Here is a 288,358-nt window from a genome sequence, read left to right on the forward strand (position 1 = left end):
CTCTTATGTCTCCTGCATTCGCAGGCACGTTCTTTACCACTAGTGCCACTTGGGAAGCCCAAAGTGATGCAGGGATCCTGGCAAACCATTTGCTAGCCAGGGGGTTACCTTAGACCCAAAGGTTATATCTTTCCTGAGTTGGACTCCAACGGCCATTCATTAAGACCCATTAGGGCATCTTGGAGCCTGACTTTGTACAGAATCCAGGTAGTATGATCTAGACAGTTTCTTTAACAGCAGTTAGTAGGTACGAAGAGGGAGTAGAGAAATTGGGACAGGGCAGGGGACTGGCAAAAGGAGATGAGAAGGGGGAAATTTAGGGTAGTAGAAGGCATATTGTTAGAACGTTTGATATGGAATGAAGCAAAAAAGGGAGACTGTTTTGTAGGCTAGCAAATAACTATAAAAAAGAAAAGCAGGAGATGGAAGAATAAGTTATATATCTGGTTCCTCTCCATCAAACATAATACCTCAAATCCAAGTAAGTAATTGCTAGAAATTTAATTCTAAATGAGAACACAGTAACTCTCTAAAATAAGTGAATTTATTTACAGAAAATGGACTAAAACTATACTATTAAAATCAATAAGAGGAGAAACCAGAGCAAGCAGGATTGATGCAAGACACTTCCCCAGGAATTTTTAAAATACTTTCTCTTTTAGAAAAAATGATTTTCTGTGCTTTAAATCAGTGGTAAATTTTCAAATTCATCTGTTACACTATAAAAGCAATATCAATTTTATCTAAAATAGGGATTCCCTGGTAGCTCAGCTGGTAAAGAGTCTGCCTGCAATGCAGGAGACCCTAGTTCTATTCCTAGGGTGGGAAGATCCCCTGGAGAAGGGAAAGGCTACCCATTCTAGTATTTTGGCCTGGAGAATTCCATGGACTGTATAGTCCATGGGGTTGCAAGAGTTGGACACGACTCAGTGATTTCCACTTTTATTTTTTTGGCTAACATGCACTGGCAATACTTTAGCAGTCCCAGTTGCTTAATAGATGTAGAAGTTTGATGAAATCCAGATGGTTAAATTATACTCACTTGTTTAAAGAGGAGAGAGAAAACTGGCAGGCTACAGTCCATGGGGTTGTAAAGAGTTAGACATGACTGAGCAACTAAGTACAGCACAGCACAGTCCAAAGAGGAGCATAACTAGAGAAATGAAAAGAAATCCTCAGGAATTCCCTGGTGATCCAGTGGTTAAGAATCCACCTACCAATGCAGGGGACATGGGTTCGATCCCTGGTCTGGGAAGATCCTGCAAGCAACAGAGCAACTAAGCCCGCGTGTCACAAGCACTGAGCCTGTGCACCTAGAGCCTGTGCTCCACAACAAGACAAGCCACCGCGATGAGACGCCCGCACACCACTACTAGAGAAAGACTTCGCAGAGGAACACAGACCCAGTGCACACAGAAATAAACAAATAAAAGAAATCCTTGACGTTTAGGCAGTGGCTAACCAAAAAGAAATAGAAACAACATGTCAGTTTCTTATGGCTGCTGTAACAAGTTACCTGAAACTGAGTGTTTGTTTGTTTTTTTTACAGCAGTCAGTGAAAGCACTTTATTACTTTTTTCCCATGAACAAATTAGTTCCATCTCTAATGTCTAGGTTTCTTGGTGGGGAGGGGGGGGACCTTAAAGGAAACTGCAAATTTATTGTAGAAAACTTTTCATTTTGAGCACAGACACTAGTCCTAGCTTCAAGCAGTAGCATCTTTTATTGGATGGTAGAGCTGCTAACATCTATGTGTGCATGCTAAGTCACTTCAGTCGTATCTGACTCTGTGCAGCCCCATGGACTGTAGCCCACCAGGCTCCTCTCTCCATGGGACCCTCCAGGCAAGAACACTGGAGTGGGTCGCCATGCCCTCCCCCAGGGGACCCTCCTGACCCAGGGGTCGAACCTGTGTCTCTTATATCATCTGCATGGCAGGCAGGCTCTCCACCACTAGTGCCACCTGGGAAGCTAACATTTACAGGCCCACTTATATATTTTTTGCTCCATATGCATGAAATCCATGGGATCCTGCATATGCGGATCTGCCATAGGTTGAATTCGCAGATGCGGAGCCCATGGATGAAGAGGGCCAACTGTACACATTTTCAACTCCATTCCTTCCTGTGTCAACTAAAAGTCCCCTTCATAAAGTTAAGCACTAAGTTTGCATAATGTTAGTCACTCAGTTGTGTCCAACTCTTTGTGACCCCAAGGACTGTAGCCCACCAGCCTCCTCTGTCCATGCGATTTTCCAGGCAAGAATACTGGAGTAGGTTGCCATTTCCTTCTCCACTGAGTGGTTTTAAATAACAGACATTTATTCTCCAACAGTTCTGGAAGCTGGAAGTCTGAAATCAAGGTGCCAGCGAGCCACACTCCCTGCAAAGGCTCTGGGGAAGTACCCTTCCTGGTTTCTTAACTCCCGATGGTTGTCAGCATTCCTTGGCTTGTGATGCATCTTTCCAGTCTCTGTCTTCACATGGCATTCTCCTCTCTGTGTCTGTGCCCAAAGCATCTCTTCCTATAAAGACACTAGTCGTATTGGATTTATAGTCTATCGTAACTCAGTACGACCTCATCTAAACTTGATTACCTCTGCAAAGACCCTATTTCCAAATGACATCACATTCACAGGTTTCAGATAGACATGAATTTTGGGGGGACACTATTCAATCCAGCACACAAGCGAAATGTACTCTCTTGAGAGCTGGTACCACCAGGACAGTAAGTGTACTCTAGGTTTCCGAAAAAACCACTGGGGACGGCAGAGGAGTGACTGGTAGAGAAGCCAAAGAGGAAAGGCAGAGAGTTCATGAGACCTGTGAAAGGGAAGGTCCTCACACTTGTTTGTTATCCAGACTTCTTAGTACCCGGGCAGAATGAATGTTGGGGAGGACAGCCTGACCTGCAAGTTAAAGCTGTTGATGTGACTGATATATGAAGAATGAAGTATTGTGTGTGAAAACCATAGATGCTTCAAAATGAACCTGCTTTGTGGAGGAGTAGTTTATGCTGTTCCAGCAGAAATGAGCACATTGGTCATACCGCTGATGGGATGTGTAGCATCCACCCAGACAGGGACGGACCCATATCCTGCCACCACTCATCATACAGGAAGTCCCCTACATACGAACCTTCAAGTTTTGAACTTTGAAAGATGTAAATGTGTGTTCCACCAACATCAGGCATGGGTGAAATTGCAGCTTGCCCTCCCTCTCCTATTGCTGATGATCCTTCAGCTCTGCCATCTCCCACCTCCTCTCCCTCCTCCAGTCAGTGACTCTTCTTGCCTCTTCACTCCATGCCAGCCCCTGTATGACAGTTGTACTGCACTATTGTACTTTTCAAGGTCCTATAAGATTAAAACTGTTTTGTTTATTTTTTGTTTGCTTTTTATGTCCTATTTGTGTGAAATGTATTAGAAACCTATTACAGTACAATGCTATTGTGTTAGTTGGTTACCTAGGCTAACTTTGTTAGTTGGGTTAATACAGTTGTGTTAGTTGGGTACCTAGGCTTTGTTGGACTTATGAACAAATGGGACTTATGAATGCCCTGTTGGAATGTATATAGGGGACTTCCTATATTATAATATATCCCCTTTCTGGGGCTGAACCTATAGCTAAAAAACCACAAGGCCTTCCCCCACCCAAACTCAGACCAAGGCTGACACACATAACAGTGCTTAACCCTTTAGGACCAACTTTGCCCTATATCTGCTAGTCAATACATTGCCAGACGGTCCATGCAAGTGTTCCCAGCACTACTCCACAAGCCAAAGTGAAAGCTTGTGCACTGGCCACAGTACGTACATAATCACCTTTCACCACATGTGGGGACAGCCGTATCTCATGAAACCCATTCAGTCTTCAATACATCTTGACATTGTCCTGCTCAGATCACTGCTCACTGCTCAGACCCACACACTGCTCAGCAAACCAGGAGCCAGCTCTTACTTGAGAACCAGACCTCCATGCAATAGCCATCTGCCAGGCCAGAACCCATTCTCATACCAAAGCAAAACACACTGAGGGCCAGATTTGAATCCAAACAAGAACAAGAGCCAGACAGACAATACAACCTCAGAGGGTTTATAGGGCTAAGCCCACACACCCCCATTTGGCATGCCAGGAACCATCAGAATATGAGTCATGCCCAAGTCATTGCTCAGGACACTCTGAGAAGGGCCACCCCAATCAGACCTCAACATAGATCCTTGCACAGAGCTTGGTAACCGATGAGAGAGTCCCCAGCCACGCCTCACGCCTCTACTTGCTCAGCAGAACAAACTGTGATGCTGGTTCCTGCACTGGCTGGAACAACTGCCTGCAGGGCTGCACCCTCCATGGACCACTACCGAACAAGACACAGGATATTTTTGCTTAGACCAGGCTCTGTGCATATGCCACCCCTCAGAACAGGCACAGCGTTCTCAGCTGCTCAGGGTAGCGTTCTCAGCTGCTCAGGGTAAAAAATGAGACATGGTACCACCTAGGACCTCATCTCACCTCCTGCAGCCCCGTCCCTAGCCAGAACCCTCTCTTTTCTCTCTCCATGCCTCATCTACTGTTTTGCCACGGGGTCCTTTCCCAATGCCAACCCCACCTCCATAACCTGTGACACCTCTTCCATCCCTAACACAAGAGCCAGCTCTTTCTACTCTCTCTCTATTCAAATCCGAGCCAAGTTTTACAAGAGCAGTCTGTAGCCCTACCACTAACTCTTCGCTTTCCATTCACTCCTCTACCTGCCCCCCTCCCTCAAAAGCTGGCCTCTGACCTCAGGCCTCTCTTGAGATCACCAGCTGCCACATCCTAAAGTTGCTTTCCTGACTCTTATCTGTGGTACCCGGTTGGGAGATGGGACACTGGGTCCCAGCTTCCTCCATGGAACTCCCTCTTCCCCCAGGTCCCTGCATTCGGCTCCTGCCTCTCCCCACTTCTCTGCACAACCCTGGGCCCTCCCATGCCCCCGTGGACAATGATCTCTGGGCCCCTGAGGACCTCCCGCTTCTTGGCACAGCCTCCAGGTGTCCCTCCCCAGGAAGCCTTGACAGACCCCGCCCCCAGCACCCCACTCCCCTCTCTAGCCCTGTGTGGCCGGCACTCGGCGCTCGCACTCTGGGTGGACGTCTCTCCCCTCCAGATCCTAGGTCCTCGCGGGCAGGAGCCCCCTGTTTCCCACCGCTGGGTCCTCACAGCGGGGCTTGGTGTCCGGCTCTGAGCCAGGGCTTGATGCACCCGGCTACCCCTGGAGCTGGAGGGATCCCTGAGGCCCCAGGGGAGCAGGAGAGGAGGCGCCCGGCCCCGCACGTGGCTGCGGGGGAAGCTGCTGCGCGGGGCTGGGGAGGTCGTCCCATGAGGCCTGCTCCGGGTGAGTGGCCACCTCTAATGACCCCGGTAAGGGCTCCGTAAATGGGTGTTGAATCAGCCGAGAGGCGTCCGTGCAGACTCGGCTGTCAGGAGAGGCGTGAAGGGCCCTTGAGTCCCGCTGTTAGTGAGGATAATTTGGCTGAAGAGCGAGGCTCTGGGCGGCGGGAGGGAGAGGCGCCCGGCTGCAGGAGACTGAGCAGGAGTGCCCCAGGGTCTCGGGTCAAGCGCAGGGCTCCCCACCCCGGGGCGTCTGGGCACTGTGGGGGGCCGGGCGGCTCCCTTTGGGCACAGTCCAGGTCCTCTCCACACGAGGGGGCCACATCCCCTCACGGGCGTGAGGGGCTCTCTCCCGCGTTTCCGCAGAAACCCTGGACAGAGCCCTGGGCGGGACAGACGGCGCGGGAAGGCGCGTGGGTCTTGAACAAGGCGTTCTTCCCCTCTGCTGTTTAGAGCGGAGGACACTAAGGGGGCCTTGGTCAGAGTCTTAGCCCCCCCAGGATGTGCCAGGGGGGCTGAGGGTCTGCACGGGGCTTGGGGGTGGGCTGAGGGCTGCCTGGAGGTGACATGGATTGGACCTTCTTCCCGGAGGGATTGTCCTCGAGGAGCTGGGTCTCAGCTCTGGCTTGGGGTCCCTGTGCTTGGTATATTTATTTATTCAAAAGGGCCTGGAGCTGAGCCAGGCCTGAACCTTGTTTTGGGCACCTTGTGTCCAGCAAGTGTGCACATGAAGTCCTGGGATTAAGCTGAGACCATTCTGCATGGTGTTGAGCTGGGGCCTCTGTATCCGGATGTGGCTTGAGTCTGTCTTGGTTACTTTCTCATCTTGCCCTCTGAAGGGAGTTAGGCAAGGGTGTGCTGAGTGCAGAGGTGTCCATGCTCTGGTCTTAGCAAGGCCAGCCCCCTCAGGGGAATACGACTGGGTGTCAGGGGTTGTTGTCTCACAGTATGTCTAGCTGACGGTTGGCTGTAAACCCAGGTCTGGACACAAACTGATTTGGGAAGTGCTGTCTGTGGGTATGTAAGTGGGTCCTGCCCTTGGCAGTGATGTTGCGTCATGTCTTCTTGGCTGATGATATTTCCTGGGGTATGTGCTAGAGGAAGTGGTAATGGACAGGGAAGACTGGCATGCTGTAGTCCATGGGGTTGCAAAGAGTCGGACATGACTGAGCAACTGAACTGATCCTGACTGTGCTAGAGATAATGGTATGGACTATGGCTATCCCCTGGCACACTGGGAAGAGGTAGTTTTAAACTGGCCTTTTTTAAGACAGTGGCCTTCTCTGTGTGTGTCCGGCTTCTACCTAACTAATGGCTGACATGCTATTATTTATGATCGAATTCTTGTAGACTGTGCACCCTGAGTTCTGGGCGGGCTTTAAGTGTCCCAGTTAGAGCTTTTCCATATTTCCTCAGTAAGAATGGAGACTTTTCTAAAGTAGCAATGGTGTGGCTGAAGTGATATTGCTTTAAGCTTCTTGGTAGGGACCAAGCCCTGAGTCTTGGAGTAATTCAACTGGAAGGTCACAAGCAGACTCTGCTAAGGAAGACAGAGATGTGGTCCCAGCTTGTGTTAAGGAAACATACTTTTTGCTTTTTTGAAGAGAGATACAGTATAGGTTTGTAAGGGTACAACCAGGGCCTAGGGACGTGTGTCACTCTTCTCAAATAGCCTAGGCCATCATCATTCTGAGAGATAAGTGGAGTGTCCAAGCATTTAAAACATGCTACAGACATGGAAGCAACCTAAATATCCATCGACAGAGGAATGGATACAGCATATGCGTATATATACACATACAGATACATATATTCAGTTCAGTTCAGTTCAGTCGCTCAGTCGTGTCTGACTCTTTGCGACCCCATGAATCGCAGCACGCCAGGCCTCCCTGTCCACCACCAACTCCCAGAGTTCACTGAAACTCACGTCCGTTGAGTCGGTGATGCCATCCAGCCATCTCATCCTCTGTCGTCCCCTTCTCCTCCTGCCCCCAATCCCTCCCAGCATCAGAGTCTTTTCCAATGAGTCAACTTTCGCATGAGGTGGCCAAAGTACTGGAGTTTCAGCTTTAGCATCATTCCTTCCAAAGAACACCCAGGGCTGATCTCCTTTAGAATGGATTGGTTGCTACTCAACCATAAAAAAGAATGGAATTTTGCCATTTGCAGCCACATGGATATACTCGGAGGGCATTATGCTAAGTGAAGTAAGTCAGACAAATACTGTATGCTATCACTCATATGTGGAATCTAAAAAATACAACAAACTAGTGAACATAACAAAAAAGAAACAGACTCACAGATATAGAGAACAAACTAATGGTTGCCAAGGCGTAGGAGGGGTGACGAAAGGAATGGATTAGGAGTTTGGGATTAGCAGATACAAACTATCTACAAATATCTACTAATACAAACTATTATATATAGAATGGATAAACATAAAGGACTTACTGTATAGCACAAGGCACTATATTCAATATTCTATAATAAACCATAATGTAAATGAATATTAAAAATAAAACATGCTACAGAAAGAGTTGACACACTATAGCCCATGAAAGTGAGTCACTCAGTCATGTCCAACTTTTTGCGATCCCATGGACTATATGGTCCATGGAATTCTCCAGGCCAGAATACTGGAGTGGGTAGCTTTTCTCTTCTCCAGGGGATCTTCCCAAGCCCAGGGATCTAACTCAGGTTTCCCACATTGCAGGCAGGTTCTTTACCAGCTGAGTCACCAGGGAAGCTCAAGAATACCGGAGTGGGTAGCCTCTCCCTTCTCCAGTGGATCTTCTCGACCCAGGAATCAACCCGGGTCTCCTGCACTGCAGGCAGATTCTTTACCAGCTGAGTCACCAGGGAAGCCATAGCCCACGAGCCTGCTGCCTATTGTTATGAGTAAAGTTTTATTGGAACACAGCCGCACTCGTTTGTTTATGTATCGTCTATGGCTGCTTTCTCAGCACAACACCAGAGCTGAGTAATTGGGGTAGAGACCACATGGCCCACAAAGCCTCAAATGTTTACTATCTGGCCCTTTACAGCAAAAGTGTTCCAATTCCTGTGGAGAGGACTGTTCCCATTACTTCAGCTTGTCTGAGAGAAGAAAAGCATAAAACCAGAATAAAATTCAGTCTGTGGCCATACTCTTCTCAACAACCTCTTGACCTGGGTTGACATTCTCATCACGTTTTACAGATGAGGAAACTGAGATACAGACGGGTAAAGTGACACAGCCAGAAAGTGCCCAAGCCAAGACCTAAACCTGGGCAGGCTGGCTTTATCAGACTGGCCTCTAGCTATTGGGTTGGCTAAAAGTTCGTTTGGATTTTTCCATAACATCATACAGGAAACCTCAAACGAACTTTTTGGCCAACCCAATGCTACATGGAACTACTTCCTTTGTAGAGCAAAGCTAGGAATACAAACTTCATCAGGTCTCCAAATTACTAGTGTCATCATGATTTTAGAGCACCCATGAGGCCTCTGTCTGTGGCTAGACTGAAGGAACATACTTCCAGAACACCACTGGGGACTAGCAGACAGATTTAATTACACTATTCTTTCCATCATGTCTGCTTTCCTTAGTCATGTCTGGGGTGCAGCCCCCTCCCCCCATCCTCCTCTCCTCAACTGTATTTGCCACATAGAGAAGAATACAAAGCATTTCATAATTAGCACCCCACCATGAAATTCTAGAATTTTCTTATACATGCTTCAGAATTTCAGTTATTAAGAAATAAAATATAGCCCCAGTTGGAGCTCCCTCTGTACTTCTGGATCTCTTTATCTTCCTGCTCCAGAGGTAACTACTACACTGAAATTGAAGTTTGTTTTTCCCAGGCATGCCAGAACTCTTTACGAGACTGCCCTGTTTAAAAATGTCATCATCCAGTATGGGCAAGAAATACTAGTTCCTCAAGTTCATATAGTCTCCCCAGTTGCTTCTCTTCTCACCTCTGATGAGGTATCCTTTGAACCTTTGTTTGGAGTCCAGTGTCTTTGTTCTCCAGGATCCTAATCTACTCATAGGTGTGGCTGTCAGGCAAGACAGAGGGATGGAGGTAAACAGAACTGGAGTGATGACTGAGTTATTTGTCTGACACAAATAAGCGCTTCCCATCTCACCTGTCACATCCTGTCACCACTCACAGGGCTGAAGCAAATATAACAGGGGTTCTTACTCTGAGGGCCTTTGCTCAAACAGTGTTCCAGAGTGAACTGGGCAAGGTCATCCAGAACAGATGAAAACATCTTAGTCCATGGGATGAGGGAGGAAGGGAAGCCAGAAGTCACAAGTAAGAAGCAGTGATAAGCATCAGCTTCCAAAGATGACCTTCAGTTTTACATAAGAAAAGGGGGTTATGAAATGATAAGGTCAGAAACCGGTCAGGGAATAAAATACAGTGTAGGTTGAAGCAAACAGTTCAAGACCTAGATGGGACTTTACTGGTGGTCCAGTGGCTAAGACTCCACACTCCCAATGCAGGGGATCTGAGTTCCATCCCTGGTCAGGGAACTAGATCCCACATGCTATAACTAAGAGTTTGCACGCTGCAACTAAGACCTGGCCCAGCCAAATAAATAAATTAAAAATTAATATTAAAGACCTAGGCTGTGATGAGAAAAGAGTAATGGGAACCTGTGCTGCATTTCCTTTCAGGATTTGCTCTTCTCGATGTGTTCTCCACTCTGCACGGTGCCTGCATGCTCAGTCGCTTTAGTCGTGTCCGACTCTGTGATCCTATGGACCATAGCCCGCCAGGCTCCTCTGTCCATGGCATTCTCCAGGCAAGAATACTGGAGTGGGGTGGGTGCCATTTCCTTCTCCAGGGGATCTTCATGACCCAAGGATCACACTATCTTATGTCTCCTGCAGTGGGAGGCAGATTATTTACCACTATCGCCACCTGGGAAGCCTCACTCTGCTCTGTACCAGCCCATATATATTGATGGTAAGATGTTATAGAAAAATCCAAATGAACTTTTTGGCCAATTCAATGCATTGGTGAGCTCCGTTGCCTCTGGTTTCCAGTGTGGCTTGGCCAATGGGGAAGACTGGCAAGGATGCAAAAGAATGAAACTGGGGTACTTATTTCTATGATTTTTTTTCCCTGAGAGGTGTCTGGAGGTAAACTGGCTCTTTCTGTCACTTGAAGGTCATAACTCTTCTTGTCTGGTAGCCCTTGCCACCCGGTGCTTGCTCTCCCCTACACCCAAGTTCAAGAAATCACTCTCTCCCTTTGCTGCTTCAAGTTTAGGACTGTTAACAGCCTTACTAGCCTCGGGTTTGGAATATCACTTGTGGATTCTCTATACCCTATCTAAATTTTGTAAATAGATGCCTTATCAAATGATTCTTTCAAAACATTTGAGTATGTCATCTGTTCCTGCTGGATGTTTTAACTGACATGGGTTCATTCATATGTTACTGAGAAAATTCCTGAAGAATTAATTCCATTACTTCTATTAATGACAAGTCAACAGCACTAATTTTCAATTCAAGAAGGAGATACTAATATATAGACTCTCTAACTGATAATTTTGTGAAACTGCAAAATGTATACACTCAAATTTCCTAAAGAAATAATTTCCAGGAACACTGAGCCTTACGCCCAGGAATCTATTATACTTTTCTTGAAATTTTGAATTTTTCAAAAGTAATCTCTGATGTGCTTGCTTGTCTTATGTCTGTCTCCCCTACTGGACTGTAACATCCATGACACCAGGACACTGTTTTGTTCACTACTGTATCCTCAACGACCAGGGCAATACCCCTCAAATAGTAGATACTCAACACATTTTTTTAAATTTAGTGAATGATTGTATTATGTTTCTTTGATAGTCAAAAGCAGTACTAAAAACAGGGACTTCCCTGGTGGTCTAGTGCTGAGACTCCATGCTCGCAATGCAGGGGGTCCGGTTTGATCCCTGCTTGGGGAACTAGATCTCACACGCAACTAACGATCCCACATGCTGCAAGGAAGCTGGATGCTCCCATGTGCCACAACTAAGACCAGGTGCAGCCAAATAAATAAATAAAGAGCTTAAAAAGAAAAGCACTACTAAAAACAATTACCCATCATGGAGTACTGATGAGTCATTTTCTTAATTAGAGGCAGGTGTGATGGAGAAGGCACTTGTTTGAATAGTTGCCTCTGTGAATCATGTGACCTCTTTGGGGCTTACAATCATACCTTTTTGTGAAGGTGGTATGGGAGTGTTCACAAATTTTTCAGGGTGTCTGCTCAATTATAGAAATAACAGGAAATGGTAAATTTCAACACAGGCTGTACAACACAGTTTGGGCTTTAAAATTTCAACACAATGAGCATAACACAGTTTGGGCTTTACTTTAGGAAAGCCTTAACATACTCAGAACTGAGGAATCCATGATATTTCCTTTGCAGAAGTATCTCTGTAAAGTCAAACCAACCCCTGAAGGCAAGAGGCGATAACATCAAGAATGTTAATGATAAATGGTTTTGCTGTAAGCACCAGCAGACATTTCTTAACTTGCTTGAACCTCTAACACATCACCCAGGAGATTAACCCTTATCAGTACACCCTTTGCAGGGAATGCATTTGCTAATGCTTATGGTCAATTAATAAGCATGCATAGCATACCTACCATTTGTCCTGTCCTGTGAAGGCATGCTCCCTGGAAATGATGAATCATAGTCCATATCTCGGAGAAGGCAATGGCACCCCACTCCAGTACTCTTGCCTGGAAAATCCCATGGACGGAGGAGCCTGGTAGGCTGCAGTCCATGGGGTCGCTAAGAGTCGGACACGACTGAGGGAATTCACTTTCACTTTTCACTTTCATGCATTGAAGAAGGAAATGGCCACCCACTCCAGTGTTCTTGCCTGGAGAATCCCAGGGACGGGGGAGCCTGGTGGGCTGCTGTCTATGGGGTCGCACAGAGTCAGACACGACTGAAGCGACGTAACAGCAGTAGCAGCAGCAGCAGCAGCAGCAGTCCATATCTGTGATTGCTCATAGGCTAGTGGAGACACAATCACAATATAAGTACTCTGATAAAGGTATTATTGTATGATTTAAAATTTTTTTTTATTTGGAGATAGTGCTAGAATAAGAATAGTATAAAGAGGAGGGGTGGGATGAATTGGAAGGTGGGGATTGACATATATATAGTCACTCAGTTTTGTCTGACTCTTTGTGACCCCATGGACTGTAGCCAACCAGGTTTCTCTGTCCATGGAATTCTCCAGGCAAGAATACTGAAGTGGGTTACCATTTCCTTCTCCAGGGGATCTTCCTGACCCAGGGATTGAACCCGGGTCTCCTGGGCTTCCCTGGTGCCTCAGAGGCAAGCATCTGCCTGCAATGAAGGAGACCTAGGTTCGATCCCTGGGTCAGGAAGATCCCCTGGAGAAGGAAATGGCAACCCATTCCAGTATTCTTGCCTGGAGAATCCCATGGACAAGGAGCCTGATGGGCTACAGTCCACGTGGTTGCAAAGAATTGGACACGACTGAGTGACTTCACTTTCTTTCTTTCACTCTTGTATTGCAGACAGACTCTTTACCAGCTGAGCCACCAGGGAAGACTGTATATACACACACACACACATACATATATATGGAGTTTATATACATATATATAATGTATAAAATAGATAACTAGTGAGAACTTTCTGTTATAGCACAAGGAGCTCTAGGTTTCCCAGGTGGTGCTAGAGATGTAAGAGATGTGGGTTCAGTCCCCAGGTTGGGAAGATCCCCTGGAAGAGGGCATGGCAACCCACTCCAGTATTCTTGCCTGGAGAATCCCATAGACAAGGGACCCTGGCATGCTACAGTCCATGGGGTCACAAAGAGTCAGACACAACTGAAGTGACTTAGCATGCATGCACTCAGAGAGAACTCTACTCAATGCTCTGTGGTCACTTAAATGGGGAGGAAATCTAGAAATGAAGGGATATATGTATAACTGGTTCACTTTGCTGTACAGCAGAAACTAACACAACATTGTTAAGCAACTGTGCACACGTGCACGCTCAGTTCCTTCAGCCGTGTCTGACTCTTTGAGACCCCATGGACTGTAGCACACCAGGCTCCTCTGTCCATGGGGATTCTCCAGGCAAGAATACTGCAGTGGGTTGCCATTTCCTTCTCCAGGGGATCTTCCTGACCCAGGGATCGAACCCACATCTCCTGCACTGCTGGTGGATTCATTACTGGTGAAGTCCTGTAAAGCAACTAGATGCCAATACATTTTTTTTTAAAGGAATAGTTTAAAGAACAGTTATAAACCCTTTTGTCGGTTCAAAACCTCTGGAGCTCCCCAGGTGAAATCTGAGATTGGCGCCTTGTCCTCAGAAGTGAGGAGAGACCAAAGAGGCAGACCACCCCAGACTGGTAGGAGGAGGTTTTGTAAGTTAGGAAACTTACATAGGAGGCTCATCTTGGATGGTCCCAAAACAAACCCATCTCCACACCCACCTGCCAGAATCTTAAAAGTTTACACAGAGGCCCAAACTGGGCTCAGTCACTTATTCAGTCCAGGTGGTCTCAATACCTCACTCTCTCAGAGCTCTGGCCTTGAATCGCCTCTGGCTATGGGACCAGTTGGAGAAGGCAATGGCACCCTACTCCAGTACTCTTGCCTGGAAAATCCCATGGATGGAGGAGCCTGGTGGGCTGCAGTCCATGGGGTCACTAAGAGTCAGAGACGACTGAGCGACTTCACTTTCACTTTTCACTTTCATGCATTGGAGAAGGAAATGGCAACCCACTCCAGTGTTCTTGCCTGGAGAATCCCAGGGACGGGGGAGCCTGGTGGGCTGCCGTCCATGGGGTCGTACAGAGTTGGACACGACTGAAGCAACTTAGCAGCAGCAGCATGGGAGCAGTGGGCAAGGGGATAAGAAGCAGGGGAGGGGATAAGAAGCCTCCCATTGCTCGTCCAACCCCAGGGTCAACTGGCAGTCATTTCCTCCTGATGACCTCCTCGAGCATCTTTACCCCAGATTCACTCGTTAACTTTTTACCCCATGTGCTTTATCATTTGTATGATCTACCTGTCTCTCTATCTTTTCTCCTGAACTGTTGGGGAGAATTATATGTCATTGCCCTTCACCCCTAAATACTTCAGTGCATATTTCTGAAGAGTATGGTAATATTCTCTTACTTTAACCACAATCCAATTATCAACTTCAGAAATTTACATTAATACAACACTTTATTATTTTTGGCCACTCCACACAGCTTGTGAGATCTTAGCTCTCTGACCAGGGGTTGGACCCTTGCTCCCTGCAATGGCAGGCAGAATCCTAACCATTGGACCATGAGGGAATTTCCATGATACAACACTTTAATCTATCATCCCATATTCCAATTTTAGCAGTTGACCTAATAATGTCCTTTAAGTATTCCCTTACCCCACCCCAGTACAGGAGCCTGTCTAGGGTCAGATATTGCCTTTCGTTGTCACATGGTGGAGGAGGACATTGAGTTGTGACCACCAGTTGGCTGGTAAGCTGGTCAAGGTCTACCAGTGTCAGGATTAAGGCATCTATAGTGCCAAACTTAAGGAGACACCAGTGAGTTCCACCTGGAGGAGTTTGACAGGTGAATAGGAATGTACTTAGCAGAGAAGAGAGATGAGGTCATTTGGGACAAAGGGAACAGTGGCCAGAAAGACTAGCAACCATGAAGAGCATGGTAAGAAGTGCGATATAATCATAGTATAAGGTATTTGTTAGGGAGGGCCTGAAGATGAGACTGATAAAGTAAGTTGAGAGCAGGTGTAAATTGCCTTAGTGTTATGAGCCTGGACTGGACTTTACCCTATAGGCAGTAAAAACGTTGAAGAGTCTTTTCACATCCTGGATTGCTTGACTCACTTGGTTATCAAATTCCATCAACTCCACTTCTACACTGGCTTCCCTTGAAGGCTTCCCCTCACCCTTGAGGGTTTTAATCAGAGGAGTAACATGATTATAATATTTTTTAATGAGGTGAAACTGGCAACATTGTATAAACTAGACTGGCAGGATGAGTGATAAGAAAGGTGAAACCTAAGTCAGGTGAGGAGGCTAATCAAGCGAGAGGTGATAAAGAACTCAATTAACAAAACAGTAGCAGGAAGGGGAAAATGTTTATGAGATAGAATTAGTTAAGACTCGGGTACTGTGAGAGGGTTTCAACCTGAAATGGAACCGGAGGATTGGAAATAGAGAATCTCAGGCATGTGTCCTCAGAAGAATGGAACTTAACCGAGAGACTGATTTCCCATAAATGCCTGACTTCCAGAGGTCAGAGACTTATCTCCTGACCAACGAACATCCCTCCCCATCCTCAAGCCAGTGAACTTGCTGCTTGCGCTCTGGCTGGACATCCTCCTCTTTGCACTCCTTGCCCATAAATGGAGCCCACCCTGAACCCTCAAGGGACTCACCTGTAGCTTGATACAGCTTGCATTTCTTGAATTGCAATTTCTCTGCTATTCCCAAATAAACTAAATTTCTGGTAAATTGAGGCTGTCTCCGTTTACCTTTTTATTTACGTTGACCATATTGATTATATGTAGAGTCTAGAGAAGTCCAGGATGACTTTTCAGTTTCAGGCTTGAAGGACTGGGTAAGAAGAGTTGCCATTCAAGAAGTGGGGAAAATGGTAGAAATAAGTTTGAGTGGAAAAGGAAGTACAGTTTTAGACATGAGTTCAAGTTGGCCAAAGGATATCCAATTAGAAGTTTCCATGAAAAGGTTTTGAAATAATGTCTCAGTGAAACTTGGACAGCTTCCCTTTTCTGAGTTCCTTCTGCCTTCACAGTCAAGATGAAATCAGGAACTTTAGGTAAAATGTTTGTTTCACCAAGTCATGTCTGGGAGTCCCCAGGGGATATTTTTAACATCCTCACGAACCTATCTTTCAGCTGTTGTTACCTTATGGCACCCACCATCCTCCTCACTTGCCTCAGCCCTCTCATTTATATCCACTGTTCAATTAAACACCTAAAGAGTGTTTCACCTTTTCCATAGCTACGTGTCCACTGTCAAAGTATAATTTTTAGAAAACTGAAAATGTGACAAGGAGAACCTACTGTATAGCATAGAGAGCTCTTCTCAGTGCTCTGTGGTGACCTAAATGGGAAGGAAATCTAAAAAAAAAGAGCGGATATATGCTGTACAGCAGAAACTAATGCAACATTGTAAAGCAGCTAAACTCTAATACAAATGTTTAAAAATATGTGACATACAAAATAAAGAATAAGCCCCTATAAATATTTAATTCATTAATGAGGAGACAGCAGTATGTTAAGTTGGTTCAAAGGAGAATTGTGACATCTCTGGTGGTCCAGTGGCTAAGAATTCACTTGCCAATGCAGAAGAAATGGGTTCAATCCCTGGTCTGTGAAGATCCCACATGCTGGGGCAACCAAACCCATATGCCACAACTACTGAAGCCTCTACACCCTAGAGCCCACGCTTTGTGTCAAGAGAAGCCACTGCACAATAATGATGACCCAGTACAACAAATAAATAAACAAAGGAGAACTTGAAAGAAAGTGCATATAGGCACTCAAAGAAATAATTCTAAAGTAAAACTATGAAGTTTGATTTCAATACAATACTGTTTAATGTCCTACAGGGAAATACAACTGTTAGCTTGGAGGCCATCATTTCTATCTGACGGAAGCATTTGCATCTCTACAAACAGTTTGCAAGTTAATAGAGACTTCAGAGAGACTTGACTGTAATCAATAGTAAATAGTAAGTCAAACAAAACATATTCCTCTAGACAAATAATCTTTGGGCAGCCTGTTAGACTGTGACATGGAAAGGACATCCTTTTGCCTTACTTCCAGGTTTTTCATAATTTTCATCACACAGAACATCTGTGTCGAGTATAGGCTCCTTATATCACTGAAGCTGCAAATGATCAGGTGTCAGGGTAGTGCTCCCCTCCCACGTTATTGCATCTCTGCTGGGAACCAGATCCACCAGCTTATGCCCATTAGCCTTTCTCCATATAGGGCTCAAACATGTGTCTCTGAGGCTGGGCAAGGGAATCAACATCCCAGCATCTTCTGGGTACCATCTTCTTTATTTTCATGTCTCCCCAGGTGCCCATGCAAACCTCTTTTACACAGGTGTCCTGAGCAATTTGATACTGATGCAAAAAAATATCTTTGTGTTGCCTGCCCCTCCAGGTTATGATAAGACATGCCCAGACATGGTTGAATTCTGGCCATGGGAACAATTAACATGGACCAGGAGACCCACAATAGTCATTTTCTTAGTGATTACGGACATTCCAGGAGATCATGAAGGATGCTAAATAGTTGACTTGGGAACAATGCAAGTAAAGGAAACACCCAGTATTCTCACCGCCCTACAAAGGGCTAAAGTGACTCACTCTCTCTGAGCTTATCGCCATGAAGTATGTGTTTCAGAGCACCTCTGACCCTGTAGACCAGCCAGTGTGCCAGGGGTAAGCAGGAGTAGAAGTGATTTTGTACCATCCTCCTTGTTTAGGGCCTGGTGGTCCTAGTGAAGCCTGGCCTTCTTACCTCCCTTTTCCACAAAAATCCCAAGAGCCTTGTAAGACTGAATAAATGTCTTTTGCACCCTTACTTCAGATCTGTATTAGTCCATTCTTCTAGGACCCAAGTCCATGGCTCTGATGTACTGCCACTTAATGGGGAGGAAAGCCCCAGGCTCAATGCAAATGGCACTGTCCTGGCCCCCATTCTAGGGCAGATTGATTTCATGGCCAGGCAAGGAATTTCTTGTCCTGGAATTAAAAAAAAGCAGACAGGGACTTCCCTGGCAGTCCAGTGGTCAAGACTCTGTGCTTCCACTGCAGAGGGTGCGGGTTCGATCCTTGGTTGGGGAACTAAGATCCTGCATGCCACAGGGCACAGCCTAAAAAGAAAACAAACAACAAAGCCCCCCCCCAAACAAAACAAAAAACAAAACAAACCCCTTGAGAAACAAAACAAAACACATTCCCCTGAAAAACAACTAAAAATCCCAAACAAAATGAAAAGCCCCCCAAAACTAAACAGCCACAACAAAATAGATGACACACTCAAAGGATTTATCTGAGGTGACTTGACTGGAGATGTGGGCAAGAACAAGGGAAGCAATAAGGGATGCTAAAGTGTGCTGGAGAAGCCTCAGAAGGAAGTCATTATCACCCCTCAAGCAGAAGAGGCAAAGAGAGGGAGACACAACTAGAGCCCGGTGAGAGATGGAGTAAAACAAGAAGGCTGCCTGGGAGCAGTTGTGGCCATTGAGGAACGTCCCTTTCTACAACCAGGGCTGGGCAAGAAGGGGACAAAGAGAATAAATACCTTAACTTCTCTTTCTTCTCACCCTCTAATCTCATATCAGTGCTTGCCACTGGCCAAACCTAACCAGAAGCCAGAGGGCAAGGGAGCTCATGTAATACAGACTATGGAAGGGGTAGCCTCCTGGGGCACAGGGCACAGTAGAAAAAAGTGGAGCATGGATTTGGAGGGTGGGCTGTAAGGAGATCCATGGAAAATATCCATCATTTTCCTCTCATGGGCAAGGCTCTGGGTGTGCTATCTCACCCTGTCTGTCAGGTACTTGTGAGGTGGGCTAGGGAGCATTCTCCATGCTCTTCCAGCTATGCTTCTGGCAGGAGGTTAAGATGAAACTCTGGGTCCAGTTTTTCCAAGATACTGTGAAGTAGAAGGTTAAGCAAGGTTTTGACCCAGGACTGCAAGATGACAGGACAGACAATGGGAGAAAGCCAACGGTAGATGAGGAGGGCGGGAGGGACAGACAGAAGGAAGGAGGAAGGGAGGGAGAGAGGAAGAGGAAGGATGAAAGAAGAGGGAGAGGGGAGGGAGAGAGAGAAGGGGGAAGGGAAGGAAGGAAAATAAAAACAAAAGAGTAAAGGAAGAAGGGAGGAACATAAATGAAAAACAGAAAGAAGCAGGGAAGAGAAAGAAGGATGAAGGGAAGGGGAAAGGAATAAGGATAGTCAGAAACGACTGAGCGACTTCCCTTTCACTTTTCACTTTCCTGCATTGGAGAAGGAAATGGCAACCCACTCCAGTGTTCTTGCCTGGAGAATCCCAGGGACAGGGGAGCCTGGTGGGCTGCCGTCTATGGGGTCGCACAGAGTCGGACACGACTGAAGCGACTTAGCAGCAGCAGCAGGGAACAGGAGAGGAAGGTGAGGACAGAGGGAAGAAGGAAAAAATATTCTGAATATCAGTTCTGAGAAGAGAGACAAGGTTATGAAACAGGAAGACTCCCTTTGTGACAGAAATCCCTAACAAAGAGACAGAAAGGAGTACAGACAAGTGATGAAAAGCGTGGGCTTTGAAATCAGACAGCCTTTGGGCCTCTCTCATGTCTAGATGTCTCCTGTCTAGGTGGCATATTTCAGTTCTTTCCTACCATGCTGGTATGGCTTAGCTCTACAGTCCAACTGCTTTCAAAAATCTCCAGGCAACAAGCAGCCACAACTCCCCTTCTTGACAGTCCCAGTAGTTAAACCTAGTTGGGCTGCTGAAAAAGACCCAGAGGACCCACCATGACAGTTCTTACAATTGTATGGTTTATTACAGGAGAAGGGTGCAACAGAGCTAGAAAGTGGGGCTACACATCACAGGCAAAGGCTGTTTGAAAGGAGAGTGGCCAGGCCAGCAGCAAGCTCCAAGTATCTTTTGTAAGGGCCATGGCAGGACACTTTCTCTCTCAGGTCCGGGACCGCAGAAGTTCAACCCCAGAGCCCTGGGCCGGAAGGAGTGTGGTGTCAAGACCAGGTGCAAATCATTAATCTCAATACTGTGAAAAATAAGTGCTTGAGTATCCAGAATATACAAAGAACTCTTACAATGCAACAATAAGAAGACAAATAACCCAGTTTTATTTCTTTCTGAGTTTTTTGTTGTTGTTGTTTATTTTTGGCCACATGGCATGTGGGATCCCAGTTCCCTGACCAGGAATTTAACCTGTGCCCCCTGCATTGGAAGCACAGAGTCTTAACTGCTAGACCACCAGGGAAGTCCCCAAATAACTCAATTTTAAGATGGTCAAAGGGTCTGAAAAACAAATTATCTAAAGAAGACCTACAAATGACCAATAAGCGAAGAAAAAATATTCAACATCAGTATTCACTAGGGAAATGACAATCAGACTCAGGAGGTACTACTTCACAGCCACTAAGATGGATATAATTTTAAGACAAACAAAAAACAATGGGAAAAAGTAATGGAAAGGATCTGGAGAAATGGGAAACCTCAGACATAGTGGTGAGAATGTAAAATAGTGCAGTCACTTTGGAAAACAATTTGGCAAATCCTTTAAAAAGTTAAATACAGAGTTGCCATATGACCCAGTAATTCCACTCCTAGGTATATATCCAAGAAAGTGGAAAACATAAATTCATATAAAAACTTGTGCAGACACACCTCACTTCATTGTAGTTCACTTTATTACTCTTTGTAGATACTATTTTTTTTTTTACAAATTGAAGGTTTGTGGCTACCCTGCGTCCAGCAATTTTACTGGCACTATTTTTCCAACAGCACTTACTCACTGCATGTCTCTCAGTCACACTTTGGTAATTCTCAAAATAGTTCAAACTTTTTCATCATTATTAAAGTCGTTATGGTAATCTGTGATCAGTGACCTTTGACATTACCACTGTGAAAAGATTATAACTCACTGAAGGCTCAGATGATGGTTGGCATTTTTTAGCAATAAAATATTTTTTATTAAAGGTATGTACATTTTTTTTTACATAATACTATTAGACACTTGAGAGCCTATAGTATAGTGTCAATATGACTTTCATATGCCCTGGGAAACTTCATGTGACTCCCTTTATTGGGATATTAGCTTTATTGCAGTGGTCTGGAACCAAACCCATACTATCTATGAGGTGTGCCTGTACATGAATGTTCATAGCAGCGTTATTCATAACAATGAAGAAGAGGGGACAAATGTCCATCAGTTGGTGAATGGATAACCAAAATGTGGTCTATCCGTAAATGGAATGTTACTCAGTCATAAAAAGAATGAAGTGCTGACACATACTGCAGACATGAAGGCATTTGGAAAGTGTTTTCCTAAGTAAAAGAAGCCAGCCACAAAGGCTACATAGTGGGATTCTACATATATATGAAATGTACAAAATAGGAAAATCCACAGAGACAGAGAGTAGGTAGCTCAGTGGTTGCTAGGGGCTGGAGGGAGGGGGAAATTGGGAGACATGGGTTTTTTTTTCTAGAGTGATGAAAATGTTCTGGAATTAGATACTGGTGATGGTTATATAATGTTGTGATTATACCAGAAACCATTGACTTGTACACTTTGGCAAATTTTATGTTATGTGAATTTATTCTCAATGTAAAAGGAGTAAAATCATGCTGACATTGTAGTGCAAACTGCCCTGAAATTCCTGGAACCCATGGTCACAAAGCCACACTAGTAATCAATACATATTATACTCTGACCAGGGACTAGTACCAGTTAAGAACTTTGGCAAAACAGCTCAGGGTTAATTTCAGGCTTATTGAGTTTCTCATTATCTGCAGCTTGCACCTAAGGCTCTACCATTACGGATGGTTAGTACAGCATGAACCCTCACAGCATAGCTGCCAAGCACAGGGACCCCAAGCCAGAGCTGAGACCCAGCTCCTCGAGGACAGTCCCTCCGGAAGAAGGTCCAATCCATGTCACCTCCAGGCAGCCCTCAGCCCACCCCCAAGCCCCGTGCAGACCCTCAGCCCCCCTGGCACATCCTGGGGGGGCTGCGACCCTGACCAAGGCCCCCTTAGTGTCCTCCGCTCTAAACAGCAGAGGGGAAGAACGCCTTGTTCAAGACCCACGCGCCTTCCCGCGCCGTCTGTCCCGCCCAGGGCTCTGTCCAGGGTTTCTGCGGAAACGCGGGAGAGAGCCCCTCACGCCCGTGAGGGGATGTGGCCCCCTCGTGTGGAGAGGACCTGGACTGTGCCCAAAGGGAGCCGCCCGGCCCCCCACAGTGCCCAGACGCCCCTGGGTGGGGAGCCCTGCGCTTGACCCGAGACCCTGGGGCACTCCTGCTCAGTCTCCTGCAGCCGGGCGCCTCTCCCTCCCGCCGCCCAGAGCCTCGCTCTTCAGCCAAATTATCCTCACTAACAGCGGGACTCAAGGGCCCTTCACGCCTCTCCTGACAGCCGAGTCTGCACGGACGCCTCTCGGCTGATTCAACACCCATTTACGGAGCCCTTACCGGGGTCATTAGAGGTGGCCACTCACCCGGAGCAGGCCTCATGGGACGACCTCCCCAGCCCCCCGCAGCAGCTTCCCCCGCAGCCACGTGCGGGGCCGGGCGCCTCCTCTCCTGCTCCCCTGGGGCCTCAGGGATCCCTCCAGCTCCAGGGGTAGCCGGGTGCATCAAGCCCTGGCTCAGAGCCGGACACCAAGCCCCGCTGTGAGGACCCAGCGGTGGGAAACAGGGGGCTCCTGCCCGCGAGGACCTAGGATCTGGAGGGGAGAGACGTCCACCCAGAGTGCGAGCGCCGAGTGCCGGCCACACAGGGCTAGAGAGGGGAGTGGGGTGCTGGGGGCGGGGTCTGTCAAGGCTTCCTGGGGAGGGACACCTGGAGGCTGTGCCAAGAAGCGGGAGGTCCTCAGGGGCCCAGAGATCATTGTCCACGGGGGCATGGGAGGGCCCAGGGTTGTGCAGAGAAGTGGGGAGAGGCAGGAGCTGAATCCAGGGACCTGGGGGAAGAGGGAGTTCCATGGAGGAAGCTGGGACCCAGTGTCCCATCTCCCAACCGGGTACCACAGATAAGAGTCAGGAAAGCAACTCTTGGTGCTAAACAGTGGGTATTACAGAAGCCCTGATCTGAGTGCAGATTTCTCAGTTGTGTGATCAATGATAAATTGTCTGCCTGGGGGTCTCACATTCTGCTCTCTTTTCCTGTGAATGGTTTTTCTGTGGAATAGCAACTTGGTTTGCATATACTGGGCAGTGGATGTCCGTGGGCTGTTCTCAGCAGTGGCCGCCATGTTGTTTGTCATGTTAGAGCAACAGTGAGTGTTGGGCCTTAGGCCTGGCTTTCCCATGATATGCTTGGTATACACATGTATATATATATATATATGTATATGTATATGTATATATATGTATATGTGTATATATATATATATATATGAATGACACAGGCCCAGTCTTAGGGAGAGACTGCTGGTGGTGCCGGTGGTGGCCCTAACACAGACCATATAGACTGTGACTCGCTTCTGTTTGTTGAGTCGTGGGATAAGGACTCATGTGGTGTCTCCTTGTGTTCTGAGCCATTTTGTGGGCGTGGGCTCAGGTGTGAGTAGGATGTGTCTCCTGGCTCACGGGCTGATATGTGTATGTGCATGTATGCTAAGTCACTTCAGTCACATCTGACTCTTGGAGCCCACCAGGCTCCTCTGTCCATGGGATTCATCAGTCAAGAATATTGGTGTGGGCCGCCATGCCCTCCTCCAAGGGATCTTCCCCACCCAGGGATCAAACCCGTGTCTCCTGCGGCTCCTGCACTGCAGGTGGATTCTTTACTGCTGAGCCACCTGGGAAGCCGTGTGTATGTACATGAATTCTATTATAGGCAGAAGCTGCATAGGAGTTTACTCCTATATCTCAGTTCAGTTCATTTGCTCAGTTGTGTCCAACTCTTTGCCACCCCATGGACTGCAGCATACCAGGCCTCCCGATCCATCTCCAACTCCCGGAGCTTACTCAAACTCATGTCCATAGAATTGGTGATGCCATCCAACCATCTCTTCCTCTGTCATCCTCTTCTTCTCCTGCCTTCAATCTTTCCCAGCATCAGGGTCTTTTCAAATGAGTCAGTCCTTCTCATCAGATGGCCAAAGTATTGGAGTTTCAGCTTCAGCATCAGTTCTTCCAGTGAATATTCAGGACTGATTTCCTTTACGATGGATTGGTTGGATCTCCTTTCAGTCCATGGGACTCGCAAGAGTCTTCTCCAACACCACAGTTCAAAAGCATCAATTCTTCGGTGCTCAGCTTTCTTTATAGTCCAACTCACACATCCATACATGACTATTGGAAAAACCATGTCTTTGACTAGATGGACCTTTGTTGGCCAAGAAATGTCTCTGCTTTTTAATATGCTACTGTGTCTATTTGTAGCTATAAACCCTCATTTAAGAGATCCCCTCTTAGTGTGTTCTGCTCCAAGGCTTTCTGTGAAGCAATAGAGAGTCATCTGTAACTTTAAATGCTTTTAAGGGAAAAAAAAAAGCAGCTTTAAACCGGGTAGAAGCCCATAATTTTTTCCTATGCTCAGCACTGGGACAAAAATCACCCCTCCCAGCCTGTATTGCCAAGAGAAATTGGGCATGGGAGATAGTCATTGATAACCAGTGGAAGACAGAATGGCTGGTTTTGCAGGGGTCACAGGATTGGGGGAGTGAGGACATCATTTTCTTGTGGAGAGAGGGCATGGATTCCAAGGATGGGGCAGGGGTAGTTTTGGGCGAATAATTCCTGGATGAGGAATTCAAAGAGGAGAGCTATGAACTGGAGAGGGGAAAGAAGGGAGGAGTTAGGAAAAAGCTTCCTAAATTTTGTGCCCCTTCTGGGTTCTAGGAGTTCTGAGGTATTGCCCCCCTTAGTCCTCAGGACGGCCATGCAAGGACTAGTGCAGCAGAGCTTCCAGATGGATCGTCTTTGGCCATGAACTGTCTATCCATTTACAACAGGGTGCCCTAAATATCCGTTTCTGAGTACCATTAAAAGAAAAAGATTGGGAAGCACCGCATTACGAAATAGTGTCCAAGGCACCACTTCTGTTTTGCCCACTAGCCTGAGTTTGTACAGCTCTGAAACATATGCCTGAAATCTTAAATGAAGAACTGCTTAAGGTCTTCCACATCAGGTAAAGGCAGATCAGGTAATTCAGACCAACTTTCCTTCTGGAGAACAAGTAAAAATGGTATAGACAAAGCATGTAAAAAGAGAGCTACTAACATAGTGAGCAGTTTATTAGTTCAAGATCTAGAAGATATTTAGATAATAAAAGAATATCATGATCAGCTTTATGTCGTACATTTTAACATTTAAGTAAAATGAATTTTCTGAAAACACAAGTTTTGAATCTTGATACAGTATAAAAATAGGAAACTCAAATTAATATAAAAGTTCTAGGTATGAAGGGCTTCACAACTGAGTTCTACTAAATATTTGAGAAGAAATAGCTCCAATCTCTTCTACAGACTAGAAGTAAGATGCCCAACTCCTTTTATGAGGCTTCTATAACCTTGATACCAGAACCCAACAAGGACAGTTTGAGAAAGGCAAATGACAGGCCAATCTCATTCATGAACATAGAAGCTGAGATTTGGCAAACCAAGTCCAGTAATATGTGATGGAAAGGATATTATATATTGAATAAATTGGGTTTATTCTCAGAAATTCAAGGGTATTTTGATGTTAGGGAGTCAATTTTTAATTGCCCATACTAACAGATTAAAAAGGGAAAACATGTGGTAATCTCAGAAGATGCAGAAAAAACATAAAATTCAATATCCATTCATGACAAAAGCTAATAGTAAAATAGAGAAAAGTGAATGTCTTTGATAAAGATCTTGAAAAAAATTTATACCCCTCATCATATTTAATGATGAGCAATTGAGATCATGAACATGACAAAGATGCCCCCATCATCACCACTTGTCTTTAATGTTGTAGTGAAGGTCTCATGCAGTGCAGGAAGGTTTTGAGATGACAAACAAAAATTTTCATTATTTGTACATGACCTGATTCTGTATGTAAACATTCCAAAAGTAATACAAATCAATGATTAGGGTTAGTGAGACTATTCAACAAGAATGTTGGATAGAAGATATTTGCATACAAAATACAGTTTTTCCCCACATAATAGCCACATATAGAAAAATTTAACAAAAGGTACAATATGCCAGTAGCATCATAAAAAAGAAAAACACTTGGAATTTAGGGATAAGTGTACTGATGTCTGTAATTTACTTTGAAATACATCCAAAATAACATGGATTAATGGATGGATAGAAAGATACAGAGATGAATGTGTGTGTTAGTCACTCAGTCGTGTCCGACTCTTTGCAACCTCATGGACTGCTGCCTGCCAGTCTCCTCTGTTCACGCGGATTCTCCAGGCAAGAATACTGGAGTGCATTGCCATTCCCTTCTCCAAAAGAGATGAAGAGATACATAATAAAGCAAGTATAGTGAAATGTTCCTGGTAAAATCAAGATGGTGTGTATATGGGGGTTCACTGTAAAATTCTTTCACCTTTTCTATAATTCTGAAAAATTTCATAGTAAAATGTTGAAAAAAACCTTAAAACAAATACAACTGGAAAAGCTTACATACCCTATAGATAAAAATATAAAACCTTATTAAGAAACTTTAAAGATCTAAACAAATGAAGAGATATATTGTATTCATGGATTAGAAGACCAAATATTGTTGGAAGTCCACTCAATCAATCGGGAGTGGTCTGCCTCTTTTGTTGCTCTCTGCTTGCCCTCTATGGACAGGGTCTAGTTTCAAATTTCACCTGGGGTATTCCCCAGGTTGCAAATCAACCAAAAAAAAAAAGTCAAATGATCTATAGATTCAGTGCAATTACGGTTAAAACCCCAGAAGGTTTTCTTTGTGGAACTTGACAAGCTGATCTAAAGGTCTAACAGAAATCCGTAGGGCCAAGACACTAGTGAAGAACAGGCTGGGAAGAGTTGCTTGACCAGATACCAAGACTTATTTTAAAGCTATGTTGATTAATCATGGGATACATTTTTGAGGTACTGTAAAAATTAATTTTTATTGGACTATAGTTGATTTACAATATTATGTTAGTTTTAGCTGTATAGCAGAGTGAATCAGTTATACATATATCCATTCATTTTTTGGTTCTATTCCCATATAGGTCATTACAGAGTATTGAGTAGAGTTCCCCATGCTATAATAGTAGGTTCTTATTAGTTATCTGTTTTATAGAAGTAATGTGTATATGTCAATCCCAGTCTCCCAGTTTATCTCTCCCCTCCCACCTCAACTTTCCCTCCTGGTAATCATAAGTGTTTTCTACATCTGTGATCTACTGTAAATAAATACAGTTGTACCATTTTTTTAGATTCCACATACAAGTGGTATCATATGATATTTGTTTTTCTCTGTCTGACTTCACCCCGTAAGACAATCTCTAGGTTCACCCATGTCATTACAAATGGCATTATTTCATTCTTTTTTATGGCTGAATAATATTCCACTGTATATCTGTACCACATCTTTATCCGTTCATCTGTTGGTGGACATTTAGGTTGCTTCCATGTCTTGGCTATTGTAAATAGTGCTGCTATGAACACTGGGGTGCACGTCTTTTCAAGTAAGATTTTCTTCAGTTCTATGCCCAGGACTGGGATTGCTGGATCTATTTTTAGTTTTTTAAGGAACCACCATACTGTTCTCCATAGTGGTTGCACCAATTTACATTTCCACCAACAGTGTAGGAAGGTTCTCTTTTTCCCACATCCTTTCCAGCCCTTATCATTTGTAGATTTTTTAAATGACAATAGTGTGATATTAAAACAAGGGAAGATAATAAGCCAGTGAAGCAGAACAGAGAGCCCTGAAACAGACTACTCCATATGTGCACACTGTTTAAACAAGATGCCATTACAGAGCAGAAATTGGACCCCCTACCTCATACCATACACAAAACCACTGCTGAGTAGATTAAAGATCCAAATGTAAAAGACTAAACAGTAAAGATTTTATAAGGTAATAAAGAGAAAATTTGGGAGTAAAAAAATAGTTCTTTAAAAAGTCATATAAAGTTCTAATCATAAAAGAAAGTATTGATGAGTTTGAGTGCTTTAAAATTAAGAAATTCTTTCCATCGGAAAATACCATAAGTTGGAAAGAGAAGTCACAGAATGGGAGTAGGTATCTGCAATAAATCTAGTAGAAAAAGGGCTATTTTCCAAAATGAGTAAATAACTCCTACAGACCAATAAGAAAAAAGATAGAAAATACAATAGAAAAAGCGAGAAACTTGAATAGTCACTCCATAAAATTGTATATGCAAATAGATAACAAAAACACGAAAAGTTGTTTAACTTCATAACTAATCAGGGAAATGCAAATTAAAACCACAGTGCAATATTAGTCACCTGATGAAAATGAAAAGCCTGACATTGATAATGGCTGTCAAGAACATGGAGCAACAGTGGGACTTTTAAATCATTGCAATCACTTTAGAAAATAGTATGTTATTATTTACTAATTTTGAGACTATACATATTTTTATGATTGAACAGTTCCACACAGGGATATATCCAGCATAAATGCATTCTTATGTGTCCCAGGGTGTGTGTGTATATATATGTATATATAGAAGCTGTCCCTCAAGAGGAGAATAGTTAAAGCATGCCATATTCATCCAGTGGAATACTATATATCAATAAACACAAATAAGCTATAGGTATAAACAAAAGTGATGTGGAGAGTTGAATTGTTGGTCCTTTCTTGGGCACTTTTTAATCTGTTTATTGCTACCAACCCATCTCTTCCCACCTACCTCATGCATGGGTGCTCAGCTGTGTGACCCCATGGACGCCCACCGGACTCTTCTGTCCATGAACTTTTCCAGGCAGGAATATTGGAGTGGCTTGCCATTTCCTTCTCCAGGGCTTGGGCACTTATATGAGTGAGATTTGTATCATGGCTTACCGGAGCAGAGATAAAGTCAAGGCCATGGTCTGAGAGGTCTTTCCAACTGTGCTTAATGGTGGTGTATGGCTAAGCTGTGTTTTGTATTGACATGCATATAAACCAAGTGCTTAGGACAGTGTATTCCATAATTGCTGAATAGTATTAAAGGTTTAAGCTTTGCTTTGGCATAGGGCTGGTGTGTTAAGCCCTGGTATGTATATGGATATGGACCCTATTGCATTCTTGGTGAAAGCTGTCTCCTCTTATACAGTCATAGTGTCGATTTAGGCTGTTTGCTGAGAAGGTATTTATAGGCACTGAAAGTATGGTCAATACTGAAATCAGATTGATTATATTCTTTGCAGCCAAAAATGTGTGTGTGAGTCGCTCAGTCTTGCCCAACTCTTTGTGACCCCATGGACTGCCCCCCACCAGGCTCCTCTGTCCATGAGATTTTCCAGGCCAAGGATCCTGGAGTGGGTTGCCATTTCCTTCTCCAGGGGATCTTCCCAACCCAGGGATTGAACCCGGGTCTCCTGTACTGCAGGCAGATTCTTTATCAACTGAGCTACAAGGGAAGCCCTTGTAGCCAAACATAGAGAAACTCTATACAGTCAGCAAAAACAAGACTGGGAGCTGACTATGGCTCAGATCATGAACTCCTTGTTACAAAATTCAGACTTAAATTGAAGAAAGTAGGAAAAACCACTAGACCATTCAGGTACGACCTAAATAAAATCCCTTACGATTATACAGTGGAAGTGACAAATAGATACAAGGGATTAGATCTGATAGAGTGCCTGAAGAACTATGGATGGAGGTTTGTAGCATTGTACAGGAGGCAGTGATCAAGATCATCCCCAAGAAAAAGAAATGCAGAAAGGCAAGATGGCTGTCTGAGGAGGCCTTACAAATAGCTGAGAAAAGAAGAGAAGCTAAAGGCAAAGGGGAAAAGGAAAGATATATCCATCTTAATGCAGAGTTCCAAAGAATAGCAAGGAAAGAAAGAAAGCCTTCCTCAGTGATCGATGCAAAGAAATAGAGGAAAACAATAGAACAGGAAAGACTAGAGATTTCTTCAAGAAAATTAGATACCAAGGGAATATTTCACGCAAAGATGGGCACAATAAAGCACAGAAATGGTACAGACTTAACAGAAGCAGAAGATATTAAGAAGAGGTGGCAAGAATACACAGAAGAACTGTATAAAAAAGATCTTCATGACCCAGATAGCCAGGATGTTGTGGTCACTTACCTAGAGCCAGACATCCTGGAATGCGAAATCAAGTGGGCCTTAGGAAGCATCACTAGGAACAAAGCTAGTGGAGGTGACGGAATTCCAGTTGAGCTATTTCAAATCCTAAAAGATGATGCTGTGACAGTGCTGCACTCAATATGCCAGAAAATTTGGAAAACGCAGCAGTGGTCACAGGACTCGAAAAGGTCAGTTTTCATTCCAATCCCAAAGAAAGGCAATGCCAAAGAATGCTCAAACTACCTCACAGTTGCACTCATCTCACACGTTAGCAAAGTAATGCTGAAAATTCCCCAAGCAAGCCTTCAATGCATGTGAACTGGGAACTTCCAGATGTTCAAGCTGAATTTAGAGAAGGCAGAGGAACCAGAGATCAACTTGCCAACATCCGTTGGATCATAGAAAAAGCAAGAGAGTTCCAGAAAAACATCTATTTCTGCTTTATTGACTAAGCCAAAGCCTTTGACTGTGTAGATCACAACAAATTATGGAAAATTCTGAAAGAGATGGGAATACCAGACCACCTGACCTGCCTCCTGAGAAATCTGTATGCAGGTCAAGAAGCAATCATTAGAACCAGACACGGAACAATGGACTGGTTCCAGTTTGGGAAAGGAGTACATCAAGGCTGTGTATTGTCACCTTGCTTATTTAACTTATATGCAGAGTACATCATGTGAAATGCCAGCCTGGATGAAGCACAAGCTGGAATAAAGATGGCTGAGAGAAATATCAATAATCTCGGATATGCAGATGATACCACCCTTATGGCAGAAAGCGTAGAGGAACTAAAGAGTTTATTGTGTTTGGGAACGCATGTACACCCGTGGTGGATTCATGTCAATGTATGGCCAAACCAATACAGTATTGTAAAGTAAAATAAAGTAAAAATAAAAATTAAAAAAAAAAAGAGTTTATTGATGGAAGTAAAAGAGGAGAGTGAAAAAGCTGACTTAAAACTCAACATTCAAAAAGCAAAGATCATGGCATCTGGTCCTGTCACTTCATGGCAAATAGATGGGGAAACAATGGAAACAGTGACCAACTTTATTTTCTTGGGCTCCAAAATCACTGCAGATGATGACTGCAGCCATGAAATTAAAAGACGCTTGCTACTTGGAAGAAAAGCTATGACCAACCTAGATAGCATATTAAAAAGCAGAGACATTACTTAGCCAGCAAAGCTCTGTGTAGTCAAGGCTGTGGTTTTTCCAGTAGTCATGTATGGATGTGTCAGTTGGACCATAAAAAAAGCTGAGCACCGAAGAATTGATGCTTTTGAACTGCGGTGTTGGAGAAGACTCTTGAGAGTCCCGTGGACTGCAAGGAGATCCAACCAGTTCATCCTAAGGGAAATCAGTCCTGAATGTTCATTAGAAGGACATGCTGAAGCTGAAACTCCAATACTTTGGCCACCTGATGGGAAGGACTGACTCATTGGAAAAGACCTTGATGATGGGAAGATTGAAGGCAGGAGGGGAAGGGGATGACAGGGGATGAGATGGTTGGATGGCATCACCGACTCAATGGACATGAGTTTGAGGAAGCTCCGGGAGTTGGTGATGGACCAGGAGGCCTGGCATGCTGCAGTCCATGGGGTTCCAAAGAGTTGGACACGAGTGAGTGACTGAGCTGAACTGACTGATCTATATAAGGATCCTGCCTATATAAGGCAGACGGCCATCTCTCAGCTCACTGGCTTTTGTGGTTAAGGAATGTAAGCTGTATGAAGGCTCCTTTGGGTTGGGTTGAAACATGGTATACAAAGGAATCCTAGACAGAACAGGGACTGTGTGTGGTTACTGGGCTGTGGTGTGTATATAAGCTCTACTCTTGATAGAAAGAGATGATTTGGTAGAGGAAAAAAAATCAGTCAAGAAAAAGGGATTGTTTAAAATAAATGTGATGAAATATCACTAAAAATATTACTGCAAAAACTCTAATAAGGACTTCCCTGGTGGCACAGTGGATAAAAATCTGCCTGCCAACGCAGGGGAAACAGGTTCCCAGGTCGGGGAAGATTCCACATGCCGTGAGTAACTAAGCCTGTGCACCACAACTACGGAGCCTGTGCATGTAGAGCCTGTGCTCTGCAATGAGAGAAGCCAGTGCAATGAGAGGCCCACGCGCTGCAATTGCAGAGTAGCCCCTGCTCCCACTCAGCACAACGAGAGAAAGCCCACGCACAGCAACAAAGACCCAGCACAGCTCCCCCAAAAAAGTGAATTAAAAAAACTCTAATAAGATACTAACAAAGAGAATATCAGCATGTATTAATCATGACCCAGTGGAATTCATTCTAGAAAAGTGAAGATGCTTCAGTACAATGAAATATACTAATATTACAACATGTATTTTATTAATAGGTGAAAACTAGAAAACATATGATCCTCTTGATATGTGCCCCAAAAATGCATCTGAGACAATTCAATATTTCTTTATGATAATATTTCATAAAACCTTAATGAAACAAGAATAGATAGATATTGCTTTAACATGATCAAAAATGTTTTGACCTCAAAAATACAGCATCATCTTTCATATTTTTTTCTGAACTACCTCCTGTCTGCTCTTTTATAGTTTGAGTAGCAAACAACTGAGTAAGCCCTAAAGCAAACTGTTACAGCTTAGAATTAAACAATCTTAAATTCCAACAACCTCTTGGAATAGAGAATAACCTTTCAATATCTGGCTCTGACTGGAGGCAGGGATGCTGCCCCTTACTGACAAATGTGCTGTGTAAAACTGTGTAAATAAAGCTATTTGGCAGGCTGAATTGGAGCTGGATTCCCTGGCTAGAAGTGAGACAGCTGGCTAAGCAGGAAGGTAAAATATTCCTTTTTGTGGGCTGAGAATGTGTGTGTGTCACCATAAGATCACAAAACATAGAATAGAGAAGTGTTATGTAATGAATATTCTGAGCTGGTGGCAGTGTGTGTGTGTGAGAAAGAGAGAGAGGAATGAACATAGAGCCTATCTAATACTTGAAATATTGAGAAGATACCACAAGAGTCAGAGCATGAGAGGGCTATACTGAAATAACTAAGGATCTCAGCTCTTAGTCACCATTTTCCTACCACCTAAGTTTCTACTATTTGGTCTGTTAGTTTCAGTGCTAACCCTTGACGCCCACCTATGACCTATGTCAGTTCAGTTCAGTTCAGTTCAGTTGCTCAGTCGTGTCCTACTCTTTGCGACCCCATGAATCGCAGCACGCCAGGCCTCCCTGTCCATCACTGTCTCCTGGAGTTCACTCAAACTCATGTCCTTTTGAGTCAGTGATGCCATTCAGCCATCTCATCCTCAGTCGTTCCCTTTTCCTCCTGCCCCCAATCCCTCCCAGCATCAAAGTCTTTTCCAATGAGTCAACTCTTCCCATGAGGTGGCCAAAGTACTGCAGTTTCACCTTTAGCATCATTCCTTCCAAAGAAATCCCAGGACTGATCTCCTTTAGAATGGACTGGTTGGATCTCCTTGCAGTCCCAGGGACTCTCAAGAGTCTTCTCCAACACCACAGTTCAAAAGCATCAATTCTTAAACACTCAGCTTTCTTCACAGTCCAACTCTCGCATCCATACATGACCACTGGAAAAACCATAGCCTTGACTAGACGGACCTTTGTTGGCAAAGTAATGTCTCTGCTTTTCAATATGCTATCTAGGTTGGTCATAACTTTCCTTCCAAGGAGTAAGCATCTTTTAATTTCATGGCTGCAGTCACCATCTGCAGTGATTTTGGAGCCCCAAAAGATAAAGTCTGACACTGTTTCCACTGTTTCCCCATCTATTTCCCATGAAGTGATGGGACCAGATGCCATGATCTTCGTTTTCTGAATGTTGAGCTTTAAGCCAACTTTTTCACCCTCCACTTTCACTTCCATCACAAGGCTTTTTAGTCCCTCTTCACTTTCTACCATAAGGGTGGTGTCATCTGCATATCTGAGGTTATTGATATTTCTCCTGGCAATCTTGATTCCAGCTTGTGCTTCTTCCAGCCCAGTGTTTCTCATGATGTATTCTGCATAGAAGTTAAATAAGCAGGGTGACAATATACAGCCTTGACGTACTCCTTTTCCTATTTGGAACCAGTCTGTTGTTCCATGTCCACTTCTAACTGTTGCTTCCTGACCTGCATACAGATTTCTCAAGAAGCAAGTCAGGTGGTCTGGCATTCCCATCTCTTTCAGAATTTTCCACTGTTTATTGTGATCCACACAGTCAAAGGCTTTGACATAGTCAATAAAGCAGAAATAGATGTTTTTCTGGAACTCTCCTGCTTTTTCCATGATCCAGCGGATGTTGGCAATTTGATCTCTGATTCCTCTGCCTTTTCTAAAACCAGCTTGAACATGACGTATGTACCAATCATCAAAATTATTTTACATTTTTCTTTTGCTCACATTTTGAGTTGTGTTTCTTTCAAAAAAAATGTGTTTATTTATTTATTTGACTGTGCGGGGTCTTTGTTGTGGGATGTGGGATTTAGTTCCCGGCTCAGAGATTGAATCCAGTTCCTCTGCATTGCCAGCTTGGAGTCTTAGCCACTGGACCACCAGGGATGTTCCTTGAGTTGTATTTTTATATTGTCAGAAAATGTTCTTCAACTCTTATCCTTGTATTTGTCTTCGATTTATAGTTACACCTATCCAATTCTCCTTATCTGTTCTTCTGCCAAAATTTGCCAATCATCTCTTAGTTGGATGAAAGTGGACCTGTAATAGAATCCTCAGAAAGAGTTCTTGCATACAAAATCTCTTGAGTTCTTCAAAGTTTAAAACTGAAATCCGGATTTCCCTGGTGGTCCAGTGATTAAGAATCCGCCTGCCAATGCAGGAGACACAGGTTCAATCCCTGGCCTGGGAAGATTCCACGTGCCTCAGGGCAGCAAAGCCTGTGCACCACAGCTGCTGCGCTCACTTGCCACAACTACTGAAGCCTGCATGCCCTAGAGCCCACGCTCTGCAACAAGAACACAGTGACAAGCCCACACACTGCAACTAAGAGTAGCTCCTGCTCACCACAACTAGAGAAAGTCCTCGAGCGGCAGTGAAGACCCAGAGCAGCCAAAAAATAAAATTAAAAAGAAAAATCGGAAATCCTTGGCCTGCACTTTTATTTTTACTTGAATTTCTTTAAAATGTTTCTTCATTCTTGTCCTCCTTTCTATAGTCCTGCAAGTTGTTTGCTGCCATCTGATTTCCTTTTCTTACAAGTTACTCATTTTGCTTCATCTATAAATCCAAAGGATTTTTTTTCTTTACTATTAATGTCTGTTTTACTAGACTATGTCTATGAGTTGAGGGTCAGTTTTCCCAATTACACAATGGGTTCTAGAAATATGTAGAATCAGGTGTTTTTTTTTATTTCCATAAAGGTTTAAGATTATATTAAATATTAGTTCTTTTCCATTTTTTTTGATTTTTGTTTTTAAGAGATTCCAAATATATCTATCAGTTTTCTGTTTATGTCTTTATTTTGTTTTGATTCACTTGGCTCTTTTTCATTCTCATTCTTTCTTTCCTTTCCTTTTTCAATCATGTCTATTCTCCCTTGGATATTTTGTAATTTAGTCTTCTAAGGTAATTCTGTCTTTTACTTCAATTTCTTTCCTAACCTCAGTCAGCACTCACTTGTTCGTTTCTGAGTTTAAAATTTTCTGATTCATAATATTGCTTCATATCTGTAATTCTTTAATGTATTTCATTCACAACTTGCTCTGTTTTGCAGTGGTTTTTACTGAGCTGTGTGTGAGATTCTTTCTATCAGCTGAAAAGTTTTGTTTTGTTTAGCTGCACTGTACAGCATGAGGGATCTTAGTTCCCAGAACAGGGATGGAACCCATGCTCACCACAGTGAAAGTACAGAGTCCTAACCCCTGGACTATCAGGGAATTCCCTCAGTTGAAAAGTTTTGATTCTCACCTTTTTTTTTTTTTTTAAAAAAAAAGAATAGCTTTGTGCAGACATTGAGATCCTTTTTTTAATCTTTATAAACTGTACTGGATTATCTGAAATACTGTACTGGTTCAGCAATGACATCTGATGCTATTATACAGAAAAAAGTGTTTGGATGCCTTGTTTGTTTATTGGTTCAAGAGCACCCTCTTCTGTTGATACAAGAAAGTACATTTCCTTTAATAAATGGTGCTGGGGGGAGAGGTCATTTCAGTTTCTGACTTCTCCAGTGCATACCTCTCCTTTCTCTGTTACTGCCTTCTTCCTTCTTAAACCTTGTGTCCTATGCAGATTTCAGGCCCCTGAGATCAGATCTCAGCGCTCTGATCACCAGGTCTCAAACCTGTTGTTAGTATTTACTTAGGGTGGGACTTTCTCCTGAGTGTGAACTCTGGGTGATGTTAATCATGTTTAACTACAGTCCTGCAGAAGCCTCTCTCTTCCTCACAATTCATGTAAATGCCTGAAATTTCATATTAATGGAACAATATAGTGTGTGATCCTTTGTGACTGACTTTTTTGCAAAATATCTTCAAGTTTCACCCATATTGTAGCAGCTATCAGTAATTCATTGCTTTTCACACTGAATAATATCCCATTCTATGGTTATACCATAATGTGTTTTTCCATTATCCAGTTGATGGACATATGGGTTGCTTCCATATTTTTGACTATCATGAACATTCATGTACAAGTTTTTGTGTGAACATGTTTTCATTTTTGTTGGGTATATACCTAGGAATGGAATTACTGGGCCTTATAGGAACTCTATGTTTAGCATTTTGAGGAATGGTCAGATTGTTTTCCAAACTAGCTTGTATCATTTTACATTCCCATCAGCACTGTATGAGAGTTTCCTTGGCTCATCCTTGCCAACACTTGCTATTGTCTGTCTTCTGCTATTGTCTGTCTTCTTTTCTTGCTGTGCTTGGTCTTCACTGTGGCTTGCAGGCTTAGTTGTCCCATGGCACATAGGATCTTAGTACCCTGACCAGGGGTGGAACCTGAGTCTCCTGCATTGGAAGGTAGATTCTTAAACATTGGACCACCAGGGAAGTTCCTGTCCTCTTTTTTTTTTTTATTAGTATAGTCATCCTAGTGGATATAAAGTGATATCTCATTGTGGTTTTGGTTTGAATTTCCCTTATGATAACTGATGTTGAGAGTCTTTTCATGTCCTTATTGGCCATTTGTATATCTTCTTTGTAGAAAGGTCTAGTTAAGCCCTTTGCTCATTGGACTATTTGTTGCTTTATTGTTGGGCTTTAAGTTTCTTTATGTATTCTAGATGTAAGTCTCTTATTAGATTTATGACTGGCAAATATTTCCACTCATTGTGTGGGTTGTCTTTTCACTTTCTTGGTGGTGACTAATGTACAAAAATTTTAAAATTTTGATGAAATTTTAAACTTACCTATTTTTCCTGTCATTTGCGCTTTTGATGTGGTATCTATTTTCATGGCCTAACTCATGGTCACAAAGATTTACTCCTATAATAAATACTTCTATATTTTGTTTTTGAATACTCATTTTGTAGCTAGCAACCTTGCTAAACTCTCTAATTTTAGTAATTTGCTGTATTTTACTTTTGATCTTCTATGTACATGAATATATCATTTGAAGTAATGACAGTTTAAAATTTTTTCCAATCTTTAAATGTTTTATTTCTTATTGCTGCTTTCTGCCCAGCATAATGTCAAATAGAAATAGTGATAGAAAATATCACTGTTTGATTCCTGATATATAAAGAGAAAACTTTCAATATTTCTCTTTTAAGTTTGATGCTTACTATAGGTTTTTAAGGTTAAGGAAGTTCCGGTCTATTACTATTTGCTTACAGTTTTTCTTTATCATTTTGTCAAATGCTTTTTATAATAATTCTTTCATCAGCTAATGGGGCAAATTCATTGGCTAATTTTTATTTTAAATCAAGCTTACATTCTTAACATAAACCCAATATCCTCATCACTCCTTTTTGATATTATGGGATTCAATTTGCTAATATTTTGTTGAGGATTTTGCTACACTACTTGTGATACAAATTAACTTGAACTTTGTCTTTTTTAAAACTATCTTTTTTTGGACTTGGTTTAAAGGTTAGCTAGAATCGAAAGTAATTAGAGAAGGCACACTCCCCCCTTAACTATTCTCTGGAAGACTTTGCATGAATTGCAATGTTTTCTTCATTGAATATGTGTTAGAAATTACTTATGATGCCACCTGGGCCTGAAATTTATGAGAAGCTTAAATTACTGATCTTATTTCTTTTGTACTTACAGGTCCATTTACTCATCTACTTTTTTCTTTAATTTTGGCAAGTTATTTTTTTCTAGGAAATTATCAATTTCATGCAAAACTTCAAAGTCATTGGTATAAGTTCCTCGTAATATTTTATCTTTTAAATAACTGCAACACTCATATGTTATGGATGTTCTCTTATGTTCTTAATATTGATCAACTGGTAATGTTTGTCTTTTTAAAAAAATCAATCTCACCAGGAGTGAGATTTTCATATAAATTTTATTAATCTTTTTTAAAAAGCCAACTTTTGGTTCTGTTGATTTTCTCTATGTATACTTGTTTTCTACTTCATTAATTTGCACTTTTAACTTTATGACTCCCTTTCTACCCTTGGTATATTTTTCTGTTATTTTTGAAAATTTCATGAGATACATATTTTTCTCAATAAATTTCGGCCTTTGTTCCCTTCTAATATATACACTTGAAGCAAATATTCCTGTAATTATTGCAGCCCACAAGAGTTTCTATTCAGTGCTTTTGTTATCAGTCAGCTTGAAATATTTTCTAATTTCCATTAAGATTCCTTCTTTGTCCAATAGCTTTTTAGAAGCATGTTTCAAAATTTATGGACATTTCCTACCAATACTTTTGTTATTGATTTCTAGCACATTTTTTAGTGAGATCTTAGAGGATATAATCTATACAATTTAAATCCTTTGAAATTTGTTGAGATTTGTTTATGATATTTATAAATGTTTCATGAAAGCTAGAAAAAATATATTCTGTAGTTGTTTGGTACAGTGTTATATACATGTTTAATAGGTCAAGTTTCTTTACTGTGTTGTTCAAATATTTTATATCCTTACTAAATTGTTTTTGTCTACTTGTTTAATCAGTTACTGAGAGATGTTAAAATTATGCTATAAGATTGGTTAGTCTATTTCTCCTTGTAGTTCTGTCAGTTTTTTCTTCATATAATTTGAATTAATATTACTGAGTGCATGAATATTTAGAAGTGTTGTATCTTCCTGGTGAACGAGATGACTACAACTTTAATATTGTTTAAATGTAAAGTCTATCCTGACATTAATATCTTATATTAGCTTTATTTTGGGTGGTGTTTGCTGTTGTTCAGTTGCTAGAAGTGAAAGTGAAAGTGAAGTCGCTCAGTTGTGTCTGACTCTTTGCGACCCCATGGACTGTAGCTTATCAAGCTCCTCCTTCCATGGTATTTTCCAGGCAAGAGTGCTGGAGTGGATTGCCATTTCCTTCTCCAGGGGATCTTCCTGACCCAGGAATCGAACCCGGGTCTCCTGCATTGCAGGCAGACGTTTTACCGTTCAGTTGCTAAGTCATGTCCAAATCTTTGCAACTCCATGGACTGCAGCACACCAGGCTCCCCTATCCTTCACTGTCTCCTGGAGTTTGCTCAAACTCATGTCCATTGAGTCAGTGATGCCTTCCAACCATCTCATCCTCTGTAGTCCCCTTCTGTTCTTGCCTTCAATCTTTCCCAGCAGCAGACTCTTTCCCAATGAGTCAGTTCTTTGCATCAGGGGGCCAAAGTATTGGAGCTTCAGCTTTAGCATCAGTCCTTCCAATGAATATTCAGGATTGATGTCTTTTAGGATTGACTGGTTTGATCTCCTTGCAGTCCAAGGGACTCTCAATAGTTTTCTCCAGTGCCACAATTCAAAAGCACCAATTCTTTGGTGCTCAGCCTTCTTTATGGTCCAACTCTCACACTTGTATATGACTACTGGAAAAACCACAGCTTTGACTATACAGACCTTTGTTGGCAAAGTGATGTCTCTGCTTTTTAATATGTTGTCTAGGTTTGTCACAGCTTTTCTTCCAAGGAGTAAGTGTCTTTTAATTTCATGGCTGCAGTTACCATATGCAGTGATTGTTTAAATGCCATATTTCCCCCCATATTTTTAAACTTTCAACCTTTCTGTATCCTTTTCTAATAGATATGTCTATTGTTTAAGCATGTAGTGTGTGTATGTACCTGTGTGAATTCAGTCTAACAATCTTAACTATTAACTGAAGCATTTAGTCAATTTGCATTTAATGTAATTTAATGTGCATACATTCATCTTTTCAATGTTCTGTCTCTTAATACCACTTCTTCTGTGTTCCCTTATATTGTTTTTCCTCTGTTGGACTAGTTACATTAAAAAAAAATCATTCAGTTCTCACTCCCATTAGTTTCGAAATTATACCATTAAAAAATTCTTTTTATGGTTACCATAGAGATTATAACATGACTCTTAATTTATCAAAGTCTAATATTAATCTTTACCTTTCTCTTTCTCCCAGATAATGCAAAGACCTTGCTGCTGTGCTATGCTCAGCTGTGTCTGACTCTTTCTGACTCCATGGACTATAGCCAGCTAGGCTTCTCTGTCCATGGAATTTTCCAGGCAAGGATGCTGACGTGGGTTGCCATTCCCTTCTCCAGGGGATCCTCCTGACCCAGGGATGGAACCTACAGGCGGATTCTTTACCACTGTGCCACTTGGGAACAGTTAAATCCACTTAATTCCCTCCAGCTTATGTGCTATTGTGTCATTAATTTTTTTTCTGGTTAAAAAAATTAAATTTACCATTTCAGGACTTCCCTGGCAGTCCAGTGACTAAGAGTTCAAGCTTCCATTGGAAGGAGCATGGGTTCCATCCTGGTTGGGGAACTAAGACCCCAGAAGCCACATGGGGCAGCCAAAAAACAAACAAAAAACCCCTGTGCACTGGCAAATGCCTATGAATAGAAGAGGTCCTGGTTCACTTGTGTTCTGACCACGCAATACCCTAACCACTAGTCCCCCACTTTCCCCCACCACACACTTGGCACAAGCTACCATCATCTGTCTCCTGGACTTAACTGGTCTCCCTGCTTCACAAGGGCTTCCCTGGTGGCTCAGTGGGTAAAGTGTCTGCCTGCACTGTGGGAGAGCTGTGTTCGATCCTTGGCTTGGGAAGATCCCCTGGAAAAGGAAATGGCAACCCACCCCAGTATTCTCGCCTGGAGAATCCCATGGACAGAGGAGCCTGGTGGGCTACAGTCCATGGGATCACAAGAGTTGGACACAACTGAGTGAGTAACACTTTCACTTTCTTTCTGCTTCTAAAACTCTGTAACTCAAGTTGGGACTTGAACTCATGGTCTTTCAACTGAAATCACATACTTTATCTTAGGACTTGATGAAGTTCAGGTCCTTGATGTCTCATCACAGAAAAAATTCAGTGAGAGACAAAGTTGATAGGGATAGAGTAAAGGGACAAAGAAGATGATTAAATAGTTTATCATATTAGGGGACTGTAAGTAGAAAAAATATGGGAGACCTCTGTAAGTTAACGATTTCCCAAGAGAGCAGGTTTGCTTAATCACAAAAACAAGCAGGCTTGTTTAGCAACAAAACTATGTAACAGAAGCATGAAACATGTGTCACACAATAGAATGATGGTGACATGAGCCCCACATCCTGCCCAGTGAGCTCAATAAGTTAATGGTCCCTAGGACACGCTCTCTGCACACATAAAAACAATAATTTGTGGACTTAGCTTGAACATGTAGGGACAAGAAAACTCCTCTGCCCAACCTGGAGGAGGAACTGATGATGGAAGCATGACATCTACTCAAGAAAGACAAGGAAGCTCTTTTCCCCCTTCCCACTTTTCCTTTGATTATAAAACTGTAGCTCAGTAAGTTCTTGGGGCATGACATTTCTTGTCAACTTGCTTGTAAACCTCACAAATTTCCTATTCTAATAAATTATTTCTTATCTATCACTTTGCCTCTCACTGAATTCTTTCTACACTGACACATATAGGACTATGGTACTGGAGCTCTTCATAGCCCCCAAAACAAAACCAAATGTTTTCAAAGTTACAGATAAAAGTGAATTTATTTAGAGAGAAACACACGCTACAGATAGTGTGGGCCATCGCAGAAGGCAAGAGCCACCCCAGGGTATGGAAGCTGACTAAGCCAACTCATTAGAAAAGACCCTGATGCTGGGAAAGATTGAAGGCAGGAGGAGAAAGGGATGACAGAGAATGAGATATTTGGTTGGATGGCATCACCGACTCAATGGATGTGAGTTTGAGCAATTTCTGGGAGATGGTGAAGGACAGGAAAGCTTGGCATGCTGCAGTTCATGGGGTCAAAAAGTGTTGGACATGACTGAGTGACTGAATAACAACCCCAGGGTATGTAGTTGTCAGTTTTTATGAGTGAGTGAAATCGCTCAGTCGTGTCCGACTCTGCGACCCCATGGACTGTAGCCTACCAGGCTCCTCCGTCCATGGGATTTTCCAGGCAAGAATACTGGAGTGGGTTGCCATTTCCTTCCCCAGGAGATCTTCCGGACCCAGGGATTGAACCCAGGTCTCCCACATTGTAGGCTGACGCTTTACCGTCTGAGCTACCAGGGAAGTCAGTTTTTATAGGGGTGGGTAATTTCATTGGCTAATGAGTGAGACCGATATTCCAGTTATTTTGGGGAAGGGGTGGGGATTTCCAGGAATTGGGCCACCACCCACTTGTTGACCTTTTATGGTTGGCCTGTGGGTGTGTCATTTAGAGTGCTAATGTGTTACAATGAGCATATACTGAGGATCAAGGTTTAGTGGAAGTCTCCTCTGCCATCTTGGGCCTAGTTGGTTCTAACCATTTATGTCATGTCCTATGGCTATGTCATTCTTTATTTTTTTAAAAAAATTATTTTATTTATTTATTTTTGGCTGTGCTGGGTCTTCTTTGTTGCATGAAGTCTTTCTCTAGTTATGGCAGGTGGGTGCTGCTCTCTGGTTGTGGTGCTCCGGGCTCTCACGACAGCGGTTTCTCCTGTTGCAGAGCACTAGCTCTCCTCCTCGCAGGTCTCAGTAGTTGTGGCATGCGGGCTTAGTTGCCCTAAGGCATGTGGAATCTTCCCAGACCAGGGATTGAACCTGTGTCCCCTGCACTGTCAGGTGGACTCTTAGCCACTGGACCACCAGGGAAGTCCCAAGTCATTCTTATAAAGGTTGCCCCCTTCCCTATTTAATTTCCACCTTTGCCCCCTCATAGTAATGACAGTGATCCTTTAAAGAAATAAATCAGGCTTGACATTTCTTTATTTAAAACCTCCCAGTGCTTTGAAGCCCACTCAGAATAAAATTCAAAGTCCTTCCCATGACCTACAAGGACTTACATAACCTGAACCCTGGTTACCTCTCAGATCTTATCGCCTGCACTTCAGAAACACTGGTTTCCTTGCTGTTCCTCAAACAAGCCAATCATGCTTGAGCCTTGGGGTTTTGTACTTACTTACTGCCTGTAATGCTCTTTACCCTGATATTCACATGGCTGGTCCTTTTACCTCCTTTACAGTGGTTCTGTTCAAGTTTCACCTATCAGAAAGGCCCTCTCTGACCATTCTACATAAAATATCTTTCCTTTCCCTTTAGTCTCTATCCTCCTATCCGGCTTTATTTTCTTTTAGGACTTGTCGCCAATTGTTATATATTTATTTATTTTTTAACATATTCTTTCCTCTCCCACTAGATTGTAAGCTCCATGAAAACAGGGACTTCTTAAATTTATTTTTTATGTCCAATATCTTAGACAGTGCCTTGCACACTATAGGTGCCCAATAAATACTATGTTAATGAAGAGACTGTAAAACCTACATAAAGGAAACTAAGTTTTTTCCAGAGAGACATCAAAGTGAAACCATTTACGACAGATTGGGACTTGAACCCATGTGCTGGGACTTGAACCCAGCCAAAATCCAGTTTGGGACTCAAATCCATGTGGCTAGGACTTGAACCCAGCCAAAACCCACAGTACCTGCTTTCAGGACCTAATGAAGCTCAGGTTCTTGATCTCATCACAGAAAGAATTCAGTGAGAGACAAAGTGATAGGTAAGAGGTGGATTTATTCAGATACAGAGAGATGCACACTCCAGAGACAGAGTGTGGCCATCGCAGAGGGCGAGTGTGGTCCCGAAATTTGGCATGGTTAGTTTTTATAGGCTGGGTAATTTCATATGCTAATGAGTGGGAAGATTATTCCAACTATTTTTGGGAAAGGGCGGAGATTTCCAGGATTTGGGCCACTGCCCAGTCCTTGGTCTTTTAACAGTGCCTTGGAACTGTCATGGCACCTCTGGGTGTGTCATTTCACTTGCTGATTGAGGATCAAGTTCTAGTCTTGTCTGCCAACTTGGTCCCATTGGATTCTAATCAGTTTATGTTGTGTTCTTGGGCTATGTCATTCTTTCAAAAGTTGTGTCCTGCTTCTTTCCCTCCTGTTACATTCCTGCCTCAGAGATTTAACTCCCAGATTCTTATGGGAAGCAGAAGGGTGAAGATCCATCTTCTGTAATTGCTTCAAGGCTGAGTAGGGGCGACAACCCTGACTCAGTTCAGTTTATTCAGTTTACTCAAACTCATGTCCATTGAGTCGGTGATGCCATCCAACCATCTCATCACATGACTACTGGAAAAACCATAGCTTTGACTAGACAGACCTCTGTTGGCAAAGTAATGTCTTTGCTTTTTAATATGCTGTCTAACTTGGTCATAACTTTCCTTCCAAGGAGTAGCGTCTTTTAATTTCATGGCTGCAGTCACCATCTGCAGTGATTTTGGAGCCCCCCCAAATAAAGTCAGCCACTATTTCCCCATCTATTTGCCATGAAGTGATGGGACCAGATGCCATGATCTTCGTTTTCTGAATGTTGAGCTTTAAGCCAACTTCTTCACTCTCCTCTTTCACTTTCATCAAGAGGCTTTTAAGTTCCTTTTCACTTTCTGCCATAAGTGTGGTGTCATCTGCATATCTGAGGTTATTGATATTTCTCCCAGCAATCTTGATTCCAGCTTGTGCTTCCTCCAGCCCAGCGTTTCTCATGATGTACTCTGCATAGAAGTTAAATAAGCAGGGTGACAATAAACAGCCTTGATGTACTCCTTTTCCTATTTGGAACCAGTCTATTGTTCCATGTCCAGTTCTAACTGTTGCTTCCTGACCTGCATACAGATTTCTCAAGAGGCAGGGCAGGTGGTCTGGTATTCCCATCTCTTTCAGAATTTTCCACAGTTTATTGTGATCCACACAGTCAAAGGCTTTGGCATAGTCAAGAAAGCAGAAATATATGTTTTTCTAGAATTCTCTCACTTTTCAATGATCCAGCAGATGTTGGCAATTTGATCTCTGATTCCTCTGCCTTTTCTAAAACCAGCTTGAACATCTGGAAGTTCACAGTTTATGTATTATTGAAGCCTGGTTTGGAGAATTTTGAGCATTACTTTATTAACATGTGAGATGAGTGCAATTGTGTGGTAGTCTGAACATTCTTTGGTATTGCCTTTCTTTGAGATTGGAATGAAAACTGGCCTTTTCCATTCCTGTGCCCACTGCTGCGTTTTCCAAATTTGCTGGCATATTGAGTGCATCACTTTCACAGCATCATCTGACCCTGCTTATCAGGGAGTAAAAATCTCTGGATACCTGATCTAGAGGCCCCAGGGGCCAGGCAGCTCCTTGTTTTAGTCCACATGGGATGAAATCCCTACATAGCCATCATCTTGATGTAGAACTGTTGTAACTGGTTCCTTAGTCCTCCTATGTATCTTCTTGATGATGAGGCATTTTTGTACCAATACCAGTGTACAGAAATATCTATAAATGACAAAAGACTAAAAAAGTATGGTCAAATATTTGATTACAGTGTAGGATAAAGTTTGGTTACAATAACCAGAATTACAACTAATCACATTTAGCATAACATACCAAATAACCCTAGTTAAATATTTCTCTTTGAGATATCTCAGGAGCCCTCTAACATTCCAAAGTTAGTTTTTAGTCAGATAAGATCATAAGTCACTGGAAGATAATACTTATTCCCTAACCTAAAGATTTTTTTCCCTAAAGAGCTCAAAAGCAAATGCAAATCACTCACAGGCTAAGAAACTCATCTCAATCCGTTTGTCAAAAGCAGCATTTCAAGAATACTGTGGAAGGAGAAACCAAATCCAGTCTTGTCTTAATCTGTTCTTAACAAAATCCAGGTGGATTCTCTACCAGGTGAGCCACAAGGGAAGCCCTAAGATTTAAGGCCTTTAGATTAAAGGGACTAGATCTGATAGACAGAGTGCCTGATGAACTATGGATGGAAGTTTGTGACATTGTACAGGAGATAGGGATCAAGACCATCTCCAAGAAAAAGAAATGCAAAAAGGCAAGATGGCTGTCTGAGGAGGCCTTACAAATAGCTGTGAAAAGAAGAGAATCCAAAAGCAAAGGAGAAAAGGAAAGATACACCCATTTGAATGTAGAGTTTCAAAGAATAGCAAGGAGAGATAAAAAAGCCTTCCTCAGTGATCAGTGCAAAGAAATAGAGGAAAAGAACAGAATGGGAAAGACTAGAGATCTCTTCAAGAAAAACAGAGATACCAAGGGAACATTTCATGCAAAGATGGGCTCGATAAAGGACAGAAATGGTCTGGACCTAACAGAAGCAGAAGATATTAAGAAGAGGTGGCAAGAATACACAGAAGAACTGTATAAAAAAGATCTTCATGACCCAGATAATCACGATGGTGTGATCACTCACGTAGAGCCAGACATCCTGGAATGTGAAGTCAAGTGGGCCTTAGAAAGCATCACTATGAACAAAGCTAGTGGAGGTGATGGCATTCCAGTTGAGCTATTTCAAATCCTGAAAGATGATGCTGTGAAAGTGCTGCACTCAATATGCCAGCAAATTTGGAAAACTCAGCAGTGGCCACAGGACTGGAAAAGGTCAGTTTTCATTCCCATCCCAAAGAAAGGCAATGCAAAGAAAGCTCAAACCACTGCACAATTGCACTCATCTCACATGCTAGTAAAGTAATGCTCAAAATTCTCCAAGCCAGGCTTCAGCAATATGTGAATTGTAAATTTCCAGATGTTCAAGCTGGTTTTAGAAAAGGCAGAGGAATCAGAGATCAAATTGCCAACATCCTCTGGATCATCGAAAAAGCAAGAGAGTTCTCGTAAAACATCTATTTCTGCTTTCTTGACTATGCCAAAGCCTTTGACTGTGTGGATCACAATAAACTGTGGAAAATTCTGAAAGAGATGGGAATACCAGACCACCTGACCTGCCTCCTGAGAAATCTGTATGCAGGTCAAGAAGCAATCATTAGAACCAGACACAGAACAATGGACTGGTTCCAGTTTGGGAAAGGAGCACATCAAGTCTCTATATTGTCACCCTGCTTATTTAACTTCTATGCAGAGTACATCATGAGAAACACTGGGCTGGATGAAGCACAAGCTGGAATCAAGATTGCTGGGAGAAATATCAATAACCTCAGATATGCAGATGACACCACCTTTATGGCAGAAAGCAAAGAACTAAAGAGCCTTGTGATGAAAGTGCAAGAGGAGGGTGAAAAAGTTGGCTTAAAGCTCAACATTCAGAAAACTAAGATCATGGCATCTGGTCCCACCACTTGATGGCAAATAGATGGGGAAACAGTGGAAACAGTGGCTGACTTTATTTGGGGGGGCCTCCAAAATCACTGCAGATAGTGACTGCAGCCATGAAATTAAAAGACACTTACTCCTTGGAAGGAAAGTTATGACCAACTTAGACAGCATATTAAAAAGCAGAGACATTACTTTGCCAACAGAGGTCTGTCTAGTCAAAGCTATGGTTTTTCCAGTAGTCATGCATGGGTGTAAGAGTTGGGCTATAAAGAAAGCTGAGCACCGAAGAATTGATGCTTTTGAACTGTGGTGTTGGAGAAAACTCTTGAGAGTCCCTTGGACTTCAAGGAAACCCAACCAGTCCATCCTAAAGGAAATCAGTCCTGACTATTCATTGAAAGGACTGATGCTGAAGCTGAAACTCCAATACTTTGGCCACCTGATGCGAAGAGCTGACTTATTTGAAAAGACCCTGATGCCGGAAAAGATTGAAGGCAGGAGGAAAAGGGGACGACAGAGGACGAGATGGTTGGATGGCATCACTGACTCAGTGGATATGATTTTGGGTAAATTCTGGGATTTAGTGATAGACAGGGAGGCCTGGTGTGCTGCAGTCCATGGAGTCGCAAAGAGTTGGACAAGACTGAGCGACTGAACTGAACTGAACAAAATCCATTTACTCAACTAAATTTAATCCAGTCTTAGAAAATCTTGATCATGTGTAACTCTTTGCCTGTAGTAACCACACCAAAAAGCTTAAACCACTTTCAATTTTTTCCTGAACATTTTTCAGATAACATGAGCCTGAAACTCATTCTGGCCAGATTATTTTGTATTTTTGACTATTTGTATGAGTATTTAATTTCCTTTAAGTCAATTAAATGGAGTTCTTTTATGAATTAACTTTTGGCAATATCACACATCTATAACACACATATAGACACATATGAACACACAAACACAGAGACCTCATAATTCCTGTTCCATAATTCCAGCCATGATCTCTTGAACCCAAACCATTTTTCTAAAATAATTCCTAAATCTAGGAGAGGTTCATTATCATTTTCTATATATTGAAGTAATCTTAGAGGTGGGATTATCTTTTTGATCAAGTTCTCTGTTACTCCTAACACCTTTCCTTCCATATGGGAATAGCCTCTGCCCATCCAGTGAATGTGTCTACATTTACTAATAAATATATGTATCCTCTGGACTTGGGTACCTGAGTAAAATTAATGTGCCAGTTCTCCGTTGTTTCTTTGGTGTTGAATGGGTCTAAATAATGGAGAAGGGGGTGGCATTGTTCCAGGATTATTTTGTAAACACGTGTCACATGATTTCGTAATCTGGGCCACCACCATTTTCATTTCTTTACCCACAAGCAATCTATGTAGTAAATTCCAAAGAGCTATCCAAAGAGCTTCACACTCATAGTGGGTAGTTTCATATAAAGCCTTGATTACTTTCCATTGCTGAGCTTGTGGAATCATAATCTTTTCATCTAACATATGTCATCCCCTTAGGCTTATTAACCCCCTATTTTTAGCCCAGTTTTCTTTCTTGGTATAGCCAAGGAAGTTGTGGAATTTCCTCTATCAAGCCTAGGACTTTTAAAACTGCCTGCGGTATGTCAGCTGCTTTCTTTGCTTCTTGGTCAGCTCGGTGATTTCCCTTTCCAATTTCAGACCTGGGAATCTGAGACTGATGTCCCCTACAGTGAACAACAGCTATTTCTTGAGGATCTTGTAGAGTAACCACTGGCTGGACATCTTTGACCAGACCTGGAACCTTGATATTCCACATTCCAGGGCCTATTAAGTCTTCCATTTCAACTTCAGATTCAATCTGTCCCTTTCTGTTTTCTGTTAAAATCATTTGGCGATGAGGGTGGTTCCTTTCCCCTTCCAGAAACAGAGTGGCTCCTAACTTAGTTAATAAATCTCTTGCCATTAAAGGGATGGGGCAATCAGGCACAAACAGAACTGAGTGTAAAAACAACTGACCATTAGCATTTCACAAAAGAGGCTCCAGAAAATTGTGTCCTTGTTTCTTTCCTGACAACCCCATTACATATTCCTTATGATTGCTAAGGTTTCCAATCCTTTGGGTTAAGACTGAGAGGGTTGCACCAGTGTCTATAAGAAATTCTACCAAGCAGCTGGCCACATCAATGATCACCTGAGGCTGGATATTAGTTATGTAGACAGTATCTCTAGGCAGAGCCACTTTTGGCCTTGGGTCCCATCAGTCTTCTGATTGCAAAATCATCAATGTTTCAGGGGCTCCTGTCGTCGCTCTCTGGCGTCTGGGGCATTCCCTCTCCCTACGCCCTGGCTGCTCGCAAAGGACACATTGACCGCGGTCCTTCCTCCAGTGCCCCTTTGTCTACACAGGATACACCAGCCTTGTATGGGTACCCATGGACCTTGTGGTCTGCCAGGACCAGATTTGTCCAGAAAGGGCAGCCTCCTAGTTGGTGGTCTTTGAGCAGACAAAGCCATTGCAATCATTTGGGTCTCTTGCATATTTCTCTGGGTACGTTCAGCCTTTTCAGCCATATCCCTATTATTGAAAACCAAATAAGCCAACTGGAGCAAATCATTCATTGGAGTCTGAGGACCAGCAGTTGCTTTCTGAATTTTGTGCCTGATATCTGGGGCAGACCGGGCTATGAAATGCATAGCCAAAAGGGCCCATCCTAAAAGTCTCCACTAACCTCCTTTGGAAGACTTCAGGATTTTCATCCTGTCCCTGTTGGACCTCTTTCACTTTTTCGTAATTAACAGGTTTTACTGTAAGCTTCTTCACACCCTCTATTAAACAGTTAATCATATGATCCAGTCTATCTAGAATTTAGCTGGTAATTCCATTGTGGGTTTGCCTCAGTGACAGTCCTTCCCCACCCGGTGCATGGCATGGTCCTGTCATGGGCTGCCAGTTGGTCTGCAAGGGCTCTGGCTGCCAGTATTATACCCTGCTTTTCCTCTAGGGTGCAGCAATGGGATAGTAAAATCTGTAAGTCCTCCCAGTGAGATCTTTTGATCTCACTAGTCGGGTAAATACTTTTGTAAAACGTTCAGGATCCTCAGAAAAACTTCCCAACCTGTCCTCTGCCAAACTTAGATCAGACATTGAGAAAGGTACATAGACTCTTATTGTTCCTCGATTTCCATCAGGAACTTCTCTCAGAGGCAAAACTGTAGGGGCAGCTGGTTGGTAACTTATATCACTGATAGTACTAGCTGAGCTAAGGATGGGCCCCTTGGGTAACTCAGGGTACAAAGAGATTCCTGAATATGGGTGGGGCCTCTTTTCAACCCAAAGCTGTGTCTTCCCCTGAGGCAATGGTTCCTCCCAGTAGGGGAAGAGTAGCTCTGGCTCCTCCTTGTAAAGGATTTCACCTTTGAAAGTAAAGTGAAAGGGAAAGTCGCTCAGTCATGTCCGACTCTTTGCGACCCCGAATTCTCCAGGCTAGAATACTGGAGTGGGTAGCCTTTCCCTTCTCCAGGGGATCTTCCCAACCCAGGGACTGAACCCAGGTCTCCTGCATTGCAGGCGGATTCTTTACCAGGTGAGCCACTTTGGATGGCCCTAAAGGGTAAATCAGTTAAAACATCTTTGTATCCTTACTAGAATTATCCCTCTGAGCTACACACACCTTAAGTCCCTTGTGGGTCTCATTGTCTATATACAAGGCCATGAAAATTTGAACATATAGAAGCTCACTCCATTTTTTTTTCTTTGGTTTTCTTTTTTACTTTTTTTTTAATATAAATTTATTTATTTTAATTGGAGGCTAATTACTTTACAATGTAAGTCTACCTGCAATATAGTGTCATAACTCAGGGACTCATTTAGTGGCCACTTTTCTTGGCTTTCTGGCTCACATTGTGGGCAAACATGATTACACAGCTTCACAAGTTTCTTTGGTTTTAATCCCAGTAGTCCAAATCTTTCCCAATCCTGTAGGATAAGACCCAGGGGGTATTGGTTGGGATTGATGCCACCTGACCCATTTCAGACCCAAACCTGAGATGATGTCTCTAACTCCTGTTCTATCCAAAATTTTACCCTTAAGTCAAAATCCACCATACAATTTGGTCAAGATTTGCACTTACGATTTTAGATGCTATCCCTTCCAAGGGAGTCTCCCAACCAGTTGTTAGTGCCCAGAAGTTGTCACAAAGAAACAGCACGAAGACTTCCCCCATGGTGTTGACGATGAGGTGGAGATGGTTTAGCTATAAGTTGGGAATAAAGGGCCAACACTTGTAAGGGTTAGAGAGAAGGGAATAGAAGCAATTTTTCTGGGGTTAACAGAAGGAACAGAGTGGAAATGAACAAGAAGAAAAAAATGTAGGAGAAAAACCTTAGGGTCAAAGAAAACAGTATAATTTTGTCCTGGACCTGCTGTTGAACATGCATAAGCATACAGGATTGACCTGCCAGTCACAAATGAGCAGACAACAGCAGAGCATTTTCCTCAGTATACCTAGCTCACGGTGTCCCAGGGATCTCTTTAGGACCAAGACCTGACTCTAAACCTTTTCTTACCTTATCACTGGCCCTTCATGGTCACCAGCTGAAACCATTTACCACAGATTAGGACTATTCTGCTAGTCTTAATCTCTGGTTGTCATTCATTGTCCCCTGTTTGGTTTTTAGCTCTTCCATTACCTGCATAATCCATTCCCTGCATTTTTATATTCCCTGTTTGGTTTTTTTCAGCTGTGCCACATGGCTTGTGAGATCTTCTTTCCCTGACCAGGGATTGAACTTGGGCCACCTCAGTGAAAGAATTGAGTCTTACCCATTGGACCACTACAAAATTTCCATTCCTTCTATTTTATTTAATTATTAAAAAATTGGAGGATAATTGCTTTACAATGTTGTATTTGTTTCTGCTGTAGAACAATGTGAATCAGCTACAGGTATATATATATCCCCTCCCTCTTGAACCTCCCTCCCACACACCCCTCCCACCCTCTGTGCTACACAGCAGCTTCCACGAGCTATTTATTTTACACATGGTAGTATATATATACCGTTCATGGGGGTCTCAAGGCACAAATACTGAAGTGGTTTGCCATTCCCTTCTCCAGTATGTATATGTGAATGCTACTCTCTCAATTTGCCCCCATTTCCTGTATTTTAAATACTCAGAGCAGTTTCTATTTTCTGGTGAGACTCTGACTGATACGCCAACAAAGAAAAACAAACTAGGATTGGGCTTTTCATCTAGGACTCAGAAAGCTAGAAAACACTGGAATACCATCTACAGAATGCTGGGAAAAGAGAACCGTTAGCTAAAAATGCTATACCCAGCTGTGACAGGCTGCTTCTAAAATGGCTCCCAATTGAGCCTCACCTCCTGGTATTTTTTCCCTTATCTAATTTCCTCCCCTTGGGTGTGTGTTGGCCCTAACGACTTGCTTATAATGAATAGACTATGGCAGAAGTGATGGGATGTCACTTTCATAATGAGGGTGTGAAAGAGTGTGGCTTCTGTTTTGCTTACATTCTCTCTCTGACTGTTCTTGTCTTCTGATGTAGAGAGCCACCTGGCAAGGACCCGAGGCCCTCAGTCCAACAGCCAACAAAGAACCGAATCCTGCCAACAACCATGTGAGTGAGCTTGGAGTGGATCCTGTTCCAGCTGAGCCTTGAGACGAGGCTGCAACCCCCACTGACACTTTGACTGCAGCCTGTCAGAGACGCTGAGGGGACACCTTGATTGCAATCTCCTGAGAGATTCTGTGCCAGATGACGCCCGTTGGACCATGCCTGTAATCCTGACCCACAGAGACTGTGAGATCATCAATGTGTGTTGCCACTACATGTTATTTTTCAAAAAGTGGAATTCAAGACTGAAAGCAATAAACAAGATAAACGGAAGCATACACCATTCAATCCTCGATGAAAAGGTGAACCATTAACCTTTTTGTATTAAATTATTACAGTGGCTTAAGATTGAAAACACCCCGTGCACCACAAGAACTGAGCCTGTGCTCTAGAACCCAGGAGCTGAAACTACTGAGCCCATGTGCCCACACACTCTAGGGCCTGTGCTCCACAACAAGAGAAGACACCACAAAGGAGAAGCCCCGAGCACCACAACTAGAGAGTTGCCCCCACTCACTGAGAGTGCCCCCACTACTAGACAGTCACCCCCATTCACTGCAACCAGAGAAAAGCCAGTGCAGCAACGAAGACCCAGCACAGCCTAAAACAAATATTTAAAATAATAAGTTTAAATGATATTAAAATAAATAAATTTAAATAAACAACATTACATTTAAAAGATTTAAGCAAAAACTCTAAGAAACACAGGAAGATTTTGATTTAAAAAAACACAGCCATAATGGGAGATTATTATATATACTTCTTCCAGAATTTAAATGATCAAGTAGACAAAAAAACTAGAGAATACATGATCTGATCAATTTAACCAACAAGCAACAATGTATAATCTTATATATGTCCCTATGCATTTAAAAATGTAAATTATCTTCTAATGTCCTTCAATTGTGTGCTTCATCACAGAGGAAAAACTTCATAAATTTAAGAGATTTTAGAGGCTACACTTTCTCATTATAACCCAGTAAAATTAGAAATACATAAAAGGTAGCCAAAATATCTTTACTACTTGGAAACATTAATTTAGTCCTGCTACTGCTGCTAAGTCACTTCAGTCATGTCCGAGTCTGTGCGACCCCATAGATGGCAGCCCACTAGGCTCCCCCATCCCTGGGATTCTCTAGACAAGAACATTGGAGTGGGTTGCCATTTCCTTCTCCAATGCATGAAAGTGAAAAGTGAACGTGAAGTCGCTCAGTCGTGTCTGACTCTTCGCAGCCCCATGGACTGCAGCCTTCTAGGTTCCTCCATCCATGGGATTTTCCAGGCAAGAGTACTGGAGTGGGATGCCATTGCCTTCTCCGAATTTAGTCCTACGTTAAGAGAAAATCAAAATGGAAGTGATATAATCTTTAGGAACTAACAAAAAGATGAATGTTTTATATCAAAAGCTATGGGATCACTTAAAGCTTTATTCAGAAGAAGAAAATTTATAGCTCTAAGTCAGGAATGACAAATATGTTCAGGGCCTAGGTTGGTGATGTAAATGTAGGAAGTGGCTAGATGTAAAAACAGAGATGGGTCCTGTGGAGAGTTAGAAGGTACAGCTCAGTTCAATTCAGTCGCTCAGTCATGTCTGACTCCCTGTGACCCCAAGAACTGCAGCACGCCAGGCCTCCCTGTCCATCACCAACTCCCAGAGTTCACTGAGACTCATGTCCATTGAGCCGGTACATGACTGCCCTAAAAGCCCTGAAGTCCACCATTTTACATGCTTTTAGTATTAAAAAAAGAGGAAAATATGTAAAATAAGTAACCTATTAATACTAAGAACACAGCTGCAAAGCTATAAAATTACTAAAAGAAAATATAAGCAGGAATTAATAAGGATAAAACTCAAATTAGTGCAACGGAAAATTGTCTCAGGTTGAGTTCTCTGGGAAACAGATGCTGAGGAATTAAGGGTCCAAAATCTTTATTGAGGAGTAACATCTGTGAAGACAAAGTCCCTGCCAGCCCACTGGGGAGCTCCATAGCAAAGACTACCCATTAGAAAGTTCTTCTTTGGGCAGAAAAGGCTCTGCCCAGTGGGAGAAATATCAACAACCTCAGATATGGAGATGATAGCACTCTAAAGGCAGAAAGTGAAAAAGAATTAAAGAGCCTCTTGATGAGGGTGAAAGAGGAGAGTGAAAAAGCTGGCTTAAAACTCAACATTCAAAAAACAAGATCATGGCATCTGGTCCCATCCTTTCATGGCAAATATATGGGGGAAAGGTGGAAATGGGGACAGATTTTATTTTCTTGGGCTCCAAAATCACTGTGGATGGTGACTGCATGAAATTAAAAGACACTTGCTCCTTGGGGAAAAAAAAGCTATAACAAACCTAGACAGCATATTAAAAATCAGAGACATCATTTTACCAACAAAGGTCTGTATAGTCAGTCAAAGCTATGGTTTTTCCAGTAGTCATATACAGATGTGAGAGTTGGACCATAAAGAAGGCTGAGTGCTGAAGAATGGATGCTTTTAAACTGTGGTGTTGGAGAAGATTCTTGAGAGTCCCTTGGACTGCAAGGAGATCAAACCAGTCCATCCTAAAGGAAGTCAGTCCTGAATATTCATTGGAAGGACTGATGCTGAAGCTGAAGCTCCAATACTTTGGCCACCTGATGCGAAGAGCCGACTTATTGGAAAAGACTCTGATGATGGGAAAGATTGAAGGCAGGAGTCGGACAAGGTGATGACAGATGATGAGATGGTTGGATGGCATCACTGACTCAATGAACATGAGTTTGAAGAAACTCCAGGAGATAGTGAAGGACAGGGAAGCCTGGGGTGCTGCAGTCCATGGAGTTGCAAAGAGTTGGAGGACATGCCTGAGTGACTGAACAACAAGAACAGTGCCACCACACTGCCAGGTCATCAGCTTTGGGCATCCAGAGAGGAGTTTGACCCTCAGCTCAAAATCTGAGGTGAATTCTGCAGACGCTAACAGCTATTAGCACTCCTTGCACTTGGACCATTACTCCTTTCTTAAAGTGGGATCTGAGCTGCGCCTCCCTATGTCTGCCACAAAACCTACAAAAATGGTACTAAAAAAAAATTCCTCATGGACTTCTCTTGCGGCTCAGTGGTGAAAAGTCCACCTGCCAGTGTAGGAGACGTGGATTTGATCCCCGTTCTGGGAAGATTCCACATGCAGCAGAACGAGCTAAGCCCAGGTGCCACAACTATTGAGCCCACGCTGTAGAACCCACCCTCTGCAACAAGAGAAGCCACTACAATGATAAGCCCTAGCACTGCAACTAGAGAGTAACCCTGCTCTCCACAACTAGAGAAAATCTCATGTAGCAGTGAAGACACAGTACAGCTAAAAAATAAATTAAAAAAATTTTAAAGCCTCATAAAATCCCAAATCAAAAGCTGGATTTAAAAAATTAATTAAAGCTTCCACTTCTTTCTCTGTGTGCGCAGTTTGCAAAACTGTTCTTCAGTGGACTATGCATGCACAAATCTGGAAATAGTGGACTTTTATAATTTGTTAAATGATATATCAGGCAAAAACAAGCATTCAAAGAACTGTCTTCCATGGTGGGGCCTTTAAATTCCTCATCTTTTAAAGTCAAACTTTTTTTAAAATTATTTTTTAGTTTATATTGGAGAATAGTTGGTTTACAATGTTGTGTTAGTTTCAGGTGCTTAGCAAAGTTGTTTCACTTATGCAGATACCTATCTCCATTCTTTTACAGATTCTTTTCACACATAGATTATTACAGAATACTGAGTAGAGTTCCTTGTGTTATACAGTAGGTCTTATTAGTTATCTATTTTACATATAGTAGTGTGTATGTGTTAATCCCAATCTCCTACTTTATCCCTCCCCTCTAAAGTTAAACTTGAGATGCCAGCCTTCCTTCTACCGCCCTGCAAATAAGGAAGCACTTTTTCATGACTTGAAATTAAGAGAGGGCTATTCCTACCAGAAAATAAAAGAGGAATATTCTGTTTGAAGTTTCATTGTCCCCTGAAGATTCAGAGCTCCAGCTGCCCAACTCACTGAGATTTCCTGCCAGTTTCTACACCGATTTGACTGGGCATTATTCAAACAGGAAAGCTCCCAGTCATTCCAATTTTCTGGAGTTTTGTGACAACATTTAATAACAGCAGGTGAGGTATATTACATGTATTGTATTAAGGAATTTCCTCAAGGAATTGCTAAAGTATATGGGTCCAACTGTTCTATTAGTGCTCCTACACGTTTCATCTAGATTAGATTCCAGATAGTCAATGGATCCATAATTGCCTTCAGAGATTCACAAGAGTAACTGTTCAGAACCTTTGGCATATGACAGAAATAGAAGAAACTGCATTGTTCAGTATGGTGACCACTAGCCAATGTGGCTTTTAAGCACTTGGAATGTGGCTAATTCAATTGGAAATGTGCTGAAAGTATAAATACACACAAGATGTTAAAGACTTGGTATGAAAAAGGAGAAAGAATGTGAAATATCTTGTGACTTGCATATTGATAAATATTGATATATTTTGGATATATTGGAGCAAAGACATTGCGATTCATTTGACCTGTTTCTTTTAACTTTAAGATTTTTTTTTTTTTTTGATGTGGACCATTTTAAAAGTCTTTATTGAATTTGTTACAATATTGCTTCTATGTTCTGGGTTTTTGGACACTGAGGCATGTGGGATCTTAGCTCTCCAGACAGGGATCAACCCATACAATCTGCATTGGAAGGCAAAGTCAACCACTGGACTGCCAAAGAAGTCTGTCTTTTAACTCGCTAAATGTGGCTCCTAGAGCATTTAAAATGCACACTTACTAACTTACTTTGTGACTCCCATTATATTTCTATTGGAACATGCTATGCTAGGTATCTACTGTAGTTTCCTGAATTCCTGGGCTTCTCTGGTTCTCAGTGGTAAAGAACCCGCCTGGGAATGCAGGAAACACAGGTTTCATCCCTGGGTGGGGAAGATCCGCTGGAGAAGGAAATGGCAACCCACTCCAGTATTCTTGCCTGAAAAATCCCATGGGCAGAGGAGCCTGATGGGCTACAGTCCATGAGATCGCAAAGAGCTGAACACGATTTAGCAATCTGAACATAACGAACTTGAAAGTTGCTCAATCTTGTCGGACTCTGCGACCCCATGGACTCTATAGTGCATGGAATTCTCCAGGCCAGAATGCTGGAGTGGGTAGCCTTTCCTTTCTCCAGGGGATCTTTGCAACCCAGGAATCCAACCCAGGTCTTCCGCATTGCATTGCGGGCAGATTCTTTACCAGCTGGTCCACCAGGGAATCCCTAAAAACAACCCGCATTCCTATTTTTTTGACTCGTTCCAAGTTCCAGGCAGCACAGGAATGATGGCACTCCCATCTTTACTGCTTGCCATGGCTTTAACAGTATAAGACAAATGTATGCCAATACAGCGCTCATCTTCAGTTCTCCAAAAATCTACCGATTAACAGGGAGGTCCTACAGAGGTGTCCTGTCTCCCTCCACACTGAAAAGTGCAGGGAGACACAGGAGCACATGATGGGAACGCCATAAGCTCGGGCAGCAACAAAACCCGCAGTAAGTCATCCAGTACCAGCTGTGATAATGGCTCCGGCGTGTCTTTTTGTTGACCGACAGGGTGAATGCCAGCCTTCCAGCTGTACATTCGGCTGAGGTCCTGCGGCTGCGTACCACTGGGTACCGCCGCATCACTCGGTCGGATATATGGTGCAGGATGAGGAACCGAGCGCCGGCGGCATCAGGAGGGACCAGGCACCACGAGCCCGGCCCGGGGTGGGGGTTGGCGGGGGCGGGGGGGAGGGCTGGGGGGAGGAGGAGAAGGAGGAGGAGGCGGCGACAAAGAAGGGGATAGCATCCGGGGCGGCGATGCCGGAAGATGGGGCTTGCCGCTCCTTCTCCAAACCCGGAAAACCCTGGTTCGGGTCTTAGGAGTTATCTCTCCTTGGCCGGTGTGATGCCACCGAGCCGCCCCTGCCTCTGCCTTCCCTCCGCTCCGAGTGATGCGGGTATCCGGGCTCCACGCCCGCTCAGCTCCCGCCCGCCCGCTCCCTAAAGCCGGTTTCTTTCTTTCTTTTTTTGAAAGAAACAATCAACTCCAGGCTAGCCGGTCTGCGGGCACGAAAGAAGAAAAGGGGGAGGGGAGGGAGGAAGGGGGGGTAAAATATTATTAACGATAATGTAGACCAAAAAGCAGATAGATATAGAGGGTATTAAAAGACTTTTTAAGGGAATATAGAGTGTGAATATATCAAAAGAATGGTTGATTTCCTGGCAAACCGTAAACTACTAAAACTGACGCAAGAAAGACAACTCAAAGAGAGTACTAATTATAGAAGAGAACGGAAAGTCAGCAGGTCCAGTTAACTCTACAAATAAGTTCTAGCTAACCTTTCAAAGCAAATAATTTAAACGTTATTTTGGCCATTCTAGACCACTGTTTTTCAAAATATCTGCATGAAGGACTAATTTTTTTTTAAAGTTACAATTATCGTGCATAAATACTTTTGTAGAATTCAATAAAAATAACTAGAAAAACGAAATCATAAGCAAAGCAAGTTCAACTTAAAAATTTTAAGCTTCCTCAAAGATAAATTACATTTTACATTTCAAAAAATACAATCAAAACAAATTTAATATAGGGACAAAAAATTTACAAAATCTGAATGCATTATTCATTGATGATCACTGCTTGGATGTCATAGCGATGTCAAATTGCTATAAAAGTTTTTAAACCTTTTCAGTTTCTGTCCTTATCTCATCATGGACTGGTAACAAACAGTTCAGAGACTGGCAGCAGTCCTAACACCACACAAAAAAAGGAAAATCCCAAATTCATTTTGTAAAGGTAGCATAGCCTTACATATAGTAATATGTTATTAAAATATGATAACATTTGTACAAAATATACACATAGAAATTCCAGATAAAATATTCATAAACCGATCTAGCAGTGTGACAAAAGAATAACACTCTGTGACCAAGTGGTATTTATCTTACAAATATAAAGATAATTCAACATTAGGAAGTCTATCAACTTCTTCATGACATGAAACAATTACAAGAGAAAACATATAGTATTGTGTCAATAGAAACTGAAAATGGATTTAAGAACTCAGCAGCCATTCCTAATAAATATTCAAAGTAAAATAGAAATTAAAAGAAACTACTTAAATGTGATCAAGATTGCTTACCAAAACTCGACAGCCAATATACTAAATGATGAATAAATAAAGTCAGTTTCATTAAAATCATGAATGAGAGAAGGATGCTGTCATCACTATTATTCAGTGTTATTTTGGATGCTATAACCAATATAGTAAAATAAGAAAAATAATATGTGTAGCAGATTGTTAGTGACCTTCAAAAACTATTCTCTTATTTCTTGGAAATACTGTTTTAGCTAAGGACATGACTGAGAGAGTACATTTCCCTGTTTCTCTTGAAGCTAAGTGCAGCCACATGACTGTTTGCACCAGTGGAATATGCTCAGACACAATGAGGTCAGTGTACCCCTCAATTGCTTAAAAGGAACTTATTTACCCTAGACTTGTCTTCCAACCTATTCCACAGAGGCTGGAATATAGAAATAACTGTAACTTTGCTTCAACTGTGCTCATGAGTACAACACCCCAGTAGATGGCAGGGCAATAAGATGAAAGGAACATGGGTCACTAATAACTTGGAGGAGCAAGGGTGTTGCTCCAGCCTGGATTGGTCAATGACTGTGTAAGAAAAAAATTAACTTTCATCTTATTTGTACCACTATATTTCTCTTTCTTCTCTCTCTCTCACAGGTGTGTTTAGATTTTACTCCAGCTAAAACAATAGAAATTCACATTAGAAAAAAAAAAATGATTGGAAATTCCCTGGCTGTCCAGTGGTTAGGATTCCAAGCTTTCACGGCTGAGGTCTCCCCCCCCCAAAAAAAAGAGGATGAATTATGCTATTTAGAAAATTATATTCAGAGACTTCCCTGGCTTTGGTGGTTAAGACTTTGCACTTCCAATGCAAGGGGCGAGGGTTTGATATACTATGGAAATTTGTCCTTTGTGATATTAGTTGCAAGTATATTTTACCAGATATTAAAAGTATCATAAAATCTCCATAATTAAAATAGTACAGCATCAGTACAGGAATACAAAGACATCAGTGGAGTATTATTGTCCAGAAACAAAATCCAAATATACAAAGTAAATTGATAGATAAGAAATCAGCACTTTCATGCAATGATTTGATAAATAGATGTTGGCACAATTGGGTATCCACATGAAATAAAACAGAGCCGTGCCCTTATATCATGCCATGTGTGCATGCTGAGTTGCTTCAGTCATGTCCAACTCTTTTCTACCCTATGGACTGTAGCCCTCCAGGCTCTTCTGTCCATGGAATTCTCCAGGCAAGAATAGTGGTCTGGGTTGCCATTTCCTCCTCCAGGGGATCTTCCTGACCCAGGGATTGAACCTTCATCTCCTGCTTGGCAGGCAGATTCTTTACCACTGAGTCACCAGAGAAGTCTGCCAGAGTGTATACACATATTTATAAATATTTCATATGTAAGTATTCATACCTATATTAAGCTAAACATGAGTTCACACAGGTGTCTCCAAGTCTGCTCCATTACCACTTGAATCATCCTAGCTTCCTCCCACCATACTGATCTACAAATTTGGATGAACAATTTTACCCAAAGAAATAACAAATATTTGAAGAAAACTTGGAGATTTATTGAGGTGTACGAGAACATTTTGAGGGGTCAAAGTGCCTTTCTAAAATTAGAGACACAAAATCCAGGAGACATTAAAGAAGATAGACATGATTGACTATATATAGATTTTTAAATTTTTTTTATGTTTCCAACATAAAAAATGTCAAATGACACATTCTAAACTTGGAAAAAGTGTTCGCAACACACACAATACATATAGGAGTGATATTCCTAATACATCAAGAGTTCTTATAAAAGTCTGATTGAAAAAAAAATGAACAAAAGGTGAATAAACAATTCACGAAGAGAAAATTTAAATGGCTATTAATAGTAAATGAAAAGAAGTTTAGCCTCCCTAGTGGTGATGAAAACAATTATAGTAACAATGAGATATTGTTTCCATCCTTTAGATTAAAAATTAAAAGAGTAATAACATTGTACAGGGGTTTTCCAGATGGCTCAGTTGTAAAGAATCTGCCCACCAAGCAGGAGACAGACACAGGTTCGATCCTTGGGTCAGGAAGATCCTCTGAAGGAGGAAATGGCAACCCACTCCAGTATTCTTGCCTAGAGAATCCCATGAACAGAGGAGCCTGGGTGGCTACAGTCCATGGGGTGGCAGAAGAGTCAGATACAACTTAGTGACTAAACAACTCTTCCCTGGTAGCTCAGCTGGTAAAGAATCTGCCTGCAATGCAGTATACCCCAGTTCAATTCCTGTGTCAGGAAGATCCCCTGGAGAAGGGATAGGCTACCCACTCCAGTATTCTGGCCTGGAGAATTCCATGGGCTGTATAGTCCATGGGGTTGTAAAGAGTAGGACACAACTGAGCAACTTTCACTTTCACTTTCATGCCACCAAGGACTGGGGAAAAAGTCATTATCAACTTTCCTGGTGGAAATTGAGTTACTGGAACCCTTTTAGAGAGAAATTTGGAGGAAGATTTTAAAAGTAGAAACACACATACTTTTTGACCTAGCAATCCTTAATTTTGGAGTTTATCATATCGCATGGATGGAGGAGCCTGGTAGGCTACAGTCCATTGGGTCGCTAAGAGTCAGACACGACTGAGCGACTTCCCTTTCACTTTTCACTTTCATGCATTGGAGAAGGAAAGGGCAACCCACTCCAGTGTTCTTGCCTGGAGAATCCCAGGGACAGAGGAGCCTGGTGGGCTGCCGTCTATGGGGTCGCACAAAGTCAGACACGACTGAAGTGACTTAGCAGCAGCAGCAGCAGCAGATATAAATAGAAGTACTGATTCATTAGGTTAAAAGTCCAAGAATGCTTAGGCAGCGTTGTTTATGGAGGCAAATCTGCAAATTACCTGAATGTGTAGCAACAGAAAAATGATATACCTATACTATGGAATATAACACAGCTATTAAAATATTAATTAGATAAACAACTTATTGACCTGGAAGAATTTCCATAAAGCATCATAAAATGAAAAAAGATTATTGCAGAATAGTGCATTTGGCACAATTTTTTTGGTAACAACCAGCAACAATGACAGCAACAAAAAACCTCTATGTGTACATTTTTTAGTATAAACAAGAGTCTAGAAAGAGGATGCATTAGGTTGAACTTTCCCAGAATTAGACCTGGAGGTATGGATTTGAGTGCAAATAGTCTATTTAGGGGGTGATCCTAGGAAGCTTTTGTAGAGAAATAGAAAAGTGAGGTGGGGAAGGATGGAAAGCAATGCAGGGTGCATGAGTGAGCAGGCATGGCTGTGGGCGACTGGTGCTCAGTCTGGGGATTTCTAAGTGACTGTGGAGCACACCTCAAATTTGTCTCCCCCAGGCGGGAGCTGAGGAATGTGGCACTACTCCCTGCCAGTTCAGCCAGGATGTGGCATCATTTCTTATTTTGGCAGAGTGAGGGAGTTTCAGAAGCTTCCGCTTAGCCATTTCTATCATAAGCTTTTACTTGTTATGTGAGGGAATAATTTTTTAAAAATATTTATTTACTGAGTTATTTATTTGGCTGTACTAGCACTTTGTTGTGGCACATGAAATCTAGTTCCCTGACCGTGGATTGAACCTGTGTCCCCTGCATTGGGAGTGTGGAGTCTTACCCACTGGACTACGAGGGAAGTCTTTTTTTTTTTTTTTTTTTTTTTAATCTTTTTGACCTCATGGCACAGCATGTGGAATCTTAGTTCTCCAACTAGGGATTGAACTTGTGCCCCCTGCAGTGGAAGGATGGAGTCTTAACCACTGGACTACCAGGGAAGTCCCCCTGAGAGGGAATAATCTGAAGATTCTTCTAATTGCTGGGTACATCTCTTCCAATAACACACTCAGGCACCAGAGAAATAATCCGTTGGATTCACTGTGAGACTTGGGCCAGGACTCCACTTCCTTGATGGTACATTGGATTCCCTGATATCAGTACCCTCAAAGTACGGGTATTCCTCTTGCCTCACAGTATAGTCACCCTGATAAATGGCTTAGGTCCTGATAAGGCAGAATTGCTGGCATCATAACTATGTATTTTCAGTTGATCAGCTCTGGGTCTGAGAACCTGCTTGGAGATGGAAACTAGATAAAGGATCATGATTTTTCCATTGTGGTAACTGACAGTTTACTGCTCAAGTAATCTTAGCTTATTATATATATATATATTTTTTCAGTTTTATAAGTAATACCCTTTTTGAGTTCTGTTAGGGGCTGAAATGTATCCCCACAAAATTCATGTTGAAGGCCTAACCCCCAGCACCTCAGAATGTGACATATTTGGAGATAGAGCCTTTAAAGAGATAATTAAGGTAAAACGAGGTCATTTACCAATTGGGTAGGCTCAAATCCAATGTAACTGGTGTCCTTGTAAGAAGAAGAAATTCGGACACAGACAATACACAGACTTAGGGGTGACCATCTGAGGACACAGTGAGAAGGCATCTATCTGCAAGCCGACGAGAGAGGCTCTAGAAGAAACTGATCCTGCAACAATTTGATCTTGGACTCCTAGCCTCTAGAACTGTGAGAAAATAAATGACCATTGTTTAAGTTACTATGTCTGTGGTATTTCATTATAGTAATCCTAGTGAACTAATACAGCTTGCCATCTGTATTGTTCCTAGGAAGGCCACAGTTTATTACCATCTCTACAAACCCCTGCAGGTTCAAGCCCCACCTTTGCCACTCCAGGCTTGCTGTCTATTATGGTCATTACACTCACCTTGATTCAGCACTTAACTGCTGCCACCTGGCCTCTACAACTCTAGATGCCTATTTTCCCCATTGACACCAAGGAGCCTAATTACATAGAAATCTACCATGTCATGAGCCATAGTAGGCAGCCACCATGGAGTTTTTCAACAATGCCAATAACACATTTTTTTTTACTGTCTTAACAAAAGAAGTGTCCTCTGGGTGCCCCTGGGGACATGGTCTACTGGTATGTTTTCTTACATAATAAAGTCATTCTAGTTTGCCCACCTCTATGAGCTTTTGGTTTGACTCTCAAAACCTTGTCAAGGCAGTTCCAATAACTCCACTTCATTTACTATATAGACTGTTGTTTCCAAGTTTCAAGGAGCCATTCTGAACTGTTTGGTATTGTTTCCAGGGCTCTGAAGAGCTCCTGGTCCTTTGTGTCTCAGTACAGAAAGAATTCAGAGAGGCAAAGTGAGAGAGAAGTGATTTCTTACAATAGGACACTTGTGAGGCTTACAATAGGGCGGGCAAGGGGGTGTCACGCCCTGAGAACTTACTGGGCTACAGTTTTAGAATGGAAAAGTAGGGAGGGGGAGAATAATTTTGTCTTTCTTGAGTAGACGTCATGCTTCCGTCATCAGCTCTTCCTCCAGGTTGGGCAGAGGAATTTTCTTGTCCCTCCATGGTCAAGCTAGGTCCACAAATTATTGTTTTCATGTATGCAGAGAGCATGTCCTAGGGATCATTAACTTATTGAGCTCACTGAGCAGGATGTGGGGCTTACATCACCATTGTTTTATTGTTTTTGGGGCACGTTTGTTGCATAGTTTTGCGGTTATACAAGCCTGCTTGGTTTTGTGGTTAAGCAAACCTGTTCTCTTGCATAATCATCAACTTACAGGGGTCTCCCATAATTTTTTCTACCTGTAATTCCCTAGTGGGATTAACCACTTACCTACTTTGTCCCTTTATTTTGTCTCTATCAGTTCTAACAGCATACTAGGACTGGCTCCAGGTATCTTTGCCAGGATGTTAATCTTGAGTCACGGGAGAGTGTTCCAATATCAATAAACTGCCATATTCAGCTTTATATTCCTCCCTGGTCCACTACCCTCAAGATCCAATCCCAGGTTTATTTATTTTTTAAATGAATTATTTATTGGCTATAGTGGGTCCTCATTGCTGCACGTGGGCTTTCTTTAGCTGCGGCCAGCAGGGGCTACTTTTCCTGTGCGGGCTTCTCATTGCTGTGGCTTCTCTTGTTGTGGAGTATGTTGTGGGTTCTAGGTGTGAGTGGGCTCGGTAGTTGCAGCTGGCAGGCTCTAGAGCACGGGCTCAATAGTTGTGGCACAGGGGCTTTGTTGCTCTGTGGTATGTGGGATCTTCCCAGATCAGGGGTCGAACCCATGTCTTCTGCAATGGCAGGTGGATTCTTTAGCACTGGACCACCAGGGAAGCCCCCCAGATTCCCAGGTTTATTTTCTGGATTCCTGCAAATACATATTCACCAAAGGAATAGTCTTTTTTCTCTCAGAGGTGAAACACTATTTCCCTGCTTCAGTCATGCTAAGAATGGCCCTTATCTATTTGTCTGTAGAAGAAATGTGCTAAGGTGAGAGCAGATCTTGAGGAAGATAAGCACCATCCTCTGTATAACTCAACCACCCTCATAATCAAATCAAGGCCTGGTTTTTAGCCCAGACTGCTCTTTTTTGGAAGACATAAAAAAAAAAAAAAAAGTTCTCACGAAGGCCTTCTGCTTCCATGTTGTTGATGTTTAGTCGCTCAGTCATGTCTGACTCTTAGCGACACCATGGACTGTAGCCCACCAAGCTTCTCTGTCCATGGGATTCTCCAGGCAAGAGTACTGGAGTGGGTTGCCATTTCCGCCTCCAGGGGATCTTCCCAACCAGGGATTAAACCTGGTTCTCCTGCATTGCAGGCGGATTCTTTCTGTTCCTCAGTTTAATAGTTGGCTGCCCAGACCTATCATTTGCTTCTTTTAGGGTTTCTAAGGCTATTAAAATAACAATAGCAAACCAACTCCCTGATTCTTAAAATGTTTCCATTTTTCAAGTGCTAAAGCTATTGCACAAACCAGTGCATTTCCTTCCATTGCTGCTGCTGCTACTGCTGCTAAGTCACTTCAGTCCCTATCCCAATTCAGCATGGGTGGGAGTCACACCACTTGTGATCCTACAACATGCCAAGTGTTGGGCTGCACCCTGAAGGCCTACAAGGCCTGTACTTGCCCAGTTTCAAGACTGAACAAAGAGCCCGGAGTCAGCGACAGAGACGTCAATGGTTTTAATGGGTGGGGGAGCTTACCCGTCTGAAGCAAGGTCTTGGAGCCACATCCCGTCCTTGTGTGGAGTGGATGGTAGGCAGGACATGGCAACAGTCTTTGCTTATGGGGGAGGGGGAGATGGCCAGTCATAGGGGACTTGACATCAGGTGGGCTCTTTGGTTGCCAGGAAAACCAGAAGAGGGCATGCCCCTTGCTGCCCCTTTGACAAGAGAAGTCACTAGTTGGGTTCTGGGGCAAGTACATAGGAAGGCCAGTCACATGAGTAGGTATTGGTGAAGCAGGCCCTGGTTTCACAGGGATGTACAGAGAGCAAGAGACCAGGGATGTACAGAGAGCAAGAGAACAGCAATCTTTTTTTTTTTCATTAGGAAGAAATTTATTTATGCTGTATAGGTTTTTTCATTGTTTTCATTTCTCAGTCTTTGTATTATTAACTGTTCCAGAAATGTACATACATTAGTCACTGGAGACCAGCCATCTTGAGTGGCCTGACCATACACAAGGGATTACCAGCACTAGTAATGAGGTCTTCCTGTTCATATGTTCTACAGGTGATCCAATTCCAGAATCATCCTGAAGGTCTATTTCAAAGGACTACTTCTGTATGAACTGTCTTACTTTGGGTGAAATAGAGCCTGAGAGAAGTATTTGAGAGCAGGCTACTTGGAAGATAATCCCAGGAAGCTACGGAGGGGAGTGAGGGAAGTGAGACATGAAGACCTGAAAAACAATACCAGGTCTGTTAATGAGCAGGTTAGTGCTGTGGGCAGTTGGGACTGGTTTCCATGGGGACCTCAGAAAGACTAAATAGAACATGCCTCCGAGTTTTTCACCCAGGGAACAAGGAAGCTGGGACAGTTTTCCCCTACTTGTGTCCATCATGGTTTGAGAGTTGCTCCTATGGACCTTAACTCCCTGCTACCCCTGGTTTGCTGTGTACACTGGTTAAACACCCTCCTGTGGCCAGAAGGCCTCAAGCAGAGAGTCAGGTGCTTGCAGTAAGAAGTCATTAGCCCAGATGGGAACAATGAACACCCAGGGGATTGGGGGAGGTGCATTAACACACCATATCAATCTTTTCCTTTTATGTATCCTTTTTCTGGTTGTGGTAAGAATGTTTCTCTGTGTACTGGCTGCCAAGAGGCAGGAAGATGGAAGATTTCTTCTTCCAGACTTTAAAATAGGAAGTTTGGTACTGCAGTCCACTGATGCTGTATACACTGGGGAATTCATCCTTCCCTACCCCCGCCCCCACCATCCAATCAACTGGATGTTGAACAGGAAAAAAAAAATCCACTGCATACACCTTTCATGCCTAGGTTATATCTCTGTGACATTCTCTCATAGCCCCTTCTATGTTTACCTGCTTGTCACTCAAGGATGCTTTTGTCCACATATAACAGAATATCTAACTTAATTTTTCTGAGAACTAGGAAGCTGGAGGTCAGGGGCATGCGTGGCTGCTTAGTTGTTCAGTCATGTCCAACTCTCTGTGACCCCATGGACTGTAGCCTGCCAGGCTTCTCTGTCCATGGGATTCTCCAGGCAAGAACACTGGAGTGGGTTGCCATGCCCTCCTCCAGGGGATCTTCCCAACCCAAGAATATGAACCCAGGTCTCCTGCATTGCAGGTGGATTCTTTACCATCTGAGCCACCAGGGAAGCCCAAGAATACGGGAGTGGGTAGTCTATCCCTTCTCTAGAGGATCTTTCTGACCCAGGTATCAAACCAGGGTCTCCTGCATTGCAGGCGGATTCTTAACCAGATGAGCTACCAGGGAAGCCTGAAGGTCAGGGGCTGCTGGCATCTATTCAACAGCCCAACAGTGTCAAGGCTGATGGCTTTGCAGTTCTCTGGCCTTTACCTCAGTGTCACCAAATGATTTTTACAGCTCTACATTCAAGGCAAGTGTAAGGAATGGACAACACCTATATCAGGAAAGAAGCCACACATTCATTTCCTTCGACTGCTCTAACACAGCTCTGCAAATTCAGTGACTTAAAATGAATTGGTTACCTTACAGTTTTGAAGGTCAAAAGTCTGGAAGGGTCTAGGCTAAAAGACAGTGTTGGCAAGTTTGCATTCTTTCTGGAGGCTCTAGGGAAAGTGCCTGTTTTTGTTTTTTGCCTTTTCCAGCTTCTAGAGGGTGCCCTGCCATCTTCACAGCCAGTGATCACAATGCTGACTTCTGTTTTTGTCATCACATCTCCTTCTCTGACCCTGGCCCTCAGATCTTTGTGATTACATCAGTCCCACCTGGATAACCCAGCATGAGCTCCCTATTTTAAGGTCAACTAATTAGCAAGGTTAATTCCATCTGCAACCTTAATTCCCCTTTGCCATGTAACCTAGCATATTCATGGGTTCTGGGGATTAGGATGTGATGTGTGTGCATGGAGGAGGGCAAATATTTGCTTACCACAACCCACTTTGCCTCATTGGCCAACATTCTGGCTAGAGTGGAAATTGGGTTAGATGAACAACAGTGTTTGCTCTGCCTCACTAGGACTTCTCACCATTTGTAATTACAGATTTATAGTATGATTTCTCCCCTAATAGACCTTATATCCCATGAGAGCAAGAACCATATAGGTTTTGCTCACCATTGTATTTTCAGCATATGACACAATACCTAACAAATAGTTCCAGCTCAGTAAATTTTTAGTGCATAAAGGAATGCCCAAACAAGTACACAAACATGTAGACACACACACACACACACACACACACACACACACACGGAAGCATACTTTGGCATTTTCAGGGTCTTAGTCAAGAACTGGAAACTATCTGTTCATCTATAGAAAACTGGTTATACTACAAATTATTGATTTTTAAAAAGTAAATTCCTGGTATGTTTCCACAATGGAATATTCTTCAGGTTTTATAAACAATGAGGCTGATCTTAAACGTAATGGCATGAAAGAATGCTCATGATTTATCATCATGGGAAAATGCAGAACAGTGTGTATTGTATAACCTGATATGTATGATAGAGAATAACTGACACTTATTGCCCTGGAAAAGGAAGAACACAAAGAACTAGAAAGAACAGAGTCAAATTCTTGGCTTTGATTTTTTCCAGGAACACACACCAAGAACATTCCCACCTCTTGGTCTTTTCACTGTCTGTTCTTTCTGCCTGGAATACTCTCCTCTCAGATATTAACATATTAGTATGATTAATATTTACATATTAATAACTTGCTCTCTTCTTTCACTAAGGTCTCTGTCCAATGTTACCTACTTAAAGAGGCCTGTCTTGACCCGCCTGTCTTAGATAGCATGCCCCAACACTCTCCATTCCCTTGCTCAGCTTTATATGAGATTATCTGTTTGTTTGCTATATCGCTTCTTCAAGCCCCATGAGGCCAGAAATCCAGGTGATTCTGATGCAGGTTGCTGAAGTACCTCAGCTTAGTAACCACCTCTAATTCTTAGGGCAGCAGTTCGCAAAGTGTGGTCTCTAGACCAGCAACATCATCATCACCTGGAACTTGCTAGAAGTCCGATTCTCATACATAGAGCTGATTCATTTTGCTATACAGCAGAAACTAACACAACATTGTAAAGCAACTATATTCCAATAAAAATTAAGAAAATGAAACAGATTCTCAAGCCTAGACCTACTGAATCAGAAACCCTGGAGTAGGGCGCAGCAGTCTGTGTTTTTAACAAGCTCTCCAGGGGATTCTGATGCGTGCTAAAGCCTGAGAATCACTGGTTCTGGCTTTGTTCCTTAGTCATCGCCCACCCCCTCACCCCTTAGCTCTCTTCCTAGATACCTTTTCCTGGTAGAAAGATTCTGCTCTCTATTGTTTCCTTTTTGCTGCTCCTAAGAACATTCTAAATGAGATACAAATGTTGAAATTCTGTTTAACTTACTTTAAACTTGAAGCTTTTTTTAAACTTTACCATCTAGAAAAGGAGCTGACAGTAAGTGTTTTTTGGGTTTGCGGTCTGAGACAGCTATACAACTCTTCCGTCGTATTGGGAAGTCAGCCATAGACAATACATAAATGAATCCGTGTGGCTGTGTCTGCATAAACCATCATATATGGACACTGAAATTTGAAGTGTTGCTAACCCAGTGGCATAATGTATAATATGACATTATTTTGCATCTCTCTAACTACATTCATCTTGCCTCCTCTATAAAATGCTTGTCTGTTTCTCTTGCCCTTTTTCCTATCTGCTGAAGGGAAATCATTCCAGTGGGCAGTACCCATGGTCATTCACTTTGTAAGCAGGGAGAATCCTGGGAAGTGGCCAGTATCTTGGCTCACAAGAGGCACCGAGGGAACAATGCTGGAATACCACTGGCAAGGAAATGTGCGAAAAAGCTAGGTAGGTGGACCCCTGGAAGTGGGCTCAAAGTGCACAAACATTTATGTCTCATTTTATATAGCCACCAAAGAGCATTTGTTGCAGAGGATGTGAAAAAACAGCCAGGTTGGATACATCAACTATACTTCAATTAAAAAAAGATTTTTTTAAAACCCTCAAAAACAAAAAAACTCCCCATCCAGGTAGATCAGCCAACCTTTCTCCTTAGCCGTTACCACTAGTGCAATGGGCCCATGAATAGGTGGTTATGCCACAAGGGAGGGAGGCTAGACCTGGGCCCAACAGAGAGGGTTTCACCTCTCCAAGGCTGACTTAGCTCCTGTCACTGCTGAGTGCCCAAGAAGCCAAGGGCAGAGAACCATGGTGACAGCACCAGAGACTTAGGGGCACTAGCCATCCACCTTATGGCAAGTTGATTACATTGAAGCCCCTCCATCTTGGAGGGGACCGTGAGTTGTCTTTAATGGAATCAATATATCCTTCGCATCTGGGTTTGCTTTGCCCACCTCTGCTGTCTCTGCCTCTTCCTCCCACCTCCTCATTTCCTTTACAGGTTTCACTCTCCAGTAACCCGTTGGCACGCCTAACTCGGTTTCAGCTTCAGCCTCCTAAAGCATGCAATCTGTGACCACCTCTTTTCTAGAGGGAAATAGGACACTTGAAATGCATGGCATGAACTGAATGATGATTACTCAAATTATCACCCACGGTGGCTTGAAATGAAATACAAGTGGAGGGCAAAGCTTTCGGAAATCAAGTGGTTGGAGCACTTAGTCCCTATGGCGACAATGATGATTGCGATGGATGTGGCTCGGGCTAACTGCTTCTGATGCTTGTAGAGAGCTCACACAGAAAAAGAGGATAAATGGAAAGCCTTGAATGCACAACTCAGATCATGGTGGAAAATTCAAGAGCCCCATTTTAAAGGAGTCTTTATTCTCCCGGAGCTGCAGAATGGATATGCAACTTATGCTCAGGGACTGATTAAATTGTTGAAGAGTTAGAGCATCACTTAGAGTTACTGCCTTGCTAGGACTCCTAGGCCAAGTTAGCTAAGGATATGACTAGGGAACAATCAGGACCCTAACATATTGGAGGGAAATATTTGGGCATAAACAGAGGAAGCTGAGAAAAATGTAGACTCCAAGTCCTCCTGAACCTTCATTGCTAGTGGAAGCAGTCCTCTATCTCTTGTCTAACAGTACCAGCCTTCCTCTGCATAAAAGCCCAGGGACTTCCACTGGGGTGTTTACCTCATGAGGACGGCTGATTCTCCTTGTGACCAACCTCTGCAGCATTTCATTGCCTGCACTCCCATAAGAATCACTGGATTTCAGGATAGCCTGTAATGCCCAAGAAGAAGGGAGTGTTGAAGCAGATATATTTATTATGGGTGACCTGTTCAGTGCCGACTTCCAACTACGCTCATGGAGTTTTCTGTGGAGTAGGGCTTCTGGATTATAGGATTTTTCAGTTTTAGAACTGTGACATATCCAGGAAAATTGGGACAAGCTTGTTACTGGGAGGATACTCTACCCTGAGGCTTCAAGATATACATTGGTGAGAGGAATGCTAGCATTGCTGAAAAGCTCTGCAGAATATCCTCTGTAGGTCAGAGATGATGGCAAGAGATGCTCCAGTGGAACTGGGCTACTTGATTTCTGTAGGACTAATAGGATCCAAGTGGTAGGGTACAAGTGACAGCACTTAACTGGCAGAACTAAGGTGGGTGCAATTAACATAATAAAGCATGAAGATAGAGTGGTATCAGAGTGTTTTGACCTCCATCTGTTGGAGTGGATGATTGTTTATGAAATACCCTAGGTGACATATAGAAGCAGAAACGTTATAGGCCTGATGGGCAGAAGTTTTGCAGATTCCTGAACCCTGACTCTGTTCCCAGATCTACCATGCCATTTCACTGATCTGGAGCCCCTTGATTAAGAGGGAGGTGAGAGCTCTTTGAGGAAGAATCCTGCTGCAATGCTACCATAGATGTAGTCTGAACATCTTCCAAGTTCTTCCTCAGACTGGGACCTGTGGTCATTTGCTAGGGGGCCACGATCAGGGGAAATGAAATAGCCACAATCTTTTAAGGTTATCAGATTATGACTCTGAATTCATTGCCAATTCTTTGAAGCCCAGTATGCTACTGTGGTCCATCTCCAGAGTCAGGTGATAAATTAAGCCTTGGTCTGAGTTTGTTTCAGTAGGAATCTCAGCAGAATTACTACACATATTTCTAACCCAATGATCCAAGGAGGGAGGGCTGTTATCATAGGAAGGGTCAAGTGGCATCCCCTGGAACTGTACTTCCCCCTCCTTTCACCCCTATTGCCAAAAAAGTAAACCAAAGCAATACCAAATTCCTGGTACAATGGAAAAGACTAGAGCCATCGCCAAGGACTTGAAAATTGGAAGTGTGATGATTTCAACCACATGCTCCCGTGTAACTTGCCTGTGTGGCCTGTGGGAAAAGCCGTAGAAGTTTTGTAGGATGCTTCTGGCTTATTGATAATTTAATAAGGTGGTGACACCAATTGCAAGTGTGGATCCCATGGTGGTACTTTTATTGAGTACATCAACACAGCTTCTGGCATTTCTGTGTGCTGCCTTAGCAAATATAATCAGTAGAGATAATCAGAAATAGTTTGCTCTCACTCTTACCTCAGGGCTATGTTACACTATGCTGTTTTCAGTCATAATTTACTCCAGAAGGAAGTCCATTGTCTTTTTATCCCAGACATAATGCTGGTCCATTACACTGATGGCATTATACTAATGAGCCTGAGGGGCAGGAAGAATCAAGCACCTAGATGCCTTATGGCCAGAGGACAGGAAATAAACCCTATGAAATTTCAGGGGCTTGCTAAATGGATGACATTTATAGAGGTCCAGTGATCCAGGCAATGTCAGGATCTCTCTTCTAAGGAGATGAGTTGTTGTTTCCTTGCAATCTATCACAAGGAAGGAAACTGATATTTGGTAGGCCTCTTTGGATTTTGGAAGCAACATCTACCATATTTGGGCATGCTGCTCTGACCCATTTACCAAGCAACCCGTAAAGTTGCCAATTTTGGGTGGAAACTGAAGCAAGAAAAGCAGCAGATCTGGGTTGCACTGTGTGCTGCTCTGTTACTTGGGCCTTTGGACTCTGCAGACCCGATGGTTTTGGAGGAATTTGTGACAGAAATGTTCTACGAAGCCTCAAAAGAAGTGGCACAGCACAGTCCCTTTGGGTGTTGAAGTAAGCCATGCTTCCCTACTTCACAATTACTTCCCATTTGAAAGGTAACACCTAGATGGCTACCAGGCCCTGGTGGTCACTGAATTCCTGACTGCAGGACACCAAGAGACTATCTGATTTCAACTGCCTATTATGAGCTGTGTGTTTTCTAATCCACTCTGTCGTCAAATAGTCATGTGTAGCAGCATTGCATTGTTAAATGGAAATTGTCTATGAAATCAGATTCTGGTAGATAAAAATCAGAATGAATGAGGAAGTGGCTCCTACTGCACCATTGTCTCTCCACCAGCACACACATATGGCCTAAGGAGAGTCCTCTACTATCATTTAGCAGAACAAGAAAAGGTAGGCCCATGGGTTTATAGGTGGGTCTCCATGGTAGGCTGGCAGCTGGTAGAGGTGGGACACAGCTGTCTGACAGCCCTGCTCAGAGATGGCTCCTAAAGACAGAAGTAAGGGAAAATCCTCCCAAGTAGTACATCCCAAAGAGACACCTGATTGTCTATTTGGTGGAAGGAGAAATGCCCCAATAAACTGATGCAGACTGATTCAAGGGCAGAGGCTAATGAGCTGGCTGGATGGTGAAGTGTGAGGAAAGAAAAAGAAATTTGGTGATTAGGAGATCTAGTAAAGAGGTTGGTGGATAGATGAAGTCTTGTCTTGATGTTAGCCTCTTTCTTCAACTGCCCTCTTGCTTGCTCTGTAGGCGCATGTACAAAATGGCCATGGCAGCTGGGATGGGGTGTCTGTTGAGGGTCTTCCCTCACCAATGCTCATGTGCCTACTACTACTTTGAATTGGCAGCTGGCTTATCAGCAGACCAAACACTGAGGCACCAAGCTGGCACCATTCCCCAGGAAGACCAGATAGTCACTGTTGGTGGATTGGTTACACTGAACCCTTCCATCACCGAGGAAGCACCCACTGCCTTCATAGGAATAGATGCATATTCCAAATATGGATTTGCTTTTCACACTTGCAATGCTTCTGCCAGCACCACCATGTGGACTCACAGGATGCCCGATTCATCCCTATGGTATCCCACCTAAAGCTGCTTGCATCAGAGGAACTCAGTTGAGTAGAAAGGAAGTGTGGCAATAGGCTCATCCCCACGGAAATTCATTGGTTTTATCACATGTCCCACCACCCAGAAACAACTGGCTTGAAAGAATGGTGACACTTCCTGCTGAAGGCTGCTATGGTGCCACAGCCTGCAAGTTCAGGGTACTGTCCGACAGAAACTAGTACATGCTTCAAACCAGTAGCCAATACATCACTTCATCTCCCTCACAGACCAAAGGTGTGGGTCCAGGGTTCAAGAGGTGGATGTGGGAATGACCCCTCTCACTGGAGAAATAATTATTTTCCTATCCCTACATCTTGGACTCAGTGGGTTAAGAGGTTCTAATGCCCCAGGGAGAAATGCTTGTACCAGCATTCCTGTTTTAGAAGCTGATACTTCTCTCTGGCCATTTTGTGCTCCTAATATTTTTGAACTAACAGACAGACAGGGGGTCACTATATAGACCAGGGTGGTCTATCCTGATTAGCAAAGGCAGATTAGGTTGCTGCTACACCATGGAGACAAGGAGAACTATGTCTAGAACCCAAGGGCTTCACTGGAGTGCATCTTATCACTCCCTTGCTCAGTAGTACTGGTCAAGGAAAACTGGCAATCCAGTCAAGTGAGATTATAGGAAGTCAGATCCTGTAGGGATGAAGGTTAGGGCATTCCACCAGGTAATATATCCTGTCCTACTGAGATGCTGACAGAGGGCAAGGGCAGCATGGAGTGGTGAGCAGAAAAGGAAGCTATGACGATCAACTCTGAGCTTGTTTCCAGCCAAGAAACAGGATGACAGCAACTATGTTTTCTCTTCTGCTTTATCTAAAAAGCACTACTAGTGGTTAATATTTTATTTTATTTATCTTTTTCAGTTCAGTTCAGTTCAGTTGCTCAGTCATGTCCGACTCTTTGCGACCCCATGAATCGCAGCACGCCAGGCCTCCCTGTCCATCACCAACTCCCGGAGTTCACTCAAACTCATGTCCATTGAGTCGGTGATGCCATCCAACCATCTCATTCATCCTCTGTCATCCCCTTCTCCTCCTGCCCTCAATCTTTCCCAGCATCAGGGTCTTTTCAAATGAGTCAGCTCTTCGCATCAGGTAGCCAAAATATATCTTTTTAGTGGCTAATATTTTAGATTCCATGTAGAAGTATGAACAAATCAATATCACCGTGCACTGATACAGTAGCTGATGGGACTTTGTACATTTTGTTTGAGGCCACGGGTTCTTCTTCTGGACAAAGGGCAGGAGTGGTGTGGAGGGGCAAAAGGAATGGTCATTCCAGCAAAAGTGCTGGAAATTCTGTTTTCCCTTTCAAAATCCACTTTCCATCCTTTTCCACCCTGCTTCGTCCCCTGACGCATACTAACTATGTTTTCCATGGCCCTTGTATTATGGCTTGTGGTAGCCATCAGCCAGTGGGAGGGATCAGCAGGAGATAAAATGGTCAAAGGACAGAAAGGTCAGGGTATTTATTCCCCAGACTCCCTCCCTGCTAGGACATGAGTTGGTAATTATTCTTTGACAGAAGGCCACACTTCCTGTTGAATATTCCGTTCCTTATTATTTCATTTTTTCCTTGTCACCTTAGTTTTGGGGACCCACTCCCTCCACTTGTCCCTTCAGGCTTAGGGGTGCTAATGTCTCCCAGGACTGCTATTCATGAGGTATTTTACCATCCATTTTTGGTTTTCCCTAATCCTGCCCACTCACTTGCCAATGCAGGAGACGCAGGCTCCATACCTAGGTTGGGAAGATACCTTAGAGAAGAAAATAGCAACCCACTCCAGTATTCTTGCCTGAGAAATCCCATGGACGGAAGATCCTGGCAGGCTACAGTCCACTGGGGTCACAAAAGAGTTGGACATGACTTAGCAACTACATCACAGCAACAAATCTTGCTCACACTCCTGTTCATGGTTCCTTTATTAAATTCTCTTTAATTATCCCCTTTGAGTATGTCATCTGTTTTCTGTCATGAACCAAACTGATACAATCCTTAGTATTTGTTTATATGTACCTCTCTCTTCTTTTATATACTCAGTCTCGTCAGAGGTGTGTCAGTTTTATTAGACTTTTCAACCAACCAGTTTGGGGTTTTATTTGATTTTTTTGGATGGTTTCTTTTTATTAATATTTTCTATTTAAAAATATCCTTACTTCTGCTTTCTTCTATTTATTCTGTATTGTTTTTTTGTAACTTCTTAGATTAGATGCTTAGCTTTTTATTTTTCAAGCCTTGTTTCTTTAATAATACAAAGGTTTAAGAGCATAAATTTCTAAATACCACTTTAGCTGCAATGCATCATTTTTTCTGTTAGTTTTGATGTGTAATATTTCCATTATTTCTCTGTTCAGAGTATTTTCTAATTTTTAGTATGAACTTTTTCCTTGACCTGTGACATATTTCAAAGTATCTTTTTACATTTTCTAACATAGGGTTTTTTTTTTTTTTGTTGTTAAGCTTTCTGTTATTGATTTCCAATTTAATAGCATTGTGGTCAGTAAATGTGAACTATATAAGACTGATTCTTTGAAATCTGTTGCCATTTGCCTTTTTAAATGTAGTATGTGGTTAATTATCATAAATGTTCTATGTGCTGGACTACCACTCACTGACACACTGCCTTTATGTGAATTAGGAAAATGTGCCCTTTCTTCCAGGTGAATGCAGCAGCACACCTGAGCATGTGGTTTGGCAAGTGAAGCACGGGATAAATGTTTGACCCTCACTTGTCCCTTTGGCTAGGTGCTTTTGCTCAGTGTACAATCTGTATGTGTTCTTATAAAGGATGTTTATTTTCCAGTTGCTAGGTACAGCATTCTTTGTATATCTACAACATCAAACTTGCTCATTTGATGTTCAAATAGTCTACATCTTTATGGACATTTTTATTCTGTTTTATCTATCAGTCTCTAGGAGAGATGAATTAAAGACTCACTGCTGTGGTAGATTTGTCTATTTCTCTTTGTAGTTCTGTTATATGTTCATATATTTCAAAGTGGTTGATTATATTCAAGATTAGGATGGTTACATTTTCTTGGTGAATTGAAATTTTTATCAATATTTTGTAATCCTCAAAGTTTGGTAATTATTTTTTTTCTTAGAGTCTATTTTATCTGATATTAATCTAGCTATAACAGTTTAATTTTTGTAGGTCTTAGTATTTTCCTGGTGTATTTTCCCCATTAGTTTTACTTTCAAACTTTCTGTGTCCCTGTGTTTTAGAGATCTCTCTCTTTTTTTCTTTAATATTTATCTGTTTGTGTCTTAGTTGTGGTGCAGGGGCTTAGTTGCTCCACGGCATGTGGATCTCAGTTCCTTCACCAAGGATCGAACCCACATCCCCTGTATTGCAAGGTGGATTACCAACCACTGGATCACCAGGGAAAAGCCCCTAGAGATGTCTTTTAAAAATAGCTAGACTTCTTTAAACCCAGACTGATAATCTTTATTTTTAACTGGAGCATTTTGTTAATTTACATTTTATGCAATTATTGATATCTTTAAGTTTAAATTGGTAGATTTAAATTTCTTCCTCTATTCCACTTTTCTAAAAAATTTCCCTTCCTTTCTTGCCTTCTTGGGGATTGATTGGTTTCTTTCTCTTTCTCTCTTTTAGTTTTTTCCCCCTCTGGTAGTCTGGAAGATATATAATATGATTATGTTTGTAGTGGTTATCCTAGAAACTTAATATGTATATTTAACATAACTAAGTCTTCAGTTAATAAAAACCCATTACTAATACTCAGCATTCATGGGACAGTCCCACAAAGTGCATGGATTTATTATTTTGATTATTTTATTTATCTTGTTTTGCTTTCATGTGTTTCCTTCTGGGTCCCATTATCTATTGTCACTGAGATGATAAAAAATTGCTTGATCTTACAATTACCTAAAAGCAGCCAGTCACTCCAGGAGTCAGACTCTCAATATTGAAACTACCCAATCCCTAGCCTTCACCATAGACCTCACTCTCTGTCTAGTCCATTGGTACCCAAGAACCAGTGAGATCACCAGGGAACAGTACTCCCAGCTGCTGAGACAATGCCAGATGCTGATAGCAAAGAACAGGCAAGCCAACAACAAGGATGCTAAACATGTGATAGCTTTGCAATCTTATGGAGCAAGAAAGCCAATTAGTTGTGAGCAATTCCTAAAGGAGTCATCATACCATGTAAAAATAGTTCTGCAGGCTCTGGGAGAGGGGAAAACCTCAGAGGACATCGCTGCAGTCAGATCATACCACATTTGTGGGATACTGAGTAATATGCATGCTGCACACAGTTCAGTGTTTGGAAGAAGAAATCACTGTGATACAGTGGCAAGGTAAACCACAATATGGCAGAATATTATAGCTCAGTGGCTCTCAACAGGGGGCTATTTTATACTCCAGGAGACATTGAGTGATGTCTGGAAATACTGCTGTAACAACTGGTGTGGAAGGTGTGACTGACATCTAGTGGGTCTAGGCTAGACATTCTACAATGCATAGGATTCCCCCTACCTTCCCCAAAGAATTATCTGACCCCAAATGTGGATAGTGCCCACTGCTGTAGATTATACAGTGAAGTATACATAAACAACAGAATAGTTCTTCTTGGATCACAGAAGCCATCCTATAACAATGATTTTAAACTTTTTAGGGAGGATGATGGTACAATGAAGATTCACTGTACCATTCTGTTCACTTTAACAATGTTTTTTAGTTTTTGGGAATAATGAAAAATGAAAAGCTCAGAGGGAATCTCCTTGAAGTGGCAAAATAATTTTTTTCTTTTTTTGGAGATGTCATTGAAACTGAATGGTGAAAAAAAAAAAGAAAAAAAAAGAAACTGAATGGTGTATTTTAGAATTTCAGAATCAGGACAGTAGAAGACTACATATAGCTGATGAAAAACAATAATAATAAACAATGTAGCATTTCCCTGAACTTATTCTAAATACAGCCTGTATTGAAAACCTTCAACAGGTTTTCAATGCAAATGAACCTGGTTCATTTGATAAAACTTGCCAAATATAGACGATATTAGTTCTAAAGTTCATACATTAATACATGTATGGTAGAATTTCTTCATTTCTTATGTCTGTATTTTCTAAATTTTCAAACACTTTTTAAAAAAGACCTCTTTACTTTGAAAAGCTGCACAAATAGAACAGAGAATCTGTTCAGTCCTTTACCCACATTCCTAAAACGTTAATATTTTACATTTGCTTAATCATCCTTCGTTCTTTTCTGAAACATTTTAAAGTTGCAGCACAATGCCCCAATTATCTCTAAATACGTCATATTTTCTTAAGGACTTTCGCATAACCACAAAACGAGTATTAAGTGGACATTTATACAGTATTATTACTTAATCTACAGATATTCGAATCTGGTCAATTGACCCCTTTTTAGCAAAATAATTTGTTTGGCTGGGGATCAGTTCTATTGTTTTCGTTCATCTGGAAGAGTTCCTCAATATATCTTTGTCTTTAGTGACCTTGATGATTTTGAAGAATGCAAGCCAATAATTTTGTTAGACTGTCCTTAATATTGGCTTGTCTGATGGCCCTTCGTGATTAAATTCAGGTTATGCGAATTTTGGTATGATGAATACTACAAAATTGGTTAGAGTTTTTCTTAGCACCTCATCAGAAGGCATATGACGCCCATTTGTCTAATGTATGGGAATGCTTATTTTTTTTATCAAAATTAGGAGGGTATCTGCCATGTTTTCCGACCGTAAAGTTTCTATTTCGCCCTTTGAAATAAGTGTCTCCTCGGGAGCTACTTTGAGATATTGGAATGTAAACAAGTTGTTTCTCTTGTTACTTGCGCCCCCTAGTTTTGCCTAAGGTTTCAGTAATAGCGGTTGATGCAGTGTCAGCGCTGGTGGCTCCGAGTGTTGCCCAGGCCGATTGCTCTCTCACAAGATTATAACCCTCATAACAGCAATGGCACCCCACTCCAATACTCTTGCCTGGAAAATCCCATGGGAGGAGGAGCCTGGAAGGCTGCAGTCCATGGGGTCGCTAAGAGTCGGACACGACTGAGCGACTTCACTTTCACTTTTCACTTTCATGCCTCGGAGAAAGCAATGGCAACCCACTCCAGTGTTCTTGCCTGGAGAATCCCAGGGACGGGGGAGCCTGGTGGGCTGCCGTCTATGGGGTCGCACAGAGTCGGACACGACTGAAGCGACTTAGCAGCAGCAGCAGCAGCAACAGCAAAATGCCTGGTGCGAAGTAATCGGTTGCCTTTTCTCCGACTAATTTCTTTGATCTCAGCTGTTAGCAGGGTGTATTGTAATTGATCTGCTTATATATTTGTCTTCCCCATAGACTGAGCTCGTTGAGGGTAGGAATCATGGCTTATTATTTCTCTATCCCCAGTGTCTAGCACACATTAGGTGCTTTAAAAACACAAGTTTGAATTAGTGGTCTGGAGTAGAGACGAGGAAAGAAGATAAAGGCTACGAGTTGGCCTGGGGATGGCATTTTTTTCTGCTCTAAAGGGAAGTGGGGCCAGGTTTGCAGAGGGCGCGGCCAGCGTAGTCACTGTGCGACGGGACCCATGGGTCCCAGCCACCTGGTTGGTGGCAGAGCCTCGGGCTTCCGCAGGGTGGGGTGGAAAGTGGGGCGGGAAATAAAAAAACCGAACTCGCGGCTCCCGGCATTCCCCGTGGGCGGTGCTCCCCTTTGACCCCTCGCTCGCGTGCTACACATCCGGGCCTCTGCTACTAGTGAGGGGAAGATGGCGGCCGCAACTGTGGTGGTTCCTGTAGAGTGGATAAAGAACTGGGAGAAATCAGGGAGAGGCGAATTGTGAGTGACCGGGCTGGAGGAGAGCGCTCCGCCGGGCCGGGCTCGGGCGTCAGCAGTGCTCTCACATTTGGCTGGAGGTGGGGGGGGGGGGAAGAGGTGTCCCCTCCCCCATCTGGGTGACGGGTGTGGATGCTTGACTGGGAGTTTCGAACTCGGGAAGGAGAGGTGCTGGTAACTGCCGCCGATCTCCTGCCTTCCCTGGGCTCCTCTTAAAGCCCTGCTGCCCGCCAAAGCTTGTCTTTTTTTAGCCTCTTAGCAGAACTCCCCGTTTTGTCCCTGCGGGTCCCCGCGCTCTCGCTCCGTCTCTTTTTGTCCCCCTCTTCGCTGAGCTCACTTGGCTCCTTTCTCTTTACCGGGCCGCGCCAGGAGGGTTCCGACTTTCCGTCTCTCTCTGTCCCATTGCTTTACTCTGCACCCGTTCGACTCTGCAGTTTGGAGCCCGGCGCCTCTTCTGCCCGAAGTCCGGACCGTCCCGGACTCCCTCCCCTCCTTTCCGCCCAGGGCCTCGGGAAGGACCTTGCTTGGCACCTCTCGCCCTCCTGGGGAGCGATTTCCCAGACCGTCCCGGCCCCTCGTGGCGCCGCTGTCTATGGGCGAAGTGCAGCAAGCATCGCCGCTTTCTCCAAGATGTACCTGCATTTCTTTGCTCCGTCTTTCCATCTCAGGGCCATTTCGGCTTGGAATCAACTTTTTCGTCATTAAATGTTTCCTAAACCCCATTTTGTCCTGGGACTGCAACTAATTTTGGCAACTCTCCAAGGCTCTCGGGTACCTAGAATAACGTGTTTCCTGTAGTCATAAAACTTGGGTGTTTTTCCTCTTTCTTTCCGTAACACAGAAGACCGTAATCTGCCATAACCCGTGATTTCCTTGCCCCAAATTTCGGCTCTGTCTGTCTCGGGGGGAAAATTCGTTTAAGCGGCGGAACAAACCCCAGATTTTAAAACAAATGACTTATTGCGAATGTCTTTCTCTGGATCGCTTTATTAGTTAAAGCTCAGCCGGGTATGAGATTAACTCTTCATTAGCTGTTTTCCGCGTGGTTGCGCGACCCCGCCTCCCCTCCCCTCCCTGCCCGGTAGTCAGTTTACGGTTGCCCGTGCGAAAAATACGATCTTTCGAACTTCGGTACCGGGACCAAACGCGGGGAACGTGTTGCCGGATCTTGCGCGTGTAATCGCGCCAGCCTACACGACTCGCGCCAGCCTACATGGCCCGCGCCAGCCTTCGTGACCCTCCCCAGCCCCCGTCCGCACTCGCGCTACTTTCCGAAGTCTTAGTGTGAGCGCTAGAATTGGATCGCCGGGGTAGGCGGTAGTTTTAGCCACTTAACTAGCCAGGTGACCTTGGGTAAGTTCCTTAGCCACTGTGACCGTTTCCCCTTGAGTAAATTGGGAATAATAAGTACTCAAAGGATTGTTGCGAAGATTAATGCCTGTAAAGCATTTGGCTTATAGTAAGTGCTCAAGTGATAACTACTATTACAAGTAATATTATTATTGCAGTCTTTAGATATTTCAGCTTCTCTGAACAGCTCTTGCACTTAAAAGTCTGTACTACTCAGGTTAGCAATTAATTCGTCTCTGATTCTTTCATGTAATCTCATGGACTCCAACGAATTGAGTGATCCTTTAAGAGTGGGGACTGTGTCTCACGTTTCTTTTGGTTCAACCCTCCCGTCCCCGTCCTCTATCCCCCTCCCTCCAGCCGCTCTAGCGTCTGCTTAGGGAGCTTATTGTTTTATGAACTGACAGGGAAGTCTGTTTGATAACCATTCACTTTTAACTGTTAGGAACATTTTGCACATCCTTGTACGTGCTAGTTAACAAGTAGCTGTTAAAGTGCCTTGTGTGCGGGGAAGGCAGGATGAGAAGTTACCAAAGCGAAGCATCATTTTCATCTATATGAGAGTAGGATAACCACCCCATTCCCCCCCCATCCCAAACGGGTACACCAGTTTATTGTTACTTTGTTTACTCTTAAAGTCAACTTAGTTATTTGGGGACTGTCATCTTTGTGGATTACTTAGCTTGCTCCTTCCTGCTGTTTTTGACAGTTTTACTGTTATTCCCATCTTAGAGTGAGTGGTATTAGGGCTAGGAGATAAAATTCTGCTTGGCTTTTGACTGGCAATGGTTGAAGAAAAAGTCATGTAGGAGTTTGAAATATCTAATCAGAATTGGAATTTTGGATTCACTTTATGCATATTTACATGATCCATGCTATCCATCATAATTTCTGTCTTTTTGAAGAGCTGCTTCAAAACTGTTATTCGAATTTAGGTGTATGTAGTTATTGCATGGCTTGTGGAATGTAGTTTGAATTATAGTAGATCCAGATTAGTATATTCAATTTTATAACTGTTCTGTTACATGAAGAGAGTCGTGTGACATTAATGAAGTATTTTAAATAGTTGTGTGACATAATGAAATATTTTAAATAGTCAAACTCATCACCATCCAGTACTTAGTCTTCATTTGACCTCTTTTCCCTCTTTGGAAACTTCATTGCATATAGTCTAACTTTGGAGTTTTTTATCTTGCTAACTATAGAGTTGGCGTTTTCATTTTATTATAAAAAATGGTATAAATATATTACAAAAAATCTTTTCCTTTCTCTGGAAACAGCTTCTTAGAATATGAACCAGCAACCAGAAATGTTAAAAAGATAATATGCTACCAAATTATTAGTGAATCCATTTACATATTTGGCTTTTGAGATTGATCAGTATTTAAAATTATATCTTCAGTGGATTTTTCCTTTTTAATGAGAAAAGTTAACAGATGAGCTTTAAGTTGACCAAAAGTCATGATATTTTTCATGAGGTGTAAGTTCATTTCTTGTCTGTTACTTTCTATAAGTCTGTATTCTGGGAGTTGTATCAAGTTCAGCAGCACAGTGTTAAAGGAACATATGAGCTGTATGGGGTGTATTGTAACATTGAGAGGGCAATTCTTATTTGTGCCTCATGAAAAGCAGCTGTCAGTTAATATGGAAAGTCTTGGCTTTGAAGAGTAAGTTTTGTTAGATAACTAGGGAGAAAAGAAAAACTGTATTTTGCCCATGTGAATGGTCCGTCACATACCTAGCTAACCTATTTCCAGAGATACTGATTATGTTTTTAATGGTAAATTACAGAACTCTTAAAATGATCTTTTCCAAGAGATAGCAAAAGCACAAAGGACTCTGAAAACATAATTAAGTGTCCTTTGCAGTAATACTTTGATCTACTCTTCAGAGTTTCACATCTTAATGCAAACTCTTTGAAATTCTGTGACATATGCAAGATATGGATTTAATCACTTTAATTTTGGAATTAGAGCTTAAGTTTCTTGATTATTTCATATTATCATAGGATTTGCCATGATTAAGCTAATAAACTTGCGTGTACTGGTAGATCTAGGGGAGAATTTTATTTCTAGTAGACATCTTTAACACATTGAGCCCAGCATTTCTTTGTGTCACAAGCAACCTTAATGGAGGAGTTATATTCCAAGCTCTTAATCTGAAGATGTTAGCCTCATGTCAATACTTATTTCAAAATACTTATATTTGTTGAATATCAAGTATTTGTTTAAATAACTTGATTCTTTTTCTTTAAAAAATTTACATATCAAGTAAACATTTTTGTTGGGCGTTACCTTATTCCTCAGTAGCTCAGCAGTAAAGAATTCATCTGCCAATGCAGGAGATGTGGGTTTGATCCCTGGGTTGGGAAGATCTCCTGGAGGAGGAAATGGCAACCCACTCCAGTATTCTTGCCTGGAAAATTCCATGGACAGAGGAGGTTGGTGCGCTACAGTCCATGGGGTGGCAGAGAGTTGGACATGATTGAGCACACACACCCACAGGCAATAATACAGTTTTAAAATTTAATGGCCAAATGTTTTGGTTGCCATTCTTTTCTTCATCTGCTACTGGATGATTTGACATATTCCAGAACTAATGGAAGGGCATTTGGATGTTCATTAAATGTTGTCTGACCTGAATTTTTTGGAGCAAAGTAGGAGGAGGGAGTTTATAGCAAACAGTCTAAGAAATTTTGTTTTAATATTTGTCTTTTTTTTCCTTCAAAGCGTGCTCTAAGTTTATATGAAGCTTTATCTGAAACCATTTCTTCATGTCTTAGTTTTCATTTTCATTTGTTTTCTCATTTTGACCTATGTTCACAAGTATAAGTCTTGGTCTATTTCCCTGGGAAGAGAAATTCATTCTTCAGAAAATGTAGCAGTGTCAGGAGGTTTTTCTGGGCTACTGCTTTCTTTTTTTGTTAGAAAAATTGTTCTTTAACTAAAGTAGCATGAGTGCTATTAATGTACTTGTGTGCAGGAACTTCTGTTGTCTTTAACATTTCCTGTTCCTTTTCCTCCTCATAAGTGCATATTTTCATTTTCTTAAATGCATGTTTTGAGATAAAACTATATGTCCTAATACTCATTTTTTTGGTTTATGTCTCCTGTCAATGATAATAGAGGTAACACTTGCTTAACAAAGTTTAGCCACCTTTTGTTTTGTTTTTAAAAATTAGTTGAAGCACAGATCTACATCAGTTTTTTTATATGTAGAAGCAGCTTTGAGATGTTGTGTATAATCCAATAGTTCAGGCTTATGTTGTGTTTCTTTACTGGAAAATAGGATCAAGTAAGATGGAAAGTCAAATACTCATGTTAAAGAGTATTCACAAAATGCTTAAGTTCTTGGAAGAACTTAAGACATTTTATTCAGTTTAAGTTTCATATATCTTTGACAGAAAGTAGACTCTCTGTTCTCAGGGGCCTGACGTCGCACCTCCACTGTAGCACCAAACTGTCATAAAAGAGGAAAAAATGGTAAACTCAATTATTTGGAGGTTATTAAGGGACTAAAATAGTCATTTGAATTTTTTCCAAGGCAGAATATTTGATTATTTTTAAAGCCATATTAAAATGGGCAACTGTTGAAGTTTTGTTTTTCTCCTCTTAAGATTTAGGATAGAGTACTAAACTGTACAAGAGGTGTAGTAAGACATGCAGCATTCTGAAACAGGGTTGTTTCTTTAAGGATACTTCATAATCTTCTATTAGTGGGAGGACTTAGGGGAAAAGCTGGGTCAAATCTACTGATTGGGGGAAAATTCTTAGTGAGTTTTTAGTTTCCTCCAACACCTAGGGAAGAAGTATTTTATACTAGGGAAATAAAAGTTAGACAAATAAGTTGCTTTATATAATGTAATAACCCATCAGTGATTCCTTACACAGTTTGAGTGAATCTTTAAGATGCTAATTAATAGTGCACGATGACATTATCATCTGCATCCTAATGAATATGTTTGTAGCTTTTGTGACTGACAAGATGGAATTACATTTCAGTTATTTTTAAAAATTATGTAACAATGACTGTACCATTAGATTAAGTGGGATTTGGTACACTGACATTTGCCCCTCCCCACTGGAAGGATTATAGCAAAAGACATTTGCATTAAGCTTGTTAAAACAAATAGAAAATAAAGCTATTGAAAATGTGAATAAGCAGACAGATTCACTGTAAGAAAGAATATTTGACCTTGCTTTTTAGTAGCCAGGGTACAAAGGGAAAGATGAGTTACTGGATTTCCTTGCATTCTTCTGTCAAAGTTGCAATATTTCCTGCTACTACATTCTGAAGGCAATTGAACCTATGGGGACAGTGAAAACCACGGTGGGGGAGGGGATTGTTTCAGTACTTTATGGCAAATACTGAAGCAGCCTTGATGCACTGTCTTACATATTTACTCTGAACAAAAAGGAGCTAGGTGTCAGGCATTTTTAGGTTATATTCTCTGATGCTAGTCTGAAGCAGATATTTTTGTATTGCCTAATGTAATGAAGACTGATTTTGTTTCATATTTGAGATAAGCTCATTGTAGGTTTAACTTACTTGGAGAAATTAAAGCTTACCCACTGTCTTAGCACATTGGAAGGCCTATCTGGTTCTCAGGAGAAATAGTTGAAAGTACTTGGAGTTAAACTTAAACTGCCTTATTTTACCATTTCTAAGGGGCTCTCCGAAAATTTTTGTTCTTTTAATAGGAGTTGATTAAAAACTAACAACTAAATGAGATTTTCAAACTATGCAGATTTAGTAATAGTTGTCTGTTGGCAAGGGATTTTTGTTCTTTGGTTTTGAAAATGATTTTGTGAGACCTACAGATGAATTTTTGACCTGGAAAAGGCCATTGAACCTTACCCTGCTTATCCTGATGATGGAGTCGTGAAATAAAAGACACAAGAGAGGTGAACTGCAAGGGCACGCATAATCTGCAAAGTAGGTAATCCCTCTGTGGATGGTTGTAATGTGGCATCATATTTCACCTTAGATGTGATATATAAGCACATTCTGTCAGTTTTATAGTTACTTGCTTTATTGACTGGATTGCTAGACTTAAAAAAATAAACATATGCATTCGTTGGTTCTCCTTTTTTTGAGTTTTGTACAGCTTGTAATAACAATTACTTTTTCTAAATTGTGAAATTAAAAAAATACAGAAAAGTGCCTAAAGTTTAAATGTAGAGCTCAAAGAATCACTAAGATGCACACTCATGTAACTCATACCCAGCTCTAATCCCCCTTCCTTTTTGTACTCTTTCACCTCCCCTGTGATAACTGACATTTATGGCTTCCTCTTGTTTTTATTTACAGTTTTGCTACCAAATAAGTTTAAGTTTGTTCTTTTTGAATTTCATATAAGTGAAATCATAGAGGATGTGTTCTAATTGTTCCTGACTGCTTTTGATCAACATTATGTCTTTAGGATTCATTTGTATTTTGCGAGTATTTGCAGTTCTTGGATTTTCATAGTTATAAGATGCTCCATTGTATAACTATACCATACTTTATCTCTTATGCTACTGATGAACAAGTTTGTTGTTTTGAGTTTTTGGCTGTTGCCAACACAGCCAATAGAGCTATTCTTATACAGGTATTTTGGTGTACACAGGTACACATACACCAACTTTACTAGATACTGCCACACTATTTCAAAATATACTCCTATCAGCAGTGTATGAGAGTTCACCTTCACATCCTGGCTAACATCTAATATTGTGCTATGTGCTCAGTTGCTCAGTTGTGTCCGATTCTTTGCAACCCCATGGACTGTAGCCCTCCAGGCTCCTCTGTCCATGGAATTTTCCAGGCACAAATACTGGAGTGGATTGTCATTGCCTACTGCAGGGGATCTTCCCTACCCAGGGATCAACCTGCGTCTCCTGCATTGGCAGGCAGATTCTATACCACTGTGCCACCTGGGAAGCCCAACATCTAACATTGTCACACTGTAAATTTTTTGTCAATATATATATCTAATGTTATTTTCTTCAACATTTTCATAGGCATTTTTTCCAATTTTTTTTTAGTTGAAGTATAGTTGATTTACATTATTAGTTTCAGGTATACAAAGTAGTTCAGTATTTCTGCAGATTATACTGCATTTACAGGTTATTACAAGATAATGGCTACAATTCTCTGTGCTACACAGTATGTCCTTGTTGTTTATTTTATACATGAAAAGTGAAAGTGAAAGTCGCTCAGTTGTGTCCGACTCTTTGTGACCCCGTGGACTTTAACCCACCAGGATCCTCTGTCCATGGAATTCTCTAGGCAAGAATACTGGAGTGGGTAATGGTTTTCTTCTCCAGGGGATTTTCCCAACCCAGGGATTGAACCCAGGTCTCCCGCATTCTAGGCGGATTCTTTTACCATCTGAGCCACCAGGGAAGCCCAAGAATACTGGAGTGGGTAGCCTAACCCTTCTCCAGAGGATCTTCCCAACCCAGGAATTGAACCAGGGTCTCCTGCATTGCAGGCAGATTCTTTACCAGCTGAGCGACCAGGGCGGAGGCTATTTTATACTACTATGACAACTATTTTATACATAGTAGTTTGTTAATCCCGTAGTCCTAAACTGTCTCCTTCCCACCCCTCTCCTTTGGTAAGCACAAGTTTGTGTTCTGTATCTGAGTCTGTTTCTGTTGTGCATATGCGTTTGTTTGTAGCATAGGCGTCTGTTTTTTTGTTTTTTACTTTTTATTTTGTATTAGGGTATAGCCGATTAACAATGTTGTGATAGTTTCACAACAGTGAAAGTATTCAGCTATACATACGTATTCATTCTCCCCTGAACTCCCCTCCCATCTAGGGAGCCCTGTAACACTCAGCAGAGTTCCATGTGCTATATAGGCATCTTTTTGTATATTATCGGTCATTTGGATTTTGGTTTATTGTGAAAGATCTCTTTATATCTTTTTTCCATTTTTCGATTGGATTGTTCACATTTCTTTCATTGATTTATAGTTCTTTCTATAAATTGTAGTTCTTTCAGTGGGTTACACTGTGTGTGGCAAATCTCTTGTTATTCTTAGGCTTGTATTTCCACTCTACAGTCATGACTTTTAATGAGTAGAAGTTGTTCATTTTAATGTAGTTAAATGTATCTGTCTTTTACTTTCTGAGTAGTACTTTTTTATGTTTACTAGTTTCTCTCCATTCTAAGGTTAATGAACTACCCTATGACTTTTCTGGAAACATTATGTTGCTTTCCCTTTTTAAGTCTTACCTAACTGGAGGTGATTTTTATGTGTGCTGTGAAGTAGGGGGTTGCAATATATTGTCGTGGTGGATGTATATGAAGAAAGTTCAGCCTCACACTTAAATAGTTGGCAAAAGGAAGAGAATTTTAGTAGTCTTTTCAGATAATTATAGATATTTTTTAATATCATGTCAAAATTTGTCAAATGGTAGTTTCTTAATGGTTTGTTACAATGCCAAACCTAAAATCATATCTGTACTCCTTGGATGTTGTTAAATTGAAATCCAGTTGTCTCTCTTTTACTTGGAATCTGTTTTACCCATGTATTATTTTGCAGAATCCTCCATTGGTCAGTTGGAAAATACTGGTTCACCCAATGATGCAGCACTTCCAAATATGACACAATGCATTGTATAATATAAAAACCCACATTCTTCAGTATCTTCACTGAACTAATCAGGGAAGTTTTTATGAATTGTGAACTAGCCAAGTCCATGGTGCCAGATTAAAGTTTTCCAAAATTCTAATTTTTGTTTGAAACCTTACCTTTTATCATTGGCAACAGACACTCTCAGCTTTTTCCCTGGAAGTGACTGGCTCACTTGGTTCATTTTTGAGAAAATTCCGGCCAAAGACCCAAATCTGAATAACCATAATTTGTCAGTTCTTTCAAGTAAAAAGGGCTTCCCTTGTGGCTCAGCTGGTAAAGAATCCGCCTGCAATGCAGGAGACCTGGGTTTGATCCCTGGGTTGGGAAGATCCCCTGGAGAAGGGAAAGGCTACCCACTCCAGTATTCCGGCCTGGAGAATTCCATGGGCTGTATAGTCCATGGGGTTGCAAAGAGTCAGGCACTTTGAAGCAACTTTCACTTTCAAGTAAAAATGGTGTTCTGTGAAAAAGCAGCTAGTTCAGCTCACAATTCAAACAATTGCATAAGTGATTTTCCTGGAGACAACCATGGTATTTTGGTGTGTGACAAAAATGTTTTATGTATACTTTCCAATTTGTCACATAGAATATTAAAAATATGTATTCTTAAAAAAACATGTTCTCAGGGCTAGGATTTAATAAAATTCATTAAGGACATTTTCTTTATTGTAGATACAAACATATAACAGATAAATCTTAACACATTTTTAAGTAAACAGTACAGTATTGTTAACGATAAGCACAATGTACAACACATCTTTAGATCTTTTTAATCTTGGATGGCTGACATTTATACACATTGAACAGCAGGTTCCCATTTCTCTACCCCTCTAGCCGCTGGCAACCACTGAAATTCTACTTTTTGTTTCTGTGAGCTTGATTACTTTAGATACCTCATATAAGTGGAGTCATGTAGTATTTATCCTTCTGTGACTATTTTGTTTCGCATACTATCTTCATGGCTCATCCATGTTGTTGTATATGACAGGATTTATTATTGAATAACGTTCCATTGTATATTCATGAGGTTTTCTTTATGTACTCATCTGTTGATGGACATTTAGGTTTTTCCCTACCTTTTGGCTGTTGTGAATAATGCTGCAATAAATATGAGACTGCAAATACCTCTTTGATATCCTGATTTCAAATTTTATGAGTAAATACCTAGAAGTGGGATTGCTGGGTTGTATGGTAGTTCTATTTTTGCTTATTTGAGGGACCCCCGTACTATTTACCATTTTACATTCCCATGAACAGTGCACAAGGTTTGCAGTTTCTTCATATCCTTCCTAATACTTATTTTCTAAAAACAGGTGTTTTAGGTTCACAGAAAAGTTGAGAAAAAGATACATAAATTTCCCATTTACCCCCTATCCCCACACATGCATAACCTCTCACATTATCAACATTTCCCCACCAGAATGGTACATTAGTTATAATTGAATCTGCACTGACACATCATAATTGCCCCCAATTCATAGTTTACCTTTGTTTTCACTCTTGGTGTTGCACATTTTATGGGTTTAGACCATAATGACATGTATCCATCATTATAGTATCAGAGTATTTTCACTATCCTAAAAATCCTCTATGCTCTGCCTATTCATCTCTCTTCCCAGCCCCTGATAACCATTGAACTTTTTACTCTCTCCATAGTTTTGCCTTTTCCTGAATGACGTATAGTTAGAAACACACTGTGTAGAGTTTTCAGATTGACTTTATTGACTTATTAATGTGCACTTAAGGTTTCTCCATGTCCATGTCTTTTCATAGCTTCATTGCTTTATAGCTTATTTCTGTATGGTGCTGAATAATATTCCATTGTGTAAATGTACCAGTTTATTTATCCATTCACCTATCGAAGGACATCTGGTTGCTTCCAAGCTTTGGTAGTTATGAATGAAGGTGCTATAAACATCCTTGTGCAGGTTTTTGTGTAGACATAAGTTTTCATCTCCTTTGGGTAAATATCAAGGAGTGAGAGGGTTGGATTGTAAGGTAAGAGTAGGTTTACTCTTGTAAGAAACCACTAAACTGTTCCCGTGTGGCTGTACCGTTTTTCCTTCCCACTAAAGATGATTGAGTGTTATGTTGCACCGCCTCCTCACCAGCATTTGGTGTTGGCAGCGGTCCAGATTGTGGCCACTTTAGTAAGTGTGTAGTGGTATCTCATTGTTTAGGTTTCCGTGTCCGTGATGATGTACGACGTGGAGCATCTTTTCGTTTGCTCATTTGCCATCTGTATATCTTTTGATGAGATGTCAGTTAAGGTCTTTGCTCATGTTTAAATTGGTTGGTTGTTTTCTTATTGTTGAATTTTAAGAATTATTTGTATATTTTGGATAATAGTCCTTTACCAGATGTCATTTTTTTGCTTGCAGTTTTTTGATAATGACCACTTTTACAAGTGTGAGGTGGTGGCTCATTTTGTTTTTGATTTGCATTTCTCTGATAATAAGTGATGTTGAGCATCTTTTCATAACCTATTGGCCATTTTGACTGTCCTTTTTATTTTTTTTAGGCTATGCCTTGCGACATGTGGGATCTTAGTTCCCCAACCAGGGATCAAACCCATGCCCCCTGTATTGGGAGCGCAGAGTCTTAACCACTGAACCACCAGGGAAAGACCCTTGTAGATCTTCTTTGCAAAAATGTCTATTTAACACACTCCAGTATTCTTGCCTGGAGAATCCCATGGACAGAGGAACCTGGCAGGCTACAGTCCATGGGGTCGCAAGAGTCGGACATGACTTAGCGACTTAACAACAATTTATTTTTTAATCAGGTTGTTTTCTTGCTATTGAGTTGTAGGTGTTTCTTATATATTTTGAATGTTAGCCTCTTATCAGATACATGGATGGTTCACAAACATTTTTTCCCCCTATTTCATAGGCTACCTTTTCTCTTTTTTTTGGCCACAACTTGAGGCATGTAGCATCCTAGCTCCTCAGGGATCAAACTGTGTCCCCTGCAGTAGAAGCATGGAGTTTTAACCACTAGACCATCAGGGAGGTGCCCTGCCTTTTCATTTTGTTTGTCATTTCTTTGCTGTGCATACAGTTTTTAGTTTGATGGTCCACTTGTCTGCTTTTGCTTTTATTGTCTGTGCTTTTGGTGTCACATCCAAGAAATCATTGCCAAGACCAATGTCATGAAGCTTTCTCCCTGTTTTTTCTAGGGGTTTAACAGTTTCAGGTCTTATTTTTATGTATTTGATCTATTTTGAGTTGATTTTTGTGTATGATGTGAGAAATAGCCAGTTTCATTCTTTTGTATATCACTATCCATAATGCTGTTGAACATCTAACGAATTTTTCAGTTTAGTAGTTATGTTCTTTAGCGCCAGAATTTGTTTGGTTCTTTTAAAATTTTCTGTCCTTTTCTTAAAATTCTCATTCTCTTTATGCATCATTTTCCTGAACTCACTGAGCATCTCTATGATGGTTATTTTAAATTCGTTGTCAGATAATCCATATACCTCTAATTCTCTAGGATCAGTTTCTGAAGACAAGTTTTGTTCCTTTTATTAGACCAATTTTACCTGTTTCTTTATGGTCCTTGTAGTTTTGTGTTGGTATCTTTGCATTTGAGAAAACACTTTTATCCCAGGCTTTATGGACTGCTTCAGTGCAGGGAAAGGCCTTTACCAATCAGCTTGGCTATAGATTCTGAGAGCCTCTCAAATTTTACTCTGGATGTGTCTTCTCTGGCCTAATGTGTAGATTCCAGATTAGAGGGAGTTTCTCCAAGCTTTCCCTCTCTTGCATCCTCTGGTGTCCATCTGTTGTACCCCAGGGTCCTCTGAAGCAGCAGCAGGTCACCCAGCTTTTTTTTGTTCTTAGTGGCTCCCAGGCAGCTAGAGTATGCTGGGTACCGTCAGTGCCCCGAGTCAGGCTAGACAGAAACCAGTCTCTCAGGTAGTGCCCCTCCCCCAAAGCTGGAATACTGGGCACATGCTCTAGTTTTCTCTTTCTCCCTTGAGGGAGAGATTGCCAAGCTGTTGGGCACCTCCCTGACCCCCCCGACCTGCCTCGCTGCCCCCGCCCCCGGAAGAACGTTAGATGTATATATAGTCCAGTCCTCTCTTTCCCTTCTCAGAGAGAATTTGGAAATTGGGAATTGCCTTCCAGCCATGCGGTGCTGTGCCAGGAGTAGGGACTTTGGTGAAAGAGCATCATGTATTTTCCTAGGAGCTTTAATGCAGCTGGTTTAGTTCTTGCCTGGGGTGTAGGAGCCTCTTAACTGTTTCTGAATTTCTCATAAAGGGAATTGTGGATGTGTATTGTTGACTTGTGTTTCTGTGGGAGGAAGGAAGGCCCGGGACCTCCTATTTTGCCATCTTGCTGAGCCACTCCCATCAAGGACATTCTTAAGTGAAACTGGCTTTTGTTTGTGTGAATGATCATGAGAGATGTAATGAAATAATTTGGTGACATCTTACATGAGACTGACTTTATTCTTTGATTTAAAAAAATTTTTTTAAATTCTTCTTGATTGTGAAGAATTCAGTGAGACAGTTTGATGCTACTACCCTGATGAATGCTAAGGTGCCAGCAGTCTCACCTTCCTTTGCTTTTGAATTATTAGTGCAAATGTCAGTACAGTAAGAAGGGAAATGCAGTCTTAGTACTATTATGAATATAGCTTTGACCTTGCAGAATGCCAGAAAGTGTCTTGGGGATCAGGGGTTTATGAACCACACTATCAGAACTGCTGCTTTATCAAGTTATAACTTTTTTTTCATACTCCTAATTTTTAAAGTTTTAAAAAAATAGTGAATGGTTATTGAATTTTGTCAAATGTCATTTATGCATAAAAAGACATAGAAAACTAAGAATAGAAACTTTCTGAACTATTTTGTGATTTTAAAAGTTTAATGTGGTAAATTAATTTGAACCAACTTTGTGTATTTGGGATAAACCCATGTTAACCTTGATGTATTTCAGTATTTTTCAATTTATATATCTGTACATATTTAATGGAGCTTCCCAAGTGTCTCAGTGGCAAAGAATGCACCTGCCAATGTAGGAGACATAAGAGAAGCAGGTCGATCCCTGAGTCAGGAAGATCCCCTGGAATAGGAGATGGCAACCTGCTCCAGTATTCTTGCCTGGGAAGTTCCATAGACAGAGGAGCCTGGCAGGCTCCAGTCCATGGGGATTCTCCAGGCAAGAATACTGGAGTGGGTTGCTATGCCCTCCTCCAGGGGATCTTCCCAGCCCAGGGATCGAACTCAGGTCTTCTGCATTGCAGGTGGATTCTTTACCATCTGAGCCACGAGGGAAGTGCACACATTGCAATAGATGTACTTCTTAAGCATTTTTTATCCTGAGGGTCCCCCACCATCTTTTATTTTCCCTTGTAATATATTTGTTGAAGAGACTGGGCCATTGTCCTGTAGAGTTTCCCACAGTTTGTATTTAAGCTTTGCTCCCCCTCCTCAAAGACAACTTCATACGTGGTGGTGTATTCTTGTATTAGGATCAGGAGGCACATAATATCTGATTGCGTCTTAGGATGTGAACAGCTATTGATAGATGCCTAGATCCTTGAATTTATTAAGGACTTAAAAATGGTGCTGTTCTATCATACCTTTGTTAGCTGAAATACTAACAGAGGCATTTCTTATCAACTGTTGGTTTGTATACAAATTTTCATTCTTTTATTTACCTATTTTCATTCAAAATAATGTCTTGATTCATTAGCATTTTCCAATTATGGTTTTTAGGTTATTTTATTTAAATTATAAATGTGTAATTTAAATTAAAATGTGTAATACATTTCCAGATGTTTTTGCTGTATAAGGATTATCTGTGTTAGAAGTAGAAATTAATACAGATTATTTGTTTTATTCTAGTTTACATTTATGCCGGATCCTCAGTGAAAATAAAAGCCACGATAGTTCAACTTACAGAGGTAAGACTTTTAAAAGTATCATAGCTATAAGATTTGGCTTGGTCAAAATTAATAAAATACCATGTTTTCCATTAAATTTTATAAATAGAAGAGTTAGCATGGAAAGAGAAACTAATTCTGATCTTGTTTGTGCTAGGAAACTTGCAGAAACTGAGATTCAGTGTTTTTGCTAAAGCTGGTTATGTTTAGGTGGTATCTGGGGATCTAGTTAAAGGCAGTTGTCATGGAAAACATTACAAGCAAAGGAGTTGTTTATGACTGCATATCTCAAATATGATTTATTAAGAGTGTTATGCAATTACACTGAATGTAAATTTTTAGTTATTTTAATTTTAGAGAATTTGCTGTTTAATTTTTTTGAATTTAAAATTAGATATATGGATTCAGAAAAGGAGGGGCAAAAGCAAAAGCAATGATGCCCAGTAATTTAAACCATTTTCATATATAGCTTTCACTGGGGGTAGAATCAATGACATTTTTTTTCCAATCTGGAAAAATAATTTATAATCAATATTCTATTTTAAATAAGTTATTAGATAATTTTCTGTAAATGTTTACTTTTATCAAAAATTAAATATTATCTTAATATGAAAATATATACTTTTTGAAGAACATTTGAATTTTTGAGTAGAAAGCATTTTCAAATGAATGAATGAACCATTTTTCTTTCTGTCATTTGGGTAAGACTTGTTAACACTCCTTGCTCAATCCCCAAAGTTATTTTACAGTCATCCTGCTTTTAAAATTTCAGATCATTCATAAAGATTTTTGAGGTTGTTAATATAATGCCGTTTTTAAATAAGTCAGTTGACTGTCAGAAGAGTAAGACTAAAAAAAGAGTCCTTTTAAAAAGCATTGAATACTTTTCCCCCTCCTCATGTTTGAAACAGGTTTCTAACTTCTCAGTTAACTTGTATCTTGTTTGTGTTTGAAATCTTAAGTGGATTAAAAAAAAAAATTCTCAGAGAAACTATAAATAGCATAACAGGGTGGTTACTCTTAACAGTTTTAAATGGAACTATTTAGATCTTTAATGACTATCAGACTATTGTTAATTTGCATGGTTGTTCTGATTCACGTATGAAACTCAAATTAGTAGGGGTGTGGCCTCATTGGCTCAGTTGTGGGGCTTCTCTGGGCTTCCCTGGTGGCTCAGAGGTTAAAGCGTCTGCCTGCAATGTGGGAGACCTGAAATCGATCCCTGGGTTGGGAAGATTCCCCTGGAGAAGGAAATGGCAACCCACTCCAGTACTCTTGCCTGGAAAATCCCATGGACCGAGGAGCCTGGTAGGCCATGGGGTCTCAAAGAGTTGGACACGACTGAGCGACTTCACTTTCACTTTCTCTTTCTTGCTCTTGCCTACTTGCAGGGAACTGAATGTTGTTTCTTTAGAATTTCCTTTGTATATCTCAGGGGGATTGACTTTGTGTATTGTTCCTTCTGCCTTTTCTCTTTTTGCCTCTCTCTCCAAATTGATTTCATTTCAGGAAGGCAGTTTCCCTTGCTCATGCTGCTGCTTTTATAAGTTCTTTTTATAAGTTCCCTCCCCCCCCATAAAATAACATAAGAAGGATGGCTGATGAACATGAGCATTCCTAGTGATATTTGACATAACTAGTGGCTAAAATGCTCATATTTCACAAAAAAATGTCTAGAATCTCTAGAAATCCCTTTTACTTGTGGCTGTTCTTGAAGCTGCTTTTTCTGAAATGTTAGCATTTATTCTTTTCTGTATAATTATAAGGGTTGTAAATTTTCCTCCCCATTGTAAGTCTAAAGTTTTTCAATTTTAGTGTAGATTTAGCAGGGTTTTGTGGACTAGCCTTGGTAGTCTCTAAGACATCACTTACTGACTGTTTCTGTGGATAAAATACAACAGGAGTTCCTAGCCATTTAAATGGGCATTTAAATGACATGTGAATTGGGAACTGTCTTTGCTACTTTGTGGATTACATTGTGATTGTTTTGGTGTCAGTGTCAGCAAAATGACCTGGGCCATTTGTTCTCTATTTTAATCTCCTTTGATTAAGGTTAGAATTCCCTCAGCCCCTGTGAGCCCATATTCTTGTGGGAATTTAGTTTATGATGCTCAGCTGTTTTGTTCTTCAGTGAGTGAGTGCTTTTTAAAAAATCTTAGTTATGTGGATAATTTCAAATGAATACTATTTGTTACAAAAGCATTTTATTAATGGAAATTGAAAGCATCAAAATGGCCTCATATTCCAACCATAGTAACAGATTTTTCCTTTGCATTTTAGTTTTTATGAATTTATTATAAGCATAATGAAGGCATATTTGTGAGAAAGGTAGAATATATTTAATGAATCCTTCATAAGGAATTGGGATAATCTGGCTATATTTCTTTTGTGAATAATTTAGTGGACAAATTAATTTCATTATAAAATACTATTTTCATTGTTTAAGGGGAGATTGATACAAGTTTTGATTTCTATTATGTTCCTTTTTGTGGCTAGTAGTAGACCAAAGGAGATTTTTAAGTATTTGATTTCTTTTAAACACTTTTTTATTTTTATGGCTGAGCTGAATGGCTTGTGGGATCTCAGTTCCCTGAACAGTAATTGAACCCAGGCCATGGCAGTGAAAGCACAGAGTCCTAACCACTAGCTGCTGCTGTTAAGTCGCTTCAGTCATGTCCAACTCTGCGCGACTCCACAGACGGCAGCCCACCAGGCTCCCCCGTCCCTGGGATTCTCCAGGCAAGAACACTGGAGTGGGTTGCCATTGCCTTCTCCGAGGCATGAAAGTGAAAAGTGAAAGTGAAGTTGCTCAGTCGTGTCCGACTCTTAGCGACCCCATGGACTGCAGCCTTCCAGGCTCCTCCTCCCATGGGATTTTCCAGGCAAGAGTACTGGAGTGGGGTGCCATTGCTGTTATGAGGGTTATAATCTTGTGAGAGAGCCATCGGCCTGGGCAACACTCGGAGCCACCAGTGCTGACACTGCATCAACCGCTATTACTGAAACCTTAGGCAAAACTAGGGGGCGCAAGTAACAAGAGAAACAACTTGTTTACATTCCAATATCTCAAAGTAGCTCCTGAGGAGACACTTATTTCAAAGGGCGAAATAGAAACTTTACCGTCGGAAAGCATGGCAGACTTCTCCCCTAACCACTAGACCACCAGGAAACTCCTAAATATTTGATTTCTTAACTTGCTATGTTGCCCTGAAAGATTTTTTGATTTTCTTCAAAAGGGGGTTATAAATTGACTTTGTTTTACATTAATGTTTTTAGAGTTACTTGTTTTCTTACTTTTAAAGAGAGGAAGAAGGTAAAGATTTTAGTGTTTGGGACTAAAGAAAAAGGTAGCTGGAAGGATATGTTCACCTGACCATTAACTTCTACCTCCTCCCAAAACTCCTCCAGGAAAGGGCTAATTGTGAATGAGACAACTGTACTTGTGGTTGATAATTCTCACAGGACTGCTGTTTTTTTGGTCTGTATGTACATATGTAATTATGATCATCCCTTAGTATCTACAGGGAATTGGTTCCAGGAGCCCCCTCGAATAGCAAAATCCGAGTATCCTCAAGTCCCTTATATAAAATTGCATAGTACAGTGAATAAAGTCAGCCCTTCATATTCATGGGTACAGAATTTGTGGATACAGAGGGCTGAATATATTTTAGTTTGAATTCTGATGGAAATATAGGAAAAATTGAGGTTTAGGTTTGGGAAGAAATTTCTCTGACAGGCTATGGGTTTTATATTTACTGTTATTCCTTACCTGTTTGTTGTCAGTGTAGCCCTGAGATTGAATTAACTATAATCTGAATGTAGTTAGAAAAATCTGCAAAATCTCTTGGTGAGAAGAATGGGTAATTTATATTCATCTGCTGGAGTTCTACACAGTCCTTAAAAATAATTTTGCAGACTTTGGTACTAGGAGGAAATACTTTTAAAAGTGTTTTTCGGGGAATCAGAGTACCAAATGATGTGAACTCTGAATGCAAGTATGTAAAATATGTAGATATATAGAAAAGGATTGGAAGGAAGTGCTCAAGCAATAGTTATGTTACAGTAGTGCAGTCAATTTAGTTCAGTCACTCAGTCGTGTCTGACTCTTTGCGACCCCATGAACCGCAGCATGCCTTTTTCTACTCTTTAAGTATTGTGTTTTTGTGAAAATGAAAGGAAAAAAATCTGCTAGAGAAAAGCGTTAGAAATATATTTTTCTTAATCATTATTGGTGTTTATAATCTGAGAAGTAGGAAATACATAGGTCTTCCCTTAGAGGGTCTGTCTTTCATGTTCAAGAGATTGTGTCCTTATACTCTTTCTTTTATGTTTGACAGATTTCCAGCAAGCTCTTTATGAATTATCATACCATGTCATTAAAGGAAATCTAAAGCATGAACAGGCATCTAATGTTCTTAGTGACATTAGTGTAAGTATGCATATGTTTTTTAAATTTTATAATTGTTACATATTTTTTTTTGCCTTTGATACAAGGGATCCTGAAGTATAACTTGTGTTTTATTTTATTCAAAATGGTAAGCCATTGTTGCTGGACAGTAATATAGGTATTTTAATCTTTTTCTGTGGCTATGAGTAGAGCAGAAAATATTAGGTAAGCTGGGAGGGCAAAAACATCTATAAAAATATTGGTTAGAATGTTCTCTCAATATTAACATAAGAAGACATTTTCTTTTGTTTGTGGTTATATTTAGATATTAAAAATATTTTAAAAGCTGAGGATGAAATTATTTTAAAATGAAGTTGTATGATTCTAACTTAATGCTAATTTTCATGTTTGCTTTAGAAAATAATAGAAAATAATAACTAGATTTTTTTCCTCACCTTTCAGTGGCTATTTAAAGGTGAGAAAAAAAACTTTGTTTCACTCTTTTGTTTAGTAGGCTTCCCCGGTGGCTCAGATGGTAAAGAAATTGCCTGCAATGCAGGAGACCTGAGTAGGAGATTCCCTGGAAAAGGGAATGGCAACCCTCTCCAGTATTCTTTCCTGGAGAATTCCATGGACAGAGGAACCTGGCAGGATACAGTCCATGGGGTCACAAAGAGTCAGATACGACTGAGCCACTAACACACATTTTTACACTTGTATAAATAAAGGTACATGTCCAGTTGAGAACAGCTTTCATAATAAATATTTTTGAGGTGGTACCTGGAGTTTCTTGATATCTGTATGAATTTCTGTAGGCTTTAAATGTCTGTAGCCTTTAGCTTTGTATGATTTTTCTGCTTCCCCAAGGATAGTCTTAAGGAATTTCTGTGTTTAGTTGTTGTGATTTTTTTCCCCCCATCATGTTGAGATGTATTTGAGCAGTAGAGGTTCAGTATGAGTTTCTCTTTTACCCCTAAATTGTCTCTATCTGATTAGTTCATGTAGGAGTACTCTATTTCTTCAATAAGTGATATTCTGTGTTTGAAAACTCTTGTCTTGCTCTATTATTTTGGAGCACTTTCATTCAAGTAGATATAGCCAGATTTCATAGCCCTTAAGAAAAGACTAATGTCTGATTGGCAATTAAGGTCATTTCATTCTGTAAATTGGGCATGAGTATAGGGTTTATTGTGTTAATGGAATCTGATTCTAATACTCTTCCCACTTATTGAGAGTGAATAGTCCAAATGAACTTAATGTGTTTCATTCTTACGTAGCCTCCCTTTCTTTGAGTGCTTAGTAATATATATATACTTCTGCAGCTGGATCCTTTGTCATGGCTAGATTCTCATAGTCCCATATTGCACTCTCCCTTATATTAGCCACAGAAACATATCTTGTGTCTCTTACAGCTGCCAGGTTTTTCTTTAGAATTATATTTCTTTTCTTTACTCTCTGAAAATAGGCTAATTTTAGTGTTGCTATAGTGCCAGCAAACTAATTGCAGTAATTGAACAGTGATCCTTACTAATGAAAAATGGCTCTAAAACTGGGTATGGGAGTGTGAAGTCAGGAGACAAATCTATTATAAATGTTGGATCCGTTTCTCCAAAGACTGCAAACATCAGTGCATAAAGAAAATATAGATTTTTGGTAATTATTTTCATCTTCAGAGAATCTTGAATTATGAGACAACTGCTTGTACTTATTGCATTTTTCAGATTTCTGTTCTGAATACTATGATTTTTGCTTAGGTCAGTGTTGACTCAGGTATGAGCACAGCATTTAAAGCTTTAGATGAAAAATGTACCATTTCAAACAATCTTACTTTAGATAGGTGTAAGGTACTCCAAATTCCAGTGGTTTCTGACATGAAACTTCATTGGAAAAATGTTACTCATTTGTGTTTTTTATTATTTCCTGAGGTGCTTGTTTAAGGTTCATTTTTTTTTTAACTCAAGTTATTTCATGGTAGACATTTAAACAGGTTTTCTAACCATTATCTCCCTGTTTTAATTTTCTCTGTATTATGAAATTTGAAGAATTTTATTTGTCAACATAGTGGTATTAGGGTTTTGTTTTTAAGTTTTACTGAAGAGTGTTATTGTGAACCCATAATACTTGCTAGTGTGCTATTCTAGTATTTACTATGAATAATTATATATTTTTTTAATTAGGAATTTCGTGAGGATATGCCCTCCATTCTTGCTGATGTATTCTGCATATTAGGTAGGTATTAATAAGCCTGTATTAATTTCACTTATAAATAGCCTTTATTTCACTTGTAAAAGGTGTTTGGAAAATTAATGTTCTTTGTTAAATAAAATATTTTTTTAAGCCAAGGATTTTACAAATGTTTCTACAAATCTAGATTATATATTTTTTTACTTTATAGAGAATATAGTATTGCAAGTCAAATGTGAGTTTAATCACTATATTTAAATAGTTCTACTTTATAATTTAAATGGTTTGAATTTTTCCAAATGTATCTTTGTATAAAATTGAGCTAAGTTAAGTCATTTCAGGTTTAAAAATCCAGGTTTTTTGAAGTTAGTCTGAATTATTCAGATTTTAGTAATCACCTAATTAATATTATTCAATGCAGGTTATCAGTGAATGTCAGAATATCAAACTTAGGACACTCAAGAGATAATTACTTTGCTATTGTACTCTTTTGATTTTTAATTTTAGAAAGAGTAAGAGGAGCCAAAGTAATCAAAAATACTTTTGTTTTGAGGATAAGAAACCAGCTTTGGAAATAAAACTTCTCTCTTTGTCCAGAATAAATAAGAATTCATGCAAGATCCCTAGAGAAGGGATAGGCTACCCATTCCAGTATTCTTGGGCTTCCCTGGTGGCTCAGCTGGTAAAGAATCCACCTGCAATGTGGGAGACCTGGGTTCAATCCCTGGGTTGGGAAGATTCCCTGGAGAAGGGAAAGGCTACCCACTCCAGTATTCTGGCCTGGAGAATTCCATGGACTGTACAGTCCATTGGGTCGCAAAGAGTTAGAGACGACTGAGTGACTTTAATTTTCACATGCAAGATAAGAATGGAATTTCTTTGACTTGGAACAAAAGGTAGTATCCCTCCATGGGAAGCATGGATTTGAAAAATAATGTATATTACAAATATATTTCTCTGATTTTAAATCTGAATTAAAGTATCTGAGCACAGTTTTCCACATCAGTTTTAAACTTTCTGTAACTTTGATCTGTTAGAAAACATTACCAGACATTATAATATTCACTTTAAAATAAGACTTATTCTCTGAGAGTTTTTCAGGCTGGAATGAATTACTTTACTTTAGCTCATTAATCTTAACTCTTAGAATGAGATAGGTTACTTAATTTGTCTTACTGAGAATCTGGAATTTGATTGCAACAAATCTAAATGCCTGGTCCTTGATCCTTCATGATGTTTAAGATTTTATAACATCAGTAATATTGTGAATAGGTCAAAATGTATGTGGACTGTGAGTGATAAATGAAAAGAGCAGACAATTGATTGGATGACAGTATGTCCCGTTTCTGTTTTGTTTTCCCTGGCATGATTATTAATTGTGTGTTCTGTCAAACTTAAAACTCCTGATTTAGATGATAAAGTATTTGTCTTTGCTATCTATTGGATTGATTGATTTTAATTTTTAGAGCAGGCGCTAAATATATTATATTACGAATAAATACAACATAAGTCAAGTTTCAATTTAAAATATTGTTTTTACTATAAGGAGAAAAGGAAAGATATACCCATTTGAATGCAGAGTTCCAAAGAATAGCAAGGAGAGATAAGAAAGCCTTCCTCAGTGATCAGTGCAGAGAAATAGAGGAAAACAATAGAATGGGAAAGACTAGAGATCTCTTCAAAAAAATTAGAGATACCAAGGGAACATTTCATGCAAAGATGGGCTCAATAAAGGACAGAAACAGTATGGATCTAACAGAAACAGAAGATATTAAGAAGAGGTGGCAAGAATACACAGAAGAACTATATAGAAAGATCTTAATGACCCAGATAACCATGACGTTGTGATCACTCACCTAGAATCAGACATCCTGGAGTGCAAAGTCAAGTGGGCCTTAGGAAGCATCACTATAAACAAAGCTAGTGGAGGTGATGGAATTGTAGCTGAGCTATTTCAAATCCTGAAAGATGGTGCTGTGAAAGTGCTGCACTCAAACTCAATATGCCAGCAAATTTGGGGAACTCAGCAGTGGCCACAGGACTGGAAAAGGTCAGTTTTTATTCCAATCCCAAAGAAAGGCAATGCCAAAGAATGTTCAAACTGCCTCACAATTGCACTCATCTCACGCTTTAGCAAAGTAATGCTGAAAAATCTCCAAGCAAGGCTTCAACACATGTGAACCGGGAACTTCCAGATGTTCAAGCTGGATTTAGAGAAGGCAGAGGAGCCAGAGATCAACTTCCTAACATCCGTTGGATCATAGAAAAAGCAAGAGAGTTCCAGAAAAACAGCTGCTTTATTGACTATGCCAAAGCCTTTGACTGTGGATCACAACAAACTGGAAAATTCTTCAAGAGATGGGAATACCAGACTACCTTATCTGCCTTCTGAGAAATCTGCAGGTCAAGAACTAACAGTTAGAACCAGACATGGAACAATGGACTGGTTCCAAATTGGGAAAGGAGTAGGTCAAGGCTGTATATTGTCACTCTGTTTATTTAACTTATATGCAGAGTACATCATGAGAAATGCCAGGCTGGATGAAGCACAAGCTGGAATCAAGATTGCCGGGAGAAATATCAATAACCTCAGATACGCAGATGATACCACCCTTGTGGCAGAAAGTGAAGAGGAACTGAGAGCCTCTTGATGAAAGTAAAAGAGAGTGAAAAAGCTGGCTTAAAACTCAACATTCAAAAAACAAAGATTATGGCATCCGGCCCCATCACTTCACGGCAAATAGATGGGGAAACAATGAAAACAGTGACAGATTTTATTTTGGGGGGCTCCAAAATCACTGCAGATGGTGATTGCAGCCATGAAGTTAAAAGATGTTTGCTCCTTGGAAGAAAAGTTATGACCAACCTAGACAGCATATTAAAAGGCAGAGACATTACTTTGCTGACAAAGATCCGTCTAGTCAAAGCTATGGTTTTTCCAGTAGTCATGTATGGATGTGAGAGTTGGACCATAAAGAAAGCTGAGCGCCGAAGAATTGATGCTTTTGAACTGTGGTGTTGGAGAAGACTCTTGAGAGTCCCTTGGACTGCAAGGAGATCCAACCAGTCCATCCTAAAAGAAATCAGTCCTGAATATTCATTGGAAGGACTGATGTTGAAGCTGAAAAACTCCAATACTTTGGCTACCTGACGTGAAGAACTGACTCATTAGAAAAGACTCTGATGCTAGAAAAGATTGAAGGCAGGAGGAGAAGGGGACGACAGAGGATGAGATGGTTGGATGGCATCACTGACTTGATGGACATGAGTTTGAGCAAACTCCGGGAGTTGGTGATGTACAGGGAAGCCTGGCATGTTGCAGTCCATGGAGTTGCAAAGAGCTGGACACGACTGAGCAACTGAACTGAACTGATATGTTTATAAGTCTGAAAGAATGATTTGTAGATATCATTTTGTGGAAGCTGTTAGTCCTTGATAGTGTCAGAAATACATTTTTGTCTTTCTCTGGGTAATCAGTTATCAGTTTATCAGTAAAGTTCTAGTAATTTGTTTTTTTATTGACTTATTAGGATATATTTTCCCTTCATAGTTGTGTAATAATAAGAATGATTGTTACAAGTCATTGCTTTTTACTAGTAACATGAATTCATGAAGATGGTGTTTGGTTGCTCTTGGAAAATTTCTTTTAGCCTATCCAGTCCATTTTTACAAGCAAGATTAGGATGGCAAACTTGGAAAGAGAATTTCCCACACCTGCCCCCCTCACTCACCCACTCCTACCCTTGGCAGAAAAAAAAATGATCCCAGGGTGACCCCAGACCAAGATAGGGGAATAGGAGTAAGAATGTGAGCTGTCTCTAATGATAATGATCATGATAATTATAATGATTATAACAGTAATAATAATATAGGTGCCATTTTGGACCATCTTCTATATGTTCAGGAAACATTTAATGTTTTCTGTAAGGGAGGTTTATGGATCAGAAAATTGAAGCTTAGGAAAGTAATTTCTCAAGGCCACACAACTAGTAAGGCAGAATTTGAACCTGGGTCTTTTTTGGTTCTAGAGTCCATGATCTTTTTACTGCATCATGTTGTCTTTCTAATATTTTGACAATTATAAGGGAAATCAGTGCTGTACTTTCCTGGTTGAGATAGCATTTTCCTTTAAAAGACTGATCATGTAAGGGTGAGCGGGCCTGAGAGGTATTAATATATTAACCCAAAAGGAAAGTGTGGTGTAACTTGATGCACTGTTGGGACCTCTGAGCTGGGTTGGTGATTGGTAATAGTGGGCCTAGAGTTTTAAATGACTGAGGACTTTTTAGTAAAATCAGAGGGAAATTAGAGAGAACTTTGATGCTGATTTGGGGTTCAGGAGTCAGGAATAGTATATGAATTTATTGGAATAGTTTCATGAGTTAGAATAAAAAGAATAAATTAAACAGGGAAGGCATAATTTGGATAATAGATTCCTGTGTTGATGATTGAGATAATTTAGCTAATAAATTTACTGAGGTCCCATTAAGCATTTCCTAACATGGTCAGAACCCAGAGAGTTGTATTTTAATCAGGTCTGGTGGCTAAGAGGAGAGTATATATGGTTTGTAGAAGATGAACCTGCTACCCAAGTACTCTCATTTTAGGGACTTTGGAGGTAGATTTTAGAGACTGTAGGGCCTTGGAGAGTAGATAGATATTGGTTAAAAGAAGAGGCCCAATTTAGTCCTGACCTCTCAAGATCAGTATGTTTGAAGTTCTAGGCTGGGGAGGGACCAGAAAACCAGCTAGTGGGGAGACCACTTGGGAGTCCCTGGAAAGGGTTGACGAGATGCACATGAATTTAAAGTCTTACTGAGGGATTGAGATTGTACTGGAATTTATATGCACCCTGAAATTCCCTTAATACCCTTGATCTGATTGTGTGCTTAGCTATAGTAGTCAGAATGTTGGGAAATGGCACTTTCCAAGATGGAAAAGTGGAAAAGAGCCAGGAAAATGTGGATGTGTTTAACAAGGTCCTCTTCTCTTTTGATTCTTAGTGATGTCAATAGAAAGTAAACTGAAGGAAAGCAGTGGTACAATGACTGTCTGAGGGGAACCCTAGAACTCTTAGAGGAGAATTTTTATTGCATCACTAAAATGGGTGCCTTTTTCTGTAGTACATTTTAAAATGTTGATTTTTAAAGTAAAGTAATGGTGTGTCATCAGTTAAAACAATAATTCTGAGATCAGTCTTGTAATCCTGCTAATCCTGGTTGAAGTTTTTGATCCTTAGCATTTAGAACTAATTGTTTATTTCCTGTATACTTTAGATGAGAAAATTGTTTGACAAATTCTTTGAATAATTTACTGAAGCTCAAGGAGGTGTCATTTTCTTAAAAAAATATTTAAGTAGGAAGAAAATGAAAACCTTCACTGAATTTTTCTTTGCTGACTAGAATTGTAATTCAAAATAAGATGTTAAAAATATCTTTTAATACAGTTTTCATAGAGTTGGTGACCAAGTAGCTTGGTTAGAACATGGTACGTGGTACCAGTGTAGTCAGTCAAAGGCTTGATCTTCATGAATAATAGTGTCTTTAGTATTAGAAGAGATCTTTGTTGTCACCCAGTTCAATTTTCTACCTTATTGTCTCTGACACATGGTCATTTAAACTTTGCTTGAATGTTTCCATTTTTTTTTCTCGGCTATACCACATGACTTGTGGGTCCTTAGTTCCTCAACCAAGGGTTGAACCCAGGCCTTGGGTAGTGAAAACACCAAGTACTAACCACTGGACCACCAGGAAATTCCCGAATGTTTCCCTTTTTTTTTTTTTTTTTTTGAAAGCAGTCGTTTTTTTGAAGCTTTGTTGCTTCCAATGCCTTAGCACATAGCTCCATGATCAACTGACCATTTTATGGATATGCCATTGGTCACAGGCTCAGTCTTCAATATCATGAGAAATTAATTCTAATTATTAATATGTGTATGAAGGACTGCTTATGCTTATCACAGTTTAAAATTTTCCCCCCAATTCAGAATGAGGTATTTTAAATTTAGCTAGTTTTAAAGAAGCGAGGTATGTTATAGTTCTGTAGTCTAGAAAAATCAATCAAACTTTCACCTTTTTTTCCTTCATCATTGTAGATATTGAGACAAATTGTCTAGAAGAAAAAAGCAAGAGAGACTATTTTACACAATTGGTATTAGCATGTTTGGTAAGTTTTAAAAAATACTTTCCATTTCTCAATTTTTTATGGAATGATTGTAATGACAATCATGTTAATGGAGAAGGATATTGACATTCAGTTGACTGTTCATTATAAGGTGAGACTTGGGTTTTGAAATGGAATGCTTTGTAAAATTAGACATGCTATTTCTATGAAACAGGCATGCTACTGTATCAAACTATCTATGCATATAGAACCTTTGGTGATACTCCTGACCTAGAAAGTTTCTAACTAAGGAAAAGGTAAGCATCTATCAGATGAGTAGAAATGACGTGGACAGCTTTTAAACTGAACTATTTTTCATAAACTATTAGGCAAGGAGGAAAAGAATGGAGGTAGTTTAAAAATAATAAATTCTAGAACTTGTTATAATCATTGTCTAGTAAACCATTTTATGTTCATAAATTTAGAACCAAGGAGGAATGGCATTACTTAGACCTGGAAGAATGTCCTTGTCTTTGCTGCACTAGAATCTGACTTAAACAGTAGAAACCAAAGAAGGCTGAAGTGCTGCATTATTTTAACGAAAATTCAATTTTAATCAGAATTACATCTCTAGTTCTTGTCATTTGTAGGCTGTGGAGAGCATGCATATAATTTTTAGTGAAGTTTTAAAAAGCTACATGTTGTATTTTTCAATACTTTGAGAGTCATTTTTGTTAAATTGAAGTTCTAAGCCTTTTTATAACAACTTTATAAAGTTGTATATGTGTATATATAATATGTGATTTTAATATTTGAGAAAATTATTTTGCATGTTTTAAGATTGTGGATGCATATTTGGAATGCTGAGGAATAAATGGCCTTTAATATTTTTTAATACAGTATTTAGTTTCAGACACAGTTCTAAAGGAACGCTTGGATCCAGAAACATTGGAATCATTAGGGCTTATCAAACAATCACAGCAATTCAATCAAAAGTCAGTTAAAATCAAGACAAAACTCTTGTAAGTACATGTATTTTTATGTTGCAGATCAAGTGCCTGTGTATGTTTTTTACTTCCCATGTTGAATACCAGAAGTTTTTAAAGGTGTTTTGAAGACTTTAGTTGTTTTTGCTGTTAGAGTGTGTCTTGTGTTTTTTCTTTCTAAGAGTGGCCTATGGTTATTGAGTCAGCAGTGAACTTTACCTGTGTGAAACCAATGTTAATTTCTTTTCCTTATTAGAAGTTAAAATAATCAATGTTTTTATTACTACCAGTAAAATAATTTACAACTAGAGTATATTCTTGTCAATGATGGAGATAGTGTTATGTTAGCAGTATCATTTCCTTGTGTAGCTGGTTTCCCCTGTGTAATTCATATTGGGGTGTCTCTTATGAATCACTGTTATTTTCTATCCTAAAAGATACACAAAGAGGTAAACTTTCAACAACTGTTCTTTTGGTGATTTAATATAAGAGTAAGAAAATTCAATGAAAAGAATACATTAATCTTATGCAGTCCTGTTAATTGAAATTAATTTTTTCTGCTTTGTGATGTTTATCTAATTTCAGTTATAAGCAGCAAAAATTTAATTTGTTAAGAGAAGAAAATGAAGGTTATGCCAAGCTGATTGCTGAATTGGGGCAAGATTTATCTGGAAATATTACTAGTGATTTAATCTTAGAAAATATCAAATCTTTAATAGGTAAGATGTACATTATATGGTATATGTTACTAAGAATAAATTTGACTGTTGAAGAATATCCATAAAGACAAACTTAGTGCATTTTCTATAGATCTTTGTTTTTAAATTAAGAAACGTGAGAAGTGTTCAGCTTGTACTTTTAAGATTATTATCAACAGAAAAAAATTTGAGATGATATTTGTAAGAAATCTTTCTGGTACTCTTACCCTTGTGTTTATACTAGTTTCTGCTCTCTAGTATTTCTATCTTTAAATTTTAGATATTTTCCAGTAATTTTATGGAGGGCAGAAAATAAGCAAAAGTGAAACTTTAATAAAATCTTTGATGAACTCTTGAAATGTGGAGATGTTCAGTTCTTTTGAACTTGATTTTAAAAATACTAAGCAACTTTGATACACATTTTATCTGTTAAAAGTAAGTGTAGCAGATGTTGTAAAAGTGTAACAAAGAGGAGAGTATTATTTTCCCTCCCTTTTGAATAGAATTTCTTTAGCATTGTTCTTTCCGTTTTTAAATTTCTTTGACTGCATGGGGTCTTAATTTGCAGCATGTGGTGTTTTTGTTGGGTCGTGTGTCGCGGCACTTGGACTCTGGAGTGTGCAGGCTCAGTACTTGTGGTGTGCAGGCTCTCTAGTTGTGGCGTGTGGGCTCCAGAGTGCACGGACTTCAGTAGTTGCAGCATGCAGGCTGAGTTGCTCTGTGGCATGTTGGGATCCTAGTTCCCTGACCAGGAATTGAACCAGCGTCCCCTGCACTGCATGGCAGATTATTAACCACTGGACCTTCATGGAAGTCCTAGCATTGTTTTTTGTATTGAGCATTTGGAAGAAATAGTTGGCTTCTATAGAAAGGAGGAATGAATGATAGAAAAATAAGGTACTTCTGATTTTTCAAGAATGGAAAGAATTTTTGCTATTTGTTAGGTGTTATGCTCTCTCAGGGAAGATTTTGCAACAGTTGGATGTCTTAAGTGTTGAAACCTGTTGGAGAAGTCATATTTTCTGCTTCACTAGTTTTATATAAAATTTTATTTATTTTATTTATTTGTTATTTTTGGCTGTGCTGAGTCTTTGTTGCTCTGCATGGGACTTTCTCTAGTTGTGGTGCATGGGCCCCCATTGCAGTGGCTTCTGTTGTTGAAGAGCACAGGCTCCAGGACAAGTGGGTTCAGTAGTTGTGGTGCACAGGCCTAGTTGCCTTATAGCACGTGGAATTCTCCTAGACCAGGGATTGAACCCATGCCCCCTGTGTTGGCAGGTGGATTCTTAACCATTGGATCACCAGGCAAGTCCTTCACTGGTTATATTTTATTAGAGGATATGTCCGCTCAGTCATGTCCGGCTCTTTGTGGCCCCATGGACTGTAGCCCACCAGGCTCCTCTGTCCATGGGATTCTCCAGGCAAGAATACTGGAGTGAGTGGGTTGCCATTCCCTTCTCCAGAGGATTTAGAGGATGCTTATGCTCAATTCTCAGTTATTTTCTGTGGTTTTGAAATTTATGTATAATTAAGAGAGAAGAGGTATCCTAGTCCTTTCCTCCTTTCTCCAGTGGGGACCCAGATAAAACTAGATTTACTGCAGTTATCTTTGCTTTTAACTTAGGCTTTTGGTGACCAACTGGTATAGAGGTAAGGAGCTTTTAGTTTAAATTTACCCTTTTCTTTGAAGTAAGTTTTATTCTGGCAGCTGATTAAGTCTCTTTGCTACTTCCATTGTCAATTTAACACCAAGACTGGCAATTCCCTAGGGCCGCAGGGCTCTTGCTTGCTTAAACTGTGTGGCAGTGACCCATTAAAAAAAAATCACCTGTAGGGTTTCCTTTCTGTTCTTTCCAGGGTAGGCTCTACATTTTTCCTGCGGCATTTTGATCTAGTTTGAGATGTTTGTCAGTACTACCTTGCTATAGGTTTGTCTTGTATCCTGCCATGTACTGTCAAAATGGTATTCCCTACATAAAAGTTCTGTGCTGTATGAGGTCTTCACATTTTTAAAAACTTTATCTGCTTGTTTGTTGACATCTCTTGTCTGTCCTTGTTCCTTCTATTTTTTGTCCTTGTGAGTTTATACTTTATTAGTTCTTTGTTATTTTGGGAACATTTCAGAGAGGGATTTTTGTATGCTTTTATCTAACTGAGAATAACATACACTATGTACTTTCTTTTCTTGAACTTTGTCCCTATAAAGAACAGGTTATGTTACTGTATCTGAAGAACAGTGTGACAATCACAGCTGTAAGCTCATGACTCACATGGATATTCCATGAGTTTAAAGAATTTGATTTCTTGGGCTAACCCTCTATTCTAGTCTGTGAGGTGTACTACAAAGCTCGATAGCCCAGAAGCACTCAAATGCCACCTCTGCAGTGTAGACTTCTTTGGCTACCCCACCCCCAACTCCAACACTCCCTATTGTTCACTATATTCCTTCTGAGCATTCGGCACCATATAATATGCACTGTATTTTATGCCACACCCACTGGAATGTAAGTAAGTTCCATGAGAACGAGGGTTTTTGTCTGTTTTGTTTGGTACCTCTAACCTTAGTGCCTGGTATGTAGGTGCTGAATAAATACTTGTTGAAAAACAAATGAATGTTTCCCCCTTTCTAGAATAGTTTATACTAATTCTTAGCCTCTTTCTCCCAACATGGAGGATTTGAGAAAGTTCATTTCCCTGGCTCAGTGTTTGTTTCTCTTTGGCTAGCTGATTCCTCTCCTCCCCCATTGTCTGAGAAAGAAATTTTTCATAGTTGAAGTTAAGACTGAGTACTCACTCTTTCGGTGTTAGAATTTACCGGATTCCTCCTCAGTGCAGACTCTAGGTAGTCCTTGTCTCATCTGGCCAGAGGCGTTCACTAACATAGCATCCTGCTTTTCATGACATCTTTGGATGAGTTTCCTCTTGTTTATTCCCATTTTTTTCTCTCTAGAAGCAATCTAGACAGATAATACCTGAGCTATCTCAGGTCTGATCTCCTTCACCAGCCACTGACAGAACTGGTATCTGGTTTGGGAGGCTTGCATTTTTAGATACATTTATATTTCAGGGTACTTGGTCTGATCAGGAGAAATCCTTATTTATCATTCTATAATTAAAAGGTAGGTATTTAAATGAGGTATTTAAATGCTCATTTAAATACTCATTTGCTCCCTAAAAGATTCTGGCACATCAAAATTTTATGTCCTAAATATGAAAAACAGTATTTATATTCTGTCAGATAGCTTTGGGCTGTTTACTGCAAGCAAGCAAGGATTGGGAACAGTTATGAGTCTATCTGGTGGTTGCAATCTCAAGTCTGACAGTAAGTTTGAGAAACTTAATAGGAATGTATAGTGATTATTAGGCTCTTGAGCTGCCATGTCATAGATGCCTCACAGATCATCCCCACATCAAGATGGCAAAAAGTATATTTTAGAAATTAGGGGAAAGAATATCAGAGATGGACTCTTTGTTTTTTGGCTATGCCGAGCAGCTTGTGGGATCTTTTCCCTACCAGGCATTCAACCTGGGCCCTTAGCAGTGAAGGTGCTGAGTCCTAACCACTGGACTGCTGAGAAACTCCCAGAGATGGACTCCTTTGATTGCTGAACTAAACTATAAGCTGTCTATTCTTCTGTATGCCCTTCAGAAAAAGTAATAACTAGTAGGTATTCTTTCCTTTTCTTTCTTCTAAATTAGTGGTCAGCAAACCTTTTCTGTAAAGGATGAGATGGTAAATATTTTTTTCCTTTGTGGGCCATATGTTTTTTGTTGTAGCTACTCGCTTTTGCCATTGTAGTGTGAGATCAGGCGTGGACAATATGTAAATAAAGGAGTGTCTGTGACAGCACAACTTTACTTACAAAAATTGAGTGGGTTTGATCCATAGGGTGTGGTATGCTGATTGCTGCTGTCAGTCAAAAGTTATGGCTAAAAATTAGTCATGGAGCTAGCTTGAGTTTAGTTTTGGAGACTGAAAATGATTCTTGCTGGTTTGGGGTTTAGTGGCCCAGGATCTTTTTGGCTTTGACTCTGATTCTTTCCATCTCATGCAGGATCAGAGCCCTCTTGGCCAAACCTCAGGACCTTCATTTGTCACCTGGTGTCCAAAGTTGTAAATCTGACTGGAGGTGGGAAAGGTGGGGTGAGACTCTTTTCCTCCTCCGGTCTCACAAGCCCTCTTAGTTGCTTGTTAAGTGACCAGAGAAACATTAAAAACAAAACCCCAAGTCAAATGATTTTATTCTTTGGCATATTATGGGACATTTAACCCCTTTGAGTACATTGTCTTGAATGTACTTAGTATTCTGTCTTCAGATCAGTTTGGATATAAGAGCCATTCAGCCTTGAAGCTTCTTATTGTATCAACACTCTCCTATCCCTTGGAAACGGAAACCAGTTGACTGCTTCTTTTACCTAAGGCTTTGCTTTATTGGTGTTTCTTTCCTGTACATGAGTTACAAAGAAGTCATTTATCTCTACTATGAAAAAGAAGATAGCAATCGGTGTTCTTAAGTATAGTTTTTTTTTAACTATTATACTTTTATTTTGTTTGATGCATTGCTCTGCATCTTGCTTCTCTGGTTCTTGCCTTGAAATGTGTAGTTTTTTGCAAATACTGTTTTCTTAGAAATAGTCTAGCATAAGTTTTCATTAGCCTGTTTTAGTCTATTCAGGTTTCTATAACAAAATATCATAGACTGTGGGGCTTATAAACAACAGAAATGTATTTCTCACAGTTTTGGGAGCTGGAAGTCCGAGACCAGGGTGCCAGCATGGTTGGGTTCTCATGACAGCTCTCTTCTGGGTTGCAGACTGCTAACTTACTGTTGTATCCTCATGTGGTAAAAGGGGCAAGGGAGCTCTCTTTTCTAAGGGCATTACTCTGATTCATGAGACTATGCTTTTATGACCTATTCATCTCTCAAAGAGCCTACCTCCTAATACCATTTCACTGGGCATTAGAATTTCAATATGAATTTTGGAAGTACAAAAAACATTCAGACCATGGCTTAGCCTGCTTCTAAAGTAATTCTACATGCCAAAGCTACATCATGTCCTTTTGTTCAGAACATGGTTTTTCTTTGTCTTATAAGGTTTATTCTGTCAGGAACATGATAATTGAAGCTATCATTCTGTTTTATTGTCAAAAATGTATAGGCTGGACGTCTCTCCCTGTCATGTTTACAGTGTTACCCAGGTCTTTTTGTCTCTGTTAGGAATCTCAATTTGACCTATCCCTAAAAGAACCATTGTCACTTTAATCATGTTTTTTGCCTCTAATTGCAGTTAGTTGCTCTAATACTGGCCATCTTATCCATCTTTGGGGAACATTCAGTTACTTTTCATTGCATTTTTTCCAAAGATGTATCATCCAAAAGGTGTGAACTTTCGTTACGGGTAGGGAAGGCATTTTATTAATCTCTGTATCACAAGCATTTGGTACATAGTGGGTAGTTACTTAATGTTTATTTAAATGAAGGACTGAATCCATGGTCATTACAGGTCTACCATTTAAAATGTTATTTCCCATATGGTTCCCTGTTTGTTTCTGAAAAAGCGTGTGTGTGTGTGTGTGTGTGTGTGTGTGTGTGTGTGTGTGTGTATTGCTTAATGTAGCTGATGTAGAGGTAGGAGGTAGGCTTTATGCTTTTTCTCAGGATGACATGACTATCAATGCTTGGGCTGGATAAAAGCCCTTTTAAGATGTTTGAGCACAAGATTGCCTGTTCTACCACAACTGCCATTAGAAAAAAAATTATTTTGTACAATTTAAGCTTACTTATTGATGCTAAAATCTTTATCATATATGAAATAGCTTAACTGTTATTTAGCAAATCTCTGCCATTTAAAAAACGATTTTCTAAATCCTTCATTTGGTTTCTTTTTCTTTGTTATATAGCATATGTGTGTTAGTCGCTCAGTCGTGTCTGACTCTTGTGACCCCATGTACTGTAGCCTGCCAGGCTCCTCTGTCCATGGGATTCTCTAGGCAAGAATACTGGAGTTGGTAGCCATTTCCTTCTCCAGGGCATCTTCCCAGCCCAAGGATCGAACCCTGTTCTGCATCTCAGGCAGATTCTTTACCATCTGAGCCACCGGGAAAGCCCATTATGTAGCATAGGTCATTCCAATTGATTGGACTAACTTATGGCACCTGAGACATATAACAGGAAACTCATAAGCCAGATTTTTTTGGTAAGAAATGCAAACATTGTCATCTGTTATAAATAAATGTTGCATCCTGTTCATCTAGGTTACAACCTTAAATTGCCTCTAGAAAGAAATTGGTTGATATTACAGATCACTGTAAAATAACCTTTGTGGAATAATACTGTTAAAACATAATATATCAATGGTTCATTCTGTAACACATTGAAAATATAAACTGTAAAGCAGTGTGACTGAAACACAGCATTTCCATGTAATATGTTGCTGTTTTAGTCCTTATACACAAGTTTTGTGGACTGTAGCTTAAATGGGTAATTATAAGCTAACATTTTTTTCTAAAGTATATTCAGTGTATCTTTTGTTCTCTGATAGAATAGAGCATTGTTCATTTTTATTTAGTTGAGTGAATTTTTATATTTAGTAAATGTAGGAGTAGTTATAAGGTTGGAAAGTTTGCTAGATCCTACTTCCATACTCTATTGTTAGTGTTATAGCAGTTTGAAGGCTTTTGTTTTTTCAACTTTATCTAGGCATGAAGTGTTAGTTGCTCAGTTGTGTCTGACTGTTTGGGACCCCATAGACTGTAGCCCACAAGGCTCCTCTGTCCATGGGATTCTCCAGGCAAGAATACTGGAGTGGGTAACCATTCCCTTCTCCAGGGGATCTTCCTGACCCAGGAATCGAACCCGGGTCTCCTTCAATGCAGGGAGATTCTTTACCATCTGAGCCACCGGGGAAGCCCATCTAGGCATAATTAACGTACAATAAAATGTGTGTATTTAAAGTGTACAGCTTGAGTTTTAACACATATATACACCTGTGAAAACATCTCCACAATCTAGATAATGGACATTTCTATCACCCACCCTCCAGATTTCCTCTTGTCCCTTTGTATTTCATTCCTCCTTACTCTTTATTTCCTCCCGGAATAATCAATGATCTGCTTTCTTTCTTTTTTATAATGCTGTTGCATTTTATTTTAATTTGTAAATTTTTAAAAATATTTTGTCTGTTCTTGGTCTTCATTGTTGAACATGGGTTTTCTCTAGTTGTGGTGAGCAGGGTCTAATCTCCAGTTGCATCGTGCAGGCTTCTCATTGCAGTGGCTTCTCTTGTTGCAGAGCACACACTCTAGGGCATGCAGGCATCAATAGTTGTGGCTTGCGGGCTCTAGAGCATGGGCTCAGTAGTTGTGGTGCATGGGCTTAGTTACCCCATAGAATGTTGAATCTTTCTGGAGCAAGGATCGAACCCATGTCCCCTGCATTGGCAGGTGGCTTCTTAACCACTGGACCACCAGGAAAGTTCAGTGATCTGCTTTCTAGACTATAGATTAGTTTACATTTTCTATAATTCTTCTATAAATGAAATAATACAGTGAACTTTTATTTTGGTCTGACTTATTTCATTCAGCATAATTATTTTGTAATTTATCCATGTTGTTGCTTGTATTGGTCGTTCTTATTATTGTTGAATAGTATTCCACTGTATATTTACAGTTATACTGTACTACATTTTATTCATTCACTTGTTGAAGGATATTTGAGAGTGTCCTATTATAAATAAAGCTGCTGTGAATATTTGTGTATAGGTCTTTATATGGATATAGACAATTTTTCTCTTGAAGTAAAACCTAGGAATGAAATGGCTGGGTCATATGGTAGGTGTTAAGTTTAACTTTTAAGGAAGCTGGTGATTTTATAAAGTAGTCATACTATTTTACATTGTATATTTCCACCAGCAGCATTTAAAAATTCCAGTTGCTATTTTGGAGTCACTTGTACATTCATAGGCCATACTTTTTGAGGGTGTAAGGAAAGGCAAAAATATTCAGAAGTTTTCTTCCCAGAGCTTTAGGTAAACATCTCTGGAGAATTTATGAAAGTCGAGCTCTTTTCTGTAAGATGATCATTGTATTGGTCCTTTCTTTCCTTAGTATGAGAAGTGGAAGAAAAATGTATTCTAAGCTTTGGTTTCATAAAAGGAAGAAAGAAATACTTAAATTTGGAGGTTTTGGTTTTCTAAGTGATGGCTAAGATACTGCAGTTAGACATTAGCTTTATAGCATTTAATATACTTAAGTGTGGAGATAGTAGAAGTAACTCTTTAATAGAGAAATCATTAATATATTATATAAGAATTTTCTTTGAAAAATCCTCTAAGTCATCCATAATATACAGTGGTTAGACCCAATATCTCTCCCTCAATTGACACTGTTCTTTTTTGCTCCAGCATTAGAATAAATCAGTGTTTATTTGCTTGCCCCAGATGAAGTGGTTAGCTTGCATTTAGGGGCTATGCCTAATGAAAAATCTGTTATTAAAAATACAAGAATTCCATTCAGGTTGGTGCACAAGGCATAAGGGAACTGATATAAACTGAGGGAACAGCAGAGTGATGTGCTCACTCTGGGTCATCAGCATATATTATTTTGAGATGAATGGTGGATGAAATTGACTATATCATTTATTGTTTTTAATTAATTTTTAAAATTTAATTTTTATTATAGTTGTTTTACAGTGTTAGTTTCTACTGTACAGCAAAGTGAATCAGCTATACATATACATATAGCCCATCTTTTTTGGATTTCCTTCCCATTTAGGTCATCACAGAACTTTGAGTAGAGTTCCCTGTGCTATACAGTAGGTTCTCATTAGTTATCTGTTTTATACATAGTAGTGTGTATGTGTCAGTCCCCATCTCCCAGTTCATCCCACTTCCCCCTTCCCCCTTGGTGTCCATATGTTTGATCTCTGCATCTGTTGTCTCTATTTCTGCTTTGTAAATAAGTTCATCTGTACCACTTTTCTTGATTCCACATATAAGTGATATTATGTGATATTTGTTTTTCTCTTTCTGACTCACTCTGTGTGACAGCCTCTAGGTCCATCCATGTCTCTGCTAATGGCACAATTTCGTTTCTTTTTATGGCTGAGTAATATTCCATTGTATGTATGTACTACATCTTTATCCATTCATCTGTTGATGGACATTTAGATTGCTTCCATTATCCTGGCTGTTGTAAATAGTGCTTCAGTGAACATTCAGATGCATGCATTTTTTTGAATTATGATGTTCTCCAGGTATATGCCCAGGATTGGGATTGCTGGGTCTTATGGTATTAGGTTGATGAAAGAGTAATTGCGGTTTTGGACCCTGAATTTTAAATCATTATAACTAGACTCAAAGACGTCTTTATTAATCAAAATAGGAACCATTACAGTCAGCGTATTTTTGCCAATGAGAAATAAGTTTGTTTATTCCTGTAGCATAAAAATCTGTGCTTTGGGATTCAGTGAACTTTTGGAAAGTATTTTCTGTCTCCTGATGATTGTGGAAGCATTTTCCCTGCAAAAAGTTATCGAGATGCTTGAAGAAGTGGTAGTTGGTTGGCGAGAGGTCAGGTGAATATGGCGGATGAGGTGAAACTTCATAGCCCAATTCATTCAACTTTTGAAGCATTGGTTGTATGCTGTGCAGTTGGGTGTTGTCGTGGAGAAGAATTGGGCCCTTTCTGTTGACCATTAATGGCTGTAGGTGTTAGTTTTCCGTGCATCTCATTGATTTGCTGGGCATACTTCTCAGATGTAATGGTTTCGCTGGAATTTAGAAAGCTGTAATGGATCAGACCGGCATGCACAGACCACCAAACAGTGACCATGACCTGTTTTTGGTGCAAGTTTGGCTTTTGGAAGTGCTTTGGAGCTTCTTCTTGGTCCAGTCACTGAGCTGGTCATCGCTGGTTGTTGTATAAAATCCACTTTTTGTCACATGTCACAATCCAGTTGAGAAGTGGTTTGTTGTTGTTGCATAGAAAAAGAGAAGATGACACTTCAAAGTGATGACTTTTCTGATTTGCAGTCAGCTCACGAGGCACCCACTTATCAAGCTTTTTCACTTTTCTAATTTGTTTCAAATGCCAAATGACCACAGAATGATCGATGTTGAGTTCTTGGTAACTTCTCATGTAGTTGTAAGAGAATCAACTTTGATGATCCTCTCAATTGGTTGTTGTCAACTTCCAATGGCCAGCCACTGTGCTCCTCATCTTCAAGGCTTTTGTCTCCTTTGCAAAACTTCTTGAACCACCATCTTTCACTTTTCACTTTCCTGCATTGGAGAAGGAAATGGCAACCCACTCCAGTGTTCTTGCCTGGAGAATCCCAGGGACGGAGGAGCCTGGTGGGCTGCTGTCTCTGGGGTCGCATAGAGTCAGACACAACTGAAGCGACTTAGCAGCAGCAGCAGCATTGCACTGTATGTTTGTTAGCAGTTCCTGGGCCAAATGCGTTGTTGATGTTGTGAGTTGTATCCACTGCTTTACGAACCATTTTGAATTCAAATAAGAAAATTGCTCAAATTTGCTTTTTGTCTAACATCATTTCCCTGGTCTAAAATACATATGAAATAAATAGCAAGTAATAAGTTATTTAGCCAAAAAACATAAAGTGAGAAATGTGCATTAAAATGTTATAGAACATAAGCATATTTATTTAAGAATGCATTCCAATATCAAATGGCAAAGTTCAACAGTGCAAAACCACAGTTACTTTTGCACCAACCTAATAGTTCTGTTTTTAATTTTTTAAGGAACCTCTATACTGTTCTCCATTGTGGCTGTACCCATTTACATTCCCACCAATGGGAGTGTAAGGCCAGACACTATAAAACCCTTAGAGGAAAACATAGGCAGAACACTCTATGCCATAAATCACAGCAAGTCTGTTTTTGACTATATCATTTAAATGATTGGTCTTTTATTTTACATTATTTATTATGTGTAAATGGTTGCATTTTCAAATGCACATGTGATCTAACTGCACTATAATATGGTTATAGTAACAGCTGAAGATGAATGCAAATAGAGGTAATAATAGTATTAAGAGTAGGGTGGCTGATAGGACTGTTTATTAAATTCATGTCTATTGGCCTTTTTAACTTACTCTAGGAGATTAGCAAGGGTAAGTAACCATCAGTCTCTATTAAGTGCTTCTTTCCTTTCTCTATCCTGCTCTACCTAGATCGTTTTCTTCTTCTCTGTTTGCTTGTGTTTTCCCCAGCCCCTTGGTATTCTCATATCTTTAGTATCAGCAGTGTACCTGATTTCCTTTAGAATTACTGCCAAAACTATGAATATATAATTACTTTTTGTAGCTTTGTTGTGTATATAAGATAAACTAAAATATGATTCTAAAAATGATGCTCTACTTTCACAAACCTGAACTTCTGACTTGTTTATCCACATTCCAAATAGTTCTGCATAAAAGTTGTCTAACTTGTAAAACACGTTGTTTGATTTTCATATTTTGATAAAAAGAATTAAAAATGTGAATCTCTTTCACTAATGTGAGTAAACAAGAACTGATGAGATAATGTGGCATAGAAGGTTCACTTGACTTAGCGTCACAGGGTCCTGGGCTCAGCTGTGTCAGTAATCTGCTCTGTAATCCTGGGAAAGTATGTTTCTCATCTGTAAAATGTGGGGAGGTTGTCTTGATGACCTTGAAAATGAAGATTTCCCTCTGGGGCAGAGAAGGCAAACTTGTAAAAGAAGTTGTCTTTATTTTATGTAAGTTGTCCCTGAAAGTTAATGTTTTTTTCTAGAAATGATGTATAATCACTTTTGAATTTGTGTATATCTCATCTGTTACAGGATGCTTTAATCTGGATCCCAATAGAGTTCTGGATGTCATTTTAGAAGTGTTTGAATGCAGGCCAGAACACGATGACTTCTTTATATCTTTATTAGAATCTTACATGAGTATGTGTGAACCGCAAACACTGTGTCATATTCTTGGGTTCAAATTCAAGTTTTATCAGGTAAAAAAATGTGTGTGTGTGTAAATTTTGTGATTTTATATGTAAAATTTAATTTGAATTTTATTTATAAATGATTGGTTTCAGCTCAGCCATTTTAGCAGAATGGATAAGAAACTACATTAGTGGTATGAATGATGTGATGTGAAGGCCTAATAAATTTTTGCCTTGAGAGAGATGGAGTCAGGGAAGACTTACAGATACAACATTTTTTTTGGAACCTGGTGCTTGAAGGCTGTACGAGTTTGTTGAGAGTTGTCTGTGCAGAAGTAACAAATAGTGTGTGAATGAAGACATGGGAGATAGAATGTATATAACAAGTTGAAGAAATGGTACTTAGTCTCATGTGGCTGGATTGTAAGATATGGGGAAAGAAGGGACAGGAAGTGAGGTTGGAAAGGTTGACATAACTTTAGATTGTCAGGAGCCTTGAATGCTGTGTTGAGTTAGAATTTTATCATATAGGTAGTTACTGTTGAAATTTTTTATGCATGTGAATAAATTCTTGAGGCCTATCTTGCATCATTTTTCACTTAAACCACTGCATAGTTATCTTGCAGATCTGTGGCCTCTGATTATTTCTCTTTCAATCCATCTTTCATATTATGGATGTACTACTGTTACATTCTGAAAGAGATCTAATTAACACACTGCTTAAAAACCTTTGCTGGCAGGATGAAATTCAAACTTCTAAATGTAGCAGAAAAGGCTCTTCACAATCTAGTCCCATTCTTTCTTTCCAGCCTTATCTTTAGTAATTTTTTTTTCCTGTCACATCTAATATTCTAGTCATGAAATTACTAGCTGTTACTTGAACTTTGGTATGGGCATTGCTATGTATCGACTTGTCTAAATGCAGTTCCTTATAACTGGAAAATGTACTTACCCACCCCCTCTCATCTGTCTTTTCTTCATCCTGTAAATTCTTATTTATTCTTTAAGATCAAGTACTTCTTGAACTATAAAAGTTTTTGGTGGACACTTCACCCATGCAGAGTTTAAGTCACTTCTTAAATTCTGTTCTCATAAAACTTAACTCACATTTCTAGCACTTATCAGGTTATATTGGAATAAACTGTGTCTGTCTCCTTTGCTAGGTTGTGAGTCATTTAGGACAGGGTCTATATTTTACTAATTTCTCTTGATTGATTTTATTGCTTAGCCTGTAGTAAAAGTTCGCTAATTCTTACAAATGAATGATCTATATTTTAGGAAGATAATTCTCTTGATAGCGTGGAGGATTTTAATGTAATAAGGCCTCTATTGTCTTTCTGGTCTAGCTTTTCTAATTTGTCTACCTGCCTGGGATTTTCAACTAGTCAGGAAATACTCATTTACTGAGTTTTTATGGTATGTTGTTTCTTTGTGTTAAGCACTGAGGATACTCTGGAAAAGAGTGTCTATTCCTGTCCCTGAGAGCTCAAGTTCAGGATAGAAGGACAACTTCTTTTAGGATTCTCAAATATAATCCACCTACTGCCATTGGTTGTCTTAATTTTTTCATTTCTCTATAATGTTCCAGAAGAGAAATTAGTTCAGAACTAAAAGCATATAGCTTTTTGGTACCAAACAAGAGAACTGTCAGGGTTTTGGGGCAAGGGCATTTCACCTTTGTTTAAAAATTAATGATGATAGTCATTCCTATTCCTACTGGCAGCCAGGGAGTCCATTCTTAGTACAGAGAAAGAGAAATTCAGGTGTTTAATTGCACCTTGATTGTTTTGGATTTGAGAACATGAAGCCAACTGCTGAAGTGACAGGGTAGCTGAAATTTAACTTGAGCATGATTAATTAGAATATAGGTTAGGACTTTGGAGACTGAGGGTTTCAGGGCTTATTGCAGTGAATAATGATGACCTACTGCTTAATATAATATTGTTAGTTGAATATCAGTTTTAGAATTAAAACTTTCTGTATGAGACTATTCCTCATAATGGTAACACTTTTTGAACTGAATTAAAATATCCCTGGGGGTTAACCAATGTTGAAATGATCCTTTTTCTTAAAAGTAGATAATGGGGCCTTTGTCTTACATAAGAAATACCCAACCAAAAAATATTTGATTTAGAAATAACCTATTATTGGAAAGAGTAACCCTGGTATTGTTCTGTATAACACCATTTGCTTATTTTTATTGCCTGAGCAATCTTATTTTGGGAGTCAGTAATCTTAAGGACCACTGAGGGCAGGGGAAGAAATGTAAGAGATTTTAGATAATTTGTAGTCTGATGAGGTAAAGTAAGAAAAGCCACGAAAATCAAGAACTGCTGAGGGCTTCTAACCTGGGGAATTGGTTCCTAAGTGTATATGCTCATCCTGTGTACTGGTCTCTTGCCTAACTCTACCCACCCCAGCCCCCTGCCATCACTTCCTGAAAATGTTTACTCCCCTAGTCCACAACCCATATTTTTATCAATTGGAAATCATTTGGATTAACAGGGTTCTTTTAAATTTTTTTCCCTTAATGCTAGGACTTCTAGGCAAAGGTAATTATTTCTGCTATAAAGTCAGAGTGATTTTATTCTGATTTCAACCTGGGGTTACCTGTACTGGATGTTTTGACTTGGAAAGGTGGTAGGGATGTAAGCAGTTTTAGAACAGACTTTGGAAAATTGGGCTGATTCAGTTCCCTTAACAGAGATTGCTGGAATAGAGGGTTTAGGGTCAGCATGAAGGGCAAGAAGAAGGGAGTACTAGAAAGTGTGAGGATACTGAAAGACAAACTTGGCTGGGTTTGTCTTGCCACAGGAAAAGGGAGATGATGACTCTCAACTCTTGTCCCAGCTTCTTAGCTTCTTGATTCAGAACACAGTAATAGTGGTACCATCGTTATGCACTATTATAACCCAAATATACTCATTTAAGGAATATTGACTGAACACCTCCTATGTGCCAGGTAGTGTCCTAAGTGTTGCGACTATATATGTAAGCAAATACAAATCTTTGCCTTCATGATGCTTATATTCTAAGCAAATCATATGATACATTAAAAGGTGATCAATGAGAGGGGGCAAAAGAAGACAGAGAGCAGCATAAGGAAGAATGAGAATACTAGGGTGGTGAAGTGGCAATTTTAAACAGAAAGTAAGAGTAGACCTCATTGAAAAGGTGAATTTATTTAAGCAAAGAAACAGATGATGTGACAGTGTAAACTGCAGATATTTGGAAGAGCCTCCAGGCAAAGAGAATAGCTACAGCAACAGTCTTAAGGTGTGAGCATGCCTGATGTGTTGAATAACAGTGAGGAGACCAGTGTGGCTGGATCAGAGTGATTGAGTGGGAGAGTGGTAGGGGGTGAGGTCAAAGATGAGGGACCATATCACATGGAACTGGTGCAAGGTTTCTGACTTCCAATGCCGGGTGAAGCCAGTGGAGGTTTTGAGTGATATGATCTGGTATAGTTTTTTTCATTTTGTTTCTCTTTTACCTTTTCATTTTATTATGAACATTTTTAGACATATAGAAAAGAGTGAATAGTGTGACTACCCATAACTCTATCACCTAGAAGTATGTTTATTAACACATTGATATAATTTTGGGGGAAAATATTAATTTATATTACAGATCATGAATGGTTGCTCCTAAATACATTAGTTTGTATTTTTTAAAAGTAAGGACATTTTTCTGTACAACCATGATACTAATTTTGTATCTAACTAGACTGCTATCATAGCTCAGACCATATTCAGATTTTCCAAGTTGTCCCCCAAATGCATTTTACACCTGGTTTGTTCAAACGATGATCCAGTCAAAGACCACACAAATATAATATTTGATTTTGGGGATTTTTTTACTCTCTTTTAATTTAGAATAATTTTCCCCACCCCTTCCATTAATAGCAGTGACTTGTTGAAGAGAACATTCCCAAAGAAGACTCCACCTTTTGGATTTATCTAATTGCTTTTTGTGGTTGGTTTAATTTGTTCTTTATCCCCGGTTTTTCTTATATGCTTGGAGTTAGGGCTAAAGGCTCAACTATGTTCAGGTAAAATATTAGTGGCAAAAATACTTCATAGGTTGTGTTATATGTTTCATATTGCATAGCATCTAATACTGACTTCTAATATTTCAGTAAGTTGATGACAGTATAATCTCACCATTATACAATGACATGTCCCCATCTTGTCAACAGCAAGTTATCTGTAGGTTGATATTTGGTAACATGTGAATATCCACTTTTTCATCAACCTTTCATTAAGTGTAATGTAACTACTTGGATGGTAGTTTTCTGAGTCATTTATTTCCTTTGGGGTTCCAAATTGTTGGTTCACTAATTTTATCTTGCTGTCTACATTTATGAGCCATAAGTTGTCCCTTATTAACTTGAGTTGTTTGGTTATTCTGCAGTATAGTTGCTACTAGAAAGACAGACAAATACTTCATTTTTTTCCCCACATTAATTACTAGCCATCAGAGTAAGGAGTTTCTTTAGTAGACATATCTAATGGTGACATGAGTGATATGTGTGTGAGAAAGAGACAAGAGAGACAAAAAGAGTGTGTACATGTGCATTTTGACTTAGGTTTTCAAAGAATCAATATGGTTATGGTAGTAGTGGAAGTAGATGATATTCTGAATATATTTTGAAGGTAAAGCCAATAGTATTTGCTGATAGATTAGATATAGAATGTGAGAAAGTAGAGTTAAGGACTGTCCTAAAATTTTTTTTTTTTGGACTGAGCAGCTAAAAAGATAGTTTTCATCATCAACTGAGATAGGGTAAATTTCAGGTGGAATGAGTTTGGAGTACTGTGGGCAGGAATCAGGAATTCAGTTTTGGGCATGTTAAGTTTGAAATACCTGTTAGAGATTCAGATATCCAAGTGGAGATGTTGAGCAAATAACTGGATATTGGATTTGGTGCGCTGGAGAAAGAACTAGAAAGGGCTAGAGATAGAAATGTGGGTGCCAAAAGCACATAGATGATATTTAAAGTTGTGATACTGGATGAAATCATTAAGTTGGATAAGAGAACCAAAGGCTGAGCCTTGGGGCACTCTGATGTTAAAGGGCCTGGGAAAAGAGGAGGAGCCAGCAAAGGAGATATAGAAGGAACACATGTAAGGTAAGAGGAAAACAAGAATATAGCATCTTGGAAGCTAAATGGAAGAAGGAATGATCAAGTCTGCTAAGTGTCTCTGACGGGTCATTTAAGATGAGGACTGAAAAATGGTCGTTGGATTTATTAGCAGGGAGTTCAAAACTAGCCATATTTGTAAAGTTTGAGTGATGTTAAAAGAGAATGGGGAGAATGGAGTTAGAGACAATGAGAATAAACAACTCTATAAAGGAGTTGCTACGGAGAGGCACAGATAAATGGAGTGGTAGCTGGTTGAGGAAGTGAACTCGAGATTTTCTTTGAAGATAGGAGATAGACTATTTATGTGTTGATGGGAATAATTGAACAGAAAGAAACTGGTGATGCAGGAGAAAGAGGAGAGAATTATTGAATTAGTGTTCTTGAATAAGATAGAATGCAGCTCATAGCATAAGTGATGGATGAACTTTATATAGGACCACAGGGAATTCACATATAATAACAGGTGGAAAGGTAGCATATGTGGGTACACTTGTTGGTAGGTGGATAGATCTGATGGTGAGAATTTGTAGAGGTCCTGTTGATTGATCCAGTTTTCATGCTGAAATAGAAAGCAAGTTCATCAGATGAGAAAGGGAATGATAGAGGAGGTATTGGAGCTTAGGAGAGAAAGTAGGAAATAGTTGCATAAGAGAGTATGAGAGTGAATGGACTAGAGAAATAAGAGTATAATTGGCCAGTGACATTAAGGACCCACTTGAGGGTGGATATGTGAAATTAGTACTTTGAGGAGTTGTAGCTATTGGTAATATTAGAATTTAGGATATGGAGTGAATGGCTAAAATAGAGTAGAGGAGGTCTTTGCAAGAGTGGAATTCAAGGAACTGAGAAACCAGCATGTTGGAAGTATCACTAACATGTATATGAAAATCTCTAAAAATTAAGAAAAGGATAGATTTGGAGAAAGTGACACTGAATCAGAAGCTAAGATCATTCATTGCTAAGTAAAGGGCAGTGACCTAGGGGTCCATAGATGACCACAATAGTACATAACTAAAAGTGGCAGAGTACAGAACTCAGAGTTCTGTCCCTTCATAAAAGAACTGATGAACTGGCAAAAAAACAGTCAATCAACTTTCACAGAACTCTGGAATTTAGTAAAAACTTAAACCACCAAGGGATGATTTGGTGAAGAAAAAAGCTGCTGTTTGGGATAAGAGAGCTCTGTGGCATTTTAAATTGCCTGCCTACTATCTCACACCCAGATTGATGGTGGCTGTGAAGATAAGAGCCGGCCATTCCTAGTACAAATTGCTAATGCCTGAGGATATAAAGAATTGTTCTCAAAGAATTTGGCCTGTCTGGCTACTCCCTGAAGGATTGGTGAAAGGGCTTGTCTTTGTTTTGCCTAACTGGGAACATCCCTCGGGCTAGGGTGAAAGTGAAGTCTCTCAGTCTCGTCCTACTCTTTGCAACCCCATGGACTATAGCCTACTAGCCTACTCGGCTTCTCCGTCCATGGGATTTTCCAGGCTAGAATACTGGAGTGGGTTGCCATTTCCTTCTCCAGGAGATCTACCCCACCTAGGGATTGAACCCTGGTCTCCCACATTGTAGGCAGATGCTTTACTGTCTAAGTCACCAGGGAAGTCCAGGGAAGATCCCATCCATGGGAATCTCCTAAAAATACCTTTTGGATCTTGGTATACCCTGCTGCACAGTGTCCAGTGGTGCCTTATATAGTCTGAGGAGCAGAAATAGAAAACAATGAAGAAAAATCATCAGAGCCCAACAGACCTATGGGACACCATCAAGTATACCAATGTGTGAGGAGTTCTTTGACTGTCCAGTGGTTAGGACTTGATAGTTTCACTGCCGTGACCCTGGGTTCAATCCCTGTTTAGGGAACTAAGATCCTATATATGGTACAGCCAAAAAAAAAAAGTGTGTCAGTATGTACATTTCGAAGTCCAAGAGGCAGAGGGGAAAGAGAGAGAAAAGGACAGCGTATTTGAAAAAATAATGGTGGAAACCTTCTCAAATTTGATGAAATATATGAATCTACACATCTAAGAAACTTGAGGAACCCCACATGGGATAAACTCAGAGAGATCCACACTGAGACACATTGTAGTCAAATTATAATATAGTATATTATATATATATATATATATATATATAAAATAGTCAAAGACAGAATCTTGAAAGCAGCAAAACAGATGTGACTCATTCATACAAGTGACCTCAATAAGACTGACAGCTGATTTCTTCAGAAGGCAGTGTAATGGACTATATAAAGTACTGAAAGAATGAAACCAAGAATTCTATATCCAGCGAAACTATCCCTCAAAAATGAGAGATTATGATATTCCAAAATAAAAGCTGGGGGAGTTCATCGCTAGCAGACCTGCCCTATAAGAAATGCTAAAGTGAGTCCTTTGGATTGAAATGAAAGGACACTAGACAGTAACTTTAAGCCATATGAAAAAATAAAGAACATTAGTAAGTGTAATTACATAACTAAATATAAAAGCCAATGTTATTGTATTTTTTGGTTTGTAGCTTCTCCTTTTTTTCTGATATGATTTAAAAGACAAAAGAATAAAACAACAATTATAAATCTAGTTGACACACAATGTGTAACAATATAAAAGGGAGAAGGATAGAGATTTATAGATGCAGAGTTTGTATAATATTGAAGCTTAAGTTGATATTAATTCAAAATATGTTATATAACTTTAGAATGTTAATTGTTAACACTCAAGGTAACCACTAAGAAAATACTTTAAAAATAAATAGAAGAGGAAAGGAATAGGGAATTTAAAAAAACACTAAAAAAGTGATGGAGGAAATGAGAAACAGTAAAATAAGACAGGAAACAGTAAAATGGCAGAAGTCCTTCCTCATTACTAATTATTTAAATGTAAATGGGTTAAACTTTGTAATTAAAAAGCAGCATTTGGCAGAATGTATAAAAAAGCAAGGTCTAGACCCACCAAGATCACATGACTTTTCTATAGTGTTAAAATTTATTGTAATAAAATGAAAGGGAAAAAAAGCATGATTCAACTATATGTTATCTATAAGAGACTTACTTTAAGATCCAAAGATACAAATATGTTGGAAGCCAAAGTATGTAAATAGATAACCAATGCAAACAGTATCCAGGAGAGATGGGGTTGCTGTATAGACTTTTAAGTCAAAATTTTTTATAATAGATATCAAAAGACATTATATATTGATAAAAGGGTCAGCCTACCAAGAACATAAAGCAGTTAATAACTGTATATGCACCAAACAGAGCCTCAAAATATATGAAGCAAACATTGGCAGGATTGAAGGGAGAAGTAGACAGTTCTACAGTAACTATTGGATATTTCCATACCCCACTCTCGTTAGTGGATAGAAAAATTTAGACAAATTATCAGAGAGAAAACAGAGGACTTGAGCAACACTGTAAACCAGTTAGACTTAACAGACATATATAGAACAGACCATTGGATAACAGTAGATTACACATTCTTCTCTAGTACACATGGAACATTCTCCAGGAAAGACCTTATATTAGATAACAGACCAAGTCTCAATACATTTATAACATTGAAATCATGCAAAATATTTTCTTAGACCACAGTGGAATGAAACTAGATCACAAGAAAAGTGAATGATAGTGATAGAAAATTCAAAGCTGGGTGGGCTTTAGGGAGCATGGATGGAGAATAGTCTGAAAACAACTATAAAAACAAAGATGATTCATACCCTACCTCCAGGCCTAGTAGTGTGAGGGGTCCAGGGAAAATAGCTACCACTTGACTGGGTTACAGTGGGAGTGGTGTTCTAGTGAATGCTAGGCTTTGTTCAAATGTTAAGGTGAAAGGGGGAAGGAAAGGTTTAGAGGATACATTTAGAGGAGAATTTCAAGGTATAGGGGGTTTTGCTGAGGATGGGTCCTGAATTCCAGATGATTCCATAGAAGTTCTTTTAAGAATGTGGATGCATGAGAGAGGACAGAGCAGGGATTGTGCAGAGCAATATGAAGATCAGAGTACAGGAATTTGACATTTGGCCCTGAGAGTTGGAGGCTTCTTGTGGCTCACTTAAGCAGAGTTAACGGGGAAAATGTGAATACTCCTGGTGGATTCAAGTCAGTGAGCTTTTGTGGTTTTGCTCTGAAACCATGACCATCATTTGTTTTCATGGAAAAATGTTTTGATACTAAAATAGCCATTTAAAAACAATTAAAATCAAACTCTTGTTAAGTTGAGGACTTAATCTGCCTTAAAAATCATGGTGAAATAATGCCTTTTTAATATATTTGTTAGTTTCATTAGCTTCATATGTGCATAACACATATCACAATTATGGTAGGAGGTTTACTCATAAAGATCAGTGTTGAGTAGAAGCAGAATGTAGCGGGGGTGGTCCTAAGATGGCAGAGGAATAGGACGGGGAGACCACTTTCTCCCCCACAAATTCATCAAAGAACATTTAAACGCTGAGTAAATTCCACAAAACAACTTCTGAATGCTGGCAGAGGACATCAGGCACCCAGAAAAGCAGCCCAGTGTCTTTGAAAGGAGGTAGGAAAAAATATAAAAGACAAAAAAAGAGACAAAAGAGGTAGGGACGGAGCTCTGTCCTGGGAAGGGAGTCTTAAAAAGAGAGGTTTCCAAACACCAGGAAACACTCTCACTGTGGCGAGCCTTGGAACCACAGAGGGCAACATAACTGGGAGGAAAAATAAATAATTAAAACCCACAGATTATGTGCCCAATGGTAACTTCCCCAGTGGAGAAGCAGTGCAGACGCCTGCACCCACCACTAGCAAGCGGGGGCTGGGCAGGGAGGCCCAGGCTGCATTGCTTAGAGTAAGGACCAGGCCTGAATGCCCCGAGGGCAATCTGAGGGAACTAACTTGGGCTAGCAAACCAGACTGTGGGATAGCTACCACACGAAAAGCCCTAACCTAAGACACCACCAGGCCTGCTCACAGAACAAAGGACTGAACAGAGCTAGCCCGCTACAGACCATCCCCCTCCGGTGGCAGGCAGCCAGAGCCGGAAGGGTGTAATCGCAGCCCCAGAGAGGCATTATCTACCAAACTGCAAGCAGGCTTCTTTGCCAACTAAGACTTCTTGGGGTTCTGGACAGTCAACATCCACCTGAGAAGGTGTGCCAGTTGTACACCCAGAAAACCGAGCGGCAGGGACGGGGGAGGCAATAAGTTGCAGCTACCGCGCTCTCCAAACACCTCATCACCTGAGCTGCTCGGACCTGGGAAGGGAACAAAACGCAGGCCCAACCGAGTCTGCTCCTCTGAGGACTACCTGAGTGCCTGAACCTGAGCGGCTTAGACCTGGGAGTTGCATGCAGCCCAGGGCCGGCCTTGGACCACTCCTGGCGGAGCAACCTAGAGCCTGAGCAGTGTGGGCAGGGAGGGCACACGCGCCATGAGCAGGGGCAGGCCCAGTGTGGCTCAGACACTGCAAGCACACAGTAGTGTTATTTGTTTGCAGCATCCCTCCCTCCCCACAGTGCAACTGAACAAGTGAGCCTAAAAAAGTGTCCACCATCGCCCCCTTGTGTCAGGGCAGAAATCACTGAAGAGACCAGCAAACAAGCTAAAACAGAGGGAACCGCCTTGGAAGAGACAGGTGCAATAGATTAAAACCCTGTAGATAGTACCAACTACATAGGAAGGGGCCTATAGATCTTGAGAAATATAAGCCAGATCAAGGAACTATCCGAAAATGAACTGACCCCACACTGCCCACAACAACACCAGAGAAAGTCCTAGATATATTTTTACTATCATTCTTTTTTTTTAAATTTTTAAGTGCTCTATTACTCCTTTAATTGTTATTTTTATAACCTACTATTACTTTGCAAAAAAAGACCCTATTTTTTAAAGCAAGCTTCATATACATATATTTTTTTTATAATTTTTGTGACTTTGTTTTTTTCTTTTTTCTTTAATATTGTAGTTTTGAAAATCCAACCTCTACTCTAGATTTTTAATCTTTGCTTTTTGGTATTTGTTATCAATTTTGTACCTTTAAGAACCCACTCTTTTGTACCCATTTTTACCTGGGAGCGAGATTACTGGCCTGATTGCTCTCTCCCCCTTTTGGACTCTCCTTTTTCTCCACCAGGTCGCCTCTATCTCCTCCCTCCCCCCTTCTCTTCTCTACCCAACTCTGTGAATCTCTTTGTGTGTTCCAGACGGTGGAGAACACTTAGGGAACTGCTTACTGGCTAGATCTGTCTCTCTCCTTTTGATTCCCTCCTTTATCCTCCTGGCCACCTCTGTCTCTGTCCTCCCTCTTGTCTTCTCTGTATAACTCTGTGAACATCTCTGAGCGGTCCAGACTGTGGAGCGCACATAAGGAAGTGATTACTGGCTAGCTTGCTCTCTCCTCTTTTGATTCCACCTCATGTCATTTGGGTCACCTCTAACTCCCTCCCCCCTCTTCTCTTCTCCATGTAACTCTGTGAACCTCTCTGAGTATCCCTAACTGTGGAGAAACTTTTCATCTTTAACCTAGGTGTTTTATCAACCGTGCTGTATAGGTGGAGAAGTCTTGAGACTACTGTAAAAGTAAGACTGAAAACCAGAAGCAGGAGGCTTAAGTCCAAATCCTGAGAACACCAGAGAACTCTTGACTCCAGGGAACATTTATTGACAGGAGCTCATCAAATGCCTCCATACCTACACTGAAACCAAGCACCACCCAAGGGCCAACAAGTTCCAGAGCAAGACATACCACACAAATTCTCCAGCAACACAGGAACACAGTCCTGAGCTTCAATATACAGGCTGCCCAAAGTTACTCCAAATCCACTGACATCTCATAACTCATTACTGGACACTTCATTGCACTCCAGAGAGAAGAAATCCAGCTTCACCCACCGGAACACTGACACAAGCTTCCCTAACCAGGAAACCTTGACAAGCCACCCATACAACCCCACCCACAGCGAGGAAACTCCACAATAAAGAGAACTCCATAAACTGCCAGAATACAGAAAGGCCACCCCAAACACAGCAATATAAACAAGATGAAGAGACAGAGGACTACCCAGCAGGTAAAGGAACAGGATAAATGCTCACCAAACTAAACAAAAGAGGAAGAGATAGGGAATCTACCTGATAAAGAATTCCAAATAATGATAGTGAAAATGATCCAAAATCTTGAAATCAAAATGGAATCACAGATAAATAGCCTGGAGACAAGGATTGAGAAGATGCAAGAAAGGTTTAACAAGGGCCAAGAAGAAATAAAAAAAGAGTCAATATATAATGAATAATGCAATAATGAGATAAAAACACTCTGGAGGCAACAAATAGTAGAATAAAGGAGGCAGAAAATAGGATTAGTGAGGTGGAAGATAGAATGGTAGAAATAAATGAATCAGAGAGGAAAAAAGAAAAACGAATTAAAAGAAATGAGGACAATCTCAGAGACCTCCAGGACAATGTTAAATGCCCCAGCATCCAAATCATAGGAGTCCCAGAAGAAGACAAAAAGAAAGACCATGAGAAAATACTTGAGGAGATAATAGTTGAAAACTTCCCTAAAATGGGGAAGGAAATTATCACCTAAGCCCAAGGTACCCAGAGAGTCCCAAACAGGGTAAACCCAAGGCGAAACACCCTAAGACACATATTAATCAAATTAACAAAGGGCAAACACAAAGAACAAATATTAAAAGCATCAAGGGAAAAACAACAAATAACACACAAGGGGATTCCCATAAGGATAACAGCTGATCTTTCAACAGAAACTCTTCAGGCCTGGAGGGAATGGCAGCACATACTTAAAGTGATGAAAGAAAATAACCTACAGCCCAGATTACTGTACCCAGCAAGGATCTCATTCAAATATGAAGGAGAAATCAAAAGCTTTACAGACAAGCAAAAGCTGAGAGAATTCACCACCACCAAACCAGCTCTCCAACAAATGCTAAAGGATCTTCTCTAGACAGGAAATGCAAAAAAGGAGTATAAACTGGAACCCAAAACAATAAAGTAAATGGCAGTGGGATCATACTTACCAATAATTACCTTAAACGTAAATGGGTTGAACACCCCAACCAAAAGACAAAGACGGGCTGAATGGATACAAAAACAAGACCCCTATATATGTTGTCTACAAGAGACCCATCTCAAAACAAGGGACACATACAGACTGAAAGTGAAGGGCTGGAAAAAGATATTCCACACAAATAGAGACCAAAAGAAAGCAGGAGTAGCAATACTCATATCAGATAAAATAGACTTTGAAATAAAGGCTGTGAAAAGAGACAAAGAAGGACACTACATAATGATCAAAGGATCAATCCAAGAAGAAGATATAACAATTATAAATACATATGCACCCAACATAGGAGCACCACAATATGTCAGACAAATACTAACATGTATGAAAGGAGAAATTAACAATAACACAATAATAGTGGGAGACTTTAATACCCCACTCACACCTATGGATAGATCAACTAAACAGAAAATTAACAAGGAAACATAAACTTTAAATGATACAATAGACTAGTTAGACCTAATTGATATCTATAGGGCATTTCACCCCAAAACAATGAATTTCAACTTTTTCTCAAGCGCACATGGAACCTTCTCCAAGATAGATCACATCCTGGGCCATAAATCTAGCCTTGGTAAATTCAAAAAACTTGAAATCATTCCAAGCATCTTTTCTGACCACAGTGCAGTAAGATTAGATCTCAATTACAGGAGAAAAACTAGTAAAAATTGCAACATATTAAGGCTGAACAATACGCTGCTGGAAAACCAACAAATCACGGAAGAAATAAAAATATGCATAGAAACGAATGAAAATGAAAACACAACACCCCAAAACCTGTGGGATACTGTAAAAGCAGTGCTAACGGGAAAGTTCATAGCAATATAGGCATACCTCAAGAAACAAGAAAAAAGTCAAATAACCTAACCCTACACCTAACAATTAGAAAAGGAAGAAATAAAGAACCCCAGGGTTAGTAGAAGGAAAGAAATCTTAAAAATGAGGGCAGAAATCAATGTAAAAGAAACAAAAGAGACCATAGCAAAAATCAACAAAGCCAAAAGCTGGTTCTTTGAAAGGATAAATAAAATTGACAAACCATTAGCCAGACTCATCAAGAAACAAAGGGAGAAAAATCAAATCAATAAAATTACAAATGAAAATGGAGATATCACAACAGACAACATAGAAATGCAGAGGATCATAAGAGACTACTACCAGCAATTATATGCCAATAAAATGGACAACTTGGAAGAAATGGACAAATTCTTAGAAAAGTACAACTTTCCAAAACTGAACCAGGAAGAAATAGAAAATCTTAACAGACCCATCACAAGCACAGAAATTGAAACTATAATCAGAAATCTTCCAGCAAACAAAAGCCCATGTCCAGACGGCTTCACAGCTGAATTCTACCAAAAATTTAGAGAAGAGCTAACACCTATCCTGCTTCCCTGGTGTCTCAGAGGTTAAAGCGTCTGCCTGCAATGCGGGAGACTGGGGTTCGATCCCTGGGTTGGAAAGATCCCCTGGAGAAGGAAATGGCAACCCACTCCAGTATTCTTGCCTGGAGAATCCCATGGATGGAGGAGCCTGGAGGGCTACAGTCCATGGGGTTACAAAGAGTCGGACACAACTGAGCGACTTCACTTTCACTTTAACACCTATCCTACTCAAACTCTTCCAGAAAATTGCAGAGGAAGGTAAACTTCCAAACTCATTCTGTGAGGCCACCATCACCCTAATCCCAAAACCTGACAAAGATGCCACAAAAATAAATAAATAAATAAAACTACAGGCCAATGTTACTGATGAACATAGATGCAGAAATCCTTAACAAAATTCTAGCAATCAGAATCCAACAACAGATTAAAAAGATCATACACCATGACCAAGTGGGCTTTATCCCAGAGATGCAAGGATTCTTCAATATCTGCAAATCAATCAATGTAATACACCACATTAACAGATTGAAAGATAAAAGCCATATGATTATCTCAATAGAGGCAGAGAAAGCCTTTGACAAAATTCAACATCCATTTATGATAAAAACTCCAGAAAGCAGGAATAGAAGGAACATACCTCAACATAATAAAAGCTATATATGACAAACCCACAGCAAACATTCTCCTCAATGGTGAAAAATTGAAAGCATTTTCCCTAAAGTCAGGAACAAGACAAGGGTGCCAACTTTCACCACTACAACATAGTTTTGGAAATTTTGGCCACAGCAATCAGAGTAGAAACAGAAAATAAAGAATGCAAATTCGAAAAGAAGTAAAACTCTCACTGTTTGCAGATGACATGATCCTCTACATAGAAAACCCTAAAGACTCCACCAGAAAATTACTAGAGCTAATCAATGAATATAGTAAAGTTGCAGTATATAAAATCAACACACAGAAATCTGTTGCATTCCTATACACTAATAATGAGAAAATAGAGAAATTAAGGAAACAATTCCATTCACCATTGCAACGCAAATAATAAAATACTTAGGAATATATCTACTTAAAGAAACTGAAGACCTATATATAGAAAACTATAAAACACTGGAAAAGAAATCAAAGAGGACACTAATAGATGGAGAAATATACCGTGTTCATGTATCGGAAGAATCAATATAGTGTAAATGATGCTACCCAAAGTAATCTATAGATTCAGTGTAATCCCTATCAGGCTATCAACGGTATTTTTCACAGAGCTAGAACAAATAATTTCACAATTTGTATGGAAATACAAAAAACCTCGAATAGCCAAAGCAATTTTGAGAAGGAAGAATGGAACTGGAGGAATCAGCCTGCCTGACTTCAGGCTCTACTATAAAGCCACAGTCATGAAGACGGTATGGTACTGGCACAAAGACAGAAATATAGATCAATGGAACAAAATAGCCCAGAGATAAATCCACACACCTATGGACACCTTATCTTTGACAAAGGAGGCAAGAATATACAGTGGAGAAAAGACAATCTCTTTAACAAGTAGTGCTGGGAAAACTGGTCAACCACTTGTAAAAGAATGAAACTAGAACACTTTCTAACAGCATACACAAAAATAAACTCAAAATGGATTAAAGTGTAAGACCAGAAACTATAAAACTCCTAGAGGAGAACATAGGCAAAATACTCTCCAACATAAATCACAGCAGGATCCTCTATGACCTACCTCCCAGAATATTGGAAATAAAAGGAAAAATAAACAAATGGGACCTAATCAATTCCAGAAAAATAAACGACCCAATCAAAAAATGGGCCATAGAACTAAACAGACATTTCTCCAAAGAAGACATATAGATGGCTAAGAAACACATGAAAAGATGCTCAACATCACTCATTATCAGAGAAATGCAGATGAAAACCACAATGAGGTACCATTTTACGCCAGTCAGAATGGCTGCGATCCAAAAGTCTACAAGCAATAAATGCTGGAGAGCGTGTGGAGAAAAGGGAACCCTCCTACACTGTTGGTGGGAATGCAAACTAGTACAGCCACTATGGAGAACAGTGTGGGGATTCCTTAGAAAACTGGAAATAGAACTGCCTTATGACCCAGCAATCCCACTGCTGGGCATACACACCGAGGAAACCAGAATTGAAAGAGACACGTGTACCCCAATGTTCATTGCAGCACTGTTTACAATAGCCAGGACATGGAAGCAACCTAGATGTCCATCAGCAGATGAATGGATAAGAAAGCAGTGGTACATATACACAATGGAGTATTACTCAGCCATTAAAAAGAACGCATTTGAATCAGTTCTAATGAGGTGGATGAAACTGGAGCCTATTATACAGAGTGAAGTAAGCCAGAAAGAAAAACAGCAATACAGTGAAAAGATATAGAAACTACAACAAAAAACAAAGATTCTGAAGTGAAGTGAAGTCGCTCAGTCGTGTCTGACTCTTTGCGACCCCATGGACTGTAGCCTATCAGGCTCCTCCATCCATGGGATTTTCCAGGCAAGAGTGCTGGAGTGGATTGCCGTTTCCTTCTCCAGGGTATCTTCCTGACCCAGGAATCAAATCTGGGTCTCCCACATTGCAAGCAGATGCGTTACTGTCTGAGCCACCATACTAAGGCATATATATGGAATATTAGAAACGTGGTAACGATAACCCTGTATGCGAGACAGCAAAAGAGACCCAGATGTATAGAACAATGTTTTGGACTCTGTGGGAGAGGGAGAGGGTGAAACATTTTGGGGGAATGGCACTGAAGCATGTATCATATCATTATGATAAACGAATCGCCAGACCAGGTTTGATACTGGATGCTTCGGGCTGGTGCACTGGGATGACCCGGAGGGATGGTATGGGGAGGGAGGTGGGAGTGGGGTTCAGGATGGGGAACATGTGTACGCTCGTGGCGGATTCATGTTGATGTGTGGTAGAACCAATACAATATTGTAAAGTAATTAACCTCCACGTAAAATAAATTTTTTAAAAAAGGAGCAGAATATAATGTATTGTCACCATTTGCTTTTTATTTGCATTGGGCCATTTAGTAATTGCCAGTTGTCCTCACTTCATTCTTCTATTCATCTGACCCCAGGCCATTTAAAAATTAAGCGAAAGTCATCTTGATGACAGAGATCCATCTGTTTCTTGGTAGGACCAATAGAGCTGACCTGGGATTGGCCATTCCTAGTTTTAAAATGTTTGATTATCCATGTGTAATAAGTATAGTAGTAGTAGTAGTGTTAATCCCTCAGTGGTGTCCGACTCTTTGCAACCCCATGGGCTGCAGCCGGCCAGGTTCCTCTGTCCATGGGATTCTCCAGGCAAGAATACCAGAGTGGATTGTCATTTTCTCCTCCAGGGGCTCTTCTCGGCCCAGGAATGAAACCTAGGTCTCCTGCATTATTGTCAGATTCTTTACTGTCTGAGCTACCAGGGAAGAAGTACAGACAACTGTTTTGAAGGGGAAGTCAGCTGACAAGCAGATATACTTAGCACAGAAACCAAGAAATAAAAGAACAGGGAGAAAAGTATAAAGCAGACACAGATGGTTCCACACTTCCAAATTTGTCAGTCTTGTCTATCTGCAATTCCACTGAGAAGTACTTGAGAAAGCAAGTTAAAAAAACACGCATATAAACAGAAACCCAAACTAAGTACTATGCAGTATAAAATCTTATTATGTTCAAGTTTCAGATTTTATTCATATATTAGCATGTGTCCATTTTTGAAACTTTTTTTCTTGTGTTCGTCAGTTGTACCAATGTGAAAAGAGATACTCGCATGATTATATTTGTCCTGAATTCGAATGTTATTCATGGTCAGGAAGAGCAATGAAGCTTATTGTTGCCCTAGATTTGTTTGGTCTAATTGTTCTTAATCATTGGTAGATTAAAAATATAGATTTTAGTTGTTCTTTTTGCACTAAATAGAAACTTTTCTTTTGTTTTTCAAGGAACCAAATGGAGAGACTCCTTCATCTTTATACAGAGTTGCAGCAGTACTTCTACAATTTAACCTTATTGATTTAGATGATCTTTATGTACATGTAAGTTAAGTGGGTTGCTAAGAATATTTGGTTATTCATCCCAGGGGTGGGGAAGAGGAGGAGGCAGCCATATAGCACTCCAAGATTGGTTCTAGACTCTCAAGTCTTAATTTTTGAAGCCCTATTACATTATTGCTTTGTGTTTGCTTTAGAAAGTGAATGAATTTAGTTTATTGGAACCATGGAAATAAAATACTTTTTGTCACTGCTGCAGTTTTCAAGGTTGACTATGAAGTTAATTGTCATCAAAGCATATGACATATGCTTTGACATATGTCTCCATGACATATGGAGAGAGAGGCCAAGTTCTAATTAATGTGGTTTTAGACTTCTATATTATACACGGATTATGGGAAATATAGGATTACCTAAATAGTTTTTCCTTTTCCCCTAAATGTTAATTTTGAGGGTTCAGGATGAATTTGGAACTTTTCGTGTACTGTTAAAAGATAGCTTCTCTGGTGTTTTTACTGCTGGATAATAGATGACTAATATTGCGCTTTTATTGCAGGATCTAGAGGAATGTGTATGTGGTTGTAATAGATGACCTCTAGTTTAGCAATAGCTTAGCCTGTCAGTTTGAAAACACTAGGTTTGTAGTACAGAATTTCTTGTTTTATTAGGTTGTGCATTAGGATATCTATGAACTGTTCAAAACTGACATCATCTTCACTGCCTTTGAAATCACTTTCTAACTTCTAACTTCCTTGCCTGTCATTACATATTATGGTTACAGAGCTGAATGAAATTTGATCAGTCTCTTGGAAGCAGTCATAGTCTAGCAAGGGAGAAAACATTTTGCATTCTATACGTACTTTATTGGAAATAGTCACATAGTGCTATGAGGGCTCAAAATAGGTAGTGACCATCTCTGTCATTGGGGGATTATGAAAGGCTTCTCCAAACTACTGACGTTCACCTGGGAACTTGATAGATGAGTAGGTGTTGGCTAGGCTTAAATAGGTAGAAAGCATTGTAGGTAGAATTAACTGAGTATAAAGGCAAGAGGTTTGAAAAGATTTCATTATCCCCTTAGGGGAACACTGAGAAGCTCAGAGTGGTTGGAGCCTAGGATGATATGTAGGGGAAATGAGGATGGAGAAGTAGACTGGAGGCCAAACTGTGAAGGGCTGTTAAGGGCCATGGTAAGGAGTTTGGATTTTTTTCTTGTTGATAGTAGACAGCCATTCAAGATTTAGTGTAGACAAGGATGTACAAACTGAAAACATGAAAAACTGGTCAGAAAAAGAATCTGAAGACATAGGTATGAGTTTATACAGGCAAATGTACACTCACAGAACAAATGGAAAGTACAAAATGATGATAGATTTATTACTGATATTTTTCAGCTTAATTATAAATAAAAGCAGAGTTTAAAAGTATTCCTGTTAAAGTGACAGGGATTTTCAGATGGGATTAAAAACCAGTTTATTGTTTACATGAAACTTCTAAAACCTAAGGGCAAAGAAAGGTTGAAAGTAAAAGGATGGGAAAATATACCAGGGAAATTATTCTTGTCAGACAGAACAGAGAATCACTTTATAATAATAAACTTGTTTGTACTAGAAAGATATAATCCTTGTAACTTTTATATATACCTAATACCATATTTTCAAAATACACAAGACTAGAAATGGAGAGAACTATAATTAAAAACTTAGAGTTAATCCACTGTAATGGGAGATTTCAGAGGCAATTGAAGTAGACTAGGTAAAAGATGAGAATCTGTGGTAGATATATGAAAGGTATATAAATAGAGCAATAAAAATGGGTTTGATTGGCAGTGGAGAGAATAAGGAATGAGAAAAAGTCTGGCTTACCTCCTTGTACCAGTCCATAATGAGTTTTCTTCCACTCCCCTTTTTTGACTGATGGGATAAAGTCTGTAGTATGTAGTTTAATATTTCACTGTGTCTCCTTGTGCATGTGCTCAGTCGTGTCCAACTCTTTGTGGCTCCATGGACTGTAGCCCACCAGGCTCCTCTGGCCATGGGATTTTCCTGGCAAGGATACTGGAGAGGGTTACCATTTCCTACTCCAGGGGATCTTCCTGACCCAGGGATTGAACCTGCATTTCTTGTGTCTCCTGCATTGGCAGGCAGATTCTTTACCACTGCTCCACCTGGGAAGCCCCTCACTGTGTCTCCTTTTATTATTTACTGATTTTTTAGTTTGTGTTAGATTTATCTATTGAAATAGATTTTGCATTTCTAGGGGCAGGAATGGTGAGCTATCACCATAGTGCTTAGCAAAAATGACTCAATAATGGTTTGTTGGATATGTGTCTATTTATGAACTGTCCATATTAACCATCTTCTACTCATACAAGATGGCTATACTTGAGATACTTGATCCTTTTTTTCATAATGGAGGGTCAACTATCCACATGATACTTTTCCTTTTGTAATAAACTAGAAACTAGTTTGTGACTTAAGTCAAATAGGTGTCTAGAAAATGAAAAGTGAGATGTCAAGCTGTTTGTAATTTTTTGACTTGAGATTTTTCATTTAGAGGAATCAAATTTGCCCCATTATGTAAATCAATAGTTTACCTCTCCCAAATTGGATCTGTATATAGTATTTTATTTAATTTGGAGTTTAGCCTTTAAAGGGGAAATCTCTGACATTTTTAATTGAACAGGTACACATTTTCTTGGATAAACTAACAAATGCAATGGTAGGCACTACTGTTGTAGTATAATATTAATTTAGGACCTCTAACAGAAGAGATGAAACTTTGAATTGCTACCTGAGTTTAAAATTGTACAACATTCAGGTATTTAACCCTGTCAGGTTAATATGAAAATAAGGGGGAGACCTATTTCAAAGGGAAATTATGGTCATAAATAGACCAGACTTCTTATGTACAGTTTTATCAATTAAGAGTAGTGTTTGCTTTTTATATATGCAAATAGTATTAGCTAACTTATGAAATTTTAATGAATTATTTTTAGCTTCTTCCAGCTGATAATTGCATTATGGATGAACACAAACGAGAAATAGTAGAAGCTAAGCAGATCGTTAGGAAACTTACAATGGTTGTATTGTCTTCTGATAAAATTGACGAGCGAGAGAAAGAAAAGGAAAAAGAAGAGGAGAAAGTGGAGAAGGTATATAATTTATTCTGATAAATGTTGTCTTCTGGATTTAGAATTATGAAATTCAACTTGTGATGGTTAATCAACTTGTGGAAGAATAATTTCTTAATTTTGATTGTGATGAAACCTAGTTTGTGGAATACTAATTTGCAAACATGGTTTTGGTACCTCCCAAATGAGGCTGTCATGTTTTTTCCTATATAAATTTCAGAATGTATTCTAGATAATATCACACATGTATTGACTATATTTGTGCTCTGTGTATAGTGTCTCTCAAGTCCTGAAGGGATTCTCAAAGATGAATTCTAGTTTCCTGTGGCACAGTAGAACCTTAAGTAGAACTGAATTTAATTCTAAGTCTGTAAACTGTCGTGTTTTGTCTGCTAAATGAAAAAGCAGATCCTGTTATTTCTTTTTTCAGTCACTAAAAAACTTGATTGTGCTTTCAAGAAAATACTGTTGAATTTGCCGTGAATGGCAACTGTTGTTGACATACATTGTGTTATTTGGCTTAGTTTTTTAAATGAAAAATATTTAAAGATTTATTGGTATCTGTATTCTGAGTATCTTTGCTATAATTGTTCCATTTTAGCCACCTGACAACCAAAAACTTGGTTTGTTGGAAGCCTTGTTAAAGATTGGTGATTGGCAGCATGCACAGAGCATTATGGATCAGATGCCTCCATACTATGCAGCTTCACATAAACTAATAGCCCTTGCAATTTGCAAGCTGATTCATATAACTATTGAGCCTCTCTATCGAAGGTATGTTACCATATGGTTTACTAATTGAGGTAGAAAGAGTTTAGGACTACAAAATAAAATCTGCATATTTACCTTGTCTCCTTCAATCAAGCATATATTTTAATTCAATCAAGCATATATTTTAAATTGTTTTATCAGAATATAAGAGATGTTCACAGAGCATATCCTTCTGGCAGGTATTAATCAGTGACTTGTCTCCTATCATCTACACCAGGCATTGCAGAATTTGTGCTGCAGTGTTGTCTAAAAGCTACATGTTAGATTTCTAGGTAGGATTTGCTCCGCTGAGAGTGAAAACTCCATTCTTCTGTTTTTGACTTTTCCTTCTCTCTCGGGGAGGAGAGAATTCCTAAAGTTTTTACCTAGTGTAATTTTCCTCTATCTTGGGTTGAGTGGCTCTGAGTGAGGTCTGTGCCACTCTACTTGCCTTGTCTCTTCTGGCATATAGGCTGCTCTTCTGGAAATTGCTAGTGCAGCCTCTCTCATCATCCCTGGTTACTGTGTCAACCAGTCCTCTAGCCCTCAACCTACTTGTAGGATACTTAGGAGCAGTACTGGCAGCAGTGCTGGCTTCAGCCCCACAAATCAGAGCCTGCCTCAAAAGCCCCAGCTTTGTGACTCATGCATAGCTGCTGGCTGCTGCCTTCAGTGCCATGTGGGCTGTGGACCATGAAGGCTCTTCTTCAGAGAGTGACCCCTGTGACTCCACAGCGGAACACCTGCTCAGCAGGTGAGAACTCTGGGCATGCTGTCCTTTTTAGTGTGACATACCCTCTTTCATTATGCTGCTCACCTACCTCACACTCAGTCTAGGTAGTGGAAGTCAGGTTGAGAAATGTTTAATGTTATCTCCATATTTTTCTCTTTCATCTTTGTGTCTCTGAGGTCCATCCCTTGTTCCCCATTCCCATATCCAAATTCCTGATATTGACCAAATTTAATTAAAAACCAAGTTCATGTGATGTATGAATATGTTACCTGTTACATGGAACCTACATTACTCTGATTTCCTTTTCTTATGCAGTTAATTTGAAATGGTCTCCTAAGCTCTGAGTTTTTTCAAATGAGTATTGTTTTTGTTTTCTTCTACCAGTTAAATTATGTAGTATAATGAAGTTAAGCACAAATGAAATAGAAGAAGCAAATATGAGTAAGAAAAGTTTTATAATATGACTGTGTTAACTTAAAATGGAGCATTGCATAGTATATATACATTTTTCTTCTTTCTGTAGAGTTGGCGTTCCTAAAGGTGCTAAAGGCTCACCTGTTAGTGCTTTGCAAAATAAGAGAGCACCAAAACAAGCAGAGAGCTTTGAAGATTTGAGGAGAGACGTCTTCAATATGTTCTGTTACCTTGGTCCCCACCTTTCTCACGATCCCATTTTATTTGCAAAAGTGGTGCGGATAGGCAAGTCATTTATGAAGGAGGTTAGTAAGTTTTTTTTCTTTAGAGCAGAAAGCTAAATTATAGAATGAAAATGTTCTGAGTATATTTGTGTTATATGTATCTCTAGAAATACAAAGAAAGTAAACTTAAGAAAATGTTATGCTGAGTAAGATTTGGACAAAGTCAGTTGTGTCCCAACCATTTATATATAAAAACTTAAATCCAGTCAAGCCCTCCAGGTAGAAAAATATGGTTTGGACATGTGATTGCTTTTTGAATCCTCTTATAATTGTGGTTATTTGAACATTCTTTCCTCTTGCTTTTATTCTGCTCATTTATTTTATTGGCTGCAGTTTTGAATCATTGCCGTTATTTGTGTGAAGTCCCTTTAGCCTCAGACTTCAGACTGTTCAGGATCCTTTTTTTTTTTTTTAGTAAACTTTTTATTGAAGTAAAACATGATACAGAAAGCACACAAACCATAATTATATAGCTCAGTGGCTTTTTCCAAACTAAATAGCCATGTGTCTACCACTTAGATCAAGAGATAGAACAGTGCTAACACTTGAGAGTTTTCCTTAGATGCTCTCCTAATCACTACTCCAAGGGAAACTTATTATTTTATTGATATAGAGTTGGTTTACAATATTATATTAGTTTCAGATATATAGCAAAGTGGTTTGGCTATACATATGTATGTATATATCTTTATACCATTTTTTTGGTTCTTTCCCATTATAGTTTATTAAAAATATACTGAATATAGTTCCCTGTGAGATATAGTAAATCCTTACCTATTTTATATATGGTAGTGTGCATCTGTTCATCCTTAGCTCCCAATTTATTCTGTCTGTGAGTCTATTTCTGTTTTGTAAATAAATTCATTTATATCATCTTTTCAGATCCCTCATAAAAGTGATATATATTTGTCTTCCTCTGTCTGACTTACTTCACTTCATATGATAATCCCAAGGTCCATCCATTTTGTGGCAGATGGCATTGTTTCATTCTTTTTTATGGCTGAGTAATATTCCATTGTGTGTGTGTGTGTGTGTGTGTGTGTGTGTGTGTGTGTGTGTGTGTGTGTGTGTACATACACAGATACACAGACCCCACATATTTTTCTCCATTCGTTCTTGATGAACACTTAGGTTGTGTCTGTGTCTTGGCTTATTATTCTTTTTTAAAGTTAGTCTTGAGTTATAATTTACATACAGTAAATCTCACCAACTTTAAGTATGCAATTTGATGAACTTTGACAGATGTATATAGTTGTATGTCTGCCACCACAATCACGATACAGGATATTTTCATCATCCCAGCAAGTTCCTCTTGCTCCTTTGCCATCATTTCCCTCCCTTCATTGCTGGTTCCTGACAACCGCTGGTAGGCTTTCTGTCACTATGCTTTTGCTTTTTCTAGAGTTTGACATAAATGGAATTGTATAGAATGTACTCTTTTCTGTCTGGTTTCTTCCACTTAGTGCTTTTGAGATTCATCTCAGTTGTATGTGTCAGTAGTTCTTTATTGCTGTGTAACATTTCATTATATGCACATAAGAGAGTTTATTTGTTTGCCAGTTGATGGGCATTGAGTTGTTTCTAATTAGGGGCTATTGTAAATAAAGCTGCTATGGATATTCTTCTACGGTCTTTTTTTGGGGGGAGTGTATGTTTTGTTTCCCCAGGATTGGGATTGCTGGGCCATATGGGTAAGTGTATGTTTAACTTTTTGTCAAACTTTTCCAATACGTGTGTACCATTTTGCACTCCTGGGAACATTGTATATGACTTCCTAATGCCCCACATCCTTATCAACATTTGGTATTGTCAGTCTTTTAAATATTAGTCATTCTAATGGGTGTGTAGTGCTATCTTTTGTGTTGTAATTTATGTTTCACTAATGATCAGTGATGTTGAGCATCTTCTCATGTTCGTACTTGCCATTTGTAATCACTTTTATTGAAATGTCTATTCAAATCTCTTGCCCATTTTAAATTCAGTTGTCTTTTATTCTCAGTCTGATTTGCCTTGTCATTTTGTTTACTGTCTTTTGTAAAGCAAAAGTTTAAAATTTTGATTAATTCCAATTTAATAGCACTTCTCTTTTATAGTTTGTGCTTTGTGTTCTAAGAGGTCTTTGCGTAACCAGGGTCTTAAAGAATGCGTAATTTCTTTTCAGTTGTAAAGTAGTGTAACCAAAAGACTCTAGAAATCTGGAAATTGTTACAAGCATAAATGTGGTTTTCTCCAGTGTTTGGTGATTGCACCTAATTTTTAATTTTTGATAACAGTAACTGGATAGAAAATTAACAACTCTTGTGTATTAATCACTTGACACCTATTTCATTTGGCTTTAGATACTTAGCTGGTAGATAATTTTTTTTTAATGTTAACAAATTTATATTTTATAAAGGTACGCTAAAGAAATCTGCTAAGTAGTTCATTACTATACATGATATTTATTATATAGCATATATTCATACAAAAGAACTAAAACAGTGTTTCATTATCTTGATCCTTATAGTCTGAAAAGGATGAGTCATGTTAACTAGTGCTTGTTCAAAGAACACGGGTTGTGTTTTCTCAGTGTGTAATATTGAGAAGCATGTAAAGTGAATTTGTCCCATTACTGGTGATGTTAGCATTAATCACTTGGTTAAGGTGATTGCTGCCAGGTTTCTCCAGTGTATAGTTACTTTTTTTCCCTTTGTTGTTAATATGCATCCTGTGGGGAGATACTTTGAGGCAATGTAGACAGCCTCTTTCTCATCTTACTTTCACCCACTAATGTTATTCTTTTTTGTTGAAAATCTTAATGTTCAGATCTCTTGTTTTGAAATTCTTTCTCTGGCTATGAGTATCATAAACTTGTAAGCAGGAGCCCAAACATCAAACTTTTGGAAGTCCCATATGTAGACATATGTATAAACATATACAGATACAATATTGTTAAGATACACAGGTGCTAAAAGTCTTCCACTCCGCCATCTCCATTGTAGCCCTCATTTGTCTTTATTCTATCACAGTTGTGCCTGGTGCCTGCCCCTAACTCCAGTCTCTATTTTTGCAGAGGTAGAAAGGCAGAAGGGAAGGTGAAAAAGTTTATTTTGATCCCAGTGTGGAAAGAAATCTTATCTTCTCTCATTTCTAAGGTTGTGGTAGTAAAAGTGCATCTTTCCAATGATCTGACTTAGCATTTTGGTTCATTTTTTTACCCTAAAAATATTTCACTATAACAAATCATTGTGTGTTTATATATAGGTTTAAAAGACTTTGGTTGCCTAGCTCGAAATTTAATCATTTTTTTTCTTTTTTTAAGGTTCCTTCTAAAGGGGGAATATGGGGCTTCCCAGGTAGCTCAGCTGGAAAAGAATCCACCTGCAATGCAGGAGATCCTGGTTCGATTCCTGGGTCAGGAATTTCCCCTGGAGAACTGATAGGCTACCCAGTCCAGTATTCTTGGGCTTCCCTGGTGGCTCAGACAGTAAAGAATCTGCCTGCAATGTGGGAGACCTGGGTTTGATCCCTGGGTTGAGAAGAACCCCTAGAGGAGGGCATGGCAACCCACTCCAGTATTCTTGCCCAGAGAATCCCCATGGATAGAGGAGCCTGGCTGGCTACAGTCCATGGGGTCACAAAGAGTGACATGACTGAGCAACTTCTCTGTAATCTGGAATAGGGAGTGAATGAGCTCCATGAGGCTGAGTACAGCCGTCATTTAGGGGATCTCTGTTTTGTCTTCTGAGATTATACATCGTATACTAGGCATGCCCAGCCAAGTGGGTATCCAGCTCCCTTGGACTTTGATTCCCCAGTCTGAGCCCAGTTCCTTTGAGAGACAGCAAGCCTTAGCAGCCAGAGTCCTGCTGTGCTGCTACTCAGAAGGGATTTTCCTCAGGCTGCTTACTTACCTTGTAGGTCTTGTTCCCTAAAGGATTTTATTTACTTACCTTCCTTGCTAAGTACTATTTCTGGGGATTGGGTTAATGGCAGGCACCATACCACACTGTCTGTAGTTTAGAATCTTTGTGTGTGTGTGTGAGTTTGCATGCCCTGGAAATTAACAGCATAATTTGCTCTTTTCTTGCTTGGTTGGTGGTGATTTGGGGATATAAAAAAAGTAAGCTATATTTTGTTTATTGCATTAGGGATCAGGGGAGAGAAATTCTGTTTATGCTTCACTCTGTCATCTTAATTCAGTTGTCTGACTAGTTTCTTTATTTGACTGTTTTTTATGTTGGACTTTGGTAAAAAAGCCAAAGGAAAGGAAAGTGAGGTCGCTCAGTCGTGTCTGACTCTGCGACCCCATGGACTGTAGCCTACCAGACTCCTCTGTCCATGGGATTTTCCAGGCAAGAGTACTGGAATGGGTTGCCATTTCCTTCTCCGAAGTGCTCTAAATTGATTCACAGATAAAGTTTATAGAGAAACCTAGAGTCAAAGGGTCAGATTGGGTACTATTGGGTTGGCCAAGAAGTTTGTTTCAGTTTTTCAGTGAGATGTTCTGGGAAAACCCAGATGAAACTTTTGGCTAACCCAGTAGGTGATAGTAGGAATAGTTGTGATAATGATAATTGTGGTAACGTGGCAGAATGTCCTTACTCTTAGGAGATGCACACTGAAGTTTTTTGAGATCATGTCTGTAACTTTTTTGGTCAAGAGAAAAAAAAGGCAAATGTTAATTGTTGAATATACATAGGAGGTATATAGATGTTCATGGATAGCATACATTGATTCAACTTTTATGTAAGCTTAGAATTTTTCATAATAAAAATTTGGGTTACTAGGGGAGAATGTACCTTAATACCATTCATCCTTAAACTGGTTCTAGTTTATGAACCAGCTACTTTAGAATCTTGACTTGATATTTATTGTTTTTTGTTAGCTATTAGGGGAGGGAGAGTCATTTTCCTAAGCCAGAGATGGGTGGTAATAATATTTGTCTTGTCTAGCTCCTGGGGTTGCAGTGTGAATCAAATGAGATATGTCATCTCACATGCTAGTAAAGTATTGCTCAAAATTCTCCAAGCCAGGCTTCAGCAATACATGAACCATGAACTTCCAGATGTTCAAGCTGGTTTTAGAAAAGGCAGAGGAACCAGAGATCAAATTGCCAACATCTGCTAGATAATTTAAAAAGCAAGAGAGTTCCAGAAAAACATCTATTTCTGCTTTATTGACTATGCCAGAGCCTTTGACTGTGTGGATCACAATAAACAGTGGAAAATTCTTCAAGAGAATGGAATACCAGACCACGTGACCTGCCTCTTAAGAAACCTGTGTGCAGGTCAGGAAGCAACAGTTAGAACTGGACATGGAAAAACAGACTGGTTCCAAATAGGAAAAGGAGTACGTCAAGGCTGTATATTGTCACCCTGCTTATTTAACTTCTAAGCAGAGTACATCATGAGAAATGCTGGACTGGAAGAAGCACAAGCTGGAATCAAGATTGCCAGGAGAAATATCAGTAACCTCAGATATGAAGATGACACCACCCTTATGGCAGAAAGCAAAGAACTAAAGAGCCTCTCGATGAAAGTGAAAGAGGAGAGTGAAAAAGTTGGCTTAAAGCTCAACATTCAGAAAACGAAGATCATGGCATCCGGTCCCATCACTTCATGGGAAATAGATGGGGAAACAGTGGAAACAGTGGCAGACTTTATTATTTTGGGCTCCAAAATCACTGCAGATGGTGATTGCAGCCATGAAATTAAAAGATGCTTACTCCTTGGAAGAAAAGTTATGACCAACCTAGACAGCATATTAAGAAGCAGAGACATTACTTTGCCAACAAAGTCTAGTCAAGGCTATGGTTTTTCCAGTAGTCATGTATGGATGTGAGAGTTGGACTATAAAGATAGCTGAGCACCAAAGAATTGATGCTTTTGAACTGTGGTGTTGGAGAAGACTCTTGAGAGTCCCTTGCACTGCAAGGAGATCAATCAGTCCATCCTAAAGGAGATCAGTCCTCGGTGTTCATTGGAAGGACTGATGTTGAAGCTGAAACTCAATACTTTGGCCACCTGATGCGAAGAGCTGACTCATTGGAAAAGACCCTGATGCTGGGAAAGATTAAGGGCAGGAGGAGGAGGGGACAACAGAGGATGAGATGGCTGGATGGCATCGCCAACTCAATGGACATGGGTTGGGTGGACTCTAGGAGTTGGTGATGGACAGGGAGGCCTTGGCGTGCTGCGATTCATGGGGTCACAAAGAGTTGGACATGACTGAGCAACTGAAGTGAACTGAACTGAAACATTAATTAGATTATAATAATTAGGTATTCAATTTTAGAGTTAAAAATATTTGTCATGAATTTTTAAGATCATAATAAGTTATCACTTATGTCAGCTATTGCTACACTATCTTTGATGAATTTTTAAAAGTGTTAATATTGTTTAATCTATTTCTGTCTTTAAATGTAAGATGCCACTTTAAAATAGCAGTTTCGTTTCCCTCAGGAGCAGATTTTATATGGGAATGCTTTTAGCTTCTTTACATTGTAGTATTAAATGCCCCCCCCCCCATTGTGATTTGTTATAAATAATCAAAGAATTTTTTTCAAATAAAGGACATTTTTGTTGCTGGGTTTTAATGAACTTGTTAAAGGTAGTTATGGACGTGTGTCCATTTTAAAATAGAAACAAATTTTGTAAACTATCTTAAAAACAGTCAGAACTTTTCATTATAATCTTTATTGTCCAAATGGACACAGACACTGCTGTCGTTGGCAATCTAGAATTGGAGCATAAGTTTAATCTACAATACCCTTGCTGTTTAATGAGTCTGAGCAGGGAACAACTGTTAGAATGTTTATATTTGTATTATTCCCTATAATAATTGGTTTGAACTGAAGTCATTTTAGCTATTACTGAATATCTTCATATGGCAATTCTAAACAAGGTATAGAATCATAGTAATAAATTACTATGTAACAAATTACAAATAAGATCTTAATTTTTCCCATTAGTTATGTTTTTTACCTGGGAGGGATATGTAAACATACAAGGAGAGGCAGACATTTAAATCTATTAGTAGGCAAATGGAGACTCTTACGTACAAACGGTATAATTTTTAAAAATTTGTTTTATACAAGAAAAGAGAGTAGAATTTTTAGTGTGGACCACATGCATGCAGTATACAAACACTTGATTTAACTATTGTAACTCCTCTTTGTTTCCTGAAATTGAACCTCAGTGTTTAGTTTCAGAAAAGATAATTCAAAGTGTGTAAAAGAGAGGTAACATTTAAAAATTACCCTGGGATAAAAACTGAGCCAGCACTTATGTCATCCTGTGTGTGGGTGATCATATTAGACATTCTTTGGCATCTTAGTAGAGGTTTGTCTTGACTGAAAAAGAAATGTGGTGGAAGATAGTACTTTTCATTTAGTATCCTACCCTGTGATTTCATAAAAGATGTAGTATCAAAGTTAAGGGATTATTTCTAACTAAATGTTTTGTAAAGTCTTTAAGAATTTCTGATTGAAAGTTAAAAAGACTTTGAACCAAAACACTGAAAGGCTATTGAGTTATCTCTTCTCCAGGCTTGATAAACTCAGGTTCCCATTACTTTTAATTTATAGGTTATATTTTCCTATTTTAAGTTACTGTGATGAGTCTTCTATAGACTTTATCAAAAAAGTTTTTTCATAGAGTAGTTTTAAGACAAATCTGAAGTTCTTAGCCCATTCCATGGAACATAGTACTCAGTGAATGATAGCTAATAAGAACAAGAAAAATAAGGACATTGAAAGTAATGCCATGATTTATTTAAATGTAGCTTTGAATTCTAACCTAGGCTTAAATTTAAGTATTTTTCATTTTTTTCCCTTTTCTGAGATAAAGTATACTCTAGTATGCTACTACTTTAGTATTTGAAACATTCATGAGTAACAGGTATTAAAAATAGTATATTAGTAATAAAAAAAGTAATTGATCTAGTTATATCTACGACTTTCCCCAACCTTTATTTTTCAACTCTCTGAAAGCCGCTTCTTGATGAACCTATTTTTTTTTGTATGTGGGGGTTTGTGCTCGGTACTGTTATGCAGCCCTGACAGCTACTCTGTCATTGTAGGGCAAGAATGAAACCTGCTTGGGGTCATTTATAGCTGATGGTCTGTGTAGACATAATTGTGTGTGCTCAATTTTATTCAGACTTAAAAATTCAGTTCCTAATAGTATATTGGTAAGCATAGTTTTTTATCTTAAAGAGATCTTCAAAGATAAGAACTATCTTTGTCAATTCCTCAAAGATAGAAACTTTTTCCTGTTCATCTTTGAATTCCCAGTGCCTGGAACATAGTAAACAAATGCAGGAATGAATATCTTTCGTCCATCCCCATCCTTTCTCCCACTTCTGCCTGACCATTCAATAAAGCTTTTAGTATTCTTTTGTGGGAATGAAGAGTTTTGTATGTGCTCTGAATTAAAAAGCATATTAAGTTAAGCTAAAGGAAACAATCAAGGAAGTGGAATGTGTAAAGGAAATCACTTTTACCTGTGTGTATATCTTGATATTTTTTTTGTTCATCTTTATTATAACTAGCCTTTGATAGAAACATTTTCTTACTGTTCTTCTAGATAGTTTCATTGTGGTTTCCATATTTCTTTCTCTCTTTCAAATTTTCCTGTTTGTGAAATCCAGAGAATTGATACATAGACATTAAAAACTAATGAAAGTATCTAGTAAGGGAATTAGGACAGCTTAATAACTAGGAAAATGTCTTATTTGTATGGAGAAAACTGCATGTAGCTTTTTTAGGTTCATCTGAATTGTAGTATACTGAACTGATACTAGGAAAAGAGTAACTTAACTGCCTTTAAACCTAATTCTTCCAATTATGACATACCCTTATTTCTGCCTCCCAGGGTACACCCAGTATGCCATGAGGATTATCCCCCTCCTCCCAACAAAATAAAAGCAACTGTCTAGTTTGTTTTCTGCCAAGCCACTTCTTCATAACTGGACTCCTTATTTGCTGACCAGGATATATGTTGATGACTAAATTGTTTCTGTGAAAGGGAGCCATATTTTTTACCCTGCCAATTAAAAAAATGTGATTGATTGTTTTCCCATCAAAGTAATATGACTGTCCCTGAATTAGTCTTATGTGAAAATGTTGCATGGAAGTTAGATTTCCCTGTAGTAACACCCATTAAATTACTCAATCATGAAAACACATATGCACAAAATATCCTTATCTACCAGTAAAGTATGTGAACTGCTTATTTGCTTTCCCCCTTCTCACACTGAATATTGAGCTAAATCCTTTCCAGAAATCTAGATTGTCCTTGAGTATCAGTTCCTCAGCTGTCCTTTTGGCCTTTGCATACTCCCCACAACACTCCATCTGAATATTCACACGTGAATGTTAGATTTCATTTTGAATGAATAGACAGCATTGTCAGACATGGCACTTCAGCAGCCCACCTGCAAATCACTGATAAAATAATGACCCAGGCCGTTTTGTTCAAGTCTGTTTAAATTAGGAAGTGGTTTGGTCTTTGTCAGCAATGTTAGTAATATTTTTGGGCTTATTTCTTGGTGAGGGATTAAGTAGTAGTGAATTAAAATGTAGCTTTAATTTTCTTTGAGTTTAGTTTTTGTTGTTATTGCTTTGCGTTAGATTTTACCAGTTCTGAGGGAGAAAACTAGAATGTCTAGAAGGAGAATTGTAAATGCATTATAACCAAATTGAGCTTGCTACAATTTTATAATAAATATTCAGATCAGTTTTAGGATGTGGTAGGTTTGTGATAATGAGGTTGAGGGAAGAATTGGCTTATAAATCTGGCCTTTAAAATTCATGAATGTTACAAATTATTTGAAGGTTAGAAATATAGATAAGAATTTAAAATGTTAATTTGTAATAATGGCTATATGTAAAATCTACATGTGTGTAACAAGTTAGGAAAGAATTCAAAACCACATGCAAGTTGATTGTTTTTTGAATTAGAAATGAAGTTGTGACAGCATAATCTTAATCTTTTTGCATTTTATTTATAGTTTTTTTTTTAAATTTTAGTTTCAGTCTGATGGAAGCAAACAAGAAGATAAAGAGAAAACGGTAAGAGACTAGAAAAGTCCAATGTGTCTAATGTTTGTCTAGGTACAGCATACTGTGAATTTTACTGTGAACAAGCTTTAATCACCTATGTGAATAACTATTTTATACTTGTACATGTTGAATATAGCTTTTGGCTTATCATACAAAGTATCTTTTAAGATTGACAGCCTCCTGTTTTTGAGGATTACCTTGTTCAAAAAAGGAAAAGGGATAAAAATTCCCTCATTCTTGCTACACCTTTCCTTCCCTCACCTCATTTGCTTTCTTAGATAGAGAAACACAAATACATTGTGAAAAGTATAGTGATAATGTAGGGAATTAGATATGGTGTGTTATGAAATCAAAGAATGGCAATTTTTCCAAGGCTCACATAAATTTGTTTTGGGGGGAGGGATTAATATGCAGCTCTTACTGAAATAATTTTTCTTCCCTTCTTCTTAGGAAGTTATCCTTAGCTGTTTGCTTAGCATTACTGACCAGGTATTACTTCCATCTCTTTCTTTGATGGACTGCAATGCTTGTATGTCTGAGGAACTATGGGGAATGTTTAAAACATTTCCATATCAGCATAGGTAAATATACAATATTTTGTATTTTTAGTTAAACAGTTCTAGTGCACTAATCGTGAAATGTTTAACTTTTCATAATTCTTCATCTCATCATTTTTAAAGATATCGTCTGTATGGCCAGTGGAAGAATGAAACTTACAACAGTCATCCACTTTTAGTAAAAGTTAAAGCTCAAACAATAGACAGAGCCAAATATATCATGAAGTAAGTTTTAATTTATTTTTCTTCTTAATATCTGGATCTGATTTACTTTCTTTCAGCCAGCTTGTCTGAATTTCAGTTTTGAGGATGCCCAGGAGTATTTACTAATGGTATAGCTGATTATATACTTCCCATAGAGTGACTACCAGTTTTTGTGGTTTTTAGCTTGTTTTGACTATAATGTTAGCTTTGTAGTTGTCATTTTGCATAGCTATAAACTCTATAAAAATCCTTTATAGGATGCATTATATTATAGGATTTTTTTTTTTTTTTTAAAGGAGAGCATACTGTGGCCTTTGCTCAATTTGGGTACTACATCCAACGGCTTACACAAGATAGTCAAACTTCTAGGAATTTCTACTGAAAGTTATAGCAGTTTTTTCCCCCCTTTTTGGAAGATCTAGTAGAATCATGCAGAACTATCTCCTTAGGGACTCAGCTTTTGAAAAATTTCCATTTTTTAAGTTTGTGTGCTTTATTTTGTCACTAAAAACATAAGAGTGATGTTATTCCTAATTCCTAGTAAACTGTTTGAAGTTTAATTATGAAAATTGTATACTTCAAATCAGTACTGGTTTAGATACTAATTACACTGCTGTATTGCAAGGACTTTCAGTAAGGCTGTTTTTTGTCATTTCTTTTACATTCGAGCAGTGGTATGGTTATTCTAATTAGAAGTAGTGCATTCTCTAGTTTAACTAGATTGAACAGTATGCAGTGAGACTCTCTTTGCCTAGTGATACTATCCTAGGTTGCAGTCTACTAGGGAAACAAGTGTGTGCACAACCACAGTCTGGTTTAACAGATGGCTGTTACACAGCATGTATAAAGTTCTCTGGGACAATTGAGAAGAGAATGAATTATTCCACCTCATGGAAGTTAGGAAAGGAAGGCATGTTAAGAGGTGATATAAGAACTGGTTCTTCCGAAAGAGTTCCAGTTTTAAAAATTTCCCAAGTAGGGTTTCTAGCTTTAATAATAGCTAACATTTATGAAGCCATTACTATATGTGATGGACACTGAACTAAGTGCTTTATATTGATTATTTAATGATATATTAAATATTGAATCTGTCTCTTCCACTCTCTACCCCTGCTTACTTAGTTCTTTCAGCTGGAGTATTATAGTGCCTTGTATTATTCTCTTTCTTCAAAATCCTTTGGTGACTAACCATTGCCTGCAGGTTATATGTCAAACTTCATGGCATGGTGATATAAGAGCACCTCCATGATCTGTCTCTCACTATTTCCATCTTCACTTCCTGTCAGTTTTACCTCTAGCTGTACTGAGCCCCACGTATGTTTCCCTGAATGTGCTATGGTCTCCTTTTTCTTTGCATATATTTTTTCTTTTGTTCATACAGATTTTCCCTTACCTCTTTTCCTCTCTCCACCTGGTGACCTCACCCTTGGATGGTGGGCTCCAGTGTTACCTCTGTGAAGCCTTCCATTGCATATACCACCAAGCAAAATTGATTTTTTAAAAATTTAATTAATTAATTTTTGGGTCGCTGGGTCTTTATTGCTGCGTGTGGGCTTTCTCTAGTTGTGGTGCGCGGGCTTCTCATTGCAGTGGCTTCTCTTGTTGCAGAGCACGGGCTCTAGGGTGTGCAGGCTCAGTAGTTGTGGTGCATGGGCTTAGTTGCCCCTCGGCATGTGGAATCTTCCCGGAGCAGGGATCGAACCGTGTCCCCTGCATTGGCAGGCGGATTCTTAACAACTGGACCACCAGGGAAGTCCAACGATTGTTCTTTATTTGTGCCGCCACTATTAAATATGCATATAAATACTATCATACTGCTTATGTATATTGCTATGATTATTTTTCTTTTTAAAATTATCTATTTTTTTTTTACTAGTTTATACATTCACATGTTTTAGATTTTAGTAAATATAAAAAAGTAGACAGTAAAAAGTCTCTCACCCTGTCCACTCAGTTCTCCCAAGGGAAAAAATGTGGCCACTGTTTAGTTTCTTATTTGTCATTTGATATTTATATATATATACAAATAGATACAATATATTATTCCCTCTCTTTTTATACTATTGATAGTATATAATAAGTAATGTTCTATAAGTTGCTCTAATTGTTTATGAATAAAAAAAATTTTTAAATGGTTTTAAATCTACCTCCCTAGCTGAACTGAGCTTGAGAGCAGGAACTGTTACTCATCCTTGTATTTCTAGTGATTAGCACTCTGCCCATCATAGAAGACATTAATATGAATTAATGAATAAGTAAATTAATACAAATGTTTATCACAGAACAATATATGCAGAATTTTTCATGTATTTGGATTTTTTTGTTAGCTGTAACTGTTACACTAGCCTTGAACAATATGATTTTAGTATTCATTGAATTTTTTAAGTTGAGAATGAAATTATTAATTTATTACTTGAGAATTTCACCAGTTTTGATTACTGTTTAAAACATGAATTTTCTATAGGGCATCCAGTAATTCATTCCACAGATGCTCATTGATTGTGTTCCATATGCCAAGCACCATAGTTGCTTGAGGGGAAGACATAATCAAGAGAATATTCCTTTTATTATAATTTTTTTTGGTGGAGGGAGGAAGCAGAAAGGAGTGAAATAAAAAAATGGGAAAGAAAGGCTGTTTTTGTCAAGTAGGAGGGCTACCTGAAATAGTAGGGTTAGAAGTAAGGGCAGGTGGTGGTAAGCTTGAAAGTAGAACAGAGTATAACCAAAGTTTAAAACTGATGAGTCATTCTTTTCTATGGGAAAAAAAGAAACTGGGCATAGAGAATGGGAAAGGGAAGCAGTTGTTGATAATAATTTTGATTAATGGATCAGTTTTGTCTTAAGATTTTTAAGATAATTATAGTTTGTCACTTCTAGAATGATCACATTCCTTGAACTGTCAACTAAATTCATTATTTGCTTCATTATATTTTCATTCTAGAAAGCTGTCACTTGTTATTTTTTCAAGTTTCTAGATTTATTATGTAATAATCTCATCAGAAGAGTTTAAGATCCTGTGTAATAATTGTTTTGAATTTGTAAGCATTTCATAGATATAAATTTCCAAAATGTTAGTAAAAGAATACTTAGTAGAGGGTGAATTAAAGAGAAAGGAAAGAGTAGAATAGATTTTTCAGGACTTGATTACTTTGAATATGAAAATCAGAGAACTTCCTGTATCAAGTGCAGTCTTGGGTATCACTCTTCTAGGGTCACTAAGACAGATGACATGAGGTATTTCAATGTATTACACCAAATTTGTTATCTTAATCCCTAAACTGATAGTGAGCCCTTCTAAATCTGAAATAATTATTCTCTGTAAGAAGAGTTTTATGTGCTTGTATAGTACGGAGAAGGCAATGGCACCTCACTCCAGTACTCTTGCCTGGAAAATCCCATGGACAGAGGAGCCTGGTAGACTGCAGTCCATGGGGTCGCTAAGAGTCGGACACGACTGAGTGACTTCACTTTCACTTTTCACTTTCATGCATTGGAGAAGGAAATGGCAACCCACTTCAGTGTTCTTGCCTGGAGAATCCCAGGGATGGGGGAGCCTGGTGGGCTGCCGTCTATGGGGTTGCACAGAGTCGGAGACGACTGAAGTGACTTAGCAGCAGCAGCAGAGTACGTTAAGAGTTTTAATGCTTATTAGACTATTACTATAAAATGAAAATGTGTATATTATAAATGTTAAGCATTAATACAAAAGTTTAATACCCTCTTGGAGAATGCATAATCAAAATAGCTCAAGTCCTGCAGTAAAGCATATGATGAGGGTGGTTGTTTACATGGATCCATTTTGGATATATGGGAAATAAATTTTTTTTTCATGATGTAACAAAGCTACCAACATTATAAGGGAAATTACTTAAGATGATCCCTGCCACCTTTTTCTCCTCTTGTAGGCGTCTAACCAAGGAAAATGTGAAGCCTTCTGGAAGACAAATTGGGAAGTTGAGCCACAGCAATCCAACCATTTTGTTTGATTATGTATGTTTTGAGGTTAATATTATTTTCAGGGATTTTTCTTTTTGTTGTCTTTAAATCAGCACAAGTGGAAATAGAATGATGTAGCTTAAAAAATGATAGTTTTAGGGGAAAACTCTTTAGCAAATGAACCATTGTATGGTAAAAATAAAATTTAGTATGCTATATACTTAACACATTGATCTACTTTTCTAGTAATATGTGACAATGCTGCTGCTGTAAACAGATTTTCTGTCATTGTCTCATGTATCACATTTCGAGTTACAAAAACATTAATAAAGGGATACATTATTTGTTGATTTAGTTTTTAGAAACACTTGAACAGCATTTCATTGCAATTCACATGTAACACTTTCATATTTAGAATGTGATTTCTAAAACACATTTGATATCAGTCTAGCCTCTATAATTCCAAAATTCAAGTTTGGATGTCCTGGAAGTATTTCCTAATTGGAAAATGTAGCCTAAGAAAATATTTTCTTAGGAAATGATAGACTAGTAGGTTTTATATAAATAAACAATGGAAGGAAACTAATTTTAAGTATTCTTTCTTTTGAAAAATAAAAAAGACTAGCCATTATTTAGTTAGCACAGTAAAAGTTCTCTTTTGATTAGTTAATGCCTTTTATTCTTTGTTGCCATCTTCCAGATCTTGTCACAAATACAGAAGTATGATAACTTGATAACACCTGTAGTAGATTCATTGAAATACCTCACTTCATTGAATTATGACGTCTTGGCCTGTATCCTTTCAAATGAAGTAATTCATAGGTTTTACATTTCATAGGTTTTAGTGGTGAATGTTTTTTTTTCTTTCTTTTTTTTTTTTTTTTTTCATTCTAAGTTCCTTTCTTAACCATCTGAGGTTGATTCAGATGGCTGATTGGAAGGTTGGCCAGTCAGGAGTTTGTGTCTGGGTTGTATATTGGGAAAGATAATGTTAAGATTACCAAAAATCTTTGATATAGTTAGATTCTATCTTGCATGCTAAAAGATGGAAAAGAGGCTGCTAAAAAGAAAAGTTTGTACTACAGTGAGTGTATTTTTCAGTAATTTGTAATAAATTGAAGCTAACAATTAACTTTTTTCCAAAGGGTGGCATTTTATTGTTCTCTTAGCTAAAAGTCATTGTTAGGGATGTAATGACTTAAAATTTTTCTTAATATATGAAAGATTGTATCATTGAAGCTTTAGCTAATCCAGAAAAGGAGAAGATGAAACATGATGACACAACCATCTCAAGTTGGCTTCAGAGTAAGTATTTTTATTTTTCCAAGGATGAAATTTCCATCTGTTGTTAACTGCCATGCTATATATTCTGTTACCTATGCTAAGAATCTATTTGTCAAGAGCTTTTGAGACTATCTAACCACTCAGCTTGTTCTACAGAGGGTTCAAATCCTTGGTTGTGTAAGGAGGTTCATATGGTATTTATTCCTTTTCTAACTCAAGAGATCAGTATTGGCTGTGATAGAATTTGGAGAAACATTACGAGGGAGATGAAAGTTCCCAACCATTTTATTATTTTAGAAGAATTAATATTAAGGGAACTATTCTTATGTCTCTCCTTTACATCCTGAGGTTCCAGTTACCTTAAAAGAACAAAAACTTGGTTGTTTCATAAAAAGCCCTAGCATTGTTTTTTTTTTCCCCTTGTACCTTTGATTTCTAGCAGCCATTTTCATTTTCTTTCAACCAGTTGTGTCTAATAGCTGAATCTTCAGTAACTCTCCATTGCCCTTTGAAGTCTGCAATCTGTAATATATCATACAAGTAAGTTCTTTTGGAATCAGGTCCTTTTTCTATACTAGCCTCATCTTTTGCCCCTCCCTAATATTCTAGTTCACATGGAAAGTGAACTTCTTGTACTTTCCATGGCACATATTTTTCCCTCTTCTTGGGGGTACACATCCATACCCACTCATCTCTTCCAGCACACTTCTACTTATTCATTAGATTTCAGGTCACTTTCTTTGGGAAGCTTTCCCTGTTAACACCTCCCACCCAAAAAGTCAGAATAAAGTGTCCCTCTTCAGTACTGTTGTGTAGCTTTTTATTCATCATAGTTATTTTAGTTTACTTTTCTGTATCTCTCTGTAATGTAAGCTCCTTGAGACCAGGACCTGTGTTTTGTGCATTATCCTTTAGGTGCTCAGCAAATAATTGTTGAAAAGGATGCAGATCACTTGACTTCACTAGAGTCTCCTCCTCTTTTCTTGACTGGGATTTTCTCCCTACTGATGTGATAAAGACTATTGGCTAAAATTGGTCTTTTGTTTGCTTCTTGGTCTGATGATGTTTCCTTGCACCTCCACAACTGGTGGCACATTCCTAGATAAAGTGAGATCTTTTTTTTGTGACTCAAACATTTGAGGGGCAAGTGTTTTGTTGATCATTCAAGTTTGAGTTATATGAAAGATTCTGTTGTGGCCTAATTCATGTCACAGGTTGTGGAATCAGGCCTAAATATTTGAATCACTGTTCTACCTCATACCCAACTCTGTGACCCTTAGCTAGTTTCATGACATAACTGTTCCAGAATTCTGAGCTACCAACTGTAACTCCTTATTGATAGGTTTATACTAACTTGAGATGATTATTGCAAAGATTAAATGAGATAATTACATAAAGAGCTTAGTAGACTACTTGGCATATGTATGATCAATGAATATTAGCTGTTAGGTTGGTGCAAAAGTAATTGCAGTTGTGCATTGTTGAACTTTGCCATTTGATATTGAAATACATTCTTAAATAAATGTGGTTATACACTTTTGTATAAAATGATGTTATATAACATTTTAATGTGCATTTCTCACTTTATTTTTTATCTTTTTTGCTTATGACTTAACTACTTGCTGTTTATTTTATATTTATTTTAGACTAGGGAAATGATGTTAGACAAAAAACAAATTCAAGTGATTTTATTTGGGTTCAAAATGGATTGGAAAGCAGCAGAGACGATTTGCAACATCAACAGTGCATTTGGCCCAGGAACTGCTAATGAATGTCCAGTGCAGTGGTAGTTCAAGAAGTTTTGAAAAGGAGACAAGAGCCTTGAAGATAAGGAGCACACTGCCTGGCCGTCGGGAGTACACAGTGATTAACTGAGAGGATTATCAAAGTTGGTCCTCTTACAGCTACATAAGAAGTTTCCCAAGAACTCTGTCAACCATTCTATGGTTGTTTGGCATTTGAAGCAAATTGGAAAGATGAAAAAGCTTGATAAGTAGGTGCCTCGTGAGCTCACTGCAAATCAAAAAAATCATCATTTTGAATTGTCGTCTTTTCTCTACATAACAGCAAAAAAACCATTTCTTGATTGGATTGTGACATGTGACAAAAAGTAGATTGTGTAAGACAACTAGGGATGACCAGCTCAGTGGATGAACCGAGAAGCTCCAAAGCACTTCCCAAAGCCAAACTTGCACCAAAAAAGGTCATGGTCACTGTTTGGTGGTCTGCTGTTGGTCTGATCCACGACAGCTTTCTGAATCCTGGTGAAACCATTGCATCTGAGAATTATGCTCAGCAAATCGATGATGTGCACCGGAAACTGCAGTGCTTGCATCCAGCATTGATCAACAGAAAGGGCCCAGTTTTTCTCCATGACAATGCCTGACCACATGGCACACAACCAACACTTCAAAAGTTGAATGAATTGGGTTACAAAGTTTCACCTCATCTGCTATGTTCACCTGACCTGTCGCCAGCTGACTACCACTTCTTCAAGCATCTTGACAACTTTTTGCAGGGTAAATGCTCCCATAATCAGCAGGATGCAGAAAATGGTTTCCAGGAGTTCGCCAAATCCTGAAGCATGGGTATTTTATGCTTCAGGAATAAACAAACTTATTTCTCATTGGCAAAAATGTGTTGATTGTAGTGGTTCCTATTTTGATTAATAAAGATGTGTTTAAGCCTAGTTATAATGATTTAAAATTTCACTGTCTGAAACCGCAGTTGCTTTTGTACCAACCTTAATATTATTAATTATAAAATTCTATTCAGTGGCATCAGCAACAGTTTTTCCCAGCTCATTTTGTTTTGGAAATTGAGTTAGTTGAAATGACACTTAATATTGTGCTTTTTGTTTTATGAACTGTTTTTTTTTAAGCCCTGTTTTTTGTTTTTTTGTTTTTATTTCATATAGGTCTGGCTAGTTTCTGTGGTGCAGTTTTTCGTAAATATCCAATTGATCTTGCTGGTCTTCTTCAGTATGTGGCTAATCAGCTAAAGGCAGGCAAAAGGTATTCATAGCAAATTATATGTAAATAAAATTCAATAATTAGAGTGCTTCTGCTGGTATTGGGATACTGAGGTTGCTAGTATCTTGAAAAACTATTTGTTGGTTATAGACTTAAGAATAATAGTTGTTCACTTATTTACATGGAATTCTTTAAAAGAAATTCAAGAAATTATAACTTACATATATAAATAGAATTTTATAATTTTATAATATTTGGCTAACTCATTAAATCATATTGACTATGCATTAGACTTTTGAATAAATAATTGATATGGTATATTTTAAATCCTCTTATGGCAAAACATATTGCACTATTGATTATGCTACTGGGCAAGAATTGGCCTTTACATTGAGCATTTGGTAGGAATGTGTTTATTTTGAAGGTGTATGTACTATCTTTAAAACAACTATTTTTTGAATTTAAACTTTAGAGATAGGTAACATTAATGTATCTTTGGACACTGTCCTCTTTTTCTGTATAAATAGTTTCATTATTTTATTCTGGACTAATATCAGTGCTTAGAGTTTGAATTAGAATGTAGGTTAAACCCCATCAGCAGTAGACTGACTAGACTAAGAACTGAAAATTGTTTTCAAAAGTTTTCTGGTAGAAAGCAAACAGAAATCTGTAAAGCTCTCTGGTGCTTCAAACAAGTATTATCTAAGTAATTCTTGACAGATTGTTTTGGTTTAGGGAAAATTTTAAAAAAGAAAAACAAAACTATGTTAAGGATCTATTGGCCAGTCCCATACATTTTACTCTTCTGTGACTATTTAGGCCAGGAAAATAATCATGTTACTTTAAAATCTCTAGTTCAGTTTTCTGTACTGTGATATAGTTTTTGTGACCATATAATGAAAAGATTTTATTGGTACTTGTTGCATACTAATTTGCATGAAGGCCCTCTTGTTTTCCAAAACTATGTTTAGAGAAGCAAGGCAAGTTGAGAGAGTAAGCACTTACTCTATTAGAAAAACCACCGTTCTTTTTTCTAAGAAAAAAGAGTCTTAGAAAAACCACTGTTCCTTTGTTAACTTGTATCTTGGGTATGCTTAGCTTTACCTTTCTTTGGAAACACATCTGCATCCATTTTGTAGAAAAGTATGTTTTTACTTCATTACTTAACAAATTAAGGAAGATCTTAGAAGTCATAAGGTGTTATTTTCATCAGTAGTCATAAACTAGAGAATTCAAATGAATAACTGTTGGCACAGTAATAAATATGCTTAAGGCAGACCTCCAAACTGTCATATTGCAACGTTGAACTTGCATTTCCTTCCTTTTTTTCCTTTCTCCTCTCCCTGTCTCCATTCCTCTTTCTTAGTGTATTAATTACAACTCATTTACATTTGAAGTTTCAACTGTAGACTGTTTCTTATTTTTCCTAAATAGTTTTGACCTGCTTATACTGAAAGAAGTGGTACAAAAAATGGCAGGAATAGAAATTACAGAAGAAATGACAATGGAGCAACTAGAAGCCATGACTGGTGGAGAGCAACTAAAAGCTGAGGTGAGAGTTGCTCTTTTTGTTTAGTGACTTAAAATTCGAACTGGGTGCATGTTACCTTTTAAAATCACATTTAAAAAAGTACTTGGAAATATACTTCACCAAGGGAATGAAAGACTTATTATGCTGAGAAGTATAAAACATTAATAAAGGAAGTTGAAGATGATTCAAAGAAATGGAGGAGAAGGCAATGGCCCCCCACTCCAGTACTCTTGCCTGGAAAATCCCATGGGCGGAGGAGCCTGGTAAGCTATAGTCCATGGGGCTGCGATGAGTCGGACACGGCTGAGCGACTTCACTTTCACGCATTGGAGAAGGAAATGGCAACCGACTCCAGTGTTCTTGCCTGGAGAATCCCAGGGACGGAGGAGCCTGGTGGGCTGCCGTCTATGGGGTCGCACAGAGTTGGACATGACTGAAGTGACTTAGCAGCAGCAGCAAAGAAATGGAAAGATATTCCATCCTTCTGGATTGGAAGAATTAACATTGTTAAAATAGCCATACTACCCAAAGCAATCTACAGTTAATGTCATCCCTGTCAAAATATCTAGGACTTTTTTTTTTTTTTTTTACAGAACTAGAACAGAATCCTAGAATTTATATGGAACCATAAAAGACCCAGAATTTGGGGGAGGGAGGTGGGAGGGGGCTTCAGGATGGGGAACATGTGTATACCTGTGGCGGATTCATGTTGATGTATGGCAAAACCAATACAATATTGTAAAGTAATTAACCTCCAATTAAAATTAAAAAAAAAAAAGACCCAGAATTGCCAAAGCAATTTTGAGGGAAAAAAACAAAGCTGGAGGCATAACCCTCCCAGACTTTAGACAGTACTACAAAGCTACAGTAATAAAAATGTATGCTTGTTCATAATAAAGAATTTAAACATCAAATAAGTACATAAAACTAAATGTCAAAGCCATACCCTTCTCTTATAATCATCCCCACCTCCCTTTTAAAAATGGCAATGTTCTAGTTATTTAAACCGTTTTAAAAAGCTGAAACAAAGTATAAAAGATAGTAATACATCTAAAAGGAAATAAATATCAAACCTTCTGTGGTCCTTGATACCCCAGCTGGCATAAATCTGAGCATAGTTACTCTGTTGTTGAATCTGCTCCAAACTGACTAAAGAATAGTCCTTTATAAGGAACCACATGGTAGAAAGTGGAAAATATGTAGAAGTTTAAAGACAATTGGCAGTTATCTTTAAGCCAGTGACTAAAGCCAGTGGCAGTAATAGTGTCAGTAAAATGAATTTGTCAGGAGAGGGAAGGAATGTAAGGTGTGTGAGAGTTTTTATCTTCAGGATTGTAACCAAATCTTTCCTGTTTTCTTTTTTCAAATCAGATGGCATGTGTTATGTACTGGTACACTAGTAAAATGTATGTCTTTTCTTTTGCAGGGTGGTTATTTTGGTCAGATAAGAAACACGAAAAAATCCTCCCAGAGATTAAAGGATGCACTATTAGACCATGATCTTGCTCTTCCTCTCTGCCTGCTTATGGCTCAGCAGAGGAATGGGGTAATCTTTCAGGAAGGTGGAGAGAAACATTTGAAACTTGTGGGAAAACTCTATGATCAGGCAAGTTAAAGTGGCCTTTGTGTTTCTGTGGGTTTTTAAATCTTCATAATGGAAAATATAAAATGTTATATAATTTGAAAAATGTCATTTTGCTCATCATATATGTTATATATACCATGGTATATATATTATATATATATTATGGTATATGTTATATATGGTATATATATTATGGTATATGATGTATATATAAAATAGACATTCTGGAAATAGGGACAATTTCTGTGCAAATTATGATATTTAAGAGATGGCTCTAGGGGATATAATAGTATAAGGTTTTCAGTCATTTTTGAAAATTTTATGGTAATAAACTTGCATTTATAATATACACAGGTTTAGAACAAAAACCTAACAGAATGTGAATAACAATAATCATAGATGGTATAATGAACCCTTGATCAGTTTTAAGGTCTAACAACTTCACATGGTGATGTTAATTGTATCACTCTCTAAAAATGTATTATGTGTTCTTGGGCAATAACATTCAGGTGACAAAAGACGTAGTAATACGTCTCTAGTCAATAATGCATTAAGCACTGAAACCTATGGCTAACCTAAAAAATGTGTTTAACTATCACCATATTACAAGGTAATTAAAAAACACACGTGTTTTATAAAATTTTCTACTTTTAAGGGCCAAGAGAATTGACTTGTATATACATAATATTGTTCTATAAAATTTAGGTAAATATATTTTACCACTAAAAGTGGTGAACTTGAGATCCTGGTTGACTATCAAAACACCTGTGGCGGATTCATGTCGATGTATGGCAAAACCAATACAATATTGTAAAGTAATTAGCCTCCAATTTAAATAAATTTATATTAAAAAATTCTCAAATTAGTCAACTTTTCAGGACTTGAGTGTATTTTTTGTAATATGATTAAGTTTGTGGATTGTCTCCAAAGTTCTTTCAAGTAGTAATATTTGAATTCTTAATTGTTAATCAAAATATTGTTAAAAAGAACATCTTAGTCATTTTCGAAAACATTACGTTGGTTTAATAAAATGTTAGCACATTTGTGTTTTTTGTCTTATTTTTTAAATTTAGTGTCATGATACCCTGGTACAGTTTGGTGGGTTTTTAGCATCTAATCTAAGCACAGAAGATTATATAAAGCGAGTGCCTTCAATTGATGTGCTCTGTAATGAATTTCACACACCTCATGATGCAGCATTTTTCCTGTCTAGGCCAATGTATGCACACCATATTTCGGTAAGTATAAGTATTTTTGCTGCCATTCCAAGAATGATTCCACATTACTTCTTAACTGTTTTATTTGTAAGTGCATTGTTTGACATAGGTTATTAGAGAGTTGCTCTTTTGTTAGTACTCAGCTCTGAGCAGTGGTCAATGAACATAACCCTTTTAAAAAGGAAAGTCTTTCTAGTTCTATAATTTTACTGTTGCTACACTACCAGTTGTCCAAGTTGATATCTTATAGGCCCTTTAGAACTATAGTTTTTAAACATTAGTGCAGATCATCAGGAAATTATTAGAGAACCACCAGGGAAGCATCTTAAAAACTTAACCCCATGTCCATAAATTCTGATTTAGAAACTTGAATGCTACCAGAGAATTTTTTGCTTTGTTTTTTTTTTTAAATAAGACTAGATGATTCTGATGCAGATGAATGTGGCATATCATTCTGAGAAACACCCCTAGTGAGTTTCCTTAGTGACAGTTATCCTTGTCAGATAGTTGACTTGCTATTACACATACTGCCTTGAAAGAAAAGGCTGAAAGACTTAACCACCTCTAAACATTGTAAATACTTCCGCACTCTCTGTTGTGTAACTTCTAGGGAAGGTATATTCATGGTTTCTGTTTTATTTCTTTCCACCTAAATAAAAAACAAATGAAAACAAACAACAACAAAAAGCAAACTAGAGTCCCCCCAAGTAGGTTATCTCTTTAGTGACTGTACTGAAAATCAAGTAAGGATGTGGGGTAAGAGGAGAAAGCCCTTCCTCTTCTTGTTTATCTGCCATCTGGACTCTTCCCTTCAAAGCCATTACCTCTAATAGGAATAAACTTTTCCTTTTTCCTCAGGGCCATGGTCAGTCCTCTGTTTGGAAACTGGTCTTCTCCACTCTGACTGGAGTCTAAGCATATTCTTCATTTTTGTGTAGGCTTGGATTCTAGCCCTTCTGTTTATCTGTTGTTTTTAAGTCTGTACTATGCAAGGCTTTCATTACATATTTGAGGAAAGATCTTGGTTCCCCTATCTTTAACTAGGATCCCTTCTTTTTTCCAGTAGGGATACAGGGCTGTGTATTAGAGTTTGGCAAAAGATGCTGAGAAATTTGGGATCTAATTGATCATTTGATCAACCTATTAGTTATAAACCTAGCTGTTAGTGTTTACATATCAACCCGCTACAGTCTCACACTTAACTTCTAACAACTGACTAAATGTTAATTGATTCAACTATTGCTTGCAATACTGTGCTTTACTCTCTAGAGGGAAAAAGACAATAAGGGAGTAAGATTGGGCTGTTGCTTCTCCTTCAGACTCTTCTCAATCCAGAAAATTTATATTCTCTTTCTGTAGTTATATTTTGTGTTGTTGCTCCATCCCCAGAATATCAGTCTCAGCTATACAACAGGGGACCTGATTTCTTGAGGGACTGAGGTGGGAGAATTGCTTCATCTCAGAAGTTCTGACCTACCGTGTACTATACTGAAAATGAACACACTAATCAGTGATATTGAACCCTAGCAAAGAGGAAAACTTGGTTGCTTGACGTTGGCTGAGTGTTTCCAGATCAGAATATGGAGCAGATCATTCATACCAACAGCTACTTTTTCCATAGCCTGTAGAAAATATTGCTTGAGAGATAAAAATATCTAAACAAAGAAATGTCATTCCCCTCTCAGGGTTGAGAGGAAAACAGAACTACAGAGGTGGCTGTACAACCAAGTCAGGGGTAGGCCACATACTACCTCCTGGAAAGGGAATTCCTCAGCAACGTTGGTTGCACTGGATTGGGCATCCAAGCTTCCCTTGGGATCCTTATTTTGCCTCTTGCAAAAGCCCCTCTTGAAGAACCTCCCCCCTGCTCTTAAAAATACCTATTTTATTTCTTGGCCATGCTGTGCAGCATGTGGGATCTTTGTTCCCAGACCAGGGACCATACCTGCATGCTCTGCATTGGAAACGTGAAGTCCCAACCACTGGACTGCCAGATAAGTTCTTTGAAGAACCTTTGATGAGAGAGTATGAGTATTAGAGGGCATCTAGGTCCCTTCCATAAAGTGATTACTGGCAGACTCCTGGGAATAATTAAGCCAACCAAATACTGCTCAGATTGTTAGACTGAGAGTGTTTTGAACAGTAATTAGAAGTACAGCAGAGACTTCCTGGCAGTCCAGTGGTTAGGACTCTGCTTGCACTGTAAGGGTCATGGATTCAGTTGCTGGTTGGGGAACTAAGATCCCATATGCCTTGAGGCACAGCCAGAAAAAAATAGCAATAACAGTGAGTATCAGTTCTATTCCGTAGGTCTGGTTCCCCAGGTGACTTTGTAGAACTGTTAAACTTATCAGTTTGACAAGGAAGTATTTGTCCTCAACAAATATGAAGTATAGCCATCTTTTCTGATTGAGCCTGTTTTATTTTCAGCTAGATAGGAACCAGGAGGGTGCCTGGCAATAGAAGTCACAGATTCAGAATGAAAGGATTAGGGAGACTAGGGCTATCATGTAACACTCTCATGTTGTTGTTGTTGTTTATTCACTAAGTCTTGTTTGACTCTTTGCCACCCCTTGGACTGCAGCACGCCAGGCTCCTCTGTCCATGGAATTTCCCAGGCAAGAATACTGGTTTTAATCGTTGAGACCCACCTTGCAACACTGGTCTCAAAGAAAGGCTTTTCCTCTAGTTCATATTCTATATATGACCAAATCAGGTAGATAAGCTATCTTATGCAGGTAATTTCAGCACTGTTTTATTCTATGTTTTGTTAGAACCTCAGCAAATATCGTTCTGCACACATAGGTTCATATTAGCTGACTTCAATCGGAGAAGGCAATGGCAGCCCACTCCAGTACTCTTGCCTAGAAAATCCCATGGACGGAGAAGCCTGGAAGGCTGCAGTCCATGGGGTCGCTGAGGGTCGGACACGACTGAGCGACTTCACTTTCACTTTTCACTTTCATGCATTGGAGAAGGAAATGGCAACCCACTCCAGTGTTCTTGCCTGGAGAATCCCAGGGACGGGAGCCTGGTGGGCTGCCATCTATGGGGTCACACAGAGACGGAGACGACTGAAGCGACTTAGCAGCAGCAGCAGCAGTTGACTTCAATAGGACTTCAGTAGGATCAAAAATGTTGAAGTCTTTCTTATCGCAGCTGCTATTCTCTCAGGTTTCTGGTGTAATTGGGACTTCTCTCCTAAGTAATGTTCTTTTTATTTATAGCTTTGTCATCTGTAGCCTTAGTAGTTATCAGCATGCTTTCTAAAATGGAGATAACAGGAGATAATTTTTCCCACTTCTAAAATAATTGTATGATTCTCTATTCTGCTTGAGATATCCTGTGAAACAAAGAGCACTTGGTGTGCCTTCAAGCCAATGAGCCTAGAGTATGGCAGCACTCAGTGGGAGCGGCAGCCGGATTGTAAGGAGCCAAGACTCTGCTTGTCATGATGCAGAACTGGAAGTAGGACCTTTGACTTCTGACCTTCTAGTTCTGGGTTCCATGTTTAGCAAAAACTGTGAATGATTTAAGTGCTTTTCTAGCATAAAGAAGCAGCTAGTTTTAGATGTCCTCTTAGGTTCATCTTCAGGGATGATGCCAAACCCAGACAGTTTTCTGGATGAGAGCTCTTTCATCTTAAAGAAACTGAAGGACATGAGACAGTAGCAACAACTCTGTATTGTTTTCTTTTTTATGTTTGGCATATATTTTATGAACTATTGATAATATGTGGTCCCTTCCATTATACTAACAGATTCTTTTTTTCATACAATTAATCCCAACTCTCTCCCAAACCAATCAAGCCAAAAAATAAGCTATAGGAAGTCAGTTCCCATATGATTTAAACTTCAGTATACCATAGTCATTCAGAGAAAATCTTATTTGGCTTAGCAATAGGATTATCGGTAGGTCCTTGTTTGCCCAAGACTTTCCCAGTTTTAGCACTACAGTCTTGCATCCTTGGAAACCTCTCAATCACGGGGAGATCTGGACAGTTGGTTCTCCTACTTAGCAGTCTTATGGTAATGTTCTCATAACCTTTCTTTGTGTTGATCCAGCTTCTTAATTGACAGATCATAACAGATGACAGGGGCTACATGTAGTGATAAAACATTCTGTCTTGGTTTGCTGTCCTGCTTCTTTCCTAGTGTTTAGACCATCTACTTGGTTCCCTTGAATATTTCAAAAGCAGGAGTGGAAACCCCACCTGTTCAGTCCTTGATGCAGCAGCAAGAGAGTATAGTGGGGGAAATGGACAAGGGGCTCACATACCCTATTCACTTACTCAGCAGAAACTTGTGCAATAGGAATCTTCTGGAAAGCTCCTAGTAAGCACACAGGACTAAATATTGAAACAGCTTCTAGGGATGATTTATCTTTAATGTTGTTGGTAAGAAATTAGATTTCCTGCAACATTTTTGATTGGTCATTTTCTAATTCTTGAAAAGGGGACCTAGGTTTTTTTTGGTAACTTTATTTTTTACTAGAGTATGGCCAATTAACAATGTTGTGATAGTTTCAGGTGGACAGCAAAGGGACTCAGCCATAGATATATATGTGTATCCATTCAAGGGAACCTAGGTTTTTATACTATGAAAATCATTGCTATAAATATTGTATGTGTGTGTTTTTACTTTTTTATCTCCAGTCAAAGTATGACGAACTTAAAAAATCAGAGAAGGGAAGTAAACAGCAGCATAAAGTTCATAAGTACATCACATCATGTGAAATGGTGATGGCTCCTGTTCATGAAGCAGTGGTTTCCTTACACGTTTCCAAAGTCTGGGATGACATCAGTCCTCAATTCTATGCCACGTTCTGGTCATTGACAATGTATGACCTTGCAGTTCCACATACCAGCTATGAACGGGAAGTCAATAAACTTAAAATCCAGATGAAAGCAATTGATGACAATCAGGAAATGGTAAGTTTTGTTCTAGTAGTTCAAGAAAAATAACTTCATGGTATTAATTCAACATTTTCCTTACCTTGGAATTATATTAGCTCAAGTTTCTATCTTGTTGTTTTATAATGTTTTTCTAAGTGGGTTTAGAAATGATCTCTCCATGAGTGGGGGCGGGGGCTTGGTGAGTGCATGGAGATTATGATCAATCAGAAGGTATTCAAGTTTGCTTTTCTACTGAATGCTGTGCTAGTAACTTAAAATAGTCTGTGTTACTAATTGCATGAAGAATAGGAATTCCCCAGAGGAGAATTCTTTAGGAGAAAACTTTATTGAAGAGTTGAGTCTTAAACTGGATAGGCCTTGAAGATAGGATAGGTTTAGAAATATGGAGGCAAATTGGCAACTCTAGAGCTTCAGCAAAGGTATGAAGTAATCTAAAGTTTAAAGAGACCGTTTGTACTATTGAATGGGCTTAGTGATAAATTTGAATGGTTAGGATGATGCCCAATGCTGTAGAGCAATGGAAGTTAGAAAGGAAGGCTTGATAAAATTCCGAGCTATTTTAGATTCCTGAGCAGGGAAGCAATAATGGTAAAAATGGCACTTTAGAAAGCTTGCTCATAACAGTGGTATGAAGGATTCGTTTGGTAGGCCAAGGGACTGGCATGAGGCAGGAGACCACCTAGGTGGCTTTTGGGTAATTCATTATGAGGTACTGAGATCATAGACTATGGTGGAGGCAGTGAGAATGCAAGGGACTTGTAAGCAGTTAGAATGTTGAAACAGAGAAGGAGGGATCCAAGATGACTCTATGCCTCAGACTAAAAGTACCACTGTTGAGAAGGTAGCCTATTTTGGTAGGGTACAAAGACTGACTTTATTGACTGGAGGTGAAAGCACATCCAAGTGGACTCCTGAACATCCCTGTTGAAGTAATTAGTATAAAATACTGGCATTTATCTCCTTACATTTTTTAATTAAAAGAAGGAGAAGTAATGTGCCTATAGTTAGAAAAGTATCTAACTTATACTTTGTAGCCTCCAAATAAAAAGAAAAAAGAGAAGGAGCGGTGTACTGCCCTTCAAGACAAGCTTCTTGAAGAAGAAAAGAAACAGATGGAACATGTACAGCGAGTTCTGCAGAGACTGAAACTGGAAAAGGACAACTGGCTTTTAGCAAGTAAGTTGTTGGAATTGTTACATTTCTGCCACTTCACATGAAAAAAGCAGACGTTTATAACTTTGGAGGTACTGAAGTGTATTATGTTTGTATTTCAACTCAGTGTTCACTATCCCATTCTTTAGTTTAGTTGCTAAGTCGTGTCCGACTCTGCGAGCCCATGGACTGTAGCCCACCAGGCTCTTCTGTCCATGGGAATCGCCAGGCAAGAACACTGAGTGGGTTGCCATTTTCTTCTCCAGGGGATCTTCCTGACCCAGGGATCAAATCCGAGTCTCCTGCATTGCAGGCAGATTCCTTACCAACTGAGCTATAAGGGAAGCCCATCCCATTCTTTGGTTATTCATTAATGCAGAGTTGACTTCACATGTTCACTGAAAGAACAGATTTAGTTTGTGATGAAATTAATTGACCATATTGGCAGCTTATCATTCAGCTCTTATGTATGAAATCTTATTTCTGGAGAAATTATAGGTAGAAAAATGTCCACAGAGTGAAAATGAAAGTCTTATCCCAGGCATGACCTTTTGGTTACAAACTATAAATAGTTTGTGGTTTTATAGCATTCTCTACACTAAAGTTAATGTTGTCATGTTTAGTGACCTTGAGGCACTTGAGGGAGAAGTTTACCACTTAATATATTCTTCCCTTATTTTTAGAATCTACCAAAAATGAGACCATCACAAAATTTCTACAGCTGTGTATATTTCCTCGATGTATTTTTTCAGCAATTGATGCTGTTTACTGTGCTCGTTTTGTTGAATTGGTACATCAACAGAAAACTCCAAATTTTTCCACACTTCTTTGCTATGATCGAGTAAGTTCTTTTTATTGCAACCTTTAAAAAAAGTCTCACACAAAGATAGCTAAACATTATAATCTGTGGAGGTATTATTTGTGTGTGGTTAAAAGTATGAGCTCAAGAGCCAAGTGCCTGAACTTGAATGCTAGCTCTGCTACTTTCTAGCTATATGATCTTTGGCAAGTTTTTTCAATCTCTCTGTGCCTCAGTTTTCTATCTGTAAAACGGGATAATAGTACCTGATTCATAAGATTGTTGTGAGGATTAAATGAGTCATTACACACAAAAGCACTTTGATTAGTGCCTGGTATATATAATAAGCACCCCCTTGTTAATCCATTAACTCTACATTTGAGTTTATGCATTCTTAACCTTCACCCCCTCAAAAAACAACAAAAAAGCTTACACTTTTGCACATATATAAAAGCCGGGACACTTTTTAGTATGGTCACATTCACAGATTTTTGCATCTGGCTTTTTTCTTAATAATAAATTACTGCATTATGGTTTAAAAATCTGATTTATGTTACCACCTCTTAGCTGCCTATTTCTAGTTTCTGTCAGCCTTGCTTCTGCTTAACCCTGCTTAACTGCTCCCTGTAACCCCATTAATATCTATGGCTAAGTCTGTTAAAAAGTTACGATGTAGTAATAGTGATATTTTTTTCTTCTGTCATTGTAAATCAGCTTGCTTTATAAAAGTGGGTTTTTGTTGTTGTTATTGTTGCTTTATAAATGTACTGTTTTCTCACAAAAGCCAAAATCTTTAAAGGTCTTGGAATTGTGAATATAAGAGGGGATGATGCACTTTGACTAAAGCTACCTGTTTAGTTTATTATGATTGGTATTACATGGTCTTTTAATATTTTGAACTTGATCTGTCTTCATATTTCACACATTGTTTTCTGTAGGTTTTCTCTGATATAATTTACACAGTCGCAAGCTGTACTGAAAATGAAGCTAGTCGATATGGGAGATTCCTTTGCTGCATGTTAGAGACTGTGACCAGGTGGCACAGTGATAGAGCCACATATGAAAAGGTATGAGAAACAAATACTATTGGACATTTACCCATTTACCATGTATATAATGACCACTTCCAGTAAGCTCTGGGTTGTTTGGTTTTAAAAGGGAAGCTGAGTTCAAGATTCAGTTGTAAAACAATGTTTAAAATTTAAGCACAGTTCATTCATTATTAAAAAGTGCTATATTTTTATCTTATCTCAAACTGACATTTCAAATTAATGTCACTGAATAAACAATCTTTCTGTGAAAACTACCTGTAATTCAGATACACATCATATTTTCCCATGGAATCATTAATCTAGTCTGCTTCAGTTTCAGCTTCTGCTATTTTGGAGGACAGAATCTTTCTGTAAAAGTGACAGCCTATTTTCTCCCTTAGGAATGTGGAAATTATCCAGGATTCCTTACTATATTACGAGCAACTGGATTTGATGGTGGAAATAAAGCTGATCAATTAGACTATGAAAATTTTCGACATGTTGTACACAAATGGCATTACAAACTAACCAAGGTAAGAAAAAAATTTGTATTTCTCAAATGTGTTTTTTTCTTCTTCATACTGACACTTTTATAGTAACAGATCTTAAAATGTTTGTTGTAGGCATCGGTACATTGCCTTGAAACAGGCGAATATACTCACATCAGGAATATCTTGATTGTGCTAACAAAAATACTTCCTTGGTACCCAAAAGTTTTGAATCTGGGTCAGGCTTTGGAAAGAAGAGTGCATAAAATCTGCCAAGAGGAAAAAGAGAAGAGGCCAGATCTATATGCATTGGCTATGGGGTAACAGAATTATACTTTAATGTGATTTATGAGACTAGATTACAGAAGGATTCTGAAGACTCTAAAATGTTTTACAGTGTTGAAGTTTATCTTCTGCCTTACTTCAGGAGATTATGGGAGATTATGCGATCATGTTCCCACAGGCTGGTGAGAGTTGTCACTTCTGATTATTAGCTTCCGGTCTGTACTGGATGATAGTTTCAAAAGTCATACATAACATATTTTGGCTTGGAGGAAATGCAGTTTTATCATTAGTTGAATTATCAGATCTTCAGTAGTGGAAAAAAGGCATTTTAGTTGAAGGATTAGTTTACACTGAGATTTTTATTTTTAAGCATCTAGGCTCTCCATAAAGACCTTTAGGAACTTACTGAAAGTTAATATTATTCTGTTCTTTGGAACCAAGTATCAGAGTGAATAACTTGCTAATTTTATTCTTTTAAACCCCATGTTTGTGCCTTTTGATTTGTATTTGTATATTTAAACACTTTGTGCGACTTTCAGCTACTCTGGGCAGTTGAAAAGTAGAAAGTCATACATGATACCTGAAAATGAGTTTCATCACAAAGACCCCCCTCCGAGGAATGCAGTTGCCAGTGTACAAAATGGGCCTGGTGGTGGGCCTTCTTCATCGTCGATCGGAAGTGTGTCTAAGTCAGACGAAAGCAGTACCGAGGACACTGGTATGCTTATTTGTATGAATTTATAAGTAATACATTTTGTTCCAGGAAACTGATATGTTTTGTATCCCATGACAAGTAAAATGCTGGCTTAGTGTTACTTTTTTGTTTCCTAAGTAGGAGTATGTTACTGCCAAGAAGTGATCATTCCTTTGCTTCTTTCTATCTAGTCTTTAATCATTTTGCTGTGAAATTGTAGCTTATTTACATCTTGGGGCTTATCAAATAAAGCTTTACCTTTATTTCAGATAAATCAAGGGAGAGATCTCAGTGTGGTGTGAAAGCTGTTAATAAAGCTTCTAGTGCCACACCAAAAGGGAATTCAAGTAATGGAAATAGTGGCTCTAACAGGTAGGAACACTGTGTTCTGAACTAAAATTCTGAATTATTATATGATTAACCAACCTCACTAGACATGAATGAAAGAGGATGATAGTTGAATACTATTAAACTCATTTATGTTGGACTTAAAAATTTTGTATATACTGCTATTTGATGATATGCTTACCTTCCTCACATGTTTTATAATGCTGAAACTACCTTTGTTTCCTCTACTGGAATATGCAGAGGAATGTATGTGTTGAAGTTGAAAAAAATTTTTTAGGATTGGGTGTTTGCTGTGAACAGTCTAGGTAAGAATAATTAATATGAGAGACGCATACACTGATTTAGACCAATGGTCCATCCAACTAAGTGATCCAGTTCCTGATCATAGCACCCTTGGTTGGCTTACGGGATAGTTTTTGTTACTTTTTAATTCTCAAAGGTTATGAACATATACAAAAAGGTCCAGCATCACTTTAATTACCCTTTCTTAATCTACTGTTTGTGAATTTGGTTATTATTTATTGGATAAAGAAGTACTTTCCTTTTGTCTTAAAGTTGTCCTTTAGTTTTCTTAGTTGTCCTTTAGTTCTGAAATTTTTGAAGTTAGTAAAAAAAAAAGGCTTTATGATTTATAACATTGAATATATTTTATGGCCATTTTGTCTTAAAATCTCGTGTTTTCCTTCTTAAGCAGCAAAACTGTTAAAGAAAATGACAAAGAGAAAGGAAAAGAGAAAGAAAAAGAGAAAAAAGAAAAGACTCCAGCTACTACTCCAGAGGCCCGAGTACTTGGTAAAGATGGTAAAGAAAAACCAAAGGAAGAACGGCCAAATAAAGATGAAAAAGCAAGAGAGACGAAGGAGAGAACACCTAAGTCTGACAAAGAGAAAGAAAAATTCAAGAAGGAAGAAAAAGCTAAAGATGAGAAATTCAAGACCACTGTCCCGAATGTAGAATCAAAGTCAACTCAAGAAAAGGAAAGAGAGAAGGAGCCGTCCAGAGAACGAGATATAGCAAAGGAAATGAAATCAAAGGAAAATGTTAAAGGAGGAGAGAAAACACCAGTTTCTGGGTCCTTGAAGTCACCTGTTCCCCGATCAGATATTACAGAACCTGAAAGGGGCAAGTTTAAGTTTGTCTTTCATTTTACTTGTTTACCTTTGGTTGTTGTAATTTAAAGGGAGAAACTAATACTTAAGAATCTTAGAAGTTGGTGTTTTTTTTTTAAGTGTTTGGGAAAAGTGGAAACATATCTTAATTGTGACTATTTCTTTTCATCCCAACAGAACAGAAACGTCGCAAAATTGATACCCATCCTTCTCCATCACATTCCTCCACAGTAAAGGTTAGTATAGCCTGAGGAAGGCAGCGTCCATGTTAGGCTCACCTGTTTGGAATACATGTCCTGACTTCCTTCAAGTCTTGTGCCAAGTATTCACTGGAGCCACTGGAGGTTTTATATTGCATTAGAAAATGATTTTTTTTTTACATATTGGTGGACTGATATTTTTTTTCCTATCAAGTATTTTTCTTATAAGAATATTAAAACTTCAAGGACCTAGCACTAATTTTGTAGTGTTTCAAAGTGCAAGAGAAATTTTTCCCAGAAGTGCCTCACTGCTTTAAGCAGTCTTTTTTTGGAGTGCAATGATAGCTACAAGCAAATGAATCTTTGCAGCAGAATGAAGCCTATTTTCCAGCATAAATATTGAAGAATATATATCACTGAAGACTTCCTGGATGATACAAGATAAACAAGATACCTCTGAATTCATCAAGCTACTTGATGAGCATCATACCGATGTGTGCCTTCTAAGAAGGAGTCTTGAAAGGAGTTCCATTTTAAAGTCTCCTTGGTGATCAGTTCTCCTGTAGTTGTGTATATTCAGTGAGCATGCAGCTTCTGTTGTATCTTCCCTTGGAGGTTTGTTTATACCCATTGGGTTCCCAACAAGTTGAACCTTGCAGATGTGGCATCCAATCCTACCACCCAGCAAAGAGAAACCCCAGGCATTCAACTGCAGCACAAAATCGTGGGTGTAGCCTTCTTGAAGACTCAGGGTAGCCATTCCTTGCTCCATATTTAATTTTAATTCTAAAGTCATCTAATTTCATGGAATCTTTGAATTTGCAGTACGTTGAACTTTTAAACCTGTAAGTTAACTAATTCTTCATCAAGAGCACTGTGGTTGAATACCGTAATTTCATTTTCTTTTTTTTTTTTATGTCTTTTTTTTTTATGGGAGGTATGAGATTTACAATTAGAGGCACTTTGCAAAAAGAAAAGAGTTAATTACTCTTTTATAGAATATATTTTGTTTTCTTGTTAATGTAATGCCACTGAGTTTTCTGGCTAGAATAAAATTTGTGTATATTTATGATAGAGTCACAAGTAAAGTTTGAAACCTCCCTATTAAAGAAACAATGTTGTGATCTCCACTATCTTAAACTTTTTTGTGGGGAAAAAATATTTTGCTTTTTTAAGCTTAACGTTACCTGTAGCTTAAATACAGTATTATGAAAAAATGTGGCATTGACATTTATTTTTAAATTCTGAGCAGAGATTTTTATGTTACAATGAGTACATATAATTGAGTTTTTTTTAACATTACAATTCCATTACATAGTTTTTTTTTTTTTTAACTGTTGATATTCATATAATAATGACATCACGAGATTTATCCTCACAAGAAGTAGATGGTTTATTTCCAGGTTACAGCCATACTTCCCAAAGTTCCTCTGGGTTCTGAGAACTATGCCAGCTCACCTGTCATCTCCATTCATTTTCTACAGGACAGTCTCATCGAACTCAAGGAGTCTTCAGCAAAGGTTTGAGTCTTTTAAAATCATCATGCCTAAGTAAAACAAAGAAAAATTCGTTACTTCATTTGTTTAGTATACCCTCACCCTAGTAAATTCAGTAAGCTAGTGGAATAACCTTTAAAAATACCTATCACAAACTGAAACAGTGGATGACAATGGGGATGATCCCTTTAAATGAAATTGTTACAAAATGTATGTAATGTGGCAACCTTTCTATAATCTCTCCTTGCTTGCTGTTATGCCTTATCCTTTTATGCTTCAAAATCTGAAAATAAGTTTAAGATATGCGAAGGGAGTTGTTGGTTTTTTTTTTAAGGGGGAGTAGGCTTATTTAATTTCTCAAAACAAATCTGTCAGACTGTTTTCTAATTTTTTTAGATAACCCAGAAGACCAAAAGATATATCTGATGCATTCATATAACTCTTCTAAAAACCGAGTCCATCTCAACCCATAAACGTCAACCCATTTTATGTCACTTCTGCCGAGCTACCTTTTTGGTAGTTGTGGCATATTATCAAAAAATATGGTTAATGTAAGCTAATCATTCTCTTGGAGGGGAATATTCAACTCAATGGTTGTGTTTACATGTCAGTATTAATTCTTGCCTATTCTTGAGTATTCTGCTACTAAAAATAATGTGCAGTTTGTGTATCTTATTACAGAGTTCATTCATTTCATGATTATAGTTGAATTGTCCAATGTTCATGTTATTTTGTCTTTATTATTATAAAATTTGTACCCTGTTTCACTTTGATTTTCTACTTTGCCTCCTCTTATATCTGCTAAGTATGATTCCTTACTGGTGGACCAGTAAAAAAATGATATCTTGGAACAAAGCCAGTTGACAGTACTAACCACTTTTAGAACTATAGCTTTAAATTGAAATGTCTGTGGATATTGGGCAAGTAAGCACTAATTTTTAACAGCTTAGATTAGCCAATATGCCTGTCCTGAAATTGTAGCATTGTTTTTAGAATATACTGTATTAATCAAGTGTGAATGGTTTCTTTTAAAGTAAAATTTTTGCTATATTGATTATGTATTCCAGTATAGTAGATTTTTATAACAGAGTGGGATTGTGTATGTATGTCAGTCTTAACCATCAGTGGCTTGTGTGGGCTATTTTAAATTCATGGGTTTACAATGTTACCTTGTGAATATTTCCTGGAACATATTTTGAAGCAGTTGGAAACCTGCTGTTATACTTAACTGGATTTTTAAATCAATGATGAAGATTATGGTTCCTTGCATTTTGTGAAAGCCTTTTGAAAATAAAACATATGAGATAAGCATATGTTATCTCATTTCATACTCATCATAGATGTTGTGAGGCAGGTAGGGCAAGTAGCAGTGTCTTTTTTAAAACAAATAACAGCCTAAAGTTTCTGATCTTTTCCCAGTGGCATATAACTTGTTAGTACCAGAACTTGTACTAAAATTAAGGTTCCTCAAGTATTCTTACCACCATGAAAATAAAGTTGTAAAAAAATAGTTCTTTGATTCCTAGCACCCATATTTCGATAGTAGTTGAGAACGTTCTTAACTTCTTTTGTGTGTTTGTCTTATTTTTTAAATTATAGTGATTCAAGGGTGATCCCGTTCCCCTTAAAAAAAAGATAGTGATTTTGTGGGCATTTAAAACTCAATAGATTTATTCCATATTCAGTCAGAACACTTAGAAATGGCATATGAATACACTTGTAAAAATTGTGACTCATACCACTTTTCAGATCCTTAGTGCCTGACAGTATGATTAGATGTTCAGTAAATATTTAAAATGAACTTCTGTGCCTTTGGACTTGTTAAAGCATCCAAAGTTCACTAGTCTGAATAGTAGTTGATGTTGCTTTTTGTGTGTCTAGGAAAGTTTACTAGCATATGAATGTCTTAGAAATTTTTTTTTTTTCTGGATTTTGAGTGCTTTTTAATATGAATGATCTCTAAATAAACTCACTGTTTCTGTGGTAGCTTTTACTTTTTAGAGGATTTGAAAGGTATGTGTCTATATTTTCAGGTCACTTTGTTATTGTACATGTAAAAACGTTGCCCTGCTTTAGTTTCATCTTTTAGTTATACTTTGTCCAGGATCCTCTTTTTAAAAAAAAATTAAATAGTTGCTATTTTCATTTTTTAATCCATAGTGAAAGTAATACATGGACTTGGCTTTTCAAGATGAGTTAGTATCCAAATCTTTTCTGTCAGTTCACCTTCTACCCCAGTTTCCAGTTGGCATGTTTCTAGTTTTGGTCCATTGTGTTTTTATTTAGCAATCTTAGCACTTACATTGGATAAAGTATGCATAGCAGGCTCCTTTAAACCAAGCTTCTCTGTAATTTCAGAGGGGAGCAATAACCCCCCTCAAAAAATAAACTTCAGCTTTTAATTCTGTTCATCATCTTAAAACAAGGGTCTACAACCAAACCTGAGCCTACATGTCAGGCCATCTTCATATGTATTGAGTACTCACTGTGTGTACAAGGCACTGGGAAGTATGTAAAAGTAGAAAAAGGGAAATTAGCTTCCCTGCCGTCCTGTAAACTGTGTTATGGACAAAAGTAAATGACATGATATTAATTGGGAATACGTGTCACCAAAAAGGCTAATATAAGTTCACTGGACAGTGATTTGTGGAGTTGAGGGAATGTTGAACTGCTGATGGCTTTTGAAGTCAAAGTAGGAGTTTAAGAGATTAAGATAAAAATGAACACCTGTTCCAGTGAAGAGACCTGCTGGGAAGTACAGAGAGTTAGGGAGCAGCAGCAGCCACAGCCTAGGGTATGTTGGATTACTCCATAGAAGAATAGAATTGTGCAAAGATTGTGAAGAGCTTGGAATACTCAAGCTAAGGAATATGCATTTTATTCTGTAGGCAATGAGAGACTGTTTTTGTAGAAAAGAGTGTTGTCATCAGAACTATTCTTAGAAGGATAGAAAGAAGGAATAGAACTGGTATATTTCTAAACTAAGAATTTTTAGGTTTCCCAATTCCTTGCAATACAGAATTCAAGTTAGGTACACTTAATTCTTGTGGAGGAGTGTGCATGTGTGCATGCCTGTGTGCACACATGTGTGCATGCGTGCACATACTTACTGATAATCACAAACAGAAATTTTACTGGGAGAATTAAGCAGTACTACACTAAGAGTATTGCAATAACATCGGTTTCTTTGTCTTGTCAGTTTCATGAGTAATATTGACTTAAGGTGTGAATAAACTCCTCAGTTAGAAAATCTTAGTGTCATTTAGGGCATGTACCTGGCAAGAGTACCTTTTGGACAAGCATTTTTATGATTGTTTCTCATTCTCTTGCTCTTTGTTATTAATAAACATTTTGTCTATTTCAGTTGATCATCAACTTTTATACATTGAATTTTTAAAGAATCTACTTATGCATTGCTATGGCAGTATTTCTGAGCAAACTGAATTGAAAATATTTGGTGGTGTTAAAAAACAAGTGTTAATTCTCAAACTGATGGCTGTCTTTTTTTGTGTATTCCTTTGAATACCAAAGGATTTGTTTGTGTAAAAATATTTGACTTTTGACTCACTGTTCTTTTCATTCTCAAGGTATATCTAGAATTGTGTAGTTATGTAATGAGTTATGTTCAGTATCCTGCCTAATACTTTTTAATGTCTTAAGTTAAATGTAACCTTATAGCACAGTTATAAATGCTGCAAGGTTAGGTGTCTGATTATTTCCTTAATATTTTCTTTCCTAATGGATTTCCATATTTACAACTTGTATAAGTAAGATTACCTCTTCTTTAGAATTAGCACATCCTTGATCTTTGGCTATTTTATGGCCTATGGGCCTTTCATTGGAGAAAGAATAGGCAAAAGAGAACATTGGTTCATCATTTTTCAGTCTGTTTCATCAACCTCAATGGACAATATGGCTTTCTGAGCTTTTTAGAACCAGTAAGACAAATTTTGAGCTTCCCTGGTGGCTCAAATGGTAAAGAATCCACCTGCAATGTGGGAGACCTGGGTTCAATCCCTGGCTCAGGAACATCCCCTGGAGGAGGGCATGGCAACCCACTCCAGTATTCTTGCCTGGAGAATCCCATGGACAGAAGAGCTTGGGGGACTACAGCCCATGGGGTCTCAAAAGAGTCGGAGACGACTGAACGACTAAACACAGCTCAGCGCAAGACAAATTTTACAATCAATTGTGATTACTTGACAGAAACTGGAGTGCTTTCAGAAGTAGAGAATATGCAGCCTTTACTATAATGGTGATTAAGGAATAATCTATTTATGATTTATACTGAGGCAGAAAAGACTTATTAGTAAAGTCATGGCTAGGTTTTATATTATACTTTCCTCACTGTCATCAGTTGCTTATCAGTGAATGGTAAAACTTTTAAAAATTTCCGTGATTGTGTAGAGTTTGTTTTTTTTGTGTGTGTGGTAGAGAAAGTCCAGTAACTATTTTTCACACATGAACTCTTGTAATGATGGTGGCTATAGGTCTTCACAGTAGAACTATATAAGAACCTGTAGCTTGTGAATTTACTAATAAAAATCTCAGTTGAGGGAGGAGTGAACTGGTTGAGTTTAAATGATAAACATTTACAAGGTCAAGAATTGAAGTCTTTGCATAATTTATGCCATGCCCTGTTATTTTAACCTCTCATAGTCCATACAGCTGACCAGTTTTGACTTTGGGTCTACTACCAAATGTCTTTCATTAAATAAACAATCGAGCAAATGATGTCAATACTGGAAAACTAATAATCTTTAGTAATATTGCCTTAATTTAACAGCTCTACATTAATCATACTCCTCCACCACTGTCCAAGAGTAAGGAGAGAGAAATGGACAAGAAAGATTTGGACAAGTCAAGGGAAAGATCCAGAGAAAGAGAAAAAAAAGATGAAAAGGACAGGAAAGAGCGGAAAAGGGTTTGTAATTTTTTAAAAACTAGTTTGGAAAGTTCATTATCATGTATGGTAGTGTGTCTGGAAAGTTCATTATCATGTATGGTAGTGTGTCTGTTGTCTTATTTAAAGTACTAGTTTGTTGCATGACAGTCTATTATTTGGTGTTTAACTGGTATTTTCACCCTAAAGTGTGTTTGAATCTTCTACAGTATAAGGATCTTCAGCCTAATAATCTCTACCAGCTCTTCTTGCCTATCATGTCATTTTACCAAGTATGTGAAACTACTGCAGATATTCTCCAATGCTAGTTAGCTATGCTCTTGTAGAAAAGTAGTACTTTAAAACAAAAACTCTCAATCAACGTAGTTCACAATTCTTGGTTCTAGGATCACTCAAACAATGACCGAGAAGTGCCACCGGACTTAACCAAGAGGCGGAAAGAGGAAAATGGAACAAGTACGTAGACTTATTAATACTTTGCAAGTAGTCATCAAACTGAATCGAAAAAGGCTTTCATGATTCTCTTTTATAATTTTAGTGGGGGTTTCAAAACACAAAAGTGAAAGTCCATGTGAGTCTCCTTATCCAAATGATAAAGACAAGGAAAAAAATAAGTCAAAATCTTCAGGCAAAGAAAAAGGCGGCGACTCTTTTAAATCTGAAAAGATGGATAAAATCTCCTCTGGTGGCAAAAAGGTAAATTTTGAGAACAAAAGGAACAATGAACCATTTTCTTAGACAATCTCCCATTAGAAAATTTAGCCAATATTGGTTTTTTTTTTTTTTTTTGTAGTCAAATAGTTTTCTGTTAATTATTTGGGGGTGGGAAGAGGAGGTTTTGGAGGAGGGCAGGTTTTCTTGGAGAACTTGAAGCAGTTTAGTCCCAAATTGCTGGGAGGGTAGAATTAGATTACTTCTGAATTTCCTTTCCTCTCCATTCCACTCACACCTGCTTCTTGTCATTGAGTTTCAGTGTGTTTTCTTTTTTCTCTGACAACAATTCTTATAGTTACTCTTTAGTCATGAGATTAAAATATGGTCACATGTATTCTCCCTGATCATTACACTGTTATAAAGTCTTTCTCATTTTTCAACACACTTTTATAATATTTTCTCCTAATAAACTTATGTTTACATCTTATATGTGATTTTAAAATTAAGTGTAGTGTGCATTCTCTTAGATGCTAATGGAGAATACTCAGAATATATCCCATGCATCTGTCATAAAGTAAGCAAGTCATTACTAAAGTGTTTACAAAGCATCATTATATTTAGTTAACATATATGCCATATATTCATAGTTCTTCAAAGCAGTTTTTGAAAATTATAAGGTGATGGTTTTTAAAGGGAGGCTGCTCCTTTTAAAGAAGTATTTTAAACTGAGGTAAAATTTCACATAACATAAAATTAACCATTTTAAAGTATATCATTCAGTGGCATTTAATATATTTACAGTGTTTTGCACTCATCATCTGTCTAGTTCTAGAACATTTTCATCACTCCAAAGGGAAACCACATTCTCATCAAGTCATTCCCCATTTCCCCCTCCTTTTAGCTTTTCACAACTCTGAATCTGCTTACTATCTCTATGAACTCTTTATGAGCTTATCAAACACTAGCTATTTCCTATAAGTGGAACTGTATAATGATGTGGCCTTTTGTCTCTAACTTCTTTCACTTAGTATAATGTTCTTGAGATTATTCATGGTGGTGCATGTATCAGTACTTCATTTCTTTTCATGGCTGAATAATATTCCCTTGTTTGGATATACAACACTGGTTTATCCATTCATCAGTTGATGGACTTTTGTCCTGTTTTCCACTTTTTGGCTGTTGTCAATTGTGCTGCTATGAACATTTGTGTGCTACTATGAATTATTTGTTTGAATGTCTTTTTTCAGTGATCTTGTGTATATACCCAGGAATGAAATATCTGGGTTATATGGTAATGCTATGTTTAGCTTTTTGAGGAACCACCAAACTGTTTTCCATAGTGGCTGCACAGCTTACATTTCTACCAGCGATATATGAGAGTGCCAATTTCCTTACATCCTTGCCAACACTTGTTATTTTCTGTTTCTGTTTTATTTGTTTTTACTTAGTGGGTGTGAATTAGTATCTCACTGTCATTTTGATTTTGTGTTTTCTTAATGACTAATGATGTTGAACACCTTTTCATATACTTGTTGGCTATTTGTATATCTTTTGAAAAAATCTGTTTAGATGTTTTGGCCATTTAAAAAATTGTATTGTCTTTTTGTTACTCAGTTGTAAGAATTCTTTATGTAGTCTTGATATTAGACACTTATGAGATACATATATACAAATATTTTCTCCTGTAGGTTGTCTTTTCACTTTCTTGATAGTGTTCTTTGATGTATACAAGTTTTTATGTTTGGTGAAGTCCAGTTTTGTTTTGCTTGTGCTTTTGGTGTTATATTAAGTAAGTCTGAAGAAAAATTTATGGCTGGTGGCTGATGAAAAGGAATTTTAAGCTGATTTTTATATTTGGTTTTCCCTTCCTCAACTAATTCTACCATTCGTTATAGGAGTCCAGGCATGATAAAGAAAAGATAGAAAAGAAAGAGAAACGGGACAGTTCAGGAGGAAAGGAAGAGAAGAAACAATATCCTTTTCATCTTATAGATCTTTTTAATCAGTATAATGGAAAACTTTGATACTGATGTTATTTAGAATTGTACCCTTGTAATATGTGTCCTAACTGCCTAAGGACTTTTTAAAATGGTCTACCTTTTAAATGGTCTCTCTAGTTAACCCTCTCAAATGTATGAAACATGGAAATGGGGGACTTGATTGTTTTTTTAAACTTCTTTGTTAACTGAGGTGGTTTTATGCCACCAAGGGATTTAAAGTCCCTCTGGCTCTATCACCAAGAGGAGGAAAGGAAACAGAGTCCCTTGGGCTGGGGGCATGGGGAATAGCAGAGCAAGATGATGCTGCAGCTGAGCAGAGCTGGTAGAGTCTGAGACTACCAGGCTGGTAAGAGTCAGGCCTGCAGGCTGAGGGATTGTACTAAAAGATGAGACACGATTTTTCCGCATCCCACCCCCCGCCCCCCGAAAAGTTGTTTTCCCTTAATTTGTCATCTACTCATAAGTCCTCGGACAAGCACAGATAATGAAGACTTTCAATCAAGGTGAGTCTTCTCTTACCTCTTTCTCATTTAAAGATAGAAATACAAAATGAGATATGATAATGTTGAAGAAACTAGATCCGTTTTTGCAAGACACAACTGTAGTGTTTCACCTAAATATAATGCTCAGGTCTTTGGGTAAAGATGTGAAACAAGGTTCATGGTTATTTTTAAGCTATTTTCATTTTAAGCTTGCTGATTAAGTCATGCCTTTTTTTTTTTTTTTCTTTTTTAAAGCATCAAGATGTGTTTAAAAACATCTGGCTTTCTCTTCACCACTCATTCCCATCTTCTCTGGATAATCAATCCGTTTTTAAAGTACCTTATAGGTGGTGGTGGTATCTGCATTTTACAGGGGAAGAAACTGAGACTTGTAAGGTTAAGTTGAAGGGGGTGGCAGAGATATTACCTGACATGGCCAATACATAAACGTAGATCTTCTTGCCTACTAGTGTTCTCCCATCTTTTTGCCTTTCATGCCGACATGTTATTCAGAGATTTTTTTTTGTCTTAAAGTTTCTTGGTTCTCTATCACTGCCCGTGTTTTTCAAAGCCAAAAATATGGTCTGTGCTTTTAGTTTTGGAATTTAAAATAGGCAATTTTGTTTTCAAAGTAGTTATACCTTATATGAATTGAAAAAAATGTTTTATCCATCTTAAATTATAAGTGGACAGAGTGTTCAGAACCCTTAATATGATCTTTTTTGAGCACTCAGATCATCATTTGAAAAGTTATTGTTTGGTGATGCCTTAGGATTATTGAGGTATGTAGGATGATTTGCCCTCTACAGCTAATGGTTTGAGATGGCAGTATTGAAGTTTTTGAATCTTTTATAGCCAATTTTCTTGTTTCTGTATTAGCTGTCACTTCTTAATGACATCAAGTATACTTACATTCTCTACCTTCCTCCTAATATTATTTGCTGCTTCTAATCTTTTATTAAACTGGATAGATAACCAAGGCTGTTTACAGTTTGAGTGAGAAATGTCTGAGAGCCTGTTCCATATAAAGCAGTGAACTTTAGAGTATGGATTTTGTCCTATTTATTTTGGCTACAAAGCAGGGATTTGAGGTTGCCAGGTAGGTAACTTCCTGATAGATTATGTGCTTTTTCTGTTTTGTTAGTCTGTGCTTGTTTTCTAAGTATTAGCATAGAAGGGAAGATGAGAGTTGTAAGAGAGCTTTTAAGAATTTAGTAGATTTTTTTTAATTAGGAAGATTATAAAAGAAACATTACCTGTTCTTAAATTCTAGCTATCCCTTTACCTAACAACTAGCTGTCTCCCTGGTGAATGATAAACTCTTAATATTTTTTTATTCTTCACCATAACCTTCCTTTTAGTTGGCGTTTTGCTTTTTGCTTTTTACTTCTTGCTGTCACCTGGTCCCCTCATTTAAAAAAAAAAAAGCTCTACCTCTTTTATCTTCATTAGGAATGGGCCAGTCATTGTCATTGACAGCTTTCACTGTGGTTTTATACATCTCTCTTCTTGTGTAGACTCTTTGTGAAAGCACTGGTAGACTTTTCCTTTTTTTTAAGCTGTTCTGATTGTCTTCTGTTGGATACCTTCTAGGGTTGGTCAAGTCTTTATGCTGTTCCTTTTCATTTAGAGTTCTCATCATTTCTGATTGGCATCATTTACCTTTCAGTATCAGTATCAGTTCACTCACTCAGTCGTGTCCGACTCTTTACAACCCCATGAATAGCAGCACGCCTGGCTTCCATGTCCATCACCAGCTCCCGGAGTCTACGCAAACTCATGTCCATCGAGTCAGTGATGCCATCCAGCCATCTCATCCTCTGTCGTCCCCTTCTCCTCCTGCCCCCAATCCCTCCCAGCATCAGAGTCTTTTCCAGTGAGTCAACTCTTTGCATGTGGTGGCCAAAGTATTGGAGTTTCAGCTTTAGCATCAGTCCTTCCAATGAACACCCAGGACTGATCTCTTTACCTTTAGGCCACTTCAAATCTGCTGCTCCTTGCTCCCTTTTTAATTTATATTATACAGAAAGGAGAACTGCTACACATGTCACATTTCCGTGATTCAGAGATGTCATTAATTGTAAGATTCACTGTTGCTTTCTAGAACTGTTTTTTTTTATTTTTGAGAAAAGTGCATAGAGAAATGGCATTGATTTGTAAGTATCACCCTGATTTCAGAAACATTAAAATGATCATGTTAGAGTTAAGAAAATACAGTATATGAATGTGACCCAGATTAAATTCCTTCCAAAGTCTTCTTTTCCGGTTTCATAATTTTTAGTTGCAAAATCCTTTTTGCTTGTTCTCTGTGTTTCCTGTTACTTGTTTTTGCTAACGTCTTTGTCCAAATTCATCTTACCTCTCTTTCATTTGGTCTCTGGAACACAACTAACTTCTTTGCTTTTAACCTTTTCCCCTAGTTTAATCTTTAAAAATTCCTGTCTATGAAAAATTTCCACTTAGAACCATTCTTTAGAGTCTCAGTTTTAAATTGATATGTATGGTCTTCAATTTATTAATATTGAGTTCAGCTATCTTTTGAGAGTCCTTTAGTGAGCCAGACATTGCTAAATTGAGACTTGCTTCTAGGTTTTGAGAAACTCAATCTACTTGCACTTCGATCCTGGATTCTTGATTTCAAAGAATATTAACAATTAACTCTCTGCTACCCATCTGCATTTGTAGTATACTACATTCCTATTCTAATATTCCACTCCAGCGAGGCCTAATATATTTTCAGGTCTGTCTGTCATCTCCATCTCTTATGTGTAACCTAACTCTTAACATTTAAACCCAAGGTTGCAAATTCTCAGCCCTTAGGCAGAATGTGGATTATTAGACATAACTTCTTGGCCTTGGAGATGGCAATGGCAACCCACTCCATACTCTTGCCTGGAAAATCCCATGGACAGAGGAGCCTGGTAGGCTGCAGTCCATGGGTGGCTAAAGAGTCAGACACGACTGAGCGACTTCACTTTCACTTTTCACTTTTCATGCATTGGAGAAGGAAATGGCAACCTGCTCCAGTGTTCTTGCCTGGAGAATCGGGAGCCTGGTGGGTGGCCGTCTACGGGGTCGCACAGAGTCGGACACAACTAAAGCAACTTAGCAGCAGCAGCAGCTTCTTGGCCTTGCACAGTCTTTAACATTTTCAGAATAGTTACACAAAATCCAAATGTTACTTTCTGTTGAAGAACTGGAACACCTGGCAACACTGTGTTCTCATTTCTGCATGTCAGCAATCAGCTGGACCTGCCTAGGTACTTGTCCCCCTTAAATAGAATGGGTATTTTTTTGTCGTTTGCCTCAATCAGGCCCCAGTAAGTGCACTTCCATTTGTTTCCACTTTATACTAGCCCCTATAAACAATTGATCTTCTAATCCCCATTCTGAGTCTTTCTTCTTCAGTCCATACTTGGAAACTGACCTCCTAAGTGCTCAAAGATTGCTTATTTTAGGAATGTATTACCTTGAGGTGCAGTTCTAGATGCTGATAATACATGTAGAGTAGGGAGTGTTCAGTTAACTTTCTCAGTAGTTTCCCATTGCTTACAAGCGTGTGTCAGCTTGCCTAGAATCCTAGTCACTAATTCCTATGTATATATGAGTGTGTTGCATATCCCTTTCCTTAGATTTTGGTCTTGTTGAAGGCAGTTAGCTTCCATCTCTTCCTTCTAATCAGACAACCAAGTATTTTTCTTTATTACCTACTGTGTTTCAAGGGGTGTTGGTTTAGTTGCTAAGTTGTGTCTGATTCTTTGCGACCCCATGGACTGTAGCCCGCCAGGCTCCTCTGTCCATGAGATTTTCCAGGCAAAAATACTGGAGAGGGTTGCCATTTCCTTCTCCAAGAGATCCGCCTGACCCAGAGATGGAACCCTCATCTCCTGCTTGGCAGGTGGCTTCTTTGCCACTGAGCTACCTGTTTCAGGTACTCTTAACTTTACATGGAGAATTATGTGCTCAGAGTGTTAACGGTATCTTTTTGAAATTGAGGAGAAACATCACTGACTTTTTTTTTGCCCTCAATAGAAGGTTCAGTTTATTTGTAACATTGGATCAGTTCAGTTCAGTCCAGTCGCTCAGTCCTGTCCGACTCTTTGCGACCCCATGAATCGCAGCATGCCTCCCTGTCCATCACCAACTCCCGGAGTTCACTCAGACTCACGTCCGTCGAGTCAGTGATGCCATCCAGCCATCTCATCCTCTGTCGTCCCCTTCTCCTCCTGCCCCCAATCCCTCCCAGCATCAGAGTCTTTTCCAGTGAGTCAACTCTTTGCATGTGGTGGCCAAAGTATTGGAGTTTCAGCTTTAGCATCAGTCCTTCCAGTGAACACCCAGGACTGATCTCTTTACCTTTAGGCCACTTCAAATCTGCTGCTCCTTGCTCCCTTTTTAATTTATATTATACAGAAAGGAGAACTGCTACACATGTCACATTTCCGTGATTCAGAGATGTCATTAATTGTAAGATTCACTGTTGCTTTCTAGAACTGTTTTGTTTTTTTTGAGAAAAGTGCATAGAGAAATGGCATTGATTTGTAAGTATCACCCTGATTTCAGAAACATTAAAATGATCATGTTAGAGTTAAGAAAATACAGTATATGAATGTGACCCAGATTAAATTCCTTCCAAAGTCTTCTTTTCCAGTTTCATAATTTTTAGTTGCAAAATCCTTTTTGCTTGTTCTCTGTGTTTCCTGTTACTTGTTTTTGCTAACGTCTTTGTCCAAATTCATCTTACCTCTCTTTCATTTGGTCTCTGGAACACAACTAACTTCTTTGCTTTTAACCTTTTCCCCTAGTTTAATCTTTAAACATTCCTGTCTATGAAAAATTTCCACTTAGAACCATTCTTTAGAGTCTCAGTTTTAAATTGATATGTATGGTCTTCAATTTATTAATATTGAGTTCAGCTATCTTTTGAGAGTCCTTTAGTGAGCCAGACATTGCTAAATTGAGACTTGCTTCTAGGTTTTGAGAAACTCAATCTACTTGCACTTCGATCCTGGATTCTTGATTTCAAAGAATATTAACAATTAACTCTCTGCTACCCATCTGCATTTGTAGTATACTACATTCCTATTCTAATATTCCACTCCAGCGAGGCCTAATATATTTTCAGGTCTGTCTGTCATCTCCATCTCTTATGTGTAACCTAACTCTTAACATTTAAACCCAAGGTTGCAAATTCTCAGCCCTTAGGCAGAATGTGGATTATTAGACATAACTTCTTGGCCTTGGAGATGGCAATGGCAACCCACTCCATACTCTTGCCTGGAAAATCCCATGGACAGAGGAGCCTGGTAGGCTGCAGTCCATGGGTGGCTAAAGAGTCAGACACGACTGAGCGACTTCACTTTCACTTTTCACTTTTCATGCATTGGAGAAGGAAATGGCAACCTGCTCCAGTGTTCTTGCCTGGAGAATCGGGAGCCTGGTGGGTGGCCGTCTACGGGGTCGCACAGAGTCGGACACAACTAAAGCAACTTAGCAGCAGCAGCAGCTTCTTGGCCTTGCACAGTCTTTAACATTTTCAGAATAGTTACACAAAATCCAAATGTTACTTTCTGTTGAAGAACTGGAACACCTGGCAACACTGTGTTCTCATTTCTGCATGTCAGCAATCAGCTGGACCTGCCTAGGTACTTGTCCCCCTTAAATAGAATGGGTATTTTTTTGTCGTTTGCCTCAATCAGGCCCCAGTAAGTGCACTTCCATTTGTTTCCACTTTATACTAGCCCCTATAAACAATTGATCTTCTAATCCCCATTCTGAGTCTTTCTTCTTCAGTCCATACTTGGAAACTGACCTCCTAAGTGCTCAAAGATTGCTTATTTTAGGAATGTATTACCTTGAGGTGCAGTTCTAGATGCTGATAATACATGTAGAGTAGGGAGTGTTCAGTTAACTTTCTCAGTAGTTTCCCATTGCTTACAAGCGTGTGTCAGCTTGCCTAGAATCCTAGTCACTAATTCCTATGTATATATGAGTGTGTTGCATATCCCTTTCCTTAGATTTTGGTCTTGTTGAAGGCAGTTAGCTTCCATCTCTTCCTTCTAATCAGACAACCAAGTATTTTTCTTTATTACCTACTGTGTTTCAAGGGGTGTTGGTTTAGTTGCTAAGTTGTGTCTGATTCTTTGCGACCCCATGGACTGTAGCCCGCCAGGCTCCTCTGTCCATGAGATTTTCCAGGCAAAAATACTGGAGAGGGTTGCCATTTCCTTCTCCAAGAGATCCGCCTGACCCAGAGATGGAACCCTCATCTCCTGCTTGGCAGGTGGCTTCTTTGCCACTGAGCTACCTGTTTCAGGTACTCTTAACTTTACATGGAGAATTATGTGCTCAGAGTGTTAACGGTATCTTTTTGAAATTGAGGAGAAACATCACTGACTTTTTTTTTGCCCTCAATAGAAGGTTCAGTTTATTTGTAACATTGGATCAGTTCAGTTCAGTCCAGTCGCTCAGTCCTGTCCGACTCTTTGCGACCCCATGAATCGCAGCATGCCTCCCTGTCCATCACCAACTCCCGGAGTTCACTCAGACTCACGTCCGTCGAGTCAGTGATGCCATCCAGCCATCTCATCCTCTGTCGTCCCCTTCTCCTCCTGCCCCCAATCCCTCCCAGCATCAGAGTCTTTTCCAGTGAGTCAACTCTTTGCATGTGGTGGCCAAAGTATTGGAGTTTCAGCTTTAGCATCAGTCCTTCCAGTGAACACCCAGGACTGATCTCTTTACCTTTAGGCCACTTCAAATCTGCTGCTCCTTGCTCCCTTTTTAATTTATATTATACAGAAAGGAGAACTGCTACACATGTCACATTTCCGTGATTCAGAGATGTCATTAATTGTAAGATTCACTGTTGCTTTCTAGAACTGTTTTGTTTTTTTTGAGAAAAGTGCATAGAGAAATGGCATTGATTTGTAAGTATCACCCTGATTTCAGAAACATTAAAATGATCATGTTAGAGTTAAGAAAATACAGTATATGAATGTGACCCAGATTAAATTCCTTCCAAAGTCTTCTTTTCCGGTTTCATAATTTTTAGTTGCAAAATCCTTTTTGCTTGTTCTCTGTGTTTCCTGTTACTTGTTTTTGCTAACGTCTTTGTCCAAATTCATCTTACCTCTCTTTCATTTGGTCTCTGGAACACAACTAACTTCTTTGCTTTTAACCTTTTCCCCTAGTTTAATCTTTAAACATTCCTGTCTATGAAAAATTTCCACTTAGAACCATTCTTTAGAGTCTCAGTTTTAAATTGATATGTATGGTCTTCAATTTATTAATATTGAGTTCAGCTATCTTTTGAGAGTCCTTTAGTGAGCCAGACATTGCTAAATTGAGACTTGCTTCTAGGTTTTGAGAAACTCAATCTACTTGCACTTCGATCCTGGATTCTTGATTTCAAAGAATATTAACAATTAACTCTCTGCTACCCATCTGCATTTGTAGTATACTACATTCCTATTCTAATATTCCACTCCAGCGAGGCCTAATATATTTTCAGGTCTGTCTGTCATCTCCATCTCTTATGTGTAACCTAACTCTTAACATTTAAACCCAAGGTTGCAAATTCTCAGCCCTTAGGCAGAATGTGGATTATTAGACATAACTTCTTGGCCTTGGAGATGGCAATGGCAACCCACTCCATACTCTTGCCTGGAAAATCCCATGGACAGAGGAGCCTGGTAGGCTGCAGTCCATGGGTGGCTAAAGAGTCAGACACGACTGAGCGACTTCACTTTCACTTTTCACTTTTCATGCATTGGAGAAGGAAATGGCAACCTGCTCCAGTGTTCTTGCCTGGAGAATCGGGAGCCTGGTGGGTGGCCGTCTACGGGGTCGCACAGAGTCGGACACAACTAAAGCAACTTAGCAGCAGCAGCAGCTTCTTGGCCTTGCACAGTCTTTAACATTTTCAGAATAGTTACACAAAATCCAAATGTTACTTTCTGTTGAAGAACTGGAACACCTGGCAACACTGTGTTCTCATTTCTGCATGTCAGCAATCAGCTGGACCTGCCTAGGTACTTGTCCCCCTTAAATAGAATGGGTATTTTTTTGTCGTTTGCCTCAATCAGGCCCCAGTAAGTGCACTTCCATTTGTTTCCACTTTATACTAGCCCCTATAAACAATTGATCTTCTAATCCCCATTCTGAGTCTTTCTTCTTCAGTCCATACTTGGAAACTGACCTCCTAAGTGCTCAAAGATTGCTTATTTTAGGAATGTATTACCTTGAGGTGCAGTTCTAGATGCTGATAATACATGTAGAGTAGGGAGTGTTCAGTTAACTTTCTCAGTAGTTTCCCATTGCTTACAAGCGTGTGTCAGCTTGCCTAGAATCCTAGTCACTAATTCCTATGTATATATGAGTGTGTTGCATATCCCTTTCCTTAGATTTTGGTCTTGTTGAAGGCAGTTAGCTTCCATCTCTTCCTTCTAATCAGACAACCAAGTATTTTTCTTTATTACCTACTGTGTTTCAAGGGGTGTTGGTTTAGTTGCTAAGTTGTGTCTGATTCTTTGCGACCCCATGGACTGTAGCCCGCCAGGCTCCTCTGTCCATGAGATTTTCCAGGCAAAAATACTGGAGAGGGTTGCCATTTCCTTCTCCAAGAGATCCGCCTGACCCAGAGATGGAACCCTCATCTCCTGCTTGGCAGGTGGCTTCTTTGCCACTGAGCTACCTGTTTCAGGTACTCTTAACTTTACATGGAGAATTATGTGCTCAGAGTGTTAACGGTATCTTTTTGAAATTGAGGAGAAACATCACTGACTTTTTTTTTGCCCTCAATAGAAGGTTCAGTTTATTTGTAACATTGGATCAGTTCAGTTCAGTCCAGTCGCTCAGTCCTGTCCGACTCTTTGCGACCCCATGAATCGCAGCATGCCTCCCTGTCCATCACCAACTCCCGGAGTTCACTCAGACTCACGTCCGTCGAGTCAGTGATGCCATCCAGCCATCTCATCCTCTGTCGTCCCCTTCTCCTCCTGCCCCCAATCCCTCCCAGCATCAGAGTCTTTTCCAGTGAGTCAACTCTTTGCATGTGGTGGCCAAAGTATTGGAGTTTCAGCTTTAGCATCAGTCCTTCCAGTGAACACCCAGGACTGATCTCTTTACCTTTAGGCCACTTCAAATCTGCTGCTCCTTGCTCCCTTTTTAATTTATATTATACAGAAAGGAGAACTGCTACACATGTCACATTTCCGTGATTCAGAGATGTCATTAATTGTAAGATTCACTGTTGCTTTCTAGAACTGTTTTGTTTTTTTTGAGAAAAGTGCATAGAGAAATGGCATTGATTTGTAAGTATCACCCTGATTTCAGAAACATTAAAATGATCATGTTAGAGTTAAGAAAATACAGTATATGAATGTGACCCAGATTAAATTCCTTCCAAAGTCTTCTTTTCCGGTTTCATAATTTTTAGTTGCAAAATCCTTTTTGCTTGTTCTCTGTGTTTCCTGTTACTTGTTTTTGCTAACGTCTTTGTCCAAATTCATCTTACCTCTCTTTCATTTGGTCTCTGGAACACAACTAACTTCTTTGCTTTTAACCTTTTCCCCTAGTTTAATCTTTAAACATTCCTGTCTATGAAAAATTTCCACTTAGAACCATTCTTTAGAGTCTCAGTTTTAAATTGATATGTATGGTCTTCAATTTATTAATATTGAGTTCAGCTATCTTTTGAGAGTCCTTTAGTGAGCCAGACATTGCTAAATTGAGACTTGCTTCTAGGTTTTGAGAAACTCAATCTACTTGCACTTCGATCCTGGATTCTTGATTTCAAAGAATATTAACAATTAACTCTCTGCTACCCATCTGCATTTGTAGTATACTACATTCCTATTCTAATATTCCACTCCAGCGAGGCCTAATATATTTTCAGGTCTGTCTGTCATCTCCATCTCTTATGTGTAACCTAACTCTTAACATTTAAACCCAAGGTTGCAAATTCTCAGCCCTTAGGCAGAATGTGGATTATTAGACATAACTTCTTGGCCTTGGAGATGGCAATGGCAACCCACTCCATACTCTTGCCTGGAAAATCCCATGGACAGAGGAGCCTGGTAGGCTGCAGTCCATGGGTGGCTAAAGAGTCAGACACGACTGAGCGACTTCACTTTCACTTTTCACTTTTCATGCATTGGAGAAGGAAATGGCAACCTGCTCCAGTGTTCTTGCCTGGAGAATCGGGAGCCTGGTGGGTGGCCGTCTACGGGGTCGCACAGAGTCGGACACAACTAAAGCAACTTAGCAGCAGCAGCAGCTTCTTGGCCTTGCACAGTCTTTAACATTTTCAGAATAGTTACACAAAATCCAAATGTTACTTTCTGTTGAAGAACTGGAACACCTGGCAACACTGTGTTCTCATTTCTGCATGTCAGCAATCAGCTGGACCTGCCTAGGTACTTGTCCCCCTTAAATAGAATGGGTATTTTTTTGTCGTTTGCCTCAATCAGGCCCCAGTAAGTGCACTTCCATTTGTTTCCACTTTATACTAGCCCCTATAAACAATTGATCTTCTAATCCCCATTCTGAGTCTTTCTTCTTCAGTCCATACTTGGAAACTGACCTCCTAAGTGCTCAAAGATTGCTTATTTTAGGAATGTATTACCTTGAGGTGCAGTTCTAGATGCTGATAATACATGTAGAGTAGGGAGTGTTCAGTTAACTTTCTCAGTAGTTTCCCATTGCTTACAAGCGTGTGTCAGCTTGCCTAGAATCCTAGTCACTAATTCCTATGTATATATGAGTGTGTTGCATATCCCTTTCCTTAGATTTTGGTCTTGTTGAAGGCAGTTAGCTTCCATCTCTTCCTTCTAATCAGACAACCAAGTATTTTTCTTTATTACCTACTGTGTTTCAAGGGGTGTTGGTTTAGTTGCTAAGTTGTGTCTGATTCTTTGCGACCCCATGGACTGTAGCCCGCCAGGCTCCTCTGTCCATGAGATTTTCCAGGCAAAAATACTGGAGAGGGTTGCCATTTCCTTCTCCAAGAGATCCGCCTGACCCAGAGATGGAACCCTCATCTCCTGCTTGGCAGGTGGCTTCTTTGCCACTGAGCTACCTGTTTCAGGTACTCTTAACTTTACATGGAGAATTATGTGCTCAGAGTGTTAACGGTATCTTTTTGAAATTGAGGAGAAACATCACTGACTTTTTTTTTGCCCTCAATAGAAGGTTCAGTTTATTTGTAACATTGGATCAGTTCAGTTCAGTCCAGTCGCTCAGTCCTGTCCGACTCTTTGCGACCCCATGAATCGCAGCATGCCTCCCTGTCCATCACCAACTCCCGGAGTTCACTCAGACTCACGTCCGTCGAGTCAGTGATGCCATCCAGCCATCTCATCCTCTGTCGTCCCCTTCTCCTCCTGCCCCCAATCCCTCCCAGCATCAGAGTCTTTTCCAGTGAGTCAACTCTTTGCATGTGGTGGCCAAAGTATTGGAGTTTCAGCTTTAGCATCAGTCCTTCCAGTGAACACCCAGGACTGATCTCTTTACCTTTAGGCCACTTCAAATCTGCTGCTCCTTGCTCCCTTTTTAATTTATATTATACAGAAAGGAGAACTGCTACACATGTCACATTTCCGTGATTCAGAGATGTCATTAATTGTAAGATTCACTGTTGCTTTCTAGAACTGTTTTGTTTTTTTTGAGAAAAGTGCATAGAGAAATGGCATTGATTTGTAAGTATCACCCTGATTTCAGAAACATTAAAATGATCATGTTAGAGTTAAGAAAATACAGTATATGAATGTGACCCAGATTAAATTCCTTCCAAAGTCTTCTTTTCCGGTTTCATAATTTTTAGTTGCAAAATCCTTTTTGCTTGTTCTCTGTGTTTCCTGTTACTTGTTTTTGCTAACGTCTTTGTCCAAATTCATCTTACCTCTCTTTCATTTGGTCTCTGGAACACAACTAACTTCTTTGCTTTTAACCTTTTCCCCTAGTTTAATCTTTAAAAATTCCTGTCTATGAAAAATTTCCACTTAGAACCATTCTTTAGAGTCTCAGTTTTAAATTGATATGTATGGTCTTCAATTTATTAATATTGAGTTCAGCTATCTTTTGAGAGTCCTTTAGTGAGCCAGACATTGCTAAATTGAGACTTGCTTCTAGGTTTTGAGAAACTCAATCTACTTGCACTTCGATCCTGGATTCTTGATTTCAAAGAATATTAACAATTAACTCTCTGCTACCCATCTGCATTTGTAGTATACTACATTCCTATTCTAATATTCCACTCCAGCGAGGCCTAATATATTTTCAGGTCTGTCTGTCATCTCCATCTCTTATGTGTAACCTAACTCTTAACATTTAAACCCAAGGTTGCAAATTCTCAGCCCTTAGGCAGAATGTGGATTATTAGACATAACTTCTTGGCCTTGGAGATGGCAATGGCAACCCACTCCATACTCTTGCCTGGAAAATCCCATGGACAGAGAAGCCTGGTAGGCTGCAGTCCATGGGTGGCTAAAGAGTCAGACACGACTGAGCGACTTCACTTTCACTTTTCACTTTTCATGCATTGGAGAAGGAAATGGCAACCTGCTCCAGTGTTCTTGCCTGGAGAATCGGGAGCCTGGTGGGTGGCCGTCTACGGGGTCGCACAGAGTCGGACACAACTAAAGCAACTTAGCAGCAGCAGCAGCTTCTTGGCCTTGCACAGTCTTTAACATTTTCAGAATAGTTACACAAAATCCAAATGTTACTTTCTGTTGAAGAACTGGAACACCTGGCAACACTGTGTTCTCATTTCTGCATGTCAGCAATCAGCTGGACCTGCCTAGGTACTTGTCCCCCTTAAATAGAATGGGTATTTTTTTGTCGTTTGCCTCAATCAGGCCCCAGTAAGTGCACTTCCATTTGTTTCCACTTTATACTAGCCCCTATAAACAATTGATCTTCTAATCCCCATTCTGAGTCTTTCTTCTTCAGTCCATACTTGGAAACTGACCTCCTAAGTGCTCAAAGATTGCTTATTTTAGGAATGTATTACCTTGAGGTGCAGTTCTAGATGCTGATAATACATGTAGAGTAGGGAGTGTTCAGTTAACTTTCTCAGTAGTTTCCCATTGCTTACAAGCGTGTGTCAGCTTGCCTAGAATCCTAGTCACTAATTCCTATGTATATATGAGTGTGTTGCATATCCCTTTCCTTAGATTTTGGTCTTGTTGAAGGCAGTTAGCTTCCATCTCTTCCTTCTAATCAGACAACCAAGTATTTTTCTTTATTACCTACTGTGTTTCAAGGGGTGTTGGTTTAGTTGCTAAGTTGTGTCTGATTCTTTGCGACCCCATGGACTGTAGCCCGCCAGGCTCCTCTGTCCATGAGATTTTCCAGGCAAAAATACTGGAGAGGGTTGCCATTTCCTTCTCCAAGAGATCCGCCTGACCCAGAGATGGAACCCTCATCTCCTGCTTGGCAGGTGGCTTCTTTGCCACTGAGCTACCTGTTTCAGGTACTCTTAACTTTACATGGAGAATTATGTGCTCAGAGTGTTAACGGTATCTTTTTGAAATTGAGGAGAAACATCACTGACTTTTTTTTTGCCCTCAATAGAAGGTTCAGTTTATTTGTAACATTGGATCAGTTCAGTTCAGTCCAGTCGCTCAGTCCTGTCCGACTCTTTGCGACCCCATGAATCGCAGCATGCCTCCCTGTCCATCACCAACTCCCGGAGTTCACTCAGACTCACGTCCGTCGAGTCAGTGATGCCATCCAGCCATCTCATCCTCTGTCGTCCCCTTCTCCTCCTGCCCCCAATCCCTCCCAGCATCAGAGTCTTTTCCAGTGAGTCAACTCTTTGCATGTGGTGGCCAAAGTATTGGAGTTTCAGCTTTAGCATCAGTCCTTCCAGTGAACACCCAGGACTGATCTCTTTACCTTTAGGCCACTTCAAATCTGCTGCTCCTTGCTCCCTTTTTAATTTATATTATACAGAAAGGAGAACTGCTACACATGTCACATTTCCGTGATTCAGAGATGTCATTAATTGTAAGATTCACTGTTGCTTTCTAGAACTGTTTTGTTTTTTTTGAGAAAAGTGCATAGAGAAATGGCATTGATTTGTAAGTATCACCCTGATTTCAGAAACATTAAAATGATCATGTTAGAGTTAAGAAAATACAGTATATGAATGTGACCCAGATTAAATTCCTTCCAAAGTCTTCTTTTCCGGTTTCATAATTTTTAGTTGCAAAATCCTTTTTGCTTGTTCTCTGTGTTTCCTGTTACTTGTTTTTGCTAACGTCTTTGTCCAAATTCATCTTACCTCTCTTTCATTTGGTCTCTGGAACACAACTAACTTCTTTGCTTTTAACCTTTTCCCCTAGTTTAATCTTTAAACATTCCTGTCTATGAAAAATTTCCACTTAGAACCATTCTTTAGAGTCTCAGTTTTAAATTGATATGTATGGTCTTCAATTTATTAATATTGAGTTCAGCTATCTTTTGAGAGTCCTTTAGTGAGCCAGACATTGCTAAATTGAGACTTGCTTCTAGGTTTTGAGAAACTCAATCTACTTGCACTTCGATCCTGGATTCTTGATTTCAAAGAATATTAACAATTAACTCTCTGCTACCCATCTGCATTTGTAGTATACTACATTCCTATTCTAATATTCCACTCCAGCGAGGCCTAATATATTTTCAGGTCTGTCTGTCATCTCCATCTCTTATGTGTAACCTAACTCTTAACATTTAAACCCAAGGTTGCAAATTCTCAGCCCTTAGGCAGAATGTGGATTATTAGACATAACTTCTTGGCCTTGGAGATGGCAATGGCAACCCACTCCATACTCTTGCCTGGAAAATCCCATGGACAGAGGAGCCTGGTAGGCTGCAGTCCATGGGTGGCTAAAGAGTCAGACACGACTGAGCGACTTCACTTTCACTTTTCACTTTTCATGCATTGGAGAAGGAAATGGCAACCTGCTCCAGTGTTCTTGCCTGGAGAATCGGGAGCCTGGTGGGTGGCCGTCTACGGGGTCGCACAGAGTCGGACACAACTAAAGCAACTTAGCAGCAGCAGCAGCTTCTTGGCCTTGCACAGTCTTTAACATTTTCAGAATAGTTACACAAAATCCAAATGTTACTTTCTGTTGAAGAACTGGAACACCTGGCAACACTGTGTTCTCATTTCTGCATGTCAGCAATCAGCTGGACCTGCCTAGGTACTTGTCCCCCTTAAATAGAATGGGTATTTTTTTGTCGTTTGCCTCAATCAGGCCCCAGTAAGTGCACTTCCATTTGTTTCCACTTTATACTAGCCCCTATAAACAATTGATCTTCTAATCCCCATTCTGAGTCTTTCTTCTTCAGTCCATACTTGGAAACTGACCTCCTAAGTGCTCAAAGATTGCTTATTTTAGGAATGTATTACCTTGAGGTGCAGTTCTAGATGCTGATAATACATGTAGAGTAGGGAGTGTTCAGTTAACTTTCTCAGTAGTTTCCCATTGCTTACAAGCGTGTGTCAGCTTGCCTAGAATCCTAGTCACTAATTCCTATGTATATATGAGTGTGTTGCATATCCCTTTCCTTAGATTTTGGTCTTGTTGAAGGCAGTTAGCTTCCATCTCTTCCTTCTAATCAGACAACCAAGTATTTTTCTTTATTACCTACTGTGTTTCAAGGGGTGTTGGTTTAGTTGCTAAGTTGTGTCTGATTCTTTGCGACCCCATGGACTGTAGCCCGCCAGGCTCCTCTGTCCATGAGATTTTCCAGGCAAAAATACTGGAGAGGGTTGCCATTTCCTTCTCCAAGAGATCCGCCTGACCCAGAGATGGAACCCTCATCTCCTGCTTGGCAGGTGGCTTCTTTGCCACTGAGCTACCTGTTTCAGGTACTCTTAACTTTACATGGAGAATTATGTGCTCAGAGTGTTAACGGTATCTTTTTGAAATTGAGGAGAAACATCACTGACTTTTTTTTTGCCCTCAATAGAAGGTTCAGTTTATTTGTAACATTGGATCAGTTCAGTTCAGTCCAGTCGCTCAGTCCTGTCCGACTCTTTGCGACCCCATGAATCGCAGCATGCCTCCCTGTCCATCACCAACTCCCGGAGTTCACTCAGACTCACGTCCGTCGAGTCAGTGATGCCATCCAGCCATCTCATCCTCTGTCGTCCCCTTCTCCTCCTGCCCCCAATCCCTCCCAGCATCAGAGTCTTTTCCAGTGAGTCAACTCTTTGCATGTGGTGGCCAAAGTATTGGAGTTTCAGCTTTAGCATCAGTCCTTCCAGTGAACACCCAGGACTGATCTCTTTACCTTTAGGCCACTTCAAATCTGCTGCTCCTTGCTCCCTTTTTAATTTATATTATACAGAAAGGAGAACTGCTACACATGTCACATTTCCGTGATTCAGAGATGTCATTAATTGTAAGATTCACTGTTGCTTTCTAGAACTGTTTTGTTTTTTTTGAGAAAAGTGCATAGAGAAATGGCATTGATTTGTAAGTATCACCCTGATTTCAGAAACATTAAAATGATCATGTTAGAGTTAAGAAAATACAGTATATGAATGTGACCCAGATTAAATTCCTTCCAAAGTCTTCTTTTCCGGTTTCATAATTTTTAGTTGCAAAATCCTTTTTGCTTGTTCTCTGTGTTTCCTGTTACTTGTTTTTGCTAACGTCTTTGTCCAAATTCATCTTACCTCTCTTTCATTTGGTCTCTGGAACACAACTAACTTCTTTGCTTTTAACCTTTTCCCCTAGTTTAATCTTTAAAAATTCCTGTCTATGAAAAATTTCCACTTAGAACCATTCTTTAGAGTCTCAGTTTTAAATTGATATGTATGGTCTTCAATTTATTAATATTGAGTTCAGCTATCTTTTGAGAGTCCTTTAGTGAGCCAGACATTGCTAAATTGAGACTTGCTTCTAGGTTTTGAGAAACTCAATCTACTTGCACTTCGATCCTGGATTCTTGATTTCAAAGAATATTAACAATTAACTCTCTGCTACCCATCTGCATTTGTAGTATACTACATTCCTATTCTAATATTCCACTCCAGCGAGGCCTAATATATTTTCAGGTCTGTCTGTCATCTCCATCTCTTATGTGTAACCTAACTCTTAACATTTAAACCCAAGGTTGCAAATTCTCAGCCCTTAGGCAGAATGTGGATTATTAGACATAACTTCTTGGCCTTGGAGATGGCAATGGCAACCCACTCCATACTCTTGCCTGGAAAATCCCATGGACAGAGAAGCCTGGTAGGCTGCAGTCCATGGGTGGCTAAAGAGTCAGACACGACTGAGCGACTTCACTTTCACTTTTCACTTTTCATGCATTGGAGAAGGAAATGGCAACCTGCTCCAGTGTTCTTGCCTGGAGAATCGGGAGCCTGGTGGGTGGCCGTCTACGGGGTCGCACAGAGTCGGACACAACTAAAGCAACTTAGCAGCAGCAGCAGCTTCTTGGCCTTGCACAGTCTTTAACATTTTCAGAATAGTTACACAAAATCCAAATGTTACTTTCTGTTGAAGAACTGGAACACCTGGCAACACTGTGTTCTCATTTCTGCATGTCAGCAATCAGCTGGACCTGCCTAGGTACTTGTCCCCCTTAAATAGAATGGGTATTTTTTTGTCGTTTGCCTCAATCAGGCCCCAGTAAGTGCACTTCCATTTGTTTCCACTTTATACTAGCCCCTATAAACAATTGATCTTCTAATCCCCATTCTGAGTCTTTCTTCTTCAGTCCATACTTGGAAACTGACCTCCTAAGTGCTCAAAGATTGCTTATTTTAGGAATGTATTACCTTGAGGTGCAGTTCTAGATGCTGATAATACATGTAGAGTAGGGAGTGTTCAGTTAACTTTCTCAGTAGTTTCCCATTGCTTACAAGCGTGTGTCAGCTTGCCTAGAATCCTAGTCACTAATTCCTATGTATATATGAGTGTGTTGCATATCCCTTTCCTTAGATTTTGGTCTTGTTGAAGGCAGTTAGCTTCCATCTCTTCCTTCTAATCAGACAACCAAGTATTTTTCTTTATTACCTACTGTGTTTCAAGGGGTGTTGGTTTAGTTGCTAAGTTGTGTCTGATTCTTTGCGACCCCATGGACTGTAGCCCGCCAGGCTCCTCTGTCCATGAGATTTTCCAGGCAAAAATACTGGAGAGGGTTGCCATTTCCTTCTCCAAGAGATCCGCCTGACCCAGAGATGGAACCCTCATCTCCTGCTTGGCAGGTGGCTTCTTTGCCACTGAGCTACCTGTTTCAGGTACTCTTAACTTTACATGGAGAATTATGTGCTCAGAGTGTTAACGGTATCTTTTTGAAATTGAGGAGAAACATCACTGACTTTTTTTTTGCCCTCAATAGAAGGTTCAGTTTATTTGTAACATTGGATCAGTTCAGTTCAGTCCAGTCGCTCAGTCCTGTCCGACTCTTTGCGACCCCATGAATCGCAGCATGCCTCCCTGTCCATCACCAACTCCCGGAGTTCACTCAGACTCACGTCCGTCGAGTCAGTGATGCCATCCAGCCATCTCATCCTCTGTCGTCCCCTTCTCCTCCTGCCCCCAATCCCTCCCAGCATCAGAGTCTTTTCCAGTGAGTCAACTCTTTGCATGTGGTGGCCAAAGTATTGGAGTTTCAGCTTTAGCATCAGTCCTTCCAGTGAACACCCAGGACTGATCTCTTTACCTTTAGGCCACTTCAAATCTGCTGCTCCTTGCTCCCTTTTTAATTTATATTATACAGAAAGGAGAACTGCTACACATGTCACATTTCCGTGATTCAGAGATGTCATTAATTGTAAGATTCACTGTTGCTTTCTAGAACTGTTTTGTTTTTTTTGAGAAAAGTGCATAGAGAAATGGCATTGATTTGTAAGTATCACCCTGATTTCAGAAACATTAAAATGATCATGTTAGAGTTAAGAAAATACAGTATATGAATGTGACCCAGATTAAATTCCTTCCAAAGTCTTCTTTTCCGGTTTCATAATTTTTAGTTGCAAAATCCTTTTTGCTTGTTCTCTGTGTTTCCTGTTACTTGTTTTTGCTAACGTCTTTGTCCAAATTCATCTTACCTCTCTTTCATTTGGTCTCTGGAACACAACTAACTTCTTTGCTTTTAACCTTTTCCCCTAGTTTAATCTTTAAACATTCCTGTCTATGAAAAATTTCCACTTAGAACCATTCTTTAGAGTCTCAGTTTTAAATTGATATGTATGGTCTTCAATTTATTAATATTGAGTTCAGCTATCTTTTGAGAGTCCTTTAGTGAGCCAGACATTGCTAAATTGAGACTTGCTTCTAGGTTTTGAGAAACTCAATCTACTTGCACTTCGATCCTGGATTCTTGATTTCAAAGAATATTAACAATTAACTCTCTGCTACCCATCTGCATTTGTAGTATACTACATTCCTATTCTAATATTCCACTCCAGCGAGGCCTAATATATTTTCAGGTCTGTCTGTCATCTCCATCTCTTATGTGTAACCTAACTCTTAACATTTAAACCCAAGGTTGCAAATTCTCAGCCCTTAGGCAGAATGTGGATTATTAGACATAACTTCTTGGCCTTGGAGATGGCAATGGCAACCCACTCCATACTCTTGCCTGGAAAATCCCATGGACAGAGGAGCCTGGTAGGCTGCAGTCCATGGGTGGCTAAAGAGTCAGACACGACTGAGCGACTTCACTTTCACTTTTCACTTTTCATGCATTGGAGAAGGAAATGGCAACCTGCTCCAGTGTTCTTGCCTGGAGAATCGGGAGCCTGGTGGGTGGCCGTCTACGGGGTCGCACAGAGTCGGACACAACTAAAGCAACTTAGCAGCAGCAGCAGCTTCTTGGCCTTGCACAGTCTTTAACATTTTCAGAATAGTTACACAAAATCCAAATGTTACTTTCTGTTGAAGAACTGGAACACCTGGCAACACTGTGTTCTCATTTCTGCATGTCAGCAATCAGCTGGACCTGCCTAGGTACTTGTCCCCCTTAAATAGAATGGGTATTTTTTTGTCGTTTGCCTCAATCAGGCCCCAGTAAGTGCACTTCCATTTGTTTCCACTTTATACTAGCCCCTATAAACAATTGATCTTCTAATCCCCATTCTGAGTCTTTCTTCTTCAGTCCATACTTGGAAACTGACCTCCTAAGTGCTCAAAGATTGCTTATTTTAGGAATGTATTACCTTGAGGTGCAGTTCTAGATGCTGATAATACATGTAGAGTAGGGAGTGTTCAGTTAACTTTCTCAGTAGTTTCCCATTGCTTACAAGCGTGTGTCAGCTTGCCTAGAATCCTAGTCACTAATTCCTATGTATATATGAGTGTGTTGCATATCCCTTTCCTTAGATTTTGGTCTTGTTGAAGGCAGTTAGCTTCCATCTCTTCCTTCTAATCAGACAACCAAGTATTTTTCTTTATTACCTACTGTGTTTCAAGGGGTGTTGGTTTAGTTGCTAAGTTGTGTCTGATTCTTTGCGACCCCATGGACTGTAGCCCGCCAGGCTCCTCTGTCCATGAGATTTTCCAGGCAAAAATACTGGAGAGGGTTGCCATTTCCTTCTCCAAGAGATCCGCCTGACCCAGAGATGGAACCCTCATCTCCTGCTTGGCAGGTGGCTTCTTTGCCACTGAGCTACCTGTTTCAGGTACTCTTAACTTTACATGGAGAATTATGTGCTCAGAGTGTTAACGGTATCTTTTTGAAATTGAGGAGAAACATCACTGACTTTTTTTTGCCCTCAATAGAAGGTTCAGTTTATTTGTAACATTGGATCAGTTCAGTTCAGTCCAGTCGCTCAGTCCTGTCCGACTCTTTGCGACCCCATGAATCGCAGCATGCCTCCCTGTCCATCACCAACTCCCGGAGTTCACTCAGACTCACGTCCGTCGAGTCAGTGATGCCATCTAGCCATCTCATCCTCTGTCGTCCCCTTCTCCTCCTGCCCCCAATCCCTCCCAGCATCAGAGTCTTTTCCAGTGAGTCAACTCTTCGCGTGAGGTCGTTAAAGTACTGGAGTTTCAACTTTAGCATCATTCCTTCCAAAGAAATCCCAGGGTTGATCTCCTTCTGAATGGGCTGGTTGGATCTCCTTGCAGTCCAAGGGATTCTCAAGAGTCTTCACCAACACCACAGTTCAAAAGCATCAATTCTTCAGTGCTCAGCCTTCTTCACAATCCAACTCACACATCCATACATGACCACAGGAAAAACCATAGCCTTGACTAGAAGGACCTTAGTCGACAAAGTAATGTCTCTGCTTTTGAATATGCTATCTAGGTTGGTCATAACTTTTCTTTCAAGGAGTAAGCGTCTTTTAATTTCATTGCTACAGTCACCATCTGCAGTGATTTTGGATAGTATAGTGTTTAAGAAGTTGCTTTATGTGCTGCAACATATTTTTTGACGGCAGGTTTATTATGCTTTCATCTGGCTCTGTGTGTAGCAACCACTAAAGATATACAAAAGTTTTGTTAGGAGATTGAAATGATAGACCCGAACTATTTTTCTTTTCATTTTTATCCTTTAAAGTATCACTGAATTCTGTGCACTGATATTCATAGGCACTAAACAGTTGGAGAGAACAGGAGGGATTTTCCATTTCCTTTCTTCTACTTAAGGCAGAAAAAACATTCACTCAGGTGCTGTGCTGCTCTTCATCTGTACATAGGCATGAGCACTTCCCAAAGACTCCAGTGCCACATTTACCCCTGAGTGACTACTCCCCATGCACACATTTATCTTGAGAGCTACCCCAGGATGTGCTGAGATTCAGTTCAACAGAATCCTAGTCTTAACTGTTCCATTTTATCCAGTTGGAATACCTCAGGAAGTGTGTTTGCGATGATAAAAATGGCTAGGGAGCAGTTTAAGGGTAAGTGAAGGAGTAAAGTGGGGTTAGGATGGCTGTCCTTTTGTCTTTCTCCTATAGCTTCTTTCTTCCTTGTAAATGTTCATTGGACTTTTTAACTGTCAATTTTATCCATGTGTGCCTTTCTACTTGGCTTGTGGGTACCTGTGTATGTGTGTGTGTATGTATGTACAGGTACTAGGATTAACCAGGAATAAGCTATTAATTTGCTGGGCTTGTATTACGTAGTTTCTCTACATAAATTTTGTTGCCATCCAGAGGGCTCTTTTTTAAAGAACTACTGAAACATTTCTTAGGACTTTTTTGGTGAATTTAATCATAAAATTAGTGTGTGTATGTGTTTATAAAGAGGTAGCTCTGCTAACAAGGCTGATAGTCTATTTGTGTTTGTTCTCTACTTTGATCAACAGTTTAGCTGCTCTTTCACCCAGACCTATGCTTCAGACTTCCTTCTTGCTGTCATAGCTCTCTATAAAGTAACTTCATTGAAAATCAGCTGTCTCAACTCTGAAAGAGTACTCTTTGAAGGCATTTCATACATAGTTTTCTGATACCCAAAGGAGAAGGGTGTGGTGGAACATAGGGAAATGACAACCTTACTAAAACAGCAAGGCCTATTTCTGGCAAAAAGCAAAGAAGAAAAAACCCCAGGATGTCCAAATAATTCCCAATGGAAAGTGATATTTACAAATGTAATCCTGTCTTAGCACAGTGAAAGGCCACCTTTTTTGGAAATGTATCCTGCAAAGATGGTATTACCAATGCAGTTTATAGCACTGGGAGAGGAAAGCTGTCTAGGATCAAGGACAGCCAACTCTGAACTGAGGCTAAAGTAGAAACTCTTTGAGAAATATCAGCAGTCCTTGATGTGAAAAGATCTGTGGGATTTCCTGCATTTAGAACCTGTGCTTTCTTATTACAGTGGTTAAAGTTGTAAATATTTCTTAAAAATAGTTGAAAAAAAAATAACCTTAGTAGAATATTCCAGGTAATGTGGTATAGACTTGTTAATGAAAAGAAAATATTACTCTGCTGGAAGATAGAGTCCTAAAGTCTGAGTTTAGCAGTGTTTTATCACTGGGTGACTTTCTTCTTGATGGCATTTCTTTCTCAAGTTCCCTGAACTTGGGGCAGTTTTCAAGTTTGTAATTCCAAGACTTCAGCATTATTTTGTAAATACATTCTGGACACTGCTGAGAGACTGACATCCAGTATCTTCTTTCCACTTGCTCTTGTGCTTGCTGATTTGTCATTCCAGGGTGTGGACAGACCCCTAAGCTGAAGGTCTCCCAGAGGAGGATGCCAAAGCTCCATGCGTCACTCTCAGAACGATATCTCCCATAATTGAGAGCTTCTGGTGCTGTCCATTTAATGGGAATCTGCTTTAAATCAGAAGATGAATACACACCACCATCCTCTTGACGAGACATTCCAAAGTCACTGGTTTTCAGAACATTATTTTCACCTCCAAGCAGTTTCTTGCAGCAAGGTCCCTGTGTATACAATTTTTACCTGAGATTTGCCATCCAGAAGCAGCATCTAATAAAAATGTCACTGTTTTAGGTCATCCTTCTTTCTCAGAAAGGAGAGGAAATCACGTCCTGGAACAAGTCCCTTAATTTTGTAGATAGGCTGTATTTGTGTGCTAACGTTTATGAATTTTACAATATTGGTATGATTATATTGCTTGAGGATTTTGGCTTCTTGTAAAAATTTTAATTTCAGTTCCTGGGAAAGATCATCTTCACATGTTCTAACAGGGATACCAATTTTATGTTTTAATGTACCCCTAAATGTGTCATCAAAATTTCCCTTGCCCAGTAATTATGACAGCTTTGTGATTGAGATGGAGAAGGCAGTGGCAACCTACTCCAATACTCTTGCCTGGAAAACCCCATGGACGGAGGAGCCTGGTGGGCTGCAGTTCATAGGGTCGCTAAGAGTCGGACACAACTGAGCAACTTCACTTTCACTTTTCATTTTCATGCATTGGAGAAGAAAATGGCAACCCACTCCAGTGTTCTTGACTGGAGAATCCCAGGGATGGGGGAGCCTGGTGGGCTGCCGTCTGTGGGGTCGCACAGAGTCTGACACGACTGAAGCAACTTAGCAGCAGCAGCAGCATGATTGAGAACCCATTTCTTATACTGATACCATGATACTCTTTATTGTAACATGGACTTTTTTGGCAGTTAAAAAAATGAGTTAAATTCACATAAAATAAAATTTGCCAACGTGGTTTTTAATATATCACTATGTTGTAACTATCACCATTAATTCCAGAACATCTGCATCATCCCCGAAAGAGACCCCATACCTGTTAGAGTCACTCCCAGTTCTCTCTTTCCCCTCCCCTTGGAAGTAACTAAAGTATTTTCTTTTTGGATTTGCCTATTTTGGACATTTCATAAAAATGAAATCATTCTATATGTGGCCTTTTGTGTCTGGCTTCTTTTACTTAGCATCATGTTTTCAAGATTCATCCATGTTGTAGCATGTATAAGAGCTTCATTTCTTTTTATAAGTGAATATTATTCCATTGTATGAATTTGTACCACATTTTGTTTATCCATTCATCAGTGATGAACAGGAACAACGATTTTTAAGTATTAAAGTTAATTGTAAGTTCAACATATGTGTATCTATAGTTATAATTGGTAATGTCAAGATTATACATGATGTGAACAGAATGCTGTATAGAAATGATATGTAAATTATTATCAGCATTTCATGCAAGTGTGATGATTTTCTAAGACCCTTCTAGCTCTGATTTTATGAAATGTGTGAATGTAGTATTTCATCAATAAAATTTAATGCCTTAAGCATTAATTTAAAATTTGAATGAGAACAATGTTAGGCAGATAACTTATTTGCCACATGTTGTAATAATTGTTTTGATTTATTTCAAATATGCAGTATTTGAAAAATGTCAATACATAAAGGAAACGAGTATAATTAAGTCAATATATTTTTAAAGCAATTTTTATAATTTAGGAGACATTGCATCTTAATATAAGTAACTATTAAAACCATGTCCTCATGAAAAAATGTGATGTCATTTTTCTTTTTATTGATCATGTAAAATTGGTTCCTTTTCATTGCTATGTGTTGTTTACTTTTGACAAGCTATTGCTTGTCCCAGTGGAATGTTTTACTTGTTTCTATTTCATTTTTTCCTTCCTCCCTTCCCTCATTCCCCTTTTTCCTCTCTCTGATAAAATACAAGTTATCATAGTATGCCAAGTAGGCAATAAGAAATACACAAATATTTTATCCTTATCTAGTGACTTAATTCAAGCATTGGTTATTCACAGAACTCATTGATTTTCTTTCTTAAATCTTCCTTCTCTTTTTTCTTCCTTCTTCCTTTTCTCCTTCCTTCTCCTTTCATCTGTCCCTCCTCCGCCTTCCATCCGTCACCTCTCTCACCCTCCTTCCTTTCTTATCTATCAATATAATCACTTTGTTTCTTTCAGGTGAGATTGGAATGAATTGTTCAGCTGTGACCAGAAATTTATTTTCCTGAGTAGATTGCCAAGAATTATGAATGAAGAGGGCCCATTTGCATCTCCTTAAATTATTCAGTTATCTGCTTTATTGCTCCATGCCGAAAACTTAAAATTGTTGAGTTGTGCATTACTGTATTTAACTTGTTGCTTAGTTTTACATGTTTATTTTCAGTAAATGGCTGAAAGTGTTAACTGTTTCATATTTTTAGCACAATGTGCTGCATACAGTTTCCAACAAGCAAATAAGGTTACATATGTACAGAATTTCACTTTAGAGTAACTAAATATTGCCTGGGTTTATTTTTTTTTCAATATTAAATGCTTCCTTTTTATTGTTTGAAATGGAAAATAAACAATTATTGAACCATTTTGAATTTACCTCATTTAAAAACTCAATTTTAACTTATTATTTGGCCTGTTTTATATTTAGTCAGTAAAAAAACAAAGTGGGAGCAGTGTCTTATGCAATGCTTAGGAATCATTTTATATAGTTCGTGTACGACATTAAAACATGTTTGGAAAAAAAAAGTACCAGCGCTCACTTGTCCCTTGCCATTTTTTCTTGTAATTATGTTAGAAAAATCAAGGGGTTGGGGGGAATAAAAATATGTTTTAATTCTACAGTCAGAGAAGCTTTGTATTGTTGAACTTTCATCTGGAAAAGTTTCACAGTGACATTTTTAAAAGGAAATTTTTTTATCTATTGAATTCTACCCATGTAACCTTTTTTTCTAAATAAACAATAGTTTTCTCAAATGATTGTATATCATTGTGTATATTGTTGCTTATTCAAAAGAACTTAGCTAAGATTCCTAGCCCTTTTCTTCTTATTTGTGTCTTAGTCCATGGACCACAATGTTTCCAAATGACAGACATCTTATCCAATAATATGTGAAAATCCTATTTTCTTTCCTCTGCACCTGGGGTAGAAAGTGGGCTGAAATCATGCCCAGACTTATTCATTTACTCTTCAGTTTCTTGAACCCCAATGATACCTATGCAAATTAATTTTTTTGTAGAGAATGACAGTAAAGGGTTTGATTTTTAAAAGGATTGAGACATGCTAAGTATATTTTAGAATTGGCAAAGGAATATAAATCTCAATCCCCCATTTCAGGTAATTATAATTTGCAAATTGATGAGCACAGTGATTATTGTAGAGTGATCCACTCAATGGCTGTTGAGCACCTATAATGTGCCTGGCATTTTAAAAAAAAAGATACATTGTTAGAATGATTATGCCAGTGAGAAAATAACAGTGGTTCACCTCAAAATCATTTGTTTGAAACATATCAGGGAAAAGCTTTCCAGTAGTTATGTTGCATTGGCATTTTAAAGATTTCATGATTGTGAAAATTTGCCAGAACTTAGCATCAGAATCTCTTTTCTGTGTTCTCCAGTTTATTGAACATAGGTAACCTTTGCTTTTTCGCTCTTGGCCTTGCTAGAAATGCATTGAGGATGAAAAATACTAATTTTGAACTTAATTGTCCAGAAATTTATGTTGCAAGAAGAAAATCTGTATTTGATAGCTATTTTAAGGCCCCTCTGTTCTACAGACAAAGAAGTATTAAGACCTAACTCCTATGTCTACAGTGTTTCCAATTCTAACTTGAGAGATAAAGGCCAATTGAGTGCTGTTGGGGGTCAGCAAACTTTCTGTAAGGAGCCAACTAGTAAATATTTGAGACTTTGTGGGTTTAAATTAACCCATTTGGAACTCCTCAGCTCAGCATTATAGTATGAAAGCAGCCATAGATGGTATGTAAATAAATGAGCATGATGGAGTTCCAGTAAAATTTTATTTTCAAAAACCTGCTGCAGAGAATCCTATGGAAGATTTATTCAAAAAATATTTGAGTACTTATTATGCACCAGAGGTACAGCCTTGAGGAAAACAGTTTCTGCCTTCATGGAACTTCTATTCTATTAGGTTGGTGAAAAAGTAATTGCGGTTTTGGACCCTGAATTTTAAATCATTATAACTAGGCTCAAACACATCTTTGTTAGTCAAAATAGAAACCATTACAATCACATTTTTGCCAATGAGAAATGTTTGTTTATTCCTATAGCATACAAATCCATGCTTCAGGATTCAACAGCTATTTTCTGCCTCCTGCTGGTTGTGGAAGTGTTTTCCCTGCAAAAAGTTGTCGAATTACTTGAAGAAGTGGTAGTTTGTTGGCGAGAGGTCAGGTGAATATGGCAGATGAGACAAAACTTCTTAGCCCAATTTGTCCAATTTTTGAACCATTGGTTGTGTGCCCTGCATTCTGTTGACCAGTGCCAGCTGTAGGCATTGCAATTTTCAGTGCATCTCATCGATTTGCTGAGCATACTTCTCATATGTAATGGTTTCACTGGGGTTCAAAAAGCTGTAGTGGATCAGACTAGCAGCAGACCACCAAAAAGTGACCATGAGTTTTTTTGGTGCAAGTTTGGCTTTGGGAAATGCTTTAGAGTTTCTTCGTCCAACCACTGAGCTGCTCATCACTGGTTGTCATATAAAATCCTCTTTTTGTCACACATCACAATCCAAGAAATGGTTCACTGATGTGTAGAATAAGAGGAGACACTCCAAAATGATGCTTTTTTTGATTTGTCATCAGCTCATGAGGCACCCACTTATCAAGCTTTTTCACCCTTCAGGTTTGCTTCAAATGCTGAACAACTGTAGAATGGTTGACATTGAGGTTATTGGGCAACTCTTGAGTAGTTGTAAGAGGATCATTTTTGATGATGGCACTCAACTGTTGGCAACTTCCGATGGCCAGCCACTATGCTCCTCATCTTTAAGACTCTTGTCTCCTTTGCACAACTTCTTGAACTACCACTGCACTGTACGTTCATGAGCAGTTCGTGGGCCAAATGCCTTGATGTTATGAATTGTCTCCTTTATGACCTGTTTTGAATTCAAATAAGAAAAATCACTCGAATTTGCTCTATGTCTAACATCATTTCCCTAGTCTAAAATATATGTAAAATACACAGCAAGTAATGTCATTAGCGAAAAACATAAAGCAAGAAACATGCATTGAAATGTATAACATAACCAAAATTATTTAAGAATGTATCCCAGTATTGAACAGCAAAGTTCAACAATGCAAAGTGGAGGCAAACAAACGGGGGGGGGGGGCAAAAAACCCAGGTAAGGAGATCATGAACTCCTTATTACCAAATTCAGACTTAAATTGAAGAAAGTAGGGAAAACCGCTAGACCATTCAGGTATGAGCTAAATCAAATCCCTTATGATTATACAGTGGAAGTGAGAAATAGATTGAAGGGCCTAGATCTGATAGATAGAGTGCCTGATGAACTATGGAATGAGGTTCGTGACATTGTACAGGAGATGGATCAAGACCATCCCCATGGAAAAGAAATCCAAAAAAGCAAAATGGCTGTCGGGGGAGGCCTTACAAATAGCTGTGAAAAGAAGAGAGGCAAAAAGCAAAGGAGAAAAGGAAAGATATAAGCATCTGAATGCAGAGTTCCAAAGAATAGCAAGAAGAGATAAGAAAGCCTTCCTCAGTGATCAATGCAAAGAAATAGAGGAAAACAACAGAATGGGAAAGACTAGAGATCTCTTCAAGAAAATTAGAGAAACCAAGGGAACATTTCATGCAAGGATGGGCTCGATAAAGGACAGAAATGGTATGGACCTAACAGAAGCAGAAGATATTAAGAAGAGGTGGCAAGAATACACAGAAGAACTGTACAAAAAAGATCTCCATGACCTGGATAATCACGATGGTGTGATCACTCACGTAGAGCCAGACATCCTGGAATGTGAAGTCAAGTGGGCCTTAGAAAGCATCACTACAAACAAAGCTAGTGGAGGTGATGGAATTCCCGTAGAGCTGTTTCAAATCGTGAAAGATGATGCTGTGAAAGTGATGCACTCAATATGCCAGCAAATTTGGAAAACGCAGCAGTGGCCACAGGACTGGAAAAGGTCAGTTTTCATTCCAATCTGAAAGAAAGGCAATGCCAAAGAATGCTCAAACTACCGCACAATTGCACTCATCTCACCTGCTAGTAAAGTAATGCTCAAAATTCTCCAAGCCAGGCTTCAGCAATACGTGAACTGTGAACTCCCTGATGTTCGAGCTGGTTTTAGAAAAGGCAGAGGAATCAGAGATCAAATTGCCAACATCCGTTGGATCATGGAAAAAGCAAGAGAGTTCCAGAAAAACATCTATTTCTGCTTTATTGACTATGCCAAAGCCTTTGACTGTGTGGATCACAATAAACTGTGGAAAATTCTGAAAGAGATGGGAATACCAGACCACCTGACCTGCCTCTTGAGAAATCTATATGTAGGTCAGGAAGCAACATTTAGAACTGGACTTGGAACAACAGACTGGTTCCAAATAGGAAAAGGAGTGCATCAAGGCTGTATATTGTCACCCTGCTTATTTAACTTAGATGCAGAGTGGATCATGAGAAATGCTGGACTGGAAGAAACACAAGCTGGAATCAAGATTGCCTGGAGAAATATCAATAACCTCAGATATGCAGATGATGCCACCCTTATGGCAGAAAGTGAAGAGGAACTAAAAAGCCTCTTGATGAAAGTGAAAGAGGAGAGTGAAAAAGTTGGCTTAAAGCTCAACCTTCAGAAAATGAAGATCATGGCATCTGGTCCCATCACTTTATGGGAAATAGATGGGGAAACAGTGGAAAAGTATCAGACTTTATTTTTTTGGGCTCCAAAATCACTGCAGATGGTGACTGCAGCCATGAAATTAAAAGACGCTTACTCCTTGGAAGGAAAGTTATGACCAACCTAGATAGCATATTCAAAAGCAGAGACATTACTTTGCCAACTATGGTCCATCTAGTCAAGGGTATGATTTTCCCAGTGGTCATGTATGGATATGAGAGTTGGACTGTGAAGGAGGCTGAGCACTAAAGAATTGATGCTTTTGAACTGTGGTGTTGGAGAAGACTCTTGAGAGTCCCTTGGACTGCAAGGAAATCCAACCAGTCCATTCTGAAGGAGATCAGCCCTGGGATTTCTTTGGAAGGAATGATGCTAAAGCTGAAGCTCCAGTACTTTAGCCACCTGATGTGAAGAGTTGACTCATTGGAAAAGACTCTGATGCTGGGAGGGATTGGGGGCAGGAGGAGAAGGGGACGACAGAGGATGAGATGGCTGGATGGCATCACTGACTTGATGGACGTGAGTCTGAGTGAACTCTGGGAGTTGGTGATGGGCAGGGAGGCCTGGCGTGCTGTGATTCATGGGGTTCCAAAGAGTCGGACACGACTGAGCGACTGAACTGAACTGAAGGAGATTGGATGAGGCAGGACTTACTCCTCTACATAACAGTGATCATGTGGAATGAAGATGTACAAAGCAGGATATTCTGAGGTGGTTATTGCTGTATGACTTTTATTACTACATAATGTGAGCAGGAGCTATCCCTAATCTCTCATCTATCTTTGAACCTTTTACATGAGAATCATATAATATGCAGGATTTCTCAGGACCTAGGCTGTAAGCTCTAGTGGTTGTTAACTTTAGGTTCATAAATGGAATTGAAGGATATCTATGGGCTCTCCAGAAATTGAATGCAATTTGTGGTATGTGCATTTTCTTGGGTTGGTAACTTGCCCCTGAGTCTCTAAAAGATGGATTCAAGATGGCAGTTTTGTTTTTTTGGGTCTTTCTAAAGAACTCTAAAAAGCCTCTATACCCAACCAATCCTGAATCCATCTTAAGTTGATCTTAACTTGGAAGATGGCCATCCATTCATCTGTATTGTCTTAAGTGGTAATGGCAAAAGTTAAAACATCTTGCCCTGTCAAATTATCTACAGGCTATCTGCAGTTTATTGTTGGAAAGTCACTTGTCAGTGGAATAGAGCCATTTTCTATTTCAAGGAGACGCTTTAACCAAGTATGAGTGGAAATCACAGCATTCTTTTTTTTTTTTTCCAATAATTATTGCAACTGTTTTATTTCTTGAGTTTCCCTGATAGCTCAGTTGGTAAAGAATCCACCTGCAATGCAGGAGACCCCAGTTAGATTCCTGGTTCGGGAAGATTCCCTGGAAAAGGGATAGACTACGCACTCCAGTATTCTTGGCCTTCCCTTGCAGCTCAGCTGGCAAAGAATCCACCTGCAATGCGGGAGACCTGGGTTCGATATTATTCTAACCGAACCTGGGTTTGGTTTTATTTCTACTCTACCATGTTTCAAGAAGGATTTATGAAAAAAAGCATGCAGTACAATATTTTAATCAAATTTGGGGTGAAAATAATACCCCAAGTGAAGCCAACACCCCAAAATGTTGTGTACACTTGATTCATGAATTGGCTCTGAAAAACTTGGCAGGCCACACAGAGAATTTAATGTGGTCAGTTAGAGAAATTGCAGTGTCTATCATATAAAAAGCCAGTCCTGGTGGAGAATAACATTTTCTGACAGTTAAACCTAAAGGAGCTTCTCTTTTGTATTCTCGTAAAGAAACGGCCTTGTCTTTTTAATAAATGAAATGAAGGGATTGTATCTTGTAATAGCCCTGAATGTTAGCTGATGGGCAACAGCTCAGCTCAGCTCATTCAAATGAAGGCTATTTCTACAATGACACCAAAATACGTATCTCAGGCACCTAGGTCTCTGATGCTTTGGTTTAGTCCAGGAAATCAATTTTGAATATTTGAGACCAGGTTCTTAGACTGGGATTGATGGTGGCCTTACTTTTTATAAGCATGTTTGTAAAAATCAGAAAACTCATGTTATCCTTGTTTGATTCTCATGATCCAAGTAGCATAAGATCTCATTAGTTTAAAAGCTGTGCCTGGCCTTTGTTTTGTTTACATTTTTGTGGATACTGATCTCTAAAGACTGCCTCTTGGGTAGAATGAAGCTTTTAATATTACAGCCATTTAATATTCTATCTTACTGCTTATCAGAAAAAAGTTTAAATGTTTAATTTTTTCAATTGAAAATTTTAATAACATTTCTAGAGGTCCTGTCAGGGGCAAAGAGACTTTATTTGTTCTAGAGCTGAGAATAAATGAAGGATTTCTTTAAAAGATGCTAATTCATGCTAATTTGATACAGATTTTGTTGGAGTTATAAACACAAATTGACATGATAATTGAGAATAACAATAGGAGGATATTGGAGGATAGTGGAAATATTGAATATAATGACCATTTCTACATGGGTCAGGCTAACAAAAGTTAAATTCCTTTGATGTGTTGTTAAATGGAGTTTTTTTGTTTGTTTGTTTTCAGTTGTGCTGGGCCTTTGTTGCTCCGCGTGGGTTTTCTCTAGTTGTGGTGGTGAGCGGTGGCTACTCTTCTTTGTGGTAAATAGGCTTCTCATTCTGGTGGCTTCTCTCGTGGAGCACAGGCTCTGGGCAGACGGGCTTCAGTAGTTGTGGCACACAGGCTTAGTTGCTCCACGGCATGTGGAATCTTCCTGGACCAGGCATCAAACCCATGTCTCCTGCATTGGTAGGCGGATTCTCATCCACTGTACCACCAGGAAGTCCTGGAGGTATTTAATGGAGAAAGGAAAGAGGAGATTTTGACTGAGTACAGAGCATATAAACGTGAGAAATGCATCTTTGCAAATGAGAAATAGCCTTCCTTTAAGGGATAGGAGCTAGAAAATGACCTGTTAGTTTAACTTAGACGACCTCTGATTTTTGTCAGATGACAGATGTCCTTGGACTTGAGTATCAGACTGATAAAGAGCTATTACCCCTGTCCTCATGAAACTTGAACCAGAATGATATATTGTACTATATTCAAGGCTTTTATGATCTTTATTTCAGTGCAGTGTGTAGTGGTACTTACCTTCTAGTTACATTTCAGCATTATTAAAGAACATTTATAAATTGTAATTAGATATACCACTGCTAGGTACTATTATGCAGGCACCTTTTGTGCTTTCCAGGATAATTCATCCAAGAAGTCACTAATACAGACAAAAGATTGTGCTTATGAGATAGACAAGCAGGAAATGTAAAATGAGTAATATATACATATCACATGTTATCTGAGGTCCAATTACATTTTGAGATGATGGTGAGTAATGAGGGTAAGAATGACCTCAGACTATGTGATTTGGGAAGTCACAACCTTTTCTCAAAAGGTTGATCTGGGAAGACTTTATGAAGGATTTAGATGTTCAGGAAGCCAACCTATTTCAATTCAGACCTAGAGGGTGTAGGTCTTTTTGGATCTGGTTCCACCCTAAGTTGGCACTGGAGGAGAGAGTGTCTCCAGAAGAGATTGAGAATTCAGACTCATTTGGGTGCAGTGCAGAATCCCTGCGGAGGTAATGGCAACCCACTCCAGTACTCTTGCCTGGAAAATCCCATGGATGGAGGAGCCTGGTAGGCTGCAGTACGTAGGGTTGCTACGAGTCAGACATGACTGAGGGACTTCCCTTTCAATTTTCACTTTCCTGCATTGGAGAAGGAAATGGCAACCCACTCCAGTGTTCTTGTCTGGAGAAACCCAGGGATGGGGGAGCCTGGTGGGCTGCCGTCCATGGGGTCACACAGAGTTGGACACGACTGAAGCGACTTAGCAGCAGCAGAATCCCTCACGCCAACCTGTTATCAATACTAGCATGGGATTGGATCATACCTCTTTACCTCTTTATATACTGTTTCCTGCTTCCTGTTTCAGTCTTTTTTCATGACTAACCCTGATGTCACCAATCTTTTTATCACCTTAACCAGTTTTAATCATATTTTTTATATCATCACAGATCACTGAAAAGTTATTGCCTCTGTGTCAAGATGATTTTCCTCCTCTCCTCTGAGTGAGGATGAGTTCCACTTAAACTTCCTCACCTGCTCTTCACAATGCCCTTTTTGTCCATGAATTAAATCTCACAATACATGTAAAAGCACGTAAAGAGGACCTAGTACATAGCAGGTCCTCGGTAACTGATAGCAGCTGTTATTAGTGGTAATATTTATACTAGGGGGGGTCAGCAGAATCAGAATTTATCAAAAATATTTGGAGGCACCCTGCACTCCAAATATACTAAATCAAAGTCTCTTGGAGTGTAGGCCTGGAGGAATGGTAAAGGCAGTTGCTCAGGTGATTATAATGTGTAGATGATATTTGGGAATTAACAGAATTTTACTAGCCTACAATCCCAAGCACCTGTGTTCTTACCTCAGTTAGGGACAGAACCAATCCAGAGGCTGTTGCTTGGGGAGAGAAATGTATTAGGCCCCAGGGAAAACCCATCGTTAGCAAGCCATATTTTAAAGTCAAAAGTAACAGCCTCTGTCCTGGGTTCAGCCAGCACATGCTGCTCTTGTTGACTCTAACACTCTTGCCTTCCCCAGCCTACCTTCACTTAGCTTCCTGGATCTAACCTCTTGTTAGCCTAGATGTGAATCATCAACAAACATCTACTACTAAGGTAAGTGGTTTGGAATTCAGACCTACTTTTGGTTTCGCTTATACCTTCTCCTTTAACTCTTACCTGCAGTGGTTCACTTTCTTATGATTGGAGTTGCATTTGGGCCTGGGTTTTGTCCTCTGTTCTTTACTTTTCCTTGCATCATATTCTGATGTTGGTGAGTGAGGCAGTTGTAGGAACATTTACTAATTCCATGCTATAACTTTCTCTTTAAGCATTGATCTAGCTGCATCTCACAAGGTTGATGTGTGGTATTTTCATTTTCCTACAGCTCAAAATATTACCACTAATAATATTAATATTGTTTTCTCTCGCGATTTATTCTTTGACCCATGTGTTATTTAGAAGTTTGTTGCTTCATTTCCAAATATTTGCAGATTTTCCGGATATCCTTCTGTTATTGATATATAGTCTAGTTGCAGTGTGGTCAAGCACTTCCTTTGATTTATTTAAATCCTCTTAAATTTATTGAGACTTGTTTTATGGCCCAGCAGCTGGCCTACCATGGTGACTATTCTGCATGCACTTGAAAAGATGGTGCATTCTGCTTTAGTTGGATGCAGTGTTCTATAAATGCCAATGAGGTCAAGTTAGTTGGTGGCATTCCAGATCTTCTGTGCCCTTGCGATTTTCTGTCTGCCTGGTCTGTCAATTACTGAGAGAGGTGTTTTGAAATTTACAAATATAACTGTGACAATTATTTCTTCTTTTAGTTTTGACCAGTATGATTAGGTGCATGCACACTTTCTTGGTGAATTGACCTCTTTATCAAAATGAATTACCCCCTGGTAATACTCTTCATTCTAAAACCTACTTTAAAATTAATACAGTTTCTGAAGGTTTCTTTTCTTTTGGCCACACCGTGCAGTCTGTGGGATCTTAGTTCCCCTACCAGGGATCAGACCCATGCTCCCTGCAGTGGAAACATGAAGTCCCACCAACTGGACTGCCAGTACACTTGATTGTACTTGCATGGTATATTTTTTCCATCCTTTTCCTTTATATTTGAAATGGGTTTTCTTGCTTTTTAATTCAATCCAATGACAGTCTCTGCCTTTTAATTCCAGTGTTTAGACAGTACATTTAATGTCATTATTGAATAGTTAAGTTAAAATCTGACTTCTTGCTATTTGTTTTCTATTTGTCCTGTTGTCTCATTTTTTTTTTTTTTACTTTTCCTCTGCCTTTTTTTAGATGAATTGTGCCTCTTTTTCTTCATTGGTAAAGTGAGGCTAATAATGAGAACCATTTCATAAGGTCGTCCTAAGGATTAAGTGAGTTCATTCATACAGTAGTCCTTGCCCCATATTTATGTAGAGCTCCCTAAATGGTTGTTTTTAAAATCTGAGGATGGAGATTTCCTAGGGATATCAACTCTCCAGAGGTTTTTGATTGTAGATCTGTTTTGTACATATGTAGGTGAAGTGGTTAGTTGTCTATTGTAAGTTTAAGTGGGCATTGAAAGGCCCTGATTCCAAAATATCACCCCTACTGGATAGCAGTGGTGTGTGAAATTCTCACAATTAAGTACTTTACAAGCACTTCTGGAGTTGTGCCTATTCATTAAACTGAGGCATTGTGGGAGAGGGCAGTCAGTTTTCTCACTAGCACTGAAGCACAAATGACTTCTGATGATAGTACCTCATACTCTCATCTTACCTAGGAAAGCACTGAGAGATTTTACCTGGGCAAAAGTCAGAGAAAGGGACATGGCCTGATCCTGGGAGAGTGCCACAGCACGTTGGCTACTTGAAGGTAAAAGGACAGGTAGGAAAGGTGCCAAAAAGGACCTAGCTCACTTGGTGGTTTTGCCTTAGGCATATTTGTGAAGTTAAGCTTCTGGGTTTTGTACTTGTTTGTTTCCTTCAGTTTCACTGTAGGAATATGACACAGTTGATATTGTGTGATTCTTGCAATAGTTAACTTGGTCATATTTTACAGTTCATCTCTCATCATCTGTGTGTGCTCAGTCATGTCTGACTCTTTGTGACCCCCATGGACTGCAGCCAACCAGGGTCCTCTGCCCATGGAATTCTCCAGGCAAGAATACTGGAGTGTGGTGCCATTTCCTTCTCCAGGAGATCTTTCCTACCGAGGGATTGAACCTGGGTCTCTTGCATTGGCAAGCAGATGCTTTACTGTCTGAGCCACAAGGGAACAGTTCACTCGTCTCCAAAACATAAGGCCGCTAGTTTGGAAGTCTAAGTCATAGTGGGTTGGGGACAATTGTGCTTTTCCCTCTTAAATGAGGATTTGTTTGGTTCCTGTGAACTCTTCAACAGTGTTGTGGAATATGAGCACCACAAGTAGAGACTATTTAATACCAGCACCTAACTTTATGGCAAATAGATGGGGAAACAGTGGAAACAGTGGCTGACTTTATTTTTCTGGGCTCCAAAATCCCTGCGGATGGTGATTGCAGCCATGACATTAAAACACACTAACTCCTTGGAAGAAAAGCTATGACCAACCTAGACAGCATATTAAAGAGCAGAGACATTACTTTGCCAACAAAGGCCCATCTAGTCAACGGTATGGTTTTTCCAGCGGTCATGTGTGGATGTGAGAGTTGGACTGTGAAGAAAGCTGAGCACCGAAAAATTGATGCTTTTGAACTGTGGTGTTGGAGAAGACTCTTGAGAGTCCCTTGGACTGCCAGGAGATCCAACCAGTCCATCCTAAAGGAAATCAGTCCTGGGTGTTCATTGGAAGGACTGATGCTGAAGCTGAAACTCCAGTACTTTGGCCACCTGATTCGAAGAGCTGACTCATTTGAAAAGACCCTGATACTGGGAAAGATTGAGGGTAGGAGGAGAAGGGGATGACAGAAGATGAGGCGGTTGGATGGCATCACCAAAACAATAGACATGGGTTTGGGTGGACTCCGGGTGTTGGTGATAGACAGGGAGGCCTGGCATGCTGCGGTTCATGGGGTCGCAGAGTCAGACACGACTGAGCGGCTGAACTCAACTGAACACAGTGCATGGCACAGTATGGGTACACAATCAATATTTGATCTATTTGTAATTTCTTCCAAATGAATAGAAACTTTTGAATCAGATCAACAAGTCATTATCACCTGCTTGACTCCCTGCCTTTACTGTTCTTCAGCTCATCTCTCTTGGACCATTAACCACCTCTAAACTGAATCCCAGACATGGTCTCTGGACCCAAACCTACCCTGAGCTACAGAAGTATGAAAAGTGCTAGACAAGTGTTTCAACAACTCAAGCATTAGCTTTGTTACTGGTTCTGCTCCAACTCTGAGTACAGGTTTGGTAACAGGACTTTTCTCTTGCCCCTGTGGCTAGCCCTACCTATGCACCCAAGATTGTAAACAGGGTCTTTTTTCTGTATTCCAGTTTATCTAGAGTTGGTATCTATATGTCATATACAAGAAATCATAGCCAAGTCCCTAAATATCTGTTGCTTAGCCTGTTCTCTTCTATGTCAACAAATATAAAACTAGGGGCTGTGTTAGCCTTAAAGGATTTAAGACATTGGAAGAGGATTATTAGGGGAACAGATAGAATTATACCTAAGTTTGGCCTTTTGGAGGAGTCTTCTTTAAATTGCTTTGCAACAGGAAGGGAAAAAGAAATCATTTTCCTTTTCCCTCCTGCACTGTTATCAGGATCCAGCCTGCAGACTGGTATTAGAAGTTCCAGAGTTGACATAGATTTCCAGTCTGTAAGCTTTTGTGAGCTGGTCTAAGACCCTAATTACCCTTTGTTCTCATGGGAAAATATGTTGTGAGTTTCAAACAGTTGACTTACAGATAAATTTTTGGACACAACCCATTGATAAATTAGAGATGACTGGTAGGCTAATTCAGCCATGCTTGTTTTCACCAGGGAGCCTGAGTAAATGAATTTCCAAAGTGGTCTCTATATAACAGTGGGTGCCACTCCTTTTCTATATCTTTTAATAAAAAATAGAGGTTTTCCTTTTCAAGGTTGATGTTATTATTTTTGACAGACGAGTTGGCTAAAGAAAATTCTCTTTCTGGTTATTTTTATTTTTATGGAGTTGTGTGTTAGTTGCTCAGTTGTGTCTGACTCTTTGCAACCCCAAGGACTGTAGCCTCTGTCCATGGGATTCTTCAGACAAGAATATTGGAGTGGGTTGCCATTTCCTTCTCCAGGGGATCTTCCCGACCCAGGGGTTGAACCCAGATCTCCTGAATTGCAGGCATATTCTTTACTGTCTGAGCCACCAGGGAAATGGCCATTAATTTGAGACTGATATGAGTTTAAAACAACTTAAAAATATATTGGAGTTTAAATTTTTTCTAACACCTTTTTCTCTTTCTAATTTAAATAACACTCACTGAGTTAATTTACATGGCACATTTTCCCAGGGTCTCTTTTAATTGTTCAGTTCTTTTGGCAGACATAAAAGATAGATGTCTAATGTCCTAGGAACAAGAATAGGTTAACCTTTGAAGAAAGAACATTATGGGTAATAGAAGATTTAAGCCAGAGGGACTTTTCATGCAGTCACACTCCTAATCATTTTAGAGCTAGTATGTTTAAAGATGAAGTCATTAGGAATATTTCAGGAGCTACATGTTAGTGTTCCCTGTGGGATATGTCCAGGGAAATTCTGTCTACCAGTCCAAATAGAGTTTAAACTCTTTCTCAAAGTAAGAAATATATATCCAACATGCATTCTCTGCCTTGATGAAGCATGAAAGTTGCTGAGGTATGAAATAAATGATTTGGTTTATGTTTAGTCAGAAAGCTTCCTTAGGACATTTTAAAACCACAGTTCAGTTAGCAAAACTTACACTTACCTACTGAATTTGGAGAACATATTCAATGGCCTAACTGAGACACATGCTAAAATTAAAGTGATAAATTTCCATTAAAATTCTGATTAATGTTGCTTAGTTAAATGTTAGCATTATTAGCAATATGTCCTCTTTTAAAGATGGGAGGATACTTTGTTTTGTGGTGGGGAGGGCCTGCTTGATCAGGGAGTAAAGTGAAGTAAGATGACAAACATTAGAGGTGCTAAAACGAAGCATAAAAACAGCACACTCATTCCCTCCCCCCCCCCTTTTTTTCTTTTTGTATCCAAAGACCTTTAGAGGTATGAGAGCTATTACCTATAAGTTTAACTTGTTCATTATCCTGGGTACTCCTGGTTCACTTTACACAATAAATTTCCTATAATGTGTTCTAGAGTGCACACATGCATAAATTAAAGAATTTTCTCATTGACTCACATTTTCACTTCTGATCTTCATTTGTCAACAGATTCCAAAACTGTCAGATATTTAATAAGAGGTGTTTGAACACAGAAGGAGATTCTGTTCTTTCAGGGAACTGTAGTGAATTATTTTCTGGACTCTGATCAGTTGTGGATAGTTTAAGTTATAAACATTGAGAGAGTCAGGTGACTAAAAGGCTTATTAGAAAATGTACTGCCATGATATTTAACAGGTCATGCAATCATTTTTTTCCCCTTATTTTGAAGTTTTAGATAACTTTTCTTAGTCTTCTCTGTGACATTGGACAATTTCTAAAGAGTGGTCTAGGTCATAAAAAATAGCTGGACTCACTGTGTTTTTGTGTCAAGATATTAACTGAACTTATTGCTTAATCATTTTCTGTAATTCTTAGAGATGATAGTAATTAAATATAGACTCAATAGAGGAGATGATATCATTGTTCACAGTTGTTTACTCTCCACCATTCCTGTAAGATGATTGTGTATCCTTACTCATTGCCAGGTGACTTGCCATGCCTCTTGTGGGAAGAGTATAGATTTGACTTTGAGCTCCACTGACAGGCTTTAGCACATGTCATATCCAAGTAGTGGTTTAAGGTGACCATGTGGTTTGGCTTGGCCTCTTGTTTTTGCCCAGTGCTGAGAGAATAGTATAGCCCAGCTAAGACATCAGGCTGGGTCCTAGAATGAGAAACATCTATGTCTACAGAGTAAAGCTTATAAGAAACAAGCATAGTTGCAATGACCCTCCAATAGCCCATGGCTTACATGTAACATGAACAAAAAGTAAAGGTTGTATGCCACTGTGATTTCCCCCTGCAATGAGGAACAAGACAAGACTGTTCATTCTTACTGCTTCTATTCAACATTTCACTCTTTGCTGAGACAAATAGACAAGACAATGAAATTAAAGGCATTTAAATTGTAAAGGAAGGAGTAAAACTATCTCATTTGCAGATGACGTGATTTAGTACACTAAAAACTGTTAGAACTAGTAAACAAGTTTGGCAAAGTTGGAGGATACAGAATTAATGTACAAAAATCAATTGCATTTCTCTACAACAGCAATGAACAAACTAGAAGTTAGGAAAACAATTTCATTTATAATAGCATCAAAAAGATTAAAATAGGAATAAATATAACAAGGATGCAAACTATATTCTTAAGACTATAAAACATTATTGAAAGAAATTAAATAAGGTATAAATAAATAAAAAGACATTCAATAGTCATGTATCAGAAGATTTACTGTCATTAAGATGGCAGCACTTCCCCAACTGATCTATAGGTTTAACCCAGTCTGTATCAGACCAGTTAGCTTCTTTGTAGAAATTACAAGGTAGTCGTAAAACTCTTATGAAAGTTCAGGGGACCCAGAATGACTAAAATAATGTTGAAGAGGAAGAACAAAGTTGGAGGCCTCACATTTTCTGATTTCAAAAGTGTTGACAATGCAGAAATAATCAAGACAGTGAGGCACAGGTTTAAGGATAAACAGAGATGAATGGAATTGAGAACCTAGAAATAAACCCTCACATATATAGTCCATTAATTTTCAATGAGATTATCAAAACAGTTCAATGAGGGAAAAATTGTCTCTTCAGCAAATAGTCCTGGGACAACTGAATATTGACATGTGAAAGAAAGAAGTCAGACCCCTGCCTCACCTGACATACAAGTATTAATTTGAAATGGATCAAAGACCTAAATGTAACAGCTAAAACTATAAAACTTGTAAAAGAAAAAAAAAGTAAATCTTCATGATCTTAAATTTGTCAGTGTTTTCTTAGATATCACACTATGTGCATTAGCAAAAAAAGGAAAAAAATATATATAATTTGGATTTGATAAAAAGTAAAAACTTTTATGCTTCAAAGGATACTATCAAAAAAAGTGAAAAGACAACTCATAAGAATGGAAGAAAATATTTGTGAATAATATAGCTGATAAAGGACTTGTATCTGGACAACATAAATAAATGTATAGTTCAATAATAAAAAAGATACAACCCAATTAAAAATTATGAATGAACAAAATATGGTATATCCATACTATGAAATAATATTTGGCCATAAAAAAGGAATGGAGTTACAATATGAATGAACTTTGAAAACATTATGCTCAGTAAAAGAACCTAGTCTTGAAAGATACAAAATGTCCACAGTAGGCAGTAAATTAGTGGTTGTATAGGTCTGTGGGGACTAGGAGGTAAAATGGTCATAGCTAAAGGATATAGAGCCTTTTTCTTGAGGGCAATGAAAATGTTCTAAAATTGATTATTGTAATGATTGTAAAACTCTGTATATACGCTAAAAACATTGAAAAGTACAATTTACATGTGTGAAATATGTGGTATGTGGCCATGATCATATAGTGGTTAGTAGTCCACATTGTGTATTATATGAATTATATTTTAATACAGCTATTAACCAACCCCCCAAAGGTCAGCTTTTTTGGACAGTACATATGATGTTGATAATGCTTTTATCTATGTGGAAAATTCTTAAAGAGAGGTGAATACCAGACCACCTTACCTGCCTCCTGAGAAATCTGTATGCAGGTCAAGAAGCATCAGTTAGAACTGGACACAGAACAACAGACTGGTTCCAAATAGGAAAAGGAGTATGTCAAGGCTGTATATTGTCACCCTGCTTATTTAACTTTGATGCAGAGTACATCATGTGAAATGCCAGGCTGGATGAAGCACAAGCTGGAATCAAAACTGCTGGGAGAAGTATCAATAACCTCAGATATGCAGATGACACCACCCTTATGGCAGAAAGTGAAGAAGAACTAAAGAGCCTCTTGATGAAAGTGAAAGACAAGAGTGAAAAAGTTGGCTTAAAACTCAACATTCAGAAAACGAAGATCATGGCATCCGGTCCCATCACTTCATGGGAAATAGATGGGGAAACAGTGGAAACAGTGAAAGACTTTATTTTGGAGGGCTCCAAAATCACTGCAGATAGTGACTCCAGCCATGAAATTAAAAGACTCTTATTTCTTGGAAGGAAAGTTATGACCAACCTAGACAGCATATATAAAAGCAGAGACAGTACTTTTCCAACAAGGGTCCATCTAGTCAAGCTATGGTTTCTCTAGTAGTCATGTATGGATGTGAGAGTTGGAAGAAAGCTGGGCACCTAAAGATCATACGTCATGACCAAGTAGGCTTTATCCCAGGGATGCAAGGATTCTTCAATATGCACAAATCAATCAATGTGATACACCACATTAACAAATTGAAAGATAAAAGCCATATGATTATCTCAATAAACGCAATGAAAGCCTTGACAAAATTCAATATCTGTTTATGATAAAAACTCTCCAGAAAGCAGGAATAGAAGGAACATACCTCAACATAATAAAAGCTATATATGACAAACCCACAGCAAACATTATCTTCAATGGTGAAAAATTGAAAGCATTTCCCCTAAAGTCAGGAACAAGACAAGGGTGCCCACTTTCACCGCTACTATTCAACATAGTTCTGGAAGTTTTGGCCACAGCAATCAGAGCAGAAAAAGAAATAAAAGGAATCCAAATTGGAAAAGAAGAAGTAAAACCCTCACTGTTTGCAGATGACATGATCCTCTACATAGAAAACCCTAAAGACTCCACCAGAAAATTACTAGAGCTAATCAATGAATATAGTAAAGTTACAGGATATAAAATCAACACACAGAAATCCCTTGCATTCCTATACACTAATAATGAGAAAGTAGAAAAAGAAATTAAGGAAACAATTCCATTCACCATTGCAATGAAAAGAATAAAATACTTAGGAATATATCTACCTAAAGAAACTAAAGACCTATATATAGAAAACTATAAAACACTGATGAAAGAAATCAAAGAGGACACTAATAGATGGAGAAATATACCATGTTCATGGATGGGAAGAATCAATATAGTGAAAATGAGTATACTACCCAAAGCAATTTACAAATTCAATGCAATCCCTATCAAGCTACCAGCCATATTTTTCACAGAACTAGAACAAATAATTTCAAGATTTGTATGGAAATACAAAAAACCTCGAATTGCCAAAGCAATCTTGAGAAAGAAGAATGGAACTGGAGGAATCAACTTGCCTGACTTCAGGCTCTACTACAAAGCCACAGTCATCAAAAGAGTATGGTACTGGCACAAAGACAGACATATAGATCAATGGAACAAAATAGAAAGCCCAGAGATAAATCCACACACATATGGACACCTTATCTTTGACAAAGGAGGCAAGAATATACAATGGAGTAAAGACAATCTCTTTAACAAGTGGTGCTGGGAAAACTGGTTAACCACTTGTAAAAGAATGAAACTAGATCACTTTCTAACACCACACACAAAAATAAACTCAAAATAGATTAAAGACCTAAATCTAAGACCAGAAACTATAAAACTCCTAGAGGAGAACATAGGCAAAACACTCTCCGACATAAATCACAGCAGGATCCTCTATGATCCACCTCCCAGAATTCTGGAAATAAAAGCAAAAATAAACAAATGGGATCTAATTAAAATTAAAAGCTTCTGCACAACAAAGGAAAATATAAGCAAGGTGAAAAGACAGCCTGTGGAATGGGAGAAAATAATAGCAAATGAAGCAACTGACAAACAACTAATCTCAAAAATATACAAGCAACTTATGCAGCTCAATTCCAGAAAAATAAATGACCCAATCAAAAAATGGGCCAAAGAACTAAATAGACACTTCTCCAAAGAAGACATACGGATGGCTAACAAACACATGAAAAGATGCTCAACATCACTCATTATTAGAGAAATGCAAATCAAAACCACAATGAGGTACCACTTCACACCAGTCAGAATGGCTGCGATCCAAAAATCTGCAAGCAATAAATGCTGGAGAGGGTGTGGAGAAAAGGGAACCCTCCTACACTGTTGGTGGGAATGCAAACTAGTACAGCCACTATGGAGAACAGTGTGGAGATTCCTTAAAAAATTGCAAATAGAACTACCGTATGACCCAGCAATCCCACTGCTGGGCATACACACCGAGGAAACCAGAATTGAAAGAGACACATGTACCCCAATGTTCATCGCAGCACTGTTTATAATAGCCAGGACATGGAAACAACCTAGATGTCCATCAGCAGATGAATGGATAAGAAAGCAGTAGTACATATACACAATGGAGTATTACTCAGCAGTTAAAAAGAATTGATTTGAATCAGTTCTGATGAGATGGATGAAACTGGAGCCGATTATACAGAGTGAAGTAAGCCAGAAAGAAAAACACCAATACAGTATACTAACACATATATATGGAATTTAGAAAGATGGCAATGATGACCCTGTATGCAAGAGAGCAAAAAAGACACAGATGTGTATAACGGACTTTTGGACTCAGAGGGAGAGGGAGAGGGTGGGATGATTTGGGAGAATGGCATTCTGACATGTATACTATCATGTAAGAATCGAATCGCCAGTCTATGTCTGACGCAGGATACAGCATGCTTGGGGCTGGTGCATGGGGATGACCCAGAGAGATGTTATGGGGAGGGAGGTGGGAGGGGGGTTCATGTTTGGGAATGCATGTAAGAATTAAAGATTTTAAAATTAAAAAAATAAAAATTAAAAAAAAAACTCTTCAGAAAGCAGGCATAGAAGGAACATACCTCAACATAATAAAAGCCATATATGATAAAACCACAGCAAACATTATCCTCAATGGTGAAAAATTGAAAGCATTTCCCCTAAAGTCAGGAACAAGACAAGGATGCCCACTCTCACCACTACTATTCAACATAATTTTGGAAGTTTTTGCCACAGCAATCAGAGCAGAAAAAGAAATAAAAGGAATCCAAATTGGAAAAGAAGAAATAAAACTCTCACTGTTTGCAGACAACATGATCCTCTACATAGAAAACCCTAAAGACTCCACCAGAAAATTACTAGAGCTAATCAATGAATATAATAAAGTTGCAGGATATAAATTAACACACAGAAATCCCTTGCATTCTTATATACTAACAATGAGAAAACAAAAAGAAATTAAGGAAACAATTCCATTCACCATTGCAGTGAAAAGAATAAAATACTTAGGAATAAATCTACCTAAAGGAACCTAAGACCTATATATAGAAAACTATAAAACACTGATGAAAGAAATCAAAGAGGACACAGATAGATGGAGAAATATACCATGTTCATGGATCAGAAGAATCAGTAGAGTGAAAATGAGTATACTACCCAAAGCAACCTATAGATTACATGCAATCCCTATCAAGCTACTAACGGTACTTTTCACAGAACTAGAACAAATAATTTCACAATTTGTATGGAAATACAAAAAACTTCGAATAGCCAAAGCAATATTGGTAAAGAAGAATGGAACTGAAGGAATCAACCTGCCTGACTTCAGGCTCTACTACAAAGCCACAGTCATCAAGACAGTATGGTACTGGCACAAAGACAGAAACATAGACCAATGGAACAAAATAGAAAGCCCAGAGATAAATCCACGCACCTATGGAAACCTTATCTTTGGCGAAGGAGGTAAGAATATACAATGGATTAAAGACAATCTCTTTAAGAAGTGGTGCTGGGAAAACTGGTCAACCACTTGTAAAAGAATGAAACTGGAACACTTTCTAACACCGTACACAAAAATAAACTCAAAATGGATTAAAGATCTAAGCATAAGACCAGAAACTATAAAACTCCTAGAGGAAAACATAGGCAAAACACTCTCTGACGTAAATCATAGCAGGATCCTCTATGATCCACCTCCCAGAGTAATGGAAATAAAAGCAAAAATAAACAAATGGGACCTAATTAAACTTAAAAGCTTTTGCACAATTAAGGAAACTATAAGCAAGGTGAAAAGACAGCCTTCAGAATGGGAGAAAATAATAGCAAATGAAGCAACTGACAAATCTCAAAAATATACAAGCAACTCCTGCAGCTCAATTCCAGAAAAATAAACAATGCAATCAAAGAATGGGCCAGAGAATGAAACAGACATTTCTCCAAAGAAGACATACAGATGGCTAAGAAACACATGAAAAGATGCTCAACATCACTCATTATCAGAGAAATGCAAATCAAAACCACAATGAGGTACCATCTCACGCCAGTCAGAATGGCTGCTATCAAAAAATGTACAAACAATAAATGCTGGAGAGGGTGTGGAGAAAAAGGAACCCTCTTACACTGTTGGTGGGAATGCAAACTAGTACAGCCACTATGGAGAACAGTGTGGAGATTCCTTAAAAAACTGGAAATAGATCTGCCATATGACCCAGCAATCCCACTACTGGGCATACACATTGAGGAAACCAGAATTGAAAGAGACACGTGTACCCCAATGTTCATTGCAGCACTGTTTACAATAGTCAGGACATGGAAGCAACCGAGGTGTCCATCAGCAGATGAATGGATAAGAAAGCAGTGGTACATATACACAATGGAGTATTACTCAGCCATTAAAAAGAATGCATTTGAATCAGTTGTAATGAGGTGGATGAAACTGGAGCCTATTATACAGAGTGAAGTAAGTCAGAAAGAAAAACACCAATACAGTATACTAATGCATATATATGGAATTTAGAAAGATAGTAACGATGACCCTGTATGCAAGACAGCAAAAGAGACACAGATGTAAAGAACAGTCTTTTGGACTCTGTGGGAGAAGGCGAGGGTGGGATGAATTGAGAGAATAGCATTGAAACATGTATATTGTCCTATGTGAAACAGATCACCAGTCCAGGTGTGATGCCTGAGACAGGGTGCTCAGGGCTGGTGCAGTGGGATGACCCTGAGAGATGGGATGGGAAGGGAGGGTCAGGATGGGGAACACATATACACCCATGGCTGATTCATGTGAATGTATGGCAAAACCTACAATATTAGCCTCCAGTTAAAGTAATTAGCCTCCAATTAAAGTAATTACTAAAGTAAATTAATTAGTATTTACTTTAAATACTAATTTAATTAGTATTTACTATTTAGTAAATAGTAAATTAGTAGTAAATAGTAAAATGCTGCTGCTGCTACTGCTAAATCATTTCAGTTGTGTCTGACTCTGTGCAACCCCATAGACTGCACCCCACCAGTCTCCCCTGTCCCTGGGATTCTCCAGGCAAGAACACTGGAGCAGGTTGCCATTTCCTTCTCCAATGCATGAAAGTGAAGTCGCTCAGTCATGTCCTACTCTTTGCAACCTCATGGACTGCAGCCTATCAGGCTCCTCTGTATATGGGGTTTTCCAGGCAAGAGTACTGAGTAGGGTGCCATCGCCTTCTCTGAAATAGTAAAATAAATAATAGTAAATAAGGTAAAGTAAATAAATAATAGTAAAGTAAAATAGTAAATTTAGTAAATAGTATTACTATTAGTATTTAAAAACTAATTAAATTAGTATTTACTTTAAATATTAATTTAATTAATTAAAGTAAATTAATTAGTAAAGTATTAGCCTCCAAGTAAAGTAATTAGCCTCCAATTAAAATAAATTTTAAAAAAAAGAAAGCTGAGCACTGAAGAATCGATGCTTTTGAACTGTGGTGTTGGAGAAGACTCTTGAGAGTCCCTTGGACTGCAAGGAGATCCAACCAGTCCATCCTAAAGGATATCAACCCTGAATATTCATTGGAAGGACTGATGTTGAAGCTGAAACTCCAATACTTTGGCCACCTGATGCAGAGAATTGACTCATTGGGAAGGACCCTGATGCTGAGAAAGATTGAGGGTGGGAGGAGAAGGAGACGATAGAGGATGAGATGGTTGGATAGCATCACTGACTCGATGGACATGAGTTTGAGTAAACTCTAAGAGTTGGTGATGGACAGGGAAGCCTGGCATGCTGCAGTCCATGGGGTCACAATGAGTCGGACATGACTGAGTGACTGAACTTATCCTGAGGAATAGGGCTTCCCAGGTGGCTCAGTGGTAAAGAACACAGCTGCCAGTGCAGCAGATGTAAGAGATGTGGGTTTGATCCCTAGGTCGGGAAAATCCCCTGGAGGAGGGCATGGCAACCCACTCCAGTATTCTTGCCTGGGAAATCCCATGGACAGAGGAGCCTGATGGACTACAGTCCATGGGGTCACAAGAGAGTCAGACACACAACTAAACAACAACAATCGGGAGGAATACAGTGGCTAAGATATTCATATTAAGAACACTTGACCTATAAAGAATAGTGGTGGAGCATCTCCTTTTTATTTGGAAACCTTTCTCATATTGTGGGTTTGATGACAGGGAAGCTCTTATAGTAATAGTGATATAATTTAAAAATATAAAACAAAGGCTTCTGGTAATTGTGGAGGAATGAAGAGGTCAAATGAATCTTCTTGCAGGCAGCAATTATAAAAATTGATTTAAAAAACTTGTTAAGGACACTGGAAAGTGCACAGAATCAGACAGAAGGAGAAACATGGCAACTGCAAGGGACAAGAGTTCTAAGTTTGTGACTGTCTGGTCTGCAAACATTTCCTAACCCCCATGACTATGGCTAAAAGAAACAGGAGAACTTCCCTGGTGGTCAAGTGGTTAAGAATCTGCCTGGCAGTGCTGGGGACACTGGTTCAAACCCTGGTCTGGGAAGACCCCATGTGCTGCAGGGCAGCTAAGCCCACGTGCCACATCTTCTGAGCCTGTGCTCTAGAGCCCTCATGCTACAACTACTGTAGCCCACATAGCCCACACACTGCTCCACAAGAGCAGCTCAGTTCAGTTCAGTTCAGTTCAGTCGCTCAGTCGTGTCCGACTCTTTGCGACCCCATGAATCGCAGCACGGCAGGCCTCCCTGTTCATCACCATCTCCCGGAGTTCACTCAGACTCACATCCATTGAGTCCGTGATGCCATCCAGCCATCTCATCCTCTGTCGTCCCCTTCTCCTCCTGCCCCCAATCCCTCCCAGCATCAGAGTCTTTTCCAATGAGTCAACTCTTCACATGAGGTGGCCAAAGTACTGGAGTTTCAGCTTTAGCATCATTCCTTCCAAAGAAATCCCAGGGTTGATCTCCTTCAGAATGGACTGGTTGGATCTCCTTGCAGTCCAAGGGACTCTCAAGAGTCTTCTCCAACACCACACTTCAAAAGCATCAATTCTTCAGCGCTCAGCTTTCTTCACAGTCCAACTCTCACATCCATACATGACCACAGGGAAAACCATAGCCTTGACTAGACGGATCTTAGTCGGCAAAGTAATGTCTCTGCTTTTGAATATGCTGTCTAGGTTGGTCATAACTTTCCTTCCAAGGAGTAAGCGTCTTTTAATTTCATGGCTGCAGTCACCATCTGCAGTGATTCTGGAGCCCCAAAAAATAAAGTCTGACACTGTTTCCACTGTTTCCCCATCTATTTCCCATGAAGTGAAGCTACTGCAATGAAAAGCTTGCACACCACAACTAGAGTGTAGCTCCTGCTTGCCGCAACCAGAGAAAGCCCACGTGCGGCAGTGAAGACCCAGTGCAGCCAATAAGTAAATTTAAAAGAAGAAAAACAGGGGAGAAGCACAGCCTTATTGACTCAAGGGACATTTCAAGGCTGGAAAATGAGCTGGAAGTTTAAAAGGGGAAATCCTACTAGCAGGAAGAGAGTTTTAGAAGGAGTGAGACTCAAAGTTTGAATACAAGTTCTTCCAAATCCTTTTGACAATTTAAGTCTGCAGGTTAAGGAAAGATTCATAAGCCCCAACACAAAACATGTAAAGACCAGAGAGAAATCTATATTTGAAATAGGGAGCTACATAGACCAAGATCTGAGCATTTGCTTTATTTGCTTGGGTTGAACCTGAGCCATGGCAGTGAGAATGCTGAGTCCTAACCACTAGGCAACCAGGGAATTCCCTTGGTTTAGTGTAACTGTAAAAAAATAATGTTTATTTTTATTTTTAAAGTCAACTGAATTGAGGTATATTTTATGTGTTTTAAAACTTTTTAATTTGGAAAAAATTATAGATTCACAGAAAGTATCAAAAATAATACAGAGAGGTCCATGGATCCTTCTCCCAGTTTTCCCCAATGGTTATATCTTACATAATTATAATATAGTATCAAAACCAGGAAATTGACATTGATAGACTATGCTTGCATAGTTCTATATCATTTTGTCACGTGTAGATTTTGTTAACCTCCATCACAATCAAGATGAATAGAGATCCTGTTACCACAAGATCTCCCTCCTCACCATTCCTAATTTCTGATAACCAAAATCTTTTTTCCATCACTACAATTTTATCACATTGAGAATGTAAATAATGGATTCATACAGCATGTGGATTTTTTGACCCTATGAAATTGGCTTTTTTCCCTACTTAGCATAATACCTCTGAGATCTATGTGTTTTCAATATTTCATGCCTTTTTATTTCTGATTAGTATCCCATAGAATGGATGTGCCACAGATTATTTAACCATTCACCTACTGAGGGTCATTTTGGTTGTTTGCAGTTTGGGACTATTACAAATAAAACGCCTGTGAAGATTTGTGTACAGATTTTTGTGTAGATGTAAAATTTCTCTTCCCTGGAATGAATGCCCAGGTATATGATTGCATGTTATATGGTAGTTGGATGTTCAATTTTATAAAAAACTGCCAAACTATGATCTTCCATTCAACATGCCTACTAGTAATGTATGAGAGATCCAGTTGTTCCATATCCTTGTCAGCATTTGATATTGTTGTTATTTCCTTTTAGCTGGTCTAATAGGTATGTATTTATATATCATTGTGGTCTTAATTTGCATTTCCTTAATGGCTAGTGATATTGAAAAATAACTTAAAAAATAATTGAAGAGAAATTCATACAACATAAACTAACCATTTTAATGTGGCATTTAATATGTACACAGTGTTATGAACCACCTCTATCTAATTCCAAAACATTTCCATCTCTCCAAAGTAAAACTTCTTACTCACTAAGCAGTTTCTACTCAGTCTACCCTCCCCTTCCCCCAGCCCCTGGCAACCACCAATATATATTCTACTTCTATGGATTTATGTATTCTGGATATTTCATATAAATGGATTCATATAATATGTGGCCTTTTTGTCTGGCTTCTTTCACTTAACATAATGTTTCACTTACAATTGATAGGGACAAAGTAATAAAGGGACAAAATAGGTAATTCAATAATTAATCCCACTAGGGGGTTACAGGTAGAAAAAAATATGGGAGACCTCTGTAAGTTAATAATTAGTTAAGAGAGCAGGTTTGCTTAACCACAAAACCAAGCAGGCTTGTTTAGCAACAAAACCATGCAGCAGAAACATGTGACATGCCCCCAAACAATAAAACAATGGTAACATGAGCCCCACATCCTGTCCAGTGAGCTCAGTTAATGATCCCTAGGCCATGCTCTCTGCACACATAAAAACAATAATTTGTGGACCTAGCTTGACCATGGAGGGACAAGAAAACTCCTCTGCCCAACCTTGGAGGAGAAACTGATGATGGAAGCATGACATCTACTCAAGAAGGACAAAGAAGTTCTTTTCCCCCTCCCCACTTTTCCTTTGATTATAAAACTACAGCTCAGTAAGTTCTTGGGGCATGACATTTCTCACCAACCTGCTTGTAAACCTCCTAAACTTCCTATTCTAATAAATCGCTTGTTATCTATCACTTCCTCTTGCTAAATTCTTTCTGCACTGAGACATAAAGGACTATGATACTGGAGCTCTTCAGAGCTCCTGAAACAACCACCAATGGTTTCACAATCATCCATGTTGTAACAGATACCAGTACTTCATTCCTTTTTTAATGGCCAAATTATATTCCTTTGCCTGTGTATGCAATTTGTTTATCCATTTATCCACTGATGGACATTTGGGCTGTTTCAACCTTTTTGCTATCATGAACAGTACTGCTATGAACATGCCTGCACATGTACGGATTTGAGCACCTCTGTCAGTTCTTTTGGATATATACTTAGCAGTGCTTTTTTCCTTTTTAACTGAATGTATTCCCATCTGTGCTTAGATGAAGCAGCAGAAAACTGAAGCCCAGGGATTTGAAGTGCCAATAGATAGAGCTCGATGCCAGCAGGACTGCTGGTAGTTAGGTGTGAAACCTTAGAGGCAAGGAAACCACAGAAAGGTGGAGCTTCACCTATGTCCAAATTCTTAGTGGACTGTCAAATTACACAGACACATGGGAGACTCCACAGGGGATCAGGCTAAAAATATAAGTGGATAGCCATAAAAACAAAGTAGATATATAAGTTGCTGCATACTACAAGCAACACAAAGTTTGCAGTTTCAGTTCAAGTAAGTTAACTGTCTACTATAATCAAAACTCAGTAAGTAATCAGAACATATCAGATTTCAGGATCACCATATTTTCTATAATGTCTGATTTTCAACCCCAAATACTAACCATTGAGAGGAAACAGAAAAGCGAGACCCAGAGATAGAGGAAAAGTAGTCAATAAAGACTGACTCTGAGTGGGCCCAAATATAAGATTTAGCAGAAAAAGACTTAAAGACGTCTATTGTAGATGTGTTCAAAGAATTAAAGGAAAATTTTCAAAGAATTAAAGGAGAATGTGTATCAATGAATGAGAACATTGCAGATGAGATATAGAAACTAAAACAAAAAACAAATAAAGATTCTGAAGTGAAGTGAAGTCACTCAGTCGTGTCTGACTCTTTGTGACCCCATGGACTGTAGCCTATCAGGCTCCGCTGTCCATGGGATTTTCCAGGCAAGAGTGCTGGAGTGGATTGCCATTTCCTTCTCCAGGGGATCTTCCCGACCCAGGAATCGAACCCAGGTCTACCGCATTGCAGGCAGACGCCTTACTGTCTGAGCCACCAGGGAAGCAGCTGAAAAATATAATGACTGAAATAAATTTGCTAGGTGGACTCAATAGCATACAGGAGATGGCAGAAGAAAGAATTTATGGACTCAGTTTCAAGAATCAATTTGAAAAACAAACAAAAAACAACAAGAAAAATGAAGAGAAATGTGGGAGAATATTAAGCAGTCCAACGAATGTGTAATTGATGTCCCAGATGGGGAGAAGAAAAAAAAGGATAGAAAAAATATTTGAAGAAATAGTGACTGAAAAATTTAAAGGATATCAAATACACCTAATTATTGCTGACATCTTTTTTTGTGAGTGCTTGGCAACAGGTTACAAAGTGGAGGAGCAGGCCTTTGGTGCTACCTAGTGGTCATCTAGGAAGTTCTGATTATAATTTGGGTATAAAAGAACACCTTGCTGATTTTATTACTTCGAATCTTTGTGTTTGTGGCCCATCTCAGAGAAGGGCAACCTTAACAAGAGTTTCCAGTTAATAACACAGATGTCCCCAAAAAGAAGTGGCCCCAGCCTTGTCTGTGTTACTAATCAGGAAAAAATATAGTAACTAAAGTAACATGAAGAAGATTAATAATAATTTTGGCCACTTTACAACTGTGGAAGTCCTTATTGTTCTGTTTAATTACAATCATTTACAGTTTTGAAGTATGTAAAATCAGCATGAAAACAAGAAAGTTTACAGTCCCTTTTGAGTGATTGTATTTGGGTAGGGTGAGAAAAACAAACAAACTTTTGCCATCTGGGTAGAACATGAAGAAAGTAAATAACATTTTATACCCTCATGTTTGAGAACAAATCATATACTCAAAGACCACTTTTCTTTCTGAGTTCCCAGTCCTCTACTATACAAAGTTTCTATTTTTAAAATCAAACAGTTTTAATGGATTTCAATATGTACACATCTAGATGCATGCGCATACACTAAATAATGATAGGTGACCACACTAAAGCTTTACACAGTAGTTTTCAAGTTAATCTTATAAGCATATCATAAGACATTTTATTGCCTGGAGTTTTGTTTAATCTATCTCCATAATCTGTTATGAAGAACAAATACATTTATATGCTATAGTCAATTAAAAATAAACTTTTATGGTTACCAAGCATTTTAACGTTTTCTGGATCACTTCAGTCTATTTTATTTTAAAACTTTTGGCTGCGCTACATCTTCCTCGTGGTGTGTGGGCTTTTCATTGTGGTGCTGCAGGCTTGCTTTAGTTGTGGTGCACAAGGGGCTTCCCTAGTTGTGGTGGGCAGGCTTCTCTTGCTGTGGAGCACTGGTTCCACACTCCACAGGCTCAGTAGTTGGGGTACACGGGCACAGTAGTTGTGGCGTGTGGACTTAGTTGCCCCACAGCATGTGGGATCATAGTTCTCCCACCAGGGATTGAACCCATGTCCCTAGCATTGGAAGGCAGATTCTCAACTACTGGACCACCAGGGTAGTCCCTGGATCTCTTCAATTTAACTTCTTTAAAAATTGTTGCACTTATATAATGCAGTGGGTTTTGCATTTACCAACTGATAGCTCAGTTGGTAAAGAATCTGCTTGCAATGCAGGAGACCCAGGTTCCATTCCTGGATCGGGAAGATCCACTGGAGAAGGGATAGGTTATCCACTCCGGTATTCTTGGGCTTCCTGGTGGCTCAGCTGGTAAAAGAATCCACCTGCAATGTGGGAGACCTGGGTTTGATCCCTGGGTTGGGAAGATCCTTTGGAGAAGGGAAAGGCTACCCACTGCAGTATTCTGGCCTGGAGAATGCCATGGACTATATAGTCCACGGGGTTGCAAAGAGTCATACATGACTGAGTGACTTTCACTTTTACTTCATATAATGAATGTTGCTAAAATCAGGAAGAAGACACTTAGCTTTGTTTTGAAGGGGGTTCTGAATATGAAATAAGTTAAACATTTTTTTATTGAACTATAGTTGAGATTTAGCTTTTTTAAAACCAAATTTATCAAATCACTCTGATTTGTGTGAGGATTCATCTTGATTAGGAATATTAGATAAACAGAATTATACATTAATTCTTTTATAGTTATTTTAAAATGTTAAAAATATTTCACAGATATTTTTATGTATGATTACTAGTGCTAGCTTGATATCTATTTTCATTTCTCTCTTTTTACAACCCTTTACAACTAGGGGTTGGCAACTAAGATTCCAAAATCTTTCTTTGTAACCTATAATCCAAGCATTTGACTACCTGAGACTGTCAGTTTCTGAATTGGAAGTTTCTATGTGTGAAGAGTTTTATTAAAGGGTCAGTACATTTAAAGCATCAAGAGTCCAGTTTCTTCTGTGGGAATTCTTGAGTTCTTTTCTTTTAGGTTTATAAAAGCACTTGTTAGTCTCAGCAAGTTAAAAAGAACAGAATGTCTTTATTATCAAATTTATTAATTCTCTCTGGAGATAGGAAGAAGTGTTCTAAATTATTTTCCTGGAAAATCCTTCACATTCATATAGAGGAAAAATCATATTACACTCTTGGACAAGCTAGAATTTGTCCAAGTTAAAGTTTATAGTCAAAGGGTTTTCCCTCTCTATGTTGTTCCAGTCGATATGTGAGTTAAACCAGAGGTTAAATATCAGGACTAAAACGTTGTTTTTTCCCTTGACATTTTACATTGGCTTATTTATGTACATGTGTAGTATTTCCTCACTTCTATTTTTTTTAAATTTTATTGGACTATAGTTGATTCACGATGTTGTGTTTCAGGTGTACAGCAAAGTGATTCAGTTATACATAGACGTATATCCATTTTTTTAAGATTCTTTTCTCATGTAGGCCATTACAGAGTATTGAGTGGAATTCCCTGCGCTATATAGCAAGTTCTTATTAGTTATCTATTTTATGTATAATAAAGTGTGTATGTCAGGCCCAGTCTCCTAATTTATCCCTGCCCCTACCATCACCTGGTAACCCTAAGTTTGTTTTCTACATCCGCGACTCTACTGCCGTTTTGTATATAAGTTCATTTATACCTCTCATTTTTTAGATTCCACCTATGAGTGAAATCATACGATATTTGTCTTTCTGTGTCTGACTTACTTCACTCAGTATGACAATCTCTAGGCCCATCTGAAAGAAAGAAAGTGAAAGTCACTCAGTTGTGTTCAGCTCTTTGCAACCCCATGGACTATACAGTCCATGGAATTCTTCAGACCAGTGGGTAGCCTTTCCCTTCTCCAGGGGATCTTCCCAACCCAGGGATTGGACCCAGGTCTCCCACATTACAGGTGGATTCTTTACCAGCTGAGCCACCAGGGAAGCCCAAGAATACTGGAGTGGGTAGCCTATCCCTTCTCCAGAGGAGCTTCCCGACCCAGAAATTGAACTGGGGCCTCCTGCATTGCAGGCGGATTCTTTACCAACTGAGCCATCAGGGAAGTCCCCCTAGGTCCATCTATGTTACTGCAAATGGCATTATTTTGTTCTTTCTTATGACTGAGTAATACTCCATTATATATATGTACCATGTCTTCTTTATCCATTCCTCTGTTGCTGGGCATTTAGGTTGCCTTTATATCCTGGCTATTGTAAAAGGTGCTGCCATGAACATTGGACTGCATATATCTCTTTGAATTATGGTTTTCTCTGTGTATATGCCCAGGAATTCCCAGATTGCTAGGTCATATGGTAGCTCTGTTGATATTTTTAGTTTTTTAAGGATTCAGTTTTTTTTTTATTTCTTTTTAAAAATTTTATTCACTTTTAATTGGAGGGTAATTGCTTTACAGTATTGTGTTGGTTTTTTCCATATATCAACATGAATCAGCCATATGTATATGTATGTCCCCTTCAATTCTTAAAAGGGAGAAAAAAAGGAAAATGAATGCATTCAATAATTCTTCAGATTTTTCAGATAATTAGTGCCCAGTGGCCAAGGGGTAAGGAACTGGGGAGATGTGGTTAAAGGATGCAAACTTACAATTAGAAGATAATAAGTTTTGCATGTCTAATACAGAGTATAATGATTATAGTCATAATGCTTTTATACTTCAAAATTGCTGAGAGACTAGATTTGAAATGTTCTAACCATAAAAAAAGAAATTATAATTATGTGGCATGACAGAGGTGTTGGCTAAAGCTTCAGTGTCATCATACTGTATTATATAAATGTATCAAATCAACACATACACTTGAAACTTCAACAATGCTCTATGTAAATTATATCTCAGTACAAAAAAAGGAGTGTTTCTTTGCTAATTCTTTTCAGAAAGGAAAAACAGTGGTGTGATATACCAATACCATACCATAAATATGGTATACATATATCAAATGGTATTATCATTTTAAAAAAGTGTTTACAGGGACTTTTCTGGTGATCCAGTGGCTAAGAATCCATGCTTCCAATGCAGGGTGCCCTGGTTTGTTGCCTGGTCAGGAAACTAGATCCCATATGGCACAACTAAGGGTTTGCATGTTGCAACTAAAGAGCCCATGTGCTGTGACTATGATCCAGCACAGCCTAATTAATTAATTAATTAAAAACAAATTAAAAAACATTTGCAGAAGATATTTTAATAGCAACCAATTATGACTTCCATCTCTTTCCATTCCACCATACCTTCTATCAGATTTTTGCTGTTGTTTATTGTTGGCCTTCTACTGGCTGTGAGAATTTTGGGGATCTGGCTACTGAACAGTTGATGGAAATGCATTGAGTTTGGGTTTAGTAAGATGTTATTTTTGAGAGTCAAAATAATTTCTGTATATAGTTAATTACTGATAATATAGGAATGTTTTTCAGGAATACTCCTTTTGCCCAATGAGCAAGGTCAGAGGTTGGGCTGAAATAACAAAAGTACCTTTGGTGTCTGGCACAGAGAGAGTGTGGTTAGTGGAAGAGAAATAGAATTTGAAATGTGCAGAGGCGGAAACTATGGAAAGTCTGGAAAGTTATTCTAGTTACCAGACATGAAAAATTTTATGTGAAGCATTTAGTTATCAGTGCCTATTCGAAACATAAATTCTTGCCTGAAAGGAATAAAATCAATAATGCTGATGAATGATTACAAATGTACCATAAACATTTTTCTCTCTCTGTTTTTTTTTTTTTTTTTTGGTGGAAATCTAACTAAAGAGAATCTATCAGAAGTCCTGTGTTTGCAAGCTCAAACCTATGGTAATATTACCAGCAATACATAAGTGTATGAATTCTCATGTTTTATGCATCCCAATGTATTGGACTGTGTTTCAGTATATATGATCCATGTTGTCTGGATGGAGTCTGGCAGTTTCGCATGGGATAGCATGTAAAATCACCACTAATGCAAAAAAATGGCTTGAAGAAATGTGTTCCAGTGACAATATGCCTACATGTACCTATCAGTATGTCATTGTATAGAACATAAGAGTCAGTTCAGTTCAGTTCAGTCACTTAGTTGTGTCTGACTCTTTGCGACCCCATGAATCGCAGTACGCCAGGCCTCCCTGTCCATCACCAACTCCCGGAGTTCACTCAGACTCACATCCATCAAGTCAGTGATGCCATCCAGCCATCTCATCCTCTGTCGTCCCCTTCTCCTCCTGCCCCCAATCCCTCCCAGCATCAGAGTCTTTTCCAGTGAGTCAACTCTTCACATCAGGTGGCCAAAGTACTGGAGTTTCAGCTTTAGCATCATTCCTTCCAAAGAAATCCCAGGGTTGATCTCCTTCAGAATGGACTGGGTGGATCTCCTTGCAGTCCAAGGGACTCTCAAGAGTCTTCTCCAACACCACAGTTCAAAAGCATCAATTTTCCAGTGCTCAGCCTTCTTCACTTTCCAACTGTCACATCCGTACATGACCACTGGAAAAACCATAGCCTTGACTAGACGGACCTTTGTTGGGAAAATAATGTCTCTGTTTTTCAATATGCTATCTAGGTTGGTCATAACTTTTCTTCCAAGGAGTAAGCGTCTTTTAATTTCATGGCTGCAATCACCATCTGCAGTGATTTTGGAGCCCAAAAATATAAAGTCTGACACTGTTTCCACTGTTTCCCCATCTATTTCCCACGAAGTGATGGGACCGGATGCCATGATCTTCGTTTTCTGAATGTTGAGCTTTAAGCCAACTTCTTCACTCTCCTCTTTCACTTTCATCAAGATGCTTTTTAGTTCCTCTTCACTTTCTGCCATAAGGGTGGTGTCATCTGCATATCTGAGGTTATTGATATTTCTCCTGGCAATCGTGATTCCAGCTTGTGCTTCTTCCAGCCCAGCGTTTCTCATGATGTACTCTGCATCAAAGCTAAATAAGCAGGGTGACAATATACAGCCTTGATGTACTCCTTTTCTTATTTGGAACCAGTCTGTTCCATGTCCAGTTCGAACTGTTGCTTTCTGACCTGCATATAGATTTCTCAAGAGGCAGGTCGTGGTCTGGTATTCCCATCTCTTTCAGAATTTTCCACAGTTTATTGTGATCCACACAGTCAAAGGCTTTGGCATAGTCAATAAAGCAGAAATAGATGCTTTTCTGGAACTCTCTTACTTTTTCCATGATCCAGCGGATGTTGGCAATTTGATCTCTGGTTCCTCTGCCTTTTCTAAAACAAGCTTAAACATCTGGATGTTCATGGTTCATGTATTGCTGAAGCCTGGCTTGGAGAATTTTGAGCATTACTTTACTAGTGGGTGAGATGAGTGCAATTGTGTGGTTGAGCATTCTTTGGCATTGCCTTTCTTTGGGATTGGAATGAAAACTGACCTTTTCTAGTCCTGTGGCTACTGCTGAGTTTTCCAAATTTGCTGCCATATTGAATGGAGCACTTTCACAGCATCATCTTTCAGGATTTGAAACAGCTCCACTGGAATTCCATCACCTCCACTAGTTTTGTTTGTAGTGATGCTTTCTAAGGTCCACTTGACTTCACATTCCAGGATGTCTGGCTCTAGGTGAGTGATCAACCATCATGATTATCTGGGTCGTGAAGATCTTTTTTGTATGGTTCTTCTGTGTATTCTTGCCACCTCTTCTTAATATCTTCTGCTTCTGTTAGGTCCAGACCATTTCTGTCCTTTATCGAGCCCATCTTTGCATGAAATGTTCCCTTGGTATTTCTAATTTTCTTGAAGAGATCTCTAGTCTTTCCCATTCTGTTGTTTTCCTCTATTTCTTTGCATTGATTGCTGAGGAAGGCTTTCTTATCTCTCCTTGCTCTTCTTTGAAACTCTACATTCAGATGGGTATATCTTTCCTTTTCTCCTTTGCTTTTTGCCTCTCTTCTTTTCACAGCTATTTGTAAGGCCTCCCCAGACAGCCATTTTGCTTTTTTGCATTTCTTTTCCATGGGGATGGTCTTGATCCCTGTCTCCTGTACAATGTTACAAACCTCCGTCCATAGTTCATCAGGCACCCTATCTATCAGATCTAGGCCCTTCAATCTATTTCTCACTTCCACTGTATAATCATAAGGGATTTGATTTAGGTCATACCTGAATGGTCTAGTGGTTTTCCATACTTTCTTCAAAGTTCATGGTCTGAGCCACAGTCAGCTCCCAGTCTTGTTTTTGCTGACTGTATAGAGCTTCTCCATCTTTCACTGCAAAGAATATAATCAATCTGATTTTGGTTTTGACCATCTGGTGATGTCCATGTGTAGAGTCTTCTCTTGTGTTGTTGGAAGAGAGTGTTTGCTATGACCAGTGCATTTTATTGGCAAAACTCTATTAGCCTTTGCCCTGCTTCATTCCATACTCCATGGCCAAACTTGCCTGTTACTCCAGGTGTTTCTTGACTTCCTACTTTTGCATTCCAGTCCCCTATAATGAAAAGGACATCTTTTTTGGGTGTTAGTTCTAAAAGCTCTTGTAGGTCTTCATAGAACCGTTAAACTTCAGCTTCTTCGGTGTTACTGGTTGGGGCATAGACTTGGATTACTGTGATATTGAATGGTTTGCCTTGGAAACGAACAGAGATCATTCTGTCGTTTTTGAGATTGCATCCAAGTACTGCATTTTGGACTCTTTTGTTGACCATGATGGCTACTCTATTTCTTCTGAGGGATTCCTGCCTGCAGTAGTAGATATAATGGTCATCTGAGTTAAATTCACCCATTCCAGTCCATTTTAGTTTGCTGATTCCTAGAATGTCGACGTTCACTCTTGCCATCTCCTGTTTGACCACTTCCAATTTGCCTTGATTCATGGACCTGACATTCCAGGTTCCTATGCAATACTGCTCTTTACAGCATCAGACCTTGCTTCTATCACCAGTCATATCCACAGCTGGGTATTGTTTTTGCTTTGGCTCCATCCCTTCATTCTTTCTGGATTTATTTCTCCACTGATCTCCAGTAGCATATTGGGCACCTACTGACCTGGGGAGTTCACCTTTCAGTATCCTCTCATTTTGCCTTTTCATACTGTTCATGGGGTTCTCAAGGCAAGAATACTGAAGTGGCTTGCCATTCCCTCCTCCAGTGGACCACATTCTGTCAGCCTTCTCCATCATTACCCGCCCGTCTTGGGTGGCCCCACGGCCATAGCTTAGTTTCACTGGGTTAGACAAGGCTGTGGTCCATGTGATTAGATTGACTAGTTTTCTGTGAGTATGGTTTCAGTGTGTCTGCCCTCTGATGCTCTCTTGCAATACCTACCGTCTTACTTGGGTTTCTCTTACCTTGTACATGGGGTATCTCTTCAGGGCTGCTCCAGCAAAGCACAGCCGCTGCTCCTTACCTTGGACGAGGGGTATCTCCTCACCGCCACCTCTCCTGACCTTGAACATGGAATAGCTCCTGCAGGCCACCTCCCCTGACCTTGGATGTGGGGTAGCTCCTCTAGGCCGTTCCTGCACCGTTGCAGCCTGGCACTCTCAGCCACCACCCCTGACCTCAGACGTGGGGTAGCTCCTCCCGGCTATCGCCCCTGACCTTGGATGTGGGGTAGCTCCTCTTGGCCACACTAAGTGTGCTGGTTGCAGCTGCCCGTGCTATGTGAGTAATTTGATATAAAATGAATGATTATGTAGCTTAGTATAATTCAGCAGCATAAGAAATTCTCTTGTAAATGCCTTAATTTTATCTTAATTTTGTGTATGTTTCTTCAATATTTTATTGGCCAACCAAAATTTGGATGTGACAGGAAGGAACTATCCTAGTGCAAGCAAGCCAAAACCAACAACTGAAGAAAAGAAGACTGGCAGAAACTTCAACATATTAAAAAGTCCATTATATCCAACAGAAACCAAACACTCTAAAGATCAAAAGTCACAAATTAAAGAAAGGAACCACTATAACCAAGAAAATATAGATAATGAAATGATGAAAGAAGAAAGGAAAGAAGATTATAAGCATTAGACACATGTTGAGAGGAAGTGAAAAAGTGGATAATAAAGTAAAACACAATTTGTAGGATCAATAGAGCATATATGAATGTTAGGATTCATTAACACCAATAAAAACTAAGAGTTTTCCTTTTGGTCTTTATGATGAACAATAATTTTATTTAATATTGTTTAGAAAAGGCAGATTTCCCCCAAGTCATTATCTCAATAGTATTTACAGAGAATCAAACATAATTTAAAATGGACATTATAAAAGCTTTTATTTGTTTATAAATCCTTCTCAGCAAAACAGACTGGATGGGTATATTAATTCCTGAAGACTCCACAAGGCACCAGCAGACTGTTTATTTGAGAATATCTGAAAGTCAAATGAAAATGAACTAAATCAATGTCTTGAAGGATAGGAAAAGTATTCTTTTGAAATGCTTAAAAAAGAAGAGAATAGTTATACCTATTAAATTTTTAAGTGAAAGAGGTTTTCTCTTCAGAGGTTAGAAAGGAGAGTGGCATTCTTCAAAACACAGATTTCATGGCAATCTTTTACAAAATTGATAAGTGTGATCAGTTATCATATAAGCACTGGGAAAAATATCAAAAATGGAAAATTGGAGTTGCTTATCTAAACTAGTTTATAAGAATTAATGGAGTCAGTGAGAAAATAAAGTGGGAAATTAAGTTAATAAACCAGATACCAAATACTACCCCATTATTGTAGATTCTACGTTAGATGTGACAAACACCAATTAATTGGCGATTATTGGGCCCTAGTATAATTTAAATGTTTTTTACTAACTGATAACCATCTATCAGTGATTTTTTAAAATTAATTTTTACTGGAGTCCAGTTGTTTTACAGTGTTGTGTTAGTTTCTGCTGTATAGTAAAGTGCATCAGTTATACATGGACATATATCCCCTCTTTTTTGGATTTCCTTCACAGCTCACTACAGAGAACTGAGTAGAGTTCCCTGAGCTATACAGTAGGTTCTTGTTAATTATCTATTTTATACATAGTATCAATAGTGTATATATGTCAATTCTATCAGTGATTTTATTCAACAATTTGAAACAAGACCTTGGGTGGTTACAAACTGCCACTGAACAGCATTTGCAGTCAATAGGGCAGTGTAGCTGTTAGGAAAGGTTAGAACAGAAGACTGGAAAGAGTGCTTTCAAGTCCTCTTTAAAGACATTAGAGGTGGTATGCAGAGTGCACAGCTCCTTTCCTTAATAATTGAAGACAAAGCTGCCTCCGTAATACTTGAAGTTTTTACTTCTTTGGTATATTGTCATAATTATGTTTTGTTTTTAGGCTTATGTCATAGATGTACTAATTTATTTTTTTTTAACTTGAAAAATATATTCACTTGGCTGCACCAGGTCTTAGTTTTGGCATGCAGGATCTTTGATCTTAGTTGTGGCATGTGGGATCTAGTTCCCTGACCAGGGATTGAACCTGGGCCTTTTGCATTGGGAGTGTGAAGTTTTAGCCACTGGACTGTCAGGGAAGTCCCTGTAGTGTTAATAGTTTAAATACACATGCCAACTTGGATTCTTCTTTTAAGAGTCTGAGTGTCATAAGATAACTTGTTCATTATAAGGCTCATCAACCCTTGCAACATGGGTATAATGACATTTTAAGACCTCTAAAATATATTTGTGAATATCAGAAGGAAAACGCAAGCAAGTTACAAAAACTATTCAAAATATTGATAAAGCTTTAATGCCATATGGAAAGGAATTTTGAAATATCTCAGTAAAATAAGTGAGAAATTCTGAATCCTGATAGAGCTGTATTTCTGGGGGTACTGTACTTGTTTCCTACAGCTGTTATAAAAAATTACCACAGAATTTAGTGGCTTTAAACAACACAAGATATTACTATTCTAGAGAGCAGAAGTCTGAAATCAGTTTTACTAAATTCAAGGTGTTGGCAGGGTTCTAGCTCTAGGGAAGAGTTCAGACTTTTTCTTTTCCAGCTTCTAGGGCCTACTTGCATTCCTTAGCTCATGGCCCCTTCCTCCATCTTCAAAGTCCATAGCATCACATCTTCAAAAAATCTCTATGACCCCTGCTTCCAACGTCACATCTTCTTCCAAAGACTCTGACCCTCCTGCCTCTCTTTTATAAGGACCTTTGTGATTACATTGGGTTGACTGAGATTATCTAGGATGATCTCCCCATATTTAGATCCTTCACTTAATCACATCTGCAAAATTCTTGCCATGTAAATTAACAGATTCACAGTCTCTGGAAATAAGGCTCTGGACATCTTTGGGGAGCATTATTCTGTCTATCACAGTCTGCCCTTTGGCCCCCAAAGAGTCATGTCCATCTCACATGCAAAATACTTTGCCTCCATCCCAAAGTTCTCCAATGTCTCATCACATTTACAACATCAAGTCCAAAATCTCATCCAAGTCTCATCAGTTCAAAAGTCCCAAATATCACACAAATCATCAAAATTAGGTAGAATGAGGCTCTAAGTATGATCCATTCTGTGGCAAAATTTCTGTTCATTCGTGGACTTGTGAAAATAGAAAACAAGGTATCTGCTTTGAAAATACAATGGTGGGATGGACGTAGGATACCAGTAATGTACATTACTGTTCAAAATAGAAGAAAATGAAAGGCAAGAGTCACCAATACTAACTAAGCAGTTTAAAAGTCTAGCTAGGCAAACATTAGGTTTCAAAGCCTGGGAATAAACCTCTGTGGTTTGACGTTTTCCCTTCTGGGCCCATGGCTGTATCTACTTGGCCTGCAGCTCGACTCTCTGAATCATTCTTTTTCACAGGGAGTACCATGTGTTTGCAGCTGACGACTCTTATTAGCCCATTCCCTGCCTGTAGAATTTTGGCAGTTGATAGTGGTGTCATGGAGTTAACTATAGAACATTACATTATTTTTCTGGATTTTGTGATGCTAATGGTACTTGTGAGTGTTTGCAGTTTTATAATTTGTTGTGATTTCTTTTCTCAGTCTAAGTTTTCACTTCTGTCTAATTTTGTATTCTATTAATTAAGGAGACCCCCCCCCCCCAATTTGTTACGAGATTCAGGCCCCATAAGCCTGGATCCACCCCTGGTATAGACCAGTGGATTTTAGTTTTTCTTATTGCACACCCCATAAGTAAAAAGATTTTGAACAAGCAGTGTGTATCTCTCTCTCCCCCCACAATGTTATATCTTTAACTATTAGCTTAAATATTATTATAAACATACAAAACATAAAGAGAATGATATAAAGAAGAATTAATCTTTAAAAATATCATATGAATTCATAAGATCATAAGTTATTATCTCAAGGACATAACAGGCTTGGGAAGATGTTCATCATTAATAATGTATGATATAGATTTACAAATATTTTTAGGTATTCTTCTTCATTACTACAGTTTGGGGGGCTGACAGTGTCTGATGTGACTAGATTACTCATTGTGATCTATGAAGAGCTTGCTCTCACAGCAGGGAAAATGTCAGCTCTGCCACTTTTTTATTACTGCTTGTGCTCAGATCATTATTAGATTTATTTTCAATTGGCAATTATTTATAGAGCTATTTTCATTTAGGTTCTTTGCAAGAGTCTATTCAAGCCACTTGTCCATGTTTTAAGGATGGTTTATTTAAAACTAGATACTATTAGTGAAAATCCTCTTGATGAGTCAGAGATGAACAACAATTTACTGTAATATTCTGAAAGTGAATCAAGAACTGAGAATGCCATTGAGTATTCTTCCACCTTGTGGAACTCTCCCTCCTCTCAGGAGCCCTCATGACTATGATACATGAACTGGGAGAGGGCAACACTGGCCGAATGTCTTCGAGGAGGCTTTCATAACAGGGATATCCATTTACCTATCACCCAGAATTAGCACGTGTTGGCATTTCATCCTATCTGCTTTAGATTTTAAAATATTATTAAAGAGAGAAAACATTGTGGATTAAGTCAAAGTCCATTTGTACCTTTTCCCAATTCCCTTTATTTCCAGAGGAACCACATCCTGAAGTTGGTAGGCATTCTTCTTATCCATTTTCATGTATATAAATTTATTATATGCACATATACTTAGACAAAAGCTAGCATTGTTATATATTTTAACCTTATATGTGTTTTCAAAATATATACAAATCTATCATCCTGTACATATAATTGACAACTTCCCTACCATTATGTTTTTGATATTCACCCATGTTACTAGTTGTAACTCCTTTTTTCATTTTAACAGTGATATATGAATACATTGTATGAATTTACACAATTTATCTCTTTTTAAAATTATTTATTTATCTATTATTTTTTAATTCTTGGCTACACTGAGTCTTTGTTGCTCCAAGGGGACTTTCTCTAGTTATAGAGAGAGGGGCTACTGTCTATTTGTGGGGTGTGTGTGTATGATGTGTGTGCTAAGTTGCTTCAGTTGTGTCTGACTCTTTGCAACCCTATGGACTGCAGCCCACTGGGCTCCTCTGTCCATGGGATTCTCCAGGCAAGAATACTGGAGCAGGTTGCCATTTCCTTCTCTGGGGTTTCTTCCTGGCCCAGGGATCGAACCCACATCTCTTATGTCTCCTGCATTACCACTGGTGCCACCTGGGAATCCTTGGCTTCTCTTGTTGCAGAGCACAGGCTCTGGGGTGCATAAACTTCAGTATTTGTGGCACATGGGCTTAGTTGCCCTGTGGCATGTGAAGAATTCCTGGGCCAGGGATCGAACCTGTGTCCCCTGCACTGGCAGGTGGATTCTTAACCATTGGACCACCAGGGAAGTTCCACAATTTATGTCTTGATTCACCTCTTCATGGATATTTAAAATAACTCCATTTTTCACTGTTTGAAATAAAGCTGCAATAGACACATTTTCTTGAGCATTTTTCTAAGCATTTCTCTAGGGCAGCAGTTCTCAAACTTTTCAGTTGTACTCTCAAAAATTACTGAGGACCCCAGCAAACTTTTGTTTATGTGAGTTATGTCTATTAGTATTCATTGTATTAGAAATTAAAAGTGAGAAATTTAAAGATCTTTAATTATGAAATCTTTAAAAATGAATATGTTCATTATAAGTTGGAAAAATTGTTTTGTGAAAAGAGCTATATTTTTCAAAAGGACAAGATACTTAGTGAAAGAAGTAGCTTTGCTTTACACTTTCACAAATCTCTTTAATGTCTTGTAATAGAAGAGAGCTGAATTTTCATAGTTCTGCATTCATGCTACTGTTCTGCTTGTTCTGGGAGAAAAATAGGAAGAAAATCCTTCCTCACACATATATGTAGCTGGAAAAGCCAGGAATATTTTATTAGCCAATTCAGGTAATTGTGGATATTCTTTGATAATATACCAACATTTGACAGATGGAAGTTTCTTAGAGGTTAGTTCCAATATGCAATCTGAAAGCATATCATTGAATTTTTTATGTTTCCATACGTGAAAAACCCATTAGTATATCTTCACTTTGAATAGATTTTTTTACCCATGTGTGATTTTGTAATATTGTGTATTGATCATTTGAAAAATATCATGTAGATCTTCCAAATATTGACACATTTCATTATACAATGTAAAAATATTACATTTGTTACTATAACCATTGATCTCATCAGGAAAGTATGTTTTGGAAAGCTATCAAGCTCATGGTGGCAGATACAAGTTTTCTAAAATTCTAATTTTTACTTGAAAACTTGAGTTTTATAATTGGCAAAAATGCTGTCAGTTGTTTTCCCTTGAAATGACAGGCTCACTTTGTTAATTTTAGAGAAAATGTCTGCCAAGAACCCAAGTCTGAATAACTAAAGTTTAACTCTCAGTAATCCTTTTATGTAAAAATGGTGTTTGATGAAAAAAGTTGCTTTTAAATTGTACAAGAGTTTGTCTTTGAGGCAGTTATTATAATTCAGGATGCAGTGGAAATGTTTTATGCATACTTCTCATTTTGTCATACAAAATATTAAAAACCCAGGTACTCAAGGGTCAATATTTGTTATATTAATGATTTTCACTGGGAACTTCCCTGGTGGTCCAGTGGCTAAGAATCTGCCTGCCAATGCAGGGGACACAGGTTTGATCCCAGGTCTGGGAAGATACGACATGCTATGGAGCAACTAAGCCCGTGTGCCATAACTACTAAAGCCTGCAAGCCTAGAGCTTGTGTTCCACAACAAGAGGAGCCACCACCATGAGAAGCCCATGCACTGCAACTATAGAGTAGCCTCTGCTCGCCACAACTAGAGAAAGTCCACGTACAGCACCAAAGACCAGTGAAGCCAAAAATAAACAAAATTTAAAAATTAAAAGAAGTAAGTTTCACTCTTCCATCAAAGACATTCTTAAATGCAACTGACATTAAAGAAAAACAACTGACATTAAAGAAAAACAAACAAACAGCTGCCTATGGTGCTGGTGAACAGAGTGACTATATTAGTACCTCTGTGTGTGTTAGTCTCTCAGTCGTGTCCTGCTCTTTGTGACCCTATGGACTGTAGCCTGCAAGGCTCTTCCATCCATGGGATTCTCTAGGCAAGCATACTGGAGTGGGTTGCCATGCCCTTCTCCAGGGGATCTTCCTGACCCAGGGATCAAACCCAGGTCTGCCTTCATTGCAGGTGGATTCTTTATCATCTGAGCTACCATTTGATGTCATTTCCTGATTTCCTAGGACTGCTGTAAGGAGTTACTATGACTTTGGTAATTTAAAACAATACACATTGATTCTCTTGCTGTTTGGGAGGTCAGATGTCTGAAATAAATTTCACTGGGCGTAAATGAAGTTGCTGGCTGGGTTGCACTCCTCCACACTCTAGAATCTGATGCCTTGCTTTTTCCAGCTTCTAGACCTGCATTTCTTCATCCCTTGGTTTGTCATGTCTTCCTCCACCTTCAAAGCCAGCAGTGTACCATCGTTGCTTTGTTCTTCTGTGCAAATCTCCTGTCTCTGTTGTGACCATCCTAAAGACACAAGAGGGGACTCTCCCACTACTAAATGGGTTTGGATGTCAAGAGTGATGATTCTTTGCAGACACCAAAGGATAATGAAAAGCTTTATTACTTACACGATTGAGCCTTTTCAGATAATCACAATAGTGTGATCACTCACCTAGAGCCAGGCATTCTGGAATGTGAAGTCAAGTGGGCCTTAGGAAGCATCACTACAAACAAAGCTAGTGGAGGTGATGGAATTCCAGTTGAGCTGTTTCAAATCCTAAAAGATGATGCTGTGAAAAAGTGCTGCACTCAATATGGCAGCAAATTTGGAAAACGCAGCAGTGGCCACAGGACTGGAAAGTCAGTTTTCATTCCAATCCCAAGGAAAGGCAATGCCAAAGAATACCACACAATTGCACTCATCTCACACCCTAGTAAAGAAATGCTCAAAATTCTCCAAGCCAGGCTTTAACAATATGTGAACCATGAACTTCCAGATGTTCCAACTGGTTTTAAAAAAGGCAGAGGATTTATCTCTGGGCTTTCTATTTTGTTCCATTGATCTATATGTCTGTCTTTGTGCCAGTACCATACTCTTTTGATGACTGTGGCTTTGTAGTAGAGCCTGAAGTCAGGCAAATTGATTCCTCCAGTTCCATTCTTCTTTCTCAAGATTGCTTTGGCAATTCGAGGTTTTTTGTATTTCCATACAAATCTTGAAATTATTTGTTCTAGTTCTGTGAAAAATATGGCTGGTAGCTTGATAGGGATTGCATTGAATTTGTAAATTGCTTTGGGTAGTATACTCATTTTCACTATATTGATTCTTCCCATCCATGAACATGGTATATTTCTCCATCTATTAGTGTCCTCTTTGATTTCTTTCATCAGTGTTTTATAGTTTCCTATATATAGGTCTTTAGTTTCTTTAGGTAGATATATTCCTAAGTATTTTATTCTTTTCGTTGCAATGGTGAATGGAATTGTTTCCTTAATTTCTTTTTCTACTTTCTCATTATTAGTGTATAGGAATGCAAGGGATTTCTGTGTGTTGATTTTATATCCTGCAACTTTACTATATTCATTGATGAGCTCTAGTAATTTTCTGGTGGAGTCTTTAGGGTTTTCCATGTAAAGGATCATGTCATCTGCAAAATAGAAAGCCCAGAGATAAATCCACACACATATGGACACCTTATCTTTGACAAAGGAGGCAAGAATATACAATGGAGTAAAGACAATCTCTTTAACAAGTGGTGCTGGGAAAACTGGTCAACCACTTGTAAAAGAATGAAACTAGATCACTTTCTAACACCACACACAAAAATAAACTCAAAATGGATTAAAGATCTAAATGTAAGACCAGAAACTATAAAACTCCTAGAGGAGAACATAGGCAAAACACTCTCCGACATAAATCACAGCAGGATCCTCTATGATCCACCTCCCAGAATTCTGGAAATAAAAGCAAAAATAAACAAATGGGATCTAATTAAAATTAAAAGCTTCTGCACAACAAAGGAAAATATAAGCAAGGTGAAAAGACAGCCTGTGGAATGGGAGAAAATAATAGCAAATGAAGCAACTGACAAACAACTAATCTCAAAAATATACAAGCAACTTATGCAGCTCAATTCCAGAAAAATAAACGACCCAATCAAAAAATGGGCCAAAGAACTAAATAGACATTTCTCCAAAGAAGACATACGGATGGCTAACAAACACATGAAAAGATGCTCAACATCACTCATTATTAGAGAAATGCAAATCAAAACCACAATGAGGTACCACTTCACACCAGTCAGAATGGCTGCGATCCAAAAATCTGCAAGCAATAAATGCTGGAGAGGGTGTGGAGAAAAGAGAACCCTCCTACACTGTTGGTGGGAATGCAAACTAGTACAGCCACTATGGAGAACAGTGTGGAGATTCCTTAAAAAATTGCAAATAGAACTACCGTATGACCCAGCAATCCCACTGCTGGGCATACACACTGAGGAAACCAGAATTGAAAGAGACACATGTACCCCAATGTTCATCGCAGCACTGTTTATAATAGCCAGGACATGGAAACAACCTAGATGTCCATCAGCAGATGAATGGATAAGAAAGCAGTGGTACATATACACAATGGAGTATTACTCAGCTGTTAAAAAGAATTCATTTGAATCAGTTCTGATGAGATGGATGAAACTGGAGCTGATTATACAAAGTGAAGTAAGCCAGAAAGAAAAACACCAATACAGTATACTAACACATATATATGGAATTTAGAAAGATGGCAATGACGACCCTGTATGCAAGACAGGAAAAAAGACACAGATGTGTATAACGGACTTTTGGACTCAGAGGGAGAGGGAGAGGGTGGGATGATTTGGGAAAATGGCATTCTAACATGTATACTATCATGTAAGAATTGAATCCCCAGTCTATGTCTGACGCAGGATACAGCATGCTTGGGGCTGGTGCATGGGGATGACCCAGAGAGATGTTATGGGGAGGGAGGTGGGAGGGGGGTTCATGTTTGGGAACACATGTAAGAATTAAAGATTTTAAAATTTAAAATAAATAAATAAATAAATAAATAAATAAAAGTATATATGAAAGAAAAAAAAAAAAGGCAGAGGAACCAGAGATCAAATTGCCAACATCCATTGGGTCATTGAAAAAGCAAGAGAGTTCCAGAAAAGTATCTATTTCTGCTTTATTGACTATGCCAAAGCCTTTGACTGTGTAGATCACCACAAACTGTGGAAAATTCTTCAAGAGATGGGAATACCAGACCACCTGACCTGCCTCTTGAGAAATCTGTATGCAGGTCAGGAAGCAACAGTTAGAACTGGGCATGGAACAACAGACTGGTTCCAAATAGGAAAAGGAGTACGTCAAGGCTGTATATTGTCACCCTGCTTATTTAACTTCTATGCAGAGTACATCATGAGAAACGCTGGGTTGGAAGAAACACAAGCTGGAATCAGGATTGCCGGGAGAAATATCAATAACCTCAGATATGCAGATGACACCACCGTTATGGCAGAAAGTAAAGAAGAACTAAAGAGCCTCTTGATGAAAGTGAAAGAGGAGAGTGAAAAAGTTGGCTTAAAGCTCAACCTTCAGAAAATGAAGATCATGGCCTCCGGTCCCATCACTTCATGGCAAATAGATGGGGAAACAGTGGAAACAGTGAGACTTTATGTTTTTGGGCTCCAAAATCACTGCAGATGGAGATTGCAGCCATGAAATTAAAAGACGCTTATTCCTTGGAAGAAAAGTTATGACCAACCTAGACAGCATATTAAAAGACATTACTTTACCAACAAAGGTCTGTCTAGTCCAAGCTATGGTTTTTCCAGTGGTCATGTATGGATGTGAGAGTTGGACTATAAAGAAAGCTGAGCACCAAAGAATTGATGCTTTTGAACTGTGGTGTTGGAGAAGACTCTTGAGAGTCCCGTGGACTGCAAGGAGATCCAACCAGTCCATCCTAAAGGAGATCAGTCCTGAATGTTCATTGGAAGGACTGATGTTGAAACTAAAACTCCAATACTTTGGCCACTTGATGTGAAGAACTGACTCATTTGAAAAGACCCTGATGCTAGGAAAGATTAAAAGCAGGAGGAGAAGGGGACGACAGAGGATGAGGCAGTTGGATGCCATCGCCGACTCAATGGACATGAGTTTGAGTATACTCGGGGAGTTGGTGATGGACAGGGAGGCCTGGCATGCTGCAGACCATGGGGTTTAAAGAGTTGGACATGACTGAGCAACTGAACTGAACTGAACTGGGCAGAGCAGGGCAAGCCTCTCAAGCAAATCTGAAAATGACTTGAGAGAACAAGGAAAGGAGGCTGGCTTGACTTTCTTTCTTTCTTTATTGTTGACATGCAATATGTGGGATCTTAGTTCCCTGCTGCTGTTGCTGTTTAGTTGCTTCAGTCGTGTCCGACTCTTTGTGACTCTATGGACTGCAGCCTTCCAGGCTCCTCTCCATGGGATTCTCCAGGCAAGAATACTGGAGTGGGTTCCCATGCCCTCCTCCGGGGGATCTTCCTGACTCAGGGATCAAACCCCAGTCTCCTGCATTGCAGGCAGATTCTTTACCACTGAGCCACCAAGGAAGCCCCCGACCAGGAATGAAACCCATGCCCACTGCCTTGGAAGCGTGGAGTCTTAACCACTGTACTCCCAGGGAAGTTCCCTCTTTTTTTTTTTTTCCTTTTTAAACAACCAAACAATTAAACAAATGAGTGGATGAATGATTTTTTTGTTGTGGTGGTGGTTAGGGAGTGGGGCTAGGGTGAGAGGTCCTTTGCACAGGTAGGGGCTTATGTGGTTTGACTCTTGCCATCAGTGCCAAAGGAGGGAGCACTCAGGTTTTCTTATCAGATATGAGGCAGAAGGTAGAAGAGAAAGGGGTCAAGCTTAAAGGCTGTCAGCAGTCAAACATCAGAAAATGGAGTCATACTCCTCCTTATAGCCTCCTAGTTATAAGGACAATTGTAATTACATTTAGGGCCCACACAGATGATCCAGGATAATCTCTGTATCTCAAGATATTTAACTTAATCACATCAGCAAAGTCCTTTTTGTCTATAGGATGATAGTCTCAGATTGCCAGGGATTAGGAACTGGGTATCTTTGTATTTCTCTGATTTTGAGTGAGGTTGCACATATTTTTTTAGATTATCTATTGGCCAATTCGGTTTCCTCTCTCTCCATCTATTTTTCTATTGTGTTGTCTTTTTCTTAGAGTTTTAGTGAGCTCTTTGTGTATTCGGGACTTCCCTGGTGGCTCAGATGGTAAAGAATCTGCCTGCAATGTGAGAGACCTGAGTTCGATCCCTGGGTTGGGAAGATCCCCTGGAGAAGGGAAAGGTTACCCACTGCAGTATTCTGGCCTGGAGAATTCCATGGACAGAGGAGTCCATAGGGTGCAGAGTCAGACAGGACTAAGTGAGTAACACTTTTACTTTGTATATTCTCAGTTCAGTTCAGTTCAGTCGCTCAGTTGTGTCCGACTCTTTGCGACCCCATGAATCGCAGCACGCCAGGCCTCCCTGTCCATCACCAACTCCCGGTGTTCACTCAGACTCATGACCATCGAGTCAGTGATGCCATCCAGCCATCTCATTCTCTCTCGTCCCCTTCTCCTCTTGCCCCCAATCCCTCCCAGCATCAGAGTCTTTTCCAATGAGTCAACTCTTCTCATGAGGTGGCCAAAATACTGGAGTTTCAGCTTCAGCATCAGTCCTTCCAATGAACACCCAGGACTCATCTCTTTTAGGATGGACTGGTTGGATCTCCTTGCAGTCCAAGGGACTCTCAAGAGTCTTCTCCAAAACCACAGTTCAAAAGCATCAATTCTTCAGCGCTCAGCTTTCTTCACAGTCCAACTCTCACATCCATACATGACCACTGGAAAACCATAGCCTTGACTAGATGGACCTTTGTTGGCAAAGTAATGTCTCTGCTTTTCAGTATGCTCCTAGAGTCTCTTATATTTGTTTCTTAAAAGTTTTACAACATCTCCTTTAGGTCTTTAAATCGTTGAAATTTATTTTGTGTCAGTGATGTCAGGTTTAGTTTCTAATGGTCTCATTTTCAACCTGGAAAGCACAGCGTTTTAAATAATCCGTGTTTTTCACCACTGAATTATAATCCCCTCTCTTTCATATGTCAAGTTTCTATATGCACATAGACTGTTTATTGACATTTTAATCTGTTCTGGTTGTCTGCTTGTTTATTGCTATACCTATACCACATGTAAAATATATTATACTATTCCTTTTAAGTCTTAAAATCTATTAGGGCCAGATTCCCTGGTTTTGTCTAAGATAATTTTTTTCTATTCTTAACTCTTCATTATTAATTCCAGTTGGAGTTTTGATTGGAATTTCAATGAATTAATGTCAGTTTGAGGAGAATTGACATCTATATGTAGTTTTCATATATGAACAGGACTAGATTTATCATTTATCTAGGTCTTTTATATCCTATGTATTATCTTCATGAAGATCTTATATAACTTTTACTCTATTCACTCCTAGATACCATGGAGCTTTGAAATTTATGGTGAACAATTAGAAAATTTTTTGAATTGGTTGCTATTAATAAAATAAAAAGATATATCATATATAACAATCTTGTAAACTCTTAGTTTTAGTAGTTTTAGCTTTTTGTAGATTTTCTAATAGGTTATTTTGTTTATTTATTTATTTATTTTGTGCTAGAACCATTTTAATATAATTATACATATCTGCCAAATCAGGAAGAAAGGTTTATGCATATATAACTTTTCCAGTTAACATCTGCATGCGTAAACAATGATGATCTCAGCTTATAAATTCATCAGGGTCAGAGCAATTGACCAATGTCTCTTTACTGCTAGGTTTACCAACAGTAAATTACATGATGAATTAATGTCCTTTTGTTTCTCTTCTCTTACTCTCCTTGTCCAGAGACATTTTGTTGTAAAGTTTCAGTGCAGCTCACCTCCAGTCAAAGGTAATCTTTTTAGATAAGTACTCAGTTGCTCTGAATTTATTTATAATTATAACCTATTTAATCACAGAAGAACTCCTGCAGAGGTGGAGTTCAAGGTTGCATACAATAACAGGAGATCACAGTTTTGAAGTCTAGCACAGATTAAAAACCACAGATGTACCATTTATATAAGACACACACTGATTGTCTCTTGAACTACATATTGACTCCTTATGAACATTATTTTTTTAAATAAAGTAGTGCATCTAGGACAATCAGTCGCACAACTCACACAGCCCTGAAAAGTTTTTCAGTGCCAACTACCAGTTGGTCATGAAACGTGAGTGAGCTTGAGACACTGTCCATTCCTAAGATTCAACCAAGGATTGGCTAAAACATTGGAATACCTGTGCTTAAGAAGGCTATGTCCTTCCCTCCTTCCCCTCACAATTTAGTTCTGCTCGTTTATTTTTGGTGGTATTTGGTTGCACATGGCTAGAATGCTTTCGATCACTTTGTGAATCAGGAAAACCAATGATCTAAAACTATAACAGGATCTTAAGTATTAAGTAGATTGGTTTGTCCATTTCAGGTAGCTGGTTGGTAGGCCTCTCTAAGGCCTTTCATTTTCCCTCTACGCCTCCCAGGATATTGATCAGAAGATGAGTCTGAACATCATACCATCTAACTCTTTTAACCAATGCCTGGCTAAAACTGGAATGTCCAGCCCAGTATACTGAAAAATCACCCACAAAAAGAGGTTCTACAGGTCTTCACAAAACCTGGAATTTCCACAAAGATGTCTGATCTTTATAATCCAAGCAGTCAGCATTGAAGTTAAGCTTCCAGGAGGCAATTTGGTCCTTATAATCCAAGCAATCAGTGGTTGAGTTAAAACCCAAACTTGAAGCTCCATATCCCTGGGTGGAAAGAGAAGCTGGGGACTGATTGAGATGGCTAGTGACTGCACTGGTACCCATGGGACTGAGTGTGGTCCCTGGTCCAGGAAGCTGGTGATGCATAGGGGTCAAATAAGATCCACAGTCCATGCCCCCAAAGTAGGAAGTTGAGCCAGCATATCCTTGACTATAACCTGAAGCCTGAGTATAGGTCATGGGATAGGACCTCTGCATGCAGGAAGAGGAGGTGGACAGGGGATCTGACAGTGGGGAGATGGAAGCTGGGCTCCAGATAGACACAGGAGCACTGCTGCTGGAAATGGCTGGGACTGAGGTGCTAGAAGGGGGAGTGAATTGGCCACTTGTTCCACTCTCTGAACTCACTTCCTGGGCAGGAGATGTCTTCTTTTTGGCAGGTCTCACTTTGTTTTGACCTCCGTTCTGCTGTTGCTGCTGCTGTTGGCGGCACTTAGCTCTTTGATTCTTAAACCATACCTGTACCCTGGACTCAGGCAAGTTGATTTTCAGCGCCACCTCCTCCCGCATGAAGATGTCTGGGTATCGGGTCTTAGCAAACAATGCTTCCAGCACATCCAGCTGCGCTCGGGTGAACGTCGTCCTCTCCCGCCGCTGTTTCCGAGGGGTGGCCGGGTAGCCCACCGAGGGGTGCAGCAAGTCCATGCCCGAAGTGGTCAGACTCAGCCCACTGACTGCATAAGGCGGTTGCTTAAGATAAGACATCATGCTAAGGTTGTTTGGAGGCGCAAAGTCGGCCCAAATCCGGGGGACCCAGCCGGAAGGTCTCGCTTCGCCCGGGTTGGACAGATTCAGAGTCCTTGGTGGGTGGGTTTGGAGTGGTGGAACTTACAGCCACATGGGGGGTTAGAGGAAAAAAATCAAATTATCCTTCAAAATTCCAAATAGCCAGCTATCAAAGTAGACTTGAGGAGGGCTTCTCTAGCCATTTTTATTTTTAATAACAGTGGAGGCTGAGTTGGAGCTGAGGTCGGTTCCGCTCTCAGGGAGATTTTGCTCGGTTATTTTGTTTAAAAACAACGATGATATTGTCTCTTTTCATTTCTAACAGAATTGTCTTATTGCTTTGTCTATGACCTCTAAGACAATGGTAAATAATAGTAGTGATAGGTTATACTTAGCAAGGTTATCCTTGCCTTCATTCTAACTTTAATGGGAATGCTTCTAACCTTTCACAATTATCTTTCACGTAGGTAGAGACCCACTTTCATGTTTAAGTTCCCTTTTATTCCTGTTCCAAGAAGTACCCCATACTCTTAAGTCTGTTCAGTTTAAGTTGACATAAAAATACTTTCATCATACATTGTATTTTTAAGGACATTTGAAGGTCATTGGCTGGCACAATTATAATAGATAAGACTTTTAATGTATGAGTTAGCATCTGTATAGCTAGTGGTTGAAGGAGAGTTTTGGTGTTTTTTTTTTTTTTTTTGAGTTTTATTATTTGAATTTTAGTCCAACTCTGCCATTCACTAGCTGGGCAGGTCACTTAAGTTTTTTAAGCTCAGATTCTTCATCTATGTAAAGGGTTAAGATAATAGTACCTACTTTAGATTTATTCATTGAATAAACATTTATTGAGTCAATCATGTTTTAGGCCCTGGGGACATACCAGTGAATAACCAGTGAAAAATAAAAATTCATGCCCTTATGAAGCTTATAAGGTTGTAATGAGGATTGAAGGAAATACTGATGTATTCCTGATATGTGGTACAGAACCTGGCACATAATAAAGCCTCAACAATTGTTAGTGCTGTTATCATGGTTGTTCCCACTCTCTTGGAGGATCTTGCAGCATAAAGGACCTGAGTTTGTTCACTAATTCAATGAATATTTATTTTACACCTACATCATGCTAGGTATTTTGCTAAGAGTTAGGGCTCAAGAATTTGGGGGAACTGTCATAGCCCAAGTTCCATCAAAGCACAACATTAAAAGTTCTGCTTTTGAAGAAAACTGAGGATCTTTCCTTTCTGTTTGGGAGCATTTTTGGCTTCATCTGGCACTTGAAGCAGATTTTTCTCTTTTCTTTTTTTTGGCATTATGGTTGTGACTTATTAAACAAAGACAAAATAGAATTGCAATCAGTGAACCCAATCTTTAAAAACAACAAAATTTTTTTTGGGGGAAAATTGGCAAGCAAATGTATGCTTAAGCAACTTTTTATTGGACTATTATCTACTCTTCAAATAGATTTTCTTTTTACTAAAAAGTTTATTATTGAGATTCTCAAATATTTTCAAATATAGAGGAAACAATGTAACGAACACATAGTGCCTATTGTTCAGCTTCAGCAATTATTAGAGATAGTCACTCTTGTTTCATATATACCTCCACGTACTCTCCCCCATTATTTTGAAGCCACTCCCAGACATCACATCATTTCATCTGTAATTGTTTCAATATAAGCAAACAGTTGGCTTAATCAGTCCTGTACAACCTTGCTATGACACTCATTATTCCCAGCCTATGTTCCCATGTAGCAGGTACAACCTTCTAAATCAGGAACACTGAGATGGGATTAGGAAAACCAGCTACTAACAGGTTCTTTTTCTAGGAGATGGTTCTGTAGTAGCTAAGAGAGAAGAAGTAAAGCTCAGAGCTTTGGATGACTTCCAGGAAAACAGAATTCCAGCAAGCATGAACAAATGTGAAGCATTTTAATTTCCAAGACAAGGGATTTAAAAGGTCTTGCCAGTGTAATGAACATAGAATGTTTTTTTCAAAAAGAAATTTAATTTAGAGGAAGAAATTGTGTTTTGTCTTTCAGTGCATTGTGATGTCTTTTGTTTCCTCAACTTCATTTATATGGTTTAAAACCAGAAACAGAAGTTTACCGTCTCACTTCTGCCCCTCCTCCCTAGTTTGTCTCCCTTGAAAACTCAAAGAGTAAGTAGCTAATTCAGTTACTGTGCGGGGGCTGGGGGGCGGGGGTCATCAAACTTTTCATGCAAAGGTCCACAGAGGAAATATTTTAAGTTTTGGGAGCCAAGGACAGACCTTCAGAACAAAGTTGAGAAACTCTGGTGTAGGGCAGCCCAGTATTGATCTATATGAAGAGCTCCCCAAGTAAGTTTCCAGTTGATGGCTTGCTGGGTTCAGTGATAACTTGGGTAATTCATATCAACAGACAATTGTGAATTTTCAAGAAAATATGATTCTAGCTCTTCAATGACAACTTTTTTTTTTCTTGAGCTGCTAAACAGATGTTAAATAGATGGGTTTGAGGTCCTCCTCCTTTGTTTTATCTCATCCACTCTGTGGGGTAGTATTGAGGACACTAAAGGCTTAGATCTCCTTGCAGTCCAAGGGACTCTCGGGAGTCTTCTCCAACACCACAGTTCAAAAGCATCAATTCTTCAGCGCTCAGCTTTCTTCACAGTCCAACTCTCACATCCATACATGACGACTGGAAAAACCATAGCCTTGACTAGACAGACCTTTGTTGGCAAAGTAATGTCTCTGCTTTTCAATATGCTATCTAGGTTGGTCATAACTTTCCTTCCAAGGAGTAAAGCGTCTTTTAATTTCATGGCTGCAATCACCATCTGCAGTGATTTTGGAGCCCCCCCAAATAAAGTCTGACACTGTTTCCACTGTTTCCCCATCTATTTCCCATGAAGTGATGGAACCAGATGCCATGATCTTTGTTTTCTGAATGTTGGGCTTTAAGCCAACTTTTTCACTCTCCTCTTTCATTTTCATCAAGAGGCTTTTTAGTTCCTCTTCACTTTCTGCCATAAGGGTGGTGTCATCTGCATATCTGAGGTTATTGATATTTCTCCCGGCAATCTTGATTCCACCTTGTGGTTCTTCCAGCCCAGCGTTTCTCATGATGTACTCTGCATCAAAGTTAAATAAGCAGGGTGACAATATACAGCCTTGACGTACTCCTTTTTGTATTTGGAACCAGTCTATTGTTCCATGTCCAGTTCTAACTGTTGCTTCCTGACCTGCATACAGATTTCTCAAGAGGCAGGTCAGGTGGTCTGGTATTCCCATCTCTCAGAATTTTCCACAGTTTATTGGGATCCACACAGTCAGTCCTGGGTGTTCATTGGAAGGACTGATGCTAAAGCTGAAACTCCAGTACTTTGGCCACCTCATGCGAAGAGTTGACTCATTGGAAAAGACTCTGATGCTGAGAGGGATTGTGGGCATGGAGGAGAAGGGGACGATAGAGGATGAGATGGCTGGATGGCATCACTGACTCGATGGACGTGAGTCTGAGTGAACACCGGGAGCTGGTGATGGACAGGGAGGCCTGGCATGCTGAGATTCATGGGGTCACAAAGAGTCGGACATTACTGAGCGACTGAACTGAACTGAACTGAACTGAAAGGCTTAGATAAACCTTTCCTTGGTAATAGGGAGGTTTGCAAGAAACAGAGTTTATGTGTTACTTGAAGAGATCCTGCTACAAAGCACATAGGATTCTGATTGGCTTGGAGAAGACTAGAAATTTCTAGAAGGGTCCCACTAATTGGTGCTTTCAAAGGAGGCTGCACATGTGTGAAGGCCAGAGAGGTATGAATCCAGAGAAGGAAAATGTAGTAAATGTAACTTCTTCCAGTTCAGGCTAATGAGATGAGATAGGGCCCAGGTAATATTAGTGGAGTTTGATCAGGGCATGAGGAAAGCACTCAAGAGAGATACTGAAAGGATTTATAATGCAAGGATTCAAAACAATGTAATACAAAGGGAGAAGGAAAATGTTGTGTGGGTCAGTGTTTCTCACAGTGTTGTCCTTGGAACATTTACAAAGAACTCTCTGGGTTTTTTTGTGAAAATACTGATTTTTTTAGTCTCTCCCAAGACCTTTTGAATCAAGACCAGCAAGGTACCCTGGAATCTGTATGGTTAACAGACTTGCTGAGTGTTTTTGATATAAACCAGAGTTTGAGAAGCACTGGTATAAGCAGAGCCTTGGCTTGAAATAGAGGATAATCAAGATGACGATGTGAAAACTCTGTAAAGCAATTATCCTTCAATAAAAAATTAAATTAAAAAAAAGAAAAAAAAGATGACAATGTAATCTGAAATAAAGATGTCCCTTGCCTTACAAAAGAATGCTTCCTGAGAAGTTGCATGTTAATAGAGGTTTTCTAAATTTACATTTATTGTAATTGCCCCAGTGGGACTCATTATTGCTCAGAAGAAATCAAAGGTTTAGATTTTCATAGAGTTCACATTGTTTCAAATGTTTGGAGGAATCTAATCTGTCAAAATCAATATTATCTAAAACAAAATACAAGCATTCAAAAATATTTACTTTTATACCTATTTCTGTGATCCTTTAGCATTTTTGCCTTTCATAAGAACATTTTGTGTCAATTTTCAGCTTAGAAAATAGAGCAAATTAGGTTTAATTAATTTTGACAACCATGATAACATGCTTGTTATGAGACTATATAAATGAGATTTTTGTGGCTTCCATATCTGTTGCATCTCGTGTTCAAACAAAGATCTCACATTGGAGCAGAAATATGTTGATTAGATGAGTGACATTAAGTACAAAATTGTATTGTGCTGGGTACATTTGAATTCTACACAAAAAACAGGCTCAGAGTCTGATTATCCCAGCCTCTGATTGCTTTGTCATTCACAGTTTTGATAAATGATTTAATCATGTAACGAATTGATAATTTACTATTGAGTCAACAAAATAGTAAATTGCAAATCTTACTTTGGAAAATTTGAAGACTAGTTTGGATTCTCATCCATTGCATTATTTAATAGTGAATATATAATTGTTCTAATTTTTTCCACTGTCCTTAATCACTTCCACTTGATTTGATAAGGCCCTCGCAGGCTCTCTGTAAGAGTTTCATTTTGACAGGAGGATGATAATACATGGCACATTGAGAATTACAGGAATTCCAATAGCGGGGAGTAATGGCTTTATAGTGTGGAAATGCAGAGTCCCTCTTTAAAAATCAAATTGGTGGATAAATGAAATGCATTCCCAGCTTGTTTCCAAATTAACTGTTCAATGAGGCCCATGTCAATCTGCATTGTTTGCAATGTACAGGAATTCAGAAGAGTATAGCATCTCAGAATGAAGGTTTGTTAGATCTGGAGGGAATTTAGGATTTCTCAAACTCAAATGTCTGCAAGGACCAGGCAGTTAATATAAATTAGTGACATGCAGCAAACTGCAATATAAAGGAGTGGGGCTCCTTTCCTTGTTGCTGGTAGAAATGCGGGCTCAGTTTTCCTAATATCTTGATTTTTCAACAGGTGCCCAAATCTGATCTTCCCTATTCATCTTCCTGCTGAGTAGCCAGCGGGCCCTGGGACCCCTTCCTCAGAGTCACAGCTGATTGGACCAGAAGTAGATGCTTGCATTTGAGGGCTGCTGGCTGTCCCTAGGCTGGCAGCTGACTTTTGTGTGGCCCAAGCTTAAGATGAACAGGGCCAGATAATTGCCTCAGGAAGTTTGGTTCATGACACAAAGGAAATTTACCAGTTGGTAGGAGAGCAGAAGGAAGTAGACACAGAGACTGGAGCCAAGTCATGTTAATTGCAGAGCACTTGACGCAAGGTCATGTACTTCTGGAACTGAGGTCCTCAGAGTGGCTGAGAATCTAGACCCATTCACCACCCGAGTTGTATTTTAACAGTATTTAAACCTGAGGGAATGAATATACTATATTCAGAAATGTGTATGGGCAGGGTTGGGTTAATTGGGGACAATTGTACTTACCTTCCAGAGTGTTGGGAGAATTAAGTGAGAACATGTGAACTGGTCTAGTTTAGTACTTGACACAAAGATACTTTGTGTTATTTTCCTGTGTCCCTTCCTCTTTGCTCCTTCACTGCTCATGTGTTTATACCTAGTGTTGGCTTCAACCAAAGGCAGAATACCTGTATCTGTGATTCAGGCCACTAATGGATAAAGTTTCCCCCTGTATATTAGCCAGCTGCCACATGCAAGGCCCCTGCCATTAACCCATGGTTGCCTGTGTCTGTCAGGATTCAGTATAGGAAACAGAAACCATGATAGGTATTTTCAGTAGAAAGTGATTTAATAAGGAAATCAGATTTAAAAATTTATTTTAATTGGAGGATAATTATTTTATAATATTGGGATGGTTTTTGCCATACATCAACATGAATGGGCTATAGGCATATACGTGTCCCCTCCCTCCTGAATCCCCCTCACACATCCCTTCCCACCCCCATCCCTCCACGTTGTCACAGAGCATGGGCTTTGGTTGTCCTGCATCATACATCAAACTTCCACTGGTCATCTATTTTACATATGGTAATGTATATGTTTCAATGGCTTCCCAGGTGACACTAGTGGTAAAGAACCCACATGCCAGTGCAGGAGACAGAAGAGACACAGGTTCGATCTCTGGGTCAGGAAGATCCCCTTGCGGAGGAAATGGCAAGCCACTCTAGTGTTCTTGCCTAGAGAATCCCATGGATAGAGGAGCCTGGCGCACTACAGTCCATAGGTTTGCAAGGAGTCAGACATGACTGAAGTGACTTAGCACACATGTTATTCTCTCAAATCATCCCACCCTCTACTTCTCCCACTGAGTCCAATAAGGAAATTAGATTTTAAAAAAAGCCTTGGAAGGGGAGTACGAAATGGCAACCTACCCCAGTGGAAATTTGCCTGGAAAATTCCATGGACAGAGGAGCCTGGCAGGCTACAGTCCATGGGATCACAAAGAGTTGGACACAACTGAACATGCACACATATTCCTTACTGACTATATGACCTTGGGCAAATTATTTAATTTCTCTCAACCTCGGTTAAAAAAAAAAAAAGAAAAGAAACACCTTGGAAGGGTTGGAAGAGTGGGATCTAAGCTGGACCTAAAGGAATGACTCCCAGAATCTTATAGAACCCATCCACCAGTTGGCTACTACCTGTGAGACCACCACTGGAATGCTTGAGTTCAAGAATGGCCCAGGAACAGAAGCTGGATTCAGGAAATCCACCCTCTTGACACCAGATGGTCAACACAAAAATCAGATTGATTATATTCTTTGCAGCCAAAGATGGAGAAGCTCTATACAGTCAACAAAAACAAGACCAGGAGCTGACTGTGGCTCAGATCATGAACTCCTTATTACCAAATTCAGACTCAAATTGAAGAAAGTAGGGAAAACTGCTAGACCATTCAGGTGTGACCTAAATCAAATCCCTTATGATTATACAGTGGAAGTGAGAAATAGATTGAAGGGCCTAGATCTGATAGATAGAGTGCCTGATGAACTATGGAATGAGGTTCGTGACATTGTACAGGAGACAGGGATCAAGACCATCCCCATGGAAAAGAAATGCAAAAAAGCAAAATGGCTGTCTGGGGAGGCCTTACAAATAGCTGTGAAAAGAAGAGAGGCAAAAAGGAAAGGAGAATAGGAAAGATATAAGCATCTGAATGCAGAGTTCCAAAGAATAGCAAGAAGAGATAAGAAAGCCTTCTTTAGCGATCAATGCAAAGAAATAGAGGAAAACAACAGAATGGGAAAGACTAGAGCTCTCTTCAAGAAAATTAGACATACCAAGGGAACATTTCATGCAAAGATGGGCTTGAGGAAGGACAGAAATGGTCTGGACCTAATGGAAGCAGAAAATATTAAGAAGAGGTGGCAAGAATACATAGAAGAACTGTACAAAAAAGATCTTCATGACCCAGATAATCACAATGGTGTGATCACTCACCTAGAGCCAGACATCCTGGAATGTGAAGTCAAGTGGGCCTTAGAAAGCATCACTACGAACAAAGCTCGTGGAGGTGATGGCATTCCAGTTGAGCTATTTCAAATCCTGAAAGATGATGCTGTGAAAGTGCCTCACTCAAAATGCCAGCAAATTTGGAAAACTCAGCAGTGGCCACAGGACTGGAAAAGGTCAGTTTTCATTCCAGTCCCAAAGAAAGGCAATGCCAAAGAATGCTCAAACTACTGCACAATTGCACTCATTTCACGTAAAGTAATGCTCAGTATTCTCCAAGCCAGGCTTCAGCAGTACGTGAACCGTGAACTTCCAGATGTTCAAGCTTGTTTTAGAAAAGGCAGAGGAACCAGAGATCAAATTGCCAACATCCGCTGGATCATCAAAAAAGCCAGAGAGTTCCAGAAAAACATCTATTTCTGCTTTATTCATTATGGCAAAGCTTTTGACTGTGTGGATCACAATAAACTGTGGAAAATTCTGAAAGAGATGGGAATACCAGACCACTTGACCTGCCTCTTGAGAAACCTATATGTAGGTCAGGAAGCAACAGTTAGAACTGGACATGGAACAGGAGACTGGTTCCAAAGATGTTGCTAATCCTAATAAAAAATTTTTTGCTATTTTGTGTCTGTCTTTTACCTATTCCCAGTTCTCACCTAGACAGTTGAAGGTGGCAAAAAAAAAAGTTAAGGAGAAACTATTCTTACTCCCAGTTAACAACTGTGGCACCAGTATTCAATAAAGTTATATAGCCTGAGCTCACACTTCAACAAAATAAATTCCAGACGGATTAAATAGTTAAATGTAACTAACAAGAGACCCAGAGGATAAAACCAAAATATATATAATTTAGGAGCAGGGAAGAACTTTTCAAACATGGCACCAAAGTCAGAAAACATAAAGGAAAAGATGAATAGATTTCAATGTATAAAAGTTAAACTTTTATATGCCAAAGAAGCAGAAAGACAATGAAAAGCTGAGAAAAATTTGTATGGTACGACAAACGGTTAACACTAAAGAGTGTTTACAAATCAATAAAGAAGATAAATATTCTAATAGGAAAAAAAGGACAAAAGACAAGGAAGGTCACTTGCCAACGGGACAAGTACAAATAGCCAATGAAAAAGTAAAAGTTCAAATTCATTTATAACAAAAATTGAAAAGTAAACAAAAATGCCACACCATTTAAAAATTTGTCCATTCTTTGCCTATCATTTGATACTGTCGAAGAAGAAAAGGAATAATACCCAGGGTTGACCTGGGCATGAGGAAATAAGCACTTTCAAATACAGCTGACGGGAGAACAAATTGGTTTAATGTTTCTGAATGGTAATTTGGCAATATGTTTCCAAAGTATTACATGTGAATGCTCTTTAAGTTGTTACACTTGCAGGAATCAATGCTAAGGAAATCAGATAGGTTATTTGTAAGAAAACGCCTATAATAATTGTTTTTTAATGTTAGAAACTTACAAACCATCTGAATGCTTTAAAAACATGGAATTGGTTAACTAATAATGATACATCCGTGAGTGAATCACAATACAACCATATGTTGGATTCCTATTTGGCCATTGCAAATAATGGTATAGACGAATGACAGGAAAAAAACTTCCACAGTGTATCAGTAAGTGCAGAAAGCAGGCAACGAATATGTGTGTACTGAGTGATAACAATGAATGATTCATAGAAAGACAGGAAGGGAATGAATTAAAATGTTAATGAGGGTTATTTTTGGGTGGTGAGGTTCTGGATGATTTTAACAGTTTGTGTTTCTTAAATTTTTATTCCCATTTTTTTGCACTAAGGAAGCGTTATCTAGGAAGAAAATTAAAAATGCAATACAATGTAAATACAATGTAAACTTTTGGTTTGTTCTTTCTTCTATGAAGGCAACTGTGTGAGGCAGTGATCTTGGGCTGAGTCCAGCCTATTAGCCTGATGCTAAATTTCCATAAGTGACACTAGGAGCCAATCAGATTGTGCTGCCTGAAGTGGAAAAATTGCTAGGAAACTCGCCTTACTCCATCCTGGAGCACAAGGACAAGTGCTTTCTCTGACACTTGTTTATCAACCTCCAGTGGCCACTGAATGTCACTGTGGTTCCAAGGAAATGCAATGAAGATCTGGCTTCTTTGGTTCCAGTAATGACTGTGAAGATGTGGGCAGAAAAAATAAATAGGCAAATTGGTCCTAGAATCCTTTAGAGGCTGGCACACTGCCTACAGCCTCCTATTTCTACTAACAATACATTTGGGCTGATAAATGAGCAATGAGAACAAAGTGTTTGAGTCACCACTCAAAGACTCTAAGACTTTCTAAGTTTCATGTAGTAAGAACCAAAAGCCTCAGGTTGTGATCCTGGTTCTGCCCAGCCCTGGTGAGATTCCTTCTGTGGACAGATGGGGAAACTGAGATCAGTCGTGAAGGATAGCCTCAGGAGGCAGAAAGGTGTCACCCAATAGGCAGCCCTAAGCGCCTACTTGGGGCACCAGCAAAGCAAAGGCACCAACTAATGATGTCCTTCTGGGAGGCAGAGGCTGTGTAGGATTCATCTCATATCACTAGTGTATGGTATGGGGTCTGGCACATAGAAGGTGCTCAGAAAAGTTGGAAGGATATCCCTGACTACTACCCCTTCAGTCTGGATTAGGTGCCCCTCCTTAATGACGCCATAGTGCTTGTGCTTACTTCTGTCCTAACAATTATGACCTTGGGTTGCAGTGATCCACTGACATGTTGCTTGGATGCCAGAGCCTAGGGAACGTGTCTTTTGTTACAGTCTTCAGCACTTACTGCAAAAGAAAAAGAGATTTTGTGATTCTTCCCAGCTTTCCTCCATCCCCACTCACCCAAGAAGGTAGATTATGGTAACTAGAAAATCCTCCTCCCCCGCCCCAAAAAGAAAACGGGCTGAGTTACAAGTTTGAAGAATATGGAGATGGGTTAGAGGCAGGAATGAGAGGTCCAGGAGTAGGGAAGATTAATGAAACAAAGCAGCTCTAAGGGATGAAGGAAAAAAATATCCCATTAGTGGGATGGTTGGAAAGAGGCTGAGACAAAGAGATATGTCAAGAGGGGGTTGATGTAGTTGTGTGTGATGTAAATCTTTCCTCTATCTTCCCTGGGAAATCTTCACCCTGAGTTTCAATGCTTTGTCCGTAGCTTTTCTTTCAGGGGTGTGTGAAGGAGTGTGAAGACTGGTGGGGCAAAATACATGCTGCCCATGGGGAACTGCTAATCTATGGATTATGGTAGACCTGCCCACATGTCTCTCAGTTCCATGTTCTTTGTAGGAAAGCTGATTTGTCTTATTTACATAGGCCTGTCCTACTTGACTGTGCTGATATCTGAGTGCCTCAGACCAAATGCAACTCTGTGTAAAGTCACCCCCCACAAGTGTACACAGAGTGCGTGGCTACATCTACAGACCCCCTTCTCTTTAGCCCATCAGTTTACTCATTAGTCATTTTTTTATCCACAGGGGAAAAGAGAAAAACGGTGAGTAGTGCCATTGTTGCCTTCCTTGGATACTCCTTTATTCCCCAGATCATGCTGTTTCCTATCTGAACCATCCCCACTGTCTTGTCTACTACTCCCTCGGTGACCTGTTCTATGTTATCAGGCCACGACTCTTATGGATGTCCTCAACCCTGCTCTTTCTTTTTCAGCCTTCATTCATCAGCAAATCCTTTGACTCTTCTTCAAAATACATTCAGAATCTGACCACATCCGGAATCTGATCTCTTTTCATCACCTCTACTTCTACCATCTGGTCAGATTCCAGATGTATCTCGAAGTAGAGTCAAAGTATTTGCTGATGATCATTGGGTGAGAGGCACCTTGCTTACCTGGACTCAATTCAGTTCAGTTCAGTCGCTCAGTCATGTCCGAGTCTGCGACCCCATGGACTGCAGCATGCCAGGCCTCCCTGTCCATCACCAACTCCCGGAGTTTACTCAAACTCATACCCATTGAGTCGGTGATGCCATCCAACCATCTCATCCTCTGTCATCCCTTTCTCCTCCTGCCTTCAATCTTTCCCAGCATCAGGGTCTTTTCAAATGAATCAGTTCTTCGCATCAGGTGGCCAAAATATTGGAGTTTCAGCTTCAGCATCAGTCCTTCCAAAGAATATTCAGGACTGATTTCCTTTAAGATGGACTGGTTGGATTTCCTTGCAGTCCAAGGGACTCTCGGGAGTCTTCTCTAACACCACAGTTCAAAAGCATCAATTCTTTGGCACTCAGCTTTCCTCACAGTCCAACTCTCACATCCATACATGACTACTGGAAAAACCATAGCTTTGACTGGACAGACCTTTATTGGTAAGGTAATGTCTCTGCTTTTTAATATGCTATCTAGGTTGGTCATAACTTTTCTTCCAAGGAGCAAGTGTCTTTTAATTTCATGGCTGCAGTCACCATCTGCCGTGATTTTGGAGCCCCCAAAATAAACTCTGTCACTGTTTCCACTGTTTCCCCATCCATTTCCCATGAAGTAATGGGACCAGATGCCATGATCTTCATTTTCTGCATGTTGAGATTTAAGCCAACTTTTTCACTCTCCTCTTTCACTTTCATCAAGAGGCTTTTTAGTTCTTCTTCACTTTCTGCCATAAGGGTGGTATCATCTGCATATCTGAGGTTATTGATAATTCTCCCGGCAATCTTGATTCCAGCTTGTGCTTCATCCAGCCCAGTGTTTCTTATGATGTACTTGCATAGAAGTTAAATAAACTGGGTGACAATATACAGTTTTGACATACTCCTTTTCCTATTTGGAACCAGTCTGTTGTTCCATGTCCAGTTCTAACTGTTGCTTCCTGATCTGCATACAGATTTTTCAAGAGGCAGATCAGGTGGTCTGGTATTCCCATTTCTTTAAGAATTTCCCTGAGTTTGTTGTGGTCCACACAGTCAAAGGCTTTGGTATAGTCAATAAAGCAGAAGTAGGTATTTTCTGGAACTCTCTTGCTTTTTCGATGATTCTGTGTGCTTATATTCCAAATATTATGAGAGAGAGATATCACCTTTTTTTTAAAAAAAATCACTATATTGTTAGTGCTGGTTGTTACAGCAACTCATCATTTTCCCCTCAAACATTGTAAATATGCTTTGTATGGACTCATCCCAGAGCCCCAAATTCAAGTTAATACTTTTTGCTGCAGTTAAACCTTGCCCAGGTAAAGACAAGCATTATTACACGGTAAACAGAGATTGTTTCCATGGTGGGAATGATTGTACAGATGCAGCCATAATATCACTTGTCCTTCTGGAGTGGAAAGTGACTGGCCAAGATCAGGGGTTAGATTGAAATTGGAGTTAAGGATGTAGTTTGCCTATGGAAAGCCCAAATGGCCGACACTGAGACAATTCATCAAGACCTTGGCCTCATTAACAATAAGCACAAATCAGCTGAGTTAATAATCCCAGGAGAAAAAAAGCCCAAGAGTATGGTAAGTTGTTTTCTTGAAAAATAGTGAAACAAAACCTTTACAATTCTGATAAAAAGGATCCTAGACATAGAAAAGTTCCATTTTTCATTCTAACTTGATTCTATGGTTGCTAAAGATTGTATTCTGTGAGAGATTTCACTTGAATGTCTTATTAGAGCTTCAGATTTTCAAAGACACTTGATACAAGGTATTCTGAATCTTTACAGTACAGAACAGTTATCCTTTCTTTTGGTGGCTGGAAATGGAATCTTTTGTCTTCCTAGGAAGCCACAGAAGGCCTTTTTTGATTTCATGAAAGCTGAACTGGGGATTTAAGAAGCATCAGCTGTGTCACCTCCTTGAAGACACTGGGCAATGTACACTCTTTAAAGATGAAAGAAGTAGAGTGTGGATTATTTAGCTGGAATTTTAAAGGGCAATCTTAGAAATGTAATTCTTTAACAAGTAAGATTCACTCCTCTTTATAATTGGGGAATAGGAGGTGAAACCACACAAAGAATTAAGGCCATGTTAGAATTAAATATTTATTTGCCCTCTAAAGGCGATTGAAGCCATAAATCATAAAAATTTCTTTGAAAAATGTTTTTGAAAATAGCTTTTCATCTCTCTCAAGGGGGAAAAACATCTACCACCTGTTTAGCACCAGGTGGTATTAAGTAGTTGATTGAAGTTTTTCAACTAGGCAGAATGTATTTTGAATTAGTTGGGGAATGTTTGTGTATATTTTTCCTGACAGTGAATGCTATTCTCTCAGGTGTGGAGTAACCAACATTTGCATGCTATGAATTTTCTGTTACTTCACATCTTTGAAGCCTGAAGAAGCAGTGTTGTCTGTTCACAGTTAGGTGATTGTTCAGTTTGCTTGGCTTCATAACCAGTCACTCCAAAACTTAGTGGCTTAAAGTCACGATCACTTTACTTGCTCACAATCCTATTCATTAGTGATTTGGGCCAAGCACTTATTTTGCTGCTCATACCTGGCATTTATGCAGTGAAGTAGGAGAGAAGGGTGAATCCGAATGCAGAATGGCTTCATTATCTCATGGAAGGGTCTTCCATCAGCAAAAGCTAACTGGAACCTAGCTGGCAAGAGACTCTTGGAAATGTAGGTTTTCTGGTTTCCATAGTACAGGGAAGATTATAGAAACTTAGGCTCTTCTGTCCATGGGATTTTCCAGTCAATACTGGAGTGGGTTGCCATTTCCTTCTCCAGGGGATCTTCCCAACCCAGAGATAAAACTCAGGTCTTTTGCATTACAGGCAGATTCTTCATCATCTAAGCCACCCGAAGAAGCCCATATAAAAACTTGGATGTGGACTTAAATATCCACAGACAACATCTGACATAGGCACCTACCTCAAAGGAAGTTGAAATGATTAATGAAATATTATGTACAAATTGCACACTATGGTGACTGGCACATCAAAAACTCTAAAAAAGGGGTAATGCCATGTGTATTTGTGGGTATAAATGCATATTTATAATATTCACTTTAAATGTATTTATCTTGCCTCTGTTAAATAGCTCTTTACAAACTAGAACATTTTTCTTTTTCCTCCCTATCCTCTCTCAGACTACACTAAGAGCTCCATAAAAGACTATTTTCTGATTTATTTCAAAGTAGCTGACAGAAGTAGATTTTAAAACTTTTTTCTTATAAAGTGTTCTAAAAATGTAAATGTAGCATGTCAGCAGCTTCTAACGTATTTCATTTTGCTTCGATGGCTAAAACATGAATTGCCACTTGCCTACAACTTAGTTGTTGAACTCTACTAAATATGAGTATCCCAGTGACCAATTTTCATTTCATTACTATTTTTTTTTTTTTGCATCTTGTTGCTCAAATTTCTGAGCTTTAAAGTGTGATGTAGTTTGCATTAACATAAATCTTGGGGATGACAGTAGCATTTAAATTTCTTCATGACAGCAGCTTCAGATCTGAGACTTTCATTCCTCCAACCTGGCTAACTTCTCAGATTTCCTTGCAGCAGTCATCAGATGGTCTCCCATTTCTCTGAACTCAGACAGTTTTTCCATTAAGGCCAGATTCCCTTCAATATTTATTTTTTAAATTTATTATTTAGTTGTGGTAGGTCTTTGTTGCCTCATGTGGCGTCTTTTTAGTTGCAGTATATGAACACTTAGTTGAGACATATTGAGATCTAGTTCCCTTAGCAGAGAGCGAACCCTAGCCCCCTGCATTGGGGGTCTGGAGTCTTAGCCATGGAAGCACCAAGGAAGTCCCTACTACAGCCAGATTTTTTAAAATTAGTTTTTTGGCTATATTGGGTCTTTGTTCCTTTGGGTGGGCTTTCTCTAGTTGCGGTGAGCAGGGGCTACTCTTCATTGTGGTGCTCGGGCTTCTCACTGTGGTGGCTTCTCTTGTGGACCACAGGCTCTAGGCACGCGGGCTTCAGTAGCTGTGGCATGTGGGCGCAGTAGTTGTGGTGTATGGACTTAGTTGCTCAGTGGTATGGGGAGTCTTCCTAGACCAGGGATCAAACCTATGTCCCCTGCATTGGCAAGGAGATTCTTATCCATTGCACCACTAAGGAAGTCTCAAGGCCAGATTTTGAGGTCCATCCACAAAGGCTGTTTCTGGCTTGAAGAGCCTTCTCTAAACTTAATGTTAACTGTGGGCACGCTCAGCAGTTGAATAATGCCAGTGAGTGGTAGGAAATGATTTGGAAAGGTGAGAATGAAATGAAAAAATGGGGTGGGGGGCAGAAATCCTCTTTGAGAAACCAGGAAGCATTCCAAGTCACCTTTGTCTAGTCAAATGTCTGATATGAGTTACAACAAGAAGTCTGCTTTAGATAACCCACACCTCTGCTCATGTGCGTGTGTGCACGCTAAGTCTCTTCAGTCATGTCTGACTCTTTTGCAACCCCATGGACTGTAGCCCATCAGGCTCCTCTGTCCTTGCGAATTCTCCAGGCAAAAGTACTGGAGTGGCTTGCCATGCCCTCCTCCAGGGAATCTTCCTGACCAAGGGATTGAACCCACATCTCTTACATCTCTGGCACTGGGCGGTGTGTTCTTTACCACTAGTGCTGCCTGGGAAGCCCAGCCTCTGCTCTTGTGCTCTGTCAAATACATATTGGTTGGTTCAGTGCCCTTGGCTTTACTCTACATGTAATTGTCTCATTTTATATTTGTCCATGTATCTGAAGCATCTTCAGACAGATATTGGAGAAGGCAATGGCACCCCACTCCAGTACTCTTGTCTGGAAAATTCCATGGATGGAGGAGCCTGGTGGGCTGCAGTCCATGGGGTCACTAAGAGTCGGACACTGCTGAGCAACTTCACTTTCATGCATCGGAGAAGGAATGGCAACCCACTCCAGTGTTCTTGCCTGGAGAATCCCAGGGACAGAGGAGCCTAGTGGGCTGCCGTCTATGGGATCGCAGAGTCGGACACGACTGAAGCGACTTAGCAGCAGCAGCAGCAGCAGGCAGATATATTTAAAATAATTGAGTGGTTCCTATTGTCTTCATGAATTAAACTTACATCTCTTGCCATGGTGGTCAAGGCCTTTCCTATTTCTATTTGGCTATTTGCTACCTTTCCATCCAGCCTAAACTCCTGATACTCTCTTTCTCATGTTGGCTATCACTACCCACACTCATCCATAGCTCACCACCAATAATCAACAACCACCAACTGCACTTATTAGCTCTAACTACGCCCATTAAGCCATGCCTAATAGGTCTGTCCGTGAACTCCACTCCACCACCAGCCATACCCCAATAGCCCTGGCCACCACTGCAATTTCTGCCCACCAGATATGTCTACCAGCCGCAGTCCTATTTACTCTGACTCCCTCTGTCACAGCACTTTGGCTTAGTCCTGTTGTTTCTCCTTAATGCCTCATTAAATATCTCATGATCATTCCCTTTCTCTCTAGTTCTCCCTCCTTGCTGTGGATCAGACCACCACTCTTTTGCCTGCATGCACTGGCCTCCTGACTAGGCCCCCTGCCTCCAGGTTAGCCTTCCCTCCAATCCAACCCATATTGTTGTTTAGTTGCTCAGTCATATCTGACTCTTTTGTGACCCCATGGACTGTAGCCCACCAGGCTCCTCTGTCCATGGGATTTCCCAGGCAAGAACACTGGAGTGGGTTGCCATTTCCTTCTCTAGTGGATCTTCTCAACCCAGGGATCACTGCTAAAGAGATTTTTCTGACTTCTGAATACAACCCTATCTTCCTTCTTTGAACAAACTGTGGTGACCATTAGAGCTGTCTATTAAATATATCTGGTTCTCCCTACTTCTAGGCACATGAGATCATACTTCACCACCCTTTTGAAGTTAAGTGTGGACATGACTTGCTTTAGTCAATAAAATGTGAGCAGAAGTGATGTATGGCATCTTGGGGCAGAAACTTTAAGAGCCAGTGTACAATTTGCCCTATTCTCTGTCCCTTTGCTTCCAGGTGGTGGCTGCTCTGTTGGTCTGAGTCTATGAGTGAAGGGCTCCTAGGACTGCCCACAGTAGATATGTAGCACGAGTAAGAAATCAACCTGTTGTTTGAAGTCACTGACTGGAGTTCT

At 39.3% G+C, this 288,358-nt stretch overlaps 1 protein-coding gene and 2 pseudogenes across 1 annotated transcript; 1 reads left to right on the forward strand and 2 right to left on the reverse strand.

The window, feature by feature from the left end:
• Nucleotides 1-83,202: 83,202 nt before the first annotated feature.
• On the forward strand, nucleotides 83,203-218,287 carry THOC2 (THO complex subunit 2). Its single transcript, XM_068962040.1, has 39 exons — nucleotides 83,203-83,273; nucleotides 98,106-98,164; nucleotides 102,481-102,572; nucleotides 104,708-104,759; nucleotides 110,809-110,879; nucleotides 111,717-111,838; nucleotides 112,388-112,521; nucleotides 124,325-124,491; nucleotides 142,981-143,073; nucleotides 146,027-146,182; nucleotides 146,763-146,935; nucleotides 148,168-148,363; nucleotides 158,355-158,396; nucleotides 158,838-158,968; nucleotides 159,068-159,169; nucleotides 163,054-163,138; nucleotides 163,785-163,878; nucleotides 164,309-164,389; nucleotides 167,286-167,382; nucleotides 168,775-168,892; nucleotides 170,298-170,477; nucleotides 171,530-171,694; nucleotides 176,328-176,603; nucleotides 177,623-177,764; nucleotides 178,424-178,581; nucleotides 179,478-179,606; nucleotides 179,972-180,103; nucleotides 180,194-180,378; nucleotides 180,883-181,061; nucleotides 181,307-181,409; nucleotides 182,077-182,507; nucleotides 182,672-182,730; nucleotides 184,179-184,214; nucleotides 188,977-189,114; nucleotides 189,480-189,549; nucleotides 189,632-189,789; nucleotides 191,643-191,719; nucleotides 192,205-192,250; nucleotides 215,338-218,287. Exons 1-38 carry the CDS (start codon nucleotides 83,203-83,205, stop codon nucleotides 192,230-192,232), a joined length of 4,782 nt encoding a protein of 1,593 aa, XP_068818141.1. The 3' UTR covers nucleotides 192,233-192,250; nucleotides 215,338-218,287.
• LOC138071629 (tyrosine-protein kinase Fer pseudogene) lies at nucleotides 215,087-215,903 on the reverse strand (annotated as a pseudogene).
• A 51,197-nt stretch (nucleotides 218,288-269,484) lies between the features above and the next one.
• On the reverse strand, nucleotides 269,485-270,354 carry LOC138071276 (homeobox protein OTX2 pseudogene; annotated as a pseudogene).
• Between the last annotated feature and the right edge of the window lie 18,004 nt (nucleotides 270,355-288,358).

This window comes from Capricornis sumatraensis, chromosome X (genome assembly GCF_032405125.1).
Source record: "Capricornis sumatraensis isolate serow.1 chromosome X, serow.2, whole genome shotgun sequence".
Taxonomy (NCBI): Eukaryota; Metazoa; Chordata; class Mammalia; order Artiodactyla; family Bovidae; genus Capricornis; species Capricornis sumatraensis.

Bases quoted from the DNA above. Each gene is read 5' to 3' on its own strand.
- THOC2 (XM_068962040.1), top strand. From the start codon at position 83,203: ATGGCGGCCGCAACTGTGGTGGTTCCTGTAGAGTGGATAAAGAACTGG. The intron at 143,074-146,026 runs GTAAGTTAAGTG...AATTATTTTTAG, and splicing joins TAGATGATCTTTATGTACAT to CTTCTTCCAGCTGATAATTG. The intron at 170,478-171,529 runs GCAAGTTAAAGT...TTTTAAATTTAG, and splicing joins TGGGAAAACTCTATGATCAG to TGTCATGATACCCTGGTACA.